Source organism: Leuresthes tenuis, unplaced genomic scaffold (genome assembly GCF_036924035.1).
Source record: "Leuresthes tenuis unplaced genomic scaffold, fLeuTen1.0.hap1 SCAF_9, whole genome shotgun sequence".
NCBI classification, from domain to species: Eukaryota; Metazoa; Chordata; class Actinopteri; order Atheriniformes; family Atherinopsidae; genus Leuresthes; species Leuresthes tenuis.
In genome coordinates, this window is record NW_027325363.1 from 14,782,309 (window position 1) to 15,020,541 (window position 238,233).

Below are 238,233 nucleotides of genomic sequence, written 5' to 3' on the forward strand. Positions count from 1 at the left end.
AACAAGTCTCTGGGAACTGAAGCTGCACAAAACCCACAACAGCATCTCATTATCCACTAAATAGCACCAGATTAATTACAATGACAATGACAGATGGGCTGTTACTGGATCATTGAGATGGGCTCAGGGGAGGGACAGAAACGCAGTTACAGAACGCTGATTCCACATATATGTAATATTCCCTTCCTTAATCCGTTTGATGGTAACTTTTTTTTCTCATTACACTATGATATGTAAGTATTGTCAAAGTTAACAAAATGTCACTTTAATGAGGTAAAAGAAAAGTGCCATGTTTGAGTTAATTTATTAACTGATGTTAACTGATTCATACTCCATTCCAGTTAACATCGGTTTTTCACTACAGGGCTGTTGCCAACTACCATAAAAACCTGAAGAAATGGCTTCACGGTTTTTCAATCAGTTAGTTCAGCTCTCATCAGAGTCCATCCAGCTAATGATATCCCACACGAGCAAAGCACACATCTGAGTGTCAACATCCACCAAATTCCCACTTGTTTTCCAGTTATCTGATAAAGTTGAACTGAAATATTTCCAGAAAAAGTGGCTTCAAGCTAAAGTTGTGCGTCTTTACTTAACCTGGCTCAAAGCTGGCACCTTGCTACTGTCTGAACTGTCTGCACTGACATTGAGATACAGACAAACAAAGATGTAACTTTTTCTAAGCCTGGTCTTTATTTTCAATCAACACTGAACACGGATCACAAGAACCATGGTCCATCCAGACAGTTACAGGCTGAATATAAGGCATTTAATCAGCTGTCTATATGTATTTCTTAGCTGCAGTCAGGTTGTGCACTTCATTTTGTAATTCCCACAACAACTACATCACAACCAATTACCCAAAAGGCCACCCTCTAATAGAGCAAGGTTTGGATACTGATGATACCGCTGTTTGGGGCATATGCATATGATAACCATATAATAACCTTTCATATCGGTAGAATTTCAACAGATTACAAAATCAAATGCACTTGCGATTTACATGCAATTAATTTGTGATTAATGGCATTGGCATCCAACTCCCCATCTTGATCAGATTAGAAGTGACAGAATGCCATCACTTTTCCTCTCATTTATATTCAAGTCTACAGCCACTTCCACACATGCACTCAAAATGTGCCAGAAATGTTCTGGACTGCATAATCGTTGTCATATTGAGTTTTGCAGATAAAATCGGCTTTGCTTTATGTTGTGTTTTTTTTTTTTTACACCATCACATCGTTAGTGCTTCTGTTTGATGAATTGAAAAACACAAGCAGTGAGGGCTCGGACACATAATTTGACAGAGGTGGTATTTTTATTAAGTTCTTCCCTCCTGCAGTTCAGCCGACATTACTTTAGTTTTTTTTTCATCTTTGGTAGAATGCAAAGTTTAGTAGATGAAAGTGTTTATTGACTTTGACTTGCAGTCAGAATTTAAGCCTGTCCATTTAAGGACATACACGCAGACAATGACAGTCAAGTCATTTAAGAACAGATTAAGATAAGTTTACAGGAAATCTTGAAGGTGGCAGGTAATAGTTGAGTTTCAGGAGGTATGAAATCACCTTTTTAGTTTAAATCTGAAAGGTTCTTCATATTTACTCTGGTTGGGCAGCAAAAGGTTGGTAGACATGATGTTCACAGTGTAGCAAATCTACCTGGATTGTTGTTGAAGGCTGTGTAGAAGTTTAGGCAGCTGTGATATAGTATTGAGCTGCTAATGTTGGTGAAAAGATAAGCAAACAGTGTTTTAATTCTAGATCGTTTAAAGTTCGGTGTTTTTCTTTGACATTATCTTTGCACTTGCTTGAAACTCTCTTACCTGAGATGATTTCCCAAAAGTCAGTTTGAAATGGTTTCCTCATATCAACTCATTGACTCATTTTTCCTTCACTCTTTGCTCCAACTCACCCTAAACTATCTTAAATGAGTTTAGGTCTGACTATGTGGAGGCCAGGTTGTCATCTATTGTCTGATACTATGTTTATGTTTATGTTTATGTATTTAGCAGACGCTTTTATCCAAAGCGACTTACAAATGAAGATTTAACAAGCTATATAAAGCTAACAATAAACTACATAGAAGGAACCCACTAGTCTGACTCTGTCAGAGGTGACATAGTAGAGATAGGGTGTAGGCATAGCAAGAAGTGCAGAAAGATAAAGTGCAGAGATAGAGGGGGCAGGGAAGTACAAGGTAAGTGCTAGGATAGGAGATGCTCTCTGAAGAGCTGGGTTTTCAAGAGCTTCTTGAAGATAGACAGGGACGCCCCTGTTCTGGTAGCGCTCGGTAGGTCATTCCACCATCGTGGGACGACACATGAAAAGAGTTTGGATTGTCTTAGGCGTGGTGTAGGCACTGCTAGACGACAATCCTGGGACGAACGGAGGGACCGAGTTGTGACATAAGCCTTTGCAAGAGCATTCAAGTAGATGGGAGCCGTTCCATTAAGCACTTTGTAGGCTAACATCAGTGACTTGAATTTGATGCGGGCGGCTAAGGGTAGCCAGTGGAGTTCAATGAACAGAGGGGTGACGTGTGCTCTTTTAGGCTGATTGAAGACCAGACGCGCCGCGGCGTTCTGGATCATCTGCAGAGGTTTCACAGCACAGGCTGGGAGACCAGTTAGGAGAGCGTTGCAGTAGTCAAGGCGGGAGATGACCATGGCCTGCACCAGGAGCTGGGTGGCATGTTGGGTCAGGTATGGTCTGATCTTTCTTATGTTTAGTAATGCAAAGCGGCATGAACGAGCAACCGAGGTAACGTGATCTTTGAAGGTTAGTTGGTCATCAATCATGACACCCAAGTTTCTAACAACCTTTGATGGAGCAAGAGATAGGGATTCGGTTTGGATGCAGATGCTGTGTTGTATGGTTGGTTTGGCTGGAGAGACAAGCAGTTCAGTTTTTGGGAGGTTAAGTTGGAGATGATGGGCTTTCATCCATGCTGATATGTCAGAGACAGTCTGAGATTCGTGCTGAGACCGTGTGGTCATCAGGTGGGAATGACAGATAGAGCTGGGTATCATCAGCATAACATTGGTATGAGAAGCCATGTGATCGGATGATCTGTCCCAGTGAGTTGGTGTATATGGCAAAGAAAAGAGGTCCCAGTACTGAGCCTTGGGGGACCCCTGTGGCAAGGTGGTGCGCTGCAGAAGTGATACTACTGCCAGAACCAGTCAAACTCAGTAAAAGAAAAAAGTAGATGAAGAAGAAATGACGTATCATAGTTGAGGACAACGGCCCCACTTCTTTTCTTTTATTCCATCGTCCCTTCGTCTTTGTTTTTTTTTTTTTGTTGCCTCTTAGCAATTTAACCATTCAGGGATGATTAATACATCTGTCTTCAAATAACTGATGTTGTCCCTCTAGAATAGATTATGTCAACCTATTAGATACAGTACAGCTAAAAGATTATAGAATTTGGTTTGTAATTGTGGTTTCTGTTGGAAAGACAATCCAGTAGATTGTTCTACAGCATTACAAGGAGATTTGTGCACATCTCAGCGCATTGCATCTGAATCAGAACAGCCCTTCATATGGCTCCAAGGTCACCTTTTATATTTCGTGGAAGTACATATCCTTCTTCTCTGTCCAAGTATGAGTGATAGTCCCAACGTTCATAGAAAAATATGCATTAAAGGCAAGGACAAATCAAACTTGAATGGAAGAATGAGTGGTTACGTGTCAAGGAACAGCGGGATGTAAAAGGAAATGGTACCTGGTATATAAGACAGTCATTTTGTTCTCAATGAGTGGGATTGCTGATTATTATAGTCATGCTATTGAAATTGCAGAATGGAATACCGGACAATAAAACCACAGCACACAGTCACTCTCAACTCCTAGGTATTATAAAGAATCAGCAAGGCATGTAATCATTGCTAATGAGAGGTTTGATGTCCACAAGTGTACATGGTCTATGATATATATATATATATATATACACCGCTGTTCCTGTTCTAATTTCTGTTTTCACTTGCACTATTTTTCTGTCTTACAAAAACCATGCCTCCAACACCACTGGCTCTCAGACATTATCTGAGTTAGCGTTAACTAGTTATTTAGTTGACGTTATCCTCTGACAGACTGGGCAGCAGTTGTTCCTCTGCATTGTCACCGCTTTGACAACAAATAATGACTCTCCAAAGTGGAAATGGCTCTCTGGGCAAAGCAGGACCTAAAAGATGTGAAGGTGAGATACTGGAGGCTAGCAGAGCTTTTGTTTTAAACTTCTATTGGAAGCTTTGTTGTTGTCACATTTCGTCAGGTTTCCTGTGTGGCAAGGCCAATAATGTTATTAAATGATTGGTTTTGGAAGGCCTTTCAGCGTGTGGCCTTGTGTACGTTAGTCTCACCCTCCTATGTGTGCACTTGTCTCTGAATTTATTACTTTATTACTATGATGATGTGCATCTGTCACTTCAAGTTATATCGCTGTTCATTAGAACCGAGGGGCATTTTATTCACTTCCCCTTTATTAGGCTTGTCACTCTGCTGTCATTACCTTTGATTTGTTGTGAAACAAGTGCAAGGGTTGCGGTGGAGGATACCTCCTGGGAGACTTTATGGGGACATTTCTTAACAAATTGACACAATTTCCCTGGTCTTAAAGAAATAACTGCGGCATGCTTTGGCCAAAATACTACAGATACAGAACAACTGGAAGAAGTGACCCACTTACATTTCCCTCGTCACTGGTTCGACCATATAAAGTTGGCACTTATACCTCTTTTTGGCACAGTCTTGTAGCAAGTCTTGCATCTACCTGGCATAGGTTTTAAAACATTGTACCAGAAAGAAAAACTGAAATAACATGATTGCCAGTCCAGTGGGGGTAATATACACTGTGTTCACCTGTGTCCTGTAAGTCCCTGTGTATTTATAGCCATGTCCTTCCCCTTGTCAGTTGCCAGTCCTGCCTGTTTGTGTCCCTGGTGAGTACTGGCTTATTGCTTGCTTTTGTTTTGAATCGTGTTGTTGAGTAAGTGTTGAATTTACTCTGGTGCTTTACCTGTATTTCCCAGCTGTCCTTTGTTATTTTAATTTTCTCTTACTCTTTATGTTTCTCAAGTTGTTTTGCATAATCACTTGGATCTGGCTTTCTACACTTAGGCCCTCCTCACTAAGCCCGACACAATAGAAATATAGTTAAGTTTATATTAAAATATACCTAAGTAATTATGATACCAGTGCAGACTTGCATTGCAGAAGCTATTTCTCAGTATGTTATAGATGACACACACACAGCAGGTATTTTCCTTGATTGACTAAAACAGTTGCAATTCACCGATATCACTGAATGCCCAAGAGATGGTCATGTGAGAGACAGGCTACAGCATAGCATGTTCCAGCTAAGCATGCAGCAGTAAGCTGTGTCACCACATCACATTTACTGGTATTTACATTACAATTACTGGTATTATATACTTATTGTAAAGAGCAATCTGTGAAAATATATCTATATTAATTCAAATCTATGTCAAAATACTTCACACAGCTGGTTTACTATGCCATAACTTTTCATCTCGGGGTGAAGTTTTTTTCTCTTGTAATGGAAAATATTGTGACTTATTTTTTTAACGTTACTCCATTCCTGCTGCAGTTTACATTTAAATTCTGTTGTACTGGCAGCAGACTGGAGCGTTCCCAGGATTACATATATTAATGGCCACTTTAAGTAGAGAGGGAGGATGAATGAGACAGTAAAAAAGATAAGAGTGAAGGAGAGAACTAAGGATGTGTGTGAGATGGAGAACTGTGACGACCACTTTGAGTACTGACCTTTGAACATGAGTGCAGTTGACGTTCAGACATCATTTACATAAAGAAGAAGAAGAAAACAATTAATGGATCTCTTACATAATTATAGAGATGTTGCTTACCTTCCTACTTCAACTTTTGTATTGTGTGCTTCACTAATGGATCTTAGCACTCAAATAAGGCATGTTTAACGAGTTGTTCACTAACGGTGTCTGCTGGCAAAGTTAAAATACATCATAAAGGATGGATTTTTGTCTACATGCTAAGTTTTACCCTTCTTATAACACTTTACATAGACTTCACCAATCACAAACATTTATAGTGATGCATAGGCTCCCCTGTGCACACCAAAAGTAACTAAAAATGACAGACTATCCAGCTGGAGATTGATTCCAAACACGAGGGGTCATCTTTTTAAAAATTAATAGTGGTTCGCTGCAGACATATCTATTTGTCAAGCCTATTATTCTGCTCTTGTGGGATGGACAAGAAAAACAGTGGATGAGTGCAGTGATCTTTAATGTATTTTTGGTGGGGGCATAGAAGTTATGGGAAATAGAGATAGCAGACAGTCTGGATGAACCTTGTTCAGTAATGGCATCCATCTATTTGAGGTTATGCAAATATATTTAAAAAATGAAACATTGGGCATTTCAGGCTAAAGAATGATTTTTTTTCTGGAGAGGGGGAGCATTTATCACATATAATGTGATGGAGTAGCTGTGAAAGTCTTGGAGAAGCAGAGATTCCAATGAATTTCATTTGTGGGACAGTCAGCAGAACGCCTCTGTGGTTGAAAGATTTCAGATTCAACAGGGGAAGGAGGTGGAAAAAAAAAACAGGATGAAAAAGACAGCTCACCATCATCTCATGCAATGCAATTACTGTTGTGGATTTGCTCAGGAAAGATGTTCTTTATCATGTTTATTCAAATGTGCATGTAATTCGCCAGTTATAGCATCAGGTTCTTCCCTTTTCCTGTGTTTTTTTTTTTTGCATTTGTCTGTGTGGGTGGATGGTTGAGGTCTGCAGACAAGTTAAAAAGAAAAAACAAGCTACCTAATGAGGGCTGCCGCAAATGCTGTGGTTTGTGATACTGAAACAGGAACAGCCACTCTTTTTATGTTAAAAAACAAAAATGCACATAAAATGCAACACTGAACAAATAATAAATGCAATGCATATGTGAACGTAACAGTATAAAAGAAATGTGGTCGCTGCGGATACTCCAGTATAATGAAAGTGTTGATTGCATTGATTTGCCTTTGCTTGTATGTTGTGTTTCAGTGTCAGATAATAGCCTGTTAAAAGGGAGAGATGATAATGGTTCCAGTCACTTGGTTTGATTTCTTTATCAGCACTTTGAATTTAAGATGAGCTCGCTGTGGCCCCTCTCTGCTTGACAGTCTCTTTCTCTCTATCCATCTCTCTCCATCTTTGTCTCGTGCACGCACACAGACACACACTCTCACACACATGCTAAGGGTGTGGTTGACCAATTACAACAATGTTAGCACTGTCTGTCTTACCCTGCTTTGATAATTAGAAATCGGGCCATGTTCCTCGTTCACAAATTCCCCATCAACCATCGTTGCTTGGGGCCAACTTTCAGTTTGGATGAAGCCTGATTAAATTCAAGGCACTGATTAGTCACAACGGCTGCAACAGAGGAAAGGAAAGCAGAGCTGAGGAGACAAGAGAGTGGGGTGTTGCAGGGAGAACAGGCTTGGAGTGTGATGTCTGTCTCTCTGGGTGCCATCCTCTTTAATCACTATAGTAAGGCTCTGAAGAAGCTAACACAGCTGTTTCAGTCTGCAGAGGAAGGACTTGATTCATGTTTTTTTGATCAGATTTTCTGCAGTTTACAAAGCATACTGAGGGGATAATTCCTGTTTGATGATGTGACAAGTGATATCCTAAGGCTATGTGCTTGGCATGTGTCCTGTGTACCAGCACTAGTGAATGTTTTTAGATGCTCCGGTTTGTTGAGGTCCCACTGTAGACCTCACAGCCTGTAACAGCTGTCATTGTACCTAGCAAAGGAGGGTGGTGCTGGCATGAACTGCAGATACACTTGCCCCTGAGATTGTTTCATTATAGTGGAACTGTATGTGTATATTAAATGATTGTAGTTATATGCTGTTAAACTGTGAGTTGAATTGAGATTTCACAGTTGGTAAAGTGTCCGCAGCTTGTGATGCTGCAAATGGAAGGATGATGTTCCCCCTGATAGAGAAAATATTCAGTATCGGGTTAGGGTTAGCGATCTGTTTACAAGCATCTTACACAATGACTTTGAACATATAAATAAGCTTTCAGTGAGATTTTTGCTGCACAGAAAGACATTTATTTTTTTCTGTCTGCACCATCAGTGATTTTTGCCTTTGATAATCTTAGTAGCTTTTGAGTGGCAACTATTTGAAATTCAGCACATTTAGCAAAGTAAATGAAGAAACCACAAGAATAATTATTGAAAATTTCTAGATTCATAAGATTAAAAATAGAAGGACTGAGCTTCTAGACTTGTCGGGAGAGAAGGCTAACATCAGTATTTGGTTCGGACTGACATATGATGACATGTATGGCCTGCGCCCACCACACACCTACCTCTTTGTGATGTTAATGGATGTGACTGCTTAGTCAGATTACTGAGTCACGCTCCATGCTTGTGGTGGTAAGTTGTTGCGGTGTTGTTCACCAAACACCAGACAAATTTGAGAGAAAAAGTGCCTATATTCTTAGAATCAGGAAGTAGTAGAGTAAGTCAGTCTTATATCACATGTAAGCAAAATTCACCTTAAACCAACAACGTTATCCCTGATTATGCAGTTATATTGTTCATTAAGAGTTAATTATAATGATAAATACTTTGGGTAAAACTTTGGGTAACACAGCAGATAAATAAGAACTTTTTTTTTCTTGTATTGTTGGTCAAGTTTATGATAGAACTTTTTCATTTCTTGACGACTGCGAAAAGCTGAAATCCACTGATAGAGAAGTTGCAGTTAAAGACGTAAAGAAAATAACAAGCTCCAGTGGCCTGGTACATAGGAGAGAAGATGAGCTTGAAGAGAGAAAAACCGCTTTTGACCCATTATGGTAAAATTACTGTGTGGCCTGAGGTGAAAACACCAGGATGCCCATTGTGTGGCCAATCTGATGGTGGTCTTAGATCAGCCGTGTCCTGAAGCACGAAGCCAGAGATGACTGGCTGTCTCAGGAGGAAGGTGAATGATGAAGACACCTGTACTCTCATTTCGAGAGCAAATGAGCATTGTATATTTCTCATGTCAGAGGACTCAAAAATAGGAGGGCAAAACCAGCCATCAGCACAGCATTTTAAAAAGATCTTTTTGATGGCTTTTAATCTTTACTTACGCTTCTCATTCTTTGTTGTATCTTGTTCAGAGATTTGGAAAAACACACAAGCTGCAATGTGGACATTTTCAAAACTTAGAATAATATTCATTTTAGCAAACATGTTTTATTAAACTTATCTGTTTTGTAATTTCTTTGTATCCTTATCAAAAAAAAAAATACCCCTGCTTCAGCTGTATTCATTGAACATCAGTTTTTCCATGTCCTGAATTACTTGTTCATCAAAGTTATCTCCAATGTCTGGTCTTGTGTTATTGATCTATTTCTGTCAGCCTTTATCGTAGTCCACAGTAGCCCGTTTCACTGTGGAAATTAAACACAGAGTCTGCGTTCTTGATTGAATCAGTCGGGTGCTTTTAAGAGATATTTGGAAGTGTTTGTTGAGCAGAATGAAACGTATGAAGCCAGTGAGCTCTATCAGCTATTCCTACTCTAATATCCTGGTTCCATGGTTTTGCCTTCATATATTTCTAGCACCCCAGTCTTCAAATGTCGGATGCATTATAGTAAAATGCTACTTGTTACTGGTTCACAAAATAGGAAATGAATTCTGAAAATATACTGTCTTGACACATTAATTTTTGTTTTGTGTAATAGGCATCAGTGCACTTTATGCCAACTTTGAGGTGCAGATCGCATGCTTCTTGTGGGAATTCAGACTTCATTTTCCAGGAGGTAAAACAATTACTGCCAGACATTACGCAATTTAGATGATCCAATTATTGGGAGGCTGGGAGGGAGGATGAGAACATGAATGAGAGGGTGTGCTTGACAGAAAGAGATACAGGAGATGATGATAGAGTGAAATTAGGAAAGAATCCGGGGATCAATGAAAGACATAGTGACAACGTCAGTTTGTTCAGATGTTTTTAAGATTTTACCCACTAAAGAAACTTCTCTTTACCCTAATTTCTGAAACATTTATACCCTTTGAATATATGTATATATGCATATCAAATGTTCAATAATTGATTTAATCATATCATCTCTTCTCTTCAGTTATACTGTAATAAAACATGACAACTGCAAAGAGACTTGTTGTGTGCCTTGTTTCGCTATTAAACAATAGCAAAAACAAATGTCTAGATACTATAGTATAGTAGTAATAATACTATACCCTAATGGTCAAACCTCCTTACAACAATCTAAGATGTGAGGAGGGAATCAAAAAGATATCTGGACACAGTAAAGACCAGTTCAAGTAACAATGTGTTAACATGAGAAAATGAGGTTTCCTGACAGGTACTGTACATTAGGAGTGCATGTCAATCTTCAGTGAATTATACAGAAAGCTGGGAGGCAATCAAATGGAGTCACTGAGCTGTCCAAAAATAACAAGAAATACTCTAACAAATACTCGAGCAAGTGGTAATATAATCCCCTACTGGTAGAATTTCAACAAATATAAGCATCAAAGGCTGTGTTTTAGATCTCATTTCTTATTTCTCTCACTCAGGTACAAGCACATACTTTTAAAGCACCTGCTATATTTCATCACATATTACAGGAAGATCGTCTCTCTCTTAGAATTCACTCATCCAGCTCACCATGTCTTTATTACTGATTGCTATGATGGTTTGTTCCCATACTTTTGCACAGGCCCATTTTGTCTGTTTTCTATCAAATCTCAGAGTCACTTTGACAACGGACAACAGCCGAATTCTCTGATTCTCCTTTCCACATGAGCGTTCAACCATAATAGATCAAATGCATGGATATTGAATCATCAGTTGAGCAAAACAACAGCTGTATAATTCCACTTAAAACACATTGTCATTAACCAACTCCATCAACACTATCTGGATTAGGCTGAACAGCTGAAGCCTGCAGGTTCAAATCGTAATTAAGATGATGGTTTGTCTTGGAAAAAAGTCCATTTTACTAAAAAGCTAATCTTCACAAAAATGTAATGAAATGAAGCGATATTACCCCCCCCTGAAGCATCTCTGATATTGTCTTTCACAGTGATCATTGATTTTTCTGCAATATGAAAGACGTGAAGAGAATATTTAACTCATTCAATGCCGACGTGTTTCCAGTTTTTAATAGGAAGAGTTTTCTTTTACAATTTGTTGCTCCATTTAATGCAGATAAACATTGCTGATGAAATATATATTTGGGACCTTGTAACTTCTAAACATTAGTCAAGTTTAAGTGATATTGTATAGAAAAGCAATTTATGATTCTTCGAAAGCTTTTTAGTAAATGTTTACAGGAATGAGTCTTAAGCACATCTTGTCTTGAGGTATTTCGGCACTTTGTCCTCAAGCTGCCACATTCCAGCTCAAGGACGTTTATGTGTGCATGTGCAGTGATGATTGTGTTGATTTGATTAGCAGCCTGGCACTCAGGAAATGCAGGAGGCTTTTGACTCTCAAAGTTTTTATGCATTTATGAATAAAACTCAGAATTCATTACAGCCTCCGACCACATTAATGTGCATCCCCGCGGCCCTGCTCAATGTCAGGTTGCCTTCATGGTCAAACATCTTATCAAATTATTGTTGTCTGCTTGTGTTAGCTGAATGCAAAGAGATTAAGAAGGAAACAAAGCAAACTAAAACTGGAAGCGCTTGAAGAGTTAAATAACAGACAAACATTAATCAATTGGGAGAATAGATACTTTATGAAGTACTAAGGGCATGAGGTTCATGATGATCAGAGGAGTGTATGAATGAACTTATTGCACACAAAGACGCAATGAATCACTGCTTATAGGGGAGAGGAAGGCCGGGAGGAAGGAGGAAGAGTGAAATTAGGTTTGATAAACTCAGTCACAACTGAATAAGTTTTATTTATCACTGCATGTCTGACGATAAATGTTTCTAATTATAACAAAATGTATGATAGTAAATTGGACATTTTCTCATTTTCATGATGTGTGATAAAGAGTGCAATTGAAAAAAAGTGTGAAATCTCAATCACTTTTTCCAAAAACAGGTCATTTTCCTCCTTGAAAACCTGTTCTGTGCTGTTAACAGTGTGGATTATGTGTGGTCGTAACAGATGCAGAAGGACATACAGTGTAACACGTGTACAATGGCGATGATATCTTCAGTTCTACAAAGTTTAATTTTGCAGGAGGAATGCTGGAAATGTGGTCCTCATTCTTAGGTCAGAAACATTTTTGCTGCGAAGCTGTTAAACCTCGACCTGACATGACATTGATGGTAGAAAACAGAACCTTTAGGTGCATGAACAGATGGAGGTCATTTTTTGGTTTGAGACAGCAAGATTGGTTTTGTGGGTGGCCATAACTCAGCTGTCTATGTTGTCTCAGTGATAGATATAAAAAGGGAATTTGAATGTTTTTTGCGATATTGGAGGCATTTTGTGTTTAGTGTTTTTTCCTTCAAATTTCTATGATATCCGTTGCCAGCGGTGTTGTCATCAGCAGGATTTCCTGACAAAACCATTCCTCTGGAGGAAGTGCTGTTTGCCGTCTGCTTTCATGAAATCTGTGGTAAATTATGCATATACCTGTGTAGCCTTAGGGAAGAATATTGTACTCCAGGTCATGCATTATAAATTAACATCTGTAGGATTCACGAACACTTGTATTCCTCGGTTAGGTTAAAACCCAACAGGATTCAAAGGCTTGTTGCTTTTGTAATTCTGGCTGCCAAAGTAGTGTTCAGGGCTGCGTTCACTCAGGCTCAATGTCACTTATAGGCTGCCCGGATTAAACAAGCGACTATTAAATCCTTCTTTTTTGCAGGACAGTATACCTCATGTATACGTCATCGGTTTGTTGGAGGTCCGTAGCTTTGCATCACTTAGAGCCTTGTGAGAGACCTCTTAACCTCATCTTCTGCTCTGTCATATCTTTTTTGAGTTCCATATTGACTGCCACCCCTCTACTCTGCTCTCGTTCGAAATCTTTCAAGTTTTTTTTTGTGTGTTGGCTGTTGTCAAGTTGAAGGTCAATATTTTCTAAAGTCTCACCAGGGGGTCTCACTGAGCAAATGGGACATCTGTTGGCCACTAGAAAGTGAGCAAGAGGGAAACAGTGGGAGAAAGTGTGTGTGTGCAGCTGCTCTTTGGTGTGTCTAGTGCAGAACTGATTTAAAGCCCCAGGCCACAGGAAGAGCACTACTCTATACTCCAGGCACGTCCTTGAAACTAGCAGCAGAGGAAGCACTATTGCCATTCAGCAGCGTTGACTGCAGACACCTAAATGAGTCTGTTCTGTCCTGTAATGCCCAACATGGCAGTCCGCCACTTACTCAGCCTCTCCAGCTCCTAATATACCCCAAACCCCACCCCCACACTGCTTTATATTGTCCTAGGGTTCATCCTTTCCTTCTCGGCATCTCTTGGTCTATCAGTCTTTCATCTCAACCTTCACAATCTTAGTGTCTTTCTCTTCCCCACATCCTCATATTCCTTGTCTAGCCATGCATTTAATGTTTCTGTCACCTTTTCTTTACATCCACTGTCCATCATGCCTCGCTATTAAAATCTGATTGGTCACCGTCCGTTCATTGCAAGGTCCCAGGCCGTTGCTACAACTTTTCATGATCACAAATTGTTACAGGGTCTGCAGACATGTAGCTTGCCACTTAAAAGTATCGCCTTCACATAATTATACAGCTGAAACAGTGGCAAGCATGAAATATGTAATTGAGGAAGCTCTTGAGGCTGTTGTTTATTCTTAACAGCGTCTATGTACTAATACATGGGATAAAATAAATAAATATATCAAATAAATCTGTCTGTGCACATCTTGCTGAAATAGAACAGTATTAGTTTTTGCTTGCATACCTGAGCACTGACACCTCCCCAGTTTTCCTCTGTCACCTACTTTCCATTTGCACTCTGCTGCTGTGTACCTTTTTTTATATAGCTATTTATTTCCTTACCTTTCCTTCATCTTCAGTGGCCCTCTTTGAGTGCACTTTTTATGCCCCTCAGAAATGCAAGGTGACAACATTTCTCTGAAAGACTTTTTTCTGTTTTTTTTCAAGACAAAATACTCAAACTTGTGAGTGAAATGTTAATGAAGATTTTTGATCAGCTAGTTTATTAAACAATATAGAGACTGCCGCTTTGTTCTGATTAAATCTGTTCGCCCATCTGCATATGATATTAAATATCCACTAACCTCTGGGTGCACTATGAGAGAGAACAGTGGAGATTTGTTTCTTTGTGTTTGCATATTTGAAGTGCCACAGTTATGTTCCTAATGTCCCTTTGCCTCTGGGGGCTTGCTGGAAGAGGAGTATGAATTGGGCAGTATCAGGGATAGTGTGATGACAGCTTGTGAATTCTAAAAGCTTTATCGGTTCCCTGCAGCCTCCCTAGCCAGCTCGCTGCCATCTCCTGTGGGTTGCATCGGAAATGGCCCTCCAATTGGGGTCATGGCATAAGCTGATAGGATGCTATATTCCCTCATACCTTAAGGCAAAGAGACAGAGGTCACCATTAAGAACAGTGGCAGAGAGTTGTCAAATCTGATCACAAGCTCGGTGACAGACCCACAACCCCTTGGATATAAGCTTTAGACAAGAAGCGATGCAATGAAGAAATAATAGTGTCCTTCACATTTCCTTCATTAGATTTAGTAAATGATTTATCCTTTTTAGAGAAATTCCCTGAGGGGGACAAAATCTCTTTCAAATAAACTGACACTTTTCCTCAAATTATGATCAATTTAGATCTAACTTTTGAAGCAATGGTAATGTTTAATCTGTCACTGTGACTCACTACCAAAGTTACTGCCTTCACAAGGGATCCACCAAAAGTGGGCCACCTCTCCAAAACAGCAAAGGTCATCTCAACCAAAAACACCACACTCTCACCTTGATAGATCATTAGATCCCTTTTCGAGATATTTGAAGTGAAACCTCATCTCTTTTGGTTAGATTTTTTAGCTTGTTGTCATTGGATTAATAGCATAGATGTTTCTGACTGAGAATTTATTGGAGTGGTGGGTTGCTATAGTGTGCATAAAAGCACACATAAATCCAAATGATCCTAATCCTTCGCCTCAGCTCTACCAGCTCTGTCTTGTACATTCTCCACAGTTTGTCCCTTCACCCAGATCACCTATAGGGATTGATAGTCGTGTCAAAGCAAAAACAGAAAAATCCATCCCGCTCTCTTGCCCCCTTCCATGTTGCATTGATTTTCTAATGAAGTATCAATAAGAATGTCATGTATTGTTGCAACACTCAAAATTGTACATATGTAAAGCAGCATAAAAATGTTTTAGGGCGGCATTAGGAAATCTTCCTCCGAGCTTGTCTTTTGCAGACACAGTTCAGGAGAAAAAATCCATGCACTCTGGGCACTTGTGATTTTTATTTATGAAGTGTAAACTCTATTTACGAGAGCCCACAACAACAAGCGGAGACGTACATACAGAACAAGCACAAACACCTTATAGCATAAACTCACACACACACATATACAAGCTCATTAACTTAGTCAGTCACTGTTGTGTTGACAGAAAAACACCAAACATTGAAAATATCCTCACTTCATCATTTAAAATTTTAATTAGGAAATGTTTTAGTTATCAGGGGAAGTATGATGTTCCCCGTAGTTTGCCTGTTTTTTTTTTTCACAATGCCTATATAGATGGAAAACAATAACTGATTCACTTATTTTCCATACCGGCCTCATCCTCTTCAGGGTCCAGGGGGTTCTGGTCTCCACCCTGGATAGGTTGCCAGTCCATCACAGCGCCAACACAGAGACAAACAAGGCTACCATCACCAATTAACCTAACATGCATATGTTTGGACTGTGGGAGGAAGCCACGCATGCATAGGGAGAACATACAAACTTTACACAGAAAGACTCCAGCTGAGATTTCAACCAGTTAACCTTCTTGCTGTGAGGCGACAGTGATAGCAAATACATACAATCAGAAAAGAAACCTTAACAGTTTTGGGAAAATTACACATTTTAATTCCAGAGATTTCATAAAAGATTAAGCAGTAATATTAAAATGTTTTACAACATCGATGTTCCTTCATCGTAGAGTAGATTAAGAGTAGTCGAAATGTAAGAAAGGAAACTCCCAGGACACATTTTGAACAATTTTTATTAATAAGATTAAACATTGTTCCAAATATAAATATATGTGCAGCCATTTAAAATGTTTATTCAATATTATGTTATTGACTAAACCATTAATTAAAGACCTTTATCTTACAAAGAAGCTGAATTTCTGCAATGTTTGCAAGATTCCAATATCCATTTTTTTTTCTTTTTACACACTTAAAGCTGTTCAAACCAATTTACGACTAAACCACTAAACTTTTAACTAATCAGTGTCCTGTAATCGTTACAACAACTGCTGTTGAGCATAACAGGTGGTGTCTGTGGCAGACAGACTCTTCATCTAGACACCTGCTAGTATGTTTTGCATGTTTTTTTCCTACAAAGTACTTGGTTGAGGTTTTTGTGAACTGGAGTTTCCAGCCTCTTTATCGTTGACATTTTTGTCATTCTTCAGATAGATATGATTCTTAGCAGCAAGATTTTTCTTCTGCCGACCCACTACATGTCTGTCTGGAGAAATCTGCGCTGCAGGGACTGAGAGCAGAAGCAAGCAGTGCAACACTTTGAGCTCCTTCTGTGTCACATTTGTCTCCAGTGATGCTGCGTCTGTGTTCTCAAACTCAGCCACTTTGCAGGGATCGCCTGTTGATTTAAGCTGTCTAGTGGAGAGGCATGAATGCGTTAAACTGGTGTGGTTAGTTAAAGTTCCCTCTCAGATAAACATAGAAAAAAGCTCTGTTTGGAACATTAATTACAATTAGCAGGTCATAATGATGGAAATGAGAAACACCACTGACATAATTTTATCTGCCACCACACAGAACCGTAGAGGCTCTCACACAAGGAGTATAGACTTAATTCTCTGCCTGCTATTACGTAGCCTTTATTAGCCACTTCTGTCACAGATCTGTGGATTTCATTCACTGTGCATTCACTTCAATTCAGTTCAGTTTTATTTATATAGTACCGAATCCCAACAAAAGAAATTTGTCATGCACTTCTAAAATACAGACCAATTCAAGCCAAATGTAATCCAAGTCATTGTACTACAGTCATAATCCAATCAAATAGATTTTTTTTCAATTCCAAATTTGTCCAAGTCAATAGTTGCCTTGCTAAGGAAAGCAACAGATTACATTGAAGCCTTGCTTTGAATCGATCCCAGGCACAAGGCAACGGTGAAAAGTGAAAAAAAATCCCTTATCTCACGGAAGGTCCCCCAGCAGTCTCGACCTATAGCAGCATAACTGTGGGATGTTTCCCATGGCTCACCTGAGCCAATCCCTAACTATAAGCTTTATCAAAAAGGGAAGTTTTGAGGCTAATATTAAAAGTAAGAGAGGGTGTCTGCTTCCCAAATCCAAACTGACAGCTGGTTCCTCTTGCAAACGAGAAGGGCCTGATAACTGAAGGCTCTGCCTCCAGTCCTACTTTTAGAAACTCTGGGAACCACAAGCAAACCTGCAGTCTGATGGATGTTGTGGAACATTCCATTGATGATTGAGTTCCAGCACGTCAGTGTGCTGTGCATACAAATATAGAAAAGTTTTTAGGGCACTGTGTGGCTCAGAGTGTTGAGCAGGTGCCTCATGAACAGAAGCTGAAAGTCCTTGTTGCAGCAAGATTGTCCTGTATTCCTCTCCCTCTCTCTGCCCTTTTCCTAGTCTCCTCTTCTCTGTTTAATGAGACCCGTTAGAGCCCATAAAAGCTTTAATGAAAAACAAGACGTCTATAAGTTTTTTTTCTATTGGTGATTTTTTTTTCTTCCCATCAGCAGCACAAGCCTTCTCATGGCATTTGTCTTTAATCTCTCATTTATGGCTATGCACAGGGTATATGTTTCCTATAGCGCAGGATATTGAGGAGATTAGCAAGGTTTTATTCAGCTGTAAATTACACGTTACTGACATGGAACCACTAACAGTTAACCTGCGCAATGACAACTATTTGTCATAGAGGTCAAATTGTTCGGTCATTACCGAATAGTCTGCCTTCTTTTTATTCAGCTTAACTCTGTCCATTGTTTTAGATGGTTATGCTGTACACTGGAACGCTGGTTTTCTGACTAAACACGGCGCATTCAGGCTCGATGTGTTATATCAACTTTCAGAAGCTACTGCCCTTACAACAGTGGCAGGATTTCTTGTCCCATCATTGTCTGGATGAGCTGTGTTTTCCTTTCAGACTCAGTAGGATCACATTGTCCGCAAGGCAGTGATGTCACATTGGTTTAACGAGTGTGGCTAACGTTAGCAATGTTAACACCAAGAGCTCTGTTTGCTTAGAGGCTAACGTCCACATGCCTGTGCTGCCTAAGGTTACACATTGCTCAGCATGAGTGATAACATGTATGTGTTAGTGATATCTGACAACATTGCTATGCCTTTCTGCATCCTCATGTGTGAGTCTTTGGGTGGCGTGTGTGTTTCATTGGCTGCACCTAAGGAAGGCTGGAAAAAACAGAAAACTCATCTTGCTGCTGCTCACCATGCTCCTGATTCAACTGCTTTGTTTAGATTTTTGCTTTTGATCGGTTCTTTTTATTGTAAATCCCATATTTGTCTAAACTCGTGCGCTCAGCCTCCATTTTACGTTTCAGCCCAGTGATGCAGGTCAGCAATAAAGCAATAAAACTGACACTAAAAACGGGTTTAGAAAAGGCAGGCTTTATTATTAAACCACTGCACAGAATTAAGTTTAGCCACAACCAAAAGACATTGCAACAAGGCAAGCAGCAGGAAAAGTGATCTCTCTGAAATGTTTTGTTTTAGCCACAGCTTCACAGGTGCAGCCAATGACACCAATTAAGATAATGAAGCCCGATCACTGCCATTATAAGGCCAGTACGTGCATAAAGTGATGTAAAAGCCTCATTTAAATTGCAGCGCAGAAGGAATGAACTAGTCTAATTGTGTTAAGTTAAACTTATCTTATAGTTTTTAAGTAAATTATTTAAACTACTTCCCAACATTTACATTATGCCTGGTATTATAAGCTTTGTGTCTACGATGCTCCAAATAGGTTTACTCTAGTTTGAAAGACAAATAAAGATAAATATTATGCGGGCAAAATTCGTCTAGCCTTTTCTTTTTAAAGATCAGTTTCTACAGTAAATTTGCCTGCTGAGTAATTGAAGCCTGTGGGGCATTTTTCTGTGCAGATGGTCTAAAATACTTAAAATATTTTATACGTAGTTTTTGCACCACTGTGGTTGTGTATATTTTAAGAATTTACAGCCTTGCAGCTGGACAGGGTTGTTTTTCAACAAAATGTTATTGCTTGTGTCTCTAAACATGACACTATTTTATAATCCTGTCATAATCTAGCTCATTTCTAACAGATTCAGCGTCTCGGATTTAGTCTAGTGGATTTAGTAAAGCATCTTGAATAAGATTAAATCAAATTGCCACTTTTCTGCTTCCATGTCTTTGATATTGATGATGATTGTTTTTCATTACATGAATCGCATCCGTTGTAATAAATTGTCAGTAACGCATCAGAGTCTGCAGTAAATGCTGCAAGGCAGCTTCACATGATATTTTGTTGCAACGGCACAGTTTATTTGATGCGATGAGATTGTACTTAAGACTTGCCATGGAATATCACTGCTGATGTATCAGTTACATTGCTTTTTACTGGTCAAGGTATGTAGTGCATTGGGGTTTGAGCCCTTTGGGCAGTGTTTAATAGGAAATGTGTTCAGTACGTTTGGCTTGTACACAGCAGTCTGTAAATGTAAGGGAGATATAAAAAAAAAAAAAAGAGGGTGGAAGATGGAGTGGAAACGAGTTATTGAGCAAACTTTACATACGTCAGCACTTCAAAAGTTTCCCCATTAATTCTTATCTAACATAACTTTTAAGAGAGGGTTGATTTGATCTTACTTTTTATTCTGCTTCTGCTGTAAATCATCTGAAGCTACATGCATGGCTTTTTGAAAACCGTAACTCACAGACAAGTAGATTCTGCAGTGGGGCTGCATGGTGATGTGGTGGTTATCACTGCCACCTCACAGGAAGAAGGTTCCTGGTTTGGATCTCAGCTGTGGTCTTTCTGTCTGAAGTTGGCATATTCTCCCTGTGCATGCATGAGTCCTCTTTGGTTACTTCTTCCCACAGTCCAAAAACATACATGTTAGGTTAATCCTGATTCTCAATTGACCCTACGAGTGAAAGTGCATTGCTGATAGTCTCTGTCCTGGCCTTGTGATGGACTGGAAACCTGTCCACGGGGTACACGATGAGAACTGGTATAGGCTCCACGTCCCCTGTGTCCCTGAATCAGATAAAGCAGGTGTACAAAATGACAGTTGTACAGCTTTTACTGCTGAATGAAATGTTGCTTTCTACACAATAATTGGTTGATATCTGGGAAAGTATTTTAGCCATTGCAAAACTTGAAGAATGAATCTAATTCACGAGCAGGGGTTGGCTGCTAGTAGCAATACTTGCATTATCTAGGGTTCTCTGCTAAAATTGTAAAATGAAGGCATACATCTGTCATACTAACAAACGAAACAAAATCTAAAATCTTTTTTTGTATATCAGTATTAAAATACTGTGTGGTTTTAATGACTACAGATGCGGTAGATGTACAGTTAATAGCATTTCAGGTTCTGCATTTTCTGGGATGTAGGAAGATGATTTCATCTTGGTGCTAAGTGACTAGGTTGATCTCTCAGGAAAAGTTTATTTCTTCTCTGAGCAAGAGTGCCACTAAAATGAAATGGCATGAGAATAATGCTCATCTTGTAAGTAACATTTACTCTCTCACTTGCTATGCAATATTGCTTTGTAAGAGTTGTTTTCGAATGCTGGTGAGGTTCAAAACCTATTCAAAGTATGTGCAGCGACAATATGAAAACTGTTGGATGTGCTATATAAAGAGGAAGGCTATCTAGCTGAGTAAGGGACAAAGTGTAAATCAAGGCCTTCAGCGAAAAGGGACCGTGAACTTTAAAGCTACGTTTTACAAGGCAGATTCCAAACTTTCTGTATGTTGGATAAATGACTGTCCTCAGCATTAGTAATAGGGCTGCGGAAGCAGAAACCTGGCCAGAAATATGATTTGTACCTCAGGCCCATTTCTCTGATGTTCCTGTTTGGAAATGCACAGGATATTAAACAGGACAAACCAAGGCTTTATGAGTCTTTTGATTTCCTGTGTATTCTCATAAAGGGATTTAATACAACGGCTCTATGTATCAAGTCTAGTTTTACCTTGTACAGTGTGACTACAATTCAGGATGAATTGTTTATGCTCAGTATGAGTTAAAAGTTTGGAGACACCCAGTCATTAATTTTGAATGAGTAGGTGCATCCAAACTTTGTGCTTTATAAATGAATGAATGAATATTACATTCATCTCCATCATCTTTTGTGTTTTCCCTATTCAGATTTCTTATCTTTTTTCTATCTTTCTGTCTTTCAGAGTCCCTGTCTGGAGCAGCTTTGTGTGCGGAGCCTAAACTGTGAGTGTGTGTACATCTTAATCTGCTCGTCCAAAAGCTGGCGGCACACCCTATATGTGTATTTGAGATGAGGAGAAACTAAGTGACTACCACAACCACTGAGATCAGAAAGCATCCTGTGCTGCAAGATGGATTAGAGCCCCACACCTCAGAAGATCAAAGGTACGAGAAGATGTTTTGTAATCAGCAGCCACTCACCTGTTCTCTTTAATGACGGCGTGGAGAGGGTGAAGGAGAGAGAGGAAATGATGAATGACAATGAGTTTAGGTGAAGGTCTTCCAGGCGTCTGTTAGCTGTAAGCTTGAAACACTGAGACCTGTCAGCTCCATGTGTCTGTAAGAGGGAATAAGGGAAGTGTAACGGTGTTGAAGAATACTGTCAGATTCAGCACTATGCAGGAAACGGTATTCCTGCATAACAGGATTTACCTCTACACTTTGAGTGCATTTGCACTCTTTACAGAAGAAGTTGCATCTTGTTCAAACCTTACGATTCGAGCACTTTGCAAACGTAGTCAAACAACACGCAGTGGTGGCAGCAGGGGAAGTAGCAGGTCAGCTGTGATACCTTTGCAAAGGTCCGGTTACAGGGGCCCAGTTTGAGAGTTCTTCTTGTCTAGCCCTCTTCCTCAGTATGTTTTACTCTCAGTTGTCTATAGGCTGATAATACAGAGCAAGCTAATTCTTGTTGCCAGCTGAAGACTTTTACTGTTGTGAACGTTGCACATTTTTCCCCAGATATAATTTCTAATCTCCCAAGTCATACGATGGTATTTAAATGTGAATTTCATACTTAGAACTTCCTTTAAGTTGCATTGAAATCTGTGAATCTAGCTTTCAAAAGAATAGCTATATTGTTTTAGGCTTTGAAAGTATTTTGCCTCAACAAGTTATTTTTTGTAAACCTTGCTGCCTTTGATTGAGTTCTACTTTTGTGAAAATCCAAAACCTGAAATATCTCAAGCTTGATTTGATGGAAATTCTAATGTAGTAATGCACAGATGTGAGTCCTGACTTTTTTATAATGCAACGTAGGTGCATTATCAGCTTTTAATACTGTCAAAACAGAGCTTTCCCATCACTGAAACACTGCAGAAAGAGAGAGAGAAATCTGCTTTTAACATCAGTGTTTTCTAGATTATGTTGAACTGTTTTATTGTGAACTACTGGAGGGTAGTTTCTTGGTTCAAGAGGTAAATTTGAGTAGAAAAATATTCGCAGTTTAAGCCATCAATTATAAACATAAGGACAGAACTCTGAATTGCCGCCCACATCTCCAACACAGGAAAACACACGTGTGCTTTTACTATGCTGATTAGTTGGCTGAATTACTCCCCTGATCTATAAATAAAGGCATTGGCAAAGGCAACAACCTCAGGCAGGTTCTCTGCAAGGTTGTTGAGAGTATTCTGGGAAATGAAAGTAGATGCTGAGTTAATTTGACACAGATGAGGCGTGGAAAAGAAGGATTTAACTAAAAGGTGAATGACTCTGACATCACAAAATAACACATCAAACACACCTCGTGCTGATATGCATAAATGTAGTGTTACAACAGCTTCTTGTGTCCTGAGGGGCTGAATTGAGTCTTGGTACCTAGTTTCAAAAATAAATTAGAAAAATAAAATAAAATAGACATATTGCTCTTAGTGACATAATGTTTCACCGAGCAACACAGCTGGCAAAAGAAAGTAGGCTTTTTTTTTCATCTTCACAAAATCTCTCTACAGCTCTAACTTGAACCAATAAAAACTGTGTGTTGGACTATAATTCAGTACTGTGTGCATGAAATGGGATTACTTTACTGAAATTTCTTTCGCTTTGAGGTTTTTGTCCATCCTTGTAAAATATTTTCATGAAACTGTTTTTTTTTTCTTTCATGGGTTCAACTTCAAAGTGTTTGTTACAAACAAAGCAGTTTTACTTTTAGGCACTTTGCCCCGTTGTCTACCTGACCATTTAAAGATGGCTAATTTTGGATTCCATGTCAAGTGTGTCGATGTTTCCGGGCTTGCTTTCATCTTTTTTTTTAACGTAATTGTAAGAGACCAAAATTCATCCTATATAGTCTTCTCGACAATGGGGACTGCAAATGAATACTGTCCTCCTCTCAAAGACATCCTTGTGGGTTGTTTAGGTAGAAACTACACATGATCACATTAAACTGATATCTGAGAGCCACTGCATGTAAAGTGTAAAAATCGCGTCCAATATGGTTATGTTTGTGAAGTAAAGAGAATGTATTTTGAAACTGAATGAAATAATATTACATTGAAATTAACAAAACACTTTATCAATCCCAAAGAGAAGTTACTATGTTGCATTATTTTTCTCCATCCATCCATCCATCCATCCATCCATCCATCCATCCATCCATCCATCCATCCATCCATCCATCCATCCATCCATCCATCCATCCATCCATCCATCCATCCATCCATCCACTTTCTATAAAATGGGGGAGGGGCAGGGTACACCCTGCACAGGCCCCCAGTGTGCTATCTATTAATTCAAATGATTGAAGTACCATCTGAAAAATATGCTTTAGCATCCCATTATTTTTACTTAGCATCTCATAATTATTGCTTAAAATCTTATTGTTAGAGTGTAACTATAGTGTAGTTTCTCATAATTGAATGAACTATCTAAGAGAGCACATTGTATATAATATAACCTATTCACTTTTCACTTTTTACTCCACCATCATTACAGGCAGGGTCTCTTTATGCCAGGACAAATGGTAAATAAAAGGTAAATTCAAACATTACAATAACATCAATGGGCCTATCTTTCTAGCCACTGGGAAGTGGGGGTGGCTTAAGCATTCAAAGCATCCATACATTCTACATCTAGCTCACCAGAGTAGCTGAATTTGTATTTGAATAAGTAGAATTAAGTAATCTAAACCCAATATGGTTGCTTTTAATTACATCAAATATTATAGGTAAAACTGAAAGACTTTGGCATCTCACAGAGTGATAAATGTCTGTCATTCACATGGTCTATGCTATACAAATATACATCTGGATATTATGGTGGGTTGCAGTGTATTTAACATTAAATTGCAATGTTTGGTATTTCTAGAGTTCAGGTATATCTGCAGCTTATGTTCCACACCAGGGCTCCTATATCAAGATGGCTTTCTCTTTTTGATTGCTTTCCAATGTGAACTCATTATTGTAGGCTCAGTCATTTAATTATGAGAGTCATAAATACAAGATAGTATCTCAGTTGATTGACTTAGAGGATCTTCTTTTTCCCTTACAGTTGTAGAAATATTTTCACCCTAACCAAGTAATGGGATTTTATTTCCTTAACTCAATTAGAAGTGAGGAAAATGTTTTTGTGAGTTATTGTCTTGTCATTTGTTGGTGTTGATAATTCATCTCACCAAGACGAATGGTTCAAAGCACTGTGCATAACTTCGCCATTCATACCTCCTTCTTCCCTCCTTATGAGTCCTTTGTGGCTAATCAAAGGAAACGCCTCAGAATTATCTGATATGCTTTCATGAATTGTAGTTCTTTCCTTCTGCTTCTAGCAGTGGTAGTTTGAAGAAGGCCGTCCTGGGTTGTTCTTAAGGGGCTGTATTAATGGTTTGGTGTAATTGTGTGGGGGATTTTTGGATCTTTGGCAGGAACTCTCCAAGAACTCCTTCCATTTTTGTCAAGATGTGCCTAAAAATCTAAACGCAGACCATAAAAGTAAAAACCCTCAGAATCTTGCTTCTCTTGTGCTAACTTTGCAGATACAGAATCAATAAAGTTTTTATAAATGGCGCTTTCAGTTTCTCTTTTCAGGACACAATGAATTCATACATGTGTTTTATCGACTGCGCTAAGCAAGCAAAAAAATTCCACACAGCGATGTACTGGTGACTTGAATGTAACTCTTTATTCTGCACACTGACAGCATTAAAGCAAACACACAATCTCAGCATGTGATGGCTTTACATCCTCTTCTCCCACCAGGGACACCTCTCTGCTTCCCCTGTGACCTCCCTTACATTTGTACTGTGTTTGATTTCTGAGAAAACCAACCCGTAGCTGCAGAAATAATATATTTTTAGATGAGAAAGGTCACAGACTGGACCCTGTAGCAACTGATGAAGTGTGACTGAGGTTTTCTATTTTTTGTAGAAGCTTTGTATATAGAGAATAGAAACTTTGTGATATAGACTCGTCTTGTACAGCCGCAGAACCTGCTGTGCTCTGTTAGATAGAAATGACAAAGTAGGGTTTAGAACAACAAAACGTTTGCTTTTAAAGAAATGTAATGTTGCTAGCGTATGGTAAAATCCATATTTTAGATAATCAGAGGGCAGATGTTAAAACATTGATTTCTTCACACTGATATCCATTTAGCCTTTCTTAAATAGATGGAAAACACTGTGAGTTTGAATGCATCACTGGTGGTCATGCACCAGATCGACACGGTCGTCACTCACAAAGAATGATGGATACCAGAAACTTTTCAATTATTATTACAAAAAAAATCCCTAAAAAAACACATACAAGTGCATATTCTCCTCAGAAAGTAAGACTTGGTGCTTAGCCCAAGTTATATTACTGACTTACGTGTGTTCTGGTGGCAGTAAGGAACAATTCATATTCATGTGCAGGATAAGTCACACTTCCTATTTTTAAAGCCACCTCAACGCCCCACAGGAGGCTCCAGTTTGCTGTGAACACAAAGGCCTGAACACAGTCTGCTGTAGAGACACCGAATTTCTCCAAGGCATCGGCGTCATGTGAAATATACTGGTGACAGAATTTGACTTTTTACTGGCTTTGGCTCACAAAAAGCGGTTGGAGAAAATGGTTGCGACTTGATTGCCTACATGTGCAGCCTCGCATAACATGCAATAATTGAATATCACTATTGTGCAGATGGTGCATTACGGCCTCTCAGCATGTATCAACCTTAGTATTCTCCAGTACCACTATATAAATCTGCTGCTCAGTCTTATTGGAAATGTTGATCTGGTTTGGTATGCCATGCCCATTAAACTAATCTTTACTGCAGAAAACTGTTCTTTACCTGCTTAGGAAAAACTACATGGCCCATATCTGATTAACTCAGCCTCTCTTTTCATATTTGGTTTTTGTGCCCTCTGGTGTGTAGAGATATGTGTGTTTGTGTGTATGTTTAATTAACTGTTTATATTTGTATGTTGATGGAACGCTGCCTCACTATGTGCCTGTCTATGTTGCCGTTGGGCCAGATGCCTTTTTCCTCCGTCCCTTCCCTGCTGCTCCTGAGGAGTAGAGATAAGGCCCCATGATGTTTGTCTGTCTGAGGCAGGCAGTTTCAGTGTATGTGAGGCAGAACCTGTTTAGAATGCCTATGTTAGAGTACCAGTCCAGCCTTAATGCCGTTTGGCATCTTTACGTGATTTTGGTTCCTAGCTAATCACTAATCAGAGGAACTCCTATTCATTTTTAGATACATAATCTTTAAATGTTCGATAAATGATTTTGTTAGTTTAGGAGCAATAAATAAGTAAACTATATTTGCATAACTCATGACTGAAGTTTAAATTTGTGAGATGCAGAAGACTAAAGACTTACAGGGAAGTTAATACAAGTACTGTGCTGAAAAACCCTATTTAAAAATTGCTTTGACAGTTTGAAAATGGCCACCTCCAGTTTTACCAATGTTCAATTTTTCCATGAAGTATTTCTTTTTTAGCATTCAACGAAACAAACAAAAAAAAAACTAACCATTTTTAAAATGATGATAAGATTTGTTTGTACGTTGCACTACACAGCACTAAGTTGCAATGCGTGGGACTACAGCTGTCTGTTTGTATTATGAAAGATACAATAAAAGCAACAGGTTTCACCAAAGCGTTCTTAGATCCGTCTGTGACTGTGTGCAGTTGCATGTGTGCCTTCTTATGTGTTTACCCTGAGATCAGCAGGCTCTGAGCTTTTACAGTCTGACATGTTCAGTGTAGGCTGCCTAATTAAACCTGCTCTGCCTCTGCAAAGAACATTTCAGAACTTTTCTTGGACTGAAAATTGCAATATCCCTCACTTTAAACACGGAAAGGCTGAAGAAGAAAGAAAAGCTGAGGTTGCTTGCACATCTGAAGAGGGGTATTCTTTTACAAACAAGTACAGAGCTCCTCCACGGAGAGTTTATTTTAAAGGGAGAGAGGATGAGACTTAAAGTGTAAAACGATATGTGTGCAACAGGAAAAGAAGGAAGACAAAGTAGAACATAACAAAGCACCCAGCTTCAGCACCCAGTTTGTACTGTTTAAACCTATTGCTGTTGGTTTATCCCTGCATCACGCCTAACTTTCTGTATCTTTAATGTAAACACATTTTTCCTCGTTGCTATGTTTGATTGATTTGTGTTTAATAACTATTATTTAAACAGTAGTTTCAATATTTACAGAGTCAACTAGGAAGATGCTGTGATTGTGGCCCAAGTGGCAGAATATGAATAGTTAATCGCCTTGCACTATTTGGTAGACAGGTTGTTCCACATGTCTGACAGCTCTACTGGAAAATTAAATCACAGCAGAAATACAGATGCACAACCAGGGCCACAGGACAAGGGATAATGCATGATTTACACACAGGGTGCTTGTCAAATATATTTGGAGAGGAGAGCAGTGAAGAGTTAAGAAGCAGGCTCTTAAAAGGTGAACTACAGCTTGTAAAAAGAGCTCAGACAGAATTGCACAGATTTGCAGCTGCTGAGAGTCACTGACTAACAGAATGACAAATAATCTATTTAAGAACATATCTGAAATAACTGCACAGTGTATATTTGCATTCCAAAGCTGTAGGACATACTTTACAACTGCTTATCTTCTTCAGGCAGAAACATTTCCACCATTTAGTATGCACGTCTTATTGTTGGAATATAAAAACCTGACTTACTACGTGGAAAGGTTGCTGTAATTAAGAGTTAGCTGCCTCAGACTCAATTGGATAACATGTGGATAAAGGCTGAGGTGCTTTTCTTTTTTTTTTTGTTATTTTTTTAAGCTATCAGCCAGTGAAGGCATTTGGTCCATGTGTCGCAGTCAGAAGTCACACAAATGTATAGAGCTGTGAGTAGCAATGCTCTATTATGGCTTGTACCAAAGCATGTTTTAAACAGTCTGTTTTTTTTTTTCATTTCTAATTTAATAATTTATTTAATTGTGAAACTACAGTGGGGGATGTAGAAAATGTCATTTTCATTGGAACACATGATGACAGAAACCGTTTTATCGCATTCATTTACACACAAATGATTTCATGGTAGGACCAAAAAGCATTTTTTAAAGATGTCCCTTTGAGGTTCGGACATTACTTACCTTGTTGTGCACATTATGTACCTTGTAGTTAGCAAGGAGTAGTGACTTTATGTCAGTATTATCAACTTTGGTTTAGTTTTATTTGTACATAATAGCACATAACTGGACATAGGGTAGGGGCATCCAAGCCTCTATAGGGTATCTCTACCACATGCACAACTGTTATTTATGAAATAACACAATAATTTATGCTATCTGGTCTTGGAAATGTATAAAAGATTTAGTGTCATACTCTGTGGCACAAACCTAATGTTGGAATTAATTGTTTTTTCCTCAGGTCACATTTCTTTAAATCTATGGCTATGCCTATTTATTGTTATACTGTAGGCTAGTGTACTTTGCTTAATGGAGTGTCTTCTACAGGTATAGATGTACAGGTTTCACCTGAACAGAGAGATGTTCAGTTGAAACAGAGAGTTGAACAGAGAGATGGAGGAGTTTCATAGAGAGGAGAGAAATTGAGAGAAGAAAAGTACGACCAAGTGGGAGAACAATTAAAGACTGTCCAGTATGAGGAACGAAAGAAGGGAATAGGGAGTCATTGGGGAGATAGTATTGAATAAAAAACTGCAAAAAAACAGACAAGATGAGAGCTGCAGGAGGGAGACATGATACCCTAGATTGCCACACTTGATGAACGAGAGTGGGAGTTTGATGAGTGAGTGCAGTTGACAAAGTCAACAGAGTATCTTCCAGGTCAGCACAAGACTGAAGAGCAGTGGTGGGAAGGGAAGTGGAGGCCACAGCTGGATCCAGCGATGTGTGGTGAAGAATGGTATAGTTTCAACTTTTGTGGGTACTCTCCAGTCCCTTTTTCAAATTTGGAAGGACCACCAGTCACAGTCACACTAAAACAGGCTGCTGTCACTACATAAGCTGACTGATAGATGAGATCACTTTGCCTGGTGTATCTAACGTTAATAAGGAAGACTTGGAACATGACTGCGTGCAGATATGAAGAATGTGTTGCTAAGAAAATAAAGCTACAGAACAGAAGAAACGTTCCATTGGCTTCTACCGAGAATTGACCCAGTAAAGCGGGTTAAAGGTTTTATTGATCTAAAACAGTGTCATTCTTGAATTTCCAAGTGGTACTTTGAGAGTTCTTTGTATAAATGAAACAATACTGTCCCTTTCCCACGAGGTTAAACTTGCTCATTTTCTTGCCAGAAAATTGCTACCCTGGTAAAGAACACCATCTGTACTTGTCAGCAGCAACACATTTCAGGGGAGGTTTTGGATTAGGAAATATCAGCACATTAGTTTGATAATTATCTGCCCGAGTAACACATTTTATAAAAGTACTCTTTATAACAGCCTGATTTATACAACAAGAACATTGTGAACAGGGGATTCCAGTCTGCTGTGCTCATTGCCTTGAGGGGAAGCTTCACACAGCGTAGAACACACAGACTAGTGAGAACTTTTGTCTTGTGTCTAAGTTTCTGTCATGCTTTAGATACATTCTGTTAAAGTCAGGGCCAAGCTAAAACTACCGTGGTACATCGGGAATTGGCACTCTAAAGGCACCTTATATGAATTAATATGATAAGTAACTTCTTATTCCATAGTGCTTAATTTGATGATACAAATGTGTCCCTCAAGTTACCTTTTCCAGCAATAGGAATATCATACAAACACACCAAGTTTTATTTCTGTTATTTACCTCTGTTAGTCATTTCAAGACTAAATGAATTACAATGCTGGCCTTTGGACCTAATTCTGTTACACATAAATTTTCCCCCTCGACAAATTAATAATTGAGGAATAAATTTGTGTCCAGCTTTTTCTCACTCCTTGTTGTAATGAATGGAGAGTTGGGATGAAAGAACACACTCAGGTGCCATATTTCCATTCCCACTGGGCTTTTAGTTTTCACCGAGCCGTGAACAGCTCTCCCGTGACAGCACAGGTAGAAAGCATCTGTGAATGGTTAGGGGACAATTTACTGTTGAATAACCCCGGTGTTTGCATGAGTGACAGCTCCTTATCAGAGCTCCCACCCGCTGATCAAAGTTGAAAGGGTTCAGAATGAATTAAAGACCAGCTAATTAAAATGTCCAGGGAACATGCCAGCCTTCATTTCATTTATCACCTCTAGCACAGTTTGGAAAGAGAGAGGCGAGGTGTCCGTAAAGCAAGAAATCACAATAAGTTGTACTGGATTTCAATTTATACCAGAAGATAGATTATTTTAACAGTCTCTCTGTGTGTTTGCTTCTATGATATCTTGTTTTAAAGGTCCCACCTGTATATGATTTTGTAAAGAGTTTGGCTAAAAAATCATATGAATGAAAACCAAGCACAGTAGATTTATAGAATGACGTCCCAGACAGAGTAATAAAGCATGTAATGTGACATCCATAAAAGGCCTATTGTGTTTTCTGCCTCCTCTCATTTTGTCTTTGTGGCATGGCCTTTTCAAATCTCTCATTTTCACAGCTTGCTGGAGAGCAGAGGCTCTGGGGATGGTGGTGTGTGTTTGCTTGTGTATGTGTATACTTGTGTATGGAGGATTAGAGAGGGTTTTTTGGGTGGTTTAGAGGTCACTCTTAGATCTACTCCATAGACTCCATCCTTTGACTAGGTTTTTCTGTCTGATGGGGTAGCACCAGAAAAATGTTGTCAGAAAAAAGGTTCCTCAGGGCACTGGTATAATGACATATGAAATATTTCGGTTTACTGTGGCATATATGCCTGCTCCCCCCCTCCAATTTATTGCAAAGTAATGCATTTTCAAAGGGATGTTTTGCTCTTGCTCTTACATCTTGTCAATGTCCAGAAAAAAATACAAATTGACTGTCATCCACTGTTTCTTATATTGAGACAAATCAGCAACTTATCTGTTAATTACTGAAAAACTAGTGATAGAAACTTAATGAAAAGATTGTTTTCCAACTCTGTAAAGTTAGAAAGAAAGTACGCTGACTTTCCATTTTAAGGTTATACACATGTAACATGTAGTCTCTACCAGCAAGACATGACATATTACATCTTGTCATCACCGATTCAACAAAGACAAAATGTTGAAATGGTGTGCGAAAGAATCTGGTTTCATAGAAACTAAGACGGTATGTAGCAGCCAGGTGCTGCTCATCAACTGCACCTGGTTAACTGCAGCTGTGATCACCTCTTTAAAAGCAGTTTGTTGTTCTGGAGCAGTGAGATAAGTGTTAGCAAATAGTCAAGGAGGAAATACATCAGCAGTGCTCTTAGAGCCGCCCATCAATTTGAAGGGGTTATAAGGTTGTTTCCAAACTATTTGAAGTCCATAATTCGGCAGTGCAAAATATTTCTCACAGGTGGAAAACAAATATTCAAGATGACTGACAATCTTCAAAGGAGTGAACTTCTTGTTAAATCTTTAAAAATTCATGACAGTACAATTGAATAAAATACTGAACCAGGCTTGTTCAAAAGAAAGTGTCTTATCTCTAAAAAGAACGAGACCACTTGACTTCAGTTTAAAAAGTTGCATCTTAAAGCACAAGGCCTCAAGAAAGATGTTCTTTGGGCAGACGAGATCAAAATGCAGATATTTGTAAATAATGCCTGTAATGACTAGTGTAATATGGCATGTGCTGTTGTTCAGCACATGCCATATTGTTGTTAAGATTTTATTTGCCAAATTCCAAGACCTTGTAAAAAACAGAAAATGCTGCTGTGTGAGTGATGTTGGAAGAAATGTTATTTAAAGCACAGAAATGAGAATAAATTACCACAAAAGATTTTGTCGAAGGTTTTAACAACCAAACAAAGCTCATATAGTGAAATACAAAATGGATGTTGGTCATATTATTGGTACTCATTGCTGATATTTGGTTGCAGGACATTTGTCAACAATGGCTGCCTATAAATGAAGCCATCTGGCTCTATCTGCTGGCAATTTCTGCTATTCTTTCAGTGCTTTTTTGCAGGAACTTTTGAAATGTCAGATTTCAGCTCTCTCCAAAGGTTTTAAATCAGATCCATGTCACGACTTATTTCTTTGCAGTCTTATTATGTGTTGACCCATTTCTATGTGCTGTTGGATGTGTGCTTTGGGTCAATGTTCCAAAACCCTTTTTTTTGTGGTGTCAAAAAATATATATATGTTTTTTGGTGCTTGGTAACACATTTCCACAGCATGATTAAACCGCCCCCGTGTTTCACTGTAAGTAGTTTTCTTTTTTGCTGATGTGCTTCATCCTTAGCCTTCATGCCTTCACATGCAGCCTGACTTTGTTCAGTGTGCAATGAATTGTATAAACTGAAACCACCTCTCCAGATTTCTTTAGACCTTAGAACTCTTTTGCTTTCTTGCATGTGGATTTTAAAATGTTCTTCCACGGCCTTGAAAGACTTCCCTTTCTGAGTTTTTGAGTAGTTTCTGAGCAATTTAACCCGGAAGCATCTGAGTGGGTTTATAAGAATGAAACTTTCTGATAAAAATGGTTGAATCATCCATTTTCTATAACTGCTAAATCGTATTCAGAGTTGCTGGGGGGATGCGGCTTATTCCAGCTATCATCAGGCGAGAGGCAGGCTGCACCCTGGACAGGTCGCCAGTCTATCACAGGGCCCACTCAGAGACAAAGGAGACAAACAGCCGTAGCTTAGAGATGCATTTGAAATCTTTTTGCAATTACCTTGCAACATCTGAAGTTGTATTTTCAGAACTCTCTCGTGTCTCTGAAAATAAAGCACAGTTATTTTGGTTTCTTTGCTTTTGTCTGGCGTACATATTTCTGTTTGTGTTTTCTATTTCTCGGTGTGAAACTTTTTTTTTTTCTTTTTTTCTTCTTCTTTTATAAAATATTTCTGTATAGACACAATTGCTTTGAATTGTTGAGAATATGAGCCAAAAGTGAATAGCTGCTCCAGCATTGAAAATAATTCCAGTGATACTAATGTATGGGAGGTGTGCGGACCTGCCACAGCAGTTTGTGTAATCATCTCAAAGTGTGTTCTCTCTCGCAGCAGAGTTTTTGTTGTGAAGGTGTCTGAGTCTGACTGACACTGAGAGCGAATCATCCTAATGAGATGCCATGTTGCTCTGTGGAAATGATTACCCCAGGAGGAGAGGCATTAGATTGATGAGGGCAATCTATGCCTCCTTCACTGAGATGCACATGCACTTCCACCACCAACAAGCCATTCAGACAGAGACAACTCTCCTTCTCAGCCCAAATGACCTGTAACATTTCCTAAGAGAGTTAAAAGGGAGAAAATATTGCACCACACCACCTTTGCCTCCAGTTACAAAATCAATTTAGGTATTGTGCTTCCTACAGGGCGTTTAATTTCTTTAAGTTATCAGTCACAGCTTCCCTCTGTACATGCTGATTACCATGGCAACCCAATAATACCCCAGACAACAGGGTTCAATCTGTATAGATCGTCACTCTCGTTATTTGGAGTGAATGAAAGGCTTGTTGTTTCCAGAACAAGCAAGGAATTTTAAATGTCGATTATAGACACGCCACATACCAATTAAACTGTGGTCCTTGCCTAAAATTTTAATGCTGAATAATCGATAACGGAGGTTATAGATGCAATAAGGGGTGATTGCTAAGTGTCCTATTTGTTACTGTTTGACCCAGCTTTCTCTGATTGCCTTCAAGGAACTCAGACAGTCATTAATCAAGACTTGGCTGATCACTTTAAGGTCAGCAGTGATCTGGGTGCGGGAGGCTTCTGGAGGTGAATGCAGCAGCAGTTTAATAGCTCTCATTGGCTCAGCCCTTAAAGCAACAGATAAGAACAGCAGTAATTATCGTTGTTGTTTGCTCCTTTGGCATATTTAACTGGTTGCAAAACAGTGGTTGTAGTCTGAAATTTCTTTTTTTTAGTTTTATATTTCAGCAAATTCGCAAATCTTTTTAAATCGATAATAAACAGTGGAGATGGATAGATGACGCTGTTTTTGCACAGACATTGTTCTCATAGATTATGGTAATGAGCCTGATAAATGTCAGCACCATTACGCCGAATATTTATCACGCCTCCGTTTTGCTGACAGAGGTAAAATGAGTGGTGGTTCAGTGGCAAACAAAGCACTTATTAAAGTGATAATAATAAGTAATTTCATTAGTGACCATGAGAGGCAGCTTAAGGTCCTACTGAACCAAAGCAGGGTCAGTCTCTGACATCTCCATCAATTTCTGTCTCAGTTTGCAGATCGTAGTTGTTGGACGTAGTTGTTGAATCAACTGACAATAGACGGCTTGGAGGGTAATTTTTTATAAATGTAATGGTAGACTGTGTAAATTAGACTGTTAGATTAATTCATGCACAACCTTTGCATAAGTCATGTATGTGTGAGCTTCATTCGCATTAACCCGCCAAGTGGCTCAGCACTGATCTTCCCACGTGTGAGGCAGATTGTGTAGGGTTTTGAGATAGCTGTCAGCCTTTTAGGGGTTCATTCTGGATACACTTCTGGGCTTACTCTCAGTGAAGTGAAGACAAAAGAACAGAGGGTAATCACTTAGATTTGAAAGCGAATAGAGTAACAGAGAAGCAGGATAAGAGGCAAGAGAAGTATGGATATGAGCCAAGAGGTGTGCTGAAGAAGTAGTGAATGAAGGAGCAGAACAGAATGACTGAAGTTGTCTTCCTGATTGAAATCTTGCAAAGCTCAGTTAATCAACTGTCAAACACACCGCTGGCAGAGTAGCAACAAAGCCATACTTTGTTGCTATCAGCAGTAATTTTGCTCATCTGTTAACGATGAACAAAATTATCCAGTCATGCTAGACTTTATTAAATGGAACAAATATCATTTATAATAAAAATTCCATCTGGCTCCATAACTTCAAAAACCGTTTATTCTATACAGTTATAAACAGCATGAAAAGGGCTGCAATCAACTTCTTTAAATCTACATGACTTGTTTGCACCAACAGTACAAACATATTTTTTTTATTAGAATCAGTTTTAATAGAGTCAATAAACATTGAAGATCTTTCTGCATGATTTAATCTCAGTGATGAGATGTGTAGAATACTCTTCTTTTTTTTTCTTTTTTTTAATCATCCAAACACAGTGAGTGCACCTTTAGGTTTACTGCAGCAACTTGCCATATGACAAGTTAAGTTTTTAAATTCTTTGTTTATTGCAGGAGCCTTTAATGCCCGAGTATGAAGTGGAAATCTGTTGTTTGTGAGGTGGATGTCTAAGCTGCATGTGTTTCTGTTCTGACTATAAAGGCTCTCATTTAACATCCAACGCAGGAGCGGATCCTCAGGGAGACAACAGAAGCCAAGGCTTAAATCTGGGATTTGATGCTTTTGCCCTCCTTTGAGTGCGTCAGCTATCTATTGATACTTCTTACAATACACAATAGACTGTCTTAAAACAGTCTCTTTTGAGTCTCTCTTAACTTTAAAATTCTTTATTTAAAAAATGTTATTTACTTGCAGTCTTATTTCTTCATATAAATTGAGTAGATAGATGGTTTCATTGTCTTAAAAAAGTTCCCTCTGACTGAACATCATATTTCATAATACCTTTGATTGCTTAAACTTAAAAAATCCAATCCTGGTTTTAATAGAAACTTCACGTTGGAAATTGTAAGGTCAGGTCACGCATCATGCCATAAATCTGTCAAGAACCTTATTTTTGTTAATGTTTGGTAAGAAAAATACATGAACACAGTGCTTTGGCATTAGTACTACTAAGCCACTTCTCTACATTTAGTGGTGCTTTCTATATATGTGTATTTCTTCATAAAAATAACTTAAAACATTGTCAGATGTCTGGACATTGATAAAAACAACGTGACAAAACATTTGAAAAAAATATATACTTAAATTATTATTGTATTTGTTTAATTGTATCTTTTAGTAAGCAGAAATTAAACTTTTCAGTTGTATTTCTCGTGCATGAGCAAGACTTACGCTAAGGAACGAGAGAACAGTTTTCAGTTATGGGATATTGGTGGGTTCTCCCACAACATTTATTCTTAATCTAATAAAAGTCAGGACTTTGGCTTCACCATCCTAAAACATTAACAAACTGGTTAAGACCGCTCTGGCTTAGATGTAGTGAAACATACCCAAACTATGATAAAGACATGTTCTACAGATGTTAAAAGGTTGTCGGTCTAAAATGTAATGCTCCACTTTCGTCACGTTGTGCACTCTTAAAAAAAATGGCAAAAACCACGTTGACAGTGTACGTTTTTGTGGTTTCCATAAGGATAAAAAGGCAATGCATTTTCCAACATGGTTGCATATTCACCATTATTTTGTAATCATGAGCAGTAAGATGAGTCAACGCTTGAGAGACATTTAGTTAATTAGAAGTTGCTCTAGGTTTCTTTTGAGATGAAAGCATTCGTCATCCTCAATGGATGCACTGTAATAATTTTGGTGACCCCTAACGTCTCCTCTAACTCCGATATGTGCTCAGAATTTATTCTAAAGAATTGCCACTTTATTTCTAAATGTTTGCAAAGCAAACTATATTCCCCTCTTGCCTGAACTTAGCTCTTTCAGATTGACCTAATGTGGTAGAAGTGGTAGAGTGATGCCTCTTAGATTTTCAACTGATAGTATGTTGAATTAAAGCCAAGAAGTGCTGCTCACAGAGTACTACAAATGGAGCAGCAGAGGAACAGTTTCTGTTCAGTGATAGATTAGGTAAAAAGTTCCAGGATTTCATGAATTTCTGCTGTTTACATCAGCTGCCCACTTTGTACATAATAGTTGATGGAAGCCTTTTCTCACCTGTTCTGAAATTGAATGAGTCAGTCTGAGATGTTGTGTGGTAAGTATTTTTATGTTCAAAAGTGAATGTTTTTTCAGAGGCGCGACTTCTCTTAAAAGTAGTTTTCAATTCCTCTCTGTATGTTTCCTGTCAAACAACACAGACACAATGTCCTTGAGCTCCAAAGTGTCTCAGGTAAACAGACGTAAGATATATCTCTGCATTCGACTCTGCATTTCCTCTTCCTCTTTTTGCCTTTCTCTCAGACACATCGGGTCTTTTTTTCCTATGTAAAGGCATGCACGCAGTGTTCTGTTTTCAAACTGTTATTTATAGAGAATACGTTTTCCCAAAAAGTTCTCCAGTATATTAAGCAGTGTTTAAAGTTTTCTGTGTCTATCTGAGCACAATATAAATTTGATATCCAGAAGCACCAAACCTACCAAAGGTTCACAGCTTTCCTAACTAAAAGCACCACGGTGAGTGTATTGATCAGTAAAATAATAAATAATATTGTATAATTGTATAATGCTAATCTATTACTGGTGATACCACCTTAGTGAAGTGATATTAGCAGTATCTGCCATTGACTTTGTTTTCAGAGTCAAGATAAACATGAAAGATTCGACCTCTCTGACCACAAATCTTCCAATCTTCTTGTGAGTTTCTCAGTTCATTTAATTCCACAGTTTCATTAATATTTATCACCTTTTCAGTTTTTAGTACAATATGAAAATTAGAGTGAGCTCATGTGCTCAAGAATAGTTAATTTGAAAGAAGGAAGGGGGTGGGGGGGGGGCTCGTGGAGACGGGGTGTGTATGGAGATCATTGCTCATGAAAACACATTTCGAATAAAGTTTAATTCATGAGATTCCAGGATGTGATGACACAGTCAGACACTTTCATTTTGGATGCTTGCTGGGAAAGCAGCATGCGCAGCCAGAGAACCAAAGGGGTTTTTGAAAAGATTGCCACTTCCATCCAATTTCCACAATTGTTTATTTGCATAGGAATAAAAAGAGAATCTAATCAGATTAAACAGCTGCATTAAAAAACGATGTTCACACATGAAAATTCAACAGACTGAAGGACGAACAAAAAGTCTGTGGCGGCAGATGCAGAAATTGCTTTACAGAGCTATGATAGTAGTAGAATAGATTGGGTTAGAATAAATTTACCTTGTTTTCTTTTTTAAACATTCAATGATATGTGGAGTGGTACTGGTACCTGCTTTTCCTAAAATAAATCTTTGTCACCAAAATACTACTTTATGGTGTGGAGGGGAGGACCCAGATGCAGAACTCAAAGCTAAAGATGATTTATTGACAAAAAGCAAGAACAAAAGATGCGGCTGAGCCGGATATCAAAAAGCTTAAAACTGTGGAGAAACAAAACAAGACTGTGGCTATGAATAAATAAACAAGACTATGAAACTATGAGGCAAAACCTGACCTGACAAATGTGGACATGAACCATGGAGAATGACATGAGGGAACCTGGAAACTAAATACTGTGGGGAGGTGATTAGTGATGGTGTGCAGCTGTGAACAGAAACAGGTGACGTGAGTGAAACTTAACGTGACAGAAGAAAAAACAGGACAAGAAATGAACCTAGAACCTGAAAACAAGACGAAACAAAACAAGACTCAAAACGTGACCGTGACAGACATGTGGCCAAGTCTATTAAAGCTGAAATAATAATATAACCACACAGGAAGTAATAGCCGAAAGAAATCCCAAATATTGTTGACTATTATAAAATCATATACGGCACACAGAATATTCAGCAGAGCTTTCACCACATGAAATGAAGGTAAATCTAAGTTAAGGGGATCCAATACAAAATATCCAATACAAATATTGACCGTGAATTCAAATCCCTTGTTAACCAGTTATTTTTTTCTGCACGATTTTAAATATGCAAGCTTTTCAATAACATCCTATATACAAATTAGTTTTGCAGGGTTCATATACTGTCTGTTTAAATGATGATATCTTGGGATTTAACATGCTTAATGGACATTTCCAATGAGCATTAGGTTTGCATTCAACAGAATTGATTTTGCGTTTTCAATTTATACCCAATAAAGAGGAAAAAAAAACAATTTGAATTATCTGCTTCCATACTGTATATAATTTATTCTACTATCTGAACTAGGTTCTCTCTTCTTTGAGTGAATTTCAGTCAGAATGAACGCTAAGGGCTCTGCGATGTGTGAGTATATGCATATATATATATAAAATACAGTCTGTAAAATACCATGGCGAATGGACATGTTGAGAAACAAACAGGGATATTCTCTCTGTGGCAAATAGACTTCATTCTCACTTACACTGAGCAACAGTGTCCATGCTGTGGCAAACAAACTGCCATCTTTCCATCTCTGTGTAATTGTACCCCTGGCTCTTTTTCACACAGGCCATATTTATCCTGGCTGCGTATCTCATCGATGCAGCACTATCCACAAGTCCCTCCTGCTCCCCTGACATGGCTCATTCCCCCACCAGTGTGAACGCCCCCCCCCCCCCATGGGGGATCTATCTCCTCCTACACACAAACATAATAGAAATATATAGACATGTACCACCATTGCTAGTAGCAGCAGCTACATTTACTTCATTTGTTACTTTAGAGCAGACTAGTTTCTGTATTTGGCGTGTATATTGCCAGTGATCTATAACAGGAAGAAGGTATTAGATTGGTATTGCTTGGGATGTTGCTTGGTAGTAAGTAATATCATCATTGACCTTACTTTTAGGGCTTGGTTGACTGTTCTGTAGAGCATGTTAAGACTGCAGTTTAGGCTGGTTGACTTAATGTGTTGTTCAGCAGAGAGGTTTGCTGGGATTTATGAAGGTTTTGATCAATGGTACGAAGTTTGCAGATGGGCATCTTTTGAGTTTTGCCAGGGCTAAGGCTGCAGTAAGAGGATGCCCCTGCAACGTGGCTGTTTACTCTGCTGTTGACTAGTTTAGGAAAATGATGGAAGAGAGCTATTCAACTGAGCCCTGTCATGCCTCAGTTAGCACTTTGGGAACCTAACAGCCTCTGCACTGCAGTAGACTCAGTTACACAGTACGGAGTGCACACTTGTTTTCAATAATCTTACTTGAACATTATTCTCAGAGTTTGTTTAAATTGATCTGACTCTAATTTAGTCTGCTGCCAGTTTGGTGATACCGCCTCTCTTTGTAAGACTGCACTTGTGAGCAAACTATTATGTACACCTGCATAACATGCTGTGGGTCTTCTATGTATTGTCATGAAAACTCCGACCAGTCAAGGCAGGGATTGTACATGGACTGAAACAGTGTTGAGTTTATGGCATAATAAACTTTCCTCCATATAGAAATGTAGTAATAAGAAATCATTTCTGGGCCTAAGGCTTCACAGGTGAACACTACCCCAAGCATCACATAGCATCATCCTGGATGTATCTTGAGATACCATCAATGATTTTAATGATCCTTGCTTCTCTTCCAGTTCAACCATTTAGTTTAAATTCTATTTTTTTTTTTGGATTAATCTCAATAAACGATAAGGAGCTAAATGTTTGCTGTGTCTCTCAACTGTGTAGATTGGAGAGCTATATGAGAACAACAGAAATGCTGTTATATAAAAAAACAACAAAAAAAACTGCAATTCAGGCTTCAAGGCAATTGACAAAGATCGTGACATCTCTGTTTCCACAGTTGATAATTTGATCAAAAAGGGATTAAACAGTAAAGATTCTTCAGGGATCTGCTGCTAAGAGGAAACTCTGTGAAAGATTTCTGAAACAAATACCACATAAGACATGGCAAGAGTTTATGCTGTAGCAGTCTGGAGTGTTGGTTTCCGCTCATACTATGGGATGCACACTGAGCCATTTACGTTACAGAGCTGAAGGCTAGAGAGACCACCTTATAGGAAGAAATTTTGATTTATAGACTATCATTTTACGGGTATATAGTTGTTGGAACTGAAGAAACCAAAGTAGAGATCTTTGAGAAACCAGTACAACTATTTCTTTATAAACAATGGAATCAAGCCAAAGGGGAAAAATAACACCACAATAATAAATGTAAGATTTTATATCATGCTGTAGGGCTGAATTTTCGCTTCTGACTCTGGAGGCGCTGACTGACTACATCAGGCAAATGATGCCATCAGAAGATTAACAAGGCATGATAGAGTTAAAAGTGAGAGAAAAGTCCTGTTTTTTTGTGACTAACAGAATCCCTCATTCAACTAAAGACTTTTTCAAACTGACCAACAATGAGTTTTGGCCTTTATCCCATTCACATCCGTTTGAGGGAGCTAAAGGTAGTTGTGAATGTTGGCAGCAATTGAGACAGGGCCATATTTTGCCTTTACATTCATTAGTTCGCTGTATTAAATCTATTGTTGTGGCTGACTGTCTGTATCTGCAGTAGAGATGTAACAATTAAATTAATCTCATTATCGCGGTGGATTAACTGGATATGTAATAACAGCCTCATTCAAGTCTCCCAAGCTTTGAGCAGTGTCTATCCTCCTAAAATGCAACCATGTTTTCCGTTTTCGTTTTGAGACACTTAGCAGCTACTAGCCGTGTTAGCAGCTGTGTTGCTAAGTGACTCCAAATGAAATGGAACTGAAAGGCAGCCAGTCTACAGTCAGCTCCACTGAGCGGAGCCAACACAATGTAAGGCGGCGTAAAATAATGTAAACATGTTCATTAACGTTAGGAAGAACATACGGTGATATTCATGATAGCGAGTTAAAAACGTGACTTGATGTTGACAGCGAGTTATTCTGTCTATACTTAAAATGATAAAATAAAACGTTGTGTTAATTTAATTCACTGCTCACAGTGTTGGCCCAACACACACACGCAAGAACATACAGTCATTTTCTCACAGAGGCACTCCTCTCACTCACACACACACACTTCTTATATATCAACAAAATATTGTAAACAAATTTTGTTTACAAATTGCAAAATAAACTCTCTTTCTGTGCCCTTTTAATGTGAAAGTTTCATTTTGATAAGATTTTGGCTTCAAATGTTTTAGTATGATAAGAGAATCGCAAGATTTCTTGAAATTATTTCAGTGTTTTTTGGACATTGGTACAGCAATTAATAATACCACGATAATATCGCTAACTGTGATAATTTGGTCACTGTAATCGAGATATCAAATTTTCCATATCGTTACATCCCTAATCTACAGACATGGCCAGTCCTCCTTTTCAAAGTCAGTCATGTTGCAAACCAAACACTTGCTCTACAGAAGGCCATTTCTTTTGTGCTTTCAACAGCCATCAAGATTTCCTTTGCACACTTGGAAGAAAAGGATGAGTGTAGGGGTATTCACTACGTATTCATTTTACTGCTCGATTTCCTTGACTCCTACACACTGCTGGTTTGACTGATAAAAAAAAAAATGCGCTCTTTAAGTCCAGTCAAGCTCATACAATTGTCCATCTGCTGGCCTGAGTAACTTCTTTTCTTAGAGAGGAACTAATGAAGTCTTGTTCTAATGATAACATAATTCTGTATCTTTCTGGCGGTGAAAATAGTTTTCATTATGCTACTGCTGTGATTAACCTGTTATGTCTATATCTTATTTTTCCTTTTGACAGAACTTCTGAACAGCTCCAACGGACCGAATTCACGTGGTCAGCAGAAAGGCATTCATTCGATTTCCATTTGACATATTCCGGACTGATTTTCATGCTGCACAACACAGACCTGTGCAACAAAGTAAGCACTTGCAGCTAGACCAAGGCAGTTGAAGAAAATGAGAATTCCATTTTTTATGCTCCCCTCACTAACTTTATGATGCTGCTAGGTGGTCATGGTGTTGTCCTCTGTATCCGTTTATTAGCTGCAGTGCACTGCTGCATTTTAATAGATATGTCAAAGAGGGAAATTTCCTTTTGGCATTGAAGCAAACAGACTGTTTCCTAAGCTCAGTGGAACAAAAGAACAGATGATTCTCATCATAAGATGAGTGCAGCTTTTTAATGAGTTACTTCGTATGCCTGACAGAATCCAATACTGAATATGTTGCATTTTACCAGTTGGACACTTTTAGTATTATTGGTCTGAAAATGATAAAGCCTGAAATATAGTTTAATCAATTGTGTAAGTATAAATATTTTATAATCTCTTCCTTTTCTTATGTCATTTCAATATCCTATTTCCTGAAAAACTTTGCTTTATTTGTTATTCTATCAGTTTTCTTGTCTTGGGAATTAAAGTGTTAGTTTCATTGTCCAAATTCTCTTAGAACTTCTATAAGCAGTTTATGCAGTAAAACCTAAGTAATTACTATTGCCTAACTGGACACAGTGTTTATTGCTCCTACCTGACTGCCAATGCTGCACCTGAGGGCAGCAAAGTCAGTGTTATGGGACACTCTTACTATGGTTTTTCTTGAGCAGTTAAGCTAAAGTAGCACTTTGTCCTCTGGGGGCCCAGTCTTGTGCCTGTGTTTAAAACTTGTTTACAACCTATTTTATCAAAAGAATAAGTTAACAAGTGATTTGAAAAGAAACTGAACATGCTTTTCATAAAAATGTATGTGTATAAAACAGCTTGATGGAAATGAAGAGTGACATTTACTATCACAATTCATGTCGACAGCTCATTGATTCTTCTGCTCTTACATGTGTTGCATTGAAGGTGGGCTTGAAAACACGCTCACAGCCTATTTGATATTTTAAGTTTGATGACATAATGCCCAAAACAGTGGGAGTTACTGCTTGTCTCAACTCTTATTCAAACACAGATACTGAATGTTCCTTAATCCTTGCTCTGTTAAGCATGTCAATGGGTGGACCTCATATTAATGTTTCTAATTCTGAGCATTAGTTATGTGGAAACGGATCCTCTTCCATTAAAAAAAAAACAAAAAAGCTGTTTTACCCCCTTTCAGCGAATAATACTGCTGGTCATGAAATGGCTGGATATCTAAATGCCACAGCTGGGAAGTGTTGACTCGGACAAAATGCCATGGCTTTTTTTTATTGACACCATAAATAGAGATGCTCTCCACCTTCTCTAAGGTTTGCTATGCTATTTTAGCATCTCAAAGGCCAAAGGGAGTGAGCAGGGAAAAATAAAGAACAATATAAGAATGGAAAATAACATTAAACTGGATAATGTCAGCGAGAAGTGATACTCTCATGATGGTTTGTATCTCCAGTGAATGAAGGAATGGGGATGCAGCTGAGGTATCACTTGAAAGTCCAAGTGTGAAATTAAGCTCTCTATCAAAAACAGGAACACAGATGCCCACTGGAGATGGCTGCAGGTATTTTAACTGAAATGTTTTCTGCAAGACCCAACTGAATCAGTGTAGCTTTATGAATTTGGAGAGGTTTAAGCCTTTAAACTGTCTTATAAATTGTGTTCTTTGAAAATGTCATTTGTTGACAAGCAGAAAGAATGTGTTATTCTTCAGCACTGTGGCACCGGCAATATTTGCTTGGTTGCCTTTGCCAGCAGCTACAGTTTTATGGTTTTACTTTCTAGAAACACTATTTCTTTCTCTTTATTATTCAGAAACACTGTAGTTAGCTTCACTAATTCAAAATTTCTTAGAGCTTAATTTACTTTAAAAAAAATTTTTTTTACTTTAAGATCTTCTTTTAGTGCAATTTATGATAAAATGGCTTAAATAACCAAGCAACAGCGCCCCTCAAATTCTCTTCTTAGTGGCCTGTGGCTGATTGTTGGCTCCTCTTCTAAATAATCTCAGGTCAAGGATTGTTTACCACTTCCAGCTACCTTTCTTCCTTCCCTCCATCTAATCCCAACTTTAAAAGCAGCCATTGTTTTGCTTGAACTCTTATCTTCCCTCACATGAAATGAGCTAGAATATGTAGAAAACAAATAAATAGCTCTACATGCAGAGGAGTACTTGTGCAAACACTCCCACATAATGTGGTAACATTGTGTTTGAAGTAGGACTTCAATTGGACACCCCTGAACAGCGTGGAACTCAGTATCCCACACAGCACATCACTGCTCCCTCAGATCAGCATTCAACCATTTTCCCAAGTGACCGAAGCTTGGAAGGATTGCAGCACATTGATGTATCTATGCCGAGAGAAGGAAAGCCAACTACTAGGTTGTCACAAGAGGAGAGTTTTAGATACTATTTGTAAAACCATAATATAATTTCTTGTTTCTCTGATTAGAGAGTATGATTTCTGGCTGTCTTTATTATATATATATATATATATATCTATATATATATATATATATATATATATATATATATATATCTATATCTATATATATAAATATGTGTGTGTGTGTGTGTGTGTGTGTGTGTGTGTAAAGGACTGTTTCATACACAGCTCACACAATGTGAAACAGTTGACAACAACTTCCAATGACAGTACACATGTAATCACGTAGCAGTAATGCTGCTGTTTTGAATTTGCAGCATTATTTACAGTAAGTTACACTGTTAAAGCAACTCCTGAACAATAAGAGAATATAATGTATGTATGTAATGTCATAATATAAATGCCTTATATCTATATAAATGCTATATATAAATTACTTCTAGTCTATAGGAGTGGATGTCAGTGGTACAGAATGAGATACTATATTCTATTGTAATTTTTTTCTCTCGGGTCTCTTTAGGTCATGTAGTAATTAAAGTATTCGATGATAACCATAATTACATTGTATACAGCAATCTAAATGTCAGTTAATGTAAAGTTTGTAACAATTACTGTATATCACACATATGAAGTCTTCTGGTACAAGTCTTTCTGGTAGAATTTATATTTTCTGAGCTATAGCTAAGCATTCAAGTTAAAAAGGATGGCAGGTAGGAAATGACTGAATTTTGATTGGTTAATCATAATGCACTTCGAGGAAGGTATTCATGAGCTCTTTCAGTTATTGTTGAAAATATTTTTGATATTTTTTGGGAGGAATGGTATAAAGGCAGCGACGAGGCTTATGGGAGTTTTGTGGATTTTATTCAAAGACCTAGGGTACAGCGGTGCTCAAGAAACTATGAACTATAATTCGAAGATATTTTTGCATTTCGAGAATGTCTTTAAAGGGGAACTCGAGTAACAACATGTGCTAAAAGAAAAAAGAAAAGGAAAAAAAAGAAAGGAAAAGATAGCTTACTTGATTATTGAGAAAAATGATCCAGTATTACATATCTGTGGGTGGAAAATATATGTGGTTTTAGGAGTTAATTTAATAATTCTCAGTTTTGATGATATTGATAGTCACCTCTTCTATTAAGAACAGTCAAGTTTGACACCCTGTATTAACTGAAGATATCATTGAGGTTTGATCTTTATAACAGTTATTTGTGGGAGTGAATCATGGCACAAACATCCAGCCTCAGGCATCCAGCCTGATGCCCACTAAACTGAATAACCATTTCTAAAATAAATGGAATCCACAGGTAGATTTGATACAAAGAGAGACATTTATAGACCATTTCTTTCTCTTTCAACATATAGTAAAAAAAAAAAAAAGCACTCAAAGATCAAGTTGTGTAAAAGTCTGTAAGGTCACAATGAAACAAAGGGTAACCCCTCAGCAGCTAAAGACTCTCACACTGGTCCACAATCAGGAGAGCACTGAGCAACAATTGCTGCAAACATTGTAGTGCTGCTGGGAGTAATCAGGTGTTCTCCAAAAGTGAACAAGTTGTATACTCGAGGAGAAGAGCATTATCTGAAGAAAACACTGCATTCCAGCAGAAGAATCGTATCTCTTCTTTTTTAACATGGTGGTGGTAGTATCGTGGTTCTGGGCCAGGTTGTGAAGAGGCCATATTTCAAAGCTTGTGAAGAGACATCATTCATCTTTCATTTGTCATTCAGAAATGCTTTTGTCAGCATCGGTTATGAATGTCCTTTCCACTTCTCCAGTCAAGCATCATTATATCAGTAACCTCACATAATCATCCACAGCTTTATTTTAGACCCACACAGGTTCTATTTAAACCATAGATGAGAAGAGATTCAGAAGTGCTCAGGAACAAGTGGATACCACCTGACTACTTGACCAGAAAACAATTCCCAACAACAAAGCTTTTTGATTCAGAAAGATGCTGCCTACAGTTCTTACCAAATGATTGATGAATTTAGTTAAAGCAGCGCGACCTATAGTGAAGTTAGTGCACAACACTTGTGATTTTAGGGTTCTGTTTCTGCGTTTATATTTTGTCAAGAGCTCAATGATTTAATACTTTAATTCAATGATCCATCAAAGGCTAAGTATATGTTTCCAGTATATGATATGATCTTTTGCAATGTTTTATTTTTCACTATGCTCAAAATTTTTTTCACAAAAACTTTTTCTGTGTAGCACCATGCCGCAGCACAAGAATGCATGTGAAAATGCCAGCACAGCAGGCTGTGTACCGGTGTCTGAACAAATGCACATGTGGGAGAGGCAAGGAGTGTAGCGGGTCATTGAAATGTAGACAAACAGTCAGATGCTGCAAAAATCAATCCAAGTGTAACAGATGGCAGAATCAGCAGAATCATGATTATTTCCCCTTTTTGAGCTGCGAAACCTCATGTGATATTTAAATATGCTGTCTTTTGTGATGAGTGTAAACTGAAACTCATAATAAATTTAGAGAGGCCTCTGCACCTAAAGATTAGACCTTGTTTTGATGTGGGGAGGTATGGAGAAACACTTCAGCATTCAGTTAGAAGTTTGGCTTACTGCTTCTGAGTAAAGAAATTATACTAAGATTCAAAATATATTAAAAAAAAAAGTTCCTTCAGAGGAATGTTATAGTTCCTTGAAAAGTTGTTGAAATTTCCATTGTCACATTGTAGGAATTGAATTTTGTTGAGTGTTATTTCAGTCAAATTTTCCTGGTCGGGTATTGAATTATTGGATTTCTCTTCGCTCTGTCTCTCTTGTTGAGTACATGTGCCTATTTTCAAAGTTTCCAAAGTTGTTACTGAAAAGTGCTGAAGTCATGTGACTCCAGGTTAGCAACTTGACACTAAAAAGACATTTTAGAGATGTAATATTTGTCTTCAGCCTTCATATCAGATAAAGATTGTGACATGGAAGAGTGGACTTTTACTTAATGTCTTGGTCACACCTGGATTTTGATTTAATGTAAATTGGCACTGTACTCTCAATTCTCCATTTATTTTATTACCTAAAGACATTTTTCATCCGTAATAGCCTTTGACAGTATATTCACTGAAAAGAGCATGGTTGGCATGCAGTACAGAGTTGGAATTAAACTGCTACTGTAAAGACTGTGCAGTCCTTACTTTGAACATTTACAGGGTTCTGTGCTTTAACAATGTGGTTGAAAAAGCATCGAAACAATGCTGAAATAATGTTTATGGTAGGATGTTTATGAACATGTTGAATCTCGGTGAAAAAAAGGTTGGATGTGTTCAGAAAGTATCATTACTGTATTTTTTCCCCCAGTTAGATATAGATACATTTCTACATTCACATGGTAGCCTTTTTCCCAGGAACTCACTCTTCATATTGAGGCAATCTAAATCTGAGCTAAGATTGTTTCTACTGTCCCTCCTCTGTGAAAACTTTTGCCCAAATTGATCATTTTCCATTCTAACGCAGGCAGTGTTCACAGAAACACACGCAGCTGCTTTTCTCTGTCTCTCCATCGCTCTGTTTCACAAGCTCTCACATCAACTTTCAGTACTTTTATGCACTGGGCGACATTCAGACCCCATTATCTGAGCTGTGCTTGCCCCTGCTTTTGATTTCCATAAAGATACCAGATAAATGTAACACACACAACATGTAGCCAACAATTTGGAAATTAATGAGCTGCTCTAGTCATAATAGTAGATTGATTATAATTTCCAAAAGTTGGTGTTAATGACAATAAAATACAAGACATGGTCAGAGCCTACAACCTCTGATACAAGTGCATTTTTCAGCAGATACAAGATCAGACATAAACTAATGTTCTCTTTTCATAGATAGTCTTCTCTTTGTGACATAAACAACAGTCTCAAAAAGAACATACCCTCCATCCACCAATACTGCAACGCTTCCTTTTGTCCATTGAAGGGAATTGTTTTGTCAAGTTACTCCTTTTCTTTACAGCAGAGTGATATATAATAAAGGGACAGCAGCTGCTGTGAATTCCCTTGATAGCTCTTTTGCTACAATACTGCTTCACCGTACCTCATGGGGAAAAGGCTGTGGTAGACAAGTTCACCCCTGCAGATGTTGGGAATAGGGGAGAAAACAAACAGACAGTATGTGCATGTAAACACAACTGGTATGCACACTGAGAGACACACTCACAGAGGCACAAATCCAACTTTAGGAAGCACTTTCTACAATGAACCAGAGTTAGGTTGTAGTACAGATGCAGCCTTTTCACACATCACTACCTCTCATTGCAGACAGGGGACGGAGAGATGAAATCAGCAGCTTAACTTGTTCTCAATTAAAATGTAGAGTGCAGCAAGCTTATCCCCTCTGTCTCACACAGTCACGCTTTTGTGCGTTTTCTGCCCTTTACACTGTTCACTTCCCTCTTTGGTCTTTTTACAGTGTAGAGAAATTAGTTGGACATGCAGAAACAGGACCAGTGATTAATCAAGAGGACGTATAGGTTGTGGTTAGCGAGTAGTTAATATAAGACAATAATTTTCCTTCCACTTGCATATGCTGGGTATTGAATGAAACTCAATCAGTTTCATATTTATCTAATTGCACTAAATCAGAGATTTTAACTCAAAGAACTTGCTGCCACATTGTCCTGATCTTGCAGTCTTCCCCACCGTTCAGCCGTCTGTATCAATAGCCATCTCGTTACACCTAATGATTTCTGACTGTTGACTGACAAGCTTAATAAAAGATTCTCATTAACAACGTTTCAGTATGAAGAAATCAACAGTATGATTTATTCTGTTTTGCCAAATATCGTGTGTTGTAAGCTCAGGAATAAAAGTCTGAAGGTTATCTGCTACGCACCGTGATCTGTCATCACAAAGTGACCGCCAGTGTCTGCCCGCAGCCTCAGGAAAAAAAAGAGCCACAACAGCATCTGATTTTGGTTTTGTGGGTCCTGCATGCTGACGCGCCTTGGAGAATCATCAACTTTGCAATCTGATCTCCAGCAAGGTCACATCAGGATAAAAAAATATATGCATTTACAACCAGTGGCCATTTTTACCATCACAATGCAGGACCATTCACAGTACAAAAATGTAAACGTAGTTTGATATTTACTATACGTTTTAAATTCTTGTATTACCCGTTCTAAATAAGAATAGTTTGAAGTATGGAGTGAATTAGCTTCTGTATTTTTGACTGTAAGACTGTTTAAACAGCTTGAAGTTATTATCACCCATCCTCTTTCAATCAGTAGTTTCGTGTGATATGGGTTGTTGTTAGGATACAAGGAACATTAGTCTTTTATGGGACTTCAGGAAGACTTTCACTGTAGAAACCAAATCTTGAATTAGCTCCGGGTTTGTTCAGATCAGAGCTCCCTGTTCTATGATACTGATTCAGTATCTAATAATAATAATAAAAAAAACTAAGGTAAATTCCTCTCTTGATTATAACAACTCTTAGGCAAGTCATGGGTATTGACATGCACTGAGATGTGGATGGGTACTCAGTGTTGGGAACTATAAGAAGGTGTTAAAGCGAAGTTGAAAGAAATAAACACAAAGCAGCAGTGTGTAGGTGGTACCCACGCTACTCAGCTAGGCTTAGCTAGCCCCGCATTAGCTTCAGTATAAGGTTAGGGCCTGTTTGTCTGAAATCTCCTCGGAAGGGACTGATCAAAGACAGGGTGAGGGGCCACAATACAGCTTGCACTTTCTAAGGCAGCAATGGAGGAACATTTATGTGCACAAACGCAAAGAAACACAGAGCACACTTGCTCCCTTGGCTTTTATTGATTGATTTCTGTGTCTCTCTCTTTCTCTTTCAGTCACCACTGGCAAAGCATTTAGTAGCTGGAAATGCAGCACAAGCCTGAAGCAAAAATGCTTTTGTTTTTGCTGAGATTTTACAATCTGCAGTTCTTTTGGTTGGACGATCAAACATCATATATACTGTAGGAAAAGTTGTTTCTACACAGATAGCATCATTGTATTAATGGATGAATCCTGCTTTTGGTTTCCCCTGGAAGGTGAAATGCTAGATTCCCCTGAGGCTGGCATTAGTGTGGTTGTAGGATCATGGTGGTCGCGAGGTGTATCGGCTGGAGCTGTTTTTGAAACCCCAGTAATGCCCAGAGCCAGAGGTGAGGCAATGGAGGTGCAAGAGAGGAGAGGAGCAGTCTCTGTGTAGTAACAAAACATTTATTAGAGAATTCAGTCAGCTAGTGCTTCTACAGTCTTCAAAATTACAAGTCAGAATTATTAAAATCCACTACAATGGGAATACTAACAATGAATAGCATACCAGTAGTTTTGCTCATAAGGAGCCACAATAAAAACATACCTAAACTGACTCCCACTCAGTTCAGTTCAATTCAATGATGATAACTTTAATTTAATTAATCCCTAAAGGGAATTGTTGTGTTGTTATGTGTGTGTGTGTGTGTATGTGTATATATACACATACACCAGTTTTTGTCTGCCCATGTAATTGATATTCTAGTTGCCTGATTGTTAGGGCTCCAATATCATCCATTTTATCTGCCAGAATTTTCCATGATGATCAAGGAAACAAATAGTTCAAACTTTCTTCTTCATTCTTTTCAGTTTTGCTTCTGCTCTGCAGTCTCCTCTTCAACACATATGGATTTGGGGTCTTATTACGGTCATTACTTCTTCTTTGGAAGGCTCTATTAGCTGCTCCCATATGTAAACATCTTTCCTGTTGCTATGGTTATGTCACGGTGCGAGAAGAGAGGACCCAAATGCAGACTTAAAAAAAATAGATTTATTTACAAAAAAACAAAACAAAAGCACAAGGCAAGAACAAAGGGCGCGGCAGAGCCGGTTATCAAAAATCTTGAACTAAGAAAACAAAACAAGACTATGAAACAAGACAAGATAAGACTATGGCAAAAACCTGACAAGACTGTGAAATAAGTGGCATGAATGGTAAGGTGAGGATTTCACAATGACTGTGAGTGAACCTGGAAACTAAATACTGGGGAAGGTGATTGGTGACGAGGTGCGGCTGTGAAACAGAAAACAGGTGACTTGAGTGAAGCTAAGTGACGGGGGAAAAAAACACGACAAGAAATTAACCTGGAAACGTTACAAAAAAACCTGAAAACATGACAAAAGAAAACTTAAAACGTGACAGGTTATGCATCATGACATATATAAGAAATCATTTCAGCAATTTCAGCAGCACAGCATCCAAACCAGCATAGGAAAATGTTGCAAAGATCAATTCTCAGGAAGAATCAAAGAAAAACACAACATGCCCAGAGATAGTGCAGCAGGCTGTCATTAGTGCGGCACCATTTTAGAATTCTAATTCAGCCCATCATGAAGGTTAATGGTTATATTATCTTTTTTTAATTTTAGTTTTTAAAGAAATCTAAATCCTCTTGGATGACGCTAAACCCAAAATACAGGAACAATGCACTGTAAAATAGTGTAGTGTGGTGCCATGTTTTAATGAAACATCCCCCAAATACTATTTAGCAGATTAAAACATTTTTAATTTTTTTTTTTATTACAATAAAATGAATAAAAACAAATAGTCATTTTTTTCTTCTTTCTAGGATTAATAAATGAACACCTACATACAGAATTATGCAGTCCAAAGAACTTGAGAGGTTGAGAAAGAAGGTTCTTCATGTTCCATTTAAAATTTTAGAAATGATTCAACTGAGATGGTGAGACAAATCTCACATTAATGTTTCTGCTGCTGACTGGCATGTTGTTGGAAGTTAACTCAGAAGGGAGGGAGTAGCCTGAACTACAAAAACTTGGACTCCCAAATTTTTGTAGTTCAGGCTACTCCCTCCCTTAGTTCAAGATACCCTTCCTGAAATTTTGCAAACACCACACAGATGTGTGTAAGGGGTGAAGAGAGCTGCTGGAAATGAGCAGCATGTTGATAGGCCTACCCCAGTAGTCGACATCTGGTTAATCAGACAACAGTTTAGTTTGCACATCAAGAAATACATTATCTGTCTAAACTGTTTCCTTAAGCAGAACAAATGATAACCAGTGATTTGTATTGTTCTCATTCATGTGCTGATTTTGACTATGTCATCTGCATACACAGCAGGATCATCCTTTTTCTCTACGCTCCTAAAATGTTGTTTGCTTAATTTCCTCACTGTGTAATGAGCATGTTTTGTATTGTTCTTTGTCAGGGTTTTTTTTTTTTTTTCTGCACCCTGAATATCATGTTTTGACAGCAAGGTTTTGTGGGAAAAGACTATGACATATTGATTGTGGGCAATGGTTCCAAGAGATTTACTATACAAATTGTAAAGGCTTTGGAGTTTTATTCAAACCATGATTTTATGCATGCGGTACATTACCTTCTGATTAGTCTGTGTGTGTCGAGGCCCGAAAAGTAACTACTATAGGTAACTTTTGATAATACATTAATTGATTAATGTTTGTGTGTCTCAGTACCTGCCCACCAGAGTGTATCTAAGTGAGGCAGCCTATGTCCTTCATGACCCTGCCTGTCTTACCATTTCCTCTAAACCCTGACAAACATGAGGCTGACAGGTAGCGGCAAAACATGTCAAATCCAATGATTAATATTTTTTCTCATCATCTTTCTCTCGCTGTCTATCTCTCTTCTAAACGTTCTCTGTTCTGTGTCAGAACGGTGTGTGCTTGTGCACAGCGCATGTGTTTATTTAGTCTTGTCACTTAACTACTCCATAGGGGTCCTCAAAATGTCAGTTGGTCAAATATGATTGGTGGGCCACAGGATGAAAAGCAAGGGAGTGGGAGGGAGTGTTTCCCTTTTCAAAACAGGTCACATAGACCCATCATTCCAACTTCATCCTCCTTCAGAGTCACATTTAACAGAGGATGTGTCACCATTTAGCTGTATTAAAAGAACAACAGTCACTTGTTACAGACAGGGTGCATGGGAGATGGAATAATATGGATATTATTTTTGCCATGGTACCGATGGAGCCGAAGTGATTTTGATATGAATGACAGGCTCAGTTATGTCAGCATTACTTCCTATAACAGAGCTAACGTAAATTGAGTGTTGTTCTTGTAATAAAAGGACGTGAGACCAAGAGCTTCATTTTAATTATAAAAGCACTTACAGTCACAATTTCTGTACATTTACTTGCTTTTATTTTTCAGATAATTTGCACTGAACAAATGTGATCATAAAAAAATGACACTGTGTGCTAGAACATGAATGAAATTAAATATCTGATTTGCTATAACCTCAGTGGTGTTTTGTGCATGCATGTTCAATAAAATGCTATATTTCAGATTATGAATCAAAAGTTTAAAAGAAATACAGTTTCTTTTCCCCGATATATCCTCATAAGTTTTCCTAATATAAGTACCTTATTCTCACATATGATTTACCCAAGATAAGTCAATAAGTTGGCATGTACAGTTGCTTAGCAACTGCTTATTCTGTTCTGTGTTTCTCTGGGAAAATAGAGTAACCTCCAATTACTTGAATGCCCATGCTTTTACCACAGAAACAGCATCTTAACACTATGCAGAGAACCAGGCCTTTCAGTTGAGTAGAGGATATAGCTAAGACATATTTGCCCTTTCATTGTTCTAGGGAAGAAAAATGCAAATCAGGAGGCTCTAAAATGCCTTGCCTTGACATTTTAGGCTGTAATACAAATGGATAGGCACAGGAGAATCAATTACTTGCAGCTATGCCAGTATAACCTCTGCAGTTTCACATCATTCTTGTATTCAAACCTCTTTACACCAAACAGCCTTACCTAAAGGCACAGCAAAGAGTAGAAAATACTGGTCTCAGCTGATGTGCATGAACTGTACAGGTATGTTTTTTTTCATTCAAAGATTCTGGTTATTTGTATTGTTGTTAAAGCTCATTCCAGCAGCATAATGCCCTCCAGTTTGAGCTTTGGCAGCAAAGTTTCTATATAACACATGCTTGCTTTACACAAGGCTTTGCTTGTGTGCCATTGAATGTGTGGTAGTGCACCTAATTAATTTTATATTCCATCAGTCTATTTTTAGAAATAACTATCAGTAGAAAATTAAAACCCTCTGAGTTTTGCTTGAAACGTTGCAAAGTTGTTATTGCATATGGATGTGATTCAAACAACATCAGAATCCAAGCATCATCATCATCATTATCCATGATTTTTCCTTCTGTATTTATGGTGAAAATGCTTAGGTTATTTTCTGTCGTCTGGTCTTTCAAATAGTTTTATGTACACACCAGATTAAAGCATGTAAAGTGAAGAAAACACTCTTATCACCACAATTATAAGATCCTGTTGTACCAAAGTAACTAACCCAGTACTGAAACACAGGGGAATGGACCATTTATGAATCTGTTAAAACTACTTGTAAAGCTTGTCATTTCTACATAAAAGAGACTATATTCCCTGGAAACATTATTTGGAGAAAGAACAAACAGTTGTTGAGGGAAAAATCATGAAAGTGCTTTGTGAAGGCTCTGACAATATTGACAACTGTAAAAAAAAGAAAAAAAGTACCATTAATCCATCTATCTGGCAGCTTGGTGTTGGACTGCTGCTCTTTTGTGTTTATCATGATGGATATGATTTGCTGCCTTTTTTCAGACTATGGTCAAGATCGGCTACCAGACGGGCACATGGCTGTTACCAGTGTTTTATGAACAGCTTGAATATTTCTGGGCTGACAACATGAACAACTCCACACTGCTTAAAGGGGGGCAGCACTAATCTGTCTAGTCAATTAGCACTTTTTGCAAGCCACTAAAACTAAGCGATTGATTAGTTTGATATTCTCAAGCACAACTGTGTCATGTTGTCAAAAGGATCCCTCTTTGGGTCCTCCGGCTTCTTCCCACTGTCCAAAGACATGCATGTTTGGTTAATTGGTGAATCTAGATTGTCCACAGATGTGAGCGTGTATGGTTGTATGTCTTGTTTGTCTCTGTGTGGCCCGGTGAAGGATTGGTGAAAGCTGGGATAGGCTTCAGCCACTGCGTAACCCTAAATTGGATTAAATGGGTATAGAGAATGGATGGATGGATGGATGGATGGATGGATGGATGGAAGGATGGAAGGATGGAAGGATGGAAGGATGGAAGGATGGAAGGAAAAAGAGTCTGCTCCGATGTTCAGGGTGCAGAAACCATGTAGATGGCTTTACTCATGTGGTTATGCTGTACCTCCTGTTACTTGGTCACAAGTCAAATCAAAATAGCACACTGTAGGCCTTACCTGAACAGTTTTCTAATGGTTCAGAGATGTTGCTCTTGCTGCCTAAGCTTGGCATCAGCTCCAGTTGATTTAGGTTCAATCTTCCTTAAATAAACAAAAAGTTTTTCTTTCGCTCTTCTTTTTTTTTGGTGTCAACTCTTCAACAGGTTCTCAAAAAAGACTGGTCTGACCAGCTGAAACACAAACGAAAAACCAAGGCAATTTGTTCATAGCTTGTTTATCTTTAATTGATCTATTAAAAAGGCAGAGTAGTGGTGCCTGCAGCATGGAGAAGTTGAACAAAACTCTAACTACGATAATACAGACAGAGAAACCAAATGCTCTCATACAAGAAGCAGAAATTTGACATTGTTTGGTATTTTTGCTCCTCTCTGACACAGAGTTAGTTGAAGTGGGATCGTCTTAGTTATTTATCTTAAACAATTATTCCTAACAGCATCTGGTCCCAAGTTTGAAAATGTGAGATTTTTTTTGTCTCATGTAACAGTAGGCAAATATAAATAGTTTTAAAATTACTGGATAAAACAATTTGATTATGTCATCTGCTGTTATACTTAATTGATTAATTCATCCTTAGTTTTTTTTAAAGCTATTTTATCTGCAGCCCTGCTTTCTGAGAAAGTTGGTTTATTCTTTTAAGTCATAAAATGTTTCATTGTTTGAGAAAAAGAACCCCAACGTGTTGGCGTCTACTTTTTTTAGGTACACAGAAACACCGTCTGTTACGGTTTTAAATCTCTTGTAAAAGTGCTCTGTAGCCCCACAGGAAGTTGTTGCCCAGGAGGTGTTCTGTCATTGTAGAGAGTTGCAGATGTTGTCGTCTCCTCTCTGAGCTGTTGTCATTCTGCTCTGCCAAGCAGTGCTTCTTACGTGACACTGCTGTGGTGCTGAGGGCTGTAAATGACAGAAACAAGAGGCAGAGATTTCGGCTGAATAAAATTTCTTGGATAAAGGAGAGATGAGGTGAGGTCGGGGCTTAGGCTCGAGGTTGTGGGGATAGGAGAAACATCGAAAAAAAAAGAGAAATGAAGGAAAATCGCATAAAAGACAAGTGGCATGCTTTAATGTTGTTGGTGGTATGTTTCAGGTTCTCAGCTTCTTACTTGATGATGAAACCTTAGTTGTGGTAAATGAAATTTCGTTAGGAAAAAATTCCACACAGACAGCTGTGACTTTTCATAAGTCCTGGTGTGTCGCACACACATGAGCGTGTGTGTTTTTGTGCCTTTGTGTCTGCATGCTTTTATGAGGAAAAAAAAAAAGATAATCTTGGGTCAAAGTCAATAACATTATGCAGCGTAGACAGTGCTTTCCAGCCACAGGGCAAAGAAATAATCAGTGAAGCTGCTTCAAAGTCTCCATTTCCTCTGTGTTTATCCACTTCTCATAACCTTATTGAGGGGTTTTACTTTTTCCTCACAACTCTACCTTTTGACCACCTTTTTTTACTCAATTTTATCCTTTTATCCTTTTAACAAAGTGGGATATTATTCAGTTAAAAAAGTAGATGTTAATAGTTGGATGATAAGGGCAGATAAAGCAGGAAAGAACTCACGGTTGCACAAGTGAATATACCATTTCTGCCTTCTCATAGAGCATATCTATATCTATATATATATAGTATAGATACCAAGGGATGCTTATTTCATATCTTATTCTGTCTCTTGACAAAAATTGCTGAATTTTCATGTGAAAATTCATCATTTCATTGCTTTGTACAATTCAGTAACTGTGGAGAGAGACTTTAGGTTCCTCAAGGACTCTGCTCTGCCACTTGCTGGTTAGCCCACCGTCTTACCACGATACATGCCTGTGTGCTCCATCCTCTAAAACAGGGAGCTGATGCAAGCAAGCAAAATCAACAAGCACAGATAAGCGTGACCAGAAAAACACTTTGCACCTTACTGAGAGCAGGTGAAACAAAGTGCAACAAAACTCAATTTGGAAGAGAAGCTGTACACTTAATTAGGAGTAATCTATACAGGAATCAGCTGGTGGAGTTAGTGGATGGGAGAATCCAGGGAGAAAAATAGCTTATCTGTATGATGTGCCTGAACTTCCAGAATAAAAAAATGACACACAACACACTCAAATATTAATGTTTATCACGCCAATGTTGTTAAATGTAGAATTCACAGGCAGATGATTTATTGAATAGGTTGTTACAGCTAGCTATGATTTTACAAGCTATTAATAACTACTAATTTGTACATTTAACCTCAGTAATTCCATTAATCACTTTGCATTTTTGAATAGAGTCCATGTATTATTTAAATGCTTGGTACATTTAAGCAAAATGTAGGTCACAATTTATTAACTTGGGATAAATATGTGAAATAGTTCTTTGAAGATAAGTATATGTAAAAGAAATACAACTCCAACTTTAAATCCCGCTTGTCTTGTCAGGATGCTAATTAAAGGTAGTCAGGCTGGGCCTTCGTAGAGGTTTATTATGTTCTGTTGGTCTGAGCTGGAGGGCACAAAAAAAAACCCACTGACAGCATAAATGGTGCTTCTGGCTCTTGAGTATACACGTATCACTGTGCTTTTTTTAAGTTCATCAATTCTTCATGGCCTTTTTAAAGTGTGTGCAGTGGCGCTATCCTGTGCATTGAGCTTAATATTTCCTCTGCTCGACTTGCTCGTCTGAGCCTGCATGTCAGGTCCCTTACAAAAAAAAAGAAAAGGTGGAAGTGGTTGAAAAGTACAGATACCTGGGAGTTTACCTGCACAGCAGATTGGTGTGAAAATGCAACACAGAGGCCGTCTTCAAAGAAGGCCAGAACAGACTGCACTTTCTAAGGAAACTTAGGTCCCTCACTGTCTGCACCAAGATGACAAGAAAACTGATAAAGAACACTTTGAATTTGTTAAATGCTTTGCATGGATGTAAAACTGTTCGAGGTTTGCTATTTACCCATGATAAGATAAACTGCAGAGAATGTGGAAAAAAACACAAACATGCCTGTTTGTGAACGTGCCTGAATGGAAAATTCACTCGTAATCCTCAAAACATGATGAGAATTCTACATATTTCATCATCTAATCAAATCTGTGACTTGCACAGAATTGATAGTGCCCTGAACTCATCCAAAGGACATCCATACTACTCCAAATGATGTTTCTGTTTAAATTAGTTGATAAATAGTTTGTATAATGTGACATTTAGAAAAAGATTAGAAAAACAGTTAAGAACAATTGCTCAGAAGGCTGACAGACCGTGTTGCTCTGCTGGGAGATTTATATGAAGACGTTTTGCTTTGCCATCCTTGCAAATCATGCAGCTCTTTTCTCAAGACTGCAGTTGGAACACATCTATCATTCCTGCTGCTTTGTGTTGACTACAGATATTCAGTCAGCTGTGCAGAAAAGATCCAATATTGTACACCTTGTTATAGGCTGCTCACTTATCAACAAAACATCAGTAGCTATAGACGTTTCGATCTCCAGGTCACCAGATTATACTCATGTGGATGATATTATAGATACGAATCTTCCATAGAAAATCTATTTTGACATACAAAGCAATCTGCAAGTGATGGAAAAAAAAAAATGTGCAGCCAACAGATAAACATCACGGTTAAATGAAAGATTTGTACTGTTTCCTGGTTAGGTCAGTGTGCGACACAAACATCTACAATAAAAGTTCTACCACCTGCATTAACATTTAGAGACAATCTAAAAAACGTTTACCACAGACACAATTCTGAGTCGAAATAGCATCTAGATTGTTCTGCACTGCCAAATCAATGGCCAATACCTCAACATCTGCCCATCTTGGTGTTTAATAGTCATATAGAGGCCACACATTAGACTTGTACTCGAGGGCTGCATGAAGACATGTCTCTCCTAACACTGTTGTTCTGTCAAGGAAGACTATGAACTCCTTGAGCTAAGTTCAGTAATATACGTTTCGACCATGATCTTCAGTTAAAATAACAAATGTTTCTGGGCAACCCTGGTCAAAATATGTTACTTTGAACGAGGTATGTATGTACAAAGATGATCTACACATGACATAAAGTTACAAATTATTCATGGTAGATTTTAGACAAAAGTTCACCTTTTTCTATTACAGTTTCAAAGTAACAGAAGGGAAATGGCCCAAAGCAAAAGTTTGGTTTGTACTCAGCAACACACTCTGACGAGTATCACAAATTGCAAATACTTTTTGTGAGAGCTAGGAGTTTGTGAGTTCTCGTTAGGGGTTCTTTAGTCCATTCCTCCTGCATAAGGCTTATAGTTATGTCAGATTATTGGGTACTTTTGCAAAGGCTTCTCTTTTTACATCCATTAACAGCTCATCATTGATGCTTTGGCGAAGGACCATGAGGAAAAACCATTTGCTTGTACCTCTTGAGATAGGTTTATGCAGATTTTTTTTGTTTTTAGAATCATTATTGTAGAGGCTGCCCTCGTTTCACTTTCATCTTTTTACTGACAAGTTTGCTTCCAGAATACTCTGGTGTTTAACTTAATCAATCCTTCTTCCAGTCGAATTGCTTAAAAAGATGTTACTAGTCTGCACTTTTTTCCTCCAAACATATCCTTCCATACCCTTTACTGCGGATGAAAATAGTCTTTTAAGTTAAGCTTGTTTCCATAATTCTATAAATATGATGAGGTGTTATTTTTTCTAACATTCTGACACTGTGATGTGGAAGCAGAATATGTTTTCTTCATGAAGGTTATGTCTGTGGAGTTGTTTACGGTGTTCATCCCAAAGTCTGCCAAATCTTCCTGAAGGTCTTTTGCAGTTTTGATTTGTTTTCCAAATGTCTTCTGAGATATTCTTCTGGAAAGTTTTCTTGGTCCTCCTTGTCCCCATTGAAGGCCATTTTTTATTTTTTCCTGAAAACAATTTGAAATTTATTTCCAGACTGCATTGTAAGCATCAGTAGTTTGACTGTCGATTGTTGAGACAAGGTTTGAAAAGTCAGATTATTTATAAAGCTCCAACATGCATGCTGACAAAGGTCTTGTTAAAAGTTATGAGAACTCAAATCTCTTCAGACACCCTACGTTTTGGATGATGCTCCAGCTCTAAAATCCCACAAATTCATAATTTTACAATCTTGCTCACATGGTAGGAAGAATGTTTATGTTTTTTAGTTACTCTTCTACTCTTCAATATTCACAGTTACAGAAAATTTGCAAACTTTGGTGAGCCAACATAGCTTTGTTGGCAGTGCTTCAATAGTTTTAGTTTCCAACCTTAACCTTAAACCGCTTGGCCTGAGACACGAAGTAATGCATAAACCCGATGTGAGAAATTGGAATGTCACTTTCAATTAAATATTTCAACACTTGAATATGAGCGTTGTAAATGATCTAATGAAGACTGTCCTTATGCGGAGGCAAGTTTTCACTCCTAAACACTGCAAAAATCACAAACTTTTTCTGGTAATTTAAAGCAATAACATGTAAACATTCAGTTTTAAATGAGGGTTAAAACCTTTTTTGTGTTTTATTTTTTTGTGCATGTCTGTCAGAAATGAATTTCCCCTGATGCATCACTCTTATTGAGAAAAATATTCAGGTTATTTGTTTTTCTGGGATGTTATTTGGAAAAGATGTCTCAAATTTTAATATATCATATATATAAATAAAGGCATACTTGTTTGTAAAGCTTTTTTGATATTTTCGTTATTAATATATTCATTTTTAAAAATGCATTGACGCCATGTTATAGAGAATAATTCATTTTGTTTCTGAGCCTGGTTTTCTTCCTGCACTCTGGGCTTTGAGAATATGACCATTTAATAATAAAACCTGAAACATGCTTGGCATGAAAATATATATACTGTGGAAAGAAAGGCAGAGAGGGCAAACGTGGAGCTGAGTGCTGTAGAGAGTGATTGTAACGGCCTGTTTGCCTCAAGTGCAAACTGCACGAGTACTGTAAAACAGTGGTGTATGCAGATGTTTCTTTTCCATTCAGAAGCAACTGCTTCAGGCATGACAGTGCACATATTTTTGCATGTTTGTGCCTGCAAATGCAGGACTGCCCGGTGGCAAAATTCTGCTGCTTCGTTTTCCTATCAAATGTGATTTCTGGAGGTTATCTATGACACACTAAAGGGGTGGTACAAAGATCAGCAGGCTTTGATTAGATGCTAGCAAGCCAAGTAACAGCTTGACTACATTTGATATGGGATATTGAAAAACTAAAATAAATAAAATGTACTCTAAGCTGCACAAAGCATACACCTGGAAAAAGTTGTTTGAATATGCAATCGTTAACCTGCAACTTTCCCTTCTTCCCTCTTTCCATTAACATAGGGTTGGGGGAATAATCAAATCCTAAATGCATGGAGATGCAGATGTGGAGGATTGTGAATTAATTCACAAATGAAAAAGCATCCATTTTCACATCTTGATTGATTAGGTAGTGTTGATGGAATCCAAAAGGAGGAATTTTGGAATAGCAGAAGCACTCACAGAATGGCTGTTGCCAATCAGGGGACTATCTCAAGTCTTGCCACAGCTTCCTCTGAACTGGCCAAAAATCTAAGCAAATTTCAAACCCTATCGCACCTTTTATTTTATACCAAGGATTTATACCAAGTCTTCAAATCAAGGCTTTTGCATCATGCTGCACACAAAATACCCATCTCAAAGACATTTGATTGACACAATGATCCCCACATTCTACAACAGGACTAAAACCAAAGCCATGGAATCATGTAAAACAGCAGGTAGGTCAGCTCTAACATGTGATGCGTGCCACATTGCCACAGATTATTATGTGACTGTAACTGCACATTTTATTAAAGATGGCTGGCAGATGGCTTCTCATTTACTTCAAACAAGAGCACTGAATTATCTTTTATTCATTATATTTAAAAGAAGGTTGTTAGTTGGTTAGAATTCTCATATTTTTCATTAGTTATTCAGCATATGCTGATGTGTGTATAAATCTACAACCAGTATTCTGCTACAGGCACTTTTGCTTTCCTGTTGGTTCTGTTGGCAAATGTAACGTTTAATTTAACTGACCACATCACTTCTGACTGTTTATATAATTCTATTAAGTAGTTCTTTGTTACTGGTAAATATTAATTCTTATTCGCAACTGATATTTGTTAATTGGAAGAAGATGCATTTTGGATTGTTGCAAAAACTTTGCTTTGAAAGTATCAAGTAGTCTTACTGTGACAAGAAAAAAGTGTAGAAAACAGATGCATCGAGTGCACTGATAACTGTTTTATAATCACATCACAGCCTTCTGAATCGTAATCAAATCTTGAGATGCTCAGAGTTTTCCATCCCTAGCCTCAAACTACACTACACTGGATGTGACTCATCTGTTTAACCCATTTGTCTACCAAATTTTACTCCTTTCAGCAACCGTAGGTCTTTACAAAAAGACTGACCTGACCTGGTTTGAAAAAACATGTGATTATCCAGAGCCTCCCATCATAGGCTACATTTTCTAAAGCTTTAAAGAAAGAGCTAAGAAGTGAACTAGTTTCCTCTCAGATAACTTGAATTACAGTGTGCAAAAGGTTATGAACATTTTCCCTAATAATTTCAAGAACTTATTGTCTACTGCAGCTTTAATAGGTAAAAACAGTTTTTTATTTATTTCCATGCAAGCGAGTTATTGTATTTTTAAAACACCGATTTGGACTGTAAGAAGCATCTGACCCAACAGCTGGCAGACACCTGAATGTTTTTGTACCAATGTTCACAAAAATACAGACATTAGATATAAGATCTATAAGTCAACATTGAACTTGCAGGGTAAGGAAAACTAGATGTATTGATAAGAGGCTGGTGCATTGACTGGTTCTGCAAAAGCTCTGTTTGCATGTTCATATTATAGCCAGGAGCAAAGCTCATGGAAACTCTTTCCCCCATCTCAACAGTCCAGGACCTCTCTGTCACTAATGAGAGCTCAGTGGCTGCCAGTGAGGGCTGACCTGTACCAGACACACAGCAGAATAAAAGCATGGGACAACCAAATGGTACCTGCTGACCTACTTTCTGCTCATTGTGTCTCACAATGGTCTGACATGTCTTTTACAACACAAGAGGCATGTTTTTTTTAAAAACTTACACCGCTTTCTCAATAGCTATAATCAAAAGAACACTTTCCCTCCTCTGGCAAAAGCAGACAATGGCTTCAAAACACTTCTTTTCATTGCTTTATGTTCATTTTACATTGTGCCAAAGAACCAGTGGCACAGATCCATGTAGATTCACAGAAAAATTACACAAAACCGTGAATGGATTTTAGTTTTTTCACCGCAATATGCTCATAAGCCTGTAACTTGACCTCAGAGCATTTAATCTACATCACAGGCAACATTCCTCTGAAGGCTGATGTTGGCCTATTGGCCAGTCATGTTCGTGCCTTTTCTTCACCTCATCATACTTTAGTTAACATTATCACAAAAAACAGGGTCTCTCCATGCGTTCTATTACAAACACTTTTGTAATTGTGTGTTTTAAACTCTCAGCTCCTTTCCCAGTTGCCCACAAAGGCAGCTCTTCAAGGCTGATCCAGATGATTCCTCAATCTTTTAAATTGTCTTCAAGATGTCTTGTGTATTGTGTATGTATTGTGTGCAGATCAACTGTTTTGAATGACCAAAAGAGCAATGAGAGCATCTTGTTGTGCAAATATACTGTGCATGGTGTGAAAAGAGTGATTGATTTCATAATAGAAAAGAAAAAAAAGCTTTATGGTCTGAATAATAAGGTATTTACAAAACTTGAGTTTTGTTCATTTAATGTCACCTGTGTTTTTAATGTCCTGGTATTCTGACTGGCAGGAGAATTAATGTTGAATTTTTGGTCAGTGTTTGTTCAGTCCGACAATTTTCAATTAAAACATACTTGAAACGGGAGCCACCATCGCCCTGTGTGCCTCTCTGTCACTTAGCCAGCCAGTTACACAGGCTTTACTTGTCTGACTGGGACTGTACAGTGTGGAAGTAGATGGTCATGAAGGTGCAGCAAAGAAAGAGCTGGAAGACAACCTAGGAGGTGCCTGTCACAGCTTTTGTCTCCTGGATCAACAGAAGCTTTTGTGTGTCTCTGTGTGTATTAAAGCAAAGTCACCTGATCTCTCCAGGCTGTGTGAGACTCAGGAGAAATCCTCCTTTCTCTCAGTCTTTACCACTCATCCTCTTTATCTTATCCTTGCCTTCCCTCCTTTTCTTTTCTGTTGCCTTCTTTCCTTCCTATTTTGCCCCCCCTCCATCCATCTGTTCTCCTAACAAGTCTTATTCAGAAGCAAAGTCCGTCTCTTTGGTTATTGCCCTTCTCACCTCAGCCACCTCAACTTGCTTCAGCCCTGTATACAGTATTCCCCATGCTGACACCCTAATGCCCTCATTTCTAATTAATCATGCCCCCCCCCATTTACATGCCTGCAAGCAACTGATTTATACAAGTGCAGTGTTGTTACATTTTGATTTGAGTTGTTTTTATACCTTTTATGGTGTAAAGGTCACAAGCGACAGCAAAAATAAATTGTATGATTGTATATATTATATGTATTGTATTTCTTATCAGTTCAAATCTCTTAAACAATTGCTCTTTTGCATTTATAATAAAAAGAAGACAATCCGATGCAAATTTAGTGAAACGAGCACACTTGAGACATACAACATCAATTTTCAAACCAAAAGTAGAGAATCAGCTGTTTTTCCATGAAATTGAATTTTCAGAATCCATTCCCCAGAGAATCAAGGGTGATGTCAAATGTGTTTTATTGATTTTGTGTTTATACTGATATGTATCTATGTTTGTTTAAAAGATTAACTGAGCAGAATTCATTTTTAATTTTCTCTCTCACTTGTATTCTACACTAGTACTAATAGTTTTTGGAACAAGTAGTAATTTCTAAGGAGAAAGCAATGTGGAGGCAGCTGATGCACGTATCCATCAAGGACCTGTGTTTACATTTGCATACACACCAGATGACAATACATTAAAACCACAACCACGCCAAGTGTTCCAGTAGGATAACACCAGCCACACTGTCAAACAACTTTAGACCATTTCAATGAACCAAAGCTAACCCCCAAACTCTCCATATCAGGAATGTGCTGGAACCAGATCCATAGAGTCCTGGCCCCAGAATCCACCCAAAGGATCTACTGCCAAAGTCCTAAAGCCAGACACTGCAAGGCCCCCTTACAGTTCCTGTGTCCACATCCTACACAAAACTAGACACCTGTGGTATATTAGACAGGTATAATAATAGGTATAATAATAGTAGTGGCTAGATTAAATCTGTGAACTACCAAGGCCAAGGATTGAAGAAGTATTGGAGAGGATGAAAAGATCAGCTCAAGGTTAGATTTTTGAATTTGTGTGCCTTTATATAATATCAATACTGTATGGCATGTATGCTCCAGAATATCCTTTTTTTTTTTCAGGCAGCACAAATCTGCCTGAAAAAAAAATCTGCTTCTTTAATCCAAGGTCAAAGCATGCCACACTGAATTAGCACTGAGAAGTCATAAAAGATTAAAAGACGGTGGCTTCTGATTATTGTTATCTACATTTCTTCAGCACCCTCTGCTTTGTGGCAGCAGACTACCAATATGTGTGTGTCCCTGAAATTGGTCCGTATATCTTTTGACATGTACAAAACAGACCTCTCTTTTCCTTTTCCTTTTCCTCCCCTCCCTTCTGGAGCTACACTATCACTACTCTTGTCCTGTGTCATTGACAACAAGACATACTGAGGAATAATTAAGCAGAGTAAACTTGTTTGTGTGACAATAAATTACAGCAACCATGGTACACATCCTCATGAAAATGAATCATTGTCAATATTATTGCAATGTTTGCAGAGCCTTTGCAGAGGAGCATTGCTCTGTAGCTACACAGAATTGTATACATAACCCTCAGTATTTGATGCTGCTGAAAACTAGTTGGATCTGTACAGAGGCATACTTTATTTATCAACAAATACATCTTCCTTGCAGGAAAATGTTAGGTTTAAGTGCAGTTCTCCCCACCCTTATATTTCAAAGTTTTCAAAGAGCAATTATGCAAAGCTGGAGAACAAACAGACATAAGTTTCCCATTCTCTATATGTACTACATGCAGTGGCAGACTCTAATTCCATTGCTATGATTTGTTTTCCCATGGTAACATGGGATATTTTTAAAAGTTGTTTGGCGGTTTTCCTCCACCACGTTTAACTGTTAGCCGTTGAGTTTTGTGCCCTCTGACCACATTTGTTCATAATTGTTGTATAGAACTAGCTGAGCAGCTTTTTCCATCAAATATTCTTTCCAGCATTCATGCTTAACCAAAGACTCGTACGACTAGTGACACCAGATAAAATTATATAATTTTTTGATTATTTTACAGCATTATTTTCTTGGTGACTTAAATGATTAGTTCTCAAGATAATTAATTTGTTAGTCGATTTTTATTTTTATTTTTTTATCCAATTAACGCGTTTCTCTCTATTTAATCTTTTCCTGTTTTATTGCACATTTTAATCAAATTCCTTCCTCCTTTACAACCAAACATATTTCCCTTGTGTTGAATGTATTTCCATAGATGATTTCCAAGTGATTGGCACTTCTTTATAGACTAGCTGAGTCATTATTGCTGTCTGGCACTGTGATTGGAAATAGACTGACACTGAGCCTAGATCCGCTTGATTTATTATTAAATATTTAGCATATAATTAAAAAGTTGAATGGAACCTAACTTTCCTTGTGCACGTGACATAGTGCTTTTTTTGTAACGTACAGGTAGCGTTGTAAAAATAGATCACACTGATCTCCAGGCCTTGGAAGAACCTCTGCTGATTTAGTGTTGGAAACAAAAAGTTGGCTTTTATATAGCTTTTACCGGTGTGCAGAGGGGTTCTTGAATAATTTCAGAGCTGGTTTGGTTTAGGACAGAGTCTGAGCAGTTTCTGAAACATCGTTTGCCGTTTCTGATGTTCACCTCCATTATCCTCCACCACCCTGCAGATACAATCCATTTCTCTCTCCGGCTGTGCACTGCCACAGCAGCAGGTTGTATCTGTGATTGTTTTCCAGCCAGCCTTCTATGATGGATGACTAGCATGGCTTTTTAAGATGATGCCTACACACCATAGAAAAATCCAAGAAGGGTGCACTCTACTCGCTGCCTGGAATGGTTTTGTTCTTTAAAGCTTTGTGGGAAGTTGGGCTCAATTCAGTTGACTTATATTGCAAGAGACATGTAACCCCTGGTATATAAACACAAAACGTGTAAATTCTGAAAATGTCATGGCACGTTCAGTAGAACACGCGGCAGCAGCAGCTACAGTTGATATCACATTAGCCCTTGTGGATGCTGTGCTGTTCTGCAAACACACTGTACCAGTAAGAGTGAACTTCATTGGCTACCCATCCACATTTGCCCTACATTGATTAATCAAGCTAATTAAGGAACAGCCTTAAGTCTTTTATGGCTAACAATCCATAAACTAAACTTTTGTCTTTAACTCTCCACCAGCACCTTATCAATTGTATCTTGCAATTAACATTGTCAGGAGATGTTAGTGTTGCAGTATCTTATAAAAAGAATCAGGAATTTTGCCTCCAACTCATTACAGTTTTTTCCGTAGCCATAGAGTAATTAGCACTGGGCGCAACTTTCAAGATGAACTGGCTTTAGTTAATTACATAAGATACTTGAACCACATCGGCATCATGGTTTAAACCTTTTGAATTAACTAATGGAAAACAAAATCTATGTCCAGAATATTATTGATTCCTTTAGCAAAGTCATTGTAGAAATGACCACCATCCTTGACTTCTTTCATGCAAGAGTTAGCAAATAGATTTTTATGCAGCTTTGTTTATCTCCTCGTGATTGGTTTTCTCTATGCCCTATTACAATGATAAAATACCAGTATTGAACTAGAGGAAAGGCTGTTGATGATTCTGTTGCGATGATCATTTTTATCTCATAGTTCTCTATGCTGCATACAATTCATAACTGTACAAACGTTATATGATAGAGAAATGATTTTGCTCGGAGTAGCTATGGGTAAGTGCGTGGCAATACTGCCCTGAGCTCCACCAAAGTCAGCGTTGCTGGATTATGTGACAGAAACAAGCAACCGGTGAAAACAATTCAAAAGCAAACAACAGTGTGGTCAAAAATCAAGCCCAAAATTGCTCATAATTAAAGGGACTGGCAACTTTGGAGCAGAGAGCATTCAATGTACAGTAAAGCAGCAGTTTGTGCTGCAAGGTGTCGTGAGCGTAATATTACTAAAGCGTATACATGTTGACATAATGTGACTAAGGTCAAAATACTTGACAGAAATTATTCAATAAATGCTGTTTCCATGGCAGTGTGTCTCATACAGAGTAAGACCTTTGGGTTAATATTTGAGAATTGCTGTGCATGTAAACATAACTTCTGATATTTCAGAACCAACTGTTTTGGTAATTATTTTTTTACATCCAAATGTCTTAAAATCTGTCAACAAGAAACAAAAGTTCCACACCGATTGTTCTCCACAAATGAGCAATGATGCAGCCGGTTTGTACTTAGGTGTGCACAGGGTGGCTCTTCGGTCATCTGATCTGACACGAGAAAGTGTGCGAGTAAGAGCTTTGTAAGAGCACTGTGACTTTTATATCTGAAGCTTTTCTCAGAAAAGAAAAAAAAAAAAAAAAAAACATATAGTTATCTCTATAATTGTGTTATTAGAGAGAAGTCTGGCTTGTACCTCATTAGAAGAAGAGCACAGAGAGCCCTGGGGCCTTTCAGGACAGACAGGGGAGAGAGATTGATTTCTTAGTCACAGCGGGGTTGAAAGCACACTGCAGTTATTCAACTACACAAACACAGACAACAGTATGTAAGCAAAAAAACTTCTGTCATCCCTAAAGTTTTACCGATCAGGACATAATAAAGAATAATCTTGCCCACCAGGTTTTAGAAAGGGTTAAAATCAATCTTAGATTAACATCAACACAACACAGTACACAGTGTCCTCATTTAATAAAAGCTAAGATAAAATGCAGCTTAGTCTTTCACTGTGTGAAAAAATCAACATGCCCCATGATTAAATAGCTAGTGGAACAACTTTTAGCAGGAATAACTTGAAGTAATTGTTTTTTGGTTGACGTTGTAAATCTTTCATATCATTGTGCTGGGGCCAGATGCGTAGAACTGTTTGTAGATCCATGACTAAAACTGTGTGTTTGCACAAAGAACCAGATGCACAGAAATGCACATTTACAGTATTTTTAACAGACTTAAGAAGCCATGGGTATGTATGATTTTATTTTACAAACTTCAGTCTTTTTGTCATTTGCAATTAAAGTCAGTGTTTCCACCATGACTAAATGGGAATGACGATGAAAGTCATCAGTAAAGAAGAAGCTGATTTAAGGTTCATAAAACTGAGACACCCTTGAGTAAAGTTGAGAAAAAGCAGAGACGCTTTATTTTGTCATCTCAGGTCTGGAATCAGGCTGGAAACGGAACGAAAAGTGCTGAAAATAAAAAAGTAAAAAGCGATCGGTTCTTTAAGTTCACAACAAAGGACCTTGCAGAGATTAAAAAAAAAGAAATGGTCGGATCATAAACGAGTGGTCTGCTCACACATTACATGAGGGCTGATCACTTGCTCTATCAGTAATGGATGAATGCATAGTCTGTGCAGTATACAGTCTTGATTGGAGATAATCATTAAGGAGATAGATGTACAGATGGATTGAGGTTTGTTTGCAGTTTTCTTAAGCAGCCCTTTGGAAGCTTTTGGGACAGTCTCGTGTCAGAAAATCCGAGAGATCTGACGCCTCATCGGTGAGGTGTGTTGTAAAACTTAACTATCAGAAACAAAAATGAATAAAAACACAACCTGAGCATGTCTTGTGAAATTGTTTAATTTTATGGTGTTCTCTTTTTCCGTCTCCACCTCATCTCAAGATTACATTGCTTCCTTTAAAAACAACCGTTTGTGAGCAGGAAAAAGTGTCCAGGTGGTTTTATGCGCCTGGCCCCTGGACTTTGATAAAGCCATTGATACCTTGCTTCTTTTTCAACCTTTCTGTTGTGGATTTGTTGCTGTGCTTGGAACCATTGTTGTGTTGTCTGACTTCATTTTAGTCAAGCTTTAGCTGTCAGACAGAAAACCTCACACTTGACTCTAGAATACTTTGGTGTACAGAGGAATTCGCAGTCAACTCATCGCACCCACTGCGCTTGACAGTCGGTATGAGATATTTATGTTTTTCTTACCAAATAGGCTTTATGTCAAAACATCTCCACTTTGGTGTCTTTTGTCTTCATGATACAGTTCCAAAAGTTCTTTGGTTGTTCCTGTCCTGCCATGTTCGTTTTAGAGAGAGGGATTCTTCTCCTGACAACCTCTCCAAACAAGCAACACTTTTTCAGTCTATTTCTAATTATACTGTCATAAACTTGCTACTGAGGCCTCAGCTAGAATAGGCCTCAATTTGTCTGAGCGTTGCATAGCCTGACCTCAGAGTGAACTTGCTGGAGCAGCCGCTCATGCAACGATTGGCAGCTGTCTTAATTGTTTTCTACTTGTGTATAATCCTTCTCAGTGTAGAATGGTGGACGGCAAATTGTTTGGAACCGGCCTTATAACCCTACCCAAAATGATGGGCGACAACAATTGCTTCTCTAAAATTATTGCTGATGCTTGTCCACGTTGGCTTTGTGTTAGCACAGACCTGAATTATCCACACCAGCAAACTGCCAAAAGTTTGCTTTTATAGAGATGTTCCCACTTGATGATATTTTGCACTCTCTGCTTCTGCACTTTGGCTTAGGGTTATATGTGATGTGTTTTGTTTAATCAGAGAATGTCTCGACCTAATTGTAAGACCTGGCAAGAACCACATGATGTTTTATGATATCTTTATGTGTAAAACTTTAGAATTTACACAGGTTGTACTTACTGTAATTTCTTAACATCAAAGTTTGGTGATGCTTATGCGCATCGATACCTGATTTTTTTCAAGGCAAGATTCACCCCAAAGTTAGGTCATAACACTCACTCTATGATGCATTATTAGCCCTTTAAAAGTGAACATACCTGTAATGTTTATTGTCCCTTTTAATTATGCTTCACTCCAGAGGGACACCTAACATTCTACGAGGGTGCCAACAAATGGGGCTTCATTTTATTCATTGTTTCTCTCTTCACTGTTCATGTGTTCATGAACACCACTTACTGCTATCTCATTTCCACTTAAGGATGTGTCCTTGAGCAAGGCACTTAACTCCTGCAGCTGTTTGAGTAAATGGCTGCTCAAGAGTTAGAGGACAGACCTGCATGGCAGCTGTGAGCAGTGAGTGGAGCTCTGCTACCAAAAAACATCTACTGCTCATTATTATTTCACCCGCATGGCTCATTCACTCTTAAGCATCAGCGAGTTCATTCTTTTTTTTTCTTCTGAGAAATCATCTACACCCCATTAGTTTTTGTACACTACATTTGTCTTCTGAAATCACACAGACAGAAACCACCTATGCAGCAAACATGCCTTGCAGTTTGACCCTTACAGCTGTTTAACCAGACTGACAAGCTGTTACAATTTGGAGGGACATTGATTTTGAAATCAAGTTTGTTTCCCTGCAGTGGGTTTTGCCAATTGGGAGCCGGAGCTGCCCGAGTCTGCCGAGGAGCAGATTTTCAGGCTACATTGCTTATCTGCCTGCCACTTGTGTTTTCTGCCCCCCCCTTTTCCTTGCTCTTGCTGTTGCAGTGTGCTACAAAATGATTGAGAGTGCATATCTCCCTGCAGTATTGTGTGGGGTCATTCAGTACAGATTGTGAAGGAAATCATACATACAACACAAAATTCACACACAGATCGGGGTCAAATAAACCACAGTTTGACCTTTGTGTCTCCACTCTCACACACACACACACACACACACGTGTCAGGCTCACTTCCAAGAAGTAATAGACTTGAATCAGAGATCTACCAACAATGGCCCACAATGGGAGATCCTTGAGAGGAGACTGATCAGATGAACATTTGTTCCACATGCATTCATCTTTGATTCAGCCGTGCCCTTTCTCCCTTTCTCCCTCATTCACTCTTCCTTTAATTTATCCTCTTTTGCCGACGGAAATAATGCTGATTTCTCCTTCTCCTCTAGCCACTGGTTAGGTAATCCTCTGTGCAAAATTTCACTGGGCACCTGCAGGAAATTCAAAGCACCAATCAGGCAACAATTGCACAATCGTAGGTGAGGCCATAAGAACTCATCATAGCTGATTGTAGATTGTGCTTGCTTGGTTTGTTGAGAGCTTGAATGAATATAGACTATGAAGTAAAATTTTCATGTAACTTACAAAAGTTATAACCATTGCCTTATTTATAGGCTGCTACTAGTAATTAACTGATAAATCTTATGTAAATGATATGCTCTGACTGTGAAGTGTTTTACAATGTTTTACAAACTGTGTTATAGTTTTCTTAAAGGGGAACTCCAGTATTTTTAAACCTAGACCTTATTTCTGGCATTAAATATGTTTATCTACTCACCGAGAACAGTTTGGTGAAAGTCGGCGTCCTTCGGACGTACCCAAGTCTCTTGGGTGCTTGTATGTTTTACATGCAATAAATACAGGACTCCTACATTTCTGGTGAGTAGCTTTAATCAGCAAATGAGCATTTCTTTAATATGTTTTAGATCAGGCTTTTTTTGTGTGTTGTCTTGTGTTGGCAAAGATTTTTCAGTATGTAGTTTTACCAATGAAATTGTAAAACGTCTAAAAAAACACAACCCTTTTTTTCTAAAAAAAGATGTTTAAGGCATTATTTACACCGTAGATTAATAATAAAACAAATCCAAAGTTCTGTAACTCACTGAAGCAGTGATCTGTTTTTCTTCAAAGTTTGAAATGAAAAACTTTTGTCATTCACCCCTGCATGCATGAGAAAGAAAAGCTGGATTTATTCTTATTCTTCTAAGAGTCTTCAGAGTTTGTCTGTTATAGGATTTCTGATACTCCATGGAAATGGTGTCAAATGAAATGTGGGTAATGTATTTCAAGCACAATTGGTAGCACTGATGTTTTCAGTTGTATAATCAGTTCTGCGGCCTTTTCAAAGGTAGAAAGGTGCCTTCTGCATTTTTTATCACTGTCTTCGCCACACTAAACATGGACAAACTTTATGAATGATTCATGGTAGAAGACCCAGGAAGAGTTTAAAGACAAACTGGTTAAAAAAATCATGCTGACTTGTCCAAGTGCTTCTAAAAACCAATTTCTCACAACCATTGGACAGATGAAGGGCACCATCGTTACAGTGGTAATCTGAACACACTGTCTGTATCCCAAAGTAGGATCTATGCTGGGAAAGATAGAATCTGAAGATTGTTAAGGCTCTCTGAAACAAAGCATTTAACTGTGTGCTCTGTCAACAGAATGATGGCATTTCTGAGAAGAAAACACCGGACTGATCTGAACTGGCCTGCTACAAACCTGATCATAATCCATCCAAATATTTATTTAAAAAAACTGTCTATCACAAATAAAATGCACACCTAAGAGAACTTGGAAAGTTGGCCAAACCTACCAGTTGAGAGGTGTAGGAATCCCATTTAGAGTTATAAAAAGTGCTTGAGTAAAGCGAAAACATTAAGGGGACTACCCTAATTATTGGGTAGGAACCTAGTTATTGAAATATTTTGTTATATTAAATTAAACTGCAGATCGTTATGTGGGGAACTCTGGATTGAAAATAAAATGGTATATGCCGCAATTAATAGGGTTTAGTCATCTAAAGTGATTGGGAAAACAATTGTGATTAACTGTCTTTGTGAAAAAAGACCACCTTTTCTGGAAAGAGCTTTGCCTTAATCCACATGTTTATATGTGTACACCCTTATGTGCTAATTATATGTATTGTTAGAAGTGTTACAAGTACTGTTGAGTTCTAAGTGCTCATTGAGCTGCTGCCTGCCTTTGCCAGCTCGCTGCTGTAAAAGATTATAATATCAATAGTCTTATTTTCCTGGTTAAGTGAAGTTTTAAAATAGGATGCATAAGCGTGTACATCTGCACACACAAAGTCCGTACACTAGGATAAATGCTCCCAGGAATATTTCTTAAGCATGGATGCTCTTTATTAGAGAAACAGAACACCCACAGACATCCACTAGAAATACATGTCTGAATAGAAAGTTTAAATTAAAGGATACATTGAAAAGAACCAAAAAACTAATGACTGATAGCAATTGCCGAGCAAGGAAGAATTGCCTGAATGCTTGCTCTTAATCCTTTGCCACCTCTTGCCCTGTCTGCCCTCTTCAAGTTGTTATTGCCTTGGTGGAGGAATGTGATAATTGATGTTTGTCTGTTTGTTAGTAAGATTACATCGAAAGAACCAAGTTTTTTTTTTTATGGAAACTGTTACAGAGTGAGAAAATGGGAAAGCAGTCATTAAATTTAGGTGTGTATTGAGATCTCTTTTTCAAAATGGAAAAAATAATAGCTTCGGCCATGGCCAGGGGATGTGTTGTCTGAGCACATTTTGTTATGCGCTATTAGCATCTGAGGTTGACCGCCCTTGCTACAGAGAATGTACCCTTGCGCAAGGCTATACTACCATGATGACAAGTGACTGAGTCATAAGCACTACAACACACACTTAGAACAGGAAAAACTGATTAGCATATTCTGCAAAATGATAATGAGTTTGAAATACAACACTGATAGGCCCAAGGTTGTAATAATTTGTCCACGAACTCTGGCAGTGTTTGAGGAAAGTGTTCACTTTGACATTTCATTAATGAGAGGAATTTATTAAATCTCGGACCTTACAACCAGCAATTAACTTGCATATCTGCTGTCTCTTAGGGACCTTTACTCTAATGACAGCAGTGTTAAGTTGAATCTCTTTACTCTGTTGACTTCATACGAGGCTATCTGGTGCCAAATGTTCTCTTCACTTTCAAAAAAGGCTGGGGATTTTTTTTATCATACCCATCATTAACGTAATATTAACCACTGAGAGGCCAGACTCATCTGAGAGTTCTACCTTGTCTAGGCTGTCTCACTGGCCCTTTATCTTTGAGGACGGCTGAGCCATTTGTAGCCCTCGTCTCATCTTATCTGTTTGATAGCAATTTAGCTGTCACAGTATCAGAGTACTCTTGCTTTTTTATTTCCTACTTTCTATTATCAGTTTGTCACTGACACCTTTTATTGTTTGTTTTTCTTTATTCCTTGGATTTATTCCTCGCACAATTGAATGTAGATTATTTATAGCTACATTGATCTTCTGCTTTTTTTAAACATGTGTAGAGCAGTAGTCATAATGTGCAATTGAGAAACATTGTCAAACTGTCAGTGGTGCTGAACAATTATAGTGCAGCTAAATGTGTTTATGTGAGCTGCACATTAGATCTTGACATTGTTGTGTTTTTGTAAAACAAATAAGTCTATGAACCCCTCTGCTTGATAAGAAAAAGTTTAAAAGTTTAAACCCTGCCATTTATGTACCTTTGGGACTATGTCGTCTCATAGGAATGAATGGGGCTGTTAAGTCAGTTCCTGAAGGTTAATTGGAAAAAAGTTATTTTTTTCTCAGTTTGTAAGTGGATGCAAGTCTTAATGTAAATGCGGGAGTTCTTCAACCCATGATGAGATTGTTTTAGCTACTGTACTGTAACAAAGATATTCAGTTTAGTGGCAGGCAGAACAACAACCATCTGTGGCTAACATGTAGTACTTGTCACTCAGTGTGCCTGTCGAAACATTATTTAATATTTATGAGCTTAGTAAAAAAGAAATCAGGCAGTCATATGATAGACATCTTAATAGACATATTAGTGTAATGTGTATTACACCTGTTCACTGTTATATGTGTTTTACATCAGTGAGACAGCTTATTCCTGTTCTACAAGGCCCACTATTAGCGTTTTACTTGGTTCCTTTCACTCTGTCTTATTTATGAAAATGTTGGACAAAGGTTCATACTTGTGGGACAGCAGAACTCTTCAAGATGAAAGTCATTTTATCATAGAAAAACTTACCAAACATCAAGTTCTGACTTACTTATATCTCAGTAAAGCGAATCTAGAAAAGCCGTCCTACACTCCATCCTACAGACTGTGTTGGACAACAGCCTCTGATAATCACAACAGGCAGAGTATGAAGTATAAAACATGCAAGTCAATGTTATATGGATGTGCAAGGACACATGTAGATGAATCTTTGCAAGGAAACAGTGCTTCATAACATGGGACAAAACTTCAGTTCACCAGTCACTTCATTTGAAATATGTTGAGTTATGAAGCACAATGAAGCCAGTGCTTCAAATTGATTTACTTAAGGTCAGTGGGCGCCACTGTTAATGCAACTATCAGCTTACATGAGCAGCAACCACAGATGTGTCAGTGTTCTTTTTTTTTTATGGGTGAGCCTCACTGGTGAACATGTGTTGTGTGTCTGTAAAGACAACGCTAACTTTTCCTGGACGTGTTGCCCGGACTCCAGTGCGCTCAGTGAAAATAGGCACGCCAGATGTTGCGCTCTGAAGCTGAAGCAAAAAAATAAAAAATGACTGAACACCGATTAAACACTTGTGCATTGCAATCAAAAATCTGATGTTAGTGAGTGGTGGTCAGTTTTTTGAGCAGTGTAAAAAGGGCTTTCGATAAGTGTTCAGTACAGTAGGTCTGCTTGTCTTGACAGCATAAGGCAGTCTCAATCAGATTTGCTGACAGGGAGATTTAAATTAGTTGTTAAAAAATGTTAACAAAAACACATTGTTAAGAAAAATAATGCTTGTTTACTGCTGGGAGATGCTGGTGATCGTTATGCTGACTGTGACCATCCAGTTCATAGCAGATATGTTGAGCTGGTTCCAGAAAGATAAACAATTGGATAGTGTGTGATATTTTCTTATAAGATACAACTTCTGTCTATGAGTTCATTCATTTTTTCTCACTTCCCGACATTTCAAACAGTTCCTCTCTTGGAACTCACTGTAAATATTCACCCAAAGATTATCTACATACCACATAACCATTAAATCTCTGCAGCTTGTGACAGTCAAACATTCTGGAACATCAGCCGCATTTTACTCGTTTCCATCTACAAGTTGCTTTTGTGCCACTTCTGTGACTCCCAATGCAACAGTACATGAATAAATGCAAATGCATAAATCTCATTATTTGTCTGGCTTGCCTTTGGTTCAAACTGACAGTTTTAATGGTCAATTTGCAACTGAATTAACAGAGTGTTTGATGCATGATTGACACTTTTGGCATTTGGATTGTGTGCACTGTTGCTTTGACAAGGCAAGTCAAACAGCTGTCAGACCAACCTGTTATGCCAATCGCTGATCCTCTCTTGTGTTGCCACATTGACAGAGCACAGGCATTTCTACTCTGTTGATTGTCAAATCAAACTAAGACTTCTTCAGTGTTCAGACTGGAGCGGGAGAGTGTTTTGTTTGGGTATGGTTTGAAATAAGAAAAATATTCTTGCTACCATTTAAGAATATTTTATTTCTCAGAGTAGCACTTTAAAGAGTCTCAATGATTTTGATTTATATGATCATCATTAACCTTACCTAAATAGGTTTAACAATGTTAAAAAAAAGCATTATCTTTCTCATATTTTACTCTGCCCAGAATCCTTTAAAAGAAGAGAAAGTAAAAGCTGACACTGGTTGTGCCAAACGAACAAAATGACAGCAAAAAAGAGCATTGAGATGAGCAGGATTGGACTGGCATGAAAAAACCGCCGTGGACTTTCCCCTCAAATAGTGGGGGTTAGGATGCTACGTTTTCTGCTTGCCATCTTTCTGTTGACAGACACTAACATTAGTATCCTTTGTTGGCTTTTAGGCCTATAGAATAACGATTGTCCTATAACTGCCACCTGTTGGTAGTTGATAGACTGAAAATTTTGGTTATTGAACAGGGCCGACGGCCATAGACCGGACGGCCGTTCTGGACATTTCCAGAATGCACAGATTACCAGTCCACCCCTGGAGATGAGAAGAAGTTATTGAAAAACACAGTCACTGTAGCTAGGGGAGAACCCGCACGTAAAAAAGGGCAACGCTTTTATTTGTTTCTTACCATGTTTGTGTGAAAAACCAGGCTTATTCTATTACATGAACTGTTCACACGTAAAGGTTATTGAGCCAGTTTCAGCAGTAATATCAAAGTTAGCATATGTACATATTACTGTTACTTCTTAGTTGCCTTAATGGTTTTTTTAGTTAAAATAAAAGTAGTAATCAACAGGCCACAGAGGCGATGAAGAAGAACTTTTTTGACAACTGAAGTAGAAAATAGAAACAGACAATTCGTCTAGTAAAACTGCTCCCTCATGATGATTATTTTATAAAGTTACAAAATCCACCTTTAACACTGACCTATGAATCATTCAGGCATAAGGGAGCATCTAAATTAAGATAGGAACCAGTGTTGTGTCTACTTTGCTCCAAGCAGATTTTTATAAAGACATCATTTGTATGTATTTGTTTAGTTGCTTTCATGAAAAATGCCAATGATTTCACTCTTTTGCAGGCATAAAATAATATCCATGCATCAACAAGGTGATTCTCAAAGAGCTATTAGATGAAATCTTGGCAAATCTTTGAATGGTGCTTTCTTTAAATGAATCGAGGAAACTGGACAAGTAGAGGACAAAAGAAGAAGCCGCAGACTTTAAAACAAACTATCTACAGCAGATGAACGGTATCTGAAAGAGATGTCCCTGAGAAACAGGAGAAAATCCAGAAAAGTCCTGGCACAGAACTTGAAAGATGCATTTGGACCTTAAGTTGTTCCAGCTTCCTTTCAATTAATATTGTCTTGGTGAAGTCAATAGATGAATAGATGAAGGTTAAAATGTATTATCTTCGTTCCTGCATTCATAACCTGAGTTCTCAGTCTTCTGCACCACATTTTGAGTTCAATAAACCTTTAAAGGGAATGACTCGCTTTTCTTCTAAATATAGAAATTGTAGTACCCAATCTTTATTCTATATGTGCTATACACTGTGTCTTTACTGTGCACTATGTCTCACCACCTTAGTCTGCACTGACTCTCTGTGAGCGAGAAACAGAGGGTGAGTTGCATGAGCCACCATCTTATTTCAAGATCCCCAGCTTTTTCTGTCTTCAGGGGGAGCTTATACTGAAAATGAAATACGTTAAACTCAATACATTATGACTGCCTGTCTGACTCCTAATTGATGCAAACTATCAGGTGGTAATTTGTGCCTTTGTCCTCTTCATTCATCTACTGTCTGCTATGTGAGTATTTGCAGACTTGATTGTCAGAGAGAATGCTTACATGGACTAAATATACATGTATAAATAATTAATTTCAGACCGGTCTAAATCTACCAGAAGTAATTTACAGAGTAAGGACACTTTGGCTAGACTGTGCAAATGACACTAAGAGAAGTCACCTGGAGAACTGTGTGTCCAACAATGGTGTGTCCAATTATCTGCACATCTCAAGATAAAGTTTAGTAAAAACAATATTTGAAAGGCTGAAGAAATTTGGCTCGTCATCGTTACACATAATACATTGTACAACACACAATTACTATTTAAGTCAAAGCGTAACAAATTACAATTCAACCTTGTGAGTGCCCTCATTTCTCTCTCTTTGCTTCACAAGCTTTCTAGTTTCCCTCTTTCAATCACATATTTTACTAATGTTTATCCAAACGTAACGCAAACTGCATTTTTCACAGTTTTGTGCAATAGTAGAGACATAAATACATCTTTATTTGTCTTTTTCACATGAGAAGCTAAAGTGAAATCCTGGATTTAAGAGTGCAGAAAAATGTGGGCAATCATTCAACTCAACTCTCTACCCCAGAGTAAAGCGTGCTGGAATTTGTACCGAATTCTAAAAACAATGAGCTGATTTCACAGTGGAGCTTTTCGTGTTACAGATCGGTCTGAAGCCTGACAAGGCTCTTGTCTCTACTCAGTGGTGATTTCGCCTGTGAAGGCTGCTGTTATATATCTAAGCTTGAACTGTGTTGAATCCGTTTTGGTACTGTTTGTATTTTTGAATCAATTCTCAATGGAGTAAAAGTACTTGTTGGTAGAATTGAAAATGTGTTCAGCTGCAAACAAGCAAAACGCTCTTCCTTTTCTTTGTAATCGGGCTAATTGCACAACAAAGCACATACGTCCACCCAAATGTTTTAAACACTGCAACTTTTCAGTACTTGTCACTAATGATGTGAGGATAATCCATCCAGCTGCTAAAGTCTCTCATAAGCAGTTTGTTTGAGATTAGTTTAGACCAATCCCCTTCAGCTGCATCTACATAAACAGTCTGAATGAAACTGAGAGGTGCATCGGCCAAAATGTGATCTTGATACTGTCAACTATCTTCTGATGATGATTCAGTTACTCGTAAGGTTTGGTCTGGATATCCCCTGTTCAGATATTGGCTTGATACACCAGAAGTCTAAAAATATTGACCATTGCCCTCAGATCCAAAATCCTTAGATGACAACTGATGAGTTCCTGGATTATGTAGAAACAGTTGGCAGACTAGAGTAAACCTGGAATAAGGATTTATTTAATTTGGTTTGATTTCGGATGCTCAAATGGCAGTCGTATTCGGTTTAATCACAGAATTGAATCTGATCATTTAGCTTGGTTTTTTGCTTTAAAATCTCAAATAAGTGCAAAAATGGTACACGCAGCAGCAGCTACATATTCAGATTTTATATGTAAACATAATCACAGAGTTGGGTGCCATGGTAATCAGACAGTTACCTAGATATCTAGATATTTAAATAGTTGATTCTGGATCACAAGTCAATGTATTAATGGTGCTTTACTGATAGCTGCTTTTATTCAGTTAAAATACATTATTTTGGTTTGTCCATCACCTGGAATGCAATGGATACAATCTCTGATAAGGACTTTTGTCTGTGGACATATATTGCCCAGAGAAACAACCAACACAAGAAACTATAGGTGCAACTTGGGATGAAAAGAAAGAAACGGAGTATCAACAAAGTGCCCTCTTTCAGTTTAAAATCTTCAGTATTAGGACATGATAAAGGGCTGCACGGTGGTGTGGTGGTTAGCACCGTCACCTCAAAGCAAAAGGGTCTCAGGTTCAGTTTCTGGCTGGGGCTTTCTGTGTGGAGTTTGCATGTTCTCCCCGTGTATGCATGGGTTCTCTCTGGGTACTCCGGCTTCCTTCCACTGTCCAAAAACAGGCATGTCAGGTTAATTGGTGTCTCTAAATTGTCCCAAGGAGTGAGTGTGAGCGTCTGTGTGGTTGTTTGCCTCTGTGTGGCCCTGTGATGAACTGGCAACCTGTGTGTCCTGCCTCTCCCCCAATGATCGCTGGGATAGGTTCCAGCCCCCCTGCGACCTGGTTGGTGAAAATGGATGGATGGAGGACATGATGAAAATCATCAGCGGACTTCCACCTGATGAAAATAACAGGTTTTTTTATATAGAAATGTAAAGCCCTTGTCTTTTCAGTCTGGCTGCACTGATATTGCAGTCTAACATCTAGATCACAGTAGTCTGACCTTTAGATGTTTGTCCTCCGCTTCCCTAACAGATCAAACTGGCTGACTATATTTGGGAAAAATACAAACAAGCTCTTTTCTTTGTCCTGTGGAAAATCGTCTTCAACACAGGCTCCGGTGTACTTTCTTTTGTCATGTAGCCATTGTGGTTGCACTGACCCCTCTCAGCATCTGTTAAAAAAAAGGAAGAAAGGAAATCATAAAGTCTCTTTATGAACATAAAAGAAAGAAGCTCAGCTTAATAAAACCACCCACTCCTTCACTGCTGAAATGTCAAAGTAATAATGCCAGACCTTCACGAAATGTGAACAGAATTTCTCGTCAGCAAACATCTTAGATTCACTTGTGTAACTTGTAACTAACATGTGAGACTCCACAAGAGCGTATAAGTAGAAAGTAAAGCGTCTTATCTTTAACATGCAAACATGTTTTGTTGGTCTCTGGTACCCCTTTTCAATGAAAGCGGGTTTTCACGCTTCTTCATGGCTGAATCTAAAGCCAGTTCTAAGTTGTTTCTGGCTCATTTTCCACAGCCACAGAGCATTATATCGCCTTCGACATCACTTCCCAGAAGGAGCTTCAAGGTAACTTTACAGGTTTTCTTGCTTCTTGAAGCTGTTTTCTCTCTCATCTGAAAAGCTTCTTCAGTTTTAAGTGACTGGCAGGTATTTTTAGGTTCATGAGCTGAAGTTGGGACATTCACACAGACAATAAAATTAAAGTCACATGTTTGTCTCTGACGTAGCACAAGCGGAAATGTACAGACTTATTTAATTGACTTGGTAATTGACAGTTTATTTTATTACAAACATTATCTTGGAGAGTCCTCATCATACACGTATGAATTTCCAAATGGCGCTTTTCCAGTGCATGGTACAGTACAGTTTGATACGGTATGGCTCACTTTGTTTGCTTTTCCATTGTCAATAGTATCATGTAACTGATACAAACTGATAGTTTTTTAGGTACCACCTCAGTGGAGGTTGCAAGCGAGCTGAGCTTATGCTATATGTCGAAACACTGCAGGGCATTGATTGGTCAAAGACAATCATCAACTGCGGGCATAAATAGCAACATCTCAGAGATGTTCTAACCATTTTGAACTAAAAACCTGTCATAAATTCATGCTGTGCAGTATGTATTGTGTTCTTCTCTACACTTCTCACTTGTTAGTAGCTTAGGATAAAAGTGTCTGCTAAATCAGTGTAATGCAATAAACATTCACACTCAGCAGAGTTGTCTTGTCTGTCAGCATAGTGAGGGGATACTGTCTGAAATAGAAAATGAAACGATGGAAAGCATACACATTCAAACCGTACTGTAGCATGAGTTGTAATGAGAAAATAAAAGAGATGCACATAAGATGCACCCGGAGCCCCACCCAGAAACATCAGCATCAGCTCAACTCAGTCATCTACAAAACTGCAAACATTGCAAAGCACCTCGCCACCATTTTATCCCCTCAGGAAGAAAACACACCACATCACATACAGACCTCCATGGATTTTGTTTATCAAGTCCAATCAAGAACCACAGGGTCATTCGATGTTACTTTTCACGTGTATACCAAGGGAGCAGAAAGAGCTGCAGCAAGTTAGCTCCTTAAGAGGACATACTTCAGGCTCGACTAGAGCTGTGCCCTGCTGCACTGTTGCCTCATCACTACCGTTTTCACATATGATGACTGTGTTTTTCCTCGGTCTGGGTAATATGGTCTAAAAATAAAATCTGTTTTTAGTTTTAATGCTTTTTTTAAAATTCCTTTAAGACAGCAAGCTACAAATGACTAAAGAATTATTCATATAACTTTTGCTTTTATCTTTACAATAAAATTAATAAAAGCCAATTGTTTTCCCCTGCTGGGCTGAATAAATCTGATTAATTTATCTTTGGGGTTTCAAGTTTGCAACCAAACAGAAGCCAAGAAGATATGCTTGTAAAAAAAAAGGAAGAAAGAAAAGACAAAAAGCCTCGCAATTGTAAACAACACTAAAACTTCAGTGCGAACTTCAGTGGACCTAATATACCTATTTTGAGCCATTGGTTCAGATAGATATGGATCACACATATCTCAACAACTCGTGACAAACTGCCTATTTTGGACTGTGCTGTGCATACTGAGGATGGAAGTGTCAATATTCAGGTTTACCAGACACCTACTCAGAACAATACCTGTCAAATCAGCTTCAATATCTTGAAAAATAAACACGGAATCAAACTCAGAAGGAAATAAAGGATAAGTATTATCATTTCCTTAGACCAAGAGACAGTGGTCGCCTTATATCTCAACTCTAAGTGATACTCCTTTGAGGGCAGAAGTGTCCACATTTTGGACAAGAGAGAGGAGTGAATGAAGCGTTTTGTGTTAAACTGGAGGAAACAACATTAAGGGAGGTGGCCTCAGGTTTCACTTATCTAACACTTCCAATGCGGCCCTGACTCTCCCTCCCAGGCAGTTTCACAAACCCTTCACACCTTCAAACATGTAACCAAAACATCTTGGACAGGTACTGTGGGTAAACAACCCACAGCATGGGGTGCCATGACATTAGCAACTTTCATAATGTGAAAGTCCCAACAACAGTTCATAAACCTGTGATCTCGCACCAGTTAGAACTGCAGAATCCTTTAGTAGGAGAGGTGAAACAACTTCAGGAGCCAAGAAAAGATGTCTGGTAGCATTCTCTTCAGACACCACCATGTTGCCACGGCCTGGATGACTGAAAATCTCCACAAACAAGTCTGACATTCTCCGTGGGTTTTCATTGTTTACAAAAACCTGAGGGGGATAGCTTACTCTTTACCTGCTGTTTTTCTCACAATGTTCAACAGTTAATCTCTAACTGTGTCTGCTGTGTACTGCTGTGTAAAATAGCTGTACTACTTTACAGCTAAATTTAGTTCAGCAGTGAATTTTACAATGTTTAATCAGAACAACTCCTACATTTCTCTGTTCTTGCATCACTGGAAATGTGTCATTCTGTAGCCTCTCTGATAGTTCTGGTCTGTTCTGCTGTCCTTTGGCTTTGTAAGGGCCACAAGGACACAATAACCAACATGACTTACACACTACATATGCAGTCATTTTCTCAACTGCTTCTTTCAGCCAGTCATAACTAAAAGTATTTTGGAAATGAAAACACGGTGAAACCAAATAGGAAGAAAGGGTGATTTAAGTGACAAGAATGTGATGTGGTTATTAAGATGGGGAAACTGACACAACAACGAGCATGGTCTCAACAAAATTGGATAATGGAGGATTGAAAAACCATCTGATGAGTCACATTTTCTCCTCAGGCTCCGAATCTTGGCACGAAAAACATGAAAGCACGTTTTTTGGACACACTTTGAGCTCCTTAGCATTAAGTGAGTTTCTGAGCGACGCTGACTGTGTCCCTCTCTTTATGGCCACCGTATTCCTATCTCTTAATGGCCGCTTTCGGAGGCATAATGTGTCATATCACAAAGCTCATATCATCTCAGTTAGTGAGCATGAGTGTTAATCTAATTTAATTTCTAAAGGCCTCCATATTCACTGGATTTTTTATCAAATAAAGCACCTCTGGGATGGGGTGAAGTGGGAGATTCGGAAGCTGCAGTCTAGTTGTTGATTTGTTTAAGATAGAGCAGTAATATTCTGAACAAAATACATCAGAAGCTTTAATCCAATAACTGTGTTTGAGAACCTTATTCTAATGAATTAAACTGTGTTATGTGGAGTATGAGTGCATATTTACTCTGTCGCTGTACGTTTGGTGACAACTCCCTTAATCTCCGCTGCTCTTCTCGGGCTGACAGAGATAAGGTGTTTTTTTTATTTTTTTCAGGTTAGAGAGTAGATAAAATCCATTTACTTCAGTGCTTGATCAAAGGATCAAATACATCTATCCATCATCTGCTAAACCATGAGTCAATTAGGACTGACTACCCACTGTGAGATCTTTAATGACTCACCCTTTTTCCGGTGAACTAAAACTATTCCCAAGACAAACTCCCTTCAAAGGCCGAGGTGTACCTCATTATCCTAACTGCTATGAGTCTTTTGAAGGGAATAACGACAGTCAACTTCATTCTGATTCATCATCTTTGCAACTACAGTTTTGTTATTTTCTGCTTTCCCCTCACACTATTAACGTTTGAATATTTTGTTACAGTGAACTCACTGATTTGCCTTAAATGAATTAACAGATGAGCAGAAAGTAATGATCTGACAAAGAACTCATTATAATCTCGGTCCCTTTTCACCAATTGTGCTTTTTGGCATTTGGCCACATCCTTGGATACCTAATTGAGATAAGTGGCTTATCGTTTTTATGCTCACACCCAGTTTTTTTTTTTTTCAGAGGATTAATTAAGTACAAAGCAGAACAAGATCTGATATAGCTGTTAGGATTCAGAGGGACAGTTCAATCATAAATTTGGCCTGTGTCACACACCTGCGCTGTGCATTTATTTATTATTTTCCTCTGTTGATCGACCACTTTCATTATTACATGTGCCTGTGCTAATGAAATTTAACTGTCACAGAGAATTATTCAGATGGGAGGAGTGAAAGAGGTGAAGCAGAATGTGTGAAATGATGAAAATTTAGATAATAATGCAATAATGACCCTTAATACTGCATCAGTGTCTCAGACACTGCAAACTCAAACCAAAGAAAAGTACATCATGCCTCAGGAGCATGCCACAGTTTATTGTAACCTGTCAGCACCTTTGCAGGGCAGAAAACATAATAACTTTAGTGCTTGTGAGACGTACATATGTTACATGAATTTTAGAGTTTTATTTACTGCCTTCAGTGCAACAGGATGAGTGATCATCACACTAATAGGTACTCAGCATATAAAATTAGGCGCACAATCAATTTAGGTTTACAGTTTCTAGACCAGACTCAGGTTAAATGCTTTAGGAATTGTGGCATCAATTTTAGACAAAGTTAGGGAGGGACCCGTCTTCCATCTATAACACAAATAACAAATACCAAATAAAGTGACTCACTTTTCCACAAAACAGGAAAACAACAAGCAGTCAAAAAGAAAGACATCAAAAACTCCCATGAGCCTGAGGTGCACTTAGCAGCAGTTTAACACAGTCTCTGACACATTGCCAGCGAGCTGCAAAATAGATGGAAAGAGCAAGAAAGAGAGAAATAAAGTACTGTATGTCTGCAGGTTTGGCTTTGTGTGTGTCGCTCTTTATGTCAGATAATGTACAGGCACAAACGGTTTGCTCTCCTCTGATTAATTTTCAGGTGGCTGTGACAGGGGCACACCCGGGGCAGGACCCATGAGGAGTCATAGAAGATGCTCACAGCCTGGGTGCTTCTGCTCTTCTTAGCCATGTGGGTGAGAAGCACCTCTGGTGGCCCGCTCTCCTTCCGAATAGGTAAATGTCAGTAATTCAAAGATGAATATCAATGGGAATACTGCTGTCTCCACAGGCTACTGCTGGAATTTTTTTTCTATTAATTGAGAAGCATAATACACGCATACCCCATAATTACATTTTTATGCCAATTGAAATTCTGTGAATGAAAGAACTTCAGTCTTAATTGTAAAACTTGAACTAAAATCAAATTTAAAGTTTTGCTTAGAATTCTTTCATTATTTTGCTGTTGATTATGACTGAGAATAGGAAAAGATTGCAGGCTATCTATAAAATGTGCAGCTATTTGTGTGTTGTAAAATTGCAGTTAAAATCTTAAATGAGCTTCCTCATCTGTATGGGATTAAAACCCTGAGTAAGTTAGTTTTGGCTAGTCCTCTCCATCCTCCGTATGTGGAGTTCAAGTTACTCCCGTCTGACTGCAGATACATTTTTCCAACATGTCATGTTTTGTATAATAATTGTGTGGTTTCAGCAGGCTGTGCACAAGTTACATGCGTTTAATTTGTGATTACTCATGCATAGCTTTTACTGAAACATTTAAAGTAACTACAACAAAAAGAATTACAACCCTCAGTTTCAAAGGTTGAGAGTCCTGGATCCTCTTTGTTGTATTTCTTTAATTAACTGGAAGCTTTTCATTTTATGCGTATTTATTTTTTCTGTCCTTTGTGTTTCACCACACGAACACATCTATGGGAGCACACATGGCTGCTCCTTCTTTCTCTAAAATCTATTCGATGTTAGGAGTGCAATCCAAGTGACTACAACAGTGTCCTTTTGCTTTACCCCATTAGACATCAAACCATACCAATGATCTTAGTTTAAGTCCATTGCTAATCCTTGCCCCAGTCTTTTTAAACATTATAGTCAGACACATTATTATGTTTAATTTAGATGAAACCAACCCAGAGGCCAGGAAAATATTGTATGTTTTCATTTTACATTAGCTTGTTTTCACTTGCTTGATCGTCTGCTTCATCAACCAACAAATGGGCACATATTAAAGGATAGTTGGAGTTACAAATGGTTCTACACATCAACCGTCGTCTGAGAGGATATAGTTTAAGTCTGTCAGGAAAAAGCGAGAGATGGTATCTTGAGCACTACCTATCTCAAGCGCTCAAGGAGCACATGTGTAGTACATGTGTAAAGGGAGGCCGTGGCTCAGTGGTGAGAGTGGGGGTCGTCCAATAACCTAAAGGTTGGTGGTTTGATCCCCACTCTCAACAATCAGCTTTGAGCAAGGCACCGTACCCCCATGCTCCCCAGGTGCTGTGAATGGCTGCCCACCACTCCAGTGTATAGCAACTGTCTCTATTGAGTGTGTGACCCTGTGTATGTTAACAGGTGCCAACCTGGATGGGTTAAAAGCAGAGAACAAATTTTGTGTGTATACATGACAAATAAATGTGATCTAGATCTTAAAGCATGCTGTAGAAATTATTGTGTTTCCTTTACACACCAATTCTTACAACGTGTTGAGAATAGCAGATGAGGTTCCATGTAGTTCTGATAGCTTGTATGTGAATGCATTCACATTAAGAGCAAGAGAATGGAAAGCAGCATACAGGTCACCAGAAAAGAGCATGAAGCGTGATTTCACCAGCCCACAAACACCGACACACTAGCTCTGGAAAATTGGCTGTAATGTTTTCCAGACATTATACATGGGGCAACGTAGTTTACATTTGCAACTCAGTAGAAATTACATTATATCACTGTTGTAGTTTAAATTCAGTTTCACACCTGGACCACTGGAAATACAACATGATGAACACAAGAAATTGCAGCTAAATGTCTGGCACTTGTGAGGTGAGTTAAAGATTACTGCCCCGAAAGCAGCAAACACCAGTGTGACTCTCTGATCTGGAAACAGTGGCAGAGTGGTGGACCAAGTCTGAAACTAACCAGACTTTTATATCTAAAGGGGCCTGGTTCAAAAGTGTCATAACCTGCCAAAGCATGCAGGGAATCTTTTTGTTATTCTCCTACAGTCACCAGCTCCCTGACACCCTGTCACATGCCTCCCATCAACCAGAAGTTTGACTGAATGTCTCCTCATTTATCTATGGCCCACTTCTCTTAGGTGGAAAGACAACAGACTGTGTGCCGTCTATAGAACAGTGATAAATAAATTAAGATAGAGCTTGAGAATAACATTTATTCTACACCTCGTGGACTGTGCTCCCATTATACTCTTTTTTTTTTAGTGGCCAGCTTCATATTTAACTTTCAGAAACAGTTTGTGAGATTTCTTTGCTAGGATGGATGCACAAAAGCCATTTACAAATTCTAAGGGCTGCTTTTTAATAGTCTACCAAGCTTTAGCCAGCACTAAAAATTGTAGTTGACTAAATTCTTATTGGTTGGTTAATTGTTGGATGTTGGCACTTTGCCATGAACTTCGTTTATATCCTGATATATATATATATAAAACTAAAGATGTGTCTTTCATAAAAGTGCAACAAATAGTCTACTATTGGCTTTAAATTGTGACTGCTGGTTGACCATGAAAACTTTATGTCAGGGGCAGCCCTATGAATCCCCATGTAGTTCTTGTAAGTCTATCAAAAAATCTGTATAACTTAGTTTCAGATAAAAAGTAAGATTTTAAAAACAGGTTACTTTTCATAAGAACTAGTCCCATCTGCTGCTCATCAATGCATATCGGAACAAAAAATTGCCTGATCTATTTTTGTCTCCTTTTTTATCTTTAGAGTTTTTCATATTTTAACAAAACTGAATCGATTTAACTGTCAGATTTTGACAGGATCAAATGTTTCTTATTTTTGAACGAGGCATTTATCTATCGCTCAGTAGTTTTCTCTGCTGTCTGCTCCACCTCATCCCTCTGCAACAAAACAGCTACTGCTATTGGTGGATTCCAGACCATGGTGTTGTTTAGAAAACAATACAACTCCAAACGTTTTTATTTGAACACACCACGAGCAAATCATTCCTTGTTTCTGCATATTTTTGGATAGATGAACAGCGGGGACATCCTTTTACTTTCTCTCGGCATCCTCCAACACCCTCAACCTGCCTGTATAAGAGCAGCTTCACAGCAGTGCTGGTTTGTTTTTCTCAGTTGTGTTGCATCACTGATGGATAATTAGGAGCCTGGCCTGTTTTTTTTTTTCCTTTCCTCTAATGTCATCTGTTCACAGCACCCCTCTCTTTGCCATTGTATTGTCAGTACAAGGCAAAGGCATGCACAAGCGTAGATGCACACAGCCACGGACACATTTCAAAGCAGACCAAGGCACACAAACAAACACGTACCCCCAAACACCATAAACTCCTGCCATTTGCACTCCTAGAGTTGGTATTTAACATGGCTCTCCCTGGAGTCCTGTCTGGCTTGCATAATGTGACTGTCTGGCCTTCTCTGTGTGCCGGTGCCAAAAACAACCTCACGCCTCTTCCACATTCCCCATCAGGACCATCCATCAGCCAGCAAGAGGCTCACTGTAGGTGAGCTTCCCTTTGTCTCTGCTGTGTTGGCAAATCCAGGGATTAAAATAGACTTTTGTTTGCAAATCACTTCGGTTCTATGATGTGATATAGGTCTGCGTGCCAACTATTGGAAAGAAATATGGATTCACCGCTCTTGGGCGATTTTTATCCAGCTGAAAAAATATATATATATCCCAGATACACAGTCTCAGATCAAATTTGTTTAACAACTGGACGTTCTAGCTTTGTAAAACCTATAAAAATGAGCAGAATATTTTAACTGATAACAAATTTGCTTTCTTTCCTGACAAATTTAATGAAAAAATTATGGTTTCGTGAACCAAAAGAATTACAATTAGTACTTTGTTGAAGCTCTTAAGGCTTTTTGCCTCTTTTAGGCCTGGCTTTCACTAATGAGAGAATATTCTTCATTCAGTCGAGTTCCAACTTTCTTGTTGGACAGTTGACAGTCAGCACTGTAGGATGGAGTCTAATTATAGGTTAATGGTCAATGATTGTAGAAATGATTGTTTTCTTCAGTCAGTCACTGAGTATCACTTTTATCCAATCATCGGCAGTCTGTTTCTTTGACCTATAAAACTTGTTTTCTTCAGTTTTGGTGTTAGTAATGGTTTATTTTCAGCCTTTGTATGCAAATCCTATTTCCTTCAAAGTTCTTCCAGTTATTTTTTTTGTACATTTTCTATTTTTCAGGCATTTTGCTTTGAGTTTTCTGTCTCGATGCTTTGTCACTTTCCTTAGTCTACCTTTATTTCACACTTTTTTAAACCTTCCAGTTTTATTTGCACATGCTCCATAATTTACCATATTTTGCCACTACCTGAGTTGAATTACCTTTTTAAAGAATTTTATAATCCTTTTTGTTGTTTCGGCATACAGCTCTTTTGTCATAACCATTTTTTCTGTCAATCAGATAGGTATAACAGGTTTTTGAAAAGCTGCAAGTACTTTCTTTTAACTGCAAACCATTTTGCATATTTGGCCTTGTGATTACAGAATTAGTTATTTTACTTGATCAAAAAAAGCTTAATGAGCATCCTAATAGAAATGCAGGGACTGAATGAACAGGACTGAATGAATCCTTAGATTATCGTTTATTGCACAATTCAATGAATGCAGCTCAAACAAAAAAAGTGTCACATGTTTCACATTCAGAAAGTGAGGTAGAGCAAAACATTTGGTATGATAAATTCACAAAATACTGTAATGAAAGAACATGTTGAGATATCTAAATAAAACATTTAAACAAGGGGATACACAGCGTAACATTAGATTAAAATTCCAGTTCACCACCATATGGTGCAGCTTGTTTTTGTGGGTGGTATTTCCTCATTAGTTTTGTGAAGGAGCGTCTGATGTCTAATTTCACCCAACCAGTAAACTGCCTCTTATGCTAATTTGGAGAAAATCATCTTCCCCACTTACATAATCACTGCTATGAGTCGCATTTTCTTTTTTAGAGCAGAAAATGAAAACTTTGGAAAATAGTCTGGAGAACCACATGATCCATCCTTAGAGCGACATTCATCAAAACACTGCAGAGCAGCCAGTCTCCACTCGATAAACGGCTGCTGGAACCACACATGCCCTGCCTCTGTCCACCTCAATATCACAATATGAAAGGCAATTATCTGCTGTTCCTAAATCAAAAAGCAGTAGGGGGGCTTCTTAGGAGATGGATTTGTTTTCCATTTCGTATTCGCTTTTAATATGATTTTAAGATGAACAGCAGTAGGAGCAGATTAAATGCTCTAAAGTGATCAGTAAAGTTTTATAAGCGTTTCTTATTTCACCGTTAAGTGAGTCTCAATACTCTATATTAATGGGTTCAATGTTTGACCCAGTTGAAATTTTTTACCAAGTGCAGACAAGCACTCGCATCAAGTTATCTCAGCCTAGAGAATGTTTCCTCTCACTGGGTTTCAGCACAGTCATGGCCACCCCCATGGAGTTTAGCCTTTGGCACCCGTTGAGTGTAAACTCAATAAAGTAAAATTCCCTCAGCTATGCTATCACATAAAATGTTGTATGTGATACAGAGTGGAAGTTTAGATTTATATGTTGAGCATGTGTGGTGCCTTTTTTACCATAGTTTAAGGATTTATACAGCAGGCCCTCAACAGATAAATCAAATGTGCTTTTTAAATGTTGGTAATATTGCTGAAGCGTGTACAGAAACATAGATAAAGCAGGGACTGTCTTAGCTGAACCACAACTGTTTTTGCAGAAAACCATTTGACTCATATAAATCATTTCACATGGATGACAGCATATTGCAAAAGCTTCGAAGACTGCTTCACCTTAATCTTTTAAACTTTTGATGTTGCAAAATGGATCAGTCATAGTTTATTTTAAAGATGCAAACTTTGGGTAAGTCACATCTTTCACCATTTAGTTTATTTCAGGAATTATCATTAGCACTTTTCACATATCAGTTTCTACTTGTCGGCATATAAAACATCTTCGTCAACCCTCCGTTCCTCTTTGATAATTCACACATGCCAGACAGAAATGGCTCAGCCCCTCATCACTATGTCTTTCCACACATCATTTCCACTGGATCAGCTGAGTGATGACAGTGTAGTTGATTAGAACGGTGTGTTCTGCAATTTGCTAGCTTGTCCTTACAGACATAGCCTGTTTCACCTCTGTTACTACCTCCCTTGATGCCTCAGAGATGTATCAGCAGCCAGTCCCTGCTTGACACTCACATGTCAAAAGGTTTTTTTCATCTCCGTTCAAGACATATATATATATTTCTATAGAGCAATGCAACAGGTAATGGGGGAATGTGGTAATAAACCTTACTGTTGACATGTATTTGAATTATTACTTTTTCAATCAAAGGGCCCTTGAGGTTTTGGGCTTTGTTTATGGCTCTCAGTTACGTTGATACAGAGTTTATATAGTTTACCTGTGTCATAGGGAGTATTTCTCCTGTGTGATCGTTTGTCTGCATCGGTTCACTTGGCAATAAGGTTGCTTCAAGCCATGGCAACTGAAAACATTTTTGGGTGGTGCTTGAGATTGCAGCTGTAAAGGTGTTTATAAAGCATGCTTGGCGTGGTTTTCAGGCAGGCCGCCACTGACGTTGCTAGTTGCTGAAAGTTTTAACTTTGCCTGGCTTTTACTGATAAACCCGATATTTTCTTCACCGATGTGTTCAATCTCCATTTTATGTTGTGGCCAAACGAGCTGGGTCGTAACATAATACTCACTTTCTCTAGCATTAACTGATTGAGTCTGTACATGACTGGGAGAGCTTTGGAAATGAGAAAACTGTGTAAACTGCAGTTATGTGTAACATTATTGTGTAAGCATTTTGAGAAAATCCGATAAAGACGCAGCCCGTGATATATTAGTCCTTCAGCATGCAGAATGCTTTTTATATACTTTCACACTGCATTCCAAATAGGCCGGTCACATTTGTTGACCTCTGCATCACTGTAATGTGTAGTTTAATTTCTGGTTCATGGCAGGCTACAAAAAAAAAACTATACTATAGGAAACAACAATTGGTAGTTTAATACTTGGGCGATGCTGAATTATCATTCAGATCTTCTCAGAACCAGTGATAAAACGGTTTAACTTTTATTGCGATTATTAAACTGTGCCGCTGCTTCATGAGCCATGTGCAAATCACCAGTCGTGGGTCTGATATTGCAGAATTTCTTTTTATTTCAGACTATTCCAAAAAAAAAAAAAAACTACAGTCATCAGTGTTGTTATTTACAAGACATATTTCAAAATGTTTTGCTACCACTTGACGGTATTATTAGAGAAAAACAGCTGGAGCGCTTGTCTTTCATTATCTGACAGTCAACTGATTTATAGAAATAATCCTTTTTAACATTATGTGTAGACTACAAGTAATTAAGTTCTAGATTAAAAGAAAATGTCAAACTTAATACCCAAATATTGCAGCATGCACGTTCTGTTTAATCTGTACTAAAGCTGCTGCTGTATTCGAGCACACACTGCAAGTGCTTGAGACTTGTTAAACAATTTTCTTTTCCTTTAACATCATTTAAACAAAAACAGAAAAAAAAAACACTTACAGAGCACCACGGTCCACTGACGGAGCAGCAACCTGACTGGCTCCACAGGAACCAGTCACACAAATCTTTCTGTGCCTCTTTGCTCCCTTTTCCACACTCAGCGGGAGAACATGATAGAGGATTCTTGGTGGCCTAAATTCAATTGGCTTCACTTTCCTTGTAGCAGAAGCTGAGCCTGCACCACCTCTACCTCCTCTCCCATGACAGGCTTCACTGGAGCTTTTAGAGTGGAAATCAGTTTGTCTTTAGACGTAAGGAAGGCAAAACATGCCGATCATCCATTGAGAACCACTACACTCAAATACACGTGAATAATTTGAATGCACACACTATGATTTTAACTCATTACGTTAAGAGAGTGTGCAGAAATCTCTTGTTTTTCTTTCTCTGCTTCATTTTCTTAATTTTTTCAAGGGCCTGATTTGTCACATTGTTCTAAAAATGAACGAAGGCACAAGTTTGTATGACAAAAATAGAAATATGATTAAGAAGAATTACTTCAAACCAGTGACCTCAGTACTGGAACAGTAGGCTCATGCTCCAAGCTTTGACTAGCATCCGACTATGAGGGTAGGTAACAAATATGTTACAATAGCCATCTCAAAGCAGTTAGCGCTGTTGGAATAGACTTGAGTACAAAGCGTTGTTACTCTACTCATCTTAGCAAAGTTAAGCTTCACATGAAAACAACATTTTGATACAACAGTATACTTTGAATGCATGCTGTGTAAACATTGATATCTCATTGCTGGAGCTCATCACAGCCCATTAAGAGGAGTGAAAGAGTGGGTTTCAGTCTTAACTCCAAGTAGGATGTAGACGAAGTTTAAATCTTTAAATCTAAAGTTTCAGTTTCATACTGGCGTGTGGTGGTCGGTTAGTGTTTCCTGGCATGCTCTCCTGTGTACTTGTTGATATTTCAAAGAATTGTTCATAGCTGTTCTCATTTTTAATGCTATACCCACACAAAGGATGCTGTGTTCTTGTTGGCAACAGCTGCTGTGTCGATGGATTGTGTGGCATCATGAGTGAATATGTGCGCGTGGTAGGTAACATCTGAATTGATGCGCACTGTTGGACATTGTTCAATAGTCAGCTGAAACTATACCTGAGACTGCATTGCACTTTAAAATCAAGAATGAACATCAGCAAGATCATGGAGAGAATTTACACAACTATATGACTTTCCTTTGAACAAAAAGAAACTGTTGTTGCAGCTTAATATACTTGAAACCATCTTTTAGGTTTGATATATGTTTACTGGGGTCAGGCCTGATTCAGTGTCATTGGGTTGGTTGAACTGATTTTACATTGGTACAAATTACACAAGTACATGATGTCGATCCCACTCAAGTAAATCAACTTTTATCAAATTCAAGTCATATAAATATGTGGCAGCTCTTTCCATTACTTTTCTATTCAGTCAACACTCGATTTATTTGTTTTTTTGTTTGAGTTTACAATGCTTTTGTCTTTTTACCCGGCTGGAAAAAAAAGTGCTTTCACCTCCTTCATTGGTACTGAAATAATGCACTGGATGTGCTGCAGAATCATCCTGTGTGAACAAACTGTCTGGGGACATGCAGGCAGTGAGGGCATGTAGGGGAGAGCGGCGAAATTGAAGCCCACAGGTAGAGTCTGATAGTGTAATTAGCCCTGCTGAGGTAATACCCACAAGTCAGCAGCATCATACTGTCAATTCCCTTAGTTCAGCACTCACAGTGACTTATTAAGGCCGGCTGGTAGAGTCACCACAGCTGAGTCACTGCGCCCTTGCCTCCAGGCAGGTTCATTCTGCCCTCATTCACCCTGATTTCAGCTGGCATTTATAGACCCTTCCAAATAACTGTCAAGATCAGGTAAGAGAGCATGTTGGGAGGGAAGAAGAGGATATATGGCTTAGGGAAGTATTCTGTTTTTCTTTGTAATGTTCTTTAAGTTGTGGCCATAGCAACTTTATGACTACATTTTCACATTTCCCCGGAATGGGGCTTCAGCAGATACTTATGTACGGCACAGGAGCCACGAGAAGAGACCTCATTAGTAACCTCCCAGCTTGTAGTTAATCAAACATGTGTGATTCATGAGATTAGCAACAATAAAACACGTATACTCACAGACTTGAAGCTACGGGGCAAGTGTCTTTAAGGTGACCACCGGTTACAAGAACCTATGTCTCTCTGATCCACTCAGATACCCGAACGTTAATGAGGACATATCAGAAAAAAAAACAACTTTAATTACAGAGCAGCATACGCGCCCTGAGGCAATAACACTCATTGGTTCATTAAAAGTCAGTCAAGTAACCTAATTTGAAAATATTTGTTCAGGGTTTTGGTGAGGAGGTGTGTGTGTGTGTGTGTGTTTTGTGTAGAATGGAGACAAAATACATGCAGAGACAAATCTCCCCCTCAAGCATTGACTGAAACGGGCAGAGTTTATGATTAATCTCTAAGGTTTTAATTATCAGGGCAGGTGCTGGGACCAGTTGTCTATTTAATGACAAGGATGGCAGATAGGAGCGATGTTATACAATTATGCACACTTCTTTGCTCCTGAGCTTACTGCATAATTTATGCCGTAAATCTGATAAGTTCTCACAGAACACAGATATGGGGAATGAATGTCGATCTGCTTAATTCCTACATACCTTAACTTCCACACAAACCTAGCATCATCAATAAATGTTCCCTCAGTAGAACTGAGGGGGACAAATTCAAATAAATGTGCTCAGTTTACTGTGTGCATGTGCACTACATGCACTGATAGAAAATTCCTCCCCATTCTCTGCCACACACAAGGATAAAAATATTGGTACTTAAATTATTAACAAACTAATTACAAGCTCTGGGGTGATGTTTGTGGATGTGTAATGGAGCTTGCTTCATGCTGAGAGATGCCATGAGCATGGTTCATATAGAATACTATGACAGACTGTGCAACATTAGTGTAGGGTTTTCAGTGCTGTGGTGGTTTGGATTGTAGGTCATAAACAGGGTATCGTGCAGCTGAACTTTGATTGGAATGAAGTTGGCTTGTCTAGAGAATCAATTCCCATTGCGACGATGAAACATTGGTCTGTAGAAGAACGGATACACTCTTCATCAAGTATCCCTCAGGGCAATAATACTAATGTGTGCACTTTGATTTATTCATATCAGACATTACTGTAACAGTGCAATTAAGAACTTTTATTTCAAAACACAAGAGAGCTAACCAGGGAGTTATTTTTAAGGTAAAACTATTATGATTTTTTTTTTAAATCGCATCAATGTCACAAGCATATATATATTTAAATATGTGCTCAATTAAAAACAAAAAAGCTTCCTCTGCAGTATGGCAGCTTGTCAGACTTATTCATAAATCGCAGAGGGGGGCAGCTCACCCCTTCATAGCACAATTTTTTTATTTTTTTTTACCTTGAACATCTCATTGTAAACTATGTAACTATACATTTTTAACTAATATAGTATGCCTTTAATGTATTTAGGCTAAATACAGATGCAAAGCCTTAGACGATTTTGAAAATTGTGGATTCCCCCCTTCCATTTGCTCACGGTGACTTTGTGCGCCTCACACGCTGAAATGCTGCATTTTCTATGATTGGTTCCAGTCAAAGTTAATAAGTTTCAAATCCCCCACGGTCAGTGAATGCCACATTAAATGCTTCAGAGCATCTCCCAGTTTAACAGAGGCACCTGAGCCCTATTAAGGAGCTGCTTTGCAAAGGTTGATGCACTGTAAAACAATGAATGTAGCAGACATGTTACTTTACCAGCGTCACTTGAATAAAACACATTTGTAAGTTTAATCAGGAATGAATTAGAGTTGTGTTAGCTCCATTACCTGTGGTTGATAAAGAGCACCTGAGACTTCCACACATTTGTGAAGGCAGAACCTTGACCATCTGAGTCTACATCCAATTTTCAAGCAGTTTTGTTTGTTACAAATCCATGATTGGTGAGTGACAGTTACAACAATGCTGCAAGTCTTTTTTTTTTCCACGTGGAGGCCTGCATAAGAAGTTGTCTATCTACATGACAAAAGTGAGCTACATTACAGGTCTGTCCTGACGTATACTTTAGGTTACCTACACGTGGTGGTATCACATACTTCATCTGGTATTCTCCTCAGAAAGAAAAGGGGATTTTTTTTTTGGTTTATTTTTAATACATCTCCCGTTTCCACCTCATGACGTCTCCCACACTCCCACTTTTGTGATTTATTTCCCCTAACTTCCACCTGCAGCATGTGTGCACTACTGCTATGCCAATGCATTTGGTCACAAAATTACCTAATATATGTTGCCAGGGCCAGCCATGCAAACTCCTTTAACTTGTGCCAGCTCTTGCCTTTATACCTTGATATATGAAAATATTACCATCAATGCAGCAAATTTCATGCTTTTTGTCCTGTGGTTAGCTATTATCTGCTGGCAGCCAGAGTGGAGAAACAAGCTTTTGTTGACTGGGTTTTGATTACGATAGAACAACACAACATAAATGGCAGGTTCACACATTCACACACTGGCTCAAACATTCTGTAAGTTGTATAAATGCATAAACAGCCACATTTAATTCCCTTCCTGGCTGCGCTGCCAGTGAACTTTGCTTTCATAGAGCTGCTTGTTAGTCTTATGTGGTGATAGAGTTTTTATGCTCAGATGGCTACAGCAGTGGTATTCTGTATCTGCACCTCTTGACTACAGCATTTCTTATTCAAGGAAAAAGGAGTCTAATATCTACATTAGCATTAATTGCCTGGATTTCCAGAGAGCTGCAGTGGCACAGTTGTACACAGTTACATTATACGCACAATGCAATCATCATTCTAATAATCCGTCTTATAATAACGTTTGCAGTCAGTAACAAGACAATGTTTTTGCCATTTTTAGAATGGCAGAAGTTTAACTCTTTTTATGGCTCCGTCAATTTAAGTTTGAACTCCAAATCTTGGTTGTTGAGAATTAGAAAAAAACAAACAGTTAATCTAAATTCATGCATGCACCATTTATAAACTAGATGACTGGTTCAGGCTCCCTGCATCTTTCTTTTTATACAGTCTGAACATGATTCATTTGAAACATTTGTTAAGTAAACACAGTAACTGACTACCTACAACAGCCATTTTGCTAATAGCATTATAGATCTCCTTCCAAGGTATTTGCTGCACACTCTGGTTTGCTGTTATGTTTAAAGCCACATAATTCGAGTGCTAATAACCCCATACCCTAACCCTAACCCCATAAAATGGGAATTATTATCTTTTATCATTCCTGTAGACAAGGCTCATAGGTGACCTCCTCTACCTCCCAGAAGCCTCAGTAGTCTGTTATTAATTACCATGAAATTGCCATATGGAAAGGGAGGAGATAGTAGCAGAATAAACAAGTTCCAAGTCTTCTCCCCAGAAGATTGGCCTCGGTCCCCAATTGGAATACTGTTTTATTTTCATTTTGCACTTACAGTCACTTTCAATGGAAAATTCTGAAAATGATCCAAAACGTCGATGCACTGAATGCAAAATATGATAAACAAAAGACTTGAATTAACTAAAATACAAACATAAAGCGCTGCAAGGCAGGGAATCCAACAATGTCCAAAAACATAAATCCAAATGGCCGAATAAAACTGGAGAGGCTTTACAATACAAATACCGTAACAAACCAGGATGTGATAACAAGGAGCTGGCACCTATCAGAAAAGGCAGGGCAGTATAAATAGACAGGATGATGAAAAGGGAGGAACAATCAAAGAAACAGAACACTGGTGCAAACAAGCAAAAAACAAAACTGAAATACACAGGGAAACAAACAGCACTTCCTGGCCTTATCCGTTGGAGGAAAAGCAAATGATATCCATTTATTGTGCTGATAAGAATAAGTTTATGGAACCTCAGTTGTTAAATGTGATGGTGGATTATCCCTCGCTCAGTCATATTGCTTTACTCAGTTTGTTGGCCGGCCATATAAATTTGAGCAGTAATACACAGACAACAAGCAAAGTCGAATGGTAGATGAGAGACAAAGGACAGTGGAAAGGAATGTCAGGAAACTATCATTTTCCTGGGTGCAGTGCTTTTCTGCTTCGGAACTTCAACAAGTAAAATGTTTTTTCCCCTCTCCAAAAACTAGAGGTTACGACAAACACTAGATTACCAGCTGTTCATGTAGTAACTAAGAACTCTCACACCAAATAAAAGGCAGTTTTATATGCTCATCTGGTTCTTCTTCTCTTGTTTAAATACCCCCTCTCCACAGCCACATACACATGAACGTGCCGGTGTGCTTGAAACTGTGTTCCAACCGACTTGATGTAGGCCGATTGGGTCAACAGGCTTGTTTTCCCAGATGGTGATCCCTATTGCAGTTATTAAAATGCCTGTTCCAGGTGGTTAATTTCTGTATGTACGATGGAATCAGATTTTAAAACAACACTTAGAATAATTCATGTTGAAATCATTTTTTGGGATCCAAAGTATGAACAGCTGATGCATGTTTTCCCTTTTTACCCTGTCCACCTACAAGTATTTTCAAGCAAGCACATGCAAAAACACACACAATCACACTTTGTCAGGGTCTACACTCTGGCTGCTTCTTTGTCCACCAGCCAGTACTGTTAGTAGGGAGCAAAGAGGATCACAACTGGCAACTAGTAGAAATCCCCAAAATGACACCAATCCCTTTGTGAAAACCGGGAGGGCTTTTAGTCTTTGGATCACGTATATGTCCTTGATAGTGAGAAAACCATTTTGGGCCAACATTGAGAGACATAAGTGTATTATTTATTCATATTAATCCTTAGCAAGGATGTGATTTAATCAGATAGACAAAACAAAGAGAACAAAAACAACTATTGTCTTGAACAGGGGTGCATTCCATTTCAGAAATGCCTTGGCCTTTTTGGGAATTTTTGTTTGCCTGATGAGATGACAATGCTAAACAACACAGCTGTCTACTCTGGTGTTCTGTTTAATCTTTTAGTAAGGTTGAAGAGGAAGCAGTGACATGACTAACACTCACTGTTATGAGCTTCTAAATTTGGTTAAAAAAAGTTTTTTTGTAGGTATTTATGTTGCTATCTATCTACGGTACTATTTAAGGTAAACTGTACCTTGTTTAAAACACTCAAGGCTCAGTTTAACATTTACCAGAAGATATTATGGGGAGAAAAAACACACACACAGAGTCCTACTGTTGTATTCTCCCTCATTCCTAGGTACTCCAGTTGTGAATTATTCATCTGCCCTGGTGTCAAATGCCTTTCCTATCTCATCCATCCACTTTAAACCTGCATGAGCCTGTTTAGCACTCACACATACACAGATAGGGAGACCTCTTCTCCATGGCAGATCTACACAGCCCTCCCTTGACACCCCATTCTCCCAGTCCCACTCCATTATGCCTCACCTTTGATCATGGCACACAGTGAAGAGTTTGGCGAGCCCTCAGAAACCTCCTCTTCCAGCTGCTGCCAGGCCGTCTGCCATTACAGTTGGTTGGCACAGCCGTCAGCAGCTGCACCTTTGCCTTGAGCACCACCTCTGGCTGAACAGATGCCTGATGTTTGTGTGCCTGTGCTACAAGACACTGTGCGGTTACACATATGCGTGTAGTCACCTGTGTACATGCCGTCATCCATCGACTCTCTGACCATACTTCTGCGACTCTGCCTCCTGGTATATTTGAAATTCATGTCCATGTGGTGATGGCAAATTTACCAGGCCTGTCTCCAGGAGACGAGGGAAGGCAGCTTGCCTAATAGTCAACTAACCCTGATAGGGGATGATAGCTGGCTTGTTTCCAGATCCAAGTTGGTTCCATACAATATATTTGAAGACACAGTTGATAGCAGAGCACAGTAGATGTGAATAAATCCATATCAATGAAAGAGAGGAAACTATTTTGATGTTGTTTTCTATATTATACAATACATACGAAAAAGAAAATATCACACTGGTAGATCTGAAAAGCAGGGAACTTGGACTAGCTAGAGGAAGAGCAGATGGGTTAACAAGGCAACATATTACCTGGCCAGACTTAGCACACAGTTGATGAGATAAGTACAGGGACAATTAAAAACACACATACAGATATGACTGTGAGTTTAGGGCAGTGCAGAGCCAAGACTGTATGACAGAAAGACTATTTTCACTGTCCAGCCAACTGTGTTATTAACTTACTCTGCACTGAATGAATTGAAAGATCTCCATGTCTTGTTGTGTTAGCGCTTCTATCTGCATGATTTTTCTTTTCTGTTGCCTCCTCAGTCTCAATCATAAACTTCCTGACTGTTCAGGGTCAGTGGAATACTGTCCCTCTTGTTTTTCTCCTATCTCCAAACCTCAGATTAGACAGAGCTCAGTCGCGTCGGCAAGCACCGTGGATTGCTGTCCACTCCCACTCACCTGTGTCTTGTAGTGTCCCCAGATCCTTCATCTTATCAACCACAAACACGCTTCTACGGGGGGCTCCCATGTGGGCTCTCTGTCTCCTTGTGCTTCTTGTTTCTTCTCATAAACCTACATACATGCAGAGACTCACTCAGAACAGAGGCAGTTGTTGGCATTGGACTTAAGTACACAGTGTTTACCCTTGCAGATCCCTGGGGATCTACCAATTACATTGTTAACTTTCCTATTCTCTTTACCAGGGAGCAGGCTGCATGGAAACACCCCACCATTTCATTATACAGGCGTCATTTTATTAAGCTGCATGTCTGTATAGTGTGATGGTTTAGATGTCCCATGTGATGTTTAGGTTGTATAATAAGCCAATAGGAACCTTAAGTTGAGGCAGGTAGGGGAAATGTTGCAGAGATATTGCCTATGGCGTTCTTCAGGTAAAGAAGGAGGCTGAACACAGCACCTACATTGTGATTATAACAACTCACGTGTATGTACACACAACCTGGTAAACTGCCCTCCTTGCAGAGTTCACTCTTGTTCTCCCTTGAGCTTTGTTAAGCAAAGCTTTTGGAACTTTAAATGCCCTACCATTCACCCTGCACCTTCCCAACATCCCAGTACTCTCAAATAACCCATCTTGCTCTTCGTTCCCCTGGACAACTCTCCATGCATTTGTGTGTCTCCTCCCCTCTTCTTATCTTGGTAGTCTTTTAGTTCTTTTAGTCTCTTGAGGAGAGTTAAGTTGTCCTGAAGCCCAGCTGGAATCTCTCACACCATCCTGTTCACTGTAGATATCAACACAACATCAACATAATCTGTTTCACACCATGCTTAATCCAATCTAACTGTGACTTTGCAACGTTGAATAGGGATTTATTATAAAACCTTGCTCTAGGGCCCTCTGCTGCATTTTTATTCATTTGATTGAAACATGTTCATTTAATTTATGCCATGTAAAATCTCAATGGTAGTTTGACCCTGAGCTCTTTCACATCTGTCAAGTGAAGGTCTTGAAATGGTGTTTACAATATCTCATCATTATTTCTACAAAAGCTTTCACTTAAACGTTTGATGTTAATCAAACATGAAGTGATTTTTCCTCCTAAACATTTAAAAGACAAAGGGCAGCAAGATAGAGAAGGGAATAGACATCTGACTGAGTTAGTATCAGATTATATCCAGGGCACATCAGTGCTTATACTCTTGAAGAACTTGGGAGCTTTGGTTTTGTGTCTTTGTGTGATGGATAAAAATGTAACCCACAACTTTTGCTCTGTCCCTGCCTGTCCTATTGAAATACTGATGATATACTGATGATATGTCGATATTTCATATGCCGTGGTATGAGTCATAGTGGGTGCATAGGACCACATGCGGGTATGTGTTACAGAAAAAGAAATAAGAAGGAAGAGAATGAGGCAGAGTTGGAGGGAGACAAAGACGAGTGATTGAAAGCAAAGGTTACTTATGTTCTTTTCATGGTGTCGATTACTGTATCCTGTGCCACTGCCCTAAAGCAACGGGGAGAGTACTACCCCCCTTGGGTGCTCTCAACTCATTGGAGTAGCTGAATGTCTTTCTATTTCCCAGGACTGTCACATCAAAGACACCCACATGGTAATAATAGATAACAGGAAAATGGTCCAGTAATGCAATATTTTTTCCCTTCGAGACTTTTCTGATTCACCTGAGGATGTGAAGGATGCTACATGTGAAATCTGTCCGTAGACGGTCATCTTTCTCTCTCATACTGCTGTTAGCATCATATGCATGGAGTCATCCTGAAGCTTTCCAAGCCTTAGCATCAGTATCAGTCACTTTGTCTGGCTCTGTCTCTTGCTCCGGACATTCTGATTTTCAAAATGCCATCTGATCTGTGTGCACTTCAGCTCTCCGTCCCCGTAGTATTTACCAAACTGCAGCTTGATGTGAAGCAAATTTAGACTCTGCTATGCTTTGAAAAAGTAGAATTGATTCACGGCATTCAATTCGCCAGTAGTGTCATATGCATTTGAGTTCACTTACTGTATATCCTGAGTATTTGTTTACTGTTCTGGCCAATCAGTAGCACAGGATGATGCAAGTTCAAAACAGGTGATCCGACCCTCATGGCCCCAGTTTGCTGTCAAACTGTTTGATCAGTGGTTTGACCTCACAAACAAGTTAAACAGCTTCAGCCATGGTGTGCAACAGAGCCCTTGTGCAGTTGTTGCATGATTGATCCTTTAGTGTACTCAAGCCCGCCAACATATGCATGCTGGCATGTACCTTATGATTATTTTCACAAATATTGAAAAGTGCCCATAATACTCTCTCACAATTTGAGATGAGTGGATTTCTTTAAATTCTGAACAGCATCTTAAAATACAAAACATTTCATTGAGGATTGTGAAAATGAGAAATTTGTCAGAAATAGCAAAGTTCAGTCAGTGTTGCATAGAAATGTATTCAAGTCATTATTGAACAATTTTACCCTCAGAGTAGCATTGTGTCAGTAAACTATTCAGTTTCTTGTTATGTTGTTGCCGCTCTAAATTTCATCAAAACTGGAGTCTGAATTGAAATTTGCCTGAACAAGGTTTGACTGTTACAAAGGAAGGGCTCTTGTCATCCGTTGTTAGAGATATTCTCAAATGTTAATGGCCAGTTTCCTGCAGGTTTTGATACCATCCCTTGGCATCAAAAGCTCTCCTCAACCTTTATGTGCTGTTTATTGTCAGCAGTATGGTATGCTGTGTCTCAAAGGATTCATCAGGCGTTAAATGCTAAAACAGCATTACATGGTACTATGTGTGTTCAGGCTATGAATGAATCTTACACTTTTAACAGTAGTTTCCCAAGAACTGACGTGCATTTGGTTAGTTTCCTTCTCACTTACAGATGTCTTGAATAAAATCTTCCTTCTTTCTGTTTTTTCCCTCTTAACCATCCCTTCTTTTCCTTTCATCTAAACGTCCCCTGGTCTCCCTTGACCTTCCAGACAATTGCATGCCAGAGGCTCTATCTATTGGCCTGGCCTGTTAAGGGAGATATTCTGACTGACAGATAATGATACCCACCGGGAGCTGGGATTCCCTCAGGACTTGCTGTCGTCTGCCCTACCAGCCAGGCCGACTGCTTGTCTTCTATCTCCTGGTTCCAAAAGTGAAGCTACAGCTGCCACATCAACGCAGTTGTCATCGTTAGAACCATCATCATCCTCAACCCCCTCCTCACCATTGTCATGAAAATTATCTCTGTGCCTCAGACGTCACTCAGGAACAGTCAGATTTCGTGCTCCCTGTCTTTGTCACGATCTCTCAGGTTGTCGCCTGTTGCAACAGGTCTGTCCTGGGTTCTTTCTGTCATCATCTCTTCCTGTCACTTTCCTTCCCTTTTTCATTTCTTCCAGTCTGCAACTTTAAATCCATTTCCTGCTCCAGTGTCTGTCAGTCCGACTCTCTCAGGTTCAGCCCAAACTGTCATTCATTTTCACGCAAGTGGACTGGCAAACCAGATGAAAATGAACTTTTGACATTCATTTCATGCTTTCCTTTCACTAACCTTCCCATTTTAGTGCAATGGGTCTTTTACTTAGAATTAATCCATTCTCTGGCATCAAGAAAGATAAGGTGATGGCGGTTTAAAGGAGTACAAAGTAGATGTCTGTGTAGATTTACCAGCATATATGTCTGTATGAAAGACAGGGAAGAAGGGTGCGCATAAATCAGTGAAGCTGTCGTGAAAATTGATGAAAACCACAGGATTTGCACCTAGTGCTGCCATTTTCTCTCAAGTGATGGAGTTAAATTTTTTCTGTTGCCCCATCAGATGCTGTTGTGCTCTACAATACGAGCTGGAGCAGTGAAGGGACTGATATGTAAGGTGCGCAGGTGCATATGTATTTTATTAGATTTTAAGGAAAGCAGCTGTTAAAGGCTCATTAAACACAAATACATGTCTGCATCATTTTATTTATTCTTCCTTTTTGTATTCACTTTTTTTATTTGAAAAGTAGTGATACAAGACTCTAAAAACAATCGATGATTTATGTTTGCTGATTTCTAACATTAATCTACGTATCTAAACTGTTTCACTTATCTTAAAAATAGTGGAGCAGGCTTCTGTAATGTCTTTCTGCTACCTGTTTTATTGACTCTTGTCATGGACCTCCATAGACTCTGTAGCCGTGAAAGAATGATCTTCTCCATCGTGTCCAGCTTTGACAGACAACGCAATGCATATTTATATGTCTATCTCTTCATCTGTCAGATTAGATGCACAGATGTTCACCCTTTCATAAAGCAATGTCTGTTCTTTTCAGCCCTTTTCTCCTCGCAGTACTTGAATGCTACCACTTCCATTTTTCTTAAAGCCTGATTCCTAAATGGAACTGTAGCATCACATTTGTGGAGGTCACACTTTGACACATATAGCCATGCCTGCCCCTTTAGCGCTTTCTGCCTGATGCAACATGCTGTTTGTGTGCTTTAACCTTTCAAATCTCAAATCTTCAAGACACACAACTATATATATTTTTAGATATCGATAAATATAATAGAAAAGTTTGTCATTTTTTCATCAACCCAAGGGCGGTTCAGGAGGAAGAGCAGTTGTCTGCCAATTGCAAGTTCAGTAGTTTGACTCCTTCCCCAGTCAACATGTTGAGGTGTCCTTCCTGCTGCAAGACACTGAACCCTACATTGCCTCTAATGCAGCCGTCTTTGTTGTGAATAATAGAGAAAAGAGCACTGTGTAGCCTCTTACGTGGTATAGACTAAGATGTGCTGTATGAGTGTGTGTGTGAATGAGGCTTGTAGAGTAAGAGCACTGGACAGCTGGAGTAGAAAAGTGCTATACACGTACTATCCATTTACCATTTAACCCAGTGAAAGATTAGCAAGCAGTCCAAACTGTCCTGTAGATATCACTCCCTCTACTGTTATAACCGTTCAGGCAGAGGGTTTGAGTTATTTAAGCGCATTTTTAAAGTAACCAACCTCTTTTTCATTTTTGTGACTTAATTGTGCCTTATTAGCTAAATGTGTGCTATAGCTATTTTTTTAATAGTACCAGTAGAAAATATATAAACAAGTGCTCAGTGGGCCCTAGCAGGAAGTCTTAAGTTTGTCTTATTAAAGCTCAAATGTTATTTGTCCTGAATGACCAAAATTATGTCTGGCCTTCTTTGTCAATTAACATAAAATAGTGTGTTTATATTGAAAGCTTTGATCTTAAATCAGCTCTGTAGTTATGGCCAACAGTATGGCTGTGAGGCACCTGTTCTACAGAACTGGAAATTGACTTCACATTTTTGATGCATGGACTAGAAACTCAGCAGGCATGTGTTTTTTGAGACACGCTCACACCAGTATGGCCTTGGCACAATGAATCATACTCCTTGCTGTCTTTCCATGACAACCACTGCTCGTTCTCCAACTCCAAGTCGTCAAAAATAACCCCTTCTTTCTAAAGTTATGATGCTGTATTTGCCCAAAGCCACTGAGAATTCATGGCCATTAGTCAGCATGAAGACATCTGGATTTGGAGCACTGGTTGCTTTCCAGCTGATTCAAGAGAGAGAGAAGAAGGCGGGCTATTTTGCACTGATGGATGGCTTTCAGACTTTTCCAGCCTAGTGGGAGTGGTTCTGAGAGCAGCAAAAAAGCAGCACTTTTCTGTCAGTTGATGAAGTAAAAGACAACACTGCTCTGTATACCGTATACACACAAGATTAAGTGTAACTTGCATGAAAATGTAAAACCACCTTTCTCAAGACTTGTTTTTTATGGTTATCCACTATAATTGTTCATATTTGATGTTAGCCACTCCCTAATCCTCTTAGCCACATCCATTTCCATCAGTCTGAGTGTTTCTGTGATAAATTCTCCATTGATTCCATTTTACACTTTATGCGTGTCCTGTAATAATTTTAGCACTGGTGAGGTTTAAACAAGTTCTGTGTTTTTGTTTTATCATGTCATTACAAAGCCTCTTTATCACTCTGTTGGTGCTAATGTATTATCAAGAAGAGGCATAAGATCTTGCAGTGTGCACTTACTTGTTTTTTTCCTCCTTCTTGTCAACATCTGTAGCATTTCAACCATCTGCTGTCACTATGTGTTTGTGCCAAGTGCAGTGTTTGCCAAATATTCTTTTTTTCATCGTTCTTTTTTTTCTTTTCGCCATGAGTATACTGATTCAGCGCTGTTATGTTTGGCTCTTCACATTATTTGGCTTTAAAAGGTGTGATGCTTTTATTTATTGCTTTGTTGCGTTACCTGTAATAAGATTTGTTAATGAATGCTTGCATGCTCCTTAGCAGATTTTGCAGCTTTTAAGGCTTCTGTGGTACTGCATCAGCGAGTTGTGTGAATGCAGTTGGCTAGCTGTCTGAAAGCCATGCAGCTCTGCAGTCCTGCCTGAGAATAAGCTGATGTAGGGTATGAATTAGAGTGACATTATGCAAAGAATTATTCCCAAGACACATGTGCTTACAGTGCACTCACTCAGACACACTGAGCAAACACAGCAACCCACATGCACTTCCTGTCCCAGTAGTCCCGTCTCACAGACATGCTGCATGACAGCTTTTGCTCATCTATTCCCAAGAGTGAAATGAGCCTCAAATCATAAATGTGATCATAAATATATATTGCTTACAGATATGCTTAGTATTCAAACACACTGTGTACACCCAGCAGAAGTGAGAACATCCCTCTGCAGTATCGCCTGAATGTCACTTAATTCAAAAGTGGATCACTGTACAATAAATGCATCACTTCTAAGTTGAACAGTAGGGCACCGACTCCTATGTAAAATCAAAAACTTGCATTTTAGGATTACCATGTTAATAAACAAGCCACACAGTAGAGACTCATGCAACAAAGGTCATTACACTTCTCTCTGACTTATTTTGCCCTGTCAATAATTTGTATGTTCATCTTTATTTTCAATTGAATCAGCCATCATGAGCTTGGGGGATACCAGAGCTGCACAAATTTCTCAAGGGATTTATTTTGTTTTTTAATTCAGAGACATATTTCAGCTGCTCTTTTTTTTTCTTTCTTTCTCTTTTCAATGATGTACTTAATCAGTTCAAATGAGATCTTTTTGTGCTTTGGCAGTGTGCTTTGGATCATTATCATGCTCTTCTGCCAAACCTCTGATAACTGGGATTCCTCCTGTTTGCCAGTTTTTTGGCACTCATGCAGCACCATACCATCACAGTCTCACCCCTGTGTTTTACTGTTAGGACCATTCATTCACTGTGGTAGTTTTTAGCAAACATGCTGGACCCAGTTGGAGCCAAATGAATCTTCTCATCTGACAGAAGGACGTGCTTCTATTATCAGTCAGGATTATTTTCTGTTCTTTAGAAAAAATGTATTCTTGTTCTTTAGTGCCAAAGACGAAATTTTTCTCCCTTAAATGTCATTCATAGAGGTTGAGGTAATGCAATGTCCTTTGTCCTGTATGAGCAGACACAAATACGATGCCAAGACAGAAACACTCACTCGCATTTTCTTAGATTGAGCAAGAAGCTGTTTGTTGTAGCATTTTTGGCCTTGGTTACTGTTCTAGCCTTATTAGATCTTACCTTATCTTCTCCATCGTTGTGATCAAATTTTATAGTTCATTTGAAAACTTACACAAAGACAGACAACTTCAAAGACAGTGCACACTCACGCTTAATCTCTGGTTTATGGGAGGAAAGTTCTACCAGGAACTGTTTTACTGTGCATTAGATCACAGTTTTAAGACATTTCAACGTTTATCTGTGATATCACCCGGTCTCTCTCATGTGCAACCATCAAACCACTGATCCTGTTGAGCTTGCTGTAAACCGGAAAGTATTTTCTCCTAACTTTATTTTGGCACAATAGTCAGGATATAAGGATGTGCTTAACTGAGGAATGTGTTATACTCCTAATGTTTATGCTTGAGCATTTTTCATCTCCTTATCTGGACACACTGAACCTGACACCCTTCCAAACCTCTATTAAGTGTCAGACACTACAATATAGAAGGACTTTTGGCAGAGAAGTGCCGTCAGAACCTATCAATAAGAACTATAAAAGTTTCTAATTATTTTCTCTTCATCCCATGCCATTCGTTCATCGACAGGGGGATTCTTTGTACAAAAAAAATTGGAAAATAAAGGCAGTATTTTTTCCCTTTGCTTTGCAGTCTGTGGCCTTTACTTTCCCAGAGGCTATTAGTCTGCGTTTTAATCAGAAAAATTGTGATATCAATGGCAATTATCATAATTACCGACTGCATCCATCAATATCTACATTTACAGCTCTGTTTTTTGTTTTTTTTCCGACTTATTACCAGTTGCAGGAGAAGATTAAGTGAAACTGTCAAACTTTCTACAGGTCAGTAGAGTCAGCCTCAGATTAATGAGATTTAACACATCAGTCCAATCACACACATTATTATAAGAGAGTGTAGTCTGTAATTATATTATGTGACACCAGGAAATCAGTTTCTTGTCACCAGGTCTTCGGTGAGGAAGGTTTTCTAATTATTTAAGATAGCACCTCCGCTTCCCTCGGTAGTTCACACCACAGGATTCGAGGATGAGATTGATTAAAGTGTGGAACCAGCAATTTCATTTGCCATCCACTCAAACAGGCTGACAGATTGCTGTGGTATAGTTTACAGTCATGCTGCTCCAAGCGAACAAAGCAGCTATTAGACAAACATGTCGCTCTTTATTTTTGCTGCTGACATACACAAGGCCACGGGTATTTAGGCACTCGCGTTCATTCACACATGTGAATGATTAAGAGAACGTCTAAAACTGCAAATGAAAAACTCTGATATCTGTCTCGTTTTCTGCTAATTAGTGTCAGAGCAACTTTCAAATAAGAGGAGAAAAGTGTGATCTCCATCTTAATGATGGCCTTGATTAAAGGCAAGGGGGGTTGTTTTTTTTTTTTACGTGTAGATTTCAGAATCTGCAATTTTCAGTAAAACTAGAGCAAAGCGTATGTGCCTCGGCAGAATTTCAAGTCAGGAGATTCATAAACTCACAACAGCGTCGTGTGGCCTACAATGTATTTGTGATCCAGTGAAAAACCAGCACAAGCATTCCAGGATTTGAATCTGGAATCTTCTATCCAGCGTTTTACTCCAAGAGTCAGTTTTCACAGTTTTTTCTTAAAGAACTCAAATACAGCACCTACTAATTTATCTACATACCAGTGTAGACAACTGCTGACACATTCTTAAAATGTTATAGGGTGTTTACATGTGATTTTCCATAAAAAATCAATGTCACCTTTTACTAGTTACACTAAAAACTTTGCAATTCACAATAACTGCCAGAACATAAATCAGATAAGATTTGTCCAGGTTTCCTCTGTCAGTGATAAGTTGTGTAAGTTTGGACTGTAAATCATCGAGAACGGTGTAGTCATATTTTAGGTTGACCATTAATCATAATCAGCAGCAACCGAACTTTAGAAGGATCAGTCGGGGTCAGGTGTTTCTAATGTATGATTCAACCCTGCTTATGCAGATTTTAAATTATTTATCTTGTCAGCACCTCTTCAAGAATAATAACATTCCAAAAGTGGTGCTTCTTCCTTCTCTCTTCATCTTGAACAAGAACGCAAATCCTGTTTGATTTGCCAGTGCTGTTTTCCAACATGTAGAATTAACAGTGGATCAGAAAATCTTTTGTACAGGTTGCATGATTCAAGCATAGTGTAGCAGCTGCCCCTCAGATTTAATCATGATCATGGCAAAGCACAGTCCCAGCGGAGGCAGCAAAGTGAATGAGAAGATGTTGTCAGATGTGCTATAGGTGATGTACGGAATAAGGAGTGTATGCCCACCTTTTACACAAACCTCAAAATTTGTAACCAAGAGATGTGGCAGGATGCGATCAATGGGATACTGAGGGCCAGCTCCATACAACTCTGTGCAGTTTCATGACTGAAGCTGTGAGTGCAGAAATGTGTGTATACACTTTTTGCCAGAGTTACAAAGGGCACACTTATATTTGTCATTTATAAATCTCATCTTGAAATTATATGCAAGTGCATGAGCCTGATTACCTCTCTAATCTTTAACCTTGTTTGTTTAACCAAATTCATCATTTTCATATGGAAGGATATTTTTACCACATATTCCACTTTCATAGATAGGTTTACCATACTGTATCTGTAAATGTGGATTTCGCTTTTAAACTTCATTTATGTCTGTCCTCTGGACCCGTCACAACTTTCATTGTCACACTCCATCCTCTGGTCAGCTCGTGTGATAACATAATCTGAGATTTCATGGCATGTAATGATGTAGAATCTACTTGGAAAAAGTTTTTTGATACTCATTTGAATCCATTTTTGTTAAATAGATTTTATGTTGAATCGAGGATTCACTCAGTTTAAGTTTAAGATTTCATGATAAAGGTCCATATGAACTTGCTATTTGCTTACATTTGCAACCTTGGAGGTTGTGTACATGACTTCCCTCATTATGCTGTGTTGTGATGAAATTTGAAATCTCTTGGTTACAACCTTAGGAGACATGTACAAGACTTGTGCTCTCAGAGAATTAAGAATGTTTCCATGTATTTCCATTTCTTGTCATGAACCCTTTAAACACAACATTTTAAGGGAGCGGTCCCAGCAGCATTCATTAGCAAGCGCCACTCAAAGAGCGTTTTTTACCCAAAGTGTTGTATAAGACACAACTTAAAGGAAAAACGTACTGCTGTGAATGCACGGTAGCTCAACAAACAACTGCTTATTCCATGCTGTTCTTCCAGTGGTCCCCAATGTGTCACTACCTGCACAGTTGTTGAGAAAAGTGACAAACAGACACACACACAGAAACAGATAGTTAGAAATCTATGTTGCATTTGTTCATATTTGTTAACACTCATTGCCGACAGTGGAGACCAACAGTTGAGTTAAAAGTATCAGAGATTTTGAAGTACAGCCTGATGTAATAACCTACTCAACCTCAGTCTCTTTGTCGAACATTTTTCAAAGAGGTCAAAATGTGCAAACACATTAAACTGAAAAGCAGTTAAATAGGGACGCTGAGAGAGGGCAGGCCCATGGCCTTTGTATTATCTATCCTCTACATCTCATGTAAATTGAGCTCTTTCTTTTAATGGCACTCTTTGGATGAGTGTGGTTTGGTTATTAGTACTTTCTGTAAGACTTAGTTTTGAATTATACACCAACATATGCATGAACAAGAAAAGAGGCAGAGCAGGGATAGCAGCAAAAAATGTAGAGAGTGCTTAAGTCAATGTCCTACAGGGGAATTTTAAATGCATATCAGTACTCCTCTTATTCTGTGACTTTTGAAAGGCATCCAAATGCACAACGTGGCCTATGAGAGTTTCTTAGTTGACACTGTCATTCGGCCCTATAACTTTCCTGGAGTACTTAGTGGCTGATTCTGTGTCTTGGCAACTTTTCAAGAAAAACTATATATGATCCTTCCTGAGGGCATGATGGGATAGACTAATCAGCCCGCTGGAGACCTAGTCAGAATTATTGGTGCTCATTAAGTTTGAGCAGAGAATTTAGTGTTTCTTTTGAATTTTTTTTTTAAATTGATGAATTCTGAACATCCCCAAAGATGACTTTCATATAGCGACTTATAGCGACCATTTATTGTGCTACCCTTTTGTCGGCAGGTGGAGATGACACCTGACAACTCCAGCCCAGCAAACTGCTATTTCAAAAGTTGCTCGTAATTCATAATTCATCATTTCATAATTCCTGATAATTAAATAATCAAGTGCAGTTCATTAGCAGTAACTGGTGCCCTCTTACCCTCTTAATTTCTGTAGAAACAGTCAGGGCATGCTTAGATTTTCACTCACTGCTTCTGCTTTTTGGCACAGATTTTGTTAAATGAATAATAACACAGTGTAATAAGTGATGTCATAACAGTGACCAGATGTTTTTTTTAATTTGTCCTGAGATAGAAAAAATCTTTGATTTGAAAGGGGCTGTACTTTTTACAAGACTATAGATGCATAGATGGAAAAACAGGGGAATAGTTGTGTTTTTGCATTTCAGAAAAGGCTAAAAATTGCTTTGCTCAAGGACACCTAAGTCGCTACAGTTAAAATCAATCAGATGTTGAAATATTTAGAAAAGATTTCCATTTGTGAGAAATGCTAAAGACCTGAGGAGATCACTCGCCTATGCTCCATCTTAATATGTCAAAGGAATTCTTGTTTCATACCATCTTATCTTCAAAGTCTATAGCCTGCTATGCCGAGGTTTATCTCCTGGCTGCTCATTGATTGGTTTCGATGAATTAAGCTGCAGCTCATATTTTCCCTGTGTGAAATCAGTTGAGCTTGCTTGCAACTTATTGACTTCTCCAAAATGTTAATTCCCATGTGACCAAGATCTGTCAGAATTCTAACTGTAATACAAGCATACACTTATTTCTGTTAAATCATTTGCATTATACAATAAGGCAAGATATATAAACCTATAAGGATAACTAGATTTACAGATAATCCTAGTTTTGGAAACAATATGATATTTCACTCAATTTACAGGGAAAAGAGTAAAAATTTGATTATTAAGTAATTATGAAGTTATTATTTTAGAGTGTTTTGTTTTAATTTTGTCCTGCAGAGCATAAATTGTCAAGTAGGATGATACTATAGATGGACACAAACAGAAACAGTCTCAAAGTTTGGCAATCCACACACAAGGCCATTAGACTCTAGTATCTTCAGTTACTTTAGCAGTTTTATGCTATTTAATAGCAATAAGAATTTCCACTGGCCAATTGGGGTCAGTGGAAATAAGATCTAAACACAACCTTGACAGTACAACCTTCATACTGCATACTTAAATGTGTAGGACAAGCACAAGCATTTATTTGTTATAGTATCGCTATCAACCGAGTGCAGTATTCACAACATCTCTATAGTATTTGTGATTCGCTCTTAACCAGATCTTGAGGGAAATACTGTGTTCAGCTGTATAGTTGCTGTGTTCGCCAACTCGTCTCTTAGCTTTGGCTAAGCCCTGCAGTTTTCATGTGCCGGAGGAACTGCATGGGAGAAAGCAACAACTTCTTCCTGTGAAGATTAAGCAGACACTTTCATTATAATCTCAGTGGAAAATTGTGGAGTGAGACCGTGAACACAACAGGTAAGCAGGAAATATGGCATGTGAGTAGTATGTATGCTGAGAAGCGTTGCTTCGTACTCTTTCTTGCTTCCCTGTATGTAACCTTTCAGTTGCTTGTTGATATTTGGTAACTAAATGTAATATTGGAATAAAGACAAAAATAGCCATTTTTATGGGTAGCTCATCCATTATTCTTGATGTGATGTGATTATTCCACTCTGCACTGTTTGCCTCCTCTGCACTCCACCCAGGCACCACTCCAGATTATTTCTAGTTGCTCGAACATGTCTCACATAGAAAATCCCCCACTGTGATGTGTAACTACAGAAAGTCTGAACCTTACCCTCTACACACTCTCCAAAAAATTGCTCTGGTGTGAAAACTGTTTATGTTTGACTGCAATAAAAAAAAGAAGTGAATCTAAAGGTCTAAAGCACCCAGACCTAAGACGGCCCAGAGCTGTTGTTTTTTTTTCCAGGAGATAAAATAAATCATTCCACCTTTGGTCGATTGAATTTCCACTGAGGTCTAAGGTTTAGGATAGATTAGGCAAATTAAGTCTACCAAACTCTGTCGCTCCACCCCATCTGTGCTCAACAGAGTCTCAGTACTCCCAGACTGAGCCCCAACCAGGAAAATCTTCTTCAACTGTGTTAATCCAACTCAAAATCTGTCCAAGTCACACATTGTTAGGGGGCTTTGGGTGTTTTTATTAGTGTCCTAGAGCATAACCTGCTGTGAAAAAAATGGAGATTAATGTTTCTTTCCTTCTAATTCACATCTTTGTTATCATAACAGCTGCTACTTCAGGTGTGCCCTGCGGTTCAGATCTACCTACAAATGAGGAAGTGCACTTCAGCTATGTTAACTCAAAATCTGTCCATGTTACACATTTCTGTGGATTTTGGATGTTTCATCTGTGTCTTAGAGCATGATGGCTGTGAACAGACCAGAGATTAACATTTTATTGCTCTGATTTCTATGCTTTCTTCCCACAATTACGACCTCCTCTTTCTGGAACTCGCTCAGCCACCACAGCTGGCGCTCCGTGCTGTGACTCCTCGGCTGTCTCTCAGTCCGTAAAAGAAACACGAGGATGTACTTATCATCTCCATCCAATAAAAATCTGTTCATATGTCTACAGGGTTTTAGGTGTTATTATTTGGAATTTAGGTCGTAACCGCTGTGAGAAATATCAAAGGTTAAGCTTTTATAGCTCTGATTGAACTGCATTCTCGTCACATACTGAGCTTTATCTCCTAATTCCTTCTGGAGCAGCCAAAATAAAAGTTTGGGTTTAATGTTGTGTTTACAGGTAGTAAAAAAGTTTTCATGAGCTATTGTGGAGATCAAGCCTGAAAAGAACATGACAGGAAAATGGAAATAAAAAAGTGCTCAGCCAGATGAAATCAGTGTTCCAGAGGTGCGGGGTAGTCTAGAACATATCACCTTCCAACACACCCTTCTGGGTAAAGATAGAGGCTACTGTTTTTGTCAATTCCTCCTTATTAGCATTATTATTTTCTAAGTTAGAGAAACTTTGGAACATAAAGTTTGAGTTCTCAAACAAATTAAAAGAATAAGCATCAATCTGTTTTAATCTCTCTTTTTGCCCCCATGATCAGACAGAATTCTGAAACATCTGAAGAGAAAAGGGTCTTGATAAAGGACCAATATGAAAGTGAACGGTATACATCCTTTGACCCATCAAAATAAAGGTTTGAATTGCTCCACTCGCAATTTATTCCATCATTTGCAAGTAAAGCTTTATGTCCAGTCCAAGATTTGTAATTTTGAAACTTTTCCAAGGAAACACGCCCTCTTTGAATTTCTTCTAAGCAGCCTATCTCATAAATTTGTGCCCATGCTTCTATAGCTGCATCCTCCGAGAAGATTCATGAGCTCCTCTGGGAAAAAGGGAACAGAAATTTACTGATGATACAGTCGTGTTCCATCAACAGTAGGCTCTAAGTCAAGCACAGCACTGCTGAACATCTATTACTACTGAGCATCAGCTATGTGTATTGTTGTATTTCTTTATTTGAGCCCCCTGTTTAATTGTTGTCATTATTTGTTCCTACAATATTGAAAATATGAAATTAAAAATAATTTAAATAGCAATGGTACTTCTCTAACAGGGTCCTCACTGAGGCTGATTTTTCTCTCCTAGAATACTTTTTAGCCCATATTTGTTGCGGGCTCCACAGAGAGGGACAAAAAAATGACTCCCTGAAAGACCCTGGCTCCTGGAAAAGGTTCCTGTGGAGGAAATACAGCTCATGTCATAAAGTTATGGGCTCCACAGACCCTAATGGGACTCTTACTCAGGTTGATGATTGATGTAGCAGTTTATATATATTAGCAGCACTAATAATTTTAAGCACTGCCACCAGGGTAAATGTTATGTGCAATATCCTGTCGTCATGTTGGCATCTCTTGTACGATAGATATAGAACAACAGAATATTTATACCACGGGTATCTCACATGGTTTTAATGATCTCATTCTAATTCAAGACTCATGCTGCATAAATTTGCAGTAAGATGAAATAGATCTTTCACGTCTAATTTTAATACCACATGTACAAATGATTTTAATTGTAGATGTGCCGTAAATGTTATTGAACAAATACAAAGGCAGTGAGCACATTAAACTGCTGTTAGAAAATTTAATTAATATAGCCTTTGTTAAATTTTTCTTTTAGAGATTTTAGAGGTGTTAGAGAAGTATTCTAATTCGCTGTAGACCCTGGCTGGCTGTGACTCCGCCATGAGATGATATCACAAGAGTGGATGTGTCTCATCTTTGTACGTAAGACTTAGTCATTGTTTATTCAGCTGAGTGATCAGTCGTGAAAAGGTCACATCAAACATGTTCAGCTCTGTATGAACCACTACACGTTTATTTCTGATATAATTGGAGCTGAAGTTGAAACGAGAAACCCGCAGATTTTCTCTTTAATGGATGCGTCTGCTGCACATTTACCTTTCAGCAACACTGTACTTGTGCCTTATTAATCTCACACATTCCTGGCTTTGGTTCTTTTACTGTCTGCTTCTGGTTAAGCTGTAAAGCAGCCTGTTTAACTCAATAACTGTTGTGCTAACTAAGTGTAATTACACTGATCACTGAAGTTGCTTTCAGACATCTGCTGTTGATGTAGTTTTATTAATTTCGTTCTTTCAACTCTAGACCATAGAGCTACTCTGGTGAGATGTTGGCATTCATTTCATATTACAGCCATAGTTCGATTGAAACATAATTAAGTGGTTTACGTGGTATATTTAGGTTATTTTGTGCTTGCATTGGGCAGGAACTTCAGTGTTTTTTTTAAATATGGCTGACTTCCTGTGGATCTTATGAACTCTGATGGATACGCAAGGTCACACCTTTCAGGAAAAGCTAATTCAGGGCCAGATTCATGAAAAAAAGTGTAGAATCTTTGACCAGACACATGAAAAGTCTCAAACTATTATTTAGTTGGACCAACTGTAGCTGTGGTTCAGGCACACTTTCGTCGTGGCATTGTTTCAGTGCACTTTTGCAGTGTCGCAACATTCATTTCATTATTTGCATTACATCTCGCCAAAGATCTTATATTGATCATGCGAGAGTCAGACCGCTGTGTAAAGTGTACACCAGCATATCTCAAACATTCCCAATACGGTTAGGGTTTGGCGGGACAATCAGTGTCAGAAGAAATGATGCTCCCTGAACCACCCTTTAACAAGTTAAGCCTCAAAAATCCTGGCATTGTCACCTTGGAATACGACCGTGCCTTCCAGGAAGACAGAATCTATTGATGTAAAACCTGGTCATTTAATATATTCATGTAGAGACCTAATCTCATGTTTTGGACACCTTATGTTGTTGAAAGTAGACCTGACCAACTGCAACACCAAATCATTGCACTGCCCCAACAGTCTTGACCAGTAGGCATTAGACATGATGGGTGCAGCACCCTATCTGCTGCTCCTCTCACCCTGTTGGTTCAGGAACAGGCTAAATCTGGACTCGTCAGACCTTGTGATCTTTTTTCATAGCCCCACAGTCCAATCTTTATGCTCACTTGCAAATTTAGGTCTCCCTTTCTTTTGTTCTTCGATAAACCTTTTTTGTCCAGTTCTCTTCACATCATGCATGTGGAAATGTTCATTTCGACTGTTGATTTTCTTCTGTGTGATTTCACCAAATGTTTAAGAGTTCTGCAATCAAGGCCATTCCACATTCTCTTCGTAAAGACTGACGGTTCACTACGTTTTAATAATGCGTCTCTGAACTCGATTTTTGTGGTGTCAGTCTTTGTTTGCTTGATGAAAACTAATTATTTAAAGTTATTAATAGCATTGTTGTTCAAGGAATGAAAGCTATAACTGCTTTAGTTAGGGTTACGTTATTAACCAGCTGAAACATATTAATTGCTGCAGTACTTTTACCTACATGATCAGTTAAATCTAGACTTTTGTTTTGGGCAGAAAGTGTGAGACTGTATTCAGTATTTATGAAACATATGCCATTACAATTTTTGTTTTCCTGATTGACAACACAGTTCACAAATGATGTTAAGTGCTCATGTTTCATTGTCAGTTTGGCTTTTATCCTGTTAAAGTTCACAGAATACATTAACCTTGTGATTAAAAATAGATTAAAACAGATTCTGTGTAAATCCAGATCAATGCATTAGGTACATATATTCCCATATTATTTTCTTAGCTAAGCTATACATAAGACAGTAATCAGTTCTTCTGATTGCAGTGCTATATTATAGCGAATATTGCATACCGAATGTATATAAATCATTTCCAAGTATAACGTGTTGTCTCATCTTTCTTTAATGTCCTTGTGGCGAACTGATTTAATTTGGTAGTAGACTTTCACTGCGTCTCTGAAAAGCTGCTGCAGTGACTCGAGTCTCTCATGTGCCTTTAAGAAAGCCAAACAGATGTTTGGTCCTTTTGCTGCAGTAAACAGGGAAATATGAATTAGTGCTTTTACAGTGTTTTGAAAAGTCCTTTGTGTGGCTTAAGAATTGTAAATCTTTCAAGATTTTATCATCCAGATCCAATATTTTTACCACATAGCACTCATGCTCCCCCTCACAAAAAAAAAGCTACTCCCAAAGCTTATAGATTTATCAAGACGGATTTTAGGTACTTCAGATTAATGGCAAGCAGCACTCACAGGATGTCACATAAGTATTGGTCTTAATAAATCTATGCACCACAGGAGTTGCTTTCAGAGAGTGAACTTTAATTGTGGATTTAAAAAAAAAAGGGGTTCTTCTTTCACTATCTATATGAACCGCAAAGGCTTTCAGTCATTTGGAAAAAAAAGGTTTTAGTTATAAGTGATACATACATACTGTATGTATCTCCCTTCTCTTTTTTCTCTCTCAAACAAACCACTCGTGTTTTGTATTTCTCTCTCCCCAGCTGCCATACTTGATGACCCTATGGAGTGTAGCAGAGGAGAGCGTTTGGCCATCACATTGGCCAAAGATAACATCAACAGAAGCAGTAATCGCTCCACCACTGGCAAGCTGGAGGTGGACATCTTTGAACTGCTGAGAGACAGTGAATATGAGATGGGCGAAACGAGTAAGTAACATGATTAAGAAATGCCAGTTAACCGGTAAGGAAAAGCTTGTGTGCTTGTTGTAGTTTGAGTTTGTCGTCAATATGTGTGTTTTGATTCTGAGTAAGAGATAAAGCATTCTAGATAGATAAAGCATACTATTCAACAACATTCGGCCATCATGAACCCCTCTAAGCAGCTTTCCAGCACCCTGAAAATTAGACAAAAGGGATGCTCTCAAAGCAAAAGAAGAATATAACAAAATAAATAGTTTTCAGGAAGCCATTTCCTCAGTTTGTAATGTTAGAAAGAAATGGCGCTTCTAGTCCAGAAGACCAACAACTCTATGACAGAGCTGCTTGTAGGATTACCAGAAAAGAAAATTAAAAACTAAGATTCGCAGACACTGGAGAATCGGTGCACTGCTGCACATTGCAGCCACATCTGAATAAATGTGAATTTCACACACGAGTCATCCAAAGAAAACCTTACCTGTGTTCTTACCAAAAACTTCAGCATCCAAAGTTTTTGAACGCACATCTAAAGAGGCCTGATGCTCATGCCACTGTATAGATAACTTTTAATAGAGAGGTCTATAAATATGCTAAAATGGGCCATTATCAGATTTAATGTGACAAATGCAACACTGAGAGTGGCACCATTAACACCAGCTGGAGAATCTCTCTGTTGTCAATTGTCTCAAAGCTTTCACTTGACACAAATCCAGAACATTAGCGCACTGTGCATTCACCTTATACCTCTGTGTTTATTGGTTCGATTATTTTATTTTTTAATGAAAACCCTCCAAAATCAATACAACACAGTACGGGTTTTCAGAAAATGACTAATATAAACTGCCATGATGGGAAGTGGAAGAATTGATTTTTCAATATACTACACTCACTCTCACAAGCTAAAAGCTTAGTGGTGCTGCTTTATCCATAGAAACACAAGTCTGCTTATGACAACAACAGGACACTGTGTTATTTTCTCTGCCTAGATAAAGACAGACTATCCTAAAAGTGGTTCATGCAGTCTACCGAGTGTGTGCAGGGTCCTCTGTTTGTGTGTACAGCGGTATGTGTTGGTGTGTGAGGGCTGCATTGTGTGTATACAGTGCAAATGTTTTGTATATATAAGAGTGTGTATGTGTTCAGAGCCAGGAATTGGATTAGGGACGGATCAGCCGCCGCAGTTGGATGGAAATATCACAGAGGGTGCACTACCTGAAAAGAAAAGTCCCATCCCTGTTTCCAAGCTCCCATTCCTGCCTGTGAAGTATCCAACTCCCAAGTGATGTTTCCTTGAACTTATTGCCGCTGTTTTTTATGCAGAAAGCATCCCATGACAAGACTCTTTTTTACAGACAGTTGTTCTTTCATGTGTTTGAAGTCCCTGAATGCTTTACTTTTAAGCCGCTATTTATACACCTGAAAAAAAGAGTACTCTTTTTCCCCATTCTGGTTCTTCTGTATCACAAATCTCTCTCTTCTCCGCTGACTGCCCATCTGTTTATTTTCTTGTGAAAAGCAAATCTGTGAGGAATTTGGTATGACTGTGTTGCAGTTATGTTTTAAATAGATTTGCATGCATTGTGAACATTTGTGTTTTGCTAATTTTTAAATTATTTTTCAATAAGAGAATAACAATTGTTATATTTGATACAAGAAACTGTGGAAAATCAAGTGATCCAGTTAAATCCGTGTTCCTCCAGCCCTTCACTGCACCAACATGATTAGTTATTTCAGGTTGGCTGGTCTACCTCTCTTTGATGTGGTCCTTGAGTGAAATATGCAACCCAATCAGTTAGAGATCAGGTGATTGACTCCCTGATGCTTTGGTGAATTTTTCCCCTCTTCTGGATGAATCTGAGCAGATTATAAACTCTCGTATCCCTTTGTTGTATCCTTTTGGCTGTGATAAATCATACAAAATGTCAGTGTTCCATTTGCAGCCATAAAGAACTTCCAACATGGTTGACCATTTGTCTTCGCCCTTCACAAGGAAACCCAAAGGCCCATATTCTGGCCCTCTTTGTTCACTGCAAAGACTATGCAAAGCTCTCATGGTTGCTCGTTAAACTGTCAGAAAATTGAATCCACTGAGTGAAAATCTTGAGCTTCTCTTTTACTACTTTCGGTGTACATGTGAATAAAATCAATTACATACAGAAAAATGTCCAATTTTAAGAGGCAACAAAGGCAGGTGAAGTAAGTGTAGAGTGAAAAACTATGTGTACAACTTTCATACTTTGTCTCCTCTCTGGACCTGCTCTTTTCAAATATCACTTTGTTTCGTCCTTCGCATCCCTTTTAAATTGTTGTTGCTTTTTTACCTTCACTTGCTCTTTGGTTTGGTTCATGCACTTAAGTTAAACTTTAAAATACTTGGTTACAACAAGAAAATGTCATAGTTTGCCTTAAAAGACACCATCTCGCAATGTTAACCAGATGTTACCAAGTTAACAAGTATAACTATCCTCCTCCATCTGGGAGTATGTAGAAATCAGGGTCTGAATCTTTGAATATTACACAAATCAATTCAATTTGGATTTGTGTGGACGCAGTTTAATTCAAAATCGATTTTCAGTCCTCAATTCAAAATACAAAAATGTGCTGATTGCAGAATCTGTTCCAAGTTTTTCAAATTTAAGTCCACAGAAGCAGATTTTGAATATGTGGGGCCTTTTAAACCTTGTCTAAGTCCTCCAAAGATTTTACAGTGTATTTCCCAGTCACACAAACACTCATCCAGTGCTTCTAATTGTGTAATCACACTCTGTATATGTAGTGTTTTTTATCTGATGTTAGCGTTCTGCCCATGGAGGCTTCAACACATGGAGCAACTGGGGATCGAACCAGCAGTATTCTGATGAGAAGACTCCACGTTTTAATGAATTAAAAGAACACTGTAATACCACCGTCCACAAACCATTGTGATTGTATTGTGATTGTGTTAATATAAGATAAGTGCAGTGCAAATTATGTTGCATAAATAAGTATCAGGTTAAGCGAACAAGCTGCCTTTTTATTAATCAGAGTCATGCTGGTTTAAAAAAATGTCACTGTGTACAAATAAAACCTCAGATTAGGTGAAATGAGCTGAGCCAAAGCAAAATGATGATATGAACATTGCCATCCACTGATTTATTTTTTTTTCTTCTGTGTGTGTGTGTGTGTAAATGTATTTTTTTGCATTTCAGTTTGTGATATGTGTTGCTGTTTGTCTGAGGTTTAATGGATGTTTGTTGGCGGTGCGACTTACGTGCCTCATAATTCAAGTTTAAGATTTCTGAGTTTAATAGAATAATTTCAAAAGGCAACTCACGCAAAACTTAACGCCCACGGAATATTCAGTAGCAAAGTTTACTTTTGGACTCTTGGGAAGTATGTTTTGATGAAAGGTCTTTATGGCAACTACACTTCTTTCAGAATCAACTTTTCCTTCTTCTAACTAAAACTGACACTTGAATGTAGTGGACATTTTTTGTAACAGTCAGCCTGTATGTACCAGCTGTGCAGAAAGTGAGTAAATAATGGTGTCACCACAGCCAGTAGCATGCTGGCGTGCAGTCATATCACACAGCTTTACAATTCAGTGAAGCCATGCGAACAAGTGCAGATGTCTGTGTGCGTGTAGTGTGAATGTAAGCGTACATGTGCATGTTGCTGTTACTGTAAGGTGTGGCGCGTTCATGTCTTATAGCCTCAATGGGTGACTAGAGGGAAAAGCTATTAATCATTCAGTTCACCTCCTCTTCACCGTGCAGACCTCAAAACTGTTATTCTTTGCATATTTCACACACATGGTTGATCAGTGCTCTATATTTTCCCCAGTAACCAGCTCTAAATTACCATGACTGACACACACTTTGTCCACATGAGAACAGCACTGTTCTCCACTTGTTTCTGCTCACACCATTAACGGCAGTGTTTTAATTATAAACCAGGGATTATAAACACACAAGAAGCGCTCTTTTTTAGAAGGGGAGATGAAAGTCTGTGTACACAAGAGGGGAATAAAACTCATTTCCACTGAAATGTTTCTGTCAAAAGATATGTTTTCAACCCCAAAGGTAAAGTCTTTAAATCAGTCCTTGTAAATGCAGATTGTGGAGAACAAGATGAGATGTGTGTCACATCTTGGGGATAATATTCCATTCATGTGCAAATATTCAGATACCAGATTTTAGGTTTTAAGCCTCCAGATATCGTTATTTCTGTCTCTCTGCTTCTCTCAGTGTCTGTCACTCTGTTGATCTGTCTGTGTCTTTTCCCATTTCTATATCCTTCAGTTTTCCTCATGTGAGAGCATATCATGTTAATGTCAGTCTTTCCCTCTGGATATACTCTCACTGGAAGGAAACTGTAGATCAGGGATTGTGCACAATCCGAATATATATATATATATAAGTCCAGGTTCCCGTGAGACAATAAGAAAGTACTGGTTCAGCTTACAGTCTGTTTAGCAGTTGACAGAGTCAGCATGTGTATCCATTAATGTCTGGCTGAAGGAGACATTTTTTTTGTTGCCTAAGGCCAACATTCTTACTTTGTCTCTTTGTTTCCCCCTCTCACTCCTTCTTTTTTACCTCCCTACCCCTTCTCTGTCTTCTCTCAGTGTGCCAGATCATGTCTAAAGGAGTGGTGGCAGTCCTCGGTCCATCTGCCAGTCCAGCTTCCAACTCCATCATCAGCAACATATGTGGAGAGAAGGAGGTGAGTTTTGCACCTTCTGGCCTGTCGCTGGGGGATGGGGTTTGGTGGGCAATGACCTGCTCACAGTTTGAGCTCCAAGAAGCTCATTAGCAGATGTGAGGTTTTTGTAGAGGATTTAGAGGGAACTAAATAGAAGTTGGAACTGATGGAACACTTCACCAGTGTCTCCACTCGAGTCCTACTCAATCACAGCACTGCTGGGCATTCATTTCCAGCTTACCCCTCATTAGCTTGACGCAGTTTGACCCAAGGACGCTCACAAGCACTGTTTTGAGATTGTTACAGAAGCAAATCCTTTTTTTTCCAGTTAATTTGATGTTTGTTTTTCTCTGAATCAAATGTGCCAACAATAAAGCTATCTCCACAGTATGTCTCTGTATCATATCTACCAGATGATACCACATATATATCTGTATATCTGCGAGATGTAACAAAAAAAAAAGTTATTCATGAAGAAAGAAAAAACATTACTAAAAGGATCTGCAAGCAGATCTTAGATTTATGCTAATTCACTTCTGAACTTCTGTGTCTTGCTGTCAGATGTTAGGAGGCGGAGTGCTTCTCAAAAACTAACTTCAAGTCATTAATAAATGAGAGATTTTGCAATCCACCAAATCTATCACCAAAACACTATTAGGTCTACACTATTTGCAGAAATCCTATAATTTTGTGAAGACGTTTTTACCATTATTAGACGCTTAACATTATTTATAGCATATAAGCTACATATCTCAGTGGTCTTGTTTTATGTTTTATGCCATACACCTCACCATAGATATTTTTGGTCCTCAAAATTAGCCGCCCTTTCAACTGCATGATCACAGTACTAAATGACATCACCTTACCATTTTAGTCCCTATAATATAAGCCTCTGCTTGCAGTGGAGACATCATTGTGTTACAGTGGTTGTCAGACCAAGACTTCCTGCTGTTAAAACCCCTGGTGGCACTGAATCAAGAAAATGTCTCCTTTGAAACAACGACTATGATAATACCACGGTATAAATGATGATGTTAGCCCTAAAGATTAATTCCTTACACTGTCTCAGATTTGATCCATATATATCCTTTCATGTTATGAATGGATATGGTAGTCGTCTGAATTAATGTTTCTTTGAAGCTCAGCCAGTTATGAGCTTTTGCCAAAGAAAGTGATGGTATTATAACATCTGTTGTTGTCGTAGTGAATTCATCTTTGTTATTCTTTGTTTGTAACACTTTATTTGGGGGGCGGCCGTGGCTCAGTGGTGAGTATGGGTCGTCCAATAACCTGAAGGTTCGATTCCCACTTTCACCACTCAAAGATTGGTGAACTGACAGCTGGAGGGGTGGCCTTGTCACGGCTGAGGTGCCCTTGAGCAAGGCCCCCCACCGCACCCCCATGCTCCCCGGGCTGCCCACTGCTCCAGTGCGTGACCCTGTGCATGTGCATGTGTGTGTCAACAGGTGCCAACCTGGATGGGTTAAAATCAGAGGACAAATTTCATGTGTATGCATGACAATAAATCTGATCTTAAGCAGGGATTTTTTGACACCAGAGCTGTATTCAGTCTTTAGGCTTACACAAAATAATTCAGTCCTTTCACACTGACACATCATATGTTATCACACCTAACCTCAAAGAAAATAACTTCAAAGAAACATAGAGCTGGGTTTTGTTATTTGCCAGTTGGGTGTTCATCGTCATCTGCTCTGTAAGTGCAATTTTATCCACACATCACTCTTGGCAACAGGAAGTTGTTTGAGGGGAGAGGGGTACAACACTTAAGTTTTATACTTCCAGCTGCGCGCTATTATCAGCTTAACAGCACATTTGCTGTACTTACTCTGCTGCTGCTTATTTGTAATCCTTTTTGTTCAACCACGTATGTAATAGCACCAGTATTTTTTTTATGCGTATCAAAAGCAGTGTCACAAGCTATCACAAGCAATTAGTCATGTTTGTTTGGCCTTTCCTCCAAGTTATTTTTTCCTTTTCTTAATGTAATTTTATTTTTATTTGAGCCCGTAAATGTGTCTAGACTTTGGGTTGACAGCAACAAATTCAACAAACTTTGGTTTTCTCCAAATTATACCAAATATGTATCAGCTGTCAAAAGCAGAGTAATTTCTGATATTAAGAGTTCCAGTTGCTAATAGCAACAATCTTAAAATTTCATCCACCCGCTCCCTAGCACCCTAATGCATCTGTATTGGTAGGCTAAATTTCCTATTGACAAAATAGAAATCTAGATAAAACAAAATGATCAAAACAGCACTACACTTTCATTGAGTTGATTAGATAAGTGGTTTAAACAATTTTTTTTCTCTGGTGTGTGTATAGTACTGACAGGTTGGTTTTTCTCTCGTCCATCCCTGCTCGGGTCGGCTTCTATTTGTATGTGTCATCCCCTACTTGCCCATGATTAGAGGCCCCACTTTTAAATTAATCCCAGTTTTATTTGAGGAAAAACTTCCTAATTTCTCTTTCACTGTCTCCTGAACAACTCTCTTCTACATTCCTTTACTGGTGATAATATGGCTGTTCTCCCGAGTTCAAGGACCCGCTGTCCTAGTAGATACAAATGGTCACGATCATTCTATGGTGATGGTAACATAACTCATCTAGTAAAGGGATTATATACAAATTAAAGCATAACATTTGATCATAGAATCAACTTTTTTCTCTTTCTAGTGTTAAACAATTTCAGCTAAAATTGAACCTTATTGTTTTTTTTGCCCTTTTTTCAGTGGATGAGGCTGTGTTCAGAAACTTTAAATACAATCAGTAACGCTGTAGTACATTAATCTGCCACTTAAGCACAATTACTCAAATCTTACTGGCAGAATGACCTTCTGCGTTATGGATTTCCATAAGTACTCATAATGCTGAAATATAATGTATTTTTCTAGTGTTGGATTGCTGTATCGAGCTGTGTAAAGCCAAGTTGCCACTGCTGTAGTCAGTCACAGCACAGTTGGTTAATGTAGAGGAATAAAAGTAAGAAGAGCCATAAAAATGTTAGTCAGAGCAAGTTTCATTACCAGAAGGTAGAGTGTGCGATCCAATAGATATATTGGCTCTTAAAGAAAATGACTCTGCTCAGAATTGTGTTTTGAGGAACGTCACTTTAAGTCTTACTTTAAGTATTACACTTAAGTAAACCCGAACACGGTGTTGTACTCAGTGGTCAGACAGAGCTGCAAATGCTAGATGGCACTGAGACGGTGTCTTGGCACTTATGTTGTCCACTTGTGTTCGTCCTGTGAAATGTGTTAGACTGTAAAATGGTTTGGGGTATCTCAGTGAGACGTGCTTAGTTTGGTGTGATGTGACATGATTTCCACCTTATGATAACATCAAGCTGACTTAAGTTTTAGAGTTTAAAAGATAGTTATATAGGAAGAGACCAAAGTGATATCAACCATTTTGTCTCTTTGTTAGCTTGCTCCTCTTATTTGTTTCAAAGATCTTCAGTTTTCATATAAGCGAAGCGTTGGTGGTCCAACGCTCAAAATAAACAACAGCAATTTAATGTCCACCCTCGGTGTGGGCTAAACATACTCAGATGATTTTTTTGACACATAATTCTCGTGACAATAGACACCAAACTACTGTTACTTGTGTATAACTTGGTCCTCTTATTCCATTATCCAATATATAAGATGCATAATAATCATTTTCTAGGCTATGTGGTCGTTAATGAAATATTTATTCCATTGTGTTTCCAGTTGTGATTATAAGGACTCTCGCTCTTTTCTCATTTCATTCATCAAATCAAAAACGAATGGTTTTCATGGATAAATTCCTTAACAAATGACAGAGAGAAATCTCAGAAAGTTTCCACCTTTCTTTGATAATTTGTGTTGCACTTCAAAATATTTAGGTGATTCATGTAAGAATCAATTTCATTTACAAAGCTGAGGGAGGCTTTGACTGCTTCGCCTGAGTCCTTCATTTCCCAGAATCACTTTTCACATCGTCATGGAAAACATGCCTGGTTTAAATAAACTAGGGTTATTCTTCTTCTTGGATGTTTTCAATATCTAAGAGTGTAAACATTTGTTTTCCAACCAAACACTAAACCAGCAGATTTCACTGATTAAGTTGTCTTTCTCAGGCTTAAAGTGTGCAAATCAGTGTGTGTGTTTCTATTTGTGTGCTCTCTGTTTGTCAACGGTCACCGTGTTCTTTTCACCGTTACTCTGACGAGAAAAACATTCACCGGCAGAAAACAGGGAAACTAGTAGGCTAACTGCCGTTGTAGGACTGTAACATTGCAATACCAATGCTAACTGTGTTAAGACACTGGAGACCATGTGATAAATAATACTAACAAATCAAAGATTAATCAGTTATCCATAAAAAGGGTAACATTGGTGTACCTACAGAGGAAGTCATTTATCATTGATAGATGTTGAGTTATTGCACTAAAAATGTTTTTAATTCTAACTTCTTTGACCTTAACCAAAATGTTAGATTAGAATAACAGCCAGGTCTGGCAGTGCTACCAATCACAGAGGACCCCTGGTGATAATAGTCCTGAAAGAATGAGGCTGAAGTAACACTACATCAAGATAAGGTTTTCCTGCTGAGCGAGAGCATTGAGCTGCAGTCATAAATGGCATCCCTAATGAGCTGAGCTGCACAAATCTTACACTGTTAAAAGTCAGCCTCATCCAATAACATAGAAAAGAAACCAACAACCCATTGGGAAAAAATATGAATCTTTATTCAATGCTCGAAAGCCAAACAGTCTGCAGCACATCTCTAAGGACAGATCTTGAGGGGTGAAATAAATTGGTAGTTGCTGAACACGCCCAAACAAACTGCAGTGTTGTGCTACAGGATCAGAAGCCTTATGAACATGATATGATATACTGTTAAGTAAAAAAAAGCCATCTTTTAAAGGAACCATAGATGTTAGTCCTACTCGTCTGCATTAAATCTGTAATTAACATGCATCATGTAGACTTCAGTACTTGCAACTATGTCAGTAATTTACCACTTTAAATAAATGCTGAAAGTGAGGAGATGACAGATGTGTCTGTGTGTCATCACCTGGCATTGTGCAGACCTGAGTCTGACCACCTAATCCTTCACAAAACCACAGATGTTGCGGCCCTGACGGCTCGTTGCCTGGGACAACGACAGCAATATTGTGGCTGACAGACCCCACTAGGTGATCAGCACATCATTTTCTAGCCTCTATAAATCACTCCCTGGGTTCCACTGCTGCTGCAGAGGCTATTTCCACTGAGGAGACAGAGGAGTGGGACTGAGCGTATGTGGGATTTTGCACGAACTAATAGAAATAGTCTTTCACTGTAGGGAATGGGTTGGTGCATCTGGTTGCTTCCATCTCAGGCGACACGGTTAGCATAACTTTTGAGTCAAGGTTTCAAAGAACTGCAGATTAATATCCACTAATGAGAAACATTACCTTAGGCTTTGGATGAGAGGCTCCTTCTGCTTTTCAGGTGTCTGTTTGCCTGGCTGATGAACTCAACTATATTATCCAAATTTAGCTGATTTTTAGTTTTTTTTTTCAAACTCAAAGAAACCAATTTTTTTTCAGCTTTTTTTTTCAGTTTTTTATTCAAAGTTGTGGCTTTAGTTTTTAATATTAAACATTGGGACAACGTCAGCACCTATAGAAAACCTTTATATCATAGTGACTAAATGTCAGTAATTACATTTTCATTTGGTCTCATTCCACCTGCCAAGGCTTATCATCGTCAGCACAGTTTAAATCCTGTTTTTATCTCTGCTTTTCTTTCATCTACTGTAAAGGCTGAAACGTGTAATATCACCACGTAAACTTAAGCAGAAAAGCATATTCCTCTATGATTCAAACATGTGTTAGAAGTGTTCATGAATATTAATGCTATTGATGTCTGATGTCCAGCGGTTGTTTTGGGCTTGAAAAACCATCTGCTTGCAGGAGTACAGAGAGATTGCACGGCTTCATTTCAGTGAGGTGGTGCTCAGGTTGGATTTAAAGGCGAATGTCGGGTCTGCTGGGCAAACACAAACCGCATTGAATTTAGGTCGGGGGTCATTGCTGTAGCTCAAGCCCTGAAGAAAGGCAAGGGTGCTTTCAAGCTCACATGGATGATCAAAATACCCACAAGGCACCTTTCTTATTTTTAAAAATTTGAAAATTGCTCGCAGATTGAATGTCATTCATGTGCAGATGTTAAAGTGGGTATTAGTTGTGCTGTTAAGGTGTCTTATACTCTCACACAGTGGAAGAAGCTCCCACTATGTAATTTCTCTGCCTCCTTTTCCCCTGTCCCCTGTGACACGGTGTTTTTATTTCTGCACTAAAAATGAATGTGTTTCTTGTTTTTCTGAGGCTGAGTTTATTCCCAAGATAGTTTGGAGTCAAGTGTATTTCTCAAGATTGTTTTATTAGTAGGCAAATTAACTCTGTGGGATTCCTCTGAATGGCCAAACGGGAGCAGTTGACATAAAGAACTATCAAACAGAGAGACTCATAAACAGTTCTTCTTACTTTGCATGAAGAAAGATTTTGCAGAGCTACTGCTTCACTTGTGTCCCAATTGTGGAGGATTCATAAAAAAAACAAACTCACATATTAAATACTTGTTAGACCAGATCAAATACAAAACTGATCGGTCACTGCCGTTGGTGCCACATCTGCTTCAAGTGAAGTTGTGGTCTAAGACAATGGCTGGTACTGTGTGCAGCCCTCACAACTAACTTTTCCACATTATTACATTGATACAAAGTTAGAATAATTATATTGGAGCAGCTGAATGTTAATGAGGCACATATATGATCAACAAGACACCAGTAAGATGGGTTTTGTTGTCTGATTTTTCATAATTGTGATCCTGAAAAGCTCTGCTCATTCTCATTCCAAAAATCAAATATTACTGAACAACCGAAGCTTTTCTGTACATATTACATTATCTCTGTCCTTACTGATTTAAGTTTCACCATTCTACATCACTCGTTGCCCCATGTCTTTATTTTTCTGATTTTCTTTCCTCCTCCCACAGTTTTTAAACCAATTTTCTGCCTTTCAGCCTTCATCCTACCTTTAATATCTGTGATGATTCCCCTAAAAAAAAAAGCCTTTGCGCCTCGCATCACTTTGTGTCCTTATTTGCTCTTCTTTCTGTATTTTCCTCTCTACTCTCCTGTTGTTCCTTTTTTTTCATTCCATCTCATACACCAGCCTCTTTCTTGCCTCACTCTGTGCCTGATGCCAGCCACAGATGATGAGAAGGCCATGAACCGCCACTCTTAAGAAGACTAATAGAAACAACAGGCGGATAGTTTTTAGAAGTGAGCTCCTTCTCTGTCTGCCGCTTCCTCTTTCAGTCTCACAATTAATCTTTATGTCAGGGTACTTTTTTAGCTGCTTTTTCTGTCTGATACTTTGGCTTTCCACTGTAATTAGGCTTTAATACCGCAATATGTAAGTCAGCTGCAAATTATGTTGTTTGACATTAAATTAAAACTGGAGCTAATTTTTCATGGTAATGCTGGATCAGTGAGGTGCCTGTCGAATTTCTATAGCATTTCTGCTGTGCAAAGATTTTGTGATGCAGCGTAGCATTTAGTTGATACATGCAATATAATATTACACAATTTTAGCCCAAAATCGAATCCTCAAAATTTTCCAGGTTTAAATTTTTCATCTATTCATTCAACTTTTTTTCACTTTTTCTGCTGCTGTTGTTGTTCTCACCACTAAAATTCATTCTGATGTAAAGGGGGAAAAAAGCTTCCTTCTGTGCTCTAAAAGGTACAAGAATAGAAATCCCACAAAGACTTCTGATAAGATTCAGTTGCTATTTCAGTAGTGTGTAATTGTGTCTATTGGTCTTTGTATTTGAGAGTTTTAGGAATTAAACTTTAGACTCTGAAGTGAAAGTGAAAAAGGTTTAATGGCAGGTGCTCAGCTGAGGAAGTCTCAGAACTCTAACTGCATCATCCTTCACACGTTTATTTCACTTCGTGGACATCTAAAGAGCTTTTCTATTTCCCTCATATTAGAGGACAAACCTCTGGTGCTTCTTAATGATTAGGCAGTAGATACTGTAGTCAATGGCTGTTCCCATTAGTATCATTCCAACTTTCTCTATTAGGACAAAGTTTCAGTGTTGTATAGAGCTTTTATTTGGTCATTTATATATATATAAAAAAACAATATAACCAACAGAGCTTTGGCATTTCTCTTTTGCATAAACATAAGTATAAAGTAAAGCATCATCAGATTGTCATAAGATTCTGACGAAAGTAAGTTAACCTCGAAAACAGCTTATTTTAATATGAAGATTAAAGTCATGTGTTTCAATTGAATAGCAGTCAGGTGTGAGTAGGAAAGTCAAGACCACTATTATCCATCCCAGAAGAGGTTGCACAAAGATCATCATGAAAGCAAGATGTGTATTGCAGGGTTCTGGACCCGGGGAAACTTGTCCCAACAACACGACTTTCTCTCTTATGGTCTTTTGGTTGTAGGTGTGCTATTTTCTTTCTTTTCGTGGGATTTTGTCATTTGTATCTCCGTTGTCAGATCTTACATTCACCTTAGGTCGCCACTTTTTCTTTTCAGTCCTGCTCGTCTCTCACCATCTGCCCTTGATTCTAATTAGCTCACGTGTAGTCATTCACCTGATCACCTCTCTCAGTACATACTACTTTGTATTCATTGTTCTTTGTCAAGTCTCTGTTGATCTTCAGTCTGTACCACCAGCCTTTTTCCGACTCTGGCTTGTTCAGTATTTTTGCATTCACTCCCTGCAGGTCTTTTCAATGTTGCCTGCCTTCCGCATGTCTGCATCTGGGTCATCTCACCACTCAGTGAAAACTCTTTTAAATTAGCTAATGTTAATTTTCTTGAGTCCACCATCAGCAGAACAAAGAATAGCAATGGATTACAATGTTTTGTGGACTAATCATACTACAATGGAACTTTATCGCATAAATGGGAACATTAACACTTCATTCCAGCATAAGAATATGAAATACTGTGGTAGTATCATGGTTTTAGTCCATTTTGCTACATTTGCTCAGGCTTCCCAACTTTGAAATAACAAACATTGTATTACTGTACCGAATTCTAAAGAAAAATATGATTCATAATCCAAAGTGAATGTGGGTCGTGCAGCAAGACAACGGCCATAAGCATACAAGTTGATTTGCTGAAGAATAGTTAAATACTAAGATTAACATTTTGCCATCACCAACTTAAGAGCAGTTCCTTAAAGGAAACTCAGCAGTTAAAACTGTTCTGTACCAAGAACTAAAATTCCTCCCAGCTCATTTTCCTCAAATGTTTAAGTAAATAGAACTTTTTTTGTCATGCTTGTTTTATTTGATTGGAACTTTTGGAAATTCCATGCCATATGCATACACAATAGTATCAAACAAAGCTGTGAAAAGCTTTTCTTCATTTTATCAGGTGGACTGTAATTACTGCTCTAAAGATTTTAAGAACACAGATTCTCTGCAGTTTATAACCAGGACTGGTTCAGTAAAGGGCAACAACTATTCAAAGCTGCAAATCTTTTTTTTTTTTCCAACAATAGGCTCATTCTTTTACGAACGAGTTGAGAAAACTGTAAATTCACCAAATACTACTGAGCTTAGAAACAAAATTGTTTAACACACAAGCACTTGGTCTTGTTAAGCTACAGAAAATACAACTTCAGGCACAATGGAGCACAAATAATAAAGTCATTCATTTGGTGGAAATTCAATTCAAATTATGAATAATACATGATGAGAACATAATTCCAAGTTTGTGTTTTGATGGCACAGAATTATGCGCATGTTTTAGTACATCTGAGAGTCCCCCTGAGCAGGATTCCTGTGTAGTCTGCTTGCAAACAAAACACTGGTGCATTTCTTCTGTTTTTTTTTTTTCTCTTTCTTATCATAATTAGAAGAGCACAGCTGCCACCTCTGCTGACCCTTTTCTCAAAACACTATTGATCTGCCTTGTCAAGGCCACAGTAGCATAACCAGCATTTAAATATCCAAATCCATCGACTTGTCAGGATGCATTTTCTTGATTTGATCATTGTGATGAATGAGAGGGAAAACAAAGTGACTCCCAGGTGAGCGGCGCCTTTTTCTGCCATTTACTCCTGCGTCACTCTGTAATGTCGTTTTGTTTTATCATAGTCAGCTCTGTGAAGTAGCGGCACTTCAGTCTGGTGTGGAAGGAGACGTTACCCAAGCCAGCTGATATTGCTCAGCTTTTTGCCTGCTGCTCAGTTAATTAATGTGCTGCCATTTTCACTCCATGACTCCAAGAGTCATCAGCAACATTTAGGTCTCTCTTTCAGCTTGTTCCTGTCACACTCAAAGGCCAGGTTTTCCAAGATTTGTCGTCCAACTGTTTGCCATTGTTGTTGTGTGCAATTGAGCCGTGCTTTGTTGTGAAGGTGTAAGTCAAACATTTGGCGAGAGTCCCAGAAACTGATTAATTCCACTGTTAAATTAAAGAAAACACTTTTGAAATCAAAGCTCCTTGTGGAAAAAAATTTGAAAAAAAGAAAACAGACAGACATGCAGTGAGCTTACAAGGCTGAAATGGTAGGTTAGAAGTCAACTCATTTAATCAGGAAGGATGTTTAAGTCATCTCCCCATATCAGATCAGTGGTTTTGTTTTTATTCTCACCACTTAACACAGCTCAAAGCCAGGTAGTGAGTGTAAAAGCATTTTCTATTTTCCTTTTTCAAAAAGAAAAATGATTTAGAGAAGAGGAGAGAGGAATAGGCATGTCTGGAGAAAATGAACTTTTTTCCCTCTGAATTGGTTGATCAATGAGATAGAGATCTCGTGGTCAATGTTCCGCTCTCCTAAAAGGCTCCATGGGATGCGCAGCCCACTTCATCTATATCACTGCTCTGTCTCTGCTGCAACCGCAGGGACCTGATGCAGGCTCATTACTAGCACAAATAAAGATTTGGCTGTGGGGGCTGAGACTGGGATGAGCAGGCAGTCGGGGATGAAGATTGTTGATAGGTCTGCATTGACACTCCGCCTCACTATTTCCTCCCCGAGATTTTTATTTGCCTTTTCTGAATGCCAACAGCTGGCTTTTCAACCCCCCCATAAACCTCCTGTTTCAAAATAAGATCAGGTCTCCATAATAGACCACCACCTGTGATCCTCTATCTCCTGTCACCCAGAATACCATCTCCACTGTGCCAATTCCACTCTTACATCCCAGCCTTGGCATCACAGTTGCTGACTGATGGACAATGTCTCTAAGAGCATCTGTTCTGTAATGCTCAGTGGCCAACATAATTCTCTGGCTTGCAACAGGCTACCTCAGTCCAGGCTTTAGACTCTGTGTTCTGCTATTGGCTGGTTTTCTAAAACTGATGATCTCCTGACTGATTATCTCTCTCCATTTTTTTTTAATCATAAATCGACTGGCATCCCACTGGCTTCAGAAAACCTTGTATTTAGCTCACAGAGACTTAGTGGCTGCTGTCCACTTGGCTGAGGTGCTTATTGTTTTCAAGGATAGCTCAGTCCTTCTGCCAAGCATGTGTTGTATGATAATTGATGGCCAGGTCAACATGCTGTAATGTAAATAAATAACTGTATAAATCACCGATGGAACGTCACTAATGCTAACCTTCCTTACAGCTGTGTCGCATCTGTTCCAAACCCATAAGCGTCCAGTGACACTTTGTTAAACTATTTTGCTCTGCTGCCCCTCTGAGTCCATGCCAGGAGATGTAGTTCCTGATTATGTCTCTGCTCCATATGGCACCACTGCACATCTGCCTCCTCTCCATCTCCCTTCACTCAGGCCACCTTTTATCAGCCTCTTGTTACGTTAACTGTGGTCAGGTAGTAAAATTGGGCACTTGTCAGCTCAACAGCCGAGGCAACCTAGAACCTATTGGGCTGGATGGAAGGGAAATTAGCTTTCACCTTCACTCCAGCACAGAGCATCTGTCTCCTCACTAATGCCTTGTCAGATTTGTAACTACCCTCCTAAAATTTGAATTTTCAGTTGAAGAGGGGTCACTGGAGGTTATTTCCAAGCCTGTGCAAAGCAAACAGGACATCACTGGCCTGGTAGTTTGAAAATGCGGTGGCTCATTTGATTCCTTGTTTTAATGGTTCATCTAACCAGATAAGAGTGTGGGCTCAGTGTAATTAAGGCGAGTGTAATCACATTGTAATTTGAGTTTAGGTACTTTTGCTGCCATATAAAGGTTGCTCCTTTTCCATTGCTCACTGTGTGCAAGTGTGTGTGTGTTACTTGTGCAAACCCTGTGTCCTGTGAGAGCTACCTCATTAAATGCCTGTCAAACTTCTGTCTGCAGACCTGCCAGCCTTTCTGTCACACTGCGGGAAACACACACACACACGCATACATATATAAACGAACAAGAACACACATCCAAGTTAGAGAGAGAGGACTTTGAGAATTTTCTGTGTCATGCACAGACTCTAAAAACACGAGGCAGAGTTGTAACTTTTGCATGTGAACCGCAGAAAAAAAGTACAATTTTGTGCTCCCTGTTCTCAAAATGATGACATGTTTCAGTTCAAACATTATTAAGGCTGGGTAATTCTTGATCGTTTTGAACAACTGATATCATTATGCCTCCTAGATGTGCCAAAGCAAAGCATTTATTGATGATTTCAGCCTATGGGGAATTTCTGCAAGTTTTTCCATTAACAAAGTCACAGCCCTTAAGGTCTAAATTGTCACAGTTGTTTTTTTTTCCCTTTCACTTTTTTCTTTTTATATATGTAAGCAACACCGCACAAGTCCCTCTGTCAGATTATTGATGAACAGACTAAGAAGTACAGCATGGAAGTCTAAAGAGGAATACAAACAGTATGTCACAGAAATATGCAAAATATAGCAAATGTGTAAATATAGATACAAAAAACACTCTGTTTTTATAATATATCTATTATAGTCTCTAATGAGTCTATTTTTGTATTTCTGAAATATAATAAAATTGTTTATTTTATTATCACCTTTAATATCAGTTTTTATGTATTAAAGTTTTACACTCTTGTTTAAGAAATATCAAATGTTAGCTGACTTTCCAAGAAACTTTGCAAAAAAAGCTTTTCAGACTGAATTGTTGGGACTCTTTCATTGTTAAACTTTAACATCAATGCAGCGCTGTTATTGATTTTACGTTACTGTCATATACTATGTTACTGATGTTTGCTTTTGGCCTAAACACATGCTGACAAGCTTTTAACTGTAAACTATGCATACTTGAAAGCTTTTTGTAAATCGTGCAATAGATACATTTCTGTTGACATCCAAAAAGCAGCAAAATGGCAAAGCAGCAGTACTCAGTGCTACACTGTAGTGTACATGCACAGTGTGTGAACCCCCATGTTAATAAGATAACAAGTTTAATAAGCTAAACATGTTTCCTATAGTTAGCCACAGTGGTGACATTTAGTCACTGAACCACGCTGAAGTGATGTGGTGTGTTGGATGTTTTATTTGTTTGTTTTTGATTTTTGTTTTTTTACATAGTCCAAAACCTTATTATGACAATGATAGTACGCAAATTAGTACATTTTTATTTTATTTAATTTTAAAGTATGCCAGCAGTGGATGCTACTCCAGCATTATCCCACTTCACTTTGCAGTCGTAACACACATTTAGGACAGCTGATCAGCTGTAAAGTTAATTACTTCTCAATTTAATTGAGTATTACGCTTCACCTTGGTATATATAATATGATTAAATTAGTTCAGCATCTCCGCCACATCGGCTTGTTTGGATGCATTGTCAGTGTATTGCCATGGTAACGTGCCTCCAACTGGGCCCGAGGCTCTCAGCAAGTGTTATGATGAACAGATGAACAAAAACGATCAAGTGTGTCTGAAAAAAAATACATAGCACTTTTATTTCGTTTGAAGTGTGTTAAATTATGCGTTGAGCGTGTTGTGGATAGTACGGGATTTCAGATGCAGCCATAAAGAAAACAGCTTTTGTCACTTCCTTTTGAAGAGGAAACGTTGCATCATCTGTACGACAAATAAAGCCACTCTACTTTAAAAAAAAAAGGTGAAATGCTGATGTTGTGGTAGAATACCCTTGAGCGGCGTGTCTTGAAAAATTAGACAATAAAGGGCAGAACATCACACAGATTGCTTTTGAGAACTAAATTAAATCTCACACTGCTAAATTCAGTTATGCTATTTAAGGAGTGCTAATTGTAACCCCTTTTGTTATTCCTCATTTCCTGTTGGTGCTTATTATGTGTGCTTGTTTTTTTTTTCCTCTTTTCCTGTCAGACTGACACATTTCCCCATCTCAGCCTCATCTTACTCACTTCATAGCTCTCTTCCTCCATCAGTCACACTGTCAGTTTCTACATCGCTGTCTTTCCATATTCCTCTTTCACTTGCACATTGGCTCTCTTTCCTCACCCATCTGACGCACACCTGTCCTTCACCACAGCACTCACTGTGGTATTAAATTCTATTCACAGTGAGCACACCAAATTATTTCAAAGTGGAGCTGTTACCTTGGGCTTTTTTCTCTGCCAGAGATCTCCCCCCACACACACACACACACACACACACGCACAACAATTTCTGATATAATTAGTTTCACACCATTAGTGTCATAGCCCTGAGCAGATGCTTTTAAAAGAGCAGATCATCAAATTTTGATGCCCGGCTTGCATACTACAGTTGTCTCAATAAATTGTTGTCGTTTCTTTGAAAAATCTCTTGTGTTTCGTAGGTAAACATTTACAATGTCAATGTACAGTGAATAATGAAAAATGAAATAAATACATGTGTAAACCACAACGTAGAAGAAAATAATTACATTTCTCACTTCACTGTTTGAATGTAACGCAACCCATAATCCTAATTAGTCTTAAAAGTCACACATCACTTTCAAGTAGATTAAAAAGATTTTCAAACACATATTTCATCTTAGTAATATGGGGGAATAAAAAAACTATTTGGAGGTGAGGTGGAAGCATACTTCTGTCTCTATGTCCTTCGGTCAGACTATTTCCATGCAACTTGATGGACAGAGGGGCCATGGGAACGACATTGGCCTTGGCATATGTTTATTCTCTCGTCTAGTTTCTCGTTTAGTTTTTAGTGAGATTTTTGTGACTTTGCTGTAATATATTAGTAAAAAGATGTGGTGAACATGACACCATGGCATACACCAGCTGTGTCTCGGGGTGATAATTAATTGTTGATCTTTAAGAATAAGTAGTCACTTGATGGCATGTCACTAATATACAAGGGAGTAGCTCTAACTGTTAAAGCAACGTCAGAAATGGTGAGATGTGCGAGTTTGGCACTAAATTGGCTCAGTTAAGTGTAGTGTATAAAGTACCCAGGGGTGCCGATGAATCAGTGGCAGAGCTAGTGACTGGTGCAGCTGCAAAGACACATGTAGAGAAAATGTTTCAGATTTCTATTTTTGGGTTAAATCGATCATTGGAGTGACTGATAGTAGCTGCTGGTTACAGATAAGAAGTTTGACAAGCAGCTTTGATGTGGATGACAGCTCTCTGTTAGTAATGTGGAAATTGATTTCTTTGCTTGGAGTACTGTTTAGACTGTAGTCTTCACACTGAGGGCTTTGGCACATCAGGATAGTGACTGCGTCTGTACAACAACCAACGAATCATGCCGCTGTAATCAGGGGAAATGTGTTGGAGAATTATATATAGATAATGCCCTCTTTTGCCTTGGTGTAAGCTACATTTAGCCCACAGTCTCCTTGCTAAATACATTATCAATTATTGTCTCTCTGTATTTTAATGTTCTGATGAATGAGGGGATTTTCACTTGGAACAAAAAAGCATGTTAATGAAATGTTTCCAGTCAATTTAACATGGTGAAATGATTAGGATGTTTTGTTGAATACTTTGCATGGCCACAGGCTGTAGACTTTCATGATGAATCTTGACTCAGGTCAAGTAGTTCCTCTGAGATGCCAGTGTTTCTTGCATTAGGGTCCACTGAGTCGATTTGACAAAAAAGGACAAAGTGTGTTTGTCTGTGTGTGTGCAAGTGAATGCAAGAGTGTTTGTGTGAGCAGCTTCCTCTGCTTCCATTGCCTCAGATATGGTGTACCAAAGTGTGTCAGGTTCCTCAGTTAAAAAAGGAGCAGGCAGGACCAGTCTGGAGTGCTGAAATGGAAGGAATTTATGGATTGGATACTGGGAACAACTGGAAGAAGAATCAACAATGTGGGTATTAAGGGACAGAAATGAGAGTGGAATGGTGATAAATTGTACAAATGCTACAGGGACGATAAGGACAGACCTGAATAGAGGCTCATTTCCCCAGTGTGGTGTATACAAGTGGTTATCACCGAGATTTTAGAACTCACTGAGAGAAACGAATGGCTGTCAGTGTGGGCTACTCCTTCATCCATCCAGACACCCCAGGACTCCATTACATCTTGATGGGGAGGGATTGAAAACCAATCGAGGGGATATGGGTGCAAGGGGAGAGCAATGTATGGGCATTGGGAACCACACAGACAGGCAATCTGCCATGATGAAGAGGCTCCTTTCCTTGCACCTCGTCTCGGACCCAGCACGTCCTCCAGCATCCCCTTCAAGCCCCACTGAGCTCTACTGCATTGTCTTGCCAGCTGACCGGCATGACACCTGTCACCCTCATGCCCACTCTACCTCTCCCCCCAGGCCTCGCTGTAAGCCCTGTCTGCATCCTTATCATCCTGTGGAGAGCTGAAGTGGAGATGGATTTCATAGGAGGGGAATGGATGGGAGGAATGTTTCCATTTGAGTGGGATGTAATTTATAATCATCCTGAAGTTCAGCATATTAGTCGGTAACTTTTAGTCCAGCTTTGTTGCTGTGCTCAGGGAATACTAGAGACTGCAAGGTTAACTGCAGTGTACTTAACCTCCCCTCTCGCTGCAGAGATGGGCCAGTGTTAAGCATGCCTGTTAGTACAGTGGGACTGGTATGATAAATTCATTAGGGGGAGCTAAGAAATACAGCCATGGCAAATAAACACTTTGAAGACATGGTTATCAATCTTACTGAAGATTGTATACATCCCAATGGGGTTGCGATGGAATAATTATATATTTATTGATTTTTAATGAAGGCTTGCCTGGGTTGTACTTGTAGTCACTGCATTTGATATTTGTGAAAACATCTCTGGTATTGCACATTTTTCAGTCTAATTTCAAATTACTGAAAATGTGATGTTGTTTCTGTTGGTTTGCAGTATATTATATAGCTCACATTGTTTTCATTCAGTGGCTCTGACTCAGCTTTATGGTTGGTTGATACTGTGAATAGTATTTTACATACAGATTTTAGTTTCAACATCATTTTACAATGAAAAAGTACAAGAATAAAAGTGAGGAGTGAGAAGACAAACAAACTAATGAATAAAGTGGAAATATAAAGAGAAATTACATTATTCATGTATGTCATTTGGAATATATTTATTAAGGTTCTAATTTATTTTCATCTCTATTTTTTCCTTATTCTTTTCTCTTTTACATATCTCATTGTTCTTTGTTATCTCCATTTTGTCTTTGCACATCACTCGATGAGATAACTTAATTTGTCACTTATTTCAACTCAACCGTCTACAAAAATCTGTTCATAAACAAATTTGATTTAAAAAAGAAAGTTTATTTTCAAAATCTTTACTCAAATTGCATCTTATATGTAATATGACCAACAAACTGAGTGCTTTTATTCAATTATTTAAGGACATATTTAGTTATAGAAGTAGGTTTTGTCTCACAGTAAAAAAAAGAAAAATAATAAGTGTCTTAAAACTCTTATAAAGCTGGGATTCAGCATCATGTCTGAAATGCTGATTTTTTTTGTATTGTCTAAAATAATCTATAATCTATAGATATAATCTAACTTTTTAAAAGAATTACTAACTCTCATTGAGTGGAATAGGTGTATCTGTTCAGTCACATTTTTTTGTTTTCAGCTGTGATTATGTCTTTATGTTTTCACATGTAAACATCTTGCACACTGTCATCACATCTATCTTCATAAAAAAAATTTCTCCATGAAGCGCACAGACGAGACAATACAGTCACCTGAAAATATGTATATTGTGAATATGTACATTACCACAGACCCCTGGGTTTTTATTGCTACAGTTTGTTCGGTTTAACTGCTTTCCTAAAAGCTTTTCCACTGGCATCCAGCTATTTCTAATCTGCAGGTTAAAGACATTTGCTTTGTGTTATTTCTTTTACAGTTATTCTGTCTGCGGATGTCAGCTGAATTCTAAACAAGTATGATAAAGGTCAAAAACCGACTGCTAAATTGAAGATAGTTGAAATGCAACTGATGGCCTCACGTCGGTATCTCTGTGCAGGTGCCCTATGTCAAAGTGGCTCCAGAAGATATTCTGAAGGTTCAGTTCCCCCGCTTCACCACGCTGGACCTGAGGCCAACTAACACAGACATCAGCCTGGCTGTGGCCGGCCTTCTCACCTTCTTTAACAGCTCCGCCGCCTGCCTCATCTGTGCCCAGGCCGACTGTGAGTACAGCATTCACACCCTCGTGACGGAACACATCCTCATACACACCTGTGGGGAAAGCTCACAAACTGCCTTCTTATATCTGCCAACAAAGTGCAAACGTTTTTTGTCAAATGTCTTCTCTCCTTCTAGATGTGTTTGCACGCAAAGGCTTTTTACACTCATGCAAACTGTGATTAGACAGCAGATGCATCACTTATCAACATCTCACCCTGTGACACGCTTTCTTCTGAAGCAGCTGTTAATCTCCACAGCTACAAGTCCCTCACAGCAACACGCCCACCTCCAATAAAAAAGGCAAAATCTTTTCCCTGTTTTAGCGTCACTGTCAGTCTTGAAATTATATAGCACGTTTAGCCGTGTCATGTAAACCTTCACTTTCAGTAAGTCTGTAAGTCACTTACGAAACACTGCTAATGAATTATTTTTTAAATGAACTAAAGAGAAGTACAATAGGAGACGCAGCTGTAACCCCCCCAGTGATCTGACCGCCTTCTTGTCAAAGGCGCTCGTTAGATTCTAAAGATACTTAACTGAATGACCTTAAAAAGAGTGCAATCTCCTCAAGGGAAGTTATTTTCGTAAACACAGAGGAAGATTAAATCATGGCTTGTTCCCACCCCATTGAAGTCCAGTACGCAGTAATTACAACTCCCTAGACAAAGGCACTGTGACCCAGTGGCACCAGCTAACCCTTTTTCTAATCAGCAGAGGGCTGAAGAAAGGAAATACATCTGAGCTGTGTGTCAGACGGCGTAGTGGCACTCAGAGTCGCCCACCCTGCCTATCTCAATTCTCAGTTCTTACGTCTTTCAACTTCCTCTCTCATTGTCTCCTGGTCTTTACTTTGTAGTCTCTTTTCATGAAAACCCTTTACCATTCGCCCTTTAAAGAAGCAGTGTGTTGGATTTCGGGACATCTTCCAGCGATGTTGTACACTGCGACCGACTAACCATGCATCAAGAGTGGGTTTGTCTACGGCCAGCAAAAAATATTGCATAACTTGCGTAACATGAAGTGAGCCTTACTTAAAGCTAGCATATTATTTATTTCACAAGTTGACACACTTTCCTGAGATCGTATTGAAATGTATGAGATCTCTTGGTTTAAACACAGTGGCCCTGCCCTCAGCCCAGATGAAACACCTCTCCTGAGACCAGGCTGTGTCGAGGGGTGGAGAGATACACACACACAGAGACACAAACATTCCCCACTACCATTTCTGATGATATTAGCAGCTACTGACACCGGCATGTAGACACTGTAGTTTGCATTTCAAGAACAGAAAAGTATGTTTGGGTGCTATAATTCCTTCACAGCAGAAGTAATGAGCAGCATTTAGATGCCTCTAAACATTTTCAAATGATCACTAGCTTATTTTGAAACAATTTTCCCTTCTTTTATTCAGTTTTCTCCAGATGGGATCTGATTATACAGAAATTACAAAATGTTGCTGGGAAGAACTAATTCAACTTGCCAAAAGGTGTTCCTGTTTATGTAACTGTAGGCAACCCCCACCACCCCTCACACCTAAATTCCTCACTACATCAGAAGTAAGATATTATTAGTTGTTATATTATTAGAAGTTTATTTTCCTTCTAGAGCTTCCAGACACATTACAATTCAAGGCACAGATCCTCTTTCTTTGAGATTTATTCTCCAGAGAGCTAGTCAATAAACATCTGTCAAGAACTGTGATAAAATGTGAACTTCTGACTTTCATATTGATGAGTTTGGAGAGATAAGACATATTTTAACATCATACTTCTTATTCTCTCTGGCTATGTGTGAGTGTAAAGGTTGGTCAGGAGGTTCCTGTTCTGTGTCAGTAATTAGGTTAGGAGCAGACTTTCAAGAAAATTAAATGAAGAGTAAAATGAGGGCACATGAGGGGTAGATAGAAAAGACCATCAGGAGTCAGGAAATGGGAGAATGTACCCATGCTGGAATGATACATTAGCAACAAGCAGGAGGCGTTCCAGGAAATAACACAACAGTATTGATTCCGCGCTCTCATTTGACCTGCGTTCATTCAATAAAAAAGCAGCAAATGGCAGAATGCCTGGATGTCCGTGTGTGTGTATTTGCATCTGGAGCTTGTGTGAGTTGAGGCCTGTGTTCAACAATAGCATCAGCTGAAACTCATTTTACTTTGGCTCCTAATACAGCAGCCCCACCTTCTTTGTCAGCTTTCGTGGTCAGTTGGTCGGTTGGCAGCCTGCTGTCTGTCAGTGGCTCATCCACATGTGCCTGCCTCATTAATCACCCAAGCCAGTGACAGCCTAATAAAGCGTGGCCAATTCATGAATATTTTCTAGCAATGGTTGAGGAGTCAGGAGGGAAGGTGGAGGAGTGCCCAAAGGCATGGTGCACACCAGGATGGACATTAATCTTACGAAACAGCGCCCCTCCCCTACCCCCCACCCCGCTTCTCCACAGTATTGATGGCAGTAAGTTCAGCAGCAGCTGCAGTTCTATAACTTTTGCCAAGATTACTCTCTATGTGGCTTGGGGTCTTCTAGGAGGCCCAAAATATTGTGTTTTTCTATATTTATGGGTTTGAAAAAGTATTTACCCAGAAAAATACACGTATATGTACACTGTAAAGTGCACAGATTCACATGCATGCTGTTCTCGGACTCACAGGCACTGCGTTTCAGCGTTGCACTTTATCGAGTGAGGTTATCGGTGCAGCAGTAGGTGAGCAATAAAAATCCAACAAGTTCTGAAACGTAGCTGGAGCTGCAGTGCAGTTATTGGTTTACTAAGATCAACAAAACTTAGGCCTCATATACTTGCAGAACCTTTCCTTTTAGATATGATTTGTTGGAGCACAAACAAACATACATCACCACAACCCTGCTGGAAGGTTCAACATTGCCAACTTGTGTAACTACAACTGAAAATCACTTCCGTCTTTTCACTGTAGTTTTATAGCTGTGTCTGGATGTGGATATATGCAATTCTTTGTAAATCATGTTTTTTTTTAAATTATCTGTGGATACTCTTACTTAAATTCACAATATTTGCTATATATATATTTCTCTTTTCGTATGCTTAGTTAGATTTATTGTTTTATTGTTATGTTCTATTCCTTTTTCATGCTCTTTAAACGGCTGCAGCTGGAACGAAAGAATTTCCCTCTGGGGATCAGTAAAGTATTCTGATTCTGATTCTGAGTGGTGCAGCTCAGATCAGCGCTTCAGACAGACAATCCTCTGAAAGTCAGTACAATAACTTGCCCAAACTTTCAGATACTTTAGTCATCAGTGGAAATAGTGAATGATGCAGTTTGAAGAATTATTTTTGGTTCCTTGGGAAAAGTCACTTTTGTACTTTTGATCAAAATGTAGCTTGTAGTTATAGTAATTATGTCATGGCTTGAAATATAAAAACCAGAAACATCTATTTCTGGTGATGATGGTGCTAATTCATAGTAGGATTTTGTAAATATGTGGTATTTGAAGTCAAATTCTTGCTTGTTATTGTTATTTTTTGTCTTATTAGAAAGATTTAGTCAGCTGCATAAGTTATGACCTTTAAAAAAACATTGTTTTATCATTTATGTAGTTTGGAAATGTTAACCCGCTGACTTTGACCTTCCAGGTTTAAATCGATAAATTCAAATCAATAACTGAAATACGATTTAAAAAATAGACAAAATCTCCTGATAAAGGATATTCTTCCAAAATAAAGTTGACTAGGACACTGCTGTGTTTGCCTTTTTTCCATTTTAGGAAGGTGTTGACTCGACCAAGGTTAGTCTTTTACAATTTATGATCGGAGAGAGGCACGAGCATGGAAGGAAGACATGAAGGTTATTTTAGCCATTGGTTCATATTGCTCCGGGTTTTTTTTTTTTTTTTATGGAAGTGCTTCTATTTTTGTTCATTTGTGTCACTTTTATTTTTTCTTAAGAAGATTTGTGAGAGTGGTAAGTCATAGACCGAGCTTTTGAAGTTGTAGCTTTAGACTACACCCCGTTTAAAATCTATTGAGTTTTTTTTTTCTTTAGATTTTTTACATTTTGACTTTTAATGCTACTGAAATAAAAATGTCACAACTGCTTCCACGGTTTCAGAAGCCACACTGGTTAAAAAAAACAAAACTGATGTGTATATTTCATACAAATACACGACACTGTACTGTAGCTCTGTGTGATCACTCTCAACTGATCAAGGCCCGCTCACTTGTCAGGTTGACTTTTTAGTCTTTTGAGGCAGGAGCAGTGACTGATGTCTCCTCTCCTTTGGCTGGATAATCTGTTATCCCACACTCCGGTCTAGCAGGTCCACTTGGTGGCAATAATGCAGGTTCTGCAACAAGAGCAGTCATAGTTGTTTTATCAATATTTTAGCTACAAGAGTAACACTTGTGTTTGGGATACCAGCATCACTAGTTTCATTAGTTGTAGTATTGAAGTATTAGGCAAGAAACACTGTTTTTTGTGACACTGCTTGTGGTGCTGTTGCTTGTTTTTTCCATTCTCTTACATCATAGTGAAATCACTTCCCATTTGCACAGCAGTCTGAGCTGTACCTGAACTAGACATTTTACTAAAAAAAAACAAAGCTTTTGATGACCCTCTCCAGGAACGTAGCTCGCATACGAAGAAGCATCAGCCATTAACCTTGGTGAAAAGTGTGTAGGGACGGTTAAGTATTCAGCTTTCACAACCCTCTGCATCTGGGGCCACATTTCTATAGAAGAATCTGAAATGACTATTCGTTCTAGGTTTTTTTACTTAGATTAAATGCCGTGATGTCATGCTTTTTTTGTTTGTTTTGTGTGGGCTACAGTGACCATGGTTACCATGATTTAGCCCAATCTTCATCTATTGTAGATGTAAGGAGCAATTTGCTGTGTATTTTGTAATTATTTGTCTTGTCTTGTTTGGCTGCAACTACAGTCAGAGGGTGTTGAGTGCAGCAGCGATCTCTCACAGATGCAGAGTAACTTTTCACTATTTTCACATCACATAGAGAAAATGTTAAAGATTGCTCGGCTGGAAAGAGTGACTGGGATTTATCTTTGTCTTTTATTTGTTGCACGAATTTAAAATACTTCTGCTGCTGTTCATCTCTCGATAGCCTCCACATTGATAGACAATTATAGTCATCCATCACAGCTTGCGTGAAGAGCTTTCTCCCAAACCCAGTTCAAAAAAAGTTGAACTGTTGAACAAAATGTGAATTGAAAACATCCATCCATTCATTTTCTATACCCACTTTATCCAATTTAGGGTCGCAGGGGGCTGGTGCCGATTCCAGCTGTCATTGGGCGGTGTACACCCTGGACAGTTCATCATACGGCTACATAGAGACAAACAAGAGTACCTATATATGATTCCAGCTGCTCGACAGCACTGTGTCGTCTTTGTTGCAGTTTATGTTTCGCCATGGTCCCAATGTTTTCCGTTGGTGTTCTAGATGTTCTAGATGGGCAAGTTGCCAGTTCCATATGCACTAATGCATCCCCATACCATCAGAGATGCAGGCTTTTGGACCTAAAAAGCCGGATGGTCCGCCCCCTCTTAAGTTCGGAGGATACAATGTTCATTATTTCCCAAAACCTTTTATATCTGGATCTGTCTGATCATAGAACAGTCTCCCACTTTGCGTCGGTCCCTTTTAAACAAGCTTTGATCCAGAGAAAAAGGCATAGAGCTTTAACTTGCATTAATGGATGGCACTTTGAACTGTGTTCACAGACAATGATGTTCTGTTTTCTATATGTTCTGTATTTCTATAGTGACTGATGCTCAACATGTATTTGACTCCTAGCAAGTGTAAACTGATGTGGACACATCCTCATGCAAGTATAATGGCCTGCAATGGCGTAGGTCACATACATTGTCTATTTTTGTTGCTGCTTTTTCTCTATTCATATTGTAATTTGCAAATAAGTTCAGCCTCTGCAAGTGTTATTACAGAACTTGACCTCATAGGTCACTTCATTATCGTCAAAAGAGCAGATACCAAAAATAAATCTGTTTATACATTTTTTCATTAACTTCAGTCTTGTTTTCATTGTAAAAAAAAGAAAACTGTTTGATAGACTTCACATATAAACTGTCATGAAATGCCAACAAGTCATCTGAGGAGTGTTGTAGGAATAGCAAGCATGATTCCCAATTACAAATAGATCAGGAGTGATCAGCAGCAGTTTTTCATCAGTTGTCACAGGTATATGTCACATTAATGGTTCCACTTTTATGGTTATTTGGGTTCATGAAAACTGGACCTTACTCACAGATACATCCAGGGCTTTTACCTTGTCTTCAGCACTTTGAAGTGATAGCTATAATGGTAGCAAACACACAAAAATAGGTCTCACTTAACTGCTCAAGGCTGCATAAGTTATCATAATGTACAGCTGTCAAAATGGCTTTTGGGTATTGTTAACGCTTCATCTGTGACCAAAGGTTTCATTACATATCCTCCACCAGCACCTGTCAAGGAATTCATATGCAGCTACTGTGTTAGATTCACAGGTTAAGGTTTTTGCACCATTGATGCAAGCAGTATTTTGCATGTGGGGTGCTAAGTGTGTCTGTCTGTGTGCAGGAATCCTGTTGGTGACTGTATGTGAAAGGTAAATGAGTGGCTGGCTCAGCTGAATGCAAGCCTTCACCTTTATCTGTGTGCCTGAGTGAGAGTCAGGACCTGGTGTCATCCATGTGAATGCGGAAGTTTGGACTCGTTTAAACACTGAGTTCTTCTGTACTTGTGTATGGGAGTTTTTGTTGGACTTTGCTAGCTGTAACCCACACAAAACCATTCACAAATGTGTTTAATGATCCACAAATATTTCACTATAGAATATGTATTATTCTATTTGTTGTAGTAGAATCAGTTGTGCAAAACTACCAAAGATTTGTAAACAGGTATATCTTGCTCTGTGAACATTTTGACATTTACTGATCCACCCATATGTGTGATGCAGGTGTTGCACATTTCTGTCTTCCAGCTAGTTTGTGGATTTATGTTACATACGTGACTTCCCTACTGTTTGTTTTTGTCTGTTTGAAATGCTTGTAAAGGGAGATATACACCTTTATGGATCCATTTGTACACATGAAACAGGTTTCACATATTTGAGAGTCACTTCCTGTCACACAAATATAATGTTCACTAATGCAAGGGACAGGTACTTGCTACAGACAAGGACAGAATGTCAAAAGTAATAGGCTGTTTGTATGGGGAGGACAAAAGGCAAATGCAGCGATATTCTTAGTCTAAACAGTCTTTTTAGTCTAAACAAACTTTTTCTCCATTGTAAACACACACGCGTACCAATGAAAGCATCAGAGGAAAAGTGGTGTTCACTGTCTTGCTCAAGGTCACTTCAGAATGTGGGGATGCTGGGGATTGAACTAGCAAGGCTCGGATTGTCAGACAAGCTACAGCCACCTCACTGTGTGCCAGAAAGTTGGGACTAAGTAGTGAACTGGCCAAAAAACTCCAAGTTTAATTCATTTAAACATACATGTTTGAATGATTTATTTAAACATACACCACCAGGAATCAATTCAGTACCTGCACACACAAGATCTGGCTTGCCGTATCTTCTTTGGTTGGTCATTCCAGAGCAATGACGCCATCACAACACAGCTGCCCAGTTGCGTAATGGTTTTCAATGAGGAACCAACCGGAGAAATCCATCTATGCCTTAAAATTAATAAACAAATTAGTAGGAGCCTGGAGGCAACATTGAAGTCTAGTGGTTATATGTGTTTAAGCATAAGGGGAGGTAATTACACCAGTCTAGACAACATAATTGGTAAAAGAGATATGAATGACAGTGTCTCGGGTTTGAGGAGACAGAACAGATGGGATCTTAGAAATGTAATGTTGCTGGATGAATAAGACTGGACAATTATTTTAACATGCCAACTTAACTTGAAATCATTATACAAAGTGACCATGAGTGTTTGAACTGCAGGTGGAGAATGAACCGAGCTGTGATGAAACATGACCAAGTGTGGTATATGTGCTTATGAAATGACTGATTTGTCAGTGGTCAGCTGGAGAAAATTATTTGCCAGCCACATCTGGCCTCATTTACATATTCTTTAAGAGCAGTTAATTGGTAGGAGGACAGAAAAGGAGGGAGTAATGGAGATATGAGTAAAACCAGCCCAACACAGTGGCAGATGCCACCCAGTTTAATAAGAAGTTGAAGTAGAATTGAATGATCAAAAGTATCAACTGCACCAGTATGATACAGGAAAATTAAAACAGCTGAATTGCCACATTTGTCATATTCAAACTAAGAGCATTTTCCATCTAAAACCCAAACTGTTCTGCCTTTGAATCTTGGCCAGAAAATACATTTGGATATTTGAAAATGCTATTGTCGATAGCAGGATCTAATGGATTTTCATTTTTATTGTATAAGTTGTTGGACTATTGCAGCATGAAACTGAGGGACAACACCAGATGTTACAGGGGGATTGATTTAATCAAGTAAAACCAGAAACTAGCTGCAGGATTTCTTCAAGAGTATGGGTGGAAAGAGATCAAGACAGTAGGATATTTTATATATACCATATTTTGAGGGTTAATCACTCAATGTCTGGAAGTTTGACTTTTTTTAGATTTTTGAAGTTAAAAAAACTTAATTTCTAAACCATCCATATATACATACATATATTTTATATTTACTTATTTGAAGTCGGGTCTCAGAGGTAACAGGTTCCGAAGAGACACCAAGACATCTGTTCTCCCCAGTGACTTGAATTTCTTCCAGGCCAGAGGGGATGTATAATGCCTGCAGCGAGTTTTCGGTCTTCCGGGGTCTCCTCCCAGCTGGACACGCCACACAAAGGGAGTCAGATTTGGAGGGCTTTTATCATGGCTGCTTCAAACTCAACTGCAAACTGCTCCAGTGTAAGCTTGAGGTCATGGCTTGAAGAGGCCAACAGAACCACATCATCCACAAAAAAGAGAGATGCAACCCTGGTGGAGTCCAACACACCTGTAAACAAGCTCAACTTTGTGCAGAGAGTACAGACACAGCTCTTGCAGCCCACAAAACACAAGTAGACTGAATGGCCTACTCCTGAATTTAAAAATCAGCCAGAATCTCCTTTTGAACAACCTTGTGTAAACTCCTGGGAATTTTGCTCAGTTTGAACCCTGATAGAGGGATAAAGCACCATCCCGGTCTATCACTCCACAGACACCCTGACCTCCAAATAGCATTAAATAGGTGAGCCGCACAATATCCAGAGCTTACAGCATCTTGAGCCAAATCTCTTCCACCCCTGGCGCCCTACCACCAGGAAGCTTTTTAACAACCTCAGCACCCACTGCAGAGGTGATGAGCACCTCTTCCCTGAGTCTTCAGACTCTATCTCTTTAATGGAGGAAATTGTGGCTGAATTGGGGAGATCCTCAAAGTGCTCCTTATAACACTTGATGATATCCCCCACGAAGGCGCATCGACACAAACCAAAGTCAGAGCAACTTGCAGCCACAGGGAGCTAACCCTGTCATCCACGGAGAACTTTAAGCCAAAGGCACTCAGTTGGGAGTCTATGAGTTGCCGTGGGAGACATCAGGTTCAACCCTACCACCATGTTAAGGTAGCAACGATTTTTTATTTATCATTTGAGTGAAATTGGTTCACCGGGGCAAAGAATGAAGAACTTCTAGTTGCTGCAAAGTACCCAAGTTGAAAAAACAGAAAGATTCTGCCACTTTCCCTTTGATTCCTTTGCAGCTTGAACAGTAAAGAGAACATGGGGTTTAGTCTATGTGTTCCATGTGTATGTGCATGCTTCTTAGACAGCACTATCTGGCACAGATATAATGCATAATGTCACAAACTCAATGTGAAAAAGATATTAGCAATACGCATACATGCAGAAGGCAATCCAGGAGGGCACTGTAGCAAAGGCTATTTCAAGCCCATCATAGTGATTCTGCGTTCTACAGCAGAGGAAGCTGAACTGACAGGTTAGAGACACAGTCAGGCAAGCCAGCAGCAGCCAGAACTGATGTCTTAAGAATGCTCAAACGGAGCTGGCTAGGTACATAAAGTCAAACACACAAACACTAATTGCTGCCATATAGACAGGCCGAAAGACAGCCAGACACTGAGACAAAAATTATAGAAGCTTTTAGACCTGGTGTGGGTGACTGGGGCAGTACTGCAGCTTGTGTTAATGGGTGATGGAGAAGCTGAAGGAGTGAGCTTTATAACTTTAAATTGCCTCACCAGAATTGGTCTCGTTATGACAGATAAGTTGCTTTGCTGTCGCCTTGGCACTAAATCGCATTACATATCTGTTGACGCCAAAGTCTAGAGTGTCATTTTACTATTACCTTAAATGGAAGTGGCAAGTGAGAGCTGTGCAAATGCACATCATTTTCATCAAAGTTGTGCTCCTCCTGTACAACTCTTTTTTTTTTTTATCACTATCAGGAAATGTTACATGAATGTGATGAAAACTGCCAAATTGGTAAGGCAAGGACAGCAGTGCTTTCATGCCAGCTTGCCAGTTTGTCTCTTACAGCCCAACTTTGTACACACAAAGATACAAAAACTTTGCAGAATTTGTAGTTATTGATTGATTTTAGCCAATCTTATCCCTGGTTTTGTTTTGTGCCAGTCAGACAAAATGTCACATTGACAACTAAATGATCTACATTTATTAAAGGAATTGTTTTTTAAGCAATCATTACAAGTTTTCATTATATATTCATTAGATTTATTGCTGCTGACAGAAAAAGACTGTATCTTTCTTTACTATGGTGGTAGAAGCAGGTAGATTATGGCATCTCCAACACCAGAAGATGAGCAAACTGTAGCGGGTCCTGAAAGGTGTCCACTTGCTTATTTAGGGGAGAAAATAACAGTCTCTTCAGACCTTCATGACATGGGATGTTAGGGCAACTGGCCTGTAGTCACTGAGGGCAGATGCATGAGATGTTTTAGGTACAGGAAAAAGGCAGGATGTCTTCCACAGCAATTGAACTTTCTCCTGACTCAGGCTAAGGTTAAAGAGGTGTTGTAGAATCCCACATGGCTGTTCTGCACAGGTCTTCAGGACCCTGGGGATGACTGAGGATCTGGAACCAGAGCCTTGTTCTGGTTCAGTCACTCCTGTTGCCTCTTCACTTGACTTCTGGAGACACATAGGCAGGAGGGAGAGGCAGAGGAGGTTTCAGTGTGTCCTGATGTGGGTGGAGATGTTGACAAGGCTGAGTTAAAACCCATGGCTGAGGTAGAGGATGACGTTATGGAGATGTGACAGCGAGAATGTGGGTATAGTTAATGTGTGAGGTCTGTGTTTCTGGAGGCAGAGAAGGAGCATGCTGAGTGTTGATCCGAACTGAACCTGTTAGAATACACGTTCATTGGTTCTGACTCCCTTTACCTTAAAGCCTGCAATCTTTTTCATCCATAATGTGAGACACATGTCTCACATGATTTTGCTGGAGCTTTCTGTCTTTGACTTTTTTCTGTACACCTCTAAAGTGTTGTATTCTTTTTCAACTGCTTTTGAACAGTCCTCAATAACTCCCTGTCTCCCTTCCTGAAGGCTTTCTTCTTCATGTTCAGCAGCTTTTTCAGGATTGTTATTGGATAAGCACCTTACTATCCTTGTGGAAAAAATACTCTCCACACAGAAGTTAATGTAATCTGTCACACACTCAGTTGTGGTGCTGATATCAACTCAATGTGGTTCACAGAGTGCATTCCAGTCTGTGGATTCAAAGCAGCCCCACAGTTCATCTTCAGCCTCCTGACAAAAATCTTATATGCATTTTATAGTTCGTACTGTGACAGGTTGCTGCTTAACAATGGACGTATAGTTGGAGGTGAGGAGAACCACACTGATTTTCCTAGTGGAGGGCAAAGCACCTGTATGCATCTTTTACATTAGCATAGAATCATTCCAACTTTTTGTTTCTGTCAGATGGAACAGTTGGCAAATGGTTTAAAAGATTGGAAGTGTACCTGAGAGGGAGACTTGGTTGAAATCTTAAGAAATCGGTTAGAATACATTGGGACACTGTGCTTGCAGCCTAGCAACAACTGACATGACATCACAGAGTGTGTCAGTAGTGACTGCAGGTAATGTATAAACTACTACCAGAATAGCACAGGTGAACTCCCTTAGTAGATAATATGGACGTTACCTCACAGCTAGCAGATCAATGTCCCAGTTACGGATCCTTTCCTTCACAGTGACATGTCCAGGATGAAACCATCTGTTGTTAACAAGGACTGCAATACCTCCACGTTTGCTTTTGACACTGCTCCTGATGTCTCTGTCAGCTCATATTCCTGCTGACTCCTGCAGCCATGTCTCAGTGAAGCACATAATACTGCACTTATATAGAAGATTTTTAACAATGTCTTTGTTCTACAAAGAAGTCAGAGAAAATATTGATGTGGTCCTTATGACTGCATCACCCCAATTCTTTTTTAGTTTGAATATTTCTAAATCCCTCATAAATGATCACTTGAATGCCACATTACTGCAAAAGGTCTATTTTTTAAGTGACCTGATGTCATTGATAGATTATTTTATGAATATAAAGTCGCTGGATAGCCTAGTGAAATGGAACTATGGTTTGAAGCAAACAGAGTTGGACTTTTCTAATCATTCATATTAATTTACAAATCTAATTTTTGCTTCTGCTTCAGTGAGCACGCATTTTTAATAGCTGTTTAAACAGGTATACTGGGAAAATGGGTCATTCATGGACGGAATCACTAATTGTGCATTTTGATAATAAGAATTCTATTAATGGTGCACATGTGTGCCTCAGTGCAAAGCCAGGAGTACATTTTACATCAGAATACTATTAAAATGTGCTTTGCTTTGCCTCATTTGAGTGTTTGTGACCCACTTAACTCTTGTACAGCATGTGTACATGTACAACACATGTGATCTGTATTGGCACCAAAGTGTCAAATAGACAGCTAATGCCAATTTTTAAGGTCAAGACAATAATTAAAAATGAAGATACTTCTTACAATTTTTTCTTTTTCCTTCTAACACAGCGCACCTGACGAATTAGTTAAAATTCCTATGTGGAAAATTAGCCCATAACCTCTCAGGGTCTGCTAATATATGGATGCAAAGTGACTTGTAAAATGCTGCCGGGAGTGTTTTGATTAAGTCAGCTATGCTTTAATTAGGGCAATTCCCTCTTACCCAACTGGAGCCAAACGGTCTATTACCATGGGATAGAGTACAAAAGAAACTGCTGAGACATCCCTTTTTGTTTAATAGCTTTTAAATTATGTTATGTTTATTTTTCCTTCACAAAAAAATAATTAAAACAAATAATGTGCACTTTTTCTATTTTTGAGAAGACTTAAGTTCATGCACTATTTTACCCAAATTTAGAAACTCAATGGAAAGTGCAACAAAGTTTAAGGCAGAATACTATCATAATGCAAAGTGGTATAAAAAAAAAGAAGCTGCAGAGCAGGATCTTAAACAAGGAGGGCTGGCGTGGCTGATGGAACGATGCTCGTCAGAGAAGGCAGGATGAATATGATGAATATGAATATGAACCTGGAAGCACTGGAAAGACCTGGAAAACAAGATGAGGAAGAAGCAAAAAAAACTAGAGCAAACTAGAGGTAAAACCTGTGCTGACTGTTCAGCTACTGTTCAGTGACTGGTGAATCAGGATGAGATGATGAGATGATGAGGTGTCAGTGAGTTGGCAGATATAATCAGTGCAGTTTGAAGGAGGTGTTGAGTGAAGAGTCATGCCCTGTGACAAACAGAAAGAATGACACAAGAAACCATGTAATGCTGAAATATAAGAAAGGGAAAAAGAAGAAGAAAACAGTGGAGACAACCATAACAACCTTGACTTTGCTTTACCTTTTGGTTCCATTCAATTCTAACTCGATTTCATTTCTTGATTTCATCACGAGGCCATTTCTCTTACGTGTTTTCTCCGTGTGTCTGTGTGTTACCGGCAGGCTTGTTGAACCTGGAGCAGCTCCTCAGGCAGTTCCTGATCTCCAAGGAGACTCTGTCTGTGCGCATGCTTGATGACAGCCAGGACCCAACCCCACTCCTCAAAGAGATTCGAGATGACAAGACTGCCACTATCATAGTTGATGCCAATGCCACCATGTCACATATCATCTTAGAGCGGGTTAGTATGCTTCTCATTCCACGTTTCTATGAAAGGAAATTTAAATTGTTTTTTTAATTCTGGAAGAAGAAGCTGGAAGGCCTCTTTTTTTAACCTATAAAAGTTATATTTTACGCATGACTCAACAAGTAATAACTGTATTTTAATATACAGAAATCCATACGTCACCCTGAATCACAAGGCGGGTGATTAGTAATCATGAGCTGTACCACAGCTTTTAAAAGACAGAGTTGCATAATTTAGTCACATTGTTCAAAATAGAAAATAGAAGCCAAATTAAAAAACTTTTACACAAAATCTTTGCATGTGGATGATGTAATTAAATCAAGTTGTATAAATGAAAGAGTCTATTTGTCTGCTTTTTAATGTTGTGCATGTAAATGTTTAAAACAAGCTCTGAAGTAAGACAAGACATCCATTTTGTCTTATATGAATACACATTTTCTTTTCTAAATGTTCATTTTTACATAAAAATGTTAATGGAGTTTACAAAGCCGTACAATTCACCCAGCTTTCGACCAGTATTAGTGAGCACTCTGTCAGTATCTTGTCTAAGACTTGCTAATAGCACATAATTAATGTCTCTGAAATATATTAAGACCTTGAACTCTTTGACTTCAGCATAAAGCAGATGCCTCCTGTGAGTGAACATTTTTGTTTGTAAGAAGCCTTGATAGCACCTTACCTCTTAGTTAATAAAACAGTCACTATAGTTTCTTGAAGACAATGGATAGATGGCCAGATCGAAGGTAACAATAACTGAACACAGTGGTTTCAACCACATACACTATGTTAGTCAATAGTTTTTACTTGCAGTTACGTTTTCAGGCTGCTTTAGTGGTCATCCAGTCTCCGTAGCAACCCTGGCAATCCCGGGCCACATAGCAGCAGGAGTCCACACTGGGACGTCTTCTGTGTTTTTCTGCTACCCTTCTTCCTCCATCTGTCTCCTCAGCTTCAATATGGAGTTTCTATGTGTTCTCTTCATCCTCTGCTCAATTTTCACTTTATTTCACCATGTTGTCTCAATATCCATATTCTATCACGTAAAGCTTAGTCCTCTTTATATATGCTGTCTTTATAAGATCTTTTTAAGAGACATACATTTTCTAAGATTTTATAAGAGTCATGAGATATTGGAAAGTTAGCAGTAACAGTGCATAGTTACCAAACGTATCAAAGCTGTGTCTGCATACAGTACTTGCCAGTCTCATATGATAATAATAGTGCCTGTCTAAAGGTACATAATCGTCCTTTGTCTGACTAAACATTTCTCCTTATTTGCCTGTTTACATCTTACATCAAACCCTGTTCAGACAAAGGTCTCAGTCTCTGAGGTTTTAGCATTCAGAGGGCTTTAGGTCAGCAGTGTTTAGCAATGTGAATGTAATCTCATTCAGTCAGGCTGTCACTGTTGTGCACAGCTGTACAGAACCAGAATGGGATAGATGGTGAGCCAGTAGTGCAAACCGAGTGCACTCTGACCAAATGCTGTGGTTGAGCAAGGAGATCAAAAGTGAGAAAGACAGGGAAGCCTGCTTTGAGAGCAGTGAAAGGAGGCTCAAAGGATTTTACATTTTACTTGCTTTGGTTGTATTATGCTCTCTCTATGAAATATGGATCCAAAGTGCTTAATGGTATACTTTTTATCTCTAATTTGTGCAGTTGCACAGGTTTTGAAACACTATTTTCAGTATTATGTGTAACAACAAAATGTTTACAGCCTTATGCCCCCTTATGCCCCCACCCTTTAGCATATAGTAGTCGTAAAGTAACAATATGTCAAATGTATAGGAGGAGGAAGCTTTATAAGGTCATCTGGAGACGTCATTTTGGCTTCAGTAAGGAAATATATGTTCAGATGTGTTGCTATAATAATTAGCTCCTTCACATTTCTCAGTGGTTTATTATTCATGCTACTATAAAACACTTGACCACTGACTATACATAGGAGAGTCGCATACTCTGATGCTCACATACATTCAGAGATGACAGCTAGCTATCTATCATTGTACCCTCTTTCTCTGAATGATTCACAACCATAGAATAATGTTTGTGTAAAAGCTGTTAATCATGGACATATTATTGCAACCAGGTGTTGAAAAAAAAAGGCTTTAATATTTAAAAGTGACATGACGTTTGATTTATGGACATGAAGACCTAAGGAATGCTGAAGAAAACTATGTTTCCTGACCCTGATCAGACAATGTGTGCATCCATCCTGTGTGACCAGATCACAACACCAAGTATGTACTGACCCTACATGCATCCTCAGTATCCACTTATGACTGCAACTCAGTTACCTGCAAATAAACAAAGAGCCAAAGTCAGGCAGTCAGCTGAGCAACAAATTGGTCCTTAGCATATCGACTGATGTTTCTATAACATCATGAATACAGTGACCAGATCAGACCTGTATCATCATTTTGTTAACACGTTATAGAGTGACAGATATAGAGTACTTCTACTTTTCAAGGATTGCAGTGGGTGTACATACAACATTCAGTTTGAAAGCTGAGATTCTTGTGATTTGATTGAGTTAAAGTTTGTTATGATATGGTGACCACAGTGGGTATAGTCAGCGCTGACAACAAACTTTACAATATTAAGCTAACTCACCTGTATAGCATCCTGGTTAATCAATGATCTAAAAACTATTTTTCCTTTTTTTTTTTTCATTCACAAGAGTCCTTATAATCCAGTACAGCTAAACGTTGAACCCCAAAACATTGTTTCTTCAATATGTTCCCATAAATTGCTCTTGAATAATTTCAAATTAGCAATAATTTAGATTTTACAAAATGTAGAAAGCAGTATCAAACAGCAGATGAGAAGGTAACATTGGAATGTTAACTCTGTTGCTTGCATGGAGTCATGTGAGGTCCCAGAATATGTTTTCTCAACAGATTCTGCTCCTAAAGCTGAGCAAATGTATATAAATGTGTTCTGCATTACCTCCAAATGTGGCCTTAGTGATCACATCTGAATGCTTCCTCAATCCATCCTGAGTGTGTGTATTTAGAGCTGTGCACTTGTGATTGTATCAGCATCCAGCTCTATAATACAAGAGCCAATGACCTAATGAATTTCTCTCGTGATAATGTCTTTAATGAAATGAAAAGTTCACCCTGTCCTTTACAACTGCTTCTGACTGACTTTGATTTAATCAGTTGTATGACAGTGTTGAGCAGCATACCAATGGACCTGAGAAATTAATTGCTCCATCAAGAGCCTTCATCAGATGAGAATGAATCTGCTTTTATCAAGATGTGGATTTGATATGTGGGCTCAGAGCGGAGTTTGACTTAAACTGACTCAGAGACATCTCAACTTTTCTACCGTTTCGTTGCTCTGTACTTTCTGTTTTGTTCTACCCCATCTCTTCGCGTTACTTTGACCTCTTACTTAAAATCTTTATCTTTCCCCTTTTTACCCTCTTGTTTCCCTATAGGCATCAGAGCTGGGAATGCTGTCAGTCTACTACACTTACATCTTCACCTCTCTGGTAAGGAAATTCAAGATGGTGTGGGCAATTAGAACACAAATTTCATACCTACAGGAGCACATCACCACACTAATGCCACACTCATGTACTGTATTACGATAGAAAACTTTAATCGGCGCTCCTCACTTGAATGAATGATTGAATGGAATAATTATTACATAGATTTGTTATATTATGGTTATATTATGGTCAATTTTCTCCTCCATTTTGTTAGACTGCAAATTGGAGTGTAGCAGCCGTAGTGGTTCCAGTCATTCAAGCGGACCTCTGGACCAAACAAATACATGATGATTATTATAGTTACTACAATTACCGCTGCTGGTACAATCTCAGCAGCCATTTATGTGATAATGATGTAGAATGTAGAAAGTTTTCTTTTCCTTCCTTCCTTACATCCTTCTTTTGTTGTTGGTGACGCTGGCTTTTTGGTCGGGTTGTATTTTTCACCTGCAAGCTAAATGCATATAAAAGTCATGTATAAAACTTGATGCTTGTTAGTTTTTAAGCCATTTAACATTTTTAAATTTTGCTCCAAGAATCATCAGATTTTGACTCAAGTCCCAGAGGTGAATTCTGAAAATGTTCATCAGTCCATCAGATGAAACAAATATATTATAGCTAGTCTGTTTTTTAGATAAAATATATGTAATATTACAAATTCAATCATTGGCTCGCAATATCTGATGAGACCCTCCCATGCAGCAGCAACATGATTAGGTCTGTTTAGACGAACTTTACCCAAAAGATTTTTTACATATCTGTTTCAAACAGTTTGCTTTCACGGACATTTGAAAACATTAAGTTTTTACTTAATAAATAGTTCTGTGACAGAACAATGTGCTTAAGTTGTGTGCTGAGGGACATCGTCTTGCTGTATGACCCACTTTCTATTGAGGTTCAGATTACAGCAGGCTGTCCTGACAGTCGTGTAGAATTCACTTCAGTTCATATAAAGTAAATCAGTTACACTGTAATATAAATAAACAGAGTGACTCAAAGACTGCCATATTTCTTTTAATTGATACTTCAGAATTAATTTCTCCATCAACGATTGCAAGCTCTCTTGGCAAAGATGCAGCAAAGCGAGCGCAGACCATGACACTACGACCATCATGTTTCACAATTTGGATAAGGTTCTGATGCTGGAATGCAGGGATTTTCTATCTCTGAGCTCTGAGCATATCTCTCATTTAAACTAAAAAAGTTCTGCTTTGGTCTCATCTGTCCACAAAACATTGTCATCCATAGAGCAGTGTTCTTTTTATAGGGCAACGGCTTTCCCCTTGTTGTGTTTTTGGTTACATTTATGTGCAAATCAAAGTTCTACAAGACTTCTGTAGTTATTCACTATAGACTACATTACATGGTGTTTGTATTTAGCTTTTTAATCAATGTCTTGCAACTTAATTTTTTTACAGAAATATGTATTGATTTTTCTTCCGTTTCTTCTTCACACAAAGTGTTTGGTATTGAGTTCATTGCATTGAATTACACTCTGAAGAGTGTCCAGTCGGTTTAATGTGATTGTGCGATATGCTTCATGCTTTGAAAATTTTCTCTAAAAAGATGACTGACGCAAATGAAGAAAGAACTAAAGAGTCAGCTTAAGGAAATGCTTCTTTATTTGAAGACGGTTTTGAAGCAGTAGCAGAGCAACAGCTACTGTAAGTCTTTATAACTTAAATATTCAACAGTCATTTCTTAAATACTTTATCACCTCTCTCTCTCTCTCTCTCTCTATATATATATATATATATATATATATAAAATAGTTTCCTCTGCAGGTTGTGTTACTAACTGTTTTATATACTCTAATGTGAAAACATGAGGACTGAGGACAGACAAGCTGAAGATCTCTTTTAAAAGTCTCTCTAAAATGTCTGTGCATATTTGTTGAAAAGCGACGGACCTGAGATCGAATATGGGCACCGTCTTTTTGTCACATGGAAGCTAGAGTTATTGTAAGATCGTAATGCCGGCAGCTTGGAGAAAATTTGATGCTACGGTAAACTTAGCAGATAGCTGCTCCCTAATGGAAATTAATGAGGTTCAAAACACTTTGCTCTAATAGCGCTGTAGAGAGGATTCATATCAAGCTAATTTATGACTCATTAAGAGTGGGCTGCTGCCATCTTCATGTTTTCCTACACAGTCCTTGACACAGCAGTCACTACTGTTGTTATAGCTCTCTTTTCTCTTTTTCTTTAACCTGTTTGTTTGTCCTTTGTTCCCAGATTTAAATAAACTCACTTTGTTCTGCTGAAGGGCTGAACAAGCCACACAGATTCACGGTAGATGATGACCACGCGTTTTTTTTCTTTGTTGATGATATTTTCTTTACATCTAGCTGATGCCTAGTGAAGGCGTCTTTATGGGTTTAGCTAACACCATCAAATGGTCATATAGCGTCCTCATGACTGTAACATAATGTTGAAGCAGTAAGTAGGGGGAAAAAAACACCTTTGTCGTCTGACTTGTTGCAATCAGTGATTCATCCTTTATATTGTGTTTTAAATGGCTTTGGCTCTTACATAAGATAAGATGATATGACATTGTTTCATTGTGTTCTTTCATAGCCCAGTTTATTGTTCCTCCCATTTTCTAACCACATTGATAGTACATCTCTGATAACAGCAACAGCACAATGAATACTTTGGTTGCTTTTTCATCTTTTCATAAAAATACACTGCAATTTCATGAGCCTTTTCTTGTCCAATATCACAAAAACATGGATCATTTGTTCAAGTAGCTTAAAACACTAAACGCATTCAGTGCCAAAGGTGATGTTCTCATTGCTCAAAGAAGAGTAACAGTGTGTATGTTACAGTGCTGGGTGGACATGCAAAGTTTGATTTTCACAGACTGGTGTTTACGCGAGACTTTGGCACACATTCTGGCCACAAATTGGATTTCCTCAAACACCAAACATAGCATAACTTCATTTACGTAGTTCAATTGAATAGCAGCCACCTTTCTACAACCTTCCCAAAGTGGATTAACTACCTTAACCATGAGTGAGTACCTACTAAACCCCACCAAGACTGCAGTCTTGCATCACCTGGAAATTTATTTATCATTCATGCGGCAGGTATTCAGCTTAGATAAACGGCAGCTATATCACCTAAAACTCTGGCATTTTTGAAAGGAGGCATATATTTTGGGAAATTTATAAAAAGTAGGCCTCTTAAATTTCAACTTAAACTTAGTTCCTCTCGAGCAGGGTTTAGCTTGAAGGCCAAAGCTGAATGGGAACCTCTGATTTATTTCCCAAAGGGAAGAACACTTAGTACCGTACACCACTGCATTCATTGGCTCAGCCAATTTGCAATGCCCACGTGCGGAAGAAGAGGGAGCAATACAGGACACAACAACATCCAATGCAAGAACATCGGTGAAAGATGAGGTCATTCATGACAAGATAGTTGGTGTTTATTGTAAAAAGTCTTCAGTTTCAATCTAAAACAATCAAATGTTGCCTATCAGATGCATTAAAGGGACAATTGGGAAGAAAGTATACAACAAAAGGGCTATTGTAAAAGGTTTTTGCACACAGATATGCAAACTCACTCACACACAAAGATCACCATCCAATATCATCCATTTTGCTTCCACTAAGCTTTTGGCTCAAGAGTCAGTTAGTCTGAGGAGACCTCGACGAATAGTGTGCACTAATATCAGTTTGACAAATTAGCTGCACACTTTTTATATAAAGACAACCTTTTTCAACTGGTTATTCAGAGCAGTAATCACTTTTAAGATTATACATCAGATGAACTGATGCAGATGAACAATAGATCACGTTTTCTTGTTCTTGTACAGTAGGAAGCTTTCATCATCTTTTGTTTTATCATTCTGTTTGTGGACACTTCTTCACACTTCAGTCGGCGTACTTTGTGAACATCTTTCAGTGATTTATTTATCAGTGTTAGAAAAATTATTTTCCTCTCTTTCTTCTCTGTTCATGATTAAAACCTTTCTCAAACAATCACAGCATTTCATGCATTATAATTTGCTTTCAGATCTTCTAATGATATTGATTTAAAAAACATTTTTTGCTCCAGTTTAAGTGTGTGTGGGCCAGAGGTTTCACCGCCAGATGGCACCTAATTAAACTTTTGTAGGACTGAAAGCTCAGTTTTGAGTTTCAGATTAGCTTCTAACCTTTAAACTGTGTTGTATGAGAACATTTACTGCAAAGTGTGATCAAAAGTACATTTAATCCATCTCAACAGCTGTCAAGAGCTGTTACCTGTGGTTCTAATTACACGATGGGAAAGGTGAGAGTTGCCCAGAGGTTTTACAAGTTTGTGATAAATTAAGGAAAAATAGAAACTAGGGTCAGTGATGATTTAAGATCCACTTCTGTAAGTGTATGTGGAATTGTGGCCGCTCATTACACAAGTTTGTACAAAGATCCTTTGGAGAGTTCGGGAACTATGATTAAAAACGCTTACAATGTCAAATGCTTTACCAGAAGAAAAAAAAAAGCTAGTTATTTCAGGTTACAGCTGCAGTAAACTGGCTAATGGAGATACACTGAGCGTCCAGCCTTTTTCAGAGAGTTCAGCCAGGAGCTCAACGTATCATGTTTGTTCCCATTCTCAGATCAAATTTAGGTGGGGAGTTGAAGAAATGAAAGTCTAAAAGTATTGACTGAGGTGTCCTCTAAATGTGGGAAGTGCAGGTATTTCCATATATCCCGCCAGGGCTATGATCACATGTCGTTCTCACTAAAGAGTAGAAGTTCCTCTGATTACAAAAACGGTTAAAAAAAAAAAAGATGAAATTATAAAAAAAAAAAACTAATAGAAATGTCTCTGCTCCAAAAACCCAAAGGATGTAACGAAGAACAGAGTTTCCATCCAAAGACACAAACAAATCTCCTGTGATATGCGTGCATAATACAGGATTCAAATAGTTTAGATAATATGTACAATGTACAATTGAATAGAATCCATTGAACGTTCTGAAGTCATTTTAGAAAAATGTAAGCCATAATTGGTAATAATCAATCATTCCGACTCACAAAAATGAACATTTAATGTTTGGATTTCTGAAGAGAAACATGAAAGACTTATTCTGCATGTATTTGGATTAGTTAATATGATGGATGGCTGTGTACTCTATTATAACTGGTAATTGAATAAACTCCTGTTCTGAATGCTGAATGTTGCCAAACAATTTGTTAAGGATTGTAAACAATAATTACTCTTCATTTTTCTTCTTTTCTGCATCTTGCTTTCGCTGCCATATACATCTTTGCATTCTGCGCCTTGCATCTGTCTGTTTTGTCCAACCATCTCTTGCTTTTGTCTTCCTCCTCTGCTGACACTTCATTTGTATGTGGTCCTGACATCCTTGACTAACGATCTGCCAGACTGCTCCCTTGCCTAATCTGTTTCCCCTGAATCATCATCTCAAGACGCTCATCAGCATCTTCACGTGGCTACCCATTGAGTCAGGGCTTTTGTCATGCCCACTTACAGATTTGACTGCTTTAGCCTTTATTTTGGATTTTGTTAGTTTACTCTGTGTTATTTGTTTGCTGGGAAAAATTGGGGAAGAGGAGGTGGTACAGATGCCCCATTTTTCACACCATCGTCATCAAGCAGAATTATTTTTTCTGTTCTTGTGAATGTACCTAATCAAATGTTTCAATCTATGTAATATACAATCCTCTATTTACACTTTTACTAGTGAATATTAGTTGTGAAATTATTACAGTTACCATGGTGAAGATGAATGTTACAGAATGACCTGTCACTGACCATCATGAGATAGAGTAATGAACCTCAGAGGATGCTACAGAGAGAAGTTCACAAGTTTTTGTAACTTTTCACTTTAAAGTAGTAACCCATTAACTCAGCTCTATGAGACACTGGTCCTGAATAATTAAATGCTTTATCTAAACCCACAAATTCCTTTTAGCTAATGGTACTGATCAGAGTTAGACACGCAGGTTATGAGGTGGAAAAGGGACATCCAGGCATCGCTCAGATGTATCAAACGTTGTTTCCCTTTTTACGTGAAAAACTCTCACCTCCAATTTATTTCCTGTTCAATCCATTAAGTCCACTTAATCTCAGCTTTTAATATCTTTGGCTGCTAATGTAGGATCTAAAAGAAATCTCTTTGGGTCGAAAGGAGCTGGGAGAATAAAACAAGAACATGATGCAAAGAAAAGCTGGGAAATTGAAGAGCTCGAGTGGCTTTTACAGCTTCTCCTTGGAAAAGAAAACTTTGTTTCTGAGAGTTCAAGTAGTTGACTTCATCACACACTCCTCACACACCCTTTAGCATGGATGCGTGCACATAAACAAACAACATAAAAAAGGATTGCATGCACGCAGGCATTAATATTAGACGACAAACACACACACACCACAGTGACTCTCCGCTTCATGGCTTCCATCTAAGTGATTTGTATCCAAGCCTCTCTGCTGGATTGAATAAATCACATCAGGTTGGGAGTGACTCATTGGATGTTGACGGGATGCCTAATGTCATTTGAAGGTTAGATGAGCATGGGATCGGGCTTGGCAGCGCCCCGTGTGACACGCTTTCACTTTGTGATGTCATTTTGAGTCTTGATGTGAGCATGAAAGCTCACTTTCTCAATCACATGCACTCAAATCCACATAAAACAATCAAAAACAAGCTTTGACACAGCACCGGCTCACATATTATTCCTCTCTGCAAAGCAGGGGCCATTACTTCACACTCCACCCCTACATACCCGTCCGCCTGTTTGTTTTGTTCTTCATGTTCCATTTCCCCTCCACACACCCGTGATCTCTCTTGTCATTGCAGCTGTTGTCATGCATCCGTCCCTGAAAATCTGCCAACACTTCCTGACTGTCTCACACACACACACACGAATGATAAAACTCAAATAAATAAACTCATGAGCATGCTCCCCCACCCAGCACCCCATCCCTCATGCATACATACAAGTATGTAACATCTCCGCCTGCTTATCAACCCGCCTGTCTGTCTGCCTCCCGGAAATAAGCTGTGCAGTGTTTGTCTTTTGCCGTTGCTGTCATAAGCCAAAAACAGTGATACTGAAACAGGCTTGGATCCAGGAGAATGAAGTCCTCACAAGCATCAATTTAAACTCATTTGCCTTCCTTTCTCAATTAATATTAGTTTAAAAGTGGATTTGGGAGGTTTTTATAAAAGGGTGTTGCAGGTTTTATTTCTGAAGCATGGCCAACGACATTATTCATGAGTTAATCCCTTTTCTTTCTCAAACGCTAATGTGCTCCCTGCCAATTGTTCTCGGCCAGTTGGGGTTTTGGGCTCGACATGCTCCATGCTTCTAATTATTCCTCCCAACACTGTCAAATCATGAAATGTTTTATGACTAAATGTGCTGCTGAAGAACCAATCAAGAGGATGCCCACTATAACCATAATTTATTCATTTCCTCTGCCTATTATTCCAAGTATATATATTTCTGGAGAGCTTTCTTCAGCTATGAATAGAAAAGTGCAAGAAAAGTACAGCTAATCTGTGCTCTTGTAATTTCACCATTTTTCATTTCTGTTGCCCTGTTTTTCAATGCCCAAACCTGCATTCTCCATTTCCCATCTGTCTGTCTACCTGGGCATAATGCAGAATCCAATTTATTATTTATTTATATCAAGTTTATTGTTCTGGCAAAATTTCTTATTCCTTATCTCTGAAAGTTACTGAATGGAGGAAAAGGGCCTTAAAAAGAAGAGACAGAAAAGGAAACACCCAAACCTTACCCTCTCCTGAGCGCACATTGGCACAGGGGATTTATTTAAAAAAAAAACACACCCTCCAAAAGAAAAAAAAAAGTCTTGCCAGTCAAACTGCTTTAGAGTGCAACAACTGTGACTGTGAAAATGATTGGGATTTAATTAATTCCCCTCCACGGCTTATGTAAAGTTCATATTTCCCTGTTTAGACACAGAGTTTAAGAATCAATCAACTGAGTAATAGAAAAGGTAATGGGCTACGTGGATGGTGACAACAGAGAGCTGCATCCTGACAGAATATAAACTTTGGCATCATTATGTGAAAACAAGTATGTCTCACCAAATGGTGTCTGGTTGCTACTCATTTGCAATTCCAAGATGCCAACTCAGATGTGTAAAGAATTTCATCGATTATGCTAATGCTGTAGAGAGAATCATATAAATAAACGCAGGTTATCCCCCAGTTCAGGGGGCAAATTCGTTTGTAGCCATCTTTGATACATTCCCTCTGTGGACAACTCTTGTCTAATTTGATATTTTTAAAGTAATCAGAAGGACAAAGATTTAAAGAAACATTAGTGCTGTTTCAGTAATCTTGAATTAGGAGTTTCATCTTTGGCTAAAGGTTTTATTAATGGCTCAGTACCCAGTCAGATCACTCCTGGTGAAACTATGTTCTCCACAGTTTTTGGCTTTACATCCCTAATTTGTCTATAAAGAGCAAAAGTGGTGGCCCGTGTATTTGTATAACTGAAGGGATTTTCCAAACCTCTGCTTTGCTATGTAGTATAACTAATTGATTTATTGAGATAGGAAGCAGCGGTTGCTATGAGAACAGAATTTGCATGTCTAATGTCCTTTTCAACTTCATAAACATAGTTTTCACCATCAGAAATTTTGCCTTGAGAACCAAGCAGTCCAACATTGTAAAAGATGGAACTGTATCCCTTACACAACGTTAAATTGAGGATGAGTTGTCGGCTATGAATGACTGGATTCTTGGATGAGGTGTAGAACTTTTCCTTTACCATTTAAGTTTTGATTTAGCTGATATTTGATCAAAACCACCACCCATTTCCTGTTTTTTTTCTCATCGGCACTTGGCATTCTCTTTGCACCATTAACTGTCCAATAGAGTCGTTAGTAAAGGGACCGAGGCTTCTGCCATTCTGTAATGTGAATTTTTCAGGGGAAAATGGCCTTTTCAGAAGTATGAAAGGTGAGCTGACTCGATAAAAATAGATTGAATAAGGTGGATCATTTATCTCTGTATTTGATCGTAAAAAATGCCATGTAGTTTTTCAGGTTCTTTGAAGTCGTCACCCACAAGTGCACCAAGCAAATTAAAAATGTCAAAACAGCAGTAAAATGTAGTGGAGTCCCCCGGATGTCATTCATGCATTCAAGTCAGAGTCTCTAAACAGTAATGAAATACAGACCAATTAATCATGCATTTTTTCATATGTAACATCACAAGCAGGTTTTTTACTTGACAATCCAGTACTTTCATGGTTTCCTTGTATGAGAGGAAGCAACAGACATTTTCTCTGACAGCGAGACTGAGCGCAATACCTCACTGACTTCCTGTCACTTCATGATGTGTCAAAATGATCAGTAATGTGTGTTCATGTCTCCTTCTAATCTAGTCAATGTCTTAATTCATCTGTTCATGTGTTACGTGTTCTTTTAAAAGAACTGCATGACGTTTTTGTTAAATGTTGATCAATCACTTTAAGAAAGAAAAAAGCTTCTCTTAAAAGCTTTATTGCTCCCCTTTTAAAAAAAAGATAATGCATGCACTCGTCACAGGTTCCCACGGGTCTTTCATCACCGTGTAGAGTGATTCTGCTTTTCAGCTTGGTTGTTAAAGTCTTGTTAACTTATAATCCATATGAGCAGCTGCTGGCCACACCCCATTCAGAATGAGCTCAGCAGGTGACTGATAAGAGCATCTGCCGCTGACAGCAGGGCAGCTGACAGAGACACAGAAGTAACATCATGTAGATTTATCATTGAATGATCATTGAGCAGCCATAATATAAACATAGCCGAAATCCTCAGCCAGTCTTCAACAGAGGAGGAGGTTGAGTTTGTTGGACAACTTTGTTATGACACTAAGATTTGAGGACATTAAAAATCCAGCCAGCGTGTTTTTTGACTAGCAGTGGGATTTTCTAGCAGTCAATAAGAAAACAACCCTTCCTTTCTTTTGATTTCCTATCTTAGTCGTCTTTTATTAAAACTTTACTTAAACAAGTGGCAATTTCAAGTGTTCTTCAGTTGGGATCATGTTCATTTTGAAAGCTATTCGGGGTAAAATGAATAACAACACAAGGCTTGCTTTAGTGCAGATCCACCTCTCTCTGATAACTTCAGACTGAAAAACAGCAAGAGGACAGTAGCTAGAACACAAACCCCAAGGATTTAGAGTTCAGTCTTCATAGTCTCTTATGGAGGAATTATTATAAATTGAGAGAGAACTTTTGTGATCAAAACAATTTAGATTTTTCAGAAAAAATCTAATTATACCAAAGCCAGACAAAACTGGGCGGCTTCCAGTGACCTGACATCTTTAATATGTATGCCAGAGCCCCATGCCTTATCACCCCAAACAAAACTTTCCAACAGTATTAAAATAGGTTTAGAAAAGGCTTGTTTACCATAAAGTTATTAGACTTGAAGTCCTCCAGTCGCTTTTTATCGCTACCGATTAGCCTGACTGTTGTGGGATGCGTAATTGAAAGTAAATAGTTTATTCTATTTAATGTAGTGTTGCACCTCGTGGACTCACATCTTAGTGTGTACAGAATTCTGGCATATTGATTACTCTGTGTCAGCACTTTTACGCCCAACTCTCCCTCTGAGCTCAAAGTTTGGATGACTAAGTGTTGACAGTTGTATTACTTCCTATTTTCTTCTAAATCCCAGTGCCTGAGTCAGCTTAGAGAAGGGTTTACTTTGGAAAGTTGAATGGCTCGCTGACTTTCTGTCTGAGGTCATAGCTTTTTTTTTTGTTTGTTTGCATCATCCCACAGTTGTGCCACCTACATTGGTTTTTCTTTTTTCTATGTTCATTATCTGTCTTTTCCTGTACTTTGCTCATGCACACTGCTCAAACCTGTCAAATGCACATTAATCAGCCACAAGTCACCACTAGTAAAATTGCATTTTTACTTTTCAGGCCATTTATTGTGAAATGTGTCAGATTTCGAAGTGCACCTGCTGATTGGCAATTTGTCACCAATATACTCTAAAATCATTGCATCTCTGTGGATTGTAACTCTCTGTGTGTAAATGTGGTGCTTAAATGATCTTTCTAATGAACTCAGTGAAAGTCACATTTTCCAACATTAGAAAATTTTTTTTTACTTTGCCAAAAAATTGTTGATAGTTGTTATTTACTGGAAAATCATCACTAAAAACACCACGATAATATTGCATCTCCTCTCAATCAGATATGTTTATGCTTAGATTTTATTTCTTACCAATTAATGCTTAAAAAATGTACATGTGCATGTTTTCCCAAGCCATCTCTACTTGTGCTTCTGTATTATACATCAAGCATTTAGATGATTTATTTAAGCGATGTAGAAGTACTTGAATGCTACTAAAAGTCCTGCATGATTAGTCATACTAACATCGAAGAGCATTTGTACGTAAACTGGTGTAGTCACTACAACAGATTTTTTATTATTCGTGACATCATTGCGTGATTAATACTGAAGAATCATTGTGTAAGAAGCATATTTTTGTTTTAGCTACTGCAGGATGAGCTGGTTTGATCTGCTTTACATACCAGATAAATCTTATGATGGGTCATCAGGTGATTAATGACAGACAAAAATAACATCAAACTCTCATGAACTCTGTTTTTAGTAGCCATTTGACTTTGATTTAGTTTTTCGGCTGTTTGTAATGCCTGTGTTTACTATATGCTTAACAGCTTTTCATCCCTGTAAGCTAAGTGATCCATTTACACAGCTGCATATTAGTCTTAACTGGAAGAACAAAAGATTTTTAAGAAAACGCTCTCATTCACTCTGGAGCATAATGCGGAAGCTGAGGAAAGGCTCACAGTAAACAAAACAAAACAGGAATATATTTAAAAATAGCACCGAAGGGCATTCATACTGATTTCCACTGAGGACAGAAATCAGCTACAGAGGATATCCTGCATTACACTAAAGTCAGGGAAAGCTAGGTTGTATGATGTGGCAGAAAATTAAGTAGGAGACAGAAGCAAAATGTTTATTCAAAACACAATGTGAACAAAGCAGCAATAAATTTCCATTTTTGGTACCAGTGTGAGTAAAGGCCACTCTGAGTCACTGTCAGTATCAATTCACCAACCACAGAGCTGAGCTCACAAGGCTCAGACCACCTTGGAGAAAGGGGACATAGATTAAACGTGGGCCGAGATTGTTTTGATTGGAGAGCACGAAATTCTGTCAGCAGCTTTCTGTTTGCATCTCTTCACTTTAAATTCAAAGCACTTTACAAAAGCAGTGGAAATATGTGCTGTAAGATTCTACAAAGTGCTGCGAAACAAACGTTAACAAGAGTTAGAAATGGAACAGAACCAGTCTTCTATTCTACTTGTATAAATATTGTGTATCATTTTCCTACTATGGCCTCTCTAATGCAGACTAATGTCTCGTCCGAGAGTTCACGTGTTCATTGTAAGAAACACTGAGATGATTGATGAAAAACACTACAAGCTCCTCTGAGATGACCAGCATTTAAATGGTGTCTCCATGATCTCCTTTTTTTTTATCCCATAGCAGTGTTTCAGCCTCCCACTGCAGCCTCCCATTTTCCCATTAGGAAAAAAATATGTCAAGAATTAATAATAATAACCTGCTCCTTGGACGCACAGCTCAGCAATTAAAAGAAGCCTGTACATGAGGAAATTCAAGACATTTTCTGACTGAGAAGGTTTTCTGTTTCACATTGCGTTTGGTTTTTATGCTCTCAGCTGTCTTGTTCCTTGACAAATTTCTGCTGGGATTTACATGAACTGCTTACTGGGAAGGATAGAAGGTTTCAGATTCCAAACATATGCCAGTGTCTGCAATATTCATGGTGTTTTTGCCCTCCGTCAGTCCAAGACTTATTCCAGACATAAGGTCTCTGACTCACAAATAGGCTGTTACTGTTACAGGTCAGACATGGCTCTGTGAATGATAGTAAGATAGCTCGTTTGTTTCCAATACTCTGCTGGAAAGCTGCCAAATATTTCCAATGTATGCAGCTATTAAATGCTTTGAAACAAAGCTAAAGTGTCGACCCCAACATTCTGCGCTAAAATATATGGATGGTTAATTTCATGCTTGTCTCACAGTGAATTAAACTATCAGGCCACTAGAAATGATGTAAGTGGCTATTTAGCATCTTGTGCAAGAGGGATGACTTGGGTCCATGCACCTTGAGCACTGTGAGGCAACCAGACAGCAATTGTGCAGCTGCAACCAGTGAGAAACTGGTGGTGCTGCAAGGACAGCTTTTGTGTCCAGCTGTAGTAGACGAAAGCGTTGGATCCAATGAACAAAAAACTCACAAAATCATTTATTCAATTTTCCAATTACATCCCAGGTTGATAATAGGCATGACATTTAGTAATGCTCACTCTCCCCTCCTCCTCTCCTCCCACCCCATGCTGCCTGAGAACTTCATAATAAAGAGGCTGCAGGAGGCTCAGACTGAATTTACGTGGCAATTGATACAAGCTTGAAATGACTTATCGCCCAAAATTGAACACAGGCTGGTATGAGCATTCCAGCTATTAGAGAACACTCAGCATGCCGCTCAAAATGGATTTCATCGCAAAGTGAGGGTCAGCCGCAGGCCCAAAGGTTTTTTGCATGTTATAACCTCCCCCCTGTGAAACAGAAGGGACGTCATTAATCAGTATTTTATCATTAGGAAAATCAATATGCAATTTTCAGAAATGTTACTCATCACCAGCTTCTGGAGCAGTTCTTTCACAGTGTTGCCACACTAGATAAGGAGTGAAGATGATTCTTCTCTTTTTCAAATTGTCAACGATGGTTATCACCGCTGACAGCTCCATCTTTATCTGGGGCACATTTTGCAGAGCAGAAAATATAGACTCATGCATCCAAGCATGCAGCAACCGATGTAAATGCCACGTGTCTCCTTCAGACTGGCCAAATGCACAGTTTTAGAATAGCCATGAATCAAATGAAGACTATATGAAAGAGGTCATGCCACAAACCAACAAAGAACCAGCAGCTCCACTTACAACAGCTGAACTTTGATACTATTGATACAAATTCAAGTATTCAGATTTGACTTCTTTCTTTGCAAGAACTGCAAACAAGCTTTTAACATGCCTCACCTGGGATTTTGGACCACTACTCCTCCCTGTCATCCCTCTGTTTTTTTTAGTTCCATCCACAGATTTTGGATGGGGTTTCTAGTTCTCTGTTCTGAGCATCATCCACTGTTTGAGGGTCATCACCAGAGCTGTTCCTGTAGCGATTCTGGTGCCGACATGTCTAGGCAGACCCTCGAGTGAACACTGATGCCGACAGTAGGGACAACAGTTCACTAAAACAGGCACACATGGCGCTTGGAAAGCTTGTCTGAACATGGAGCTTTTTGTCATCAGCTCTGTGGAGTTGCCCTCCCATGAAAAAAGCCTTTTGTTTGGCCAAAGAAAGGAGAAGCATTCATTGAAGAAAAATGAACAAACCTAAATCTGCTTCTGAACCTTCAGAGGGGTTAATAATTATATGCGAATATGTGAGCATAACATCTGTATAGGTTGTGAAGTTGTTAATATTTCAGTATATGCCACACGTTGCCTTGTACATTTTATTATTGTGCCTTAACCTTTACCTGTGCTTATAAAGGTTGAGGCACAAAGTATTACATTTTCTTGTGCACCAGCCCTTAATATGTATTTAATTTCTATAATTGTTCATGATGGACTGAATCCTCGGCTGAGATTCGTTGTTGTAACTCATTTGACATTAGAACTGCTCAGTCTGTATTCCTGCTTTCCCAATATTTAACCTCATTGAGCATCAGTCCCTCATACTTTTTTAATTCATGTAAAAGTTCATGAATCACTTAATCTGTCACAGAGGATCATTGTGGTGACTCATTTGGCATTATTATCATGTTCTTTTTACACCACCGCTGACCAGAAGCTCTCAACTCCAGCAAACTGAGCTTTTGGCTGTTTTTTTTCAAAGAGGTTTTTTAAATAGACAAAACTCTCATGATTTAAACTCATTGAGATGCTGAGACTTTTCAGTACAGGAATGGTGACAGCACACAGAAGAAATCAGTCCTTGAAATGCCTTGCAAACCTTAGATATCACAATAAAAGTTCCTATACAACTCAAATATTTTCATATCTTTGGAGGAGATATCAGAGTTTCACAGGATGTTTTGCCTCGTATAGTGGAGATGCATCCCGATTCAGTCGTATCCTTTGCTACTGAAGAATCAATTTAAGAATGGCGTTTCTGTTGTATTGCGATATATGAGATCAACATAAGATGAGCTGAGAGAGGGTTGATTTAAATAACTTGAGTGTCGCTTTATACAGCCATTCATAACTGCAAAGAAATATGTATATGTGTATAGATGTGGACAGGGTGCAGTAGGGGTGGGGGAGGGGTAGGGTTCATAGCTGGGTATCTTACTATGAGCTGAATCAGTCCTCCTGGGATCTCATTATTCACTCCTCAAGCTGACTATATTGTTCCAAACACCAAGTGGTCGTACTGTCAGGCATTTCTGTAGGTGAGTGTTTCTTGTGCAGTTGAATGAACGGTCGAAAGCGTGAAAAGTGAGCAGAATGAGAAATCACTGAAAGATAGAGGACACGGGAAGCCATCTGAAATGATGAAAGAGACTTGAAAGAAATAAAGAATAGATAAGACTTCCATAGTGTGTGGTTTTCAGAAGGAGAAGGGCAAGAATTGAGGAGGTGAAGCAACAGTTTTTGGTGTATTGTCTTGAGTCCTGACTGCTGATTGATCTCCAGGTGACAGTCGGTGTCGCGGGCCTTCGGCCAAGCTGTCACTCCCCCACCCTTGCAGCCCCTGTCGTCCTCGCTCTGTCACTCTGTCTCTCCTCCCCACTCCTTTTTAAGCTCTCACTTGTGCCAGCTAATCTCTCACCTTCCTTCTTCCTCGCCGATTCAACTTCTAGCTCCCTGTTTCGTCATCTGTCTCTCTCTCTTACTCTTCATCGTCATTCTGTTCATTCACCCCATCAGTGGTGACAGTTGGTTCATGTGCTGCTCTTTTCTACCCTGCAGCTCTGTCTTTTTGTTCCCCCTCTGATGGGAACCAACTGTCCTCTACTAATCACTGTCCATTTCACACCAGTTTGCAGGCTTTTAGTCTTTATTTGTTTCCAACTGTGGGCGTATATCCATGCTTGTGTGTCCTTGTATTACTCATGTTATGGGGACATAAATCTCTTTCAATGGCACCAGTGAGGCTAAGATTTAGTTTTATGTGAGGGTGAAGGTTATGTTTAGCAATGAGTATTTATGATTAAGTTCAGTCTTCAAGAAAATGATCGAAATCAGTGTAAAATCTGAAGTGATGGAAATATGTTTGTTGCACGTTTCCATTTGGATGCAGATGGGCTTAGCCCTGAAAGCTAAGGATTTCAGTGCATTATTTTCATTCAATCAGCCTGGTGATATTTTGGTGACCTTGGTCATCAGTTAGTATATGCATGTGTTGCTCAGATATATGGATATATTTTTCCTGTATGTGTGGCCATGCACATGCAATCCCTGTTTTGTGTAGGTGTGTGGGTTTTGCATTTGTACACACATCCATACATATATTACAGGCACCCTTGAGGGTCACGCTTAATGACAGGCTCTATGTACAGCTCTGACCCTAATGATCTATTAGAGTATACTCAGCCAGTAATTATATGGACAGTCTCACAGGGGTTTTGAGGCACCAGAAGATGAAAACTGTTTTTAAAAGGCTAGCGTCTTTCTTATAATGCACATGAATAGTATTCCTGAAGTTTTGCTTGGATCATGTAATCCCTGCTTTAGCTCTCCTCCTCTGCCTCTACACCCACACAACAGTTTAGTTCAAGGTCTGCAATTATATCCACTGTTTTTGTATGTACTTCTTAAATTATCTTTATACTAAAGGAAAATGTCAAATCAAAAGATCCAACCTACTGATTTTACTGAATTGTGTTTTTAAAATTACAAAAACAATGTAGCCTTTTCTTTAACAAGGCCATTAGAACATTATTCTAGTAATTAGCAGAATTGTCTCTTGAAGTTCAAGAACAGATTGAAGCCTCTGAAAAAAAAAGTGCCACATCCTCTAACTAGACTGTACTTTTTCTTTCTAAACGCTTTAAATGTGTTTAACTTGAAAGCTATATTTGAGCACAGCAAACACCAATCCAGGCAATGCCATGTTTCAACAGATAAAGTTTACTCTTCTTATGAAGAAAGTGGAGTAAGCAGGACTATGAGCTAGATTTGACTTCACTGTGTCAACAGCAGCATCTCTTGACAGCTCACCACAGCCAAACAGCATCCCCTCTACCTTTGCTGCTTGTATTATTTAACCACACAGCTCTGCTGTAAAGGCAGCCTGTTTTCCTTGGTAATGCAGTAGCTGAAATAGGCTGAGTCCATTGACAACCAAAAGGAAATGCAACACATCGAGTAGAAATAAACTGGTAAATAAATTTGGAAATCATATCCCTTTTCAGATTAGGAGGAAGTCATTAGCAGGGGAAGGCTGTGGCAGCTATAGCAACCAGTCAAGTGTTCTCATCATGGATACAGGGAAACATGCTGTATGTAAGATGTATCCAGACTCTTTTGAATGTCACGAAAATTAATATTTGTACCTACAGGAAAGTGTTGTTGAATCTCCTCGCATACATTTTCTTCTGCCCTTTATGTGGATTTTGACTGCAGATTCATCTTTCATTTCATTACGATTGAAGTGTTTACCAAGCTGTCCAGGACAGATATCACTCATATACTGCAAGACTACCTGACCTTTACACTTTCTTTATCTCATTTTATTGTTATGACCCATCTTGAATCCTGCGTAGACTTTCCCAACATTCACCTTAGATACATTTGCCTACAATTTAGTACTCTTTTATGCTGTTGCTTGATTTTAGAGCAGCCAGAAATGTTTTGCTGTATGCCAGCATTACAAAAGTTTTGTGACTTCAAGGTTTCTGCAAGGTTGGAAATGGGGATGATATTCTTCCATTTCTAGTCAGTAATCACTGCTACTTCCTGCCTTTCTATGCTCCGTGTCAGTCAGCACAGTTACATGCACTGTTGAGTTGAGCTACGGTTACAGCTCAACTTGGTCATGTAATTGGATCCCTGTCCTTATCCCAGTATACATGCACAGAGGCAAATTCAAGTTATTGATTGGAGTATGACAGACATTGTGAGTCCATGGACTCACAATATTAAAGGCATCATAGCACATGTAGGATTAGTGAAATTCACTGCACATAGGTTGTCTTTAAGTTAGTGAATAGTGTCAGTTTTGTGAGTCGAGGCTGATTTTATTAGAGCAGAATGATAGTGTGAAAAAGCTTTCAGCCACTTCGGAGTTGACACATAGTCTTAATAGGCTGCTTTACAGTCACAGTTTCTGATGCAATGAACACTCTGTCATAAGAAACAGAACAAAATGCATCTCAGAGCAGCTTTACTGGGAATTTGGCTGAATTGATATACACTTTACTAAATATGCAAAAGATGGAACAATGGAGTATGTGCAGAGCATCGAGGCCCATTCGAGTCTGGCTGAAAACACAAATAGGAGGAGTGATTCATCCCTTATCGGATTATCCGGGCGTATTTGTCCAGTTTATAGATGCTCTTCAACTTCATACAATTTCTTTCAGACTAACATATTTCCATGCATTTTAAAAGTTTAGATTTGGTCTGGTTAATAGAGAATTTTTTTTTTCAGTGTCCTGTAAACCTGCTTAGTATTATTGCAGTGTTCTGTTTACAGTGGAGAAACTGAAGGCAGCCATTTTTTTCTGATCTGAGAGCTTTTTCCCCGTTCCTGCTTATCAGTTATTGAATTCACTGACCTATTCACTATGTCTGTGTTAACCCCCATTATCTGATTTGCTTAATACCCTCTCAGCCATTTTTCTGTTTTTCATTTTCCTTTACTAGCTTTGATATCGCCAGGATTTTCTGTTTGAATGACAACATTAGCATGTTTGCTTTTTTGGCTCCTTGTGTCCGATACAACACATGAATGAGGCTACTGCAGGGTAGGTGATCCCTTGAAAGGATTTATTACAATAAAGAGCTTTGATCATCGTTTTTTTTACCAATTTTAGTTAATTGCGTTTTCTCATACTGTGTTTTAGATACAACACAGTCTGTCTTTCTCAGAACATGCAACACCTTTGTTGGTCCACAACGCAAAAATGTGTGAGTCTTGCTATTGCTCAGTCATGCTTAGTGTCCTGGTTTACTGGGACTTTTAATGAGAGTGAGCCATCATTTAAAAAAGCACGCCTCGCCTGTGTTTTCCCTGCTTTGACAAAGTCAAAATGTCTGTTGTAAAGGTCTATTTACTTTTAGTGCATCAACCATTGCAACCCACACCTTATACCCATTCCCATTTGTTCTCCACGTCACCTGCCACCTCTTTCCTCCCACACCATCAGCTCTATCATAGTCCTCCCCTCCACTATTCACCATCCCCTCCAACTTTTCTTATCTTCAGAGTCCCTAGCTGTGGTGGCAGACAGGCAGATAGGTAGACCCGGCTTGGTCTAACTGTCATAAGCTAGATGGCACAAAGGGCTGGCAGGTGAAGACCGCTACCCGAGGAGGGAGTGGGTTCTGACACCTCTATTAACCTTCAGGGGACATTCATCCCCTGTCACACCCGTACGTCCTCATTTTCCTCCTCTTGCTCATCTTTCACACATTCCCCTGTCTGCTGTTCCCCAGGCAGAGGAGAGTTTGTCCCTAGAGCAAAAGAACCAAATAACAAATGGCTTGTATTTTCCTCTTTTTCCGGTCTGAAACATTTCAATACGATGTGAATTTCTAAATTATTCATAAGTCTAAGTGCCCTTTATTTTTTTCCCCATTTCCTTTCCCTACTTTATCTTTATTTTTCTTTCTGTCCATTTCTCAAGCTCATTGAAATTGCAATTTATGTTCAGCATTATTTACAGTGACCTGCATGTCAGGAAAAACATGTGATAAGTGAAACATTTGTAATTTTGTGCAGTGATGCACAGCTAAATGGTGGAAATGAACGCATTACTACAGCTTTTTCATGTCATTCAGCCAGAATAATGATAGTTAATGAAAAGTGAGTCCTGAAGATTAATTTTGATGTAAAATTGTTTGATGAACATGTGCCCTTTTTAGCTTGTCACTGATTCAATATATAATTTGAGTCATTTAAACAAATGATGAGGAATTATGGCAGAATATGAACATTTTAAGTGAGCTACATTCAGTAACAATATCCTTCTGTCTTTGTCTCTCTCAATTTCTCCCCACAGGAATTCTCTTTACTACGGCTGGATGATGTGGCAGACCAACGAGTGAACATAGTCGGGTTTTCCGTCTTCAACAAAACGCATCCCTTCTTCCAGGATTTTGCGCTAAGTCTCAACCGCTCCTGGCAAGAAAACTGTGACCATGCACCCTTCGCCGGCACCCCGGTTAGTACCAAAAATACACGATCTCACATAAAGTAAAGACCAACTGTGAAGTGTAAGAATAATCTGGGAGCATTTTTCAGTTATAATAATATCCAAACAGGACCTCCGTTTGCATTAAACTAGTTATTTCAGTGCTCCTCTGTTGCTCATATGTGTGAAATATATTCAGGTATGACATTTATCCCATTAACTGCTATAATTTCAGGTCTTGTTGTGGGTAATCATTCTTTCTCAGACTGCTCATTAGCAGCAGTTGGTATCTGCCTCATTTCTTTTATAATAGTATCTTCCCTTGTTGAGGAAAAGCACAGCAGAACCCTCTTACCTTTGCAGCGCTCCAAATTATCCACTGCTCATCTTCACTGTGTTGGAAGCTCAACATTTAACATTACATGCTCTACATGTTTGAATGAGTGACTTAAAAACAGCCTAAAATCACAAAGTAACTGTTTAGCACACCTTTTGGGGAGATGTTGTAGGTTTGTAATGTAGTGCAATCAAATAGATTTGCATAGATCTCCTGTAGTTTTTTTTTTCTCTTTTACTTTGAAGCCAATCAAACTGAGGCTATTTCCTGAACATGCTATATTGTTGTCACAATGATTTCATGCTTATTTCATTAGATATGCCAGTGTGAGTTTTCTGCTTCAGATTTACTGAATGGTAAACAAGATAACTACTGTTCATTAGACTAAGATTTATGGGCACTATCTGACAGCCCCATAAGCCCTCAAGGTGACGCACTCTCGCCTTTTTGTCTTGAAGTGTCACTCATAAAACCAGCATCTCAGGCTAACAAGAACTACTACAACTGTTAGAATAAATTTTGCTCTTAGACACCACCAAAGAAGAGCTCATATGCATAAATTGTTGCCTGTCAAAAGTGAAATTATATAATGTTTTTAAGTGTTGTTTTTCATGACTTATTAGTTAGTTAAACCTAATTAATTAGATAATTAGTATAATTAAGCATATGCTTATATGTTATGATTAAATGATAATATTCTATTGAGTGGAAACTAACATAATATGTAGAATATGAAACATAAGTGTACAAATTAGAGTCCAGTCTTATTGAAATAATTACATTTGGAATAATTAATGTTGTTCTGTCTTTGTATAAGTCTTAATTTTTCAAAAAGTATCCTGAATTATTGCAGTAACTGCTTACCACGGGCTTCATTAGAGAGCAGAAATTCATTGATGTCAATGAATGAAAGAAAGAGTCCTCTGTGTTGGGATTTAAGAGAAAAGAATTAAAAAGTATCTCTTCACATGTGCACCCATTGCCACATTTGCTCCATTCAAGCTGGGGGAGGGGGTGAAACAGGTGAGGAGTAGTTTGACCATACTGTGATTAAGTCTTGTGTTCCCTGCACAGCAGATCACTCAATTACTTAGTGAGCCCATGGCACATTAAAAATCATGGCTAATTAGCTAATAACTAGAGGATAAAAGCTGACAGCAGCCAAGCAAAATACTGATTAATCCAGTTTAACATGTACATTGAGAACATGTCGTGCGTTAATTCACTCTGCAGTTCATTAGTTAAACAGAGACATTAATGCACTGAAAGTTTTGCACCAGTTCACCAGAGACAAGCGAATATGTATGTGGATAGGTTGGTCGTTCATTGAAGAGGCACATTTCATGGAAAACCAATTATGCTTTTTTTAAAATACAACATGCTGCTACTCTGTGATATATATAAATAGCAACTAATGCCAAGACAAGAGGGAGTATACATGTAAAAGAAGAGCTGCTTTATGAAGCAAGTCCAAGTGAGATGGACTGTTAGAACATTAGAACATAAAACTCTGAGAAAAATGTTCATAGTTTTCAGTGTCTACTGGTCTGTGGTTTTAATGTATTCAAAGTCAGTCTGGGTACACTTATTTTTTCCCTAATTTGTTATTCACAAAATATTTTAGCAAGGCTGCACAGTTGTGTGGTGGTTAGCATCGTCGCATCACAGCAAGAGGGTTCCAGGTTCGATTCCCAGCTGGGGCCTTTCTGTGTGGAGTTTGCATGTTCTCCCTGTGCATGTGTGGGTTCTCTCCGGGTAAAAAACATGCATTTTAGATTGATTGGTGTCTCTAAATTGTGAGTGTGAGCGTGCATGGTTGTGTGTGTCTCGTTTGTCTCTGTGTGGCCCTGTGACGGACTGGCGACCTGTCCAGGGTGTACCTGCCTCTCGTCCAATGACAGCTGGGATAGACTCTAACACCCCCCTGTAACCCTAAAATTGGATTAAGCAGGTATAAAATATGAATGAAATATTTTTGCCCCTTCAAAGCTTTGATTTTACTTGAAGTGCTCCTTTCTGGCTTTCCAAATTTACCGTTCATCACAATCCCTCTCAGCCTTGTATCATGTCCGACAAACATGTTTGGGCCATTTCATCTTTGGTTGCATTAAACAGATATATATCAGTGATACTCAGACTCTCCCCAAGCTTCTAATTGAGGACAGCGTGCATTTTAACAAAATATACATAGCGGGATGCTGTGGCAGTGCCGCCGAAGCTGTTTGTACAAGAGAGATAAGAGGAAAAGCTGCCTCTCCCACTGTTTTCTTGCCCCTGCTGAGAGAGGCAGGCAATAATTGGTATGGTCAGGGTGTGTCAGCTTCAATGGGGATGAGATCAGGAGTGATGGAGTCTCTCAGAGAGACAGAAGGAAAGAGAGAGATAGTTTTTAACTCTGTCAGCAGATCAGGGTCCTTCTAATGATCTAATGGAATAATCTCTTTGCACTCCAGGGATGGGTTAACCCCCTGTGGACCACTTACCTCTGGCATATTACACTTGCTATAAGTATTTGCAGCTTTCTGTGAATTTTATTGTGTGTTGGCATAATGTATTCACCTTTTTCCTCTACTCTCCCTCTCCAGCTCTCATCAGCTCTGCTCTTTGATGCAGTATACGCTGTGGTGGCGGCGGTCCAAGAGCTGAACCGTAGCCAAAACGTTGGCGCCACTCAGCTCTCCTGCAAGTCCTCTAAGATCTGGGAGCATGGTACCAGCCTCATGAATTACCTAAGGATGGTAAGAATGCCTCTGCTGGAAAGAACAAAAGTGACATGACTCACCGTTACTTCAAGAAATTGTTTGATATTTTGGGAAATATAATTACATGCTTTCTGAAATTGAATCAGCCAGCAGCCAGTGTGTGTGTTTCACCTGTCATTTATTGTTGATGGTTTTTAACCTCTGAGAAAGCTAAGCTGGATGTTTTCCTTTTACTGTGTCTTATTTAGGACACTTGGGTTGGTACACTGTGTACACCACAGTATATACTTTTATGTGAAATCCTTGCCTCCTGACAGGCTAGTTGTATCTTAAATCCCAAATCACTTACAGAAAACATCAATGGCAACAGCCCTCATATCCATCGCTTACAGAGAAAGTGAATATTCATATTAAACAACATGTTAAACGATGATGATTTTAAGTAATAGAATAGAATAGAATAGAATAGAATAGAATAGAATAGAATAGAATAGAACAGAAAATACTTTTTTCATCCCTCGTGGGGAAAATACCTTTTTCATGGGTTTTCACATTGACAATAAAAAGTATGGACAAAGCATCCAGGTTTGGAACATAAGCAGACACAAAAGTCCATAAAACCTGCATTTTATCTGATGTCCAGCAGGGATTTTTCTCTTCTATTGCATATCTATCGCAAAATGAATAGAAGTCCTCAGGCATTTGTATTATTTGAGTATGGTGGAATTTCTTTTTATGCCTGGCCATGTTTATTCTCCAAAGGTAGAAACAGCTGATCAGTCATGTGGGCAACCAAAGGAAAAAAAAAATAGAAATGTTTTTGCAATTTGCTAATTTCAATGTTAAGCCAAAATAGAAAATAGAAAAATTAGAAAATAGAAAAAGAAATTACGAAAAGTTGATTGATGAAAAAAATACCTTTCCTTTCACCTTTATAACCTCAATAAACAGTTTCCTGATATTTTGGGGGGTTTCAACTGCTATCTTTCTGTCTTCTACAATGCAGCATGGTGTTAATTTTGTAAATAATGAGGCTGTTACGTGTAAAGTAAGTTATATAACAGAGGATGTAAAAAGGGTGATTGACAAATGGTCAGACAGTCAGATCCAACTCAGATCCTAGTCTTAAGGTCTGATTTGGAAAACCCAAGAAAGCTACAGCACAACATGAGGTCTGAAACCAGGACTATACAAATCAACCGAGGATCACACATTAGCTATGTCCCTCTATTGTATACAGTCAAGTTATTTAGTTTGTTTGTTTTTTTGTTTTTTTTTATTCTTTAAGGAAATAGCTTCAAACATTTGTTGGCTTGTTCATATCTCCAATACTCAGTCTATTTTAGTTTGTTAATTGGTGTATTAGGGCCTCGATATTAGGTCTGTGTTCTCATCCCATTTGAAGGTATAACCCCTATCCATGAAGTCAGTTTCTCTCGTCAGAGAGATAAAGATGTGCTGTCAGTGCATAAAAGGTATTTTCCTATTAAGGAGAATGGGCTGTAAGTTATCGAAATACTTAAATGTGGCACATGTTCAATATCAATCTACTTGTCGTTCTCACTCAAAGAATAAAGAGTGACTAATCACTCTTTTTGTTGTAAATTGAAGCTATTACACCCTTGTCTTCATTTCATCATTCTACATTTTACAGCCTCAGGTCGTAGAGAAGGTGTTGCTGAGAAGGAAGTGGGTAGTTTTTTTCTTGAAGAGAGGATTTTTATCTGGTTGCTCTCTCTCTGTGATGTACAGGTAGAGCTGGAAGGTCTAACAGGCCACATTGAATTCAACAGCAAAGGACAGCGGTCCAACTACGCCTTGAGGATCATGCAGAACAGCAAGGATGGCCTAAGGCAGGTAAAGTAACTCTTTACAGTCATCTGTCAGTAAGATTGTCTCTCCTCAAATAAATCAACCATGGAACAGTGTAAAGTAGCACTGCAAAGCCTTGCTGCCGCGCAAACTTAATGTGACTGGTTTTAAGAATTTACATGATTCCTTCGCCTGCTATAGTATGACTGTTACTGACCACAACGCACTCCAACAATTTTGTTCCCAGCGGGGCACTACTTCTGGTAAATGTTGCAGTCTCCTTTATGGCAGCAGGATACAATTACTGGAGATGGATCATGCTGCAGGGAACTGTGATAACACCTGCTCAGCTGGCACTCTTGGTGCAAACAAACTCTATTATCCTGCTGGCAGAAATGTTGAGGTGCCAGTAGACAAAATTAAATATTTAGGATGCCTCTTTGAAGGTGAAAGAAGCATATTTTTTGGAGAATAAGTTGAAGTTAAAAAAGAAGCCAGCTTTGATGTCAGCATTGCTTCCATTACAGTTATCATTGGTTTAACAAATACATCTAAAACTTTAGATGAATGTTACAGTAGATACATATTTAGGAATAAAAAAGAAAACAATTTTCAATTCTTCACTTCTTTGTTTCCCAAAAGCCTTTAATATTAGCTTATCAGCAGATATATCTGGGTAGAGATGTATAGTATCAGTCCAGTTTTCTCTGAGCAGATGCTAGGTTTTTGAGCTGCCTACATGGCAGTCTGACCATCTTTCAGTAAAAATACTTCACTGAAAGCACCGAGCTACCTCACACAATCTCAGAGAGTGGTCTCTGAGGGCACCTCAGTTTTACATCAGGAGACACAGCCCTGAATGCCTAACATGTTTTTATTTAATTAAGTACATCTGCAAGGATTGCTAAGAGTGGAAGTGGTCATTATTGAAATGTAAGTGACAAGAGGTTTTGAGCAGATGAGAGTACTGTCATTTAATGATGGCAGAGTTCCTGATGTGTCCGTACTATGTGCTGTATCCATTATTCAGGATTTCATAATTCTTTTATAACAGGCATTCCTAATGCTTCATCGCAAGGGTTCAAATTTATGGCTGTTAGACTTCAGAGCTCTAATATCAGATTCTTTGAAACTGCGTTTGGAGACTTTTTTTTTTTTTTTTTTAACTGTTATATAGACACTTTTGGGCACAGCAGTATATTTTGTCTTTATAACAACATCTAAATACTGTGATAGTTGTCATATTGACATATTGCATGGATTTTTGGGAACCCTCTGATAGAAAACCATCGACCGAGGGTTTAGTGAAGCAGTTTGAGGCAAGAACGTTGCATCAGATCCCAGACTTTTCTGGGAAAATCTGTTTAGCTGGGGTACTCAGCCATCCATCAACCGCATCTCCACATGCCCTGGTGGAGCAGAGCCGTCACCAGCAGTAAAATTCTCGGTTGTATGTGAGTAATGAATGGAGGGAGAGGAGGATTCAAAGGTAAACATCAGCACAAAAGCAGCATGAGCTTTGAATAGATGAGCGATGGAGATGTGCATTAGGATGAAGAATCTGTGGTCATGTTTACTTTTATGGTAATGGCTGGCTTTTAGAATATGTAAAAAGACAGAGTCTTTCAAATGACTCACAAAGCGGGTAAAGTTTCCATTTTGTACACTGATTTGTTGTGACAGACATCACAGTGTGTTGGGGGATGAATAAGAATCAAAATAAGATTGCAGCGACTTTGAAAGCGTTTGATATTAAGTGAAAAAAATGGAGGAATCTATACCGATGATAATTTTCTTGCCAGCTAAGTTTCCAAGCATCAGACCGAGTAACTGTCTTGAGACATTACACAATTTAACATATACTTTTTTTTCTCATTTATGCCAAAAGATAACTGTTGATAGTCATTAGGGCTCAAACACTAATTAAGATTTTGTGTGGCCTCCAGCTTTATACTAGAAATATGAAGAGCAAGCACCATGAAGTGCATTTGAAATGAATGCGTATGCCTGCACCAGCAGTGTGTGCTGGCAGTCCAAAATGCTCACCATGTTTATTATGATTCATTCTGCACATGCTTCATATTTTAATGGCAAACCCATTAAGTACTCCTGTGTTTACAGAGTTATTTTAAATTATACTGTCATCTCTCATTTGTCAAAAAATATCCTCTGGTGACTGCAGCACTTGTTGACATCATAGCACATGTGCAGCATGAAAAACAAGATGACAGTCAGGACTCAGGTGGGCTTTGGATCTCACAGATGCATGTATATCTGTGTGGCTGTATGATGAAATTGGTCATTTCTTTATAGATTTCATATCTGGCTTGTAAGAGCACACATCTAGTGAAGACGATCACATTAGTTAAGCTCTCTATATGTGGGTTTTTGTCATCAGTTTGTCTCCTTTGCTCTTGTCTAGGAGCAGTCATTTTCATCTATCCCCTGATTAAGTTCATACTATCAGAAGACTACAGCTGTTTTTACCTGTTACTGCTTGTATCACAATTGACAAATAGCACGTCACTTTTACATGGAATAATGGAAGATATGCTCTGCTTGTTAGGTACAGCTCTTAAAAAAAACAGTGTTTTATAAATGCCAGAATTTGATATTTCACATTTCGTTTCAAGGGATGATATTTGATGTAAAGTGACATGTGTTCTCTTCTTTTTCCTGGTACTTTAACAAAGTGTGCATTATATTTTCCCTGGAAATATCCCTCACCCTGACAGCTATAATATCCATTTCCCTGCTGCCCCCAGAGTGTTCTGTCTTTGCAGCATTATGCGCAGTATAGGGGTTATTAACTACATCAAATCATTAAATCCATAATCCAACATGCTGTCACCATCCCACCATAGTTTCTGCTTTCTTATCTACAGCATTTTAAGCAGCTGTTATTGTATCATGCCACTGACAGTGTAATAGGACAGAGAGCTTCTAAAAGGTCTCATCCTTTCATTTGGATGATCACGTGAAATAGATATTCAGCTCATGCCTTAGAGTGGAGAAAAACATTCCTAAGCAGCCCATGAAACAGCTACACAGTGGTCCATCTGCCTTTATTAACCTTGTCTGTATCCCTGTATAGTGGCATAGTGGCATTGGGCCAGTCAAGCAGAAGGATAATGCTATCAGGCCTAATGTGACGATTTTGAACAGAAGTACTGTAAAGCAGCTCTGACAGTATGTTAATGGATAGAGGCAAGGTGTGAGATAGGGGCAGAATGAGGGTGTTGTTTACTTTGTTAACAGACACCTCCTGCACACTGTTGGGTTTGGGGTGCTTGAGCCAGACAGACAGTGGAGGGGCAGGGTTTTGGCAGAGAAGCAAGGTGGCACACTGCCTAAACACACACACACACCACAGTCTAAGGACGATATTTACAAAGCAGCACGTGAGTAGATACTTCAAGTATTTTGTTTGGTTAAAGTAGAATGATAGCATCATAATGACCACAGGGTGTCTCACCTCTAAATGTAAACTAAAAGAAAAAGTATTTAATCCAAAAAAGCAGCCTGAGAGGAAAAAGAGAGAATCTTTTATCAACACCTATCCAGCACTGGATGGAGAGTAATCGAGCATATTCTTCACAGCCACTGACCACCAGACAGGTACCCTGCTTCCTATCTATCCTTTCTCTGTAGCATCCAACACCCAGTACTTTGGAAGATTGTCTCACATGTGATCATCAGCTCCTCCGGACACAACACTTTGCAATCATTGCCACAAATTGAATTTCTTTGACAGACATTTTCACACATCAGTGCAGTTTCTTGCAGCTCACTCTCTCTGTGTCTGTCTATCTATCTATCTATCTATCTATCTATCTATCTATCTATCTATCTATCTATCTATCTATCTATCTATCTATCTATCTATCTATCTATCTATCTATCTATCTATCTATCTATCTATCTATCTATCTATCTATCTATCTATCTATCTATCTATCTATCTATCTATCCGTATATATATCAGATAAACCCAATGACCAGCTGTCATGGTATATATATATATATATATGGTATATATATACCCATTTTATCTAGTAGCTTGTTCATTGCATTATTCTGTAATCTAATGAGCAGCAGTCATGGATTTACTTTGCCTTTGCAAACATCCACACCTGAACCAGTGAGTCTGCACTCCTTTCCTCTGCTATGAAAGAGAATAAGATATAAAATAACTATGTCAAATAACCTCCAGACAAGGGTAGCAATAAGCAAGCCTATATATAGAATCCAGAGAAGAATGACATGGAATTTTTGACGTGGAAAGTCTTAGAATTCTTAGCTTTGCCTCACTCTACAGGGCTAGTTCACTCTGTGGTTGCTAGAAGATATCATTAGTGCTACTTTTTAAAACTCAAAGCTAGTAATGTAGATATGTTTCCGTTGTATTTGTTTATTATTGTTCATATAAAATCTATCACAGCCAGGAAGATATTAGGTAAAAAACCTTCTGTGATAGTACTGTCAGGCAAGTATCCTACAAACTGCATATATAATTTAACTTGTTTTAAATTGGTTGCTGATGACTCACTTTCCTCTTTTGTGCAGATCTATAAATGACTGCACACCAGTTACTCTGTGTCTTCTGTGTATAATTATCTGCACATTTCCATTTCTAAGAGTTCGTTGATGGTCATTTTGGCGTCAGCAAACGTAACAAACTCCATTGTGTCATTTTTAGCAAGTTTTCAGACCCCGCAACATGAGTTTTTTGTTTTTCATTTTTCATTTTCTTGTTCTGAGAATCACATTCCAGATCACATGTTTGTTTTGGATTAAACATTCATTTTACGTTTACACATTGACGTGTCATGTATGCCCACCAGCTGTCATGGTTTCTGTCACCTCAAGTCCTGCATCAGTTTCTATAAGGTTCAGTCTCTCCGACTGTGAGACATAGGTTATATGTTCCTGCCTCTTTGCACATCATGGGTAACATCTGTGACAGCTGGTTTACTCCCAAAGGAACAACAGTAAACCAGAGGCTGTCTGTCGCAGCTGTTAGCCTCCTGACCTGCTTAAAGAGGGGTTTTGCAGCAGATGGAGTTTTGCTCTGGTATTTTTGGAAAGATGCTATGGAGCACAGAGGACTCCTCCTGACTCCTCAAGCATATTAAACCTCCAAACTTTTTCTGAATATTTTTTGTAATGATTTTTTCCCAAAGATGTTTGAGTACACATATTTGTGGTTCAAGGTTTGATACAATCTAAGACACATGGGCTGATGGCCTTTTCAGAGGGATGTTGAACTCTCTGTCAGTTGTTATCAGCATTGATGAAATGTTTCTGCTTTAGTCTAGTTACTCGGTCAGAAGCAATCACTGTATGAGCACAATTTAAACCTGAAATTCACTGAATTATTTAAAGCCTGAAAGCAGTTGGTAAGCCCACCTTAGTTGCATGATATGATGTGGGTGCATTGCATAAATTTATTTGTTCAGTTTTGGCAGGCAAAGTAAATTCCCCAGCTGCTCCTGTGCCGTCAGTCCTGTGAGCCAGGGATGATTCTGAAGTTGGCATGGTTTTGTCCATGTTCTGGCCAAGGCACCACTGGCACCTGTAATCAGCTGCAATCCAGAGAAGAAGCGAAAGAGGGAGGAGGAAAAGAGTGATGGGGGAAGAGGACAAGAGGCTCACTGGCTGAAAATAGATGAGACAGAAAGTGGACTCAAGTGAAAAATAGGGGTTAAAGAAAAGACAGAGCTATAGAATTGAAAATGGTAAATATATATATATATATATATATATATTTCGGCCAATGACATAACAGCAAGAGCTGTATTTAATACCCTCTCTATCTTAGCTGTCACCAGACCTAATAGTGAAGGCAGCCACAGAGACCTTGAGCCCTATTTCTCGATGGAATGACTAATCGTATTATTTTTTTAGAGAGCTGACTGTAATCCCTTGTATCCTGTTCTACGTCCTTTCACGAATCTGTGTAATGAGCTCGATAAAGAAGCCTAATACAAAGAACGTCTTGGCTCCTGTTTGAATTTGAACATGTTTCTGAGGCTGCATTCTGCAGATGGCGCAAACACCAAGGTTATACAATGAAACTCTATTATTCTGGATACATACAAATGACTAATTTGACACAACCTGTTCAACCTGGAGGGAGGGCGTCTTTGTGTGTTGATCTGCATGCATGCCTTTTATGCTTGTACTTGTGCTTGTGTGTGTGTGCATGTCGAGGCTTATATATGAGCGCTGAGGGTGTTTGGATCCCCTGCTGCTTCCTTCTTGGCTGTGCACACAATCATGCACAACAAGCCCACCAACATTTATGCTGGTTTAGCAGAGGCACAAGTGTTTTCTAAACTAACATACTGCAACCCACCAGCCACCTGCATCACAGTACAAACCACACTGACAGAGCAGCCCAGCCCAGCTTCTGGACCACTCCCTGGCCTCTGTGGACTGGCCCCCATTTTCTGCACGGAGCTCATTGACAGCCACATGCTGATTAACTGGAGGAAGCTGTAAAATGAGTAATTATTGCAGTTTGGATTAGGCAAGCTGCTGCCTGTTACAGTGTGAGGCTCTGTTATGTGAGAGTGTGTGAGAGTGAAAAAGAGGGTGCTACGAAAACTGCGTAAACATTTCCATCATAGTATGTATTTGTATACTTTTTGTTTATACTACATCAACATGTATGCATATTTGTGCATTGCAGGCAGGTAGTGAGCTGAAAACTCTCTAGGTCAGTTCCTGGTAAGAGGAGAGTCACTAATTAAGTTTCAGTAATAGAGGCACTTAATCACTCCTTTGGCACAGAAACCTCCTGAGACGGAGTGGATAGAAAAAAACAACAGAAAAAGAGAGAAATGTTATGAGACCACCACTGAGTTGGACAGGCTGCAAATGGCTACAAAGCAGTTTATGAAAAGGTTACGACAGGTCACACTGGCCAGAAGTGAAAAGGCCAAAGGCTGACAGCATGACGCAAAGCAAATTATTCTTATTACTGAGTCCACGGGTGCACAGGAAGAGTTTTGGCTCTGAAATTCTACCACCTGGATAATGTGTTTTCTCTTTCTTTGTTCTTTTAAGCTTATGAAGTTGATGGCTATCAGATTTTGAATGGAGTGAAACTGTCAAAACTGATGAACATCAGATAAACTAAAGGTCAAAGAAGAAGAGGGATTCTTTTAGTGACAGTTTTCTGTGGAGCTTCACATTTTTTCTTTGTTTAATGCAGTAATGGAGGCACGGAACCTTTACTTGAATAAAAGTGCTGTATCAATATGGCACTGTTAGAAATACTCTAATAAAGTCCTGCTTGAAAAATCTTACTTTTGTAATTATTAGTATCGGTATTATTATGTTTGAAAGTTTATTAAGAACTGAAGCTTTAGTGAGTAAAGAGCAAGTTACTATTGTAAATACTGCGGGATGAGCAGGTTTGAAGGGCTTTCTTTGCAGTTTTACATGTAGAGACTTCAAATGAATTGAAGACGTTTAAGTTCTGACTTTTCTTCTAATTCCTGATGAGATATTAGATCATTTGAGAATTAGTCGAAATTAAACCATGTGAGCAAAATCTATTTGTCAGAGTTGTTAAAAATCCATACAGAACAGAAATGTGACCCTGACTAGTAGTAATGAACCAAATTGAATTAAATAAAAATGGAGATGAGACTGCAGTCACTGATACGTGGTGAGGTGGAAATATTAAATAGCATAAATCAGAAATGCTTCAATTATGCTCTCCCATGGTAAATAAAAAGTCCTTGGTCGCAGTGCACTTTCTTTTATCTCTGCCACTGATTTCAATTTTTTTGCCCTTTTCCCTCGACTCATTTCAGTCTAATTCTGTGTATCTGTGTGTCCCCTTAGTGACTCTTTGTGAATAGATCATCAATAAACTGTTAAATCATCTCAACCTGCCCTAGTACATATGTGTTCCTCATTTCCTTCATTATCATTAAAACTTTCAGAGCCACATTGCTTTTATGATAAATTTTAGTCCCCGATGTGCCCTTGTGTCAAGGTCTTTGGAGGCGGAGTCAAGCAGCTGGAATAAGAAGAGGCCCCTCTCATCCTCATCTCTTTCCTTCTATCGCAGGGAATGCTGTGTGCTTAGAATAATTTAAACACACACAGTGCCAGATGCACGCATACACACATTCATACACACCCGCATGGGCACCACCTCAATTTGCATGAAATGATTTGAGCTGTGTTATTTACACAAGACTTCCTCCAGTTAAAGGGTGAATGTGCTCATTCAATTGCTCTCCCCTTTTTGTTGGATTTATTTATTTCCTGTCAGCACTGCTCCCACTTTTATTATGGCAATCTGCTTTTTTCTCCCCTCCCCTTTCCTTAGCTCCCAAACCGTCTCTGAGAACACTATTATTCCAGCCGCCCCTGCTGCGGCAGATGCAGATGCACTTTGTTCAATTTATATGCTGCAGTGAGAGGACTGGGACAGGTAGAGAGGGATAGAGGGGCAGGGAAAGGAGGAACGGAAGGGTGTGAGGGGTATGGGGTGGCCTCTGCAGACGGCCTCCTGCTTTTTGCTACCAAAGGAGCCGGGTGTGGCTCAGCGGGGATCTCTTTCTCTCCCTCGGTCGCATGTCTTAATCTAGTCTGATAGTCATACTGGATCTGAACCCGCAATAGGTGCTGCTTGAGCCTCTTCCATTAACGTTAAAGTCTGTTCAGAAAGAGAGTTAGTCCTTTGATGTCATCGAACTGAGCAGTATAAACATACTGCAATCTTTGAAGTGCCTATACAGTGATGCTTCACATTTGTGAACCCCTCATAGTCCTCCAAACTCTGAACTAATATAACTAATATTACATAATATGGAGTGGCAAAAGTATGCTAACCTTTGCTCTAAGTATCTGGTAAAATACTCCCTGTATAGCAATAGCTGCTCAAACTGGTGATCATACCTGCTGATCAGTTTAAAGGAAATTTAGTCCTTCAGTCTCTGCTCCAGGATGCTGGTGAGTTTTCTTACATGAATTACTTGCTACAGTGCCTTCCATATCGTATTTATGCGATTACGGTCAGAGCCTTGACCTGGCCATTGCGAAACATGAACCATAGTTTAATTTAGCTATCTTGTGACTGAATAGATGGAATACTATCGACATACTTGTGGGCTTAGTGTCACTGAGTTGCTGCTTTAACCACTTCCTGTTGTCATTCACTCCACCGACAAGTGACCTGTGCATGTGTTGACTGTGTAGATTTATTATATTATTCATATTATTTATACAAAGATGCTGCTGGTCCTCCTCTTCACTTTCTGCCACCTCTCACTTCCATGTTACTGAGGTGGCTGAGAAGAAGAAATGGAACAATGCCTTAAAGCAAGCTTTTCGCATTTTTGCAGCGACCATAGTTGCCCTTCAGACTTGGAAGGGGGAGGTGAGGTGCAAGGTATTCACAAGGCTGATGTCAGTTATCGTGATCTCATGACAAAATGTGCAATAGCGACATTTGTCCAGCTATCTACAAAGGCACCGTTTACATCTCATCACTTTCACGTTCAATTTCTACCCAGGACTTGCCACTTGATGATGTTGACACTCCGCATCTCCATACATGATGTACGTCATCGCAATCAGATGGAATGACAGAAGGTGCTGATTCAGAAACGTCCAAGACATCACAAGTTGGATGACCCATCATGCAAAATGTTTTAGACAGACCCTTTACTTTGCTCCTTTCATATCACTTGCGACTCCTTCCTTTTTTTTTCTCTTCTGTCACAAATGATTGAGCGTTTGAAGGGAAGTCACTGACTCATGATTGTCATCCGATTCATTCAAAACACCTGACTCCAATTTTACCCAGAAATGAATGGCTATGTATGTATATGAACACACAAAGACGCCCTCCCTCCTATGTATGTAATGTTGTCATATTGGATCATTTTCTTTCAGTATGGATCAAATGGATGCCTTATTCATGTTTGTGTCTTTCAGTACTTCAGTAATGTGAAAGTGCTGTAAGGCTTTAGGTAATTTTTGTGTGGGAATGTTGGAAAATCTCGTGGTCAACAAACTTTTAAGCACCATTATATACAGTTCTCTTTTGAGAGAACACGGCTATCTGCTTGTGGAGGAAAATACATTATTAGGGCATAAATTGTGTTTGCTCTCAGTACGCAGGACAACTGTATTATTTCAGTGTTACATAAAACTGTACCTGAAAAGTTGCAAAGAATCTCTATGGATTAGATTAGGTGGCTATGAATTTGCATTTTACAGCATTGGATCAGTTGTGAGTCACATCCCTTGAACAACATACAAAAACGAATCCCGACTGAACAGCAGAGTGTTTTTTGCTGTCAGATTCATACAGCCACAGATGGTGTGTGTTTGTGCGTTAACGTGTGTATAGTTCATTTTTCGAGCCACTGGAACTGCAGCATGTTGTTGCAGTGTGTCAGACCACATTAACTTCTGAAGATCATCCATTAAACACGGTTTGTCTCTCACCTTGTTCATGTGCCTTTTTTTTTTTTATTATTGTGAAGTGTCTTGCTCTTTTCCAGGGATTTCGGACTTGGAATCTTCTGCGGCAAACTCAAATTAAATGTATGAATTCAGTAACGCCTTCTCTGTCTCCCCTTCAAAAAAAATGTTCACACGTTTTGCTTTATTACATAGTCAGCCCTCCTTGGGGTAGCTCTTTCATTTATCTTGCTTTAATCTCTGTGGTGTTTGTGACGCTCTCTGTTCACCGTAGATTGATTTAGTTTCCATCATATCACCGTGTCAACCTTGTTTGGAAAAACCTCTGATGTACGAGGCTGTTATATAAAGTCTTGTAAGAGCAGAAAAGCCACATGCCTTCTTTCTAATGTCAGAAATGCTCAGTCACAAAGGTATGGATCGGTTTTAGAGCGATTGCGTCACCTCTAGTTAATCTCATATTTAGCTGTCTCTGTTATAACTAATGGTCCGACTGCAGACAGGAGGTAAAAAAAAAACGACGAATCTTGAGAAAAACACAACTTGTCTGCACGCAAAAGACTCCAGTCACTTTCATTAGATTCATTCTCATTTTATTTCCATTTAATTTACTCAAATGCAGATGAATGCTGATCACAAGTCATAAAAGTAATTTCATGTTTAGCGTTTGATGTATAATTAGAATGTCTGGCTCAACATGAATGGGTTTGACTCGATGTGCACGCATAGGCTGTGTAAGCTAATAATGTCTGGCTTGTCATTTCTTTCTCTAAGACTGACATGCAAATAGACATAAAGTAATTTGTTGTGGGGGCGTAACAGTCACAGTGACTGTCACATTCATGATATAATTGTTGATTTCAAAACGTTTGTGACTGGAAGGAAGCCGAACATCGTCTTTTGACACATGTTCCACTCTTTTTTCTTTTTTTTTTTGGTCAAGATTAATTTGAAAGCTTGTTTGGATTGTTCAGGTGGTCAGAGACAGAGATTAATGTAGCTGCACTTCTCTGTGAGTATAAACAGAGCAAGTTTTAGGCGTTATTATCATTTCGCACCACTTTTGTAGTACCAGTCAATGCTCAGCATATTGTATTATTACCAGTCACATAAGAAATCAATGCAATCCTACCAAATCATCAACCCTCCAAAATATTTTATTCTCTGGGCAAATTCTATGACTGCATATTGAAATTCATATTGAATTTGTCAAAGCAGAGACTCGCATCTCTTGTCTGCACACACAGCATTCTTTGTCTGTCTTGTTCTCTTCTTTGTTTGGTCTCTCAGCGACGTACAGAAGTCCCCTTTCCCCTTTTGTTTTTCTCAGTTTGCACTTTGCAGGCTGGAGATGGGGAATAGATCAAAAGCAGAATGGATGAGCTGTTTTGCAAGATCTCCCAGTCTTAACGGATTTCAAGGCTCGGTGAGGCTGTGAATGTGTTGCTTGGCTGGGTGTGTGTGTGTGTAATATGCATGTACATGCAAATTTATGTGTATGTGCCTGAGAGCATCAGTTCCTGTGTGCCTTCAAGTTTGTCTCTGTGTCTTAGTTTTTATCAGTCAGCACAGTGCTCCCCTGAATTCTTACCAAGGCTCGCAATGTACTGTAATGTAGCGGCAGAACCACCAAAGAGGATTTGTTATCCTATAGGTATTGTTTCTCTTGCTTTCTGTTCAAGGCATACTCTGCTTTCTCAACAATCCTGTAAAAATTCTTCAAAGGATTCACATTTTGTATCACGTTAAGTCAAATTTTTTCACACAAAGGATGCTGGTATGTATAATTTTTCTTATCAAGACCTCTGAGGCTATCCCTTTTGGTGCGGCACTGGGCTCCTATGTTTCAAATGTTGGAGCCATGATGATTCAGGTTTCCTTTGGCACATGTCATGAATTCTCAATTGAATCTTGGGAATGTGAAGGCAAGGTCAACGCTGAACATTTATTAAGTGGGTGGAACATGTCAAATGAATGTCAAACTCAGATGCTCCACACATTGACCCCTGATCTACAGGTCAAGCGGGTTTGGCTAAGCTTTGTGAAAAACATCCCAGCTGTGAAATTTCTGAGATCAAGAAGCAAAAAAATAACATTCTGAAGTTACAGATAATTTACAGGAACAAAAAAGTATGTATTTGCAAACAGAGAAGGGCACAGGCCCACTTACACATTGGCAGTCAATGATCCACATTACCCAACTATACTAGAATCTCTCATGATCATTTATAATGCATGAAGGCGGGCCATCATTTATTATTATAGCCTCACCTAATAGCTTATCAGCAACATTATCATCAATCTGTGATTGTTTTTATCTTAGTTTTGCCCTGCTGTCAGACTTGAATCTATAATTTTCTCTGAACTGTAATCAGCCAGATTAAACCCCTACACTGAATAATTGTTGCAGATTGTATGGTAGCTTGTAAGCTATAGAGCAGTGCCGCCATTAAGATAAAAGCTGCAATTTGAAGTCATGGAAGCTCAAAAGGGTCTTTAAGACACAAATTCTTTTATAATATTCTGATGGTTTTTAACCCCTTTAATATGATCAATCCCTTGCGTCTGTGCTGCTGAAAATGTGTCCAGACTACGCCACCGTTATGGAAAGTGGGTGTAACCAAGTTGTGAAGTTACTGCTACTGCTATTACCCCTAATACACATATATAATATAGTTGAAAGTAGAAAGAAAAGCTAGAAAGAAAAAGCTAAAAATCCTGGACCGGATGTGATTGCAGGCCAAGTTCACAGTGTTGAACAATACATTCTTTTAATGGGAGTCCAGTTTCTCTCATAAAGGTTGGGGTTTGTGCTAGAATTTAAGCCTGTGCATCATTAACCCCTCAGAGTTAAGTGAAGAGCTGGGAAAAAGTAGGGTTAGAACAACACCCCTGTCTATCCCCAGTGCTTCCCCGCATCTCTGCAACCATGATCATTAGAGATCAAGACTTTTGGACAGTCCACAATGTCTGGGTGCACAGGCTGAGCCGAGACTGCAGCCGCTGGATCATCCATTGTTTATAGTCTTCCCTGTAGAGAAAGCAGCATTTGCAGAACTTGCAACACTGCTTTGAAGATCTGCTCTGCGAGCTGAAAGACCTTCTCTTCAACCCAGAGCTTGTGCCTCATTATGGATATTGAACTAGCCATGCCATTATTCATCATAATGTCAAATAATGAGTGTGCTGACTAGCACTGGAATTAATTACCAGATCTGAAACGACGAGGCACATTTGTGTGTGCACTGATTTTTAAAAATGTAACTAGACAGACTTTTACAGCAGTTTCTGAATTGCTGGAGATTAAAGACCTCATCACCAGCAGTTAATATCTGTAAAAAGTTCCACAGTGTGTTGCTTCTTTTCATCAGTCGGCTACAGAGTCACGACTGTGCTCTCTACCCAGTCCTCCCTTTAATACATTTCGGCCCCGTCCACCTACACCACCACCTGTGTCTGTTTAACTCATGAAGTTTGCCTATGGCGTCACCCTGATTAGTCTCATTCCTGCTGATGATGAGTCATACCAGAGGGAGCTTCTGTAAAACGTTAGCCCTTTTTCCCACTCACTATTCCATAGAGAAAACATGCATAACACTTGCACTCAAGCACACAATGACTGTACTTCATCTGAACAATGTGCTCATGGCAAGGCTGAGTTTAATGTGCTCTAAATATAACTATATGTCCTCTGTTTGGTCCGAGCTGCTGGATCAACTCGTGGTAACATTCGCAGATAGATTAAAAACTACAAATACAGCAACATTTTCTCTCCAGTCTACGATGGCATAATGCTGCTGTAAGAGCACCCTCAGAGGCCCATGAGGATATTTTGAGGATATTTTGCCTCTGCAGCCACAAGCATGGATGCACACACGTCAGCATACAGCCACACATATGTCTCAACTCAAATTTGTTTTTACCAATGTGACACCTAAAAGCCTCAGTCTCTGTGTTAAGTTGGCTGGATGGCATTATGCCTGATAATGGATGCTATTGCCTCTTTCCTGTATGATGGATGCATCTGTCATAGCATATTCTTGTTACACCCTATTGGACACGGCATTTTTCTGACAGGAAAATCAACCAATCCTGACGCTTCAGTGAGCAACCGCCCTAATCTTTTCCTCATGCTGTAATTCCAGTTGCAGAATGAACCCAGAGTAATCCCTCACAGGTTGTGTCGCTCCACTTGTTGTCACTTTCTCCGTCTCCCTTGCTCACTTTTCTTTTTCCTTGCACATATTTCTTTCATCCCAATAAACCAAAAGCTCTCTTCGTCTCTCCATGTTTTCAGCCTTCCAGTTGCTGTCGTCTTCTCTTGTTTTCTCCACCTTATGTTCCGGCTCCCAAGCAGGCAGCTAGTCATATTCTGTCATTGATTTTCTTTCCATTTGCCAGCATCACCACACCTACCCTGAAAGTGACTGGCATTCCCCAACATCTTTCTATTGCTCTCTTCATTTTCACTTGCCCTCCACTATTCCCTTCTCTCTCATTATACCCATCTTCGACCTGCCTTTCTGTTTCTAAGGAGAGCAAAGCACCTGTCAATAGTCTGAATTTGTTTCCTACATTCACTGGATGGGCTTCTCAGTACACATTTATTGATACTCTATTGTGAATATTAAATTAGTAACACAGCAGTGAGATCATACATTTGTTGTATAGGAAACTTAGTTTAGTGAGCCCATTCTCACTCCCGGGGCATCATATGCTACCCTTGGCATCACAAATCATTAAAGAAGGTCAGTGTCAGTTTTCAACATGCTGGGTAAATGTGGGCATTGTTGTCATTATCCAACATTAACTGTGAAAAGTTTTGTGTTCTTCTGTGAATCAGGTAGTTTAGGTGTTTAAAGCTTAATTTATGCTTTTATCTCAGTGTGACACAGAGCCTTCATAGAAGCTTAAAACTAAGCTCCCCCTTAGCTTAACTCTACAGAAATATTACAATCACAGTGATGAAGATCATAATACAGCTGATTGGTATGCTTGGCATTTTTGTACAGTATGTTGCATTTTTCTTTATTTTTCTTTTTTTTATATAGTTCTTCCAGTCTGTGTATGGACTTGGTCACTTCAGTGGCCACACACACCATCTCCTCTGAAGTTGCTCCTCTTTTTTCTACTGACTTAAGTTCAATAAAGGTGGCTGTTGTCCAACATTTAGTATTTCCTCACATATTCATAGAGCTGCAGTTACATCCAATAAGCTTTTATTTTCAGCTGCCATTCTTAGAGGCACTGACAGAATAACTTTACACTTTAAGAATAGTCAGGCTGTATCTGACTCTGTTTTCCCTAACTGGGAAAAGTATTAGCCAGACCATGGATAAATACCCTTCTAGTATATATGCTGGCAAGCACAGCGAAACCCCTACACATAGTCCAGACATCTGGTGTTTGATTAACTACAGAGGGCACATGTCAGTCCATTGCTCACTGAGCTCCACCGGCTACCCGTGGCCATTCTAATCAAATTCAAGTCACTAATGTTTGCCTACAGAGTGAGCTCTGGGTCTGCATCTCAACTCGGTCATGCGGGCTTATGCTCCTTCTCGACCACAGCACTCCTCTCAGTAATAATGTTTGGCACAATTGTCCCTACAAATAAGGCAGTCTCATTCCAGACTTTTTTCATTGTGGTTCCCCCGAGTGGTCTCAAACTTGGGTTTCATGATTCAAAGCCCCCACCAACCCTATTCATGTGAACAGCAAAATGAGTATTTCCACAACTGGTTACAGTACCAACACCAAAAGACACCCAGCGCTTGTATCAGAAACACCACAGGCTTTGACACAGTGACAGTATTTGATTTGCAGAAATAAGAACTCTTTGGCATATGGAAACAGCTTCCTCTGTGTGATATAAGCAGGAGACTGATAGACTCTCAGGTTGTTCTGTGTTTATAATTGAGATTTTATGCTATGGCTTGATGTGGTTACTTGACCAGGATTAATACAATGACTAAGATTCTCTTCACTTCAGAAGTTACACAACCTACACAATCATGACTAAATGTGCTTCAAGGAAAAATTGAATATATGGATACAGATGTTTTCTCATAGCCCTTACATTTATGGCGGATTTTTGCCCACTGTTTAATGTTTCATCAGTTTAATACTATGTATTTTTTCCTCATCTTTTAGACTGCTTGCTGTCATCTTTTTAGTGCTACATCACCTAATGTGACGTTGCACAGATCAACAATAAAAACTGTAAATATTTTCATGATGACTTTCGAATAATTATTACAACTCAAAAGGTTTTCAGTATGTTGTGTTTGCCCTTGAATTTGCATCCTTGCTCACATTAGGTAATATACATTTATGCCTCTTCTTGAAAAAAGCGGCTAACAGACAACGTGGCTCTATTTTACCCCCATTTCAGCTCAAACATAGTTCACAGGCGGGCCACCATAGGGCCAGTCCCTCCCCCGCCACCGTGTGCTTGTTCTCTGTTCCTGCTTACGGTTTCTCTCATTGCTCCATTTCTCCACCGATTCTTCTTAGACTTGATGCGTGGTGCCACCTCATCCTATTAGCCTTTCATTCACCCCCATGCTCAGACCTTTCATGACACCTGCTGAGCCCAGCCGAGCTAAAGACTCCCAACCTCCCACCACCTCCACAGGCTCTGGCAACTGATTGTGTACACTGATTGCAGAACAGCATATTCCACAGGTCCTTTTTGGTCATGCTGCGGTATACTCACATTTCCTGCCTCTCTGTCTCTTGAGGCAATCAGGAGCAGACTGTGGAATGTGTTGTGAGGGAGGTTTGGGTAGCAGTAGTCTGTTTGCGTGAGCTAGGTGCTGTTTTTCCCAACAAGTGCACCAGAGGAAATGGAAAGGCAAGATCTTTTTTGATCATGTACTCTCAAAAGAAATCTTTGATTCTGGGAGCTGTCTCTAGTTTATATGTATATATCTCACATTGGAATTATCATCAGCGTTGGGAGAGTAGTTATATTGCTCCCAAAAGTTGTACTACTCAAATATTGTGAGAAATTTGGTGTCTTAGCCAAGAAACAAACCATTACCATTGATGTGTAATCAATCACTGATGCCGTAAAAGTTCATTTTCTCCAGACTAACTTCAGCCTGAATAATATCCCAGACAGTTCACGTGAGCAAAGGGCTCAATTCAGTGACACAAACTGAATCATAAAGACCGAGTGTCTTCTATAACTCCTTTTGTAAAATATTCATAAGGGAGGAAAGTTGATCATTGTGATTAGCTCATTTCATATTTCTACAACTTGAGAGATGGAGGTGACGGTGTTTATCATTGTGAAGATTGCAAAGTTTGAATGCAAACGATTAAACACAACATTTTGAAACACCGTTTTATTTCTCTACGAACCTCACAGTTTATTTTCAGAAACATTCAATAAAATGTTGAAAACTATTTTTTATCATTAGTTTCTGCAACAATGAGGCAGAATGATCTCAGAGGGTCTAAAAATACCCGCTCATATTAAATCTACACAGGAGATAAGCTGTATCAAGGAAAGCTCAGAAAACTAATAAAAGGACATATTTTTGATCATTATCTTAATCTTTATTTATCTTAGGGTTATCTCCAGTACCAACACATACGTCAGCTGCTTTATTAGTTAATGACGCGGAATTTACATGGTTCTGCATCAACAGCATGATTTTAATGATAGCAAGGGAAACTGCCATGATAAGGAAAACTTTAAAAGAAAGTTGTTTTTTTTTAAAAGTACTGCTTGTTTTACAGGACTTGTGGCTGTTAGATGGAAATGTTCTAAGAAGGTCCAGATTATTAACCATTAGAGAAACAGTGTAAGCCCTTCAGTGAGAGCAAACACAAGACTTTTCCCTGCTAGTTCTAGCATAGTATGAGTAATTAGTTGGAATTTGTGCCTGAAAGTAGCATGATTTCGAGATTCAGTTTGGGACTGAAAACTTGAGCTGACCAAATAAATGAATGTAACAGGAGAAGTTAGGGACAGATTGAAATGGGATGCAGGAAAAGACAAGTAAGGTGAAGGTGTGAACTCCCACTCAGGCTATATCGAGAATGTGGCCCCGTGCCACAGGACTTGCAAGTGATTGCTTTAATGAATGTATTCTTTTGCATCTGAATAATTAGATGCCCTTCATGAACTACTCAAGGATCCACAAGATATTTTTATTTCCCTCTGCAGTCTCTCTTATTTTTTTCTTTCACCTTGTCCGACAACATCGTGATGTGTCCACTGCTTCGCATGTGAAGGTCACGCTGATTCTCTATAAGAGACAAGGAAGAAAATTAAGCACAGATTGTTTCTGCTGGCCTTTTCCAGCTGATGGACTTGGTGACTGATCTTTTGTTTGTTTCTGTGTGTGTGGCAGATTGGCCTGTGGCACTCAGAAGACGGACTGTCCATGGAGAGCAAGCTTCCATCAATCAATGTGACAGACTCCCTCTTCAACACTACTCTTACCATCACAACAATATTGGTAAGAACTGTATGCACAAGTGCACAAACACATCAGTAGTCCGTGTCATTTGTTTGCTCCACTCCCGGGCTGATCTACATGTGGCTGACATTCTGCAGTCGACGGACATTTACCATATCAAAAACCCATTTTATGTTTTCAGATCCAAACTCGGTCCCCTTGGGATCAGAGGAATTGATGCTGTGCCATTGTTTTGCTCTGAGTACCTCAGATGAGGCTGCCACACAGTGAATAAACAGGAGCTCATAATTTACTGTGTCAGCCATCCTCAGCTTCTGCCGGAGATAAACATTCTCTGTTCTGACTGCCTTCACTATATGTGTTGAAGGATGCAGTTTTCAAGCAGTTTACTTAATTACCTGTCATGTTTGGGTGGGTGATATTCTATGAATCCTTCAGCATCATAGAACCAAATGCATACTTTCTGCAGTTAGAATATTTTCAACAGTGTGCAGTTGGTGTTTGTTCTTGAAGCAGGCACAAGGAAATTATAGATATGAATTATATAATAAATAATAGAATAGAATCATCCTAAATATAAGTAATGTCAAAAATTTGGTACAATATACCAAATCGGCTGTGCAACCATCTGTTTTGGGAGCAGCATCAGAAAAATCCAACAAACTGAAAAAGACGGCTGGCTCTGTGCTGGTGACTGCTCTGGAACCCCGGAGCTGATTGTACAAAGGAGAGTGTTGCACAAGTTGATGAACATAAGGGACGATAATGCGCACCCCCTGCACAACATTGCTTAAGCAATGAAGTGTGTTCAGTCAGAGGCTTCTTCAGCTCCACTGCTATACAGAAAAGTATAGGGTGTAATTTCTGCCAGCAGTAATAGCCATAAACAATGAATGCTTATAATGGAGAAGAAAAAACTGCAACATGATCATAAAATCAGAATTTCATTATTTTCAGTTCATTTCTACCCTATACTTCCCAAATACAAAGAGAACTTTTCAGACATAGAAATTGTGAAAGTGAATAGAACAATGTCTTAAGAACACTCATTCAGTGTTTGGGAAATGAGAACCTAAAACTATTGTATTTCTGAGAGCAAAATGTTTTTTCCATTTAAACTCGACACTGTTGCCTCACAGTCTCCTCTCTTGTATTTTTCAATTAATAATCCACCAAATATTTTGAGTGGAAAGTAGGGATCAGTGTCGCTGTAAAATGTGCCAAATAGTCTGGTATAAGCAAGGCATTTCCTCAAAAAGGTCTCATCTGGATGGCATCATATGTCATTTCACATCCTGAATCTATTGTATAAACTGGATCAGTAACAGATGAGGGCTGATGAGGGCATGAAAACCAGGTGTGAAGGCAAAAATGGGAACAATATGATGGGGATAAAGAGAAAAGCTGGGGTTAATGGAGGGCAGATGGAAGTGGCAGGCATCACTGAAGTAAACTCAAGAATGAGCAGCAACTTCAACTTGAAACATTTTGTCCAATTCACATCTTAAAGCACAAATTCATGTTGTGGGTCAGCAAAAAACCTGCTATCAGAGTTCCCTCATGGCTGCATCCCACTCCCCACCCTGTCACACCATAAAAGTTGTGCACCTGTGCATGTTTTTGTCATTTTAGTGCGCAATATTTTCACTTTACCTCTCCTTAAAGAGATCTTTGATGCTGAAATAAGTTGTTCACACAAAAAAATGGCCGGGTCAATCAGTCAATAGAGCTTTAAAGATAACATTTTGTCTCACATGGAGAGTTAATGGTCACCTACATGACTCTTCTTGTCATCTTTAGAACTAAACCTAAAGGTCTGTGAGATGTGCACAACTGAAGCACATCAAAGAAATTGTGTGTGGTGCTTTGTTTGGAGTATGTAATCTGCCCTATGTGCCGTACAGTACATTAACTCAAACTCCTGGGTATTATTAATCAGCACATGGACATGTTTTGTTGAGTCATAACCAGTTAATGTGCATTAAAGAATGTGAAAGGTTTTTACAGTGACTAACATTATAAAGGAGGAGTGGTGAACTTAAATGAAAAAGCTGCTGGCAAAAGGCACTTAGTCCAACTGAAATTAAGTTAAAGCTTCAAAATGTCCTCAGAGAAAATGTAACCTTTTACTGGGTCATCGATGTCATGTGCAGAGCATTTTCATCCAACAGAATTCAGTTTAACCCAAACAAAAGTAATGCATAAGCAATCCTTCAAGTAACGCTGCGTAAATCTGCAACCTTGGCCAACTTCATCATGTTGATAAATCACCTACCAATAATTGCAACTTCATTCAATTACCAGAACAGAGGTTTCGGGATTTTTTCTAATTTTCCTTTTTTAAGAAAAATGATCTTGATAAGCTCACCATGTTTCTTTATACAGTAGATTGAGTACTACTCAATTTTACTCAAAAATACTTTGGCAGACGGGGGAGTCCGTGGTGACTACAAGGTGTTCTGTGGCTGCAAAACAAGTCCAGATCATTTAACCCCTGTGCTTCACAGTGCGTATGAGGTGATTTTATCGAAACATGGCGCTGTGCATTGTGGGTGCCAAACATCTCCACTACATGCTGTAGTGTCCCAATATTCCTGATTAAGGTTAAGATCAGATTTATTGTCATGTACAGGGAAATACACAAAATTTCTCCCCCGCCTTTGGCACCTGTTGAACACACACATGCACAGGGTCACACACTCATAGAGACAGACGCCATACACTGGAGCAGTGGGCAGCCATTCACAGCATGCGGTACGCCCAGGCAGTACGGGCACCGTATGGGGGTACGATGCCTTGCTCAAGGGCACCTCAGCCATGGCAAGGAGGTGGACTGACCCCTGACCCCTCCAGCTGTCAGTTTCACCAATCTTTTGAGTGGCAAGAGTGGGAATCGAACCGCTTTATAATCATTGGACGACCAACTCCAACCACTGAGCCATGGCCGTCCGTAATGCTGTCATATTCCTGCAACATTCCAAAGAAGCCATTTAGTCTTTTTTTAACTTTAACATTTTATTTGCAAACTGAGGTCTTTAGACTGCATTTCACAGCCTGACCTTGGGGTGTACATGATGTGATGTCCACTCCTCGGAACATTGGCAGCTGTGTTGAATGTGCTGCTCTTCATCATTGCTGATGTCTTTCCTCCTCGGCATTGTGTTAACCAACAAACTGCCCAAACTTCTGCTTTTATAGAGGTGCTCAGACTTGGTGATAATCAAATAATCAAGTGCACTTGATTAGTAGCACATGGCTGCTACACTGCTTCTTTATATTATCTTTTTGATAGAGAAATAATGACACAATGTAATATCTCATGTGCTGTTGTTCATCTGAGGTCATATGTACCTGACTTTAGGACCTGGTTAGGAACAGATGTTTTTTGTTCTTTTTTATCATTTCCTGATATGTAAAGTCTTAAATCTGAAAAAGTGCTTACTTTCTTTTTTCACTTAACTGTGTGTAGATGCAGATTTACTGTAAGCAGCATTTTCTTTCATGCCTTTCTTCATCACTTAGTATAAACACTTGAATAGCTGCCTACACAGAAACCTGTCACTCACCCAGCTCCTTCCCCTCGCTGATGAATCAGATGATAAGGCACAAAGTAGCTTGTAAACAGAGGCAATTGGCCCAGTGTGTTACTCTGAGTGGCTGGCTTATCAGCTGCAAGCCATGGGAATGAGAAAAGGGCATATTGCCATATTTCGCCACCAAACAACTTGCGGGTCTTATTGACACTGATTGGGATTCGGATGGAATGCTTCATTTCTCACAGGAGGGGAAGAGCACTCTGCGAGGATAGAGATGTGTGCATGTGTCTGTGTTTTGGTGGAGTTTTAGACTACAAATGAGATGTTTTCACAACAGAAAAAGAAGTGCGAAAGGATGAATTGGACGAGCACAGAGCTTTGATTTTCCTTTGGATTTATAGTCTCCAAACCAAACTTTAGAAGCCACCAAGGAACAATTTTCAGTGCCTATCAGGGCTCATTCATCATTTTGGGATTGCTGTGTCACTGTTATCTCGGTTTTGGGCGGCAGACAAGCCACAGCTAAAGGCCTCCTTACGAACTGTTTACCAGTAGCTGCAGCTTGGCTGAATGTGTGTGTTGGAGTTTTTATGGAAGCTCTCCTCCATTTATTGGGTTTGTGTACACCCATGACAGATCCATGTGGCCATTACAGAGCAGTTTCATTACACTTACACATGGTTGTCACCTTCCCACTTCAATATCACAAATAGCTCCAGGAAAAAACAGTCACAGAACTAATTATCACTTTACTGCAGCGCCACAAGCCCTGCGATTGTAAGCATTGATTGAGTTTGTTACAGGCACTGTTTAGATCTTTGAGAAAATATCTTCACCCTCTCAGTGCCTCATCGGTGTAATAGAAAAAGCTCATTCTTTGCTGCAGTGAGACTAAATTCTTTTGATTATGCTGTCATTGTGTGTGGTTTTGTTTTCTTACTGACCCAAAATACAGCGGTTTGTCAGTCAGGAGGAAGAGTAGCAGGTTCAGTTATGTTCCCAGTTCCTTTGCATTGATCCTTTTGCTCTCTAATGATACTTTAATGTACGAAGGAGCATCTGTAAGGTTACATTGCAGCACCGAACCTAAGTGCTTAACAATCTGAATCATGAAGACCAAAACTTGAAATGCTCACAGGTCCTTCTAAGTGCACACCCCTTCTCAAATGAACCACTGTCACGCACCGCTGATCTCGTAATTCACCTTTGTTTCATTTCGTTCCATATGTCTTATCCAGGTGGCAGCCATCCGGGTTAAAAAAAGAAAATGATGTCAATCCTTTGCTAAACTGCCAAATACTCTACTTCCTTGAATAAGAGCAAATCTCTGAAGAACCCTCTATTCAACTTGCTCGGCTCTACAGAATATATAAAAATGTTTACAGCTTTCTGCTGATGACTTGTTTTGTTCTCTGTGGCTAATGTTCCCATTATTTGCAACCATACTGTATTATTAGATACTATTTTATCTAGTAAGGGACCCAAGACAACATACTCTTTAAAGTTGTCTGTCAAATGTGAATTACCAGTGTAGGAAGAGCACTCAGTACTACAGCACCTTAATAACTACACACTTTTATCACACCCTCCGAGGGAACCAGATTATTGTGAGTTTTCAATTTTATTATGGATATGATTTGTCCTCCTTGTGGCACGACTCATATTAGTAAAACTCAATTGCAAATTTATAACACCAGACTTTGATTACCAAGTAGAGCCTCATTTCAGTAAGATGAAGCATGACATGACCTCCCTTTGCTTTTGTGCAATCGCACAAGTTCCGATACGACATCACCTTGAGGTGGAGATCATTCACTCTTAATTAAAACAAGGGAGACATTCTGGATTGTAACTTCACACACTCTGTTTTCCAAAGGGACTAAATGATTAACAATGAAATCTGGTGGAGAGTTGAGAGAACCCTTTAAATATTGGAGATCTGTTGTTGCTGTATTTATTGCTAATTTGATAACTGGGCTATTTGAATTTCTTTATGTCATTTAGAGTTAGAATAGAATAGAATAGAATAGAATAGAATAGAAAAATACTTTATTGAACCATCTTCTCATGGTTGCCTTTTTGCAGGCTGTACAAGTAGCTTATCTTTTCCTAATACTGTGACTTCTGTGAAATAATCAGAATATAGGATTACAATTGATTTTGGTATACCATGACCTAGAATTTTAGCAATAGTCATGTAGACATCACAAAATATATGTGAATGATCTACATTCATTCCTCTATGATACCTCAAATGCTGAAACTCAAACACATCTTCAGTGTGTTGGCAGCATCACATTTAGAAAAAGTTGGGATGAGAGCAATGAAAGGCTCAGAAAGTGCTACTAACTAGAAACAGCTGGAGGAACTTGTTGCAGGAAGTAAGGTTGGTTGATAACGTGTCAGTAACAAGAAAGGATATAGATAAAGCACCTTGTAGAAGGAGATTATCCCAGAGGTAAAGCTCCGCAGGCGTTCAGCAATCTGCTTAAAACTGCATCTACAAATTGTGGAGCAACTTCAGATCAGTGTTACTGAAAATAAGGTTGTGAAGGTTTTAAAACAAGTCTCATCAAAAGATTCATAGAATCTGTGAACAAGGAACACATCCAAAAACCAATATAAACACCAAACCAATATCTTTAGACACCTCATCTCATGCAGCTCTGCATTAAAAACAGACTTGATTCTGTCATAGAAATCAGTGCATGGTCTGAGGAACACTTTCAGAAATCAGTGCTCATCACAGTTCATCATGCCATCCATAAACACTGGTTAAAGCTCTCAGAAGAAACTATCTGTGAACATGATCCAGAAACGATGTCGTCTTCTCTGGAACAAAGCTCATTCAAAACGGACTTGGGGAAACTGTTTTGTGGTCAAATAAAAACTTTTAGGAAATCATGGAAGCTGCATCGTCTGGTTTAAAGATGAGAAGGACCATCTGGCATGTTATCAGTGCTCAGTTCAAAAGCCAGCATCTCTGTTGGTATGGGGGTGCATTAGTGCCAATGGAAAACTTGCATCGCTGGACAGGTACCATCAATCCTGAAAGGTATAAACAGGTTTTAGAGCAGCATATGCTCTCTCCAGGTGACGTCCTTTTTAGGGAAGGCCTCGCATATTTCAGCAAGACAATGCTGCATACTGCTTCTATTGATATGTTTTACTATTATATACATCCTATGTAATAAAAAACATGAAATGTTCCATATTATTTCTACGAAATATGTGAAATATTGGTTTATGAAATGTACAGTATTCTTATTCGACTGCTGGGATAGGCTCCAGCCCACCCGCTACCCGATTAACGGATTGACGGTATAGAAAATGGATGGATGGATGGATTTTATTTACATTTTGCACTGCTTCCCAACGTTTTGGGAGGAAATTATGGTTACCCAAAGCCACAAACACACAAACTCACAAGTGACCAATTCTGAAATCGGCATCAGTGTCATGACTACTTAGTTTAACGTGAAACTTGTCTTTTTTTTGCCAACTATAGCAACCCAAGTTGTTGATGCTCACAAAGAGAAAAACTGATTTGAGCACCTTATAGTACAGACTACAAACCTCTGAAACCCTCCCCATCAAGTCCACGAGCTCACCCTCTCACATACGTTTGTCTTTCTTTCCACAGGCTTCATTTAATATTTGTGCTTATTGTGCTGCTGGTAAATTATTTAATAGCCTTGGGTGTTATATATCATTCATTTATTTAAAGGGCTCATACCCAGCTCTCTGACATTTCAGCTCTCTGTTTTGTTCCTCGTCTTAAATCAATAGTCCCTGCCATTGTTAAAAACGATAGCTTCTTAATATTTACATCCCAATATTTACTGTTTTTATTCTTAATGCCCAGAATGTGCTTCAAGTCCCTCTTGTTGGAGTCATCCTCAGCCTCTTTCAACTACAGCCCACTCTTCTCTTTTTTTCCTGTTTTCCCTCACACAACCCTTGTGTCTCCCAGTGCTTTTTTTATCCACTCACAAATGTATTGGTAAAATTCGACGATGCGCCTAGTGCCAACTTGATAAAAGCAGACAAAAAGGCAGATTTTCTGGCACACTGGCTCAGAAGCACTGACGCAAGAGCACATGAATTTGCACTGATACACACAAGTTCTGTCCCCATTTTTCAAGGATTGTCTGTTTTTCCTTCTCTGTTATTTTATTCATTTATAGTTGTACTTTCTGAATTCTATTCATTGTGAAAAAAAAAAACACTACGTTGCAATAGCTTTAAAAACTAAGATGAACCAGCCCATATTCTTATGACCTTGTACTTTTAGGAATGTTATTAGAGCATCTGTGGCTCTCAGCTGCCAGTTTGCTCCACTTTGAGGAGCAAGTTTTTAAGGATAAGAAAACTCTTAGGGAAAGCGAGGAGGGTTTTGTGAAAAAGACGTCTTGAACATCATAGGATTTTAAAAGGGGACCTCCAATGTGGTTGTATATGAGGCTTAATGTGAATATCCGTGTGTGCACCTGGTATATAAAAGTGTGCCTCTTCTACCGAAGTTATCAGTCTGCAACCAGACTCCTCATGGCCTGGGAGTTAGGGGCTGTTTTAAAAGTCTGCACTTCTTTATAGCTTCAAATTCATAGCTTTATTGCTGTTTTGCTGTGGTGTGCAAAAGAAGGTAGATGGAATTTCTTGGCCCTCGTGGCAGACAGCACTTTCATACCCCCATATAGACCCATCAATCCATTGTATAGTTATTTTTATATGGTTCTATTCTAAAGTTGACAAAGACTATTTTGTAAAAACAGTTGTTGTGTTTTTTGTCACTGTTTGTTAGAAGTTTTAGGATTAACTTTTTGTTGCAGTTTAATTTTCTGCAGCCCAACTCTGGCCTGGTCGCAGGAATGTTTTAGGAGCAATTTCACGGAGCCACTTCAGTCCAAAGAATGAGGGACAAATTGAAACAAAGGAAATGTTGCAAATATAAGAGTTGGGAAAAGTGTTGGCTTAATAACAGTGTTATAACAATGACAAACATCTGTGTTATTGATTGCGGTTTTGTTTTTGCTCTTGTGATTGATGTTTCCGTGGCCCATTTTATCAAGCTGTACTTACCCAGGTCAACCAAGGAATAAAGTGATACAAGATACCAAGTCAGTATTTTCTAACCTTACTCTAAGAGATTGAGCATCCTAACGACAGAGGCAATAAATTATAGATATGGAAAACTTTACCATTCTTCCCTCACATAAAGCTACAGGAAGCTGAGAAGTGAATTGTAGGAGAAGACAAGCATGCATTCATCAGTGCGTATCACTGTTCTTCTGCCAAAGACAACAGCTTATACTTCTCCACATCCACACTAAAACATAAGCAGGCATAGATGTTGCATTACATCAATGAGATGACACCTGCAGCCTGTTCAAGTTTGCAGTGTGTAGGATTTATTATGAAATCTAATGTCAGAAATGCAAATTGATATCCACAGTGATGCCTTCATCAGTGAAGACTCATGAATGAAAATAAAAAACATGTTTTTTTGCTCCTAAAATGTTTCTAAATCAGCCCTGAACAGACAAACTCGACAGTGGCTCCGCAGATGTTTTACCTTGGGTGATTACGCAGGTTGTATTAAGTTTATTGTTAACTGCAAATTCACTGCTGGATGTCACTAAGGTGCTATTTCTTGAATGTTGCTGCCAAACAGGTGTTTTTACTTACGTCAGTGCAAAGATTGTCTCACCCACTGAGCTTCTAAACATTTTACTAGCCAGCTCATTGAAAAATGTCCACAAGAAGTCCAGAACCAATACTGCAGACTTTTGCATTCTCACACCTCTGGGCCCCACCTCTGGGTCATCTAAGAAACATTCTAAAACAGCAGTGCCTGTATCAACACAGTTAAAGTGACCAAACTTAGGCTCTAAAGATTAAACATTAAACCTTCTCTTGTCATTAAAGGCTCTTGTCATTGACATCATGCTTGAGTAAATCTTTGAGCCTGGTAAGATGAGCTGAATCCATATTCAGATCCTTGGAGCAGAGTGATGCATTCGTTTTGTTTTCATTCTTATCGCAGCCGTGCAGTTCTACCGTCCAGTGCTGCAGCGAGAATAAGGCAAAGCAGTTCAGCCCTCTGTGTCAAACTCCAACTATATTCAAAGGTGGAACCAAACAGTTGCTATGACAGCAACTGGGCAATTCACAGTAATTGTTTTGCTACCCGATGTGCATCAAGTTCTCAAACACTCTCAATTTCAATGTAACTATTTATGTCACATTCGCTGTGAGACAAATCCATCACCAGTGGACTGCACCTATAAGCATTTCCAGCTGTGGCAATGATAAAACATTTTCTCTTCCAAATCCTCAAAAAACAGCAGCGCATCATCACTGCTCACTGTCACGGTTGGCTTTGAATGGTTCACACACTTTGCTCTGGTGCTGCAGTCATTTGTGTTATCAGTATTTGATAATCTCCTTAAATATAAATTACTCAGATTGTGTATTTTTACACACCTTTAAAAGACTTGTCTTCAATAGTAACTAAAAAAGAACCTATTTAGTTTAAATCGACTTTTGTTTTAGCGTCAGACTTGTTATTCATTGCTGTATGATACTGAGTTTCCAGTCTAATATAGTTTAACTAAAATCCTATGCAGAATGTAGGGATGTTTCAGGGTAGGGATGGTGCAAAGTACATAAACACTCTTTTTGTGATGTAGTGGATCTGAGCACACTAGCTTGACAGTTGCATTATTTGAAAGATAGCACACTAAGGTTGGCTCCAAAATACATCACTGCCAAGCGCTTTAAATCTTCCTACAACATCAACTAAACGACAAAACAAGACATAAATAAACTGGCACTCGAACACAGAGTTGGTTTTCTGAAAGACAGGTTGTAAATAGGTGTGTGTTTGGTGCTGTGTGTGTGTGTTGTTTTTCATTCAGTTTTTTTGCTGGATACAGCAGATTAGCAAGCGTCTGTTGTGTCTTTGATTTTAGTGCCTGGCTCTGCTTCGAATGCACAAATCTCAGTTTTCATTGAAGGCAGTAAACCCTATATGAACCATGACCTCCAAAGGAACATATGGGATGCTTTCAGCATTCTTCCTCACTGTAAAGTCTTTAGTCGGGTTCTGTGAAGCAATAGTAATACATTTAAGTGATTTAGTGATGCCCTTGTGTTTTCAAGGCATAGATTTTTAGAAATGTCAAAGCAACAAGTGCCAGAGATGTGTCACATTCCCTCAAGTCTCATCTCCTACATTGCTTTGTCACACTACCATTTGTTGATACAGTAATGCATTGCAAAATGTGTCTTTTTCAGGAGAATCCCTATGTCATGCTACGGCAGAACCACCAAGAACTTGAGGGAAATGAACGCTACGAAGGCTTCTGTGTGGACATGTTGAAGGAGCTGGCAGACATTCTCAAGTTTAACTATCGCATCCGGCTGGTTGGGGATGGAGTCTACGGGGTTCCTGGAGCTAATGGAACCTGGACCGGCATGGTCGGGGAGCTTATCTCCAGAGTATGTTGATACATCCTCTTGCTCAGATTTAAAGTGTAACCTGCAAATAATAATAAATGCACATCAATACCTTAAGTACATCCCATAGACTCTCATGTAAGCGAACATACAAATAAAAATTGGATTGCTCAGCTTTCATTTAGTTCATAGCTTATGGATTTCCTTCAGTTTTTCACTCAGCAGTTGGCCTTTTCAGCCTAAGTATAGTATTTTTCTAAGTAGTCACAGCTTGTTGGTGGCGTGTTTTCTGTCAGCTCCTTTCCTCAAGCTGTCTGAACTGACCTTAACAGACTTTCCCCCCGAATCCATCTATGCTATTGCTATTAAATCTCTGAGTGAGGTCTCGCATTCTTGCGGCTATGCTGTGAATAGCTGTTAACAGGCAGATAAGGTTATATAAGGGGATAAGAAGGGGGTGGAAAAGATTTTAAACTGGTATGAAAAAGTGAGTAAGAACGCAGGGGTGAGAAAGAGGAGAAAGGGATGATGTGGAGAATGACTGAGCCAATCCTAAGAGGTGATCTGTCTTAATTCTCTGGGCTAATGGAGGGCGAAGTCATAAAGTATGTAAAGCAAGAAGTGCCTGCTCTTGTTATTGTTACAGCTTTGCCCCCTGTAAGTTTCGTTTGAAAGGCTGACCTTCAGAAAGACCATAGTTTAACTCAACATGTGGCTCTCATTGCAGTCTTTGCAATGCAGTGGCTGACAAAGAAAAATAAAAAATAAACACATTTGAGTTATTTGTCATGCAACAAGGGTCATCTGGAGGAGTATTGCACAGTTAAAGAAAAATGAGTAAAAAGATACAATAACAGCTATGCCTGCAAGTTTAAAGGATTAGTTGAAAAGATATGAAACACACTCATGGTAGTAGCAGAGGAAGACAGCCTGACAATATTCCAGACAACAAATACCTGTAGAATTTACGCTGGTCATATTTTCACAAAGTGAGGGGGATTTTTTTGACTGGTGTGAGACAGCCTGCACAAACTTTCAGTCAGCCCAGGAGGAATCCATACTGAAGTCAGAGTAAAGTCCTGGTTAATCCATAAAGCTGCAGTTACAGAACAGAGCCATGTTACATCTCCACAGACTAAACCCTTGGAGTAAAATGCAGCTTCCTAAAAGGCCATGTTTAATTCATCTTTTCTATTCACAAGTTTTGCTTTTGACCTTTAAACCGGATTAGCACGATATGATTGAATGCAAGCGGAAACCGTGATGATGCAATATTGAGCAGCCAACGAAAAATTGTGTTTTTTAAATGATAGCTGAAGGCATATCAGCAGGCGGGCAAAGGACTCTAGTAATCTATATTAATATTCTATTGTCACATGAATATTTCAGTGGCTGTTATGACTTTGTGTTCATTTTTCAAAGGATCAGTGACTTCCTCTGATAAAATTGCCTGACTATTTGTTCCCTGTGTGTCTTTCTTCTGGTACTGGGAGCAGGCAATCTGACTTTTAAACAATGGAGAGATAGAGGGGGGGGCAGCTGATGACGGAGGGTTAAAGCCTGGGGGCTGGCGATAGGGCAGCAGGAGCAATTTGGCTTGAGTGTGTAGTGTAGGCAGCGGCGAGGTTTAAAAGGTGGAAAATTTAAGAGTATTCATGAATTTGAACACAGGTCAGAACAGACCTTTAGATATAGCATTTTAAACTTGTTTCAAAGGTTACAAAGATTATGAACCCATTTTCATTTCTTATCCAAAATGCTTCTCTATGTAAATGAGATTCCCCGTGCATTCCTTAACATACAAACAGAGTGCTCTGGATTTGAGCGTCTGCACTGCTGCAGCAGCGCTCCCCTCTGCTCACTCTCATCCTCCCATTCCCCACCATCTCCCCAATCCTCTTAGCCCTCCTGCAGCAGACAAAGAGCAATGCTTTACTGCTTTCACTCTTTGCTCTGCAGGGAGATAAAAAAATCCCTTGAAGTTGCACTTTGCTGGCCTATATTATTAGTAGAAAGCAATCCAGTATTCAGCTGCATTGACCATTTCTACATGTTCGTGTGTCTGTGTTTTTCTAAGTGTGTGTTTTACCAGCCGTTGCTTTGTCAAGTGATTTGTCTTGACAGTGCTCTCTTTGGCAGCCACAGTGGTTACTCTGAGCTCTCTTGCACCCTACACACTCGCACACACACACACAAGGCCAATGCAGGATTATCCTCACCAGAGATAGCGTTATTGGTGGACAAAGAGGCTAAAGGATACAAAAAGGCATTATTGGGGTTTTGGCAACCAATAGCCCTCTTATTATGTCATCCTTATCTTCTTTTCAAGTGTTTGTGTCATAAAAAATGATGTTATTGCTCAGTGCTGCCTTCAAGTTATGTGATACTACTTGCTTTTCAGAAAGCTGACCTGGCAGTCGCTGGCCTGACTATCACAGCAGAGCGTGAAAAGGTGATCGACTTCTCCAAGCCTTTTATGACCCTCGGGATCAGCATCATGTACCGTGTCCACCTGGTAAGTTACCTCCCACTTCCACTTTCTTTAACCTATTGAACTTGCTCTCATACAGTTTGCAGACATACGACAGTAGAGCCACTCACCCTGTGTGGTGTAGTCTTTCCGTTAGTCTGTCTAAATCCTTCTGGAACTTCAATTGGACCTTTTTGCTGTGCCTTACATTTCAGCTGCTGCTTTCTCCTTTATCTGTCCATTTTCATGGCTCTGCCATCCTTTTCATACTTTTACTCTTCCCTTGCTCTTCCTCCCTGCCGTGTCATCTATTCAACTATCCGCTTCTTTTCACTTCTCCTGTGTTTTCCCATTTCCTCCTCCTGCTTTTGGAGCCCCACTATCCTGGTGGCACCAGATGGTGTGTTTTATAGTGTGAACCTCTTGATGAATGTAGCAGTTTCATCGCTGTTTTGTGCTTGCTTTCTGATTAGATTTGGCCATCTTATTCACACAAGCAATATCCTCCATGTGCAGCAAGTCCAAGCAAGAAAGAGTGAAATAACAGCAGTCCAAGTGGACATGAGCGAGAGTTTGCAGAGTCAGTGGCCTATTAATCATCACTCTTGCCCCAAAACCCAAGAGAACACCGTGGGCTCCAGTTGCACTGGCCAAAGTTCGCACTGAGGTGCTCTGGAATGTGCAAAACCTAACATTTTTGTAGTACCCCAGAGGGGCATTTACTTCCGTTCCCTTTCCATCTTGCTGCTGTCTCCAATTCTTGCAAACTTCCATCTTTGTTTCACCTGAGAGACTCAATTGAGTGCCAACAGTTTGGGAGAATCAATCGATTGCAGCAGGTGCAGCTTTAAATGGGCTGCTGGGCAGGATATGACCTCAGAGGTGGGAAGCAGGCAGGTGGTAGCATGAGGAGATGATGTGGAGCTGACGTTCCCATAGCACTGGCACACAGAGTCAAAGGTCTGAATTAGATTTGACTCGACCCAAATGATGCCAATTTTTTTGGTAATAGGTCAGCAAAAGAAACAGAGATAACAGTGTCTGAAAGGGTAGAGGGAAAAGAGGAGGATAAAAGATGAAGAAGGCCAAGATCCGCTGTCTTTTTCTCTCTCTTTCCATCCCTCATTTCCTGATGCTCTCTTTACTTTCCCATTGCCCCTTGGCATTTTCTTAGATCTGCTTCACAGTGGTCCCTCGACATGCTCTGAAATTCGATATTTGAATTTCTGTGACTGCACTTGTTTAGTTCTAATCCACTGACTATTGATCTGAGCCACACTGATTTCTACAAGGGGGTCTGCTGCTTATTTCAAACATAAAATGAAAATTTCAGTCTGATCAATAGGAATAGTGAATGCGATAAAAATCAAGTGCCTGCAGGGTATTAATTACCATTTAATCTTCTTTCTCCCCCTAGTTGGTAGGTATGTATCATACATCTTTCTCATCCCCCTTCCACTGTTTCTCTATTTTATTGTATTGTATTATTGTTATACACCTTTTTTTGTTTTGACATTCTTTCTGTTTTCTAAAGATGTGACTTTTTTGATCAATGTGGATGATAGCTCTTTCTTAAAACAAGAAGATAAAAAGGAATAGAGCATAATCCTCTAAACTGCTCAACCTTCAAAGCTAGCTCTTCCTTTAATACGAATTGACACCAAAGGCAAGAAAACTTAATAAATGCAGCACTTGAACACATCTGAAGCAAAGCTCTCCTGGTTCCTGTATTATAATAACTGTCAACTGCCATGGTCACGCTTTCTGTGGAGTGTTGAGGACAACGATGAATCGCAACACTTAATTACCTGCTGTGTGGTTTTGTGTGAGCATGTTACTTTACACAAAGAGACAAGGAAGTTGATTCTCTGGAGGGACCACTGTTGCCTTGTTTACTCCTTCTGGGGTACTGGCTCTACAATAGAAATATGAGAAAAAAAATCTCACGACAGTCTTTATCTTGTCTGCAGAGGAACGTCTTTGTTTTCAGCAATCTTACCAAGCTATAGTGTGGCAAGTTGGGATTGGTAGCTGGTTACTACTATATACAGTGATATAGTAGTGCATGCTATATGATTTGGTAAATGATGCGCATGAGATTTCAAGTGAAAGAGTAGTCAAAATGTATCACTGTAGGCCTGAATTCAGCCTCAGATTTACAAACTCAGATGCCAACAGAGGCTTCTGTCTATCCCATCTCATAAAAACCTTCTCTTTTTATTGCTTTTAGCATCTCTACAATAAATAACCATATTCTGTATCCAGTGCAAGTTCTTTTATTCAAACAGTTCCATTAATTTGACGACTTTGACAAAGGAAGCACATTTGTGTGTAAAACAGAAAAGACCGTGATGCTTAATTAGACATAAGAGTTAACTGGGGGTGCATGCAAGCTGTGTCAGATTCAGCAGCTGCCCTGAGGGCAAAGCATGCCATAATGAGCTTTACTGACTCTCTGGCCACACACGTCCTCAGACAAAATCACACAAGCACAAATTTAGACACACACACCCGCATAGTTTCACACGTGTGTACAAATCACCCTGACATAAAGCCAGACAACCTGGCGAGCTCGAGAGGCAGCAGGATGTTGCTGCAAATGTGACCTTGTGACCTCTGCTAAATCAACTCCTCTCCACAGATTGTGCATGCAGCCGTTTCATCAGGCGTAACAGCTGACAGCATCTGTTCTGATACAATTAGCAATGTGCACATTATTAAAGAGCCCAGAGTAAAAGTCAGAAGGCAGGTAGACAGAGGGAGGGATGTGAAGAAAGGTACCATGAGAGAGAATGGGCAAGAAATGGGTTGACAGAGAAACAGAAGGGAAGCTTAAAGGACAGAAATCTGAGATGGTGAATGTGGGACTTCAAATGACAATAGGAAGTCTCCTTCAGTGAGTCAGTATACAGGCAGACAGCTTCAGGGGGCAACAGTGTGGTCTGAATACCAAGAGGCACAATGACTTGGTGAAATCCTTGACTGGATAACCTCACCGGCTCCTTCAGCCACCCTCCTGGCATGCAGGCAGTCCCACTGCGAGGGACAGCAAGAACAAGGGTATCGCAAGGTAAAATGAATGAGTTCTTGATCCACATGTTGTGAGACATATACTTACTGTAGCAGGCAGCAATTCTTTGCTTTTTTATTTGTTGAGATGTGCTCATAAAAGCAGGTCATAATGGTTGTTTTGCCATTTGTGCTTCATCTGCATTATCTCACCTCCTTCTATGATTTGGTTCACTCCTTCCTATCATCATGATAAAAGAAAAAACGTACATATAATTATTCCCTGCTGCAATAAGAATTTAATTGATTCAAACACGGCAGCGAATGGTTAAATGAGAAGAGACAGGGCAACCTGTCGCAAAAGTGAACATTCATAAACGCACATTTAGAGCTTGTTGAATTAAATTCATCCAACAAAAAAACTATTATTGTCAACACCGCTAGTTTGTTTGGTCGTTACATCTGTTTTAAAGCCTCTCTTCCGAGTGTTTATCTCCCTATGAGCAGTCGCTACCAGATTAGCAGTGGTTGCTGTGTTTTTCCCTGCCTTCAGAGAACTACCTGCTGCCTCTGTGCAGAGCAGAGGTGCTCCTTTTACACTGGGTTGCCCCAAAGTGCATACAGTATTTTGCCTTGTTGGAGATGACTGACAGCGCAGAGAGCTGCTGACAAGATATGAGACAGAGGCACACACAAACACAAAGCTGCTGACAGTCTGTCTTGCACCCACAGACTAACCTTCCAAAATAAAGAGAGTAGACCGGCTATACGTCCGTGAGATTAGTGTTTAAACAACAATCCCAGACCATCTGGATGAACTTCTGCTCTTTTTAACCTCTTCTTCTTTTGGGGGCCCTGCGCTGGGACCGGGTGTGTTTGTTAAAAGAATTCAAACAACAGCGTTTTATTTTTTTAGGTTTCCAAGCATGCCATATTCTCTGAGGAGGTGTTATTTTGCACTTGATTTCTATTGCAACAAATGCAAAAGGTAAACAGTTTTGCATTTATCCAGTGAGTGTGAGGTTTTTCAGTTTTTCAGTTTCTGACTGGAATTTCAGGATGTTTCTCAGGTTATTTAATCTTATTTAAGGCCATTTTTAAAGGATTATCCTAGCTTGCTCTGTCAAGTCACAGCAACATCCTCTGTACCACTGATATCTTATCAGTGGTATCTTATCATTATGATATCTTATTATATATTTGCAAAATTTGCAAACATGACTTCTATATCCACTCTCTTTTTTGTCCCGTTTATGTCCGCTCTGATTTTGGTCAGTCAGCTGCTGGATGGCCGGCCTGCTACGTTTTCAGGACAATCCCTGGCCTCATTTGACCGCTATCTGGTGCTGAACAATTAGTACAGAGTGGGTTTATGCAAGGAGGAGTGGAGTGAAAAAAATTGGGCTTCTGAGGGCAGTGAAGGTGAACTAAAACTGTCAAGCTGCAGCAATAAAATCAAAACAATGAGCTGAAAGTTGTTAAAACATTCAGTAGGGCCAAGAGGAGCTACGGAGTCGAGTGAAGATGATCCGTTGGTTTGCCAGCAAGAGGTCCTCTTCACGCAGTCATCTGATCTGATGTTAATGAAAGAATTTTACAAGATTTGATTAAACTTAAAACATTTTATATTAGACACCATGGTGGCAAGGATCTATTTTATCACATACTGATCCGTTTTATTAACTCAGTTTTATGAAGGTCTCAGTCTGACCGCCAATGTTTTTTAAAATGTAACTAGAATAATGATTGCGGAGAAGATATCCTTATATGTTTTTTGAAAATGTGAAACATTTCACTCAGTTTTTTTATTTGCATATCTGAATCTCTGAGTGCTCATTAGTTTGTCTGCTGCAGCTTCTCCTATGGATGATCTCTCCTCCGAGTCCTGAAAACATAACTTTGTCTGAGTTCCAAATCAATTTATTACACCACAAACGTCAAGTTTGTTGAGCAGCACCATTCCTGCTATTTTCATCTTTTCACTGTACTGCTTGTCTCTTCCTATCATTTCTGAGCCTCTCTCCAGCACCTTCTCCTCTCTGCCATCTGTTAGTATTATATTCTCATGTTTTTGCAGTTCTCTTCATCTTAATAATGGCACCTTGGTGGAAACTTAAGATGTGGGCACATGGGGCCAGCAGTTCGCAAAACGCTGCTTCAGCATGCACTAAACTGGGCCAGCAAACAGAAGGGGTCATGTCAGCACATACTGCTGTTATCCCACTAATGTCACTGCCAGCTACAGGCGACTTGGCTGCGGTACCTCCTTTACAACAGTGGTCTACCTCTAAGAAAGCCATCTTGTTTGAACGCTCTACTGCTCTATTTTCAGTCAGCTATCATCATTATAGTCATAAGCAATTCCACTCTATAGATAGAATGGCATACATTATGACTGGCAGACTGATTTGTATCTTGCTAAAAATTATACTGGATCCGATTCTCCTCTCCTGCATTCTACACCGTTCTTATTTTACTCAACCAGGCTAATATGCAAGTGATTACAGACGCATTAATGAATTTTCATTTCTCTGCAAGTCTGAATAGGGATCCGTTTATCATAGCAAATGCCCAACATAATAATTTCACCCTCTTTGCCTCAAATTTAATTTTGAGAGGCCTCAGAAATCTATCACTGCAGTGTTCTGGCCTGCGTGAGCTCCCCATGGAGCACATAATTGAGTATATTTCCATAAAAGTGATTTGGGCTTGTTTAGGTAGGCTCCAGGATGCTGCCTGTTGTCGTAGAAGCGGAAGATAAGGAATTTGTTCAAGATGTATAGTGCGTTTGTCTCATAACAACCCTCGGACAGTTGGTTGTTTGATCACCTCCACTCTCAAACTGTCCTCTCGGTCGCGACAGCCACCTCCATTTCACAGTCATTAACAGATGGTGGACGTGCATCTGTGTATAAATGGCTAATATTCCCTCGGTGACTGGCTATAAGCTGCGGATGTACGCAAGAAATACTATATGCACACACACAAACAAATAAATAAGCACACACACTCATACTGACACTGGTTCATCAGTAATTGGTTTCATTTAGAGGACAATAGCTGTTGGTGCTGGATAATGAAACATTTGAAATTACCCTCTGTATTCCCATTGGACTACTGGCTGCCGACCTTATTTCAGCCGCTTTATCTCCCGGTTACCAAACCAAACTGATATATGACAGCTTGTAGCTGCCTCGGCACTGCTAGCCCTTTTGCTCAAGCCAAAGCTATTAATCTCCTTTGCTTTTTTTTCCTCTGAGCTGGGCCCCTGTGCAGCCCCGGTCAAGTATAGGTCATGGAAATGAAATTGTGTTTAATGTAGCTGTAATAGTTTAGCTGATTATCTAACCTTCCGCTATCCAAAGCATGAAGCCTTATGGGAAGTGCAAATGCTGCCTGTTACCTTACTCTCTTGTGATAACCCCTAGTTATTCTTTATAATTGGACCTGATACTATGCCGTGTAGCTTTTATGTAAAAGCACAGCATACGCCAGCTTAATCAACAAGAAAATGTTGTCAGTTAATATCTGTAGTTTTCATATTTTGCTCAAATTAGAGGTTCTAATCTTTGGTGCTGTATCAGTTTACAGCTGCATGCCACTCTGCTGACTGTTCGCGGGTTTGTGCTTTTATGCAGTGTTGATCTGAATGCTTACAAACAAATGAGATACACATAATTATAGTGATATTACTTTTGGACAGGAAAATCTATGCTTATCTCATCAAATCCCTTTATTTACTGCCACAGTCACCTTTCTTTTATGTTCTCCAAATTAAGCAGGCAGCAGTCAAAGTTAGGTAATGCAGACCAAATTGGCCTGAAGCAAAGCAATCAACACTTTCATTCAGCAACATTTCTTTTTAATTAATCTTGGCTGTGAATGTATGGAGGAGACTCTTCAAACTGTTTTCTCACATGCTAATTATTTCATTGTCACCTTTACAAGTAAGTATTTAACCTCTTGCTCCTCCTTTAGGAATTTGGACGTGGAATTAAATGAATGCTTGGTCTGTGGAAAATTGAATGATTTCAGCTCTGTACTTTATGTGTAAATTTGTTCTGTTTCAGGGACGTAGGCCAGGCTACTTCTCCTTCCTGGATCCCTTCTCCCCTGGCGTCTGGCTCTTCATGCTTCTGGCCTACTTGGCTGTCAGCTGTGTCCTCTTTCTAGTGGCCAGGTAAAGAACTTGGTCTCTACAGATGAGAGGGGAAAGGAAAGAACAAGAGATCAAGAGAGGGTTGTGTACAAAGAGTAAAAACACAAAAAAGGTTTGTTAGGGGAATACATGGGGCAGGAAACAGGTGTCTGCTCTCTTGCTTCTGTTCACTTTCTGCGGTTGATCTCCCTCATCTCATTGAAAAAGATGTTCTCCTCCCAGTGGTTGGTCTCAAGCACCACACTGCCACCTGCTGGTCAGGGATGGTACTGGCACAACTGCTGCTGAAATTACAGTGAAAATATCAAATGACAAAAAAAAAAAGAGCCAATTATATTACACAGCAGCTTGCAAAATTGAATTAAGTTTCCCAGAGCGGTGTATATACTGTGCCTCTGAAGAGACTTCTGTGGGTGGTATCAGTGTTAACTACACCTATAGAGGCTGAGTTATGTGATTTAATGATCCTGGCTGTTGTGTGGAAAATAATATATATGCACTTTTCCTGCATTTTTTTTCTGGATTCCACTGTGGATAATATTCCGTGATCAGATTAGGCAAGGCAATGATAAAATGTATAAATGAGATTTTAAATTCATAGATAAGATTTATGTGTCTCAGCGTGTTTTGTTTTGAGCTTTGCAACTTTCTCATTTATTTTGTTTGAACAAAAGGATATCATACTGAATAAAATAGATTGTTTGCTCAGTCTGCACATAACACAGTTTTCACATATCACGCAGCAGAATTTGAGCCTACAAAATACACAGTGTACAGTAATCAGCATATGGGGAGTGAAAAGGAGGTTGGTTCTTTCTCCAGAGAGCCAAGGTGACTTTGTGCTCAGCTGGTTGTTAGAGTCACTTTCCTTCTTGTCATTCACTCCTCTCTCTGTCTTCACCTCTCTCTGTCCCTTGGGTTTTCACTAATGTTGGCTGCATTTCTTCTGTCTCTGTTTGTTTTTGTAACCTCTGTTGTCCCTTTACCCCGCAGACTTACACCATACGAGTGGTACAATCCCCACCCTTGTCTGAAGGGACGCTGTAACTTGCTGATCAACCAGTATTCACTGGGCAACAGTTTTTGGTTCCCTGTCGGAGGCTTCATGCAGCAAGGATCCACCATCGCTCCCAGAGCTCTGTCCACACGTTGTGTCAGCGGAGTTTGGTTAGTATTTATGATATCAGCAAAGATATACACACATTCATTCTCTTCTCGATTTTGTTAATATTGCTCCATCAGGGAATGCATTTACTTGATGTGATCTTGCAGTCTGGATGACTGAGAAAGGTTTGAATTGTACATTTCTGCAACAGCAGATATGTCCGATCTAAACATGTTCTGAAATTCAGTCTCACTACCAGTGGTCACACACTCCAGCCTTGACAAGAGCCTCCACGGTTTAAAATAGCTGTTCTTTGTACAGTGCCCTAAAGCTAACCAAACACAAGTGAGCATAAAACAAAACTCGCCATGTTCACAGACGACTTACAAGAGACCTGAACCATAGCGTGCAAGGAGAAACTGAAAATAGAAAGATACTGTGAAAAATACAAAGGACATGCTCTGGGCTCCAACCCAGGTTTTCCAAACAGGCCACTGTTAGGTATCATCATCCTTCCAACCTCAAAGCTGCTGGTTAATACTGAACGTGTTAATGCCATGTCAATCAGTTATTTTCATATTTGATTCATATCGGCAGATATGCAAAAATATCCTTTGTTTATATTTTAGAGGTTTAGAGAGGTCGAGATTACACTCATTGGTTGTTTTCAGAAGCATGAAATAATCCATTTTTACTCCAGTATGTGAGTTGGATCTGGTAGTTTCACTCCAGATTTTCAGGACATCAGCTTTCAAGAAGAGATAGTGAAGTAATTTGTACATGTGCATGTTTATTTCTCTCTGTGCCCTTTAGCTAAAAAAAATCCCCAAAACCAAGCATTGTCATCTTTTGTCCATACACAAACTTCCTCCACTACATCATCCACTGCATATCCTACTGTGTCCTCTTGTCGCAGGTGTGCGGTTATTTTAGTCCTCCTACACTTTGACCCAGATAATCTGTCTTCATTCAGCAGCCTGCACATTTACATATGTTTGTAGATGAATACATATGTTCTTTATCCCTGCCTTCCTACACAGGTGGGCCTTTACATTAATCATAATCTCCTCGTACACTGCCAACCTGGCCGCCTTCCTAACAGTACAGAGGATGGAGGTGCCAATAGAGTCAGTAGACGACCTAGCAGATCAGACAGCGATAGAGTACGGCACCATGCACGGAGGATCCACAATGACCTTCTTTCAGGTGAGAGCTTGCACACGTCACAATTAAAAAAAACGCTTGGAGTTCCTGTCAAACAAACTTATGGAGGCGCAGTCTCACTTGAGAGCCTCCTGTGATCAATGAGTCATCAGAGGTGTGATCCTCATCATCACCTTCCTGTCCTTTCTGTCATCTTCCCGTAACCACAGGTTTTATCTATTTCTTGTCTGAACAGCCATTCAATATCCCTTCTCTCAAGGGGATGGGGGACACTGTCCGCGCCCCACACTATCCTCTTTAATCTTTTAGACTTGACCGTAAAGAGAGACAGAAAAAGTGGAAACAGGGAGAGTGGGTGTTGCTGGGGCAAGGGTTGGTGAATAATGGTATCCGGGGAAGAGAAAAGAGACATTAGCCTTGTAGTCCGCTGTTCTTGTACATCCACTGGACCTTGAATAAATCGAGGAATACCAAGATTTAATTTCTACTACAAAACTTGCAGCTACTTAAATGGTAAAAGTTGTGCTGAAGAAAAAACAGATTTCAGATTTTGAAGTAGTATTTGCAGCTGATACATGTCTACCGTCTTTCTTCTTTGCAGAACTCTCGGTACCAGACCTACCAGCGGATGTGGAACTTCATGCACTCAAAGCAGCCCAGCGTGTTTGTGAAGAGCACAGAGGAGGGGATTGCTCGCGTCCTCAACTCTAACTATGCCTACTTGTTAGAGAGCACCATGAATGAGTACTACCGCCAGAGGAACTGTAACCTGACTCAGATCGGAGGACTACTGGACACCAAGGGCTATGGCATTGGCATGCCAGTGGGTGAGTTGGAAGTAATAAGGATGAGAAGAATTAGAAATGAGGGAAGAGAGAAGACAAACTTAACTCAAATAGTGAATATAATGCGTGCTGCTTAAAAAAATTACTAATTGAAGGAGTGAAGGAGAAAAATGGTTCAATATAAAATTAAGGCAGCTGTGGGCAGACCTAATGGTTTCACTTAAATGCACCAATTCATTTACAGTGAACCTGCAAACGGGGATAGAAAAGCGCGAGCATTAGTTGGAGAATGAAGCATGAATGTCATATTGGAGAGTAACATTGCAAAGTAAGGTCTCAGTAGAGCCAAACTTTTGGCTGCTATCATCAAAAAGTGAGGAACTAAAGAGACTTGCTGCTTGACTTTAATCGAGCAGCTGCTTCCTTGCTGTGATTGATGAGAAAGGGAATTTGAAATATTGTTCCAGTTAAATGTTAAACTGTTTCTGCGAGACTCACTTCCTACTCTGAGAGTAAAAACATAAGGTTTACTTACACTTTGATCTCAGGCTTAGTCAAACTGCAGAGGGGGGAAAACATACCTTCAAGTAAACAAGATTAATTTCAAGTCCTTTGATGTTTAAAGGATATAAATCCACTTTTTATTGGATGATGTTCCAAACTACATACTGTGATGGGGCCGGTGCAGCATTTAATCTTATATCTGAAGACTCCCTTTTATTGAATAACATGATTCCTTATTTACCACCAGAAGAAGAAAAAGTAACATGCTTGCCCTATGATGTATGTTAATGGAACATGGCTGATGTTTTTGTGTGTCTTAAGTTATTCACATCCACAAAACTTTGTAAACCCTTTAGAATTATCTGTTGTTATCATTGACTCTATTTGTCTTTCATCGTCCGAGTAAAAGTAGTAAAAGCAACAATGGTCTTAAAGTTTTCTTCAGAGGTGGTTTTGTAACCAGCCTGATGAGCATGTTCTTTTCTTTTTCTGAGGACCTCAAAATCTCCTTTGTTTGTGCCAATTATACGCTTAAGAAAATGTGTTGTGAACATCCATCCATTTTCTATACCCGCTTAATCCATCGGTCGGGTCGCGGGGGGGCTGGAGCATATCGGGTGAGAGGCGGGGTACACCCTGGACAGGTTGCCAATCCATCACAGGTGTTGTGATCTGATATTCAATTTTTTTTTTCTTTAGTGATGAACTGCAAGTGAATACTTTGTTTTCTCTGTTTGTTCATGTTGTCTTATAAAAAGCAATTTATATCCAAAGATATGGTGGGTTATCCTCACCGCCTCTGCCATGTTGCATTGGCACGGCATCTTCAACTGATGTCACTACACACTGGACCTTTAAATAAAACAAGGCATCCACTGATAAATGATCCTTATCTCGTTCATTTAATAAACCTGAGTCTTGCTTCTTAAAATCTCGTAGGTTCATCTCACAAATGAGTTTTCCCCAAAAATCAATGACAGAGTTCTTTATGTTCTCTGCTTAATGTACTTTTTTGGAACGTGTGTGATGGAAACAATGTTATGAGCTTTGTCCTTCTCTTCTTCTCAGGATCAGTGTACCGTGATGAGTTTGACCTCGCCATTCTCAAACTACAGGAGGACAATCGTTTGGAGATTCTTAAGAGGAAGTGGTGGGATGGTGGCAAGTGTCCAAAGGAGGAGGACCATCGTGCCAAAGGTCTTTATTTTTCATTTTTCTTAGCCTCATGTTAATTAATCATCGCTTTTGCCCAATTCTTCCACGTCTTACCTTATCCGGCTGCCATGTTTCCAGGTCTGGGGATGGAGAACATAGGCGGTATCTTTGTGGTGTTGGTGTGTGGCCTGCTGGTGGCTATCTTCATGGCCATGCTGGAGTTTGTCTGGATGTTAAGACAGACGCCAGGAAATGAGGTGAGAGAGGGCTATCTAACCTGCATCTGCTTTGTCTCCCTCTGCCCTCCCTGCACCCTCTGTATTGTGGAGATGAGAGGTTGAGATGACAGGAAGTGTAGCAGACATCTTTTCCCTCCACTTGACAGTGCCTTTCTTCAACCAGCTAGCACAAACCAAAGATATACCTCACATTCAACGCATTCAGATCCATGTGTGGTTTATTTGTTCTATTTTGATGGGAAAAGAATATCCATACACAAAGAATATCCAGGCAGTAGAATAATGATTGTTGTTGGCTCATAATGCTGGTGAACACGTGGTTACAGTGTGCTGCAAATTAGAGTTTGCTCATAGTTGTGGTTCTTTTGAAAATGTTTTAAACTTTTTATTCTAAAAGGATAACTTTCAACGCCCATCTTAAAGTTCCAGATCTGCATGCAAAATCCAACTGAAAGAGATGACAAGTTATTCCATACAGAGGGTGTATGATGGGCAGTAATGGTCTAGTTGTGGCAGTTGGCCCGATCTTTGTATTAATTATGAGCTGTCAGTAAAGCCAGTTGTTGGAAGTAAAAGAGAATTTTTAAAAGAAAGATTTCTACTTGATTTAGTTTTGAGACAAAAGAGCTCTGAGTATTTTTCACTAATCCTATAAACTGGATAATAGATCAATCAGAGTCAAACATCAATCTTATTAATTCAAATCTGAAGCTGGAATGAGAAGGAGAGAGCATTTTAAGGCGTGTGATCAAATATCATTTTCATCAGAACATTTCAGTGCTTGTGGAGCAGCTCTGCTGGAGTGCTCTTAAGGCTGGGATGCCATAAATCCAAGACAAAATCTTTATCCAAAGACAGACGTGCATGCAGTAATATGATTATTTGGATGTTACTCATTTAAAAGATACTTGATAACTGTCTGGCCCTGCACAGTGTGTTTTCAATTCAATAAATATCCAGAATGAGAAAGTCAAACACCAACTCGTGTGATTTCTTCTTTCTGAACAGCACCAACTGATGTTCAAACTTGTGAACTTTTGTCTTGTACATATGTGTGTGAGTGTTAAAGTATTAGTACCTGCGTGCATCTGTATGGTTGTTCTTGTGCTCATGTGCAGCTTGTGTACCCTCCACATGAGTTGCAGTGACTTTGCATACAGCATAAACCATGTGGAGCGCTTACTCATCGTTCAAAAAGAGTAAATGTGTGTCTTTCATGTGAGTAAGATTAATATTTGATTAAGTGCTATATGTGTTGTTATTTTTCTGTTGTTCCCACTATTCACTGATCATAGAGGTAACCATGAATTGTATGTGTTATGTGTCTGTGGTGTCCATCAGTCTGTCCTGATCCAGTCAGTCAGACAGTGAATTGTCTGGCCTTTCTCCCTTTCTCTCCCTCTCTTATTTCCCTCTACCCTATCTTTTTCTTCCCGTGTGTGTGCTTGCAGCAGTCAGTGTGTGAGGAGATGCTGCGGGAGCTCCAGGGTATCGTGTTTTGTCGCGACAGCCTTCAGGTGAGGCGCCGGCGGTCGACGTCGATGCTCCGGCCGCGACCTTTACCTTTGGAGGAACGTCGGGCGCGAGCCGCTGCCGTCAGCCTCAGCAACGGCAAACTGTGCGGGGGCACCGGACTGCCTGAGCCTCTCTCCCACAGACTGGCGCAGGAAGCTGCCCTGGTAGCGAGGGGGTGCAGCCACATCCGGATTTGCCCCGAGTGCCGACGCTTCCAGGGACTGAGGATGCGTCCCGCAGGGGCCACTGGGGCCCTCCCATCTCCCACACACAGTGAGGAGAGCATAGAATGGGACAAGACCACAAATAGCAGTGAACCTGAATAACGCTCGGGTAATCCAGCAGGACAGACTTTTCCAGCAGCCACCTCCCTTGTTTTGAGGAATCAAAGACCATGTGGTGTTTTGATTCAGCAATTCAGAGTTGTTCTTGGAGGGCAGGACAATGCTGTGAGTTTTGTTTTGCCTTAGAGGCAACAGCCTACGGTCAGTTTTTGGAATCTCTTGGAGCAAATTCTTTTTCCTTGATCAGAGAAAAAAACTAATGAATCTGTCTCATTGTGGTCTGTCCCTGTTGGCCCACTGTACCCTATAAAACAGGACGGACAAAAGCAGCTATGGGGCATTTGTACTATGCAGTATTTTCAGTCATTTATCATTGTGCTGTTTCTTTTTTTTTTCTTTTTAAATTATTTTTTTGCCCTCTGTTGGATTATCAGTACTAAATATTGTTTCTCTATTGTTAGAAAATAAACTTTAAACCACTTCTTTTTTTTTTATCCTACAATTTGCTGTATGAACATGTATTGCCTCTATAGAGCTGCAAAGGTACTATTGCAAGGTAATTCTTCAATTTTTTTTTAAAGTGCCAAACTCCATACGTATTACCTTGTGTCTGAAGATAAGCACCACAGCCTTGAGAAGACAACAAACTCAACTGAACCTTGAAAAACAAACACACAAACTTCTTTTATAGTTCAAATATATTACTAAAAAATGTTTTAACCGTTGGTATCTCTGAAAGACAGCGCTGCATGTCCAGAGGTGTTGGCAGGTGCTCACCGAGTGATTAATTCTTGAAATGGTGGCTGAGTTGTGACCTGAACTGAAAGAATTTCTGCTTCAAAACATGACAGCCACACACAGCAAACACACCTCCAAAAATGACATCCATTCATTTGCTCATTCCTCTGTGTCATGGCGTCAGGCTCTCCTTTAACTGTTTGCAGCATTTGACACATTTATCAGACGCCCTCTTAATGCTCTGTCACTTACAAGTACATACACGGTCTCTTGCACAGTAAGAGCTTAAAAGAGGCTATTTTCTGCTGCTCACGTAATCAGGGATGATTTAGCTTTGCCCATGCATGAATCAAACCCAGCAAATGTTTTAACCAACCAAAAACATTGAGCCCCTGGAAAAAATATAGGCGATTTTGTATTTGACTTTTAAATGTCAGGGTAGTTAAACTTTATTTAATGTGCTGTTTTACACACTACTTAGAAGTGTATTTAAGCCCCCGTCAGTTAAGATATGCTCTGACATTTTCGTACTTTATTTTGGCAAAACACCCAAACCAAACTTGGAATATATTAATCTTAGGAGACTGAATTTCTGTGATGCAGGTAAAAGCTAAACAGTGATTCACTCAGTTTTACGTTCTGTTGTATTTGATGTAAGACTAAACAGATTCAGTGTTTCAGTTTGGTTGTAGTTGTTGAAATTTATTTTTGCCTTTAGCTGCGTTTTATCAGAAGTGAAACAATGAGAACAACCACCTACAGCAGGATTCTGAAGAACCAGTTACTTTCTGCACTGACTGCAGAGACACATGACTCACAGTCGCTCCTTGGACATTTTTGCATCTTTGAAGCTGTTGCGTTCTGCTAACCTGACTGTGGCGCAGTGAGATTCAGAGGTCATCCGCTTGTCTACACCCCCGTGTACTTATCTCTGATGTGTCCATCATTTTAAATCTGCACATCAAGTTCTGTCAGTCACAGTCCCTCAGAAGTAGGCCACTGCCTCCACACAGTTTTTAAAAAAAGTAGACTGCAACATCTCTTGTACTTTTATTTGCCACGCTGGCTTTCCATCTTCATCAACTCTGCAAGTTGTCATGGTTAGAATTTCTTCTATTTAGGAAGAAACCTAGAGGAAAAAAAGATCATTTTCCATATCTAAATGTGTTTATGTTTATATAAGATCATAAAGAAATATCTGATTTGGATCAGACATTCGTATGTGTGCTCATGCTGTCTGTTTGCTATTCAATTGATCTGTAATTTGTGTTTGTTTTTTTAAAAACTACATATTCACACTGACGTTCTTTAAACCGTCTTCACGGTTTTCCGTTATTCCGATTATTATGTTTGACCCACAAATTGTGTGTAAATAGAGCCTGGTCAACAGGGTTCCCAGTAATGGTCAAAATGTTTTTTTTTTCATTTCGGGAGTAAGCTTGTTGGACATTTATTGTGTTGATAGAACAGAGATGAGCAGACTCCCATATGTTAAATGTTTATATGGAAACATTTAGACTCACCTAAATTATTGACGCATTCGCATATTGTTGGCAGAATGCTAAAAAAAAACAGTTGTCTTTGGAGACATTTAAAGTAAATG

The 238,233-nt window shown here is 39.0% G+C and overlaps 1 protein-coding gene across 1 annotated transcript; it reads left to right on the plus strand.

Moving 5' to 3' along the window:
- Nucleotides 1-21,640: 21,640 nt before the first annotated feature.
- On the plus strand, nt 21,641-237,835 carry grik4 (glutamate receptor, ionotropic, kainate 4). The gene is made up of 20 exons (XM_072392488.1): nt 21,641-21,788; nt 88,718-88,851; nt 123,340-123,504; nt 128,102-128,199; nt 146,542-146,707; nt 160,671-160,849; nt 164,301-164,354; nt 184,634-184,795; nt 187,688-187,840; nt 189,557-189,661; nt 208,438-208,545; nt 219,342-219,545; nt 221,905-222,018; nt 229,053-229,162; nt 230,135-230,308; nt 231,287-231,452; nt 232,012-232,237; nt 233,768-233,896; nt 233,993-234,111; nt 235,545-237,835. Exons 2-20 carry the CDS (start codon nt 88,770-88,772, stop codon nt 235,932-235,934), a joined length of 2,904 nt encoding a protein of 967 aa, XP_072248589.1. The 5' UTR covers nt 21,641-21,788; nt 88,718-88,769; the 3' UTR covers nt 235,935-237,835.
- Nucleotides 237,836-238,233: the final 398 nt, after the last annotated feature.

Coding starts and splice junctions, on each gene's coding strand:
- grik4 (XM_072392488.1), top strand. CDS start 88,770: ATGCTCACAGCCTGGGTGCTTCTGCTCTTCTTAGCCATGTGGGTGAGA. Junction 187,841..189,556: donor TCATGAATTACCTAAGGATG/GTAAGAATGCCT, acceptor TGTGATGTACAG/GTAGAGCTGGAAGGTCTAAC. Junction 208,546..219,341: donor TTACCATCACAACAATATTG/GTAAGAACTGTA, acceptor TGTCTTTTTCAG/GAGAATCCCTATGTCATGCT.